Below are 282,053 nucleotides of genomic sequence, written 5' to 3'. Positions count from 1 at the left end.
TCACTTACTCAGGAATCCCAGATTCACCCCACCGTCGGCGGCAGGCTGCCAAGACGTTACATAAGATCAGTGAAGTCCCATATAAGACAAAGGTCGCATCGTCTAGGTGATAAAGCGCTAACGCTCGCCCGCTGCTAGCTATCTGTGCCTCCACAGCGGCCTGGAGGAGGAAGCACTTCTCATCTCCCCCTCTCCTCCCCCAGGTAGTAAAACAAGACAGTTAAAGCGCCCTGGGCCCGCCCGGCAGCGCACATTAAACCCAGCTCGTCATATGCATATTCCGGTCACTGGGCACACAGACACAACAGTCCGTGTTCAGTCCTCTTGTACATGAGGATTGGAGTGCACAGTCGAGCACGTAGACTAAATACGTGCAACACAAAATGTGAACATGATACAGGCCTCGAACGTTTGGATTCGCTCCTGTATTCCATGGCGTTTTGATCCACGGGGCTGTCAGGTGTTTACGCTGTGTTGCGAAGGACGACCTATTCAGGCAGCTAAAACTGACAAGTTAAGAATCAGCCAATCAGGAGCGGCACTCCGCTCAATGGCTCATTGAGGACTGTTCAAGGTTGATGTGTCGGCAAAGTTAGAGAGTGCTAGAACCGAAGGATTAGCCTACTCAGTAGATACATTAATTTATCCAAGTGTTGCTGTACTGTCCAAATTACGGAAATTGTGTGTGCCTGAGTGTTTTTATGTGTCTTCCTTCATCGAGCTTCCCCACATTTCAAGCGGTTCAACGTAGTCACTAGGGAACAGTGAAGTGACAGATAGCCAGGTATGGTTGGTTAGGCGTAGCTGCAGTTTAGCAGGAAGACGTGGCCAGTCCCAGCTGCTGCACACAGCTACACCCGACCCCTGCTGGTCACACTGGGTACTGACCCATGTGCAGGTAAGATTGAGTATGCCATGTCCCTCCATCCGTTTATCGATCTTTTCTGTCTTTGATCGGGGAATAGATGTAGACTGTCGGCAGGTATGTGTGTTCTAACTGGATTCTAACACGTTCTGACCTGGGGAAGGTTAAACGGGAATCCTGCATGTCAAGATTTGACATTAGGACTGTGCTTCTCCACTCCTCCCCTCTCGTCCCTTGTCCTCTCCTCTCTTCTTCTTACTCTGCGCCCCTCTCCCTCTGAGTAACCACCACCTCTTCTTTCTCTCTCTCTCTTTCTTTCTTGGTCTCTCTCTCAGTCTCTCTCTCCTCCCCCTTAGGACACAGGGGCTCTTGTGCCCGGGCAAAGTTTTCCACTGTGGAACATTTGTGGGAGATGAAAAAAAAGAGAAAAGAGTGAGAGAAGAGAGACGTAAAAGAGAGCGGCGTCTGCCAGCTCCTCCTGGTCTCCTGGGACTGGACTGTTTGAAGTCTGCTGATGGAGAGTGGTAAAACAGCCTGGCAGAGAGAGAGAGAGAGAGAGAGAGAGAGAGAGAGAGAGAGAGAGAGAGAGAGAGAGAGAGAGAGAGAGAGAGAGAGAGAGAGAGAGAGAGAGAGAGAGAGAGAGAGAGAGAGAGAGAGAGAGAGAGAGAGAGAGAGAGAGAGAGAGAGAGAGAGAGAGAGAGAGAGAGAGAGAGAGAGAGAGAGAGAGAGAGAGAGAGAGAGAGAGAGAGAGGAGAGGGAGGGAGGGAGGGAGGGAGGGAGGGAGGGAGGGAGGGAGGGAGGGAGGGAGGGAGGGAGGGAGGGAGGGAGGGAGGGAGGGAGGGAGGGAGGGAGGGAGGGAGGGAGGGAGGGAGGGAGGGAGGGAGGGAGAGAGGGAGAGAGGGAGAGAGGGAGGGAGGGAGGGAGGGAGGGAGGGAGGGAGGGAGGGAGGGAGGGAGGGAGGGAGGGAGGGAGGGAGGGAGGGAGGGAGAGGGAGAGGAAGGGAGGGAGGGAGATATATAAAGAAAAGCAGGAAAAGGCATTGCCGACGTTCCACAGCTTCTCTTCATCACCTTTGGATGAGAAGGGTAATCGTGCCCGACCTATTCTATGTATCTTAAAGCAGTTGACCAGTCATCACCCCACCTGTGCCCCCCCCCCCCTCATCACCCATCTACCCATCCAATAGATGGATACAATTCCAGACTGAAACCTCATTCTAGTGGTTAAGTTGCCGACCATAATGCTCAGCCTGGGACCTCTACCCGGTCTTCATGGTCCGATGGGGCAGGAGAATACAACAAGGAGGTTTGTTTTTCTGGATGAGTGAGCGTTTTTCCAACTAACCCTTTCTATAAGAGGTCTACGGTAACTTGCACAGGGAACAGAGCTTGAACAAGCCTTTTTTTCTTTTGGGGGCGGGGGACAAGTCAGCCCCTTAACTGATACACACACACAAACACAGTCACACACCTCAACCCTTCATGATGTAACAGCCAGATTCTGATTCTGTGTGTGAAGGCTACTGTTTGAACAAACAAGCGATTCCTTTCTCCATGCCGTTGCCTGTCACCAGCCATTGTGCTACACAAACACTATCGTGGACATGTCTGTTGTACCATCATTGCAGACACACCCGTCCAATAAAGCTACAGGTTGTTACACAAAGTTTCCACAGATGCCTGCGTGTGTGTGTGTGTGTGTGAATGATAAATCATACATACTGTATGATCACGGAGGGGCAGTCTAACTGCGACTGCAAACCTGACACAGTCAGCTAGACCGGCAGTTACACCTGATGTCCAAGCATCACATTTAGCTCAACCCTCAATCTGTCTGTCCATCCATCCATCCATCCAGTCATCTAACCATCCCCCCGCCCCCGCCCCTCTACCCCCCTCCCACACACACACACACACACACACACACACACACACACTACCCATCCCTCAATTTCCACTCTCTCTTTAGCCCACTGCCAGGGGGCGAGTTACATAATCTCTCTCTCTCTCTCTCTGTGTCCTGTTTTAAATCTGGAAACAGTCGCTGCGTCTCAGTAAACAAATAACAAACATTCCTCTTCATCAGGATATGAGTTGTGGCAGTGAAGATGATGAGGACGTGTGGTCGCGTGTGCGTGTGTGCGCGCGCGTGTGTGTGTATAGATGTCTTAATTGCAGAGATGAGGACTGAGGTAATCCCGGCAGGTGTGTCTTCTCATTCTCCCTTGTTAGATTGATTGCCTCAGCTTTGATGTTGGTAAACACGCATAAACACAGCCAGAATGTGTGTGTATGCTAGTCCAGGCGTTAAACGGTATAGCTGGCCGGGTCCACACAGAGAGAGAGTCTTAATGAGGCTTGTACTGAGCTATTTATAGTCCCTCCTCTTGATGTGCCAAGTCAAGCTCACTAAACAACCCTCTTTGTAATGTGTTGTGTAAGATGTTGATATGCAGGCCTGTGTGTGTGTGTGTGTGTGTGTGTGTGTGTGTGTGTGCTAATGCCCTGCCAATCAAGCCAGGGATTATAGTGACCTCTCAACTAGCGGAGGATAAACTTTCATGTTGTGAGAGATGCTCTTCCAGACACTAACACACACACGCACAAACCTCACAAAATCACGCTTCTCTCATCTCCCTGCTTGTGACACTATTTAGACATGAAAGGCAGTTGGCAGCAATAGTGCCCTCTTATACAATGTTCAGACAGATTATCTAAATCGTGTGTGTGTGTGTGTGTGTGTGTATGCGTGTTTTATAGTGTGACCCTTGACTAAATTGGGAAATGAAGATAGGATGCGAGGCCTGGAGCTCCCTATACAACCCTGTCTGGGACTCCTGATGGGGCTAACCAGACGCCAATCATCAGCTGTATTTTGGATATGGGAGGGTTTATCCACACATTAGAGCATATACAGGAGGGGTGACTAGCAAACAGACGGGGGATGAGGCAGGGAGACAAGGTCAAAACGAGAGATACATGGAAACTGAGAGGGGCAGGGAGAAATACAGAGAAATGGGAGGACAGAGATAGACAGCAAAGACAGACAGACAGACAGACAGACACAGAGATTTGCTGGAAGACAGACAGACAGGAAGAGAGATTTAGACAGATAAGTAACGTGTGGCGTGCTAGAGCCCTGGGTATGAATTCTACCCTCCCTCCTCCACCCTGGGGTCTGGCAGCCACCCCACTGCCTCCCCCTCAGAGCAGCTGACTCGGGGGAGGAACTGGGCTGGAACCCCTGTAATCGCTAGCCTTCCATCCTCATAATAGCTGAGATTGAAAGCACTTGTCTGTCTCTAAGAGGGATTTCACCAGGGTAAACCTCTTTGGCAGCCTTGTTGTAACATAATGCTGATTTGAGCAGAGGAAAGCAGGTCTAGTGCAGCGCGCCACATGGCTGATCCCAGATCGGAGCTGGGGGATGAAAACACCCCTCCATCCCCAGAAGAACCCGGATGTTCCAGTAACTCATCCGGAATGTTCTCTTGAATGTTTACCTTTGTTGTAGATCATTTAGCTCATACAGGTCATATTCCTCTTGAAATATATGTTTGTGTCACTGTGTTACTGTTGCAAAGATTGTTGTAAAGATGCTCCTGTTCCGGAATCATGTATTTTTGTAGGCTATTTAATACTGACGTTTGAATTTAAAGTGAATACATTGTGAATACAAAGTACAAATTGGGTTATTCTAATAGCCTACTGAACCTAAACAATACCTAAATAAATTATCTTTGAGATTCTATAACATGAAAAAGAAGTAACCTATCTGAAGAAAGGTTATAGCCTAAATAAACATGTTACATATTAGCAGACTTATATTCTGAACTCGCATATAAAATATAGCCTACATCTCAGGTTTCTACTAAAAACTAACAACATGCAACGGCCGTTTTAAACTGGAGTCGCTCAGTAGAGCCTAGTATTGCTGAACGCGAACAGTCCTATAAGTTAGCGTGAGGTGACCTCACTGAGGTCTGCGCGAACCTATTCTGATTCAATAAATGAGGTGAACGCTGGGTGCAGAAATCAAATTATTGTGATCGGATTCATGCATTTAATTGCCTAGTTGATAGGCTACTCCATATTCTGATATCTTATATTCAATATTATGACACATCTCAAAATGTCCATAGTATGCGGTCTATGTCACCAGAGAGGGTGAAGACGTGGGGGGGATTTATCAAACCTGAACATGGTGATGCCATCGTCCTTATAGAGGGGCCGCTCATCTTAATTGTGCTTTGCAGCGAGCGGTCCTCTCGGAGTGTTAGAGACAGCTGCATTCCCTGTTTCTATGGCAACATCCTCCCTCCCCTTCTGCAAACTCCTCGCGCACATTTGCTACGCAACCCCCCTCTCTCTCTCTATCTCTCTTTGCTCTCTCTCTCTCTTCCCGGCAACCCCTGTTCTATCCGACGACCCCCCCCTCCCCCTCCTCTCCCTCCACCGTGAGACCCTTAACGGCATCACCAACCCATAACTAAACAGCGGGAGAAAACAGGAAAAGAGGGGGCAGGGAAATATGGCGCTCATTCCGTCGCAGGTGCTGAGGGTTGCCATCCTTCTGTCATATTTCTCCATCCTCTGCAACTACAAGGCTATTGACATGCCTGCTCATCAAACGTACGGCGGGAGCTGGAAGTTTCTAACGTTCATAGACCTGGTAAGTGCGCATTGTTGTTGTCAAGTCCGGGTTCATTCAGGGATGCTATCGCTTATGCTATGGATGCTACGGGATCAGTAACCTACCTCCGGTTGATACCGCCAACCCCCGGTTCCTCAACGGGCCAGGAGTGCGCCTGTATGATGTCCGTTACGGATATGCAGCCTGTGAGGAATGCGTTTCATCCAGCATTGTTACGGATTGTTCGCATTTTTGGGCACGTGTTCCTTTTAAAGCTCACACTCATCCAACCCCCCCGCCCACCCCCCTCCTCCTCTTTTCTCCTCTCCTCTCCCGGCAGCTGCTGATGCAAGCCGGCTTCTCTCTATTGTTGATGCAGTGTTGCCTGTAATCACACCATCAATCACAATTAGTTGTGCTGCAACCTCCTTGTGGGTACCGGATGATGTTATGAAGATAACTATATCACGAGTTTAAATGAATCCCAAGTCAGATGAGCGAAAGACAGATTGAAATAGGAAAACACATGTCAGCTCTACGTTCTCTTGGGTGCTGTCTCGTTCTCTTGTTCCATCATGTTTAATAGTTTCATCACATTTTTACTCTAGATTGAATTTGGGGAACGCAGACAAATTGTCTCTCCGTCTTCAACAAGCCCCCAAATACACACACACATACACTCGCACATCAGTGGTGCTGCTGGTTTTTCAAAGGGGGAAACTCATTTTCGGCCTACATCATGAAAATGTTCCATTTATTTGGCTTGTTCACTGGCTAGTTAACCCCTACGACAATAGCCTAGCCTACTGATGAATGAAAGAATGATCTAACAAAACAATATTAAACTCGAAGGAGGAAATGTGGGAATTAAGTTCAACTGAAACAAGGAATGTGGTGTATAATTGTATGAAATATATTATGAAAATTGGATAGCAATTTCGCCAGGCAAATACCAAAAAATAGGTTGCAGCTGTATATCTTTCGACTACACTTGCAAAATCCGCGAATGGACTGAGCGCGAATAGCTTCGGTGACTTTTTACAGTACAAAATCACTGTCAATCAAAAGGAGATGCAGTCTTTCGAAAGACCTTCCAATCATCACGCGGAAGCCCAGCGTCCAGGCCAGCCCACTCCTCCATTCACCCCCAGAGACGCTGAGCTACCAGGGCGGGACATAATCGCAGCATTTATCCAATGACCGTTTCGGAATACTGAAAAAAACTGTTCAAAGCAGCCCCATTGAAGTCGATGGAAGCTGAGCTTCAACAGGGAAATGCACTCTAGCGCTACGGGAATGTATGAGAAGGAAATGAGTCAACGTGTTTTAACACAATAGTAAATATTTGACCATTATTTTTTTAGGGGGAAGCTGAGCTTCCCTCGCAGTCTTAAAGAAATCGCCACTGTCGCGCACACACACACACACACACACACATTTTCACAGCTCCTGCTGGTCTGTCAGTCTGTCAGCTTATGACTCATGTTTTCCCGTATTAGAAGGCCTTTTTCTGAAGCCTTTTTTTACTAGGGCCTTTTATTGCCACGGTGCTAAATGCAATAACGCCCATAAACTTGTTTTGTTACCGTCCATTACAACATCTAGCTTTTCACACAAAGCAACGAAGCATGACTGTGAGTGTGCGTGTGTGCGTGTGTGTCTGTTATTCCTTTTTGGCTTGATTTGAAATCCAGGCGCGGTCATAAAAATTCCAATTTGACACGGTCACCCCCAGAGTACAGTCCACTCCATTATATCGCTCTTCAACTCACCAGCCTCCACTCTCTTTTCAGCTTCTATCTATGAAGCGTCAACATTTGGGGGGGTCGGTCTTTCTTCAAGCCTCCCATGAGCTTGTCTCTCTTCGGGAGGGTATTCCTGCAACTTGTGTTGTTCTGGGTCAGGATTGTCTCTGTGGAAACTGTCTCACAAGCCCACAGTCTCTGGGACTCTGGACTAGTGAAGCCTGTCGTTCAGTGACATACACACTCAATCAGGCACACGACTACACACACAAACACACACATGCCATGAGCTAAGCGGCACACTCTGTTTGTTCTCATGTATGCACCTTCATTATTAAGCAGGCGAGCCGGACCCCACATACAGTCACACACACACACACACACACACACACACACACACACACACACACACACACACACACACACTGTGTGGGGTGGCATCTGATAGCTGCTGTGCCAGAGCATGGCCCCCACTCCTCTCTGTTGGGTCACACAGGGAGTCATGTGATAGGAGAGAGGAGGTCTGTGTGTGTGTGTGTGTGTGTGCTTGTATGTGTACTGTACATTTATGTGTGGAAGGGGGTAAGGTGATGTGATGGGGGGTAGTCATACAATCTGCAATACTGTATGCCCCCAAAAATATATAACTGTGTAATGGGACTAGTCATCATGTCATGCATTCTACCACGCATTCCACACATTCTATAATAATGCTCATTAAGCATTGTAAATGTTTTTTTGGGGGGTTTGCATGATATACTTGAATAATATGTTTGAACACGTGTTCCTCCCTCTGCTCCTGCAGGTGATCCAGGCTGTGTTCTTTGGTGTCTGTGTGCTGACCGACCTGTCCAGCCTGCTCACTAAAGGCTGTGAGAGCCAGGAGCAAGAGAGACAACTCCGCAAGCTGATTGGCCTACGAGACTGGATGATGTCCGTGCTGGCCTTCCCCGTCGGGGTGGTGGGTTGAACTTCCTGTGTGGCGAAACAGTCGTGTGAACGTTTGCCGTCCGCGTTGCTCTCGTGAGCGCTGGGTGGTCTAGTCTGTGGTGCCATATCTGAGAGGTCCACACTGTCTGCGGTTTGTTTTGCAAATAGCAAGGAGTTGATCTGTCTGTTCCCCCTTGGCGGAGGTAGAACCAAGGGGCAGGTGGGAGGTCTAGGTTTGTATTAGGAGGCCCGGTGAGACTGATTGGCATCGCGTAATGACGTGTCAAATATTGAAATCAGGTGCCCGGGCTTGTGTTTCGTGTGGCGTCTGGTGGAGATGTGACGGCGTGTGTGTTTTGCGTGACTGTGTGTGTGTCGGGGCGGGGCGGGGGGAGACGGTGCTTTCTGTACCGATCACATCCACATTTTACTTGTGCGTTTTAATCGCACAAAAAGCCCGTTTCGTGTGAGGGTAGGTGTGGTGGTAGTGGGTGACGGGGTGGGGGTGTAAAGGCTACAGTTGGTTATTGGGTAAATAGTTCGGGGGGGGGGGGCAGTCGGGGCAAAGCTGAGGTAGTAAGGGTGGGGTTGGTGAGGGTTGGTGACGTAGGAGGCTGCTGGCGGCCGTGGGAGGTGAGGCCCGTGGGGGTGGAGGGGAGGGAAAGAAGTTCATGGGAGAGAGTCGATGATGTCGTGGAGGGATAGGGGAGGCTTTAGGAGGGTGTTGAGGTGCCATGGAGGGGGGGGGGGGGGCGAGGGGGCAGGGGCCATGTTTTGGTGTGTGTTTTTTAAGGCCCCGGGCTAATGTTTGCCTTGTCGTGGGCGGACGGACACAGAGGGGCAGTGTTCTGTTTCCAGGCCGGGGGCCAAGCAAGTGCTGCTGTCTTTCATCTCCCTGCTGGCATACTGGAGCTGCTCTACTGTAGAGAGAGAGTGCTGAGTTGTGTGTGTGTGTGTGTGTGTGTGTGCGCGTGACGTGTTCTCAACGATAGGCTGTGCATCTCCAGGCCCTCAGTCTTTCCGGGTTTCGAGGAACCAGGTCATGTGACCGGTGCCGTGACCTCGGGTTGACCCCTCGATCACGCAAGTCATCGGAGAACAGGAGAAGGGAGCCTGTCGGTGACCACACACACACACACACCTACACCTAGGTGAGCTTGGGAGTCCTTTAAAGAACAAGGGATGGTGGCTCACCGTCATTGTCCCCGAAACACACACATAGCCAATCATGTTACTGTTTGGTACCAGTGTGCCATTTGATGATTCCGTTGGCACAGCTGCCGTCTGAGTGCCGGGCACACAGGTCGGGTTACGCACAAATTACACACCACACAATAGCTGTCAGCTATGCCACCGTCCACTACGGGAAACCTACCCCCATCGACAGGATACCGGGGGTAATGTATGCTCTCCATGCCCTGGTGTGTGTGTGTGTGTTGACGGCCCCATCCATGGTCAGGTGTGAATGTGTCTGGCACTCTGTCCAGGCCCCCTCCATTCTTCCCAGAGCCTCCTGGTGAAAGAGGAGATTGTTCCATCGGGGGCACAATAGACAGGGGCATCTCACATGGTTCTGTCTGCACCCCAGCTGGCAGATCAGGTAATTCCACCCCTGCTCTCTGGCTCGCATTGGTTTGGCCCACAGCCAGTTCCACAAGGCCTCGGGCCCAGGTGTGGTTTCTCCAAAAAAGGGCAATGGGGCGATGATGACCGCACGCAAACACGAGCGCACACACACACACACACACGCAAACACACCCCGGAGCTGAAAGGGCTGCTGAGAGTGTGGAAATGTCTAGATTGTCCAAATAAACCACTGGGCCTCAGACCTCTATTTCCTCAAACTTTGTATGCGCACACACACACACATATATGCACATACACACACACCTACTCACACATACACACACACACAGAGTGCCCCTCACTCACACCTTGCCCCCACAGAGGAAATTAAAAAGGCTGTTTTCTCTCCTTGGTACAGTAAAGAAGGGTGAGGCACTGCTCAATGCTTTCCATAAAATTTTGACAGATCCCAACCCACGCTCCTAATGCTAGACCAGACCTGGTTAGTGCAGGACGGCTCCTAGTCCAACTCTGTATTGCATATGACTATATTAAAGGCCAAAGAGGCAGGCATGGCACTTACCTGTCCTGGAGACCCACTAATAGGACTACAAATGATCCTAGTGTGGGCGGATTAACTAGGCCGATGGGAGGAGTTGTTAGGCCTGTCAGGAGGGATATGGAGGTGGGATTCCACCACTGAGGCTCCTGCTGTTTAAAGCTCACTCTTCAAACGCACCCCTGGTTCCAAGCCAGTTTTCCTGAGTTACACGCTTGTCTCCGTGGTGCGTTTGATCTGTGCGCCAGCTCAGCACTGAACCGCATACTGAAGGCAGATGGGTGGAAACGGAGATGAGTGGCAAGGAGGGGGAGGGGGGGGAGTATGTGATGAAAGGAGTAAAAGCTGATGGATGACCAGGGAACCGAAGTAGAGGATGAAAGGGAAGATATGGGATGAGAGAAGATTTGGGGGGCAGTTGGAAATTCTGCTAGTTCTGCTATGTTCTTATGCTTCTCCAGTGTGTGGTGATCATGTTCTGCTATGTTATTGTGCTTCTCCAGTATGTGGTGACCATGTTCTACTATGTTCTTGTGCTTCTCCAGTTTGTGGTGACCATGTTCTACTATGTTCTTGTGCTTCTCCAGTTTGTGGTGACCATGTTTTGCTATGTTCTTGTGCTTCTCCAGTTTGTGGTGACCATGTTCTGCTATGTTCTTGTGCTTCTCCAGTTTGTGGTGACCATGTTCTGGGCGCTGTACCTGTATGACAGAGACCTGGTGTATCCCAGACTTCTGGACAGCTTCATACCCCAGTGGTTGAACCATGGCATGGTAAGTACTATGCTACTCTTTATTTACTGATTGTAATCTGCTCTGCTACTCGACAGACAGACAGACAGACAGACAGACAGACAGACAGACAGACAGACAGACAGATAGACAGATAGACAGACAGACAGACAGACAGACCGACAGGCAGGCAGAAAGAGAGAAAGAAAGAGGCACTTTATTCATCAGTTTGGTTCAATTGCATCGTTACAGCATCAACATTGTTTATTTATACACAAAATAAACAAATACACAAATTATATAGAACGCCGTATCAAAAGTAAATCGACAGGTAATGTAGAATAACCATTAACTAACCAGTGATCTGGTACAGAGGACTACAAGTATGAGTCATTGAAAAGAGTGTAGTGTACAGCAGTGCCATGTCTTTTCAATATAAAATATAACATATTATAATATGGGTAGATGAAATGGAGCATTCTGATTGGTTGAGATTGAGTCAAGGGGTGTGCTTTATTGAGCCATAAAGTACTGTACACCTGTTTACATTTACCTTAAAGGGGAGAGTTCCATATTAGTGCGCACTCAAAATAACTAAAAAGTTGCCGAAAAAAAAAACTGTCTACAGGTACTCGTGTTCATCAATTTATTGGTTAGCAAGCTAGACTAGCAACATTCGATTAAGTATTAAGTATACTTCTTTTTTGTCAGGGAAGCTAACCTTAACAACAGCCTAATGTTAGTCTATCGAGTCCCAAGTCACTCGTATCTAGTTTACAGCATATGTAGCTGGCTAGCATATACCCAGTACCTACGAAACATTTATGATTGATTTGGAATGTTTAGGCCTAATGTTTAAATTAAATATTATCTTATTGAAAGTGCCCCATTGTCATTGTTGAGCAATGTGAATGAATGAGATGGTGCGAGATCTAGCTAGGCTAAACAACGTGAAGTTCACAATGTTGTTTGTCCGTTGCATAGCAACGGCCACACGTACGGGACTATTTTCCCTCAGCTACTCCTGGGCGTCGGGCCTAACAACACCCAGGAACTCATACTCTATTGACGATAAAGTACTGCCTCTCATACCTCATTGCTTAGATATAGCATGAACAGTTTATACAGTCTTAATATTGTAAAAATAGTCAAATAAGTTGATGAGCAACCAGTAGAGCCCCACCACCACTGCCCGTGATCTGGTTCACTGTGAGGAGTTATCAAGTGGAATGGCTGCTGGCAGGTCAGGGCCAATACAGTCTACTACATTCTGCTCTGCTCATGCTAACTGGATTCTAGTCTACTGTGCTCTGCTTGCTGTGTTCTATTCTACTTGATTCGACTCTATTGTACTACATTTTACTCAGCTTTGCGCCCATACTCTTTGAAACGCTGCTGTCCTCTACTCAGCTAGCTCCTCTCTGTTACAATCTGCAAAAGTCTTCTCTACTCTGTTCCACTCTACCGTACTATGCTTTTTTCCATTCTCCTGTACTCGACTCTACTCCAGAGTGCGAAATATACAATGGCAATCTGGAGGCTCAACTTCTTCTCCAGGGCGTGTATCGACCCCCCCCCCCCCCCGACCTGTTGTTTTGACCTCTTTTGGGGAGGGCCGAGTCTTAATTAGGGGGGGTCAGACCCCCCCAAACCCCGCTGTAATTCGCACCGTGCTCCACTCACTTCTTCTGTACTCCCCCTCCACTCTACTCTGCTCTGTTCTTCTCTACTCTGCTAAGCTCCACTCGACGACTCCACAGTTACATAGTATAGCCTACCTCACTCCAGTAGACTGTAGTCTCCCACTGTGTTTTACAAACAATAGGTATTAAGCAGGGCTCTTCCCAAGAGCAAGGCCCCCTTCCAGCCCCCTCCACTGCTCAGACCCCTCCATTACCCCAACCCCTGCACCAGTGTCACCGTTTACCGAAGATAATAGCACACAGGCTGGTCGCTAGGTAACAATGTCCACAGTCTGCTCACCAAGAGATTCTGTCAGTCAGTTTAGATTTGAGCTTTATTCAGACTGCAGTAGTTACCGGCGGTGTTCTGCTGCTACGGAGCAGATCCCGGGTACAGATCTATTTGTTCAACCAGCAGTCATTTAGATAGTAACTATGGATACGCAAATGGTTCTATGTATCAATCCTGAAATCAGGTGGGAGATAAACCATGGCTTTTCCACCAGAGCCGATATGCAAAACCGTCATTCTGATTTCAACTGTAGACTCCACTCACACAAACACACGCTCACACACTGTGGCACCCCACAGAGATTCAGTTGGCCGAGACGCATACAATTCAGTAGACTGAGATTGAAAACAAGTTTTAACTGCACTCAGGTGCATTGAAATGAACCCCAAATAACAACTAACAGAAAACTGTTCTTTTGGGGAGCCTTTTTCCACCCTGGTTGGCCGTTCACTCCTGTACGAGGTAAACACAAAACAAAAATTAAATCGATTGAGTGGTACTACTGCCGTCTCTTGGCTCTCTCTCTCTCCCTTTCTCGCCCTCCCTCTCTCTGTCTCCCTCCCTCTCTCTCTCTGTGTGTCAGTTTCTCTGTCTCTCTCGTCTCCCTCTGGTTCGAGGCTCTACCCTCCTCTGAGCCCTGTCAGCCCAGCTTTTGTGGAGCCAGGCGCTAATTAGCGGAGTGGGGATTGGGTATGAGCTTAAGTTAAACTGGCCATCTCAGCCTGGCCGTGAGGCAGCGCGGGACGCTGTCCCCGGTACTGGGAGGTACTGGGGAGCCCTCATGTCCCCATCACCGGAAGGCGACCTCTGAGTTCTGTCGTTCCTTCCAGAGAGTTCCATCCACCTTGCGGCTGGGAGAGAAGCCATATGCCAAGGGTGCAGGTGGTGGAAAGACGTGTTCGTTAGTGACCCCTCCCAAGAGAGTCGTACTCCTGCTCTGGGGGTGAAACAACACACACACAAATCTGGAATAACTGGTTGCAAATAGAAATGGGAAATCCAAAAATCGGAACGGCTAGGTAAATATGCCTTTTGTTGTGACCCCAAATCAGGGCCATCCAATGACGATATACAATGTATACTTTAAACGCACTCCCACACACACATACAGATCCACACACAGAACGCAGGCTGCAATACTGCTGACTAGGCTAATCCCAGAAGTGTGTGTGTGAGAGAGAGCGAGTCGAAGCAAACGTGTCTGTGATAGCCGCCTCCATGTAGTCATCTCATCTGGTTGAGTTTGTGATTATGATGTTGCTAGGGCTCGGACCCCTCGGCCCATCTGGGACCTGCTCCTGAGGGCCACTGACTGGGGATGGGGGGGGGGGGGGGGGCAGGGGGGGGAGTTACACCATCGTCAATATTATGCTGCATTCCATGGTACCGCCAGTGTTTGTTTATGCTCGCCGCCACGGCAACAACCGCGTCCCGGTCCCATTGGAGGAGGAGGGAGGGGCCTGAGGGGCCGTGACTGTCTGGCAGGACGCACGGCCGCAACAGTCAGCACTGGGCGGAACGGGGGGGGGGGGGGGGGGGGGGGGGTAGGGGGACTGAAAGAACAAGTGGAAGAGAGACAGAGAGAGATGGGGGGGGGGATAGAAATTGGAGGAAAGGGAGAGAGACAACAAGGGGGAAAGACAAAAAGAGGATATAGGAAATACCTGGAAAGTGATTGGATAAACTATCTGTCCATCTCCGTCTATCACGGCTAACTTGAACCTCTCCTGTAGCTGCCAGTAGTTTCTCATAAGATGCTGGTTGGTTCGAACCACAGTGGTTTGGGTACAAACGGACAGCTTGGCATGATGGACTCTCGCGTGGTCGTGATCTTTCAAATCCAGCTGTTTAGCTCGGTTAGAAACCTGACCTCAGCAGAGAGACTAACCCTCTTGTGTGCTAACACAATATCTCACAGCCCGTAGACCTTCATGATAAGAGTTTATTTTCCGAAGCTAAGATGAGGTTGACCTAAATTCTAGAACCTGGAAGAGGAAGGGACTCCTATATGGGTACTTATCATCTCATCTTTTGGCAGCAGTGCCGTGGACTAGCGTATTCCGGAAGATCCGTGTTACTATGGTGAAACTATTTTGAAACAATACAAAACAATGCTGAGAAAAAAAAAACCATAAACACCTACCTTGGCCCAAGAATTACACACACACACAATTCTGTCTCTCGGCATACACAGTTCTCTGTACCCACCTGTCTTCCTTCTCACACACACACACACACACACTCTTGCCTGTCTGCACACACAGCCTTAAAAGCCTATTCTCACTGTCCACACACACACACACACAGACACACACACACACACACACACACACACACACACGCCTGTACACTCAGCACACACCTGTCCAACCCAGTGTGTGTTACTGTAGAATCAGAGACTCCTCCCTTTCATGAAACAAACATCCTGTTCACTTATGCAGAAACTCGCTGGACATTAGGGTCGCCTTCAAACGCGTAAACGACAGGTTCAACTTAAAATAGTTTGTTGTTGAATGTGCAAATTCGCCATCAGAGGCGATTTTACCTCAGAGACAACAGATGTCGAAAAAACCAGCATGATTTCACAGGAGCCGGGACAGTCTGCGCGCGTGTGTTAGTGTGTGGGCGGGTGCGTGTGTATTTTGACGTCGTTATAGCACGGGTTGTGCGCCGCAGTCTGAACATGCCTTTCGTCGTATCGCTCTGACAATTAGAGCCCCCACGCATAGGGCAGTCCCGTCGACATCGCTTAGGGGTGGTTGTCTCACAGGCAGTGTGTCAGCAAGAGGCTAGCCCCCTCCACCACCACCTCTCCTTTTCAACTCGTCCCCCTTTGAGCCCACTCTTGGAGAGCTGTCAGCTCGCTACCGTCTGCTAAAACACACCGTGCTAGTACACCCCCCCCCTCCAACCGCCCCCCCCCCCCCCCCACCCACCCACCCACTGAGAGGAACCCAGGTTGAAAGCCGCTCACACGTGCAGACGCAGCCATAGAGGGAGAGAAGGGACACGCGCGGGAGATGAGAGGCGCGCACGCAAGCTGACACACGTCAACAAGTAAATATCTAACAGCCCTCCCCAGAGGGCTCCTGAGGAAAGGACTGCTTGCTACTGTCATGAGAGAGGAGAGAAAAGGAGAGGCTGGCAAGCGAAGCACTCTCAAAGGAAGAGCATAATGGGAGGTATTCTGTTGGGTGCCGTGGGAGACGAGTTAATGTCCCTCCTGTTTCTCTCTCTCTCTCTGTGTGTGTGTCTTTAATTCATTTATCTTGTGACTCAGATCTTACAATAAACAATTTTCAAAAAGGTTATTTGAGGCGCTATGGTCTGTGTCTGTAGAAATCCTCAAAGAATATTCTCTCTTGACATGATTCTCATTTAGGAGCTACACAAAGCGTAGTATTTGTAAGTAGATAATATAAATACAAATCTGTGTGTGTGTTTGTGGATGTCAAGTCTTTGTTGGGCTTTTTTTTCTCAGTCTCTGCTGCTTCACTTTGCCTTTGTCCCTCTCTCCCTGTCGCTGTCCCTTGTCTCTCTGTCTCGGTCTCCCTCTACGTCTCTCTCGTTCCAAATAAGACTCATTTGCTCATATAGAAGTTGGCCACCACTTCCCCTGGTACAGCTGTTGGTCCTCCAGAGCTGAATTGGGAAAACGGGTGCAAATGAACTGCTTCTTTGATGCCCGAAAAATAAATAGGCGTCATCGCTTAATCGATACGCTAACAAATAACCATTGGTGAGCTGTTGTTATTTATGCATGTTATCTCTCTCCACTTTTCGGCCACATTGTTGACATTTCACGCTGACATAGCGTACGCGTGGTTTCTAAATCGTGCAGATAAGCAGATGAAAGTGTTTTGTTTTTTTTTCTCATAATTTTGAAACCGTAGAAACACCCATATGCATGTTTCAGAGGCCCTTTTATCTATAGGCTAACTTGTCTTATTACATTTGAGCCCAGGATGGATTAATTTAGCCATGCATGAGAATTAACCAAACATGGTCATAGCCTATAGGGGTATAAAAAGTTAAGTTACACTTTTATGCTATTTTGTAGGAAATGCTTGGTCATGTCATGTTGCTAGTTCTGACCCTTTAAGTTATAAACCTTTCACATATGTCGCATCTAGCAGCATAGCACACTCAAACATAAATCACTCCACAGCAACAACGCAGCATTTGTACTGTAAAATGACTCAGTTGATCGATTCATTCGGGGGGGGGGGGGCGAGGGGGGGGGGGTGTCAAGGAGGTGACAGGTGTCTCGGTCTAATCTCTCCCACTGTGAGGCCTTTTTACCCTCCTCTCAACACCCTGGAGCTATGGCCTCACACACACACACACGCAGACACACACTCACACACACGCAGACACACACTCACACACACGCAGACACACACTCACACACACGCAGGCACTCACACTCACACACAGGCGATGAGAAGAGGTGGTGTGTATAGGCACTGTGCTGCCTGTCATCCACATTGGGAGGGCTCTAATCACGCACGTCTTACTAAAGTGTGTGCGTGTGTGCGTGCGTGCGTGTGTTAAGGGATGTGCCGGTATGCATGTTTGTTTGTTAAAGGCTAGGCTTTTTTATTTCTGTGGTGAGCATGAGAGATTACAAGACTCTTTGTGTGTGTGTGTGTGTGTGTGTGTCTAGTCTTTGGGCGTGAGTGATTACCAGACGTTGTCTGTAACTGCGGACTCAGCTGAAAGGGAAACGCTCTCTGACTGGAGACTGACCTTGTTTAAGTGAAAACAGAGAATCTACAGGTTGTTAAAGTCTTTAGCGTGTGCACTCTCATCTACCCTTTCTCTTCTGCTTACACACACACACACACACACGTGCACAGTATGCATGGAACTTTGGGAAGGAGAATCAGCAGAAAGGAATCCGATTTTACCTGAGCTGGTTACCTTGCCAGTGTGTGTGTGTGTGTGTGTGTGTGCGTGCGTGTGTGTGTGTGTGTGTGTGTGTGTGTGTGTGTGTGTGAAAGAGAGAGAGAGAGAGAGGGAGAGAGAAAGAGAGAGATAAAGAAAGAAAGAAAGAAAGGCAGGTAGACAGAGACCCAAAGAGGGAGAGAGAGGGCCTGAGAGAGAGACAGAGAGACAGAGAGAGAGAGAGACAGAGAGACAGAGAGACAGAGAGAGAGACAGAGAGAGAGAGAGAGAGACAGAGAGACAGAGAGAGAGAGGTCAAAGCAGGAGAACAGATGTTGGAGAGAGACAGATTCAGTTAGCCAGAGGACAAGCAATAACCTGGAGTGGAAGAGAGGGAAGTCAGAGGGAAAAAGAAGAAGCCAAGAGAAAGGGAGAACGAGAGCACGATAGAAAAAGAGAGGGAGAGAGCAAAGCAAGATGGGAAAGTACAATGGTATTGATCCTTTCTGGGAAAACAATCTCTCTGATCTCTTTTACGTACTCTGTGCTCGGTTATTTCCCCTGGTCAGAGGAGATGCACTGCAACTCTTACACCAGATCAATAAGCCCTAATCCATGTTGGTGGACACTGATATTACTGGACACACAAACACACACACACGCACACATACACACAGTCACACACTGTGTAATGCTAGTTACTGGATACACACACCCAATCACGTACGGGTTGGCCATTAGCCTTGCTAGCTTCCTCCAACCTGATCCTAGTCTACAATTAGCTGGGTTCGCTTTAGCTCTGTAAGCTTCCTCAAGCCAAGACTTAGTCAGTAAGGCTGCATAGCTAGTGTGCTACATCACCCTTAACAACTGGCAAAATATTGACTCATCTCATCTTGAAAAGATGGCTGCTGGTGTTTTTTTGTTCCCTCCATTGTTCTCAAATCCAATGTAAAGCTCAGGGAGTGAGTAAGCGCTGAGTGATGACAGAATAAAAGAGACAGTTTGTTCTTTCATAGAATCACAAACTTCCCTAAGTGTTTCTCGTGTCTAGTTGCCGAGAAACACCTAGCATCTGTGTTCACACTTCCCTCTCACCCTCCTCTCTCTCCCTCTCTCTCTCTCTCTCTCTCTCTCTCTCTCTCTCTCTCTCACTCTCTCTCTCTCTCTCTCTCTCTCTCTCTCTCTCTCTCTCTCTCTCTCTCTCTCTCTCTCTCTCTCTCTCTCCCTCTCTCTCTCTCTCTTTCTCTCTCTCTCTCCCTCCCTCTCTCCCTTTCTCTCTGTCTGTCTCTTCAGCCTGAACGACTGTGGAGGTGGCAGAAGGTATGGTGCGATAGCAGACGTGTTGCATTGGATAACACCCTGTGGTGTGTGCGTGTGAGCTCTTGGGTTCTAGGATATACGTTTGTGTGTGTGCGAGTGCTAGAATGCTCCATCGTAATGAGATGGTCTCAAGAGTCTAGATTTCAGACCGAAATCACCCACGGCCTCTGGTAACACGTACACATCCAGAACTTGTAAGCATCTTCAGACATGAGTGTGTGCTAAGTGGTATATTTGAGTCTGCCTGTCCAGATATAGACCTCCAGCTCTGGGCAGAGGCAAGCAGTTGAGAAAAAGGAGGGAGAAAAAGGAGGGATGTCACTCAGACAGCCCTGGCATCCTGACCCAACCACAGACCTCGGAGAGAGAGCGAGAGAGAACGAGAGAGAGGGAGAGAGAGAGAGAGAGAGAGCGAGAGAGAGAGAGAGCGAGAAGTCTATGTGGGGGGTGAGGGAGGGTGGGGGAGTTATGACTAAAGTTAGACGGAGACCAAGGCTTCTCCCCTCCAGAGAAGTTGCGGTGTCAGGCCATGTCATCCATCTCTCTCCCCCCCCCCCCCCCGACCGAGAAAGGAGGAGGAGGAGAGGAGGGACAGTAACATACCGCGCTCCCTGTGGTGTAATAGAATACAGTATAATGAGAGTGAGGGTACTTTGGTGTGTGTGTGTGTGTGTGTGTGGAAGGGGGTTGATGATTGGGTAACCTTACACCCGTCCTTGAGAGAGAGAGAGCGAGAGAGTTCTGTCAGTCACCTTATCTCTTCTGTGGGCCCCCCTCTTTAGGCACTCACACACACACACACACACACACATACACATGCATACATGCCCATACTTTGCCATTCGCATTCCTGTTCATTCCCAGCTCTAGAACTTTCCCAGTTCATCTCTGTTTTAACAGACTGACAGTCATGTTGAAGCATGTTTGCACCGTCGGTGGTTGGTGTGTGTGGGCATCGAGTGGCTCTTTAAAACACACAGACACGCACGCTCATTCACAAATGCACACACTCACATACACACACACATCCAACTCAGCCCAACCGAGACCAGGATGGGGCCAGACTGCAATGGGAGCAGCAGCAGTAGCTAAAGCGGGCCTTGTCCTCTAGACCCGAGGGTTGTCGGTTCAAATCCCTGCCAGGCCACAAGGCAGACCTGAAATCCTGCTGTCGGGAACCAGAGCCTCTAATTGGCTCCGTGTGGGGAAAGTGGAGGTCTGACTTCTTTCCAGGGCATCCCCTGATTGGTCCGTGGGCCAGGGTGTCTGCCAATGAGAACGTCTCCATTTCATGAATTCATAAACATTGTCAGAAAGAATGAGAGAGAGGCTTGTCTCAGTCCTGCCAGCTGCCTCTGAATGGTCAAATGTGATTATGCATAATGGTGGTGAGTGTGTAGGGTTGTTATTGGAGGGAGGTTTTAGCCCTTCTCGAACCCTCCCATCATCTATTCTCATCTCCTTCCTGTGCCACTCCTCTCCTCTTTCCTCCTCTTCCCCTCCAGTCCTCCACCCTCCTTTACTCCTCATCTCTCATCTGATCAGTAAACATCACGGTTCCCATCTAATGGTCTGGCGTAAATATAGATTCCTCCTGCCTCAGCATTTGCCATTGGGTCACGTGCGTGCGTTGTGAAAGCGCGCGGGGTGTGTGTGTGTGTGTGTGCGCGCAAGCATTTGTGTGTGTGTGAGACAGAGAGAAAGTGGAGTGAGGAAACATTAAACAGGCAGAGGCAGCCGACACAAACTGGGCACACGCACATTGTCTCATACACACGCTCGCGCGCGCGCACAAACACACACACGTGCGCACACTTGTGCATGCGCGAGTCTCAGAGGGGATGAGGCAGCTCTTACCTCATTTACACTTCCAGCTGTTACATCTGCACATCCTCACTGTTAAGCCTGGGGCTGGAGGAGAGGGGGGGAAACAGAGGAGGAGGCTCAGAGAGAGAGAGAGAGAGAGAGAGAGAGAGAGAGAGAGAGAGAGAGAGAGAGAGAGAGAGAGAGAGAGAGAAAGAGGAGAGAGAGAGAGAGAGAGAGGGAGGGAGAGAGAGGGAGGGAGAGAGGGGGAGAGAGAGAGAGAGAGAGGGAGAGAGAGAGAGAGGGGGAGAGAGAGAGGGAGAGAGAGAGAGAGGGGGGGGGAGAGAGAGAGGGAGAGAGAGAGAGAGAGAGAGAGGTGGAGCAGTAAAAGTCAAGGAGAGAAAAAGAGGAGGCGGCGGAGGAGAGGAGAGGAAGGAGAGCAGCGGGAGCCGGACGTGCAGTCAAGGAAGAGGGGAGAAGAAGGGGAGGTGCAGGAACGGAGACAGGAGGAGGATGAGGCAGAGGAGTCGAAGGGAAAGAGAAGAAAGTGATGCAGAGCAGAGGGAAGCGAGGAGGCGGAGGAAGAGCGGGAAGCCAGGAAAGAGGAGGAGACGGAGGACTGGAAGGACAGGAGGAGGGGAAGGAGAGGAAGAGGTGGAGGAGTAGAATAACAGGAAGGAGAGCACAGAAGCAGGAAGTGGAGGAGTAGAGGTAAAAAAAAAAGAGAAGGTCGGGGAGTGGAAGAAAAGAAAGACAGGAGAAGGAGAAACGAGTAAAAAGCAAAGACAGATTCTGTCACATGATGAGGGAGAACATATCCTTCTGAGAAGAAACCGAGGGAGGGAGAGAGAGAGTGCGTGTGTTTGTGCATGTTTGTCTGTATGTGCGAGCGTGAACACATTCCCAAGGAACTTTGTATTCCTGCTCGGTCAGACCGTCTTCGACCCTGCCACTGTGTGTGCACACACGGGTGCTGTGTTTGTTCGTTCGTGTGCAACATTGCGATAGGAGTGCATCGTGGCTGAGATGCCTCTCTCCAGGCACTTCCTCCATTATTGTAGTCCTGAGCCCAGACCAAGTCAGTCGAGGGCAGACTAGTGAGGGAGGGGTGTGAGGAGCAAACTGGTCGGCAACACTGACGCCTGCTGGAAGGGTGGGGCAGAGACTTTGAAGTGTGTTTCGGTGCAAATGCCTTCGCTGGCTGCTACGCAAGTCAGGTTTTCTCGCCTTTGGCCACCCAACTGGAACCTGTCAGACAGTTAGCTTGCTTTCCTTGGTTTCTAATAATGTGCCAGCAAGAAGTCCTGAACAATGATCGAACCCCCCCAGCATAAAAAGAGGGGATGCTAATCTTCTCCTCACAAAGCTAGCACTATACTGTAAATGAGTATTAGCTAACAGTATTACAGAATACTCTACTTTGAGGACAGACATGTTATTCGAAGATGATGATCATGAAATATGTCATTCTTAAATTAACAGTATTTTAATGTTTTACTTTGAATTGATATCTAATCTAGAATGGTTAGTAGAATGGCATGCTAACACGATGGGCTTGTATTATTTGGTAGGGAAAAACCATGACATCCTTCTTGTGATCTTATAACTGAGAAACAAGAATTACTGTCACTGTCTACCATCACCACTTAACCACTCTCTCTTTTTCTCCCGCTATCTCTCTCTCTCCCTTCCCACGCCCGTCTCTTTCCCTCCCTCCGCCCAGCACACCACGGTTCTGCCCTTCATCATCATCCAGATGAGGACCACACACCACCAGTATCCCAGCAGGCCTAGCGGCTTGGCAGCCGTGTGCACCTTCGCAGTAGGATACGTTCTATGGTGGGTACTGCATCCTGTGCCATAGCACAGTCTTGCTCCATAACCGCTTCATGTCTGTATTGTAAGCATCCAAACTACCCCCAGCTAGCCCTGCACTTGTTATTACGTCCTTTAATGTTGTTACAAGTAGGGGAAAGTGTATTAAGGCACATGTCCAGCTGTACTTCTGATGCGAAGTGTCAGACCTAACCTGCAGTTAGAGAGAAGCTTCTCCTACCTGGCCATATTTGTGGAGATCTATTTGCTGGGATGAAATAATAAGACGAGCATGTCATTGTGTGTTTTGATACCAGTGAGGCAAAAAAACGGAGGTATCAGCATTAGTCGAGACACGCGCGCACACACACACACACACACACACACACACTTCGCTGAGTCCTAATCCGCAAGGGGAAATTAAGAGGATTGAGAGTGGAGTCTCGCAGGGTCAGGGAAGCTGTATCTGACAGACAGTGAGAGGCGGGGGGGAGGAGGGAAAATGCAGGGGGGGTTGTTAAATCCATAGGCGGACTTAGAACGGGGATTACCTAGCTGGAAAAAAGCAAGTGAACGGAGGATAGAGAGGGTAGAAGAGAGAGAGAGGGGGAGATGGGAGGAGTGAAAAGGGAGTAGATGGAGGGAAAGAGCCGGAAAGTTGTCTTTGGCAACAGAAGTCACCGAACGGTACTCCAACTGTCATAAACATGCACTGGCACAGACACGTGCTCGCGTGCGCGCCTCCAAGCAAACAAGACACTCCTAGACACACACACACACATACACAAATGGTGACAGCAATCAAGGCGGTTGGACACAAATCAACTATGTAACCATTCTGTCACAGCTGATGAAGCCATTCAGCTCCATTCAGCGCCATATAAATGCAGCTTAATCGTTTGATTAGCCTCGAAGGGGATATTTCCGTGAAATGCATCATAACTGACTTACAGAACAGCCTTGTATGCACGCCACTGCAACGTCAGATGGAACACAAGCACAGAAAACACTTATCAAATGTTGTCCACAAACCACTTGAGCGTTTTAATGACCAACCCTAATTGGTTTTAATTAGGTCCATTGATGAATGTGTGCTACATGGTAGGGTCAAGTGAACGGCTTAACTGGCTGACTGACCAACTAGCCGACCGACTGAATGACAGGTCATTAGCTGTAGTGTGATCACCATAAGAACCCGAAGGCGGCAGAAGAGCCCTCTGCGACTGCTTCAAGTGTTTACCGAAATCTCGAAGAGGTTGTGATTGTCGCAAATCTCGCAGCCAGTGGCCCAGGCCTGGTTTCTGGTAAACCCTTGACATCGTGTGCATCATGTCACCTTCTGAGATGACCTCGTCATCGCCGGTGTTGTCCATCCCTGGGGTTCTCAGCGGACATGGTCTGCTGCTCTCCTCTGGGTGTAAACCTCCACCAGCCAGCCCAGTCCATGGAAGCCTCAGTATACATTGTACTTCACAACCCACTGTAGGAAAAGGCAAGAAGGGAAATTGAATGGGACTCTATTCACTATATGTTCTATATAATCCATTAACATGACATTCAAATATTAATAATATACAGTATATTAGCTTTGTTTACATGTACAAACGTATGTATGCATGTGTATATGCATGTATATATATATATGTAAACATATATATATATATATGTAAATACTTTATGTATATATGTATGTGTAAAATTAAACCTCCATTCTGGTTATGTGAAATATTGGTTGGGAGTGTTGGTTAGATGGTCTGAAACCAGACTGGAGGAGGTATAATTTTACATAAATATATCTGCTCCAGTCTGGTTTCTATCCACCATCCCACTTGAGTCGACAGACTGGGCTCCCTTTCCGACAGCCATACACACAGACAGACAGACACACACACAGACACACAGACAGACTGTGGAGGCGTACTATACACTGACCCTCCCCAGAACAGGGAACACTGCAGACAGCCAGACAGTAGGCGTAGTATGGAATCTCCTCCACAGTCGCCGCCCCCCGCCCCCCTCCCACCCACACCTGCCCAATCCATCTTTCTTCTCTCTCACGGGAAAACGACGAGAGGACGACAACGCTCACTGGCTCCTGTCCCTGTCCCGTGTAGGATGTGCTGGGTGCACCATGTGACGGGGGTGTGGGTGTACCCCCTGCTGGAGTACATTGGCCCCCTGGCCAGGGTGCTGTTCTTCTCCTGCCTCACGCTCCTCCTCTGCCTCTACTACGTCCTGGGGGACATCCTCAACACCTGCATCTGGGACCCCTCCAGCAGAGGTGTGTGTGTGTGTGTGTGTGTGGTGTGTGTGGTCACAGGGAATCACAAATGGCCAGGATTGGAATATTTAAGCTTTGCAAAGGAGGCTACCACTGTTTGAGCGATACAGTGCACCCGGAAAGTATTCACAGCCTCATGTTTCCCGCTCAAAATTCTACACACAATACCCCATAGTGACAAGGTGAAAAAGGTTTGTTTCATATTTGTTATGGATTAGCAAATATTAAGAATGAATATAGAACACGTACATAAGTATTCACATCCGCTCAATACTTTGTTGAAGCACCTTTGCAGTGCCGATCCTTGCTATAGGCGACATAGGCAGCCGCCTAGGGCGGCATGAGGAGAGGTGCGGTCGTTTCCCAAGAGCGTCCATTTAAATTAGCCCGCCCGCTGTGCCTGAGCTTCAAATGCACTACCAGCAGAGGGCGCCAACCGCGGCACGTCAGTGTTGTGGTGGGGGGACCTGCACCTTTGGCAGCAATGACAGCCATAAGTCTTTTGGGTATGATGCTACAAGCTTGGCACACTTATGTTGGGGCAGTTTCTCCCATTCTGCTTTGCAGCACCTCTCAAGCTCCATCAGGTTGGATGGGGAGCGTCCGTGCTCAGCCATTTTCAGATCTCTCCAGAGATGTTCAATGGGGTTCCAGTCTGGGCTCTGGCTGGGCCACTCAAGGACATTCACAGAGTTGTCTTAAAGCCACTTCTCTGTTATCTTGGCTGTGTGCTAAGGGTCGTTGGCCTGTTGGAAGATGAACCGTCTCCCCGGGCTGAGGTCCAGAGCCCTCTGGAGCAGGTTTTCATCAAGGATGTCTGTGTACATTGCTGCATTCATCTTTTCCTCGATCCTGACTAGTCTCCCAGTTCCTGCCATTGAAAAACATCCCCACAGCATGATGCTGCCACCACCATGCTTCACTGTAGGGATGGTCTTGGCCAGGTGATGAGCAGTGCCTGGATTCCTCCAGACATGACGCTTGGCATTCAGGCCAAATAGTTCCATCTTTGTTTCATCAGACCAGACAATGTTGTACTTATGTACAACAAAATCATTATGGGGCATTGTGTGTAGAACTTTTAGGGAAAACATGAATGAAATCAATTTGGGAATACGGCTGTAACATAAGAACATGTGGCAAAAGTAATAGAAGTGAAGCACTGTGAGTACTTTTCAGATGCACGGTAAATATACAGAACTGTACATGTAAAAATGACATTTGTCCACGTGTATAGATAAGTGGTTGAAACTACGTCAAGTATTTATCTCATCCTGTAGCCGTGATGTTAGAGCTGTCATTCCAGCGTGCTCTGAGTTCCTCTCTGTGTTTCCCAGGTTGTCTGGACTCGGCCAAAGCAAAAGCAGATTGAGGGCGGCCCGTTAGGCAGTGGAACCCCCTCGCAGACGCCCCCCCCCACCCCAACATCTCTCCCACCCCCGTGCAAACACTGTCGTTGTGGAAAACCGGACGGAACATTTTTGGGTGTCCTCTGTTTTCCCCGCTCTCTGCTCTCAGCAGTGGCGGCGGTCGAGTCTTCATCGCAGAGGAGGAAGAGGAGGTCACGGGGAGAAACTGTCGCATGATGACATCATCGTTTTCGTCCGGCATTAGTTTGTAATCGCCTTGTCTTTCAGCGCTGAGGCTACGGTGTTAGGTATCTGTATTTAACCTCATTAACCTTCTGCCAGGGGTACGATGCCTATCTGCACATGCTCAGAGATATCGAGGAGTTAACCAGGATTACACCTCTTTCTGAGTTTGAGCTCAGCCTGGCTGCAGGTCTCCCTATGTGCTTTAGGCCACTCATATACCATTACTTAGCTAAAGTAGAGTAGATTAAAGAACAAAATGTACAGTAGAAACCAATGGAATAGAATACAATAGAATGAAGTAGAATAGAGTAGAAATAAAGCACACAGCAACAGATGTAGAACCAAGCTAGGTGTCTGCTACCAGAATTGGTGACTGGTACCAGTAAGACCAGTCTGGTCTTATGGTACCAGCGATACCGGAGGAATCTTGTGCTACCAATTATACTAGTGTGGTCTTGTAGCACCAGTGATACCAGTGTGGTGACTGGTACCAGTCTGGTCTTGAGGTACCAGTGACACCAGTGTGGTGACTGGTACCAGTCTGGTCTTGAGGTACCAGTGACACCAGTGTGGTGACTGGTACCAGTCTGGTCTTGAGGTACCAGTGACACCAGCCTAGTTCCATAATGTTCCGCTCCAGGTAGGTCTGACTTGCTGTTCTTCCTCCTCCTCCTCTGTGCTCCCAGCAGGGAACCCAACTGGATGTATGCTCTTCCAATAAAAGGTGTGATGCAGGCCTAGGAGTACTTGTGGTTTTCTATGTATGTCGGGTGTAGCATGCGTGTGTGTGTGAGAGAGGGAGAGGGAGGGGGGGGGGAGGGAGGGAGGGAGGGAGGGAGGGAGGGAGGGAGGGAGGGAGGGAGGGAGGGAGGGAGGGAGGGAGGGAGGGAGGGAGGGAGGGAGGGAGGGAGGGAGGGAGGGAGGGAGGGAGGGAGGGGGGACAAACCATGGCTCATCTCACACACTCGCGTTACATTAAGTTCCCTGGGAAAGGCAGCTCAGTCATTCAATTAAAAAGAAAAATCACCACACTGGTGATTTAATGTTTGGCCCATATTTTCTCTGGCTCACTCTGCCTGGCTTACTCTGCCCAAACATAACAATTCCTTTGTGGAGAGCTGGACAAGCTTTTAACGAGAAACACACACACACTCTCAATCTCTCTCTCTCACCCACACACACACTTTCAATATCTCTCGCTCTCTTTCTCACACACACACGCACACATATATATATGCACACACTTGGTCTCTCTCGCTTTCTTTCTCACACAGACACTCTCTGCTGGCCAGAAAGTGGGTTAACCTGACACTTGGATAAAGCAGAGGTTGTTAGCGACGTTAGAATGTACCGGGGTGTTCAGACAGCTGTCCCAGGTGTAGCTCTGAGGGAAGGCGAGAAGGGGGGCAGCACAGACTGGCCTGCTGCAGCCATACAGCCCAGTGTGTGGAGCGGAAAGCCCCCCCTCCCTCCTTTCCCTTCCCCCAGGCCAGATCAGTGCTATGAGAGAGTGGGTGCTAAGTTTGCCGACGGATGTGGCGGTTGTCTCTGGTCTTTCGGCCGCTGCGCCGTAGTTCAGGGAGGGAGTGCATGTGTTGGTGGATGAGGACACCATGTTGTCGGCGTACGGTCAGCCGGAGGATAGCTGCCGTGCGACAACTCCCGAGGTGGAACTTCAGGTGGAAGGCACGTCAAATGAGTAAACGGGTACAAATGATGTTTTGCGCACTCTTTGAAATGTAGATGAGACGCCGAAAATAGGATATTCCTTTTTCTAGGAGACTTCAAAAAACAGACTTCGCAAAACACGGGCCACTTTCTTTTTTGGGGGGGGGGGGTGGTGGGGGGTGGGAGGGGTTGACAGTGTGTAGTGTCTACCTGCCACATCAATGACATAGAACGCTCATTTCACACACCCGATTGTAGTGGGGCAGAAATAGGCTCATCTGACTGATGCTCTCTCGTTGTCAGAAGGGATGACACATTTTTGTTTTGTCTGCCTGACATGTTGAAAGTGCCTCTGTCATGATAGGTGCGTGTTGTCTTTTTCTGGTGTAAATGTGTAAAGTGTAAATTTGTCAGTGTAAATGTGTAAAGTGTAAGTGTAAATGTGTCATGGTGGACGTGTATGTACGTGTGTGTCTGTGACAGAGATAGCACCGCCGTAGCCCGATGAGGAGAGAACGACACTTCCTGGTCTCTTCATTAACACCGCGCCGACGTGACTAATCGCATGCGCCTCGCGTTGGTGGAGGGTGGCAGGCTGTGAGAGTCGCTAGAGCTGCCTAAGGGTGTGCTAGTGGAGTAGCTGTCATCGGTGGTAGAGGCAGGTTAAATGAACTGTCATTGTTGCCGGTGTGTTAAATGTGCTGTCATTGGTGGAGGTCAAGGCAGGCTAAATGCCACAGGTAAAGATGGACAGGCAGAGAAGCACATCATGTGGGCAGGTGAGAAAAAAGTGAGACGGCGATATCGAGACACGGGGGGAGGAAGGGTCAAGGAGAGATGGAAAGGGATGAAGAGAGATGACAAAACAGGGAGAGAGAGGTGGGGACATGGGGCGAGACAGGTATTTAGAGAGAGAGGCAGTTGGGTGAGCGGGGGGGGGGGGTGGGGGTAGGGGGGGGGGGGGCAAGCAGAGTTAGGTAGGCAGGCCCAAATATAGAGATAAACCATGCTGGCTCCCAGCACAAAATACAGAGCACAGGCCCCTTTGGCAAAGGTAAGTGTTTGCAAGTTGTGTGTGTGTGTGTGTGTGTGTGTGTGTGTTTGAGAGAGTGTGTGTGTGTGTGTGTTTGAGAGAGTGTGTGTGTGTGTGTGTTTGAGAGAGTGTGTGTGTGTGCCGGATGTGTGTGGGAGTGTGTGTACAGTGCCAGTCTTCAGCAGGGTTCCTGAGTGCTCCTTTGGCCAGAACAGTCGCTCACCACAGGATTGACCTTCAGATTCTAGTTCTGCCATTAGAACAGGAGAACACGGACACACACACACACACACACACACACTTCTCTTAACACTGCCGCGGGCAGTCACATCCAACCCTCGCCTCGACATCAAACACCGTGAGGCTTTGCGGAGGGCTGAGTCACAGACTAGCACACAAAGACGCTGTGAGTTGAAGCCGTTGTTATTGACTGAAAAGGCATAATTACCATACAAATCAGTTGTCGTCACTCCACTTTATTGTAGCTGAGTCTCATAATTGAACGATGTGCACATCAACGGTGTTTCCTATGGAAAAGTCAGCAAGTTAAGAAAGTAGAGAATAGAAAAAATTGCTCAACGCATAGGCTTGGTCTGTATTTTGGAGAGGGAAAAATAAATAATCTTTTCTACTTTTGGACAAATATTCTCAGACGGGAAAACTATTTTGTTTCTGCCCTCGCTCATGTGGGCTCACTCCTGATCCTCTAGCACCCCCTGGTGAGTAAAGGTTGTAACTCAGTTCTTCTTCACCTTGGGAACAGGAGCTGGAATTTTGGACAGACACAGATGTCATTCAGTATTAGGAACAACAATGGTAACAACTTTATTAATGCTCTGATCCCGTCTGATAACAGGACACATCGTCAGAGAGATTGCAGATCTCACCGTTGGGGTTCTCCTGCCGGTAGAAAGTCTTCAGCATCTCCACCGCCTCCTCTGCTCTGTACCCTGACACACACTGAACAGGAAGTAAAGTAACACTGAGGTCACATCCTGTTCCTGGTGTGACTTCTATGCTGAGGATCTAGGTCCAACTCGACTACCATTGAGAGATTCTGACAGGCAAGATAGCCTGTTGTGCAAGACGGTGGGTGACTGGAATGGACGCGCTGCTACCAGTTGGAGGTTTTATTGGAGTGTAGGCAAGGTCGGCCTTTTATGGGGCCCTAGGCAGAATTGATTTGGGGCCCCCTCTGAGTCGTTTTAAAAATAAATTACAATTGAATGTGCCCTTGGGGGCCCTCTGGTGGCCACAGGGGCCCTAAGCAGCCCCTTAGTTTGCTTATGCCTTGGGACGGTGTTGAGTGTCGGTAGCACTGAGGGGGCGTGTACCTTGAAAGGCTTCCCTGTGCTCGGGAGGTCTGCTGAGGACACTTCCAAAACGGAGCCACAGCCTCCAAACCGGCTGTTGCCACAGCCATACACCACCATGGGAATATCTGGGCAGTGGTTAAAGACTTAACGGTGATGGCAATGGTCAGAAGAACAGGGTTTCTGTGGGTGGGTACTGGGTAGTCAGTCACATACATTTCACTGTTTAGTGAAAATGGCCTATAGACCATCAGGAACTAGCCTCATTCAGGTTTAAGCGATGATGTCACACAGGAAAATGCGACAAGGATACGTGACAAGCGCAGGGCCGCAGCACACATGATGCAGGGTTCCACGGTAACGTACAGTACCGTCCGCTCGCACACTGTCTGGAAGTCAGTGTTTCTTTGGTTACACCATTCTAGAACCTGGTCCAGGGCCACCATCTCCGCGTGGCGAGTAGCCTAGAAACACAGAACTGGATGACAAGACGACCTCGCACGTTACCGTAACATATAATTAAATAATGTGATCGAATTAAGATACAAAAATACGTTACTGGTATTATGTACCTTTGTGTTTCACACTGCAAGCCACGTCTTGCTAGTACTCACAATGAAATCGTCACTTACGTTTTTGGTTTTGTTCACATCATTTCTGCCCTTGCCAATGACCTCATTGTTGTAGACCAGGAGACACCCGACAGGAACCTCTCCGTTTTCCAGTGCCTCTTTTGCCTGCATGGAAGTTGGGAAGTTTCACAACATGGTAACCCAATGATGAAAATGTTGAGACTTCTGGCCAGCAAGCAACGTTATATTATTCTTACCATGTCAAAGGCACTGTCTATCCATCTTTCGATTTCCTCCTCGCTTGGCTGAAACCCCCCACTGGGAACGTTCACGCTCTCCTTCTCAGTCTCCATGCTTAAGTAAGAACAACGTTGGCTATTGTCAATCGACTGAACTATAAAAACAAGCTTTAAACTAGATCTTAAACGAAATCGACGTGTTTGATCCCACGTCTGTAACTTGTCGAGACACACTGTGGCGGAAGATAATATGTGTCGGACCCTTCTTCAGGCATTGCTGCGGATCACAGCTGCATCGATATACTCATCCAAAAGTTGCGGCTGAGACCCCGATCTGACAGGTAGCTTGCTAGCTGTCAAAATAACATGCAAAAATACACATAGCCAGCTAGCGTTGCTAGTTTTGTTGTTTTTCATTTGGTTTGGAAACACGACATCGTCCCAACAATGCTTTCATCCACGTGGAATTTTCTGAAACGCCACAAAAGGAAATTCTTTTTCGCTGGTGCTTTGGTCGGAGGTAAGTTGGCTACTGCAGTTCTAGCTACTGTAAATGAAAAACGTTAGCTCCAGTCACCGATCTTATGGCCCTTCTCAACGTTAACTTACTTGACCAGATCGCACACGAGACACTAGATCACTGACCATTAGTTAAGTACAAACCTAAATAAACTACCTCACACTGCTAGCTTGGTAGCTAGCAAAGTTGATTTACTGCCGCATGGATTGCGACATGCCACGCAGCATTGACGGGTAAACTTAAGACTCCGGCAAGACAGAGCTGAACTCTCCCCCACACACAGGTGTGTATTTTCTGGGTAAATATGCTCGGAAGAAGATCCGTGAGATTCAGGAACGAGAGGCTGCAGAGTACATTGCTCAGGCCCGGCGGCAGTTCCACTTCGAGAGCAATCAACGGACCTGCAACATGACAGGTAGATGTATTTTTAATTTACATCACTTTTTTTTTTTTTTTTACAAAAAATACACCAGGTGTATCGTTGTGACATCTGGGTCACACCGAGACCCAGGTGTCATTTTCAGGCGAGCTTCGCAACACCCACCACAGTAGGAAATCCCCAGAAAACTTAAACCAAACATTCATCCAAATTAATAGTCCTCGATTAACAATGCTAACGAGCCATTATATTACGAAAGATAATCCACGCACATCATGGAGAGACTGTTACCCAGGTTGAAAGATAGTTAGCAAGCACTAGGTTAAACAGCAACATATTAGTTAACTAGATTCAACAGCACATTACGCTAGGTAGGACTGGTTCCAAGTGTGACTCTGCTCCTCTTCTTCAGTGTTGTCTATGCTGCCTACACTACGAGAAGCCATCACCCATCTCCTCAATTCTGAGAGTCTCACCTCCCTTCTGAAGACCAAGTAGGAGGCCATCACAAGAGTGACATTTCAAGCCAAAGCTGTCTTTCAGTATTTTAATTGTGAAATGTATGTAACGCACAAATCACCATTTAACAACATCATCATAATCATGTTTTACTCACAGGCCAACAAATAAGCTAGAAATTTGGGAGGACCTAAAGATAATCAGTAAGTCGGACTGTCTTTTTAACAGCAAAATAAGTCATGTGTGTGGACCCATCGATCCAGAACCATGACCTCCTCTTCTCCCCTCCTCAATTCTGCTCTGCTCCTCTCTCTCTTCTCTCTCCTCTCTCTCCTGCTCCCGTCCTCTCTTCTGCTCCTCTCTCTCCTGCTCCTCTCCTCTTTCCTGCTCCGCTCTCCTGCTCTTCTCTCTCTCCTGCTCTTCTCTCTCCTGCTCTTCTCACTCCTACTCCTCTCCTTTCTCCTGCTCCAACTCTCTCCTGTTCCAACTCTCTCTCCTGCTCCTCGCTCTCCTGCTCTTCTCTCTCCTGCTCTTCTCTCTCTCCTGCTCCCCTCTCTCTCTTGCTCTCCTCTCCTGCTCCTCTCCAGGCTTCACGCGCAGTGTGGTGGCTGTCTACAGCACCTGCATGCTGGTGACGCTGCTGAGGATCCAGCTCAACATCATCGGAGGATACCTCTACCTGGACAACTCCATCAGCAAAAACGGAGTGGTGAGAGGCCTGTTTGTTTGTGTATAAGTGGGTGTGTATAGCTGGCCAGGAAGTATATATACGTGTGTGTGTGTGTTTATGTAAAGCTTTTCCAAGTGTGTGTGTAGCTGACCGGAGCGTGTGTGTGTGTGTGTGTGTTGTTACTCCAGGCTCCCCTGGCCCCACCAGATGTGCAGCAACAGTACCTCTCCAGTATCCAGCACCTACTGGGAGACGGTAAGGGTGGAGGGCAAGGAGGAAGCGGTACGGGCAGGGGGGAAAGGGAAAAAAAAAAGAGGAAAGAGGAGGAGAGCACGAGACTGGAAGTGGACAGTGATTGGTTGCGGGAAGTGTAGAGAGTCAGATGGCTGAGCGGTGAGGGAGTTGGGCTGGTAATCGGAAGGATCGATTCCCCGCCATGCCAAATGACGTTGTGTCCTTGGCACTTCACCCTACTTGCCTCGGGGGGAATGTCCCTGTACGTACTGTAAGTCGCTCTGGATAAGAGCGTCTGCTAAATGACTCAATGTAAGTGTTCTGCCGTATGGGGCCCCAGTGTTCCTAAGAGTCTACCGTCCCGTCCCCCAGGCCTGTCTGAGCTGATGACGGTGGTGAAGAGAGCGGTCCAGGACACACTGGGGGGGTGAGTCTGCCAGCTGGAGGGGGTCGGGGGGAGGGGGGGGGGATACATCAGGGAAGCGTGCGAAACAACATGGCGCCAGACTAGCGGGGCTAAGAACGTGTCGTGTTGTGTGCCGAGGCTGTCTCTGAAGCAGAGTCTGTCCCTGCTGGAGCTGGAGCAGCTACTGGGCCTCATCAGAGCCCAGGTGGAGGGGGAGGGGGACGGGGCGGAGAAGGGGGCCTCCTCCTCCCGCCGACGGCCCCTCGCCTGGTACATGATGCCCGACGAGGAGAACGCCCTGGCCGCGCAGGTGACCCACCTGCTGTCGCCCGCTCTCTTTGCTTGTCTCTCATTCTCCCTCGCTCTCTCATTCTCAGTCTCGTTTTTTCTCTCTCTCTCTCTGTCTCTCTCTCATTCTCACTTCCTCATTCTGCCTTTCTCTCTCATTCTCACTCTCATTGTCTCTCTCTCATTCTCACTCTCATTGTCTCTCTCTCATTCTCACTCTCATTGTCTCTCTCTCATTCTCACTCTCATTCTCACTCTCATTGTCTCTCTCTCATTCTCACTCTCATTGTCTCTCTCTCATTCTCACTCTCATTGTCTCTCTCTCATTCTCACTCTCATTGTCTCTCTCTCATGCTCGCCATCTTGTTCTCTCATTCTCACTTTGCCATTATCTCACTCTCTCATTTTCTCTCGCTCTAATTGCTATTCCGGTTGTGTTTCCAGGCATGCGGTCTGACTGAAAACGACGTCACGACTATCAAACTGCTGAATGAGACCAGAGACATGTTGGACAGGTGAACGCCCTGCAGTGTGTGACCTTGTGACCCAAGCAGGTGTGAGTGTGGGTGTGACCGCTGTGTGTGTGTGTGTGTCCAGCCCAGACTTCCAGACCGTCCTCAACACCTGCCTCAACAGAGGGTTCAGCCGTTTCCTCGACAACATGGCAGAGTTTTTCCGCCCCCCACCGGCTTCCGCCTCCAACCCCGGCTCTATGCCTGATAGGTCAGTTGCTTACATGACACAGCAATCAACCAATTAATAACCACATTGCATTTGGGAGTCCCAAATTTGAGTCCTAAGTCAATATTTTCAATAGTGTTAAACATTTGAAAGGAATGTACAAATGATTATATAATTATTGAATTAATCAATATATATATATTGTTTATATTTTTTTTCTCCAATGTTAAAATGTGTCCTACAATTCTATGTGTTTTGTTACGTTTGTTATTTATTTAAAAAAATATACAGGAAATGTATTCTTTTTATTTTTTTTATAAGGATTTCCATTCATTGTTTGATTACCAACTTGATACATCAAAATATTTAACAGTTGTCAATCCCCTCCTGTTCTCTACCGTCCTCTCATGTCCCCTTGTGGATCACCTCTCTCATCCCCTGTTGTACCTCTCCTCCTCTCCCCTCCTCCAGTCTTTCCCAGGTTAGTCTACCCCTGGCTAAGATCATCCCCATCGTTAACGGACAGATCCACTCAATCTGTAGTGAGATCCCCAGCCATTTTGTACAGGTGAGTGTGTGTTTTTGAAATATATTTTTTTATAGCTGTGGTATTTCATAGACTAAAATATGAATGGACTAATCTGTCAATCTCGGAGCGGATTGTTAAATCAAGGCATCCATCAAAGTATGATATGCTATCATCATAATTCAAAACTCTTTGAATAGATTTTCAAAATAATGTACAAAGCATTTAGTCAACAAGCCTCTGCTTTTTTGAAGGGCATTCATCAAAATTGATGGGTCTCTTTATCTGTTTAGTTTTTGTTCCTGAATTGTGAATTTAAAGCCCAAGAAAACCCAAATCTACAAAATTGTTCTATGTAATTTAGGGTTTTATGTACATAATAGTAAGCATCTAAAAGTATTAGACATTAGTTTCAATCATAAATAGATATATTTTCATATAATTTTGTGCAACTGACAGTGGGTTTGAATTTGGCGGGTTATGCTAGCGTATTTATGCCAAAATAAATTCCGCAAACCAATCATGAAAAGATCCACATCAGTTGTCCCACCCCAACAGGCACAACTGCAACAAAACCTCAACTCAAACTCAAAAATATATTTATAATAAAATAACAATATGGCACTAGCTAACCCTACAGAGCCATCATTTAGCATTGTATTCATGGTGCTAGTTTTGAGAGTGGCATCTAACGTTGCATGTGTAATGTTGTGATAACTGTTTATTTACTCAGGAGGAATATAGACAGCACAGCATTTTGTAGCTCACCATTCAGTGACCATTTGAATGGAATTATTTTTCTAATGGCAGGCTTCTGCTTCGTCTTGTGAATCAGACGGCTCAAACTTAATATTGTAGGGCTGGACTAGGTGGATTTCTTTGCGCCATTGCTGTGCGTGACAGCTCTTTCACTATGAAAGATTATCTGATATAGGCGGAGCTATCGAGATGTCAATCAAAACGTGATCAGCCACGCCTACCCAGTCTTGAGAAATGGTCTAAACAGAAATAAATGATGGTTTTACACTAGGTTTTCTAATAGATCTGAATGTATATTTTCACTCATATTCTTAATGAAGCGCTAAACTTTGATATGATATACGTACACATTTTCACTATTTCAAAACAAGTTTCTTGCGGCAAATCTTAGTAGTCTGTTATCTGAATAGTAGAAATTCAACTGAAAATATAATGGTGTGTGCCATCTTGGACTTAACATTTTGTAAAAATGAATACAACCACTACAAATTACAATATATCCCACCTGTAGGAAAAAGTAATTGATAGCCATGCTTTCACAAGAGAGACATTCCAATGGAAATGACCACAATTAATGAAATACTACTAATGTTGATGTAGTTGTTAGCCGGTTTTGGCTGACCTAACCTAATAAAGCAATATAAAAAAGGCAGGCGATGGCCAAAGAAATGCAATTCAAACTTGTCATCCCTTGTGTCTGTGTGTGTTAGTCAAGTTATTTCTCTGCCTCCTCCCAGGACCTGTTGATGATTGAGCAGGTGAAAGATTTTGCTGCTAATGTGTACGAGACCTTCAGCACCCCCCAGGACCTCCAGCACTGACGAAGGAGATGAGGCAGAACGCACAGCCCTGGACACGGCCCTGGACACAGCCCTGCTAACCTACCCCCTGCCCTTTAGGCTGTTTGCCTGAGGAAAGAAGCAGCAAGCTAGCCTGCAGGCCTGCTGAACGAGAGCAGGACTCAATCCTCTGTTCAGACCTCCCTCGTGGGGGGAGGGAAGGAGACTGTCACTCACCTGACTAGTAACAGTTTCCTGGGGATCGGAAGAGTCCAACTGCATTATGGTTGCCGCAGTTTTTCTCGTCCGTGTTTCTGCTACCAGACAGCCCCTCCATTCTTATAAACACACATGTCAAACCTGCATCACTTTAAACACTTAATTTAAACTCGACTCAATGGATGCCAAGTTGTAATTGTTTTTATTTGTTGTTTTAGGCGAAAGACAAGAGTTTGCCCTTGTCACCTTAAGGACCTTAACATGGTGCTGTGATGGAGGCTGCATTTTCACCATACAGCCTCTAATGTAGCAGTCATGTCCAACATTCGTCATTCCTCTTTACCACAAAACTCGACTATAAAACCTCCTTGACCCAACTTCCTGTATCGCCCCCAGTCAGTGTCATTGGTTTAGCTCAACTTCTGTAAAGATCTGTATTTTATTGAATGGTAGAGCTGGTTGTCTGGTCCTGCACTGTAAAGGGGACTGAGGTATCCCTGAGTGCATGGAGGTGAACACGTAGCTCTTGAACATATGCCCTGTAACAACTGCCTGAACTATGGCTGTGTATGGACACAGAATATCCGTGTATGTTTGATAAGCTAATATGATAAAGTAATAAAGTAACAACGATTTATTATCATCTATGCTGCTTTGCGTAGTTCTAGTATTTTCATGCGTCTTTAGTTGGGTTGCCTGGCTGTATAACAGTCTCCTGAATAAGCCCAGCCAGGGACTTGTTTCTGTGGAACATGTATTTCCTCTCACCAGCCAGCAGGGGGCACCACATTGTTAACCACACCACTGATACCTTGTGTGATGTCTTACTAAGCCTGTACTGTAGATGTTAGCGTGTTTTTTCAACATTGATGACGTTTTAGACGCTACATTTATTTCACTTAGTCATTACATGTCTGTAACCTATTTTGGCAAAAGATAAGTGTGATCATTATTGTGCCCAATGTTGATAAATACATTTCATTGCAAAGTTGACTCAGATGCCACCACAACAATTACAAATTTACAGCTGGTCTTAGGTATTACACACCTAGTAGTCAGGATAAGGATTAATCCAATCTGTAGCGTAACAATTGTTTCCGATAGGCCAGTATGTGTTGTGTGAGCAGACACTGTTGTCCCACATTGGTCTGACAGACGGTCTACTGTTATGCTAGGTGGAGGGTCAAGAAGAGGGTGACCTATCATGCAGTTGGTTGTGTCGGTGGACACTTTGCTCCACATTCAATCATCAGTCACATGGAGTTGCTGACATTTGTATGAGGAGTCACATGATGTTGACTGTTGAAATGAGAGGGTATGACTGAAGTCATGACATCATCAGGCTTTGTCAACAAAATTGATGCAAGTTCTCGATTCCAGCATGTGACCTTGGACACAAATACCGCCTGAGTTGTGCTTTACATGACCCTTTGCTTTCCTGTTTTTGCTTTCCTGTTCATTAAAGATCCTTTTAAGTGGAATTGAAAATTAGTTTTAAGTTCATCGCACCACAGAATAATGTGTTGTTAACTACCCATCCAAATTCTAATGAGAAAAAAAACAGACAAGTATGTTAAATTAGGCTTTGAAATCGTGAGAAAATCAGAAGTCTTCTCTGCTTTAGACTGGGGGGGGGGCGTGTCGCCTGAAGTAGCTGAAGCTCCCCCCCTTCAAATTTAATGAATTTAGCAACAACAGCAAAACTAGCTAAATCAATTGCAGATATCAGAACAGACCTACCTGAGTGTTTTATGTATTAATTAGTTTGTCTTTGCATCGTAACAGCTGAGTAACAGAATGCAACCGTCTGTGATCTGGCGTAGATAGGTCACTGTGACGTAGATCGGTCGGGTTTTGGCTCCGCCTATACAAAACCTGAGCTGATAACGGAAGAGAAACTGTTCAGCGGTCTAACGCCGCATTTAAGTGCGACAAAGTTTTTGCGCTTTGCACATGCTTTTAGGAACTCATTTCACATATAATGTACTGAGAAGCAAATGATGGAATTTGCTTTACAGGACCTTTAAGGACATGTTGACGCATTGTGTGAGGTAGGATTAGAACTCATGAATTCAGGGGTGAAGATACAGAATGTCAGGTTTTTGCTATCCCCCTACTAGAGCTGTTAAGCTATGTGCTTTGACATGGGATACTTTCAACAGTTAGTAGTTGAACATTAACTACAGCATGAAGCAGAGGCCACTGAACTCCATTCTCAGACTTTCACAACAATGCAGCCAGTCACAGAAGTGTTTGATATCACTATAGAGATGGAAAGAGTGGGAGCTTAGGAGCCCCACGGTACACATGTGTTAAGTGACAATATTAATGGAAACAGGTACAACTTTGACTACAGTAGGGAAACTGCTGAGTCACACTAAGACAAGCCATGCGAGTATCAGGAACAGAGATGTCACAAGGCAGAAATGGAGCCTTTGTTACATAAATGACATTCATGGCAGGTAGGGGGTTTCCTGTCTGACAGCATGACAAGCCAGCTATATTCACAAACCAGACCACCTTGTAGCACGATTGCTGTCAAATATACGTTCCCTGTAGCCTGTTACTGAACTGTAAAGATGAAGTTCTTACCAGCTTCCTTCCTGTGTTAGGTAAAGTGTTAGAGCTAACCTCAGCTCAGGGCCGACCCGACCCAATAAGCAAACTAAATATTTGTTTAGGGCCCCGCAATTGGTTCCTGAGGGAGCTCTATGGCTGGCCCTGCCTCAGCTTACCTTAAAAGGAGGGGAAGATTGTCTTAAGCGTCAGTACTAAAATGAAACCTGTGTAGCCCAACCAGAAACTCCCTTTTTCATGTGACTGTGGTAGGGGAAGATTCAGGCAGGTGTTGCTGACGATTCCCCATCCGCGGAACATTCCGGGGGAACATTGTTTTTGGTTCCAGAGGTGTTATCTTCCACGGTCTTTCCTGCGGCACAGTCACGTGGCAGATTTGTTTCGGATCTCACTTCCTGTTTCACCTGCGCTGGGATAGGACACATGACGGTATGGAAATCCAAGAGACAGGCAACATTTCCATCATCATTTTGTAACAAGACAACTCACTCAACTTCCTTGTTGAGTTGTGTCTGTGACATTCGGGATTGTTACAATAACTGAAGTACAGAATGCTTCAAGTGGGTAACACAGAGGAAGAGAATGTGAGATCATGCCACCGAGTATGGTATTACTGACCTTAAAGGGCAGGTTTCTAGCTGGTCTGGTGTTTCAATCTTACCAGCTTAAATGTCTGCTGCTAGAGCTATTAAGGGTGAGTCATCGACAGTGGCTATGAATCACCTGCAAATATATCTGTCTGGATCACCCATCCCTCCCCCCTTCTCCCACACAAGGTTAACTTTCACCTCCTTGAGACAGCCTCTACTAAGTGACAGAGGTCACTGATGAACTTAAATCACAAAGAGAAAGGTTCAATCTTTAGTCATGAACCATTTTAAATGATTTTGAACAACACTACAATGATCAGCACAACCACTGCTTTCATCATGTCACTTGTGTATTCTGAGGGATGAAAATACTACAGCCCTTTAAGAGACAAAGCAAGTTAGTCTAGTGAACAAGCCTAGTTACAGGTCTTTATGTTTATGGGAGCCTAGTATGTCCTAGTAAACGCTTGTGGGCTTTCGGCTGTAGTGTTATCTCCTATCCTGGTAAGGGCCTGTCCATCTGTCAAACTGGGCTGTGTGTGTGTGTATTATTGATGATTTTAACCCACCCCATGGGAAATCCCTGCAGCTCCCTGCGAGCTCATTGGTCAGCCGGCTATTGTCTTTATTCCTATTGGTCCCTGAGCGGGAGTGATGCATGCTGCAGTCACACCATGGAACATAGGGATGATGTCACCTCACCTGAGATTCCTGATTGGCTCAAGACTCCCCACTGCCTGCAGTCTTCGGAATACAAGTGCGATCCGCTTCCCATCAGTCACATGGTCGCACCACTATGACACCACTCCAGAGGGCGGCAGAGGGTGAGTTACTGTAACACAAACAGTAACTGGGAACGACAGCCTTGAAACTGAAGAATATGTCTCCTTTCCAGGAAGAGGAGTGACACATTCTCACTGACAAGAATCTACAGTCGTTCCTAGTACTGATTGTCTTGAAGCATTTATGCTTTATTACACCCCTGTATCAAGTGACCACTGGAGCAGGCAGCTATGGTATCAGTTTATAGGTTGCTTTATCCCAATGGTTTTAGAGGTATTCCTGGGAGCCATACAGAGCCATACATTAGTCAAAGACATTTGCTCCTCCTTTGTTTACAATCAATGTTGCTGTCATCCATGCTGTCTGGCATGTGATCATGAAAAGGATACCTCAAAAAACAAAGGAAACTAAGGATGACTCAGCAAACTGTTGAGTCATAGTTTGTCACAGGCACATTTTTCACAGATACACACGGGTTGTAAAGTAGTGGTGCTGCAGGTAATATTCTAGGTTTCACTTCCTGAAACAAAGGAACCACTGGAACCTGTCCCAGTACACTGCAGAAAGTTTAAAAAAAATATATATACATATTTTTTTTGAATGATAGCCTGAGTGATATACGACAAATACATTCCTGAAATGCTTTTTGTACTGCTTAAAGCTAAATAAATTAGCTTTATGAAGAAAGGTCAGTGACAGTAGACAGGTATGGGGATGTCTATTTTACCTTTGGATGCAGTACAATGAGTGCTGAATGCATTTTATGTGATAAAACCCAAAATAAAACACAAACATCCTGTGGGCTTGAAGGTGTAGCTTTGATGAAAAAGGATATGCTCTCCAAAATGTGTTTCCTTTTGATAGAACAAAACAGCTGTATACTTTCCGTTTCTTTGATAATGTATTGTATGAGTAAATCTATCAAGCTTGCCAATACGGGGGAATAACATAGTGCACTCTGGGGAAGAATACAGTTCTTAGTGCCTTAGGTGATTATGGAAGCAATCACAGGGATTTTCAAGAAGTCCAATGGATGACAATGTGTGCATTTACCAAGGAAGAATCTATTACAGTTAATATGAAGGGAAGGTGGAAGCAGTTGTCCAACATCTTACCTGGAAAAGAGAGATTTGAAACAACAGTTTTGAAATGGGACAAACGCATAATTACGAGATCACTCACTTGATCCATCCAATGCTTAACTTAAGCTGTGTCTGTGTGTCTCGCACAGTTTTTCTTGCACTAACTCATGTGTCTGAGAGAGACAGGAAAAGATTGTTTGTGTGGGTTGCGTCAGTCTGTCTTTCACAGTCCGCGTAAACTGAGACAAAAATAAAACGATACCCCGGGTTAACCATCTCCACCTCCATGAGGAGGAAACAAGGTGAATTGCTGTGACGTATAACGCCCCGGGGCTGGGAATCCCTCCTCCGTCTGCAACTCGACATGCCTAGGATGGAAGTCCGCGGCCCAGAGGCCGTCGCCATAGTAGCAGTCATACAAACACAAACACGGCGTTCAAGGGTAAAGCCAGCGCCGGGGGAGGTATGGCCAAGCTCACACAGCTGAGACAGGACTTTATTAATAACTATGACTGCTATTGCTGAGGCACGCAGCCAGTGTACAGTACCGGGGAAATTACGAACTAGTATTAAAAGACTGCCCCGTCAGCCCCCATTCCAATATGGTGATGGTGGGGACCCCCATTTGAGGATCACCCAAAACGCAACGTCACTAAGGCAGCAACTATATTTATGTTTTGGGTCATGGTCACCTTTGTATTCTCAAATATCTAAAAACGGAAGTCCCTCTATAACAGTTCTGATTCAGATTAAGGAACACAAATTGACAGTTTTGGGGGGTTTGATTGGATTTCACAATAACTATGTTTTCATGACTAGTAGTATAACATTGACTAACATATTAAGGGGATTCAGTGTTCTAAGTCATGTTTAACCCTCAACTAGGCTGCGCCCTTTAGTTGATCCTCATTGAGAAATCCCTGATTTATGGCCAGAAAAATACCTAGCACTTTGCTGCCAGTGTTGCTCCTCCTTCTTTTGGAAAACGAATTCTTATAATCACTAAACTAGGCCAGTGAGATTGTAAACTTTTATGAAACTATAACCTCAGTCATTTTTAAGGTAGCCTTCCACAAGTCAGTAAGGTGTGTAATCAAACGAAAATTGTAACTTAACTAATTAGGCAACAATATTGAATATTACACGGTAATAAAAGAGAATAATGTAAGTTGTAGCCTACTATAAAATTTTATCAACACACATTCAAATCCACGTATACGTTTGTCATCTTAGCCAATGTTTGCCAATATCTTATGTAACACGATGTAGGCTACCACAACGAAGGTCTAAAGCCTATATTTTGAATTGTGTATGTATTGCCTGGAATACATATGATAGCCTATTACCTATTACTAGTGTAAGCTAGCGGGCAACACTATCTAACATTAGCCTTTAGCGACACGATTGCTTACCAAACGTTTGTGGGCATATCTAGTGCTTGCAGGGTATTAACAGTTTCACAGCATGACTAACGCTAGCGCTGTTTACTGGAATGTGATGATTCACTCAGATCGAAAGTGCAAATTATCTCCCTTTTCGACCCCAATCTGAATACATTCAAGATCTTTCTCGGTCGCGTGATCTCTTATAAGGGCTTTCCCTCCCATCTCGACCTTACCCAGTTCTCAACTGACTGCCCAATAATGCTTAAGATGAGGATGAGGCGAGCACTTCCCGGAAAGGATGACGTATTCGCCTTCTGGGGAGAATCAACAAGTAGCCTAGCCTATGGGAAGGATTAACACAGGCATAAAGCCTACAGACTGCCTACTAACGGGTCTCTCGTGAGATAAGGCTATGAATTAAAAAATAACGTGTTGTCTGAATTGGAATCTGTTGAAGTTGTATTGAATAGTGTAGTGGGACAATATGTGTCTGTGTGAGGGCCCGCGTGCGTGTGACATTTAAGTGACATTGATTGAATCACCACTGCAACATAGCCTACAAAGCTTAACAAGCAATACAAATGTTCTACAAATGTTCTAGTGCTATATTAGTTAATGTTTCCCATCACTCACGAAACGGCATGGTAATATTGGGGGGATCTGAAACATAAGAGGTCTGTGTTGAATCTGGTTGTTAGTCATATTCCTATATGAAACTGATAGTTGTGGACTCGTTCCGCAGTCGTGATGAGGAGTGTAGAAGTGAATTTATGGGCGAAAGGTTCAATAGGGCAAGTGAAAGCCTACAACGGTGACTCGGACCGTATCGTTACAATGGATGAGAAAAGTTTTATAAAAACTATCAGCGAACAATAAAGATTCAGCCCTTTCCGATTCCAGTTTGAGGTCAGATGAGACGAATACAAAATGAAAGGTCCCAGTGGAAGGACATATTTAACCTCCGTGAAAACAATTAGCCTAGCCTAGGCGAGGCCTATAGGCCTTGCTGGCTTAATTGATTCTCTCACCCCTTATTTAGAGGCGGTGCAGATGAAAACACTGCCTCGCAAGTGCGAGGTCACGGTGAATCCTGCAGGTGGTTCTGAAGGGTTGGGACAGTTCGTGTAAGTGGAACAGACATGATAAGCTATCTTATCAAAGCCTGCGTTTTCCCCACTGTCAGCCCGGTTTGATGGCGGGGCTTATCTAAGGCTTCGGGACTCCAATTTAAAGACTAAAGTGTTTCCTGTGACTATACAACCAGACTACTTTGAAGTTCCCCGCCGCAATGGACTTTCAGATATGGCGTCCTGTTCTATAATATGGAAAATCAACATATTTATTTGTAGTTCCTTGGTAAGGTGTGTATGCTTGTGGTGGGGCAAGGGGTGATTTTAAGAAAAAGGTAGGCTAACCTAAGGGTTTATTTGGGAGGGGCGTGGCTAGCCACGGACGGAGAGTTTTTCTTCGCACACAGCGGAGGAATGCAGAACCTGTTAGCCCCTTTCTTCCAACTATCCATATGCTTTTATACTGCGCAATGACAAACAGACAAGCCGGTCGGTTTACTGCGCTACATCTGAACTCAATGAGTTGGGTTTCATTTCAAGTTTTACGTTTTTACACTTAGCCTAGGCTACATAAACGTGTTTGTTCAGTAGCCTACATCGATAGACTCACTAATTGTCATCATTTGCTTACATCTGCGTAGGAGCCTAAGATAGCTTTTTAGTATCAAATTAGCCTATACTGTTATCAAATCTATGGACACACACTGTTACTCAGCTCCAAGGCTATATACTTCATTTTATTAATTGAACAACAATCTATTTATTTGTAAACTAGTGTGAATGTAAAGGGCCGTGTGAGTTGGGGGGGGGGGGGGGGGGCGGAGACTGGCGCTCTATGGGACACCCGTCGGGCTTGTGGGATTGCATCATTACAAATAAGCCACCGATCTATAAATAGGATGACGTCACGTTGACCTGCCCACCGTGCTAGTAAAATGCCAGAGCAAGCGAACGGTCTATATAAACGGGTGATGCAACGTTACAGCGGCAACTGTAACTTTCTTAGTCAACAGAAGAGATTCACAACAAGCCTGTGTCCAATAAAGGCTTTTCAACAGATCCACTGAAATCATTAATCTGGTAAGTTTGTTTTCTGTGTTCTACGGTGGAATGAGTTTTTAAAGTGAATCGGATTCGACCTGGGATAGGCGCTTTAGACGACCCACTCGGGATTGAATGTTAGGCTATAGCTGTGCCGTTCATAGTAGCGTAAAATGTTAATTTGATCGTTTATATATTTTTATGTCAATTAAACTAGTGTTTATTTAATAGAATACAACACATCGGTTTATTATTCCCAATCATTTAGTTTTCTGTTTCCCTAAATCTTGTATTTGTGGTGCGGTCGGTGCGGTTTTTCTAACAGTAGGTGGTTAGTTGTTTAGAAAGTCTGACTGAATAATGTGTCGGCTACTGTGGCTAGGTTATGGGTCTTGATGATTAGCCTGCATGGTAAAATTATAGGGGATTAACTTGAATAGCGTGATTCACGAAAAATGTAGCCTACCTCGGCGCCTACACCATTTAGGCGTGTGAAAGCACTTGGCTTGCCTATCAGCATAACAAACTTTTTTGTTTGTTTCTTAGACCAGCCTTCTGTTTCGTTCTTACTCAAAATCTGGGTAGCGCTGTTCATTGAGAATGACGTCTTACTTTTTTGGTTTGTCTACTTTCAGTAGGTTCATAATGATGCTTCAGCACCCCGGTCCAAGTCTGTCCGACATCAGCACGTCCGCCCTAGTCCCCTGCCTCTCGCCGCCGGGAACACTTACCCTAGACGATTTTACCAGCTTTACGCCGCTGGTGAAGGAGGAGCTCCGCTTCGCCATCCAGACCAAGCGGCTATCCCACGGTCTCAGCGCGGACATGAGTGACTGTGCGAGCTCAAGCTCGGACCGACCATCCGAGGTCTCTAGTGGCAGGAGAGAGGTAAGGGCTTCAGAAACGGTCCCTTTTTCTACTCTACGTCCCCGTTACATCCCCTTTTGCTATGGTAATATATAATAAGATTCTGTAAAAAATGACATACTTGAATGTATAGTTCCAACCTTTACAACAGACATTGGGGCAGATCAGTTTCAGAGTGAGTTCTGTCTACTGTGTCTCTTTTTAACAAAGCTGTTTTCCCTCAGGTAACCCCAGAAGAGAGTGACAGAAGAAAAAGACGACGAGAGAGAAACAAAGTCGCTGCTGCCAAGTGTAGGAACAAGAAGAAGGAGAAGACAGACGGTCTCCAGAAGGTACGACCAGTATCCCATTTCTAGCTGTTGAGTTACATAGGCAAGCAATGACTTTGAAGTCTACTTCGTAAATAGCCTCACCCCAACGGTTTTTCCCCCCAAATCCAAACGGTATCGTTCAATAACGTGTGTCTAAATCAAGCACAGGAGCAATGAATGATCAAACACCTCCCCCCCCCCCCACATTCCTCTCTCCAGGAGTCGGAAAAGCTGGAGACGGTGAACGCAGAGTTGAAGGCTCAGATAGAAGAGCTCAAGCAACAGAAGCAGCAGCTGGTGTACATGCTCAACCTCCACCGGCCCACCTGCATCGTCCGCGCCCAGAACGGCCAGACCCCAGAGGACGAGAGGAATCTCTTCATCCAGCACATCAAGGAGAGCGCACTCCAGGGGCTAGGCGTCGCCCCCGCCGACCACCTCGACGGACAGTTCCTTCTCCACAGTGGGCACGCCCACGGCATGGTGCCCACTACCTGTGGGCACCTGTGATCGATGAGGCCTGGGCTGGGCAAGCTGACAGAACTGTGGGTTCTACACCCAGGATGTGACCCTCCAGCCAGCTGGTCTGGGATCAAGTCCCGACCTGGAACGATCGTGAGAAGGCCAAAACTGAAGCCAGACCAGCCTCCAGGAAGGAAATGTACACTGTACCCTGTACACCCTCAGAGGGAATGCTGCTACTGTGAGGAGACAGCCAAAGACTCAACACTTCCTGATCAGGGTGGGGTCTGCTAGCAGAAACAAGAAGTACTTTAGGAGGACATGCCCAACAGCATATACGCCAAGGATTCATAGACAGAAAGCACTAAAACAGGGAAATGTTTGCTTTTATTGTTCTGTTATTCCCAAATCTTAAAGTGGTTCTTAGAGATAGGAGACTTAAGTATATTTGGGGGTTTTTGTACCAAAGCACCAAATTGAGTTGTAAAAGACACAATTTAACTAAACACTTGAGCTTGTTAACATGACAAACTTGTCTGGTATATCTTGTTATAACATAATGAACATAAGTCTAAAAGCTGTAGTTTATGTGTGAGGCATGTGTATAACTTGTCGTAGAGCCAGAAGGTTCTTGCTGGTGTTCTTGTGTATGAAAGTATGACTTTGCATCTGTCCAGTTTGAGCTACGATGCCTGTAGCTCGGTGTCGTCTGTGTTTCTCTGCCCTGACTCAACGATAACCCTGACTGCGCTGCTACTTTCTCAGGATGCTCAGAAAGAGTCCACAAGGGCAGAGACATGCATATTCGACAAGCTTTAGCTTCTAGAATTCTCTCCTAAGAAGTCGTGCTCGTGTTTGCTATGTAGTTTTACATCTGAACTGTAGTGTGTAATATACAGTAATTAGTCATTTGTAATGTGCATAGAATTCTGATTGTGTAAACCAACGAACACCTCTTACGGTCCTCATAAGGCTGTTTATAACGTCTGTATGTATTTATTTATCAGAGCTGGCTTTATTACTATAAACCCACCAGAAGGTATCACTAGCTAGATATCAAAGTGTTGTCATTGTGCTGACGTCCGATGTTGCATTTCAATTCTTTACTTACATGAATTGCATGTCATTGTACAAGATGACCTCACCTAACCTCACACCCCCCACACCCCCCCCACCCCCCACCCCGCCGCTGCCAAACACCCCCAAAGTAGAGCAACTCGAAGCTATGATGAAACTCTTGAGAAACTCCTCGCGTTCCATCAGGCATTAGTGACAGTCAGCAGACTGGTTGCTCAAGCCGGGGCGACGTGCTCGGATGTTTGTGGACAACATCCTTCAAGGTAAGGTTTCATACAGGTGAGCATGGCCAGGGAGCGGCTTGTGCTGAGTGCGTCTATGCGGGCACAACTGCAATACAGTGTTTCAGTCACAAGCCACAACAGTTGACACGACAGCTGTGCCATTGACTTTTAGATGACTTTGTTTGTTTGTTTGTTCGACTGTTGGAGTTCTATGGAAAGAAATTGTGCAAAGCTGCAACCGAGTACTTATTTCTAAAATGCCTGTCCACTTTTGTTTTTGATACTTTGTTAATAAAAATGTATGATTCAATGTTTTTTTTCGGTTCCTTTGTGTTTACATACGTTGGATTTGACATATGAACAGACTGGTTGTAAAATGTCATGACCTCTGTAAGGGGCGTGGCTGAGCTCATTAGAACTGTTATTCATCTGAGGACAAGTCACAACATGCCTGTCTGAATTCATGCCATGGAACAGGATGGGGAGGGGTGGAGTATTGGGTTCAGGAAGAGAGAAAGTGACGACACAAGAGGTAGGGAGAGAGATGAGGCAGCGCGAGATGGGGAGGGAGAGGGCGATAAAGTGAAAGGAACGACAATTAAAAGGCGTTTTTTAATCTGGTGCCAGCTCGGTCGTGACTCACTTGTCAACTGTCAAAATGAAACGCTGGGAATACCTTCTCACTCAGTCACCTACGTCTCTTCATGTTTAACAATAGAATGGCATTCTGTTCCTCAACAAGCACGGCTGAAAAATACTGTTCCTGAAAGTTTTCATAAAACGACTCCCGCAGGTGGTTCTACAATCAGTCAGGTTACCAACTCTTTCGCCTTGTTTGAAGACATTTTAAGATGTCAGCCTAAGCTCTCTTTAAAACACATTTACACTACATGAACAGGGGCCTGTGAAAGAAACAGTGAACTGTTTCTTTAATACATCATTGCGTTATGTTTCCTCAGAAAGGTTAGTATGTGTGTGATTTCCTTTGTGATTTCAGTATTGCTGCTTTTCTACATCACCCACAGTTTAAAAATGTCACCACAATTAACCTTTGTTTGACACAATCCATGTCTTGAAATTTAGGATCTTTTCTAGCTTCCTCCCCTTGTGCTCGGGACTCTAGATTTTCTAACGGTACATCTAGTACCTGTAGATAATACCCCTCTCAAACTGACCAATGTTGCAGTCGGCTGTTGTTTTTGTAAATAGTGTTCACTTGCTGTCGGCATTCAAATCCCTTTATTTGCCAATAACGCTTTGTGTGGGCATGGGATTCATTATACTAATTGGACATGTCCCCCCCAGTTTTTGAAAACGTAAAATCAGCAGACACACACAATTTTTTTAAAGAAATTTATATTTAATGGCCGCCTACTGCTTCTGCCTGGTTTTCTTGTGATGATGTGCTGATCCTATGCTTCTCAGTCATGACTTGTAGCTACCATTGCCTCAACTGACATGCTCCAACCCAGAGCGATGACTTGGAATTCAGAATATCTGTGCTTCAACATCCATTTGCAAATGTTTATTTTTATCTCTACTCTTGATGCATGATTATGTTCAGTCTGTGGTATGCACCTCTCTGTGTCACCAGCCATCTCTGGAGGAGGGGATCCCTCACTGAATTGCTCCTCATCTGTGAGTTCTTCCTTGTCTTCCTTGAGGGTTTTAGGTGAGTTTAGGTGCAGTTCTATATGTGTTGCCCTCTGTGACATTGCTTGTAAAAAAGGATATACAAATTTGATACTCAGTTATTTAAAAAAGCTGTCAACACTTTTGGAAACAAACCTACACCCCTATCGCTTCTAACAGTTGACGCAAAAGCGACATCACTATGGAAAACGTATGCTGATATGGAATTTCTAACATGATACTTATTGCACACATAATTACAGACACTGTAATAGTATAGAGAGCCTAAGAGCTCTCTATCTCAGGTCAAAAAAAGGTTACTGGGGTGAAATCCTGTCTTTAGGCTCCGCGTGACGCAAAAGAACAGCAGTGCAGAAATCACAGAGGAAATCGCAACACTTTCTGAGGAAACATGAGGCAATGAATTACTGTGAGAGATGGTTGAACCTCATTCCATCAACTGCAAGAGGTCAGAGGAAATAACAGACAGTAACAGAGGAATGGAGGAAGAATCACAAGTTATAAAGTAAAAGAGCTTCCTGAAATCTTAAAAATATAAAACACTTCCTCAAGGAAGAAAAATCCACAACAACAGTGGTTAAATACAGCTCTGTGCAGTTCCAGAAAAAACAAAAGCTCCGACAATAACTCACGAATCCTCGCATTGTGTGGGTTGCTCCTCACTTCCCTGCAGCGTTTTTAATCGTTATCTCCTAAACTACTTCCTTCAACAGCCGGAGCAGAGAGGAAACTATGTGTGGTGTTCAGATCATTCCACAGAATGGTGGGGGCACCACACATTACTTTACCTGTTAAGAAGATGTGGAAAGAGACTTTAGACGCAAGTGAATCAAAGCAGGAAACAGGAAGCAGGATTTCAAAGGACTACTGGCACACTCTTCAGTGTAAAAATCATTCAACTGATACACTGCCAATGTATTATGATGTTTGTCTAATTTTGTCTAATTAGTGACAAATTAGTGACACCAACATTAGGACATGACAGAGGATCTTCAATGAAGGCAAGGCTTCAGGCATGCAAGCTGTTCATTTTCTGCAGACCTTTTACGGGTCGGTACAGTACACACTCTCACACCATCCTCCCTAAGGCAACTGTAGAGCGGTAGCTTATTGTGTGCTCTTCCCATTTTAGCCACTCGAGTTTAGTATCCACTCACCTCCCTCTTTCCCATCTGCAAAAAAACACCCCTGTTATGAAGTGAAAGAAACGTAGGTGCCCTTTTCCAAAGTGAGAAGGGAAGGTGGAAAGAGAAAAGAGGATGTACAGTAGACAGGTTTGGTAGATGAATATTCTATACATGGTCCACTGTGGTACTTTCATGGAGAAGTGATACATCAAAAGTTCTCGGTGGGCAACACACTTTCCTAGTCAGTTATTTAGGGAAGCTATCGACTGAGATGTTCTTTGCTTAACTCATCAGGCAGCAGAATATACAGTCAGTTCAATTTATTTGCCATTTAAAGATATCGATTTATACAAATTTACATCACCGTCTTTTGAATTGTGTTGTGTGCACAAATGTCAACAAAAAACGAATGATCAATATTATCAGGAGCAGACGGAGGAGTACCCTATATTATATTAAGGTCAATGTTTTGTGAGGAGGGACACATAAAAGTCCTTGGTCACGTGGACATATGAAATTATAGGAAATATATTAGAAATATAGTTACCTAACAACTCAAATTTAAAAACAATTATAAATGTCCTTTCATCAAGTCAATCAATCAACTGCCATCTCTGTCAGATGGAGTTGAGGATTTTTTTTTAAATGATACAGTTTAACTTGCCGGTACTTCAAAACACTTTTTAACTAAGGTTAAGTTTCCATAATCGTTTAAATATACTGTACACTATGTAGGTCTTGATGAGGTGTGTCATTTCGAAGAGAATCTAAGGGGGAACAAATTGATTTAAAAAATCTGAAGGGAAACACCAAAATGTAAAACATATTTGTTCTGCAATTAATGAGAATAATGTATTTGCATGTGTTTCTTTCATCAGATTACATGACCATCAGTCATGTAATCATAGTCAAAGTCAGGATTTTTTTATTTTAGCAAGATACAGTTTTGTAGCTGTTTTGTTACACAAATTAATTGTGAGGGAAAACAATAACTACCAAAAGTAGATGGTTCATTGGTCACGTGTGTGAATCTCGTTTCTAGTAAAAGAGAAGTTAACTTTAATGAAGCCAGGGTCTACCAAACTCGGTGAACCAAAGCACCCACAATGAAAGATGTGGTTTTCATTTACCAGAGCTAAAGAAGCATGGCCAATAGCCATACAGAAGGACACGGAGTTCAGTGTTTTTCCGGTGGGGGTCGACTGAACTGGGTCTGAGTCACTGATCCAAAACACGATCCGATGCACGGTACCTTAAACTAAAAAGCACATCGTGTGTCTGTGTCCTGGTCCTTGTGTCAGCGATGGGAGATGGTGAGTGTCGGTGTCTTGATTAAACTCAGGGGCCTCTCTGTAACATCCCTGGGTCCTGTCCCCAGGTTAGCGGAGCAGTGCATCATGGGACAGCAGGGCTCGTGAGTCTGGAGGAGCTCCAGCAGGCGGTGCTGCTCCTCCGACAGAGACGCCACCTCCCTCTTCAGCTGCCGGTTCCTCTGCTCCAGACAAGCATACGCCTGGAGCCAAACAATCATTAGTATTTGCTTTTGGCGCATGGTTCTCTTATTTGGTCTCGAAAAAGCTAAGTGCAATCGTGCAGCCACAATGTAATAAAAGAAATACTCACTTAATCCAATTTATATTCATTTTTGTGTGTGTGTGTGTGCGTGTGAGGAGAACATGATCCTGATCATTTGAACTTGAAACGACTGCCAGGAACTGCAAAGACAGTGCAGACGGAAACTCCCCCCCCAGATCACGCAAGCACACCTCATGCAGCTCGTCTGCTCTCTGCGTCTGTCTCTTTCTGCTCTTCTGGGCCGCAACTCTGTTCTTCTCTCTCCTCATCATCCTCCCGTCGTCTTCATCATCTGAGCTCTGGGGCCAATTCAACAGAGAAGAAGAAGATGTGAGGAGTCGTGCGATGTGACACACACGCGTGCGTGTGAAGGGGGTGGTGACACCAACACACGCTTGAGTGTCATTGGCAGAAGAGTGATCTGTTCAGCAAGTTTATTGGAGCGGAGGAAAGCCATGTGCGCATGCAGAAAACATGCAAACTCCACACAGAGAGGCTTGAGAGATAGCCCACCTGAGAGCTGTACTATGCCTCAAGCAGGAATCGAACCCAGGAAATTATTCTTGTCAGGCGAAATGAGACCTGCAGATGCACAGTAGATGGTACTTAGCCTTGTGAGGCCCAACGTTGCAAAATTTGAGCTTTCAAAGGTAGCTATCAATAAATACATATGTAAATGTGAGTTATTTTTTACTTTTCTTCAAGCTCATCTCTTTTATTGGACTGCATTTGTCCAAATTCAAGTAAGTAAAAAGCGTAAATGGGTTATTTTCTAACAATGGCCTCAATATGTCAATATGAAGTTATTATGGAATCCATTCATGAAATTTGATTTTGAGCTTGTCGTCTATGTAATTCTGGGTGAGGGTGGTAGTCAAAAAAGCCTATGTCTTTGATGATTGACTATAACTAAATATTAATTGTGCTTTATCTGTATACATTTTTTCATATTTCATTTAGACCAGAACTTAATAGATTATTTCAGGTTTAAGTATTGGAAACTATTTTTTAACTGATCCTGGGGCTTTTTTTGCTTGTCCAAATAGCTTGTTGCAGAAACAGGTTCTGAAACTTCTGGAATGTTTTGGGGGGATGCTTGTTGCATTATTCAGGGACAGCTTCAAATGTTACCTTTCGTGGAATGTGTAAATAGGATTAGGATTCATTTGAATTTATTTAGCTTGAAAACGTTTAGCTCTCTACCCACCACCTTATCCACTCTTTCAGGTTTACTCAACATGACTGTGACCATGACAGTTCACCTAACAGGGTCCCAAGCAACTCATCTGTACACCCCTCACTGTGTGTGGAAGGAACAAATCACACATTTAACTAAAGAGGATGCTGCCAACACTGAAAAAAAGGACACACCAACACAATGTGCAGCAAGTGCAAAGTTTATCTTTGCTTTTCAGAGGAAATAAACTATCTTTGGGACTTAAGCAAATGAACATGGATGAACACGGGACTAGAATAAAATACATTTTTTAGTTCCTATTTACCGAGCATGACTTTATATGATTTTGTTCTGTTATGAGGGGAAATACATCTGAAAGTTGAAAACACATTTAGCAACTTCATTTCTATACTTGTGCTTTACAGGATTTATCTACTTACGACTTTCACAATTTGACAAAAAAGTTTTTCCATTTCGCAACGTGGATGTTACTTTAACAGGTACAAACAGTCAGCGGCTTTCTTACCTCACACTGTTGAAGTATGACGTTTTCTCCATCCCTGCCCTGAATTTTGCTTGAACAATTACTGTCAGTCATTTAAGCACCGCAGTCTTCTGAATTGGTGAAATTATAGAAATCTTCACAAAGTTATGTTTAATTACGCACAGGCGCAGTTCATTTTAGTCCAGAATTAAACATACAGAAACGATAACGACACATAGCTTAAAGTTACACAGCCAGTTGGGCTTCTCTGAAGTCATGTGATAATACTCCCCCACCCCCCCCCCCCCCACCCCCGTTTTTAAAAATGCTACGTCAACGAGGATTAGGGCCGTAATCATAATATACACTGGGGGGACCCCCCAATATTCAAATCTGGTCAAAATGTCCCCCCCAATATATTGATATAAAAATATAAATAAAATATAAATGTGCTACGTACGCTACGACAGGCAACCGCGCACGCTGTCCAAAAAATACCATAACAAAGTTAATCATATTCATATATACCATAACAAAGTTAAAATTGCTATTTTATAACTACTAGTATAACTGATACCGGTGTTCTGTACGGGAGGTGTAAGCTCGCACTGGTTGTTAAGGCGAAGAGAGCGCAAAGCGGGGAGAAAGCATGAAGAGCGAGGCGGCAGATAGCGCTAGTGTCTAGCTAAATATTCCTTTAATAGTGAGAAAGTTTATCAATAGCGTGGACCAGAAGATTTCAGTGAAATCTTTTTTTATTTTTTTATTAAAACCTTTCGGGGGGGGACCCAGCAGATTTCGTCCCCCCCAATGTTGACTCCATGCCTACGGCCTTGACGTGGATCATTATTCTATTACTCCATAGAACGTTTATTTCTTTCATTGTTCTTCTTTTAATTACAACGGCACAGTTTCATAGCATACAAATCAAAAGCCAATTTCTTGATCTACATATTTAACCATGTCAAGTGTCGTTACCCATCATCCGCCATGTGAGGGCGCCACAGCCTCGTCGACAATTGCATGAAGCATAACGTATCACAGAATATCTTTCGGGGTCTTGGAAAAAACACACATGCATCAGTCCATACAGCTCAATAATCTGTCTGTCAGTCAGGCTTTCTGACGGCAACCAGCAGTTTTTTCTGTGGAAGAGAGTAACAGGCCCGTACATCAGCCTCGCCCACTCGTCTCTTGAAGGCTCTTCCCGGGGGAAGGGGCGGAGGTTTCGTCACGACTTCCCCGTTGGACAGGCCAATGGAGAACACTTCTCGGTGAACCTCCAGCGAGGCGGGAGTGGGTCTGACGTTCAACACCTGCCTAAGCCCCTCAGCTCTCTGCTGCAAAACCTGTTGAGACTGCACACACACACCCATCAATGTACACACACGTACATCAATGAGTTGGGTATAGTTCAGGGCTTGCATCTGACAGGGGTTGTAAATGGGAGTTAAGTGTGAACAAGGAGATTCTTCCTGTCACCTTCACCATCGAGCTGGCTTGTTTGAACATCCGTTGTGCAGCAGCTGACAGATCTGACATGATGCGCTCTGGGAAAAAAAATAAAAAAATACACTCAGAGCTCATTCTGAAACATGTGGAGGTTCTACTCAACAATGAATTATTCCATGTGGTGCAAATATGTTGACGTGTTATATGTGTTAAATATGTTGAGCTGAAGTTTGAGAGTGTGTGTGTGTGTGTGTGTGGGGGGGGGTTCACCTTGGACTGGGTCTTTCTCCAGCTCCTGTGGCACCGCCTGCTCAAACATCCCCTACCAAAAAGATGACAAAGTCAGCTATGCGTGTGAACAACATGAAACCTGGCGGCTTACAGATGGTCAACCCATACAGAGTTCAACAAAAACACTTGTATTGAATTGTCCACTGCCATTTAAAACAACAATAAGGATATATGGCTGTAGGTCACCCAATGCCAGGGCCGGGAAAAATACATACAGTCCCTGTCAAAGTTTGGAAACACCTAGCCTTTTATCATTGAGAGACACAGTATTGCTGTTAAATTTGTTGCATTTAACAATAGGAACATGCATGTGTCTATATAAAACAATTAAAGACTGGGTCTTTCCAAACTTTTGACAGGCACTGTACATTAGTTTACTCTAATTCTATGGACGGGACCTACCATTAGTTTCCTCTCAGCTTTCAGGGTGCGCACCACGTACGGAACTATCGCTTGGGGGTATTCACGACGTCGCCTGGCAGTCTCCACGATGCTCTCATCCAGGAGGTTGTCAAGGGAACTGCTCTCATTTTCTAGAGGAGCAAAAGAAACAGTAAAGTGAACGTACTCTACAAGTCTCTCCCATCTCTCGGACATTCGTAATACATACTGATGCACATTGCTGCAGTTCAAATTGTCACTCACCCGACTTTATATAACAATTAGTAACGAGGACAGCAGGTATTGGTTGAAATGGGAGCACGAAAGCTTTAGCCTAATATAGACTCACCGCCATCGTCTGGAGCATCCTCCCACGTCTGGCCGTTGATTAATACGTTGTCCTGTACGGCATTCTCGAAGTTCTACATATAGCACAGCGTAAAACAAGGAACACCGTAGCTCAGCTCACGAAATTGGATATCTGGCTTATCTTAAGCATTGAAAGAATACACCGATCTAGACAATTTGCCAAAATAGTTAGCCAATACAACGAATAATCAACGTGCACACTAACAACTATCCCTAATATACTGTAAACAATCACTTCACCTACTGTCAACAACTCTTGCACCAAAAGTTGCTTTGACTCTTTGGGTATCCCCGTTTGAGAATCTAATGATCTACTTAAAAGTTCTTTACATTTTATAATTTGGTCCACAACTATATTTTTTGATGACAGTTTCACCCTTAAATCCTGTTCTTTAACCATCGTTTAAACGTATCGCTTTTCGTGCTCCAAATGTAGCGCCAATATTTTGAAATGAGTAACCAGGAAGCGGAAGTTCACGTTCGTACTTTCCACTGTAGATGTCTGGAAGAAACAGCAAACCAATTCTAAACGTTCCGCTACTCTGAAAGTAACCAATTGATTCTGGTTTTGTTGACTGTCTCTGCCACATGTCAGCCCACCAATTTGCAGAGTTAGGTTGTTGCTTTAAAAGACTGCTAGTAGGGAGTGTGCATCGTATCAATCGACTTAGGTAGAAAGAAGGTTAAACGAGGTTGCCCATTTTTGAAGGGTCACATTACCCATCATAAAAATAATTGTTTTCTTCTTAGATGGATTAAGATTATGTGATCAAGAGGACCATCGTACCATCGAGGTAATATCATTATTTCAAAATGTAATGCGATAACTTTTACAAGAATTGTCAACTTTCTGTTTAAAGGCTATAAAGGCAGAGAGGAGGCCAGCGAGTTTGAGAGGGTTATCCATTTGTCTAAAGAGTCTGTCTGACAGTCAATTGCAAGACCGACAATATTGTGATTTATGGTAGGTGTTTATTGTTCTGGTGGATCATACTGCAGAATGTTTTAAAAGTATCTACCAGATAGGGCTCCATAGTCACTGTATAAATAATGTCAAAAGGTTCCAAGACTCCCATCAGCTTTCTGACGGCAGGTATATTTTCAGTAGGGAGATCGTTTTTTGGTTGTGTAGTAAGATGAGACAAAAGCAAACTATTTTCCAAAAATGTTCTCACTGAGTTTAGTTTTATCACTGTTTTCCTAGATACCCTGACCTGGTGGCCCCATGTGTTGGAGTTCATCCTATCCAGGGCTGGGGGACCACAGAACAGCGTAGCACCACAGTCCCGGCAGGAGGACTCAACTGTTTATTTTTCCACAGGTTGTAGAGGGGATTCGGAAAAGCCAATCAGTGAGGAATAAAATACTTCTAAAGCTACTGCTCTATGATATGTTCAGCTGGTTAAGGTGATAGAGTTTGAACTGATCAATGCTGTACTGTTGGCATAAGAGTGAAGAGAGGAAGAAACCTTGTTTTACTGATGATAACAACGGCATACACAGAGTTACTACAACTCGTGTTTCTTTGTTGTGGGGTAATTATTCCCCCATGTCAGTATTTTCTGGGGTAATATTCCTTGTAGTCAGTATTCTGCTGTAAAATTATTCTTGTCAGTATTCTGGGGTAATCTTTCTCCTGTCAGTATTCTGGGGTAACTATTACTCATAGTCAGTGTCCTTTGGCAGCTATTCCACTTAATCAGTTCTGGGGTAACTATTGCTCCTAGTCAGTGTTCTGGGGTAACTGTTCCTCCTAATAAAAACCTTTATGTGTATGTGATCCTTTCAATAAAAGGCGATGCCAAAGAAAATGTATGAATCCTGGGTGAAAAATATTTTAAATGTATTCTACTTATTCCATTATATCTGATGTTCTGGGGGTAACTATTACTCAGCTGTTTCACTTCACAGGCTGTTGTTGTCACAGGATCTGGAGCCTGCCCTGCCACTGTTCTACACATACAGAGACGACATAGTAGCCATGGGGGAGGTAGGCCTGTGTGTGTGTGTGTGTGTGTGTGTGTGTGTGTGTGTGTGTGTGTGTGTGTGTGTGTGTGTGTGTGTGTGTGTGTGAGAGAGAGGTGCTGTGCGTTTTACATTGTGACCTTTTTACTGTCTCTAATTCTTCTACTGAGTCTTTCTCTGGTGTAAGTCTAGACCTTCGCCCTATAAAAAAAAGTTGGAAAAACCTACACTTGATGAAGTTGGTGATCGTGTTACAAGATCCAGTAAAAACTGACCGTGTCTGCACCCATTAAACACACACGCGTGTCCCACCTCGGGGTCAACAACCTACAGGGGCCGTATTCACAAAACATTTGATCTCACCACTCCTAAATAGCAGTAATAGTTCTTAGCTCAGAGTCTCCTCATAAAACATACTCACAAGGTGCTGAGACCAACTTTTACTAAGGAATGGGGAGAAATCTTAAGCTAAGACAAAGGCCTTGACCTTGTTGCTATGGACCTGTGCTGAGCAGCTCTGCAATGTTTCCTCTGGAGTTACAAAAGATTCCGGAAATCTGGAAACATTCAATTATTGTCCCTGTCGCTAAGTGTACAAAACGTACATCTTTACTAATGAAGGTTCTAGAGAAGGTGGTAGGACGGGCTGTTAGGCGGCAGATCCAGGGTTCTCTGGATCCTCTGCAGTTTGGTTATAGAGCTGGTAGGGGTGTTGAGGATGCCTCCCTGATGCTGCTGAACAGCTTGTATCATCACCTTGTGGGCCCACTAACTCATGCCAGACTTCTGTTCATTGATTTTTCTTCTGCTTTTAACACTATTCAACCACACTTGCTAGTAGAGAAACCTCTCTCTGACCTCAATCTCGATATTAATATTATTGGATGGATATTAGACTTTATGACAGAAAGATCACAGTGTGTGAGAGTTAATGGCATCCTCTCACACAATCTGCATTCATCCACTAGCTCACCACAAGGTTGTGTACTCTCTCCCCTTGAAAATAGACACACCATAAAGTTTGCAGATGACACGGTCATAGTCAGCTTGCTGAAGGGAGGGGATATGGATCATGGGCTGGTTGTCAATGACTTTGTGTCATGGTGTAAGGAGTTTCACCTTGAACTGAATCAGTCAAAGACCAAGGATATGATTATTGACTTCAGGAGGACGGTGCCCATTCCCAGATTCACAACTATTGAGGGGATTGAGATTGATTTGGTTGGGAATTATAAATATTTGGGTACTGTGTTTGATAACAGTCTGTGGTTTCAGACGAACACAGATGCCATTTCTAAGAAGGTAGAGCAACGTCTCTATTTCCTGCAAAAAATGAACCATTTTAACGTGTGCACCAAAATAATGACTGTTTTATAGAACGTTTATTGAGTCGGTGCTGACCTTTTGTGTTGTGGTGTGGTTTGGGAATCTGAATCTGGCTAATAAGAACAGGCTTGATCGGCTTGTCAGAGTGGCCAGTAAAGTAATTGGGGTAAATCAAGCGGCGCTGGTTCATGCAGGAGACGCGACATCTAGCGCGTCACAGCAACTCGTCATATCACGCATCAGGACACAACTTCCTAATAGGGCGGGGTATAAAGCAGGGATCCCGGCACTTGCATTGCTGGTGCGACACAGACGCTCTCAGTCTCCCTGCGGCCTCCGTCTCCCCGGCCTCCACCCTTGGTCTGTGTTCTTCTTTCTCAGGGGGAATGCATTCGCTGCTCTCTGCCCGGACGTCGAGACAAGACACGGTGTCTCGGGGGACACGGTGCCTCGGGAGACACGGTGCCTCGGGAGACACGGTGCCTCGGGAGACACTGTGCCTCAGTTGGGTGCGGCAGGGAGCCGCTGCGAGCAAAACCATATATGCCAAATTCAAGTATTACAATTGTAGCCGAAGGTTTTAGACAATAGCTATTATGTTTGGCTGTAAAATAAGGACACGGGATTCCGATGCCGAAACCAAGACGGCACCGCACGTCTCACTTTATTTTCCGAACCACACTCTCTTATTAGACCGTCCGAACAACGACCCCCTTTTCACAATAAAAGCTCACAAGAAAAATAGCTTACATACCTCCCCCCCTCCAAAAAAAACGTCCTCGTTTCAACACAGAAACTACCAAAACATGAAGGACACCAACACACAACATCAAAACACCACAACCATAGAAAAAAAACCAAGACCAACTCCAACAACAGCCAGCAAAACACATGAACCTCACATACAGAGTCAACATGGACAACCATCAACGATAGGTAACAAAGTCCATGAAACGAACTGGCAGTCTCCCAGTCCGACCAAATCGAGACACAGTCTGTCGAAGCTCACCGGGGCCCGTATCCTGAACAGTCTCAGTGCCCGGTGGCTCCTCAAGTCCGCAGTCCCCGTTTTGCAACCCCCCGACCAACAACACAGGAGCATGAGGAAGAGAGGAAGCAGGGACGTCATGAGACGAAGCAGCCGGCACCAGTCCAACAGTGTAGGGTTTGAGTCTATCATAATGAACAACCTGCTCTCGCCCATTGGGGCTCAAAGGACTGCCAATCCGGTAAGTGAGCCCAGGCTCCCCCTGAGAACCTATGACAGCCAGGACCACGTAGGGCCCCCTCCAGTGGGGAGCAAGTTTCCTGCGGTCTTCCGTGGGGTCATGCAGCCACACCAGATCACCCACTGCATACGGCTTGTGACGGGCAGCTCTGTCATAATACAACTTCTGATTCTCGCGGGCGTCGGCACCATGTTGCCTGGCAGTGCCGAAGGCAGTTTTCAGCCTCCCCACCAGAGAAGTCACAAAGTCAGCATGAGAGGAATGACCATCCGAACATCCTGTCTGAGAGGACACCAATACATCCACCGGAACACGAGCCTCCCGCCCATGAGTCAAGTAGTAGGGAGTGAAGCCGGTGCAGGAGTGGACAGATGTGTTGTAGGCAAAAGCCACCTGTTTCAGGTAATCATCCCATTCGCCTCCACAGGCAAGCAACAACTTGGCCAGCTGATCTATGAGAGTCCGGTTGAAGCGTTCCACCATGCCATCCGATTTGGGGTTGTAGGGCGTGGTCCGTGTCTTCTTAATCCCTAAAAGTTGACACATCCTCTGTACAATCTCTGCCTCAAACTGCCGCCCTTGGTCACTGTGGATGACCTCCGGAATGCCATACACCAGCACATAATCCTCAAACAAACACTGGGCCACAGATTGTGCTGTCTGATTAGGGAGGGCATACAGATTCACAAACTTTGTAAAGTAGTCTTCCACTACCAAGACATACCTGTTGTCCTTTGAAGTCACTGGTAGTTCGAGAATGTCAGTAGCCACTCTTTGGAATGGTCGAGTCGCCTGGAGACCCCCCATTGGTGCCCGGTGCTTAGGCACAGGAGCCCTGCGGGTCTGGCAGGGAACGCACTGTTCACACCACCGTTGAATGTCTTTCAGCATGGAAGGCCAGTAACAAGTTTGCCTCGCCCGCTCCCACACTCGTTCCGCAGAGAAATGTGCTGCAGCAGGACCCCCATGAAGGTGTTGCAGCACCTCAGGGATGAGTGGGGGAGGCACCACCACCTGACACAGAGAACCCCCTGTGAGGGGCGAAGACACAGCTCGGCAGAGTAGTCCATCTACAACGGAGAGGCGGGGATATTCGGTCCATAATTTCCTGAGCCATCGAGAGCTGCCTCTCAGGTCTCCCCGAGGCGGTCGAACTCCCCCCTCAGCAATCCAGTCCAACACTGTCTTTATATCAGTGTCGGCCCGCTGCAGGTCTCTCATGCCAATCCCATCATGCGATAGAGCATGCATGAAGAATTGGTCATCTGCGTCACCATCCATTCCCACAGGCTGCACCCTTGTGAGAAGATCAGAGGGGACCAGGACAGTTGAGGACGTGGAGACTGTGTCGGGCACACTTGGCTCTCCGTTCAAGCCCACAGCATTCACCTGACTGGCAGCTGCTGGACAGGCCTCGTTTTCTGTACCAAACTCAGGGTCTGGAGGCCGCCGTGAGAGTGCATCCGCATTAGTGTGCTTCAGTCCATCTCTGTGTCTCATGACCCAGTTAAATGGATCTAGTTCCAGTATCCACCTCGCCCTTTTCCCTGTGGGGTCTTTGTCAATAGACATGCCACGAAGGCCAAGAAGAGGCTTATGATCCGTTATTATGGTGAATGCGGCTGACCCAATGTAATGTCTGAACTGGCGTACAGCCCACAGTACAGCCCACAGTTCCCTGTCAAAGGTGGACCAACGCCGTTCAGTGGGTGAGAGAGAGTGACTGGCATAAACCACCACTCTCTCCAATCCGTCTCGGTCTTGAGCCAGCACAGCCCCCACCGCTTCCAAGGAGGCATCAGTATAAACCTTGAAGGGGACATTGAAGTCAGGCATGGTGACAACTGGGTCAGATGAGAGCACCTCTTTCAAGTACTTAAAGGTTGCATCACAATCAGACGTCCAGTGGAAAGGTGTGTCTTTGCAGGTTAGGCGATGCAGAGGTGCAGCATGTAGGGCAAAGCCCTTGACAAAACGCCTATAGTAAGAACAGAGGCCCAAGAACGCCCTCACCTCAGTGGGGTTTTGTGGTGTAGGCCAGGTCCTGACCTTGGACGTGTTACGAGGGTCCGGTTGCAGACCATGACGAGACACAACGTGCCCCAGGAAAACCACATGGTCTCGAGCTAGATGACATTTCTTTGGATTAAGCCTGAGGCCCGCTGCCTGAATCCTGGAGAAAACTTCTCGCAAACTGGAGAGGTGCTGTTCAAAGGTGGGGCTGTATATAAGCACATCATCCAAGTACACCATACACACCTGCCAGGGGAGCCCTCTAAGCACCAGCTCCATCATGCGCTGGAATGTAGCGGGTGAGTTGCCATTGATATAGGCCCCTGCCCGTTGTAAAGGCTGTTTTTTCCCTGTCCTCTTCAGCGACTTCAACCTGCCAGTAGCCATTAGAAAAATCCAAAGTGCTAAACCAGAGGGAGCCCGCTAATGCATCCAGAGTATCATCTACTCTTGGGAGGGGATGAGAGTCCTTTACCGTGATACTGTTCAAGCGACGATAGTCGATGCAAAATCTCCACCCACCATCCTTCTTCTTCACGAGAACGACTGGCGAGGCCCAGGGGCTGGAGCTCTCCTCAACTACCCCGTCAGCTAACAGGGCAGTCACCTGTCTGTCTATCTCGTCCCTCTTGTCTGGTGAGGTCCGGTAGGCACGCTGTCGTAGAGGTGGGTGATCACTTGTTTTGATGTGATGTTGGATAAGTTTGCATTTTCCAATCACTCCCGTGGACGTGCTGAATATCTCCCTATGCTCTTCCAGTAATGCCTCCAGCTGCGCTTTCTGCTGCTGACTGGCCGGGGACTCCTGCAGTGGCAGACGAGGCCCCGTGGCCGAAATAGCAGAGAGCGTACCAGCTGACGCCCGTGGGAGTGACCCAAGCTCCGACTCGTCCACAGAAAAAAACTCTCCCAGGTGCATGCCCTCTCTCAATATGATGTCCTGATTAGCAGGGTTCAACACTCGAGCTGTAGTAATCCCGTTCTTTACTGATGTCACCGTGCGGGCCACAACACATTCACTTTTATTCTGGGGATTAGGCTCCAGGTAGCCCACAAAGTCCGGGGGTAGGCCTGGGCCAACTGAGGAGACATTTACCGGCACCAGCATCTCGCTGAGGGGGGGCAATGTCATGGCAGCGGCCATGGAAACATTACAACATTCAGGGATCAAGTCTTTGCTGCTTAACAGCGGGATGGCAGTGTCCCATAACAGCAGCCTGCCAAGAGCAAAGTCCAGGAGTGCATGGTTGGCCACGAGAAAGTCCAGGCCCAGCAGTGCTGCCTGAGTAGACCCCCTAAGCACATGGAAAACATGCTGCCAGGATTCATTTCCTAGATGCAGAGTGGCTGTTATGGTGCCCAACGTGTCCAACACTTGACCGTTCACAGCACGCGCAGCAATAAAATCAGCATTGAGGGGACGCTTGCGAAGAGCTGGGACGGACATGCGAAAGTCTGCACTGATGTAGGAATCTGTCGCTCCTGAATCCAGCAGTACGTTCATTTCCGTCCCCTCGATGTTGCCCCTCACATATGAGGTACGCTGCAGTCCTGGTGTGCCTTCCACAGGTACATTGCACGTGATCTTTTTTTCTACTACCAGATGACCCATGGGTTCCGTAGCTGATGTTTGGGCCGCAACATCAGCTACAAGTCTTTTCCCGACTGGCTGGCCGGGTATCCCCTCTTGGGCGAGAGGAAACGCACTCCACGCCTCCCCTGTGTTTCATCATTACCTGAGGGCCCGGCAGGTCTCCGGTCGTGGCCATTCGGAGAGGTGGTTCGGTCACCGTAGGACCTCTGATAATCCCCTCTTGCCCCGGGACTCCTCTCTGCTCCACGTTCACGCCAGCCACGGTCAGGGGAACGCCCTCTCTGTTCACCCTGTGAGCTACGTGACTGACAGCCCTGTCCCCCACAGTCACACTGACATCGATACACACGCCCCTGGGGAGGAGGTTTCCATTCATTCTTCCAGCCATTGGATCTCAGTAGGTTATCTTCCTCTGCCATTCGTCTCATTTCAAGTCTCATTTCTTTCATGTCCCCTGCAAGTCGGTCCACAACTCGATACAAGCCTCCATCAGATATGGAGTGCACCGTCGCCGCTGTGCTATTCCCAGCAGGGGCTAGACGTGCATAAGTGCTAGAACAGTCCATATTCAACGTCTCCCTGGCTATCTCACATCGTCCGGCGACGGTCAGGGCTTCAACCAAATCAGTAGCCCCCTGCTCATGACATTTTGCCCTCAGGACCGGGTCGAGTCCGGCCAGAAATCTGCGAAATTTCTCCTCCCTCTGAGCTGTCTCACCATAGCCAGGGAACGCTTCATGCACTAACTTGCTGATATCTGCTGCATAAACTTCCAAACTCTCACCTGGAGCACGGAGGCGCGCCGAGAGGTTCGCTCTGAAACAGTCCAGGAAACGTCTCTGTCCAAACGCCTCTTGTAATTTCTCCTTGACTGCAAAGTAGTCTGCTTGCACGGCTATTGGAAGGCTATCCCACAGGAGAAACGCAGCCTTTGTGAGCCGTGTCGGTAAAATCCTAGCTAGCTCATATTCATGTTCACGTTCGGTGCCTCCCACCAGCGCCTTCACAGCCACCTCATACTGTCGGGCCCAGCAGGGGAAACTTTCATTCACCTCCCCGGCAAAGTGTGGCGGCAGTTCAATCCTGACGTTGCTGGAGAAGGGCCCTTCCCCGCGACGCTGTCGGCAGTCCAACGGATCTTCCTCAAACTTCCACATTGTGTCGTCACCTTTGTTTCTGTTTTGCTTCTACCACTCTCACTAATTCGAACGAGAGAAAAAAACTGCAAAAACACCCGAGGCACAACGAGCGTGCTGCTATTTAACTGTAAAAAAAAAACTAGCGTGGAGTTAGCAGTGGCTAACTCAACCGACCTTGCTAGTCAACTGTTCGATGTACCAACAACCAACAAAAGCCCTCAATGGAGAAAAAAAATAAATCCCACCGCTGTCACCAATGTAGCCGAAGGTTTTAGACAATAGCTATTATGTTTGGCTGTAAAATAAGGACACGGGATTCCGATGCCGAAACCAAGACGGCACCGCACGTCTCACTTTATTTTCCGAACCACACTCTCTTATTAGACCGTCCGAACAACGACCCCCTTTTCACAATAAAAGCTCACAAGAAAAATAGCTTACACAATAATGTATTGTATCGTGTGAAATAAAGTATCAAGTAAATAACACTACTGAGTCCTCCGGCCTGAACCAAGTTCAGCTCTCTGAGCGTCATGTTAGGCAGGTCGTAAGGAAGACTCAGGCCATATTGGCTTGTACTGACCATCCCCTGAAAGGGGAGTTTGAGCTCCTGCCTTCAGGAAGAAGGTATAGCGTTTCCACCCACAGAACAAAAAGACTTGGGGACTTGTTTGTTTTGCTGTTGGAAGGCTAAATTTGCATAAATGAATGGCACTAAGTATTCATTGACGGAGCTTATTTCTGGGTTTCAATATGACGTGATCCTTTTACTGTACTGTATTGTGTTGTGTTGTTGTCTCTGTGTGGTGTCAGGTATGCTGTTATGTAGTATTTATGATGGATTGAATGTGTTTTAATATCTGTCTACAAACTAATTTCCCCAAGTGGGATAAATACAATTGACTTGAGTTGACTTGTCAACAATCTTACCAACTATGCCCACAGTGATTGGCTAATAGGGGATTGATCTCATAGAAATATTGTAGTACGAGGTATTATGTTGCTATATGTAAAGTTTTAAATATAAATGATGCCATATTCAAATAAAGATGTTCAATTGTAGGTTAAGTGTCACTAATTACACATGTATATTTTTAGCTAATTGTTAGTCTCTACATGTGCATCTCGTAAACAAATAGCGATGCATAAAGACAGCCGTATGAATTGTCGATGTGGGGTCTGCAGAGAGCCTATTGTTTGATACAATGTTATGTTCTACTGACGCATGGCTGAGATATACTGAGTTAGTCTATGCTGCATAGCTGCATTTTCCTTGTGGCCAAGTAGCGTAGAGTTGTCAAACTTCATCGCCGGTGTTACTGGGTTGTTTCTATAAGTGACTGCATCCCGGATAACTCTATACACTTGATACAATCGTAATACCTGACGATACCTTTTCAAAAGCTCATTATCACAAAATGTTTTGTAATAATGAGTCTGTTGAGTACATTTAGCGTTACTAAATGTGTTACTTAGTAACACTTTGTAAGCATTATACTTAGTGTTACTTAGGATTGACTGAGGTGAAGTTCAAAGGTCCTGTTTTAAGAATGCTGAACTTCCCTGTGGTTCCAGATAGGACTAGACTTCACTCCATGGTTCCGCCCCAAGGCCCAGCAGAAAGAGGGACAGCTGTCTGTGTTCACCAGACAGCTCCAGATAGCCAAGGAGCTGGACCTGCTTGTGTAAGTACCAACATTCAGACCTGTTTACTGGAGCTGCTGTTGGTGTTGGGTTCAGAGAGTTGGGTGACATGTCAAGACACAGGACTGAATGTCTTTCATCAGAATATTTAGCATGTCCTTGAAAACGGTTCAATTTCTCTGACATCAGGCATATTTTCAGTAGGGAGATCGTTTTCCGGTTGTGTAGTAAGATGTGACAAAAGCAAACTATTTTCCAAAAATGTTTGCTCTGAGTTGAGTCTTATCACTGTTTTCCTAGATACCCTGACCTGGTGGCCCCATGTGTTGGAGTTCATCCTATCCAGGGCTGGGGGACCACAGAACAGCGTAGCACCACAGTCCCGGCAGGAGGACTCAACTGTTTATTTTTCCACAGGTTGTAGAGGGGATTCGGAAAGCCAATCTCAAGTGAGGACTAAAATACTTCTCAAGCTACTGCTCTAGGGTATGTTCAGCTGGTTAAGGTGATAGAGCTTGAACTGATCAATGCTGTACTGTTGGCATAAGAGTGAAGAGATTATAACAATCTGATTGATTGATAATGAATGATTATAACAATGGTATACACAGAGTTACTATAACTCATGTGTTTGTGTGTTGTGGAGTAATTATCCCCTCTAGTCAGTATTTTCTGGGCTAACAGTCCTCCTAGTCTGTATTCTGCTGTCAAATTATTCATGTCAGTATTCCGGGGTAAGTATTCCTCCTTGTTAGCATCCTGGGGTAACTATTACTCAGTTAGTCAGTGTCCTTTGGTAGCTATTCCACTTAATCAGTTCTGGGGTAACTATTCCTCCTAATAAAAACATTACTGACTGGTTTACAGTAACAGTTCCAGATAGGACTAGACTTCACTCCATGGTTCCGCCCCAAGGCCCAGCAGAAAGAGGGACAGCTGTCTGTGTTCACCAGACAGCTCCAGATAGCCAAGGAGCTGGACCTGCTTGTGTAAGTACCAACATTCAGACCTGTTTACTGGGGCTGCTGTTGGTGTTGGGTTCAGAGAGTTGGGTGACATGTCAGGACACAGGAGCTGTTATTGTGGCGTATAACCAGGCTGAGCACTGAATGTCTTTCTGAAACTGCATATCTAGCGTGTCCTTGACACGGTTCCATTTTTCCTCCAATACAGTTGGCTGTATCTTATCTGTCTCCCCTCAGGAATGTACACTATAGATCAGCTGCAAAGGTCAACATAGCCACTCTGAAGGAGCAAGGCAAGCGCCTCAAACATCAGACTGAACAACAGTTACGTCGTAGATCAAATCCCTGTCAGGGGAACTTAACTAATAACACCGGTTTTTTTCTTGTGTCACTCGTTGAACGGCTTGTGATTCACATCGTAGACTGTGCTTCACGGTTCCTAGATTGTGGCCTTACGAAACACACATGTCGGGCAGAAAGAGGGAAGGGGAGGGAGGGGTGATGATGTGAGGGGCTTTCTGAAGTCTTGTTGGTGGGGCTGTCCTTCTCAGGTGTCAGCCGAGCTCTGTTGCATAACTTTGCAGGGCGTCCCTCCGTGGCCCTAGAGGACCTCTTGCCCCCCCCCCCCCACCCCCCCCAACACACAGGTGGGTCATCAGCCACACTTGCAGTCAAAATAGGATGAAAGGAAGCAAGGAGGGACGGAGGGAGTGAGGGAGGTCACAAACAAACAACAAACAAACATATCAACGAACACATTTCCTTTCATCACCTTAGAAGAGATATCATATTTCCCCAGTGTTGGAGACACACACAGTAGCCAGGTGTTGGGAGGAAACCCTTTAGGTGGAGAGTCATGCTGAAGGAATGGCTGGAATCTCGACAATGTCTCCTTGTTCTCTTACCTCCTGTCTCTGTCTTCTTCTCAAAACACAGTGCGAGAACACATTTCTGGAATCTCTTCCGGAATGGAATGACTACGTTCAGTTGAGTTCTGGGTTTTAGAATTAGGCCAACATTTAGCAATATGCAGACTGGAGAGAGTTTACAAACAACTCGACATAAAAATGCCCAGAGACTGGCAAGGTCTCGGGACGGTGTTTATAGTTAATAGAGAAAAACGAAGATAACATACAGCCAATTGTTGTTTGTTATTATAGGCAGGAGGATACTACATTAAACATGTGACTGTCATCCAAATATAGTTGATTACCTTAATATGAAGGGATAATAAAACACAATATATTGACATTGAACACAAGGACCCTGGTTACATCATATTTCAATATATTACATCATATTCTACTGTGACTGAAACAGCTTGGCATGTATTTATGTAGAAATATATAGCTGTAGTTTTGAACATGGACACAATGGAAAAAAAGAAATGTCCCAGGCCTTCCGTTCTGAACCTTACCCCTGTTAACGTATTTCTTGTATAACCATGTCACAATGGTATGTAAATAAACGAACTTGTGTCATACTGTTGTCATACACTTCACACAGCGTTAGACCAGATATGGTGTTACTGCTTTGCTTATCTGTTATTATATAGATGTGCTATAATCGATCAAACATATCGTGCCTGACCGTGTCTGATAAGAGAGACACTCGTATTCCATACCATCAACAATATAGCAATCATCTTTATTCTCAAAGTAGGCTATATAGCAAAAAAGCTCCTATTACTGTGCAGTACTCTATTACTGTGCAGTACTCTATTACTGTGCAGTACCCTATTACTGTGCAGTACCCTATTACTGGAACAAACAAATGTGTACTCCCATGCAAGGGCGCCGCTAGGATTTCTGGGCCCCCTGGCTAAATTGTACTCTGAGCCCCAAAATTGAAATCATACAGGAATGTATGGGGTTCTGCTGGGGCCCCTGTCTGACCAGGGCCCTTAGAATCATTTCTCCATTAAAGTGCCCCAGTTCCCCATAAACTGTTTATACTGTCTTATATCAGAAAAACAAGCTCATCCAGCAGATTCCTCTGGAACACATCTGCCTGGAGATTGACTCTCCTGCTCTGGGATTCGACAAACGGGTAAGTTTACACACGTCTGCCCTGGAACCACAAACAGGACTAGTAAAGCCTAATGGAATGGTGCATGTCTTGTACTGAGAATGGATGTTTGGGCTGCAGTTCCATCAAGGCCTATGTGTTTGGTGGTGTTTGTTTGGACTGAAGTGTTGGCCTGTGTCTGTTTTTTTTAATCAAAATGACCATCAACATCATTGTCTTCAGAGAACTTCACAATCTCTTCATCTCTCACTACAGATGAGGAATGAGCCCTGTCCGTTTGTCGTGTGAATACATAGCCCAAGTGACGGGCCTGGTGCCTCAGACTGTCTCATGCTCTTTCAAAAGATCAGGTTGCACACTCAAAAAGTTGCCGAGTCCGTTTGAAACGACCCTCCTGTAATATGTACACCTAATCCTGTAATATGAAATGTTGTATCCTACAGGCTATTTCTACAATTAAATGAAATACTTCTAAAACGATCGTTGTAAATTGTGATTTATTTAAGAAATATTCCAGGCAAAGTGGAAGGAATGTAGCCGATTAATAACTCAAACCAGGTGCGCTTTGTCTGAAAAGAAGGGAAAATAAATAAACGTTTCAATACGAGAAAACATTATAATGTAGGCCTATATTAAAAATAGTTTTGACACACACAACGTCCTTATGACGTGAAAGGGTTCTTACTGCTCTCCTCGAAGTGTTTTCTTTCCCGGTGTTTGTTAGAATGTGTTACACAGGAGGTTCGCTGCTCAGTCGACTTGAAGTCGCATGTTTCCTGCAGGTGACAGCCAAAATGTCTCCTCTCAGCGCCTTGCCAGGGACTATACGCCTCCACCCGACACCAAGGCTCTCTCCTCATGTTCAACTCAATCCATGCCTCCTTTTTGAATAGTGCCATGTTGAGGACTAAGGTTTTTTTCAAGTACCGAGCAGTGGTCAAAGAAAACACGGGGAAGCGTCTTTTTGTGGCGTCTTGTTACCATGGATTCAGAAACATGAGAGCTATGGGTTACAGGCTACTGACAAAATGAGTGTGGTTGTGTGCAGTGTGGAGCGATATTATAGTGCCGGTGTTCTGTCGATTTGTCCTAGATTTTCCTACCATTGTGCAAAACTACAAGGCAAACCATATGCATCAGTAAACCCTTGTCCAACAATTGGACGGGTGTTGTGCCAAAAACCGACAACCGACGAAATATATCCTGCCCGTGAACACGCACACACTTGTTAGTGGAGATGCCTTTATTCAGTTCTTTCAAAATGTTGCCAACTTTTCGTTGCTATTACGTGATCGGTGTCCTTAAAGACAACAGTAAAAATTAAGTTTTAGAATTTTATAGAATAGGAAATGATCGTTTGTTTACGTTTGAAAGACACGTGTTATGTGCTATTAGGCCATAATATATAGCCTACAAAATTAAAAATATTCACCACGTAGCCTAATTTGAACGAGCCGAGGAGTAAGGGGGGTCGGTTATCGGCACAGCACCGGTTTGGCCGCTTGGGCAAATGGAATAGAGAAATACCATGAATATGTCCACCAGTCATAGTCATAGACCCCACTTGGGTCAGTCAATTACAATTTCAATGTGGTCAAAATAATAATGTCATTATTATGTAAGTGTTGAGACAATAAAATTAGACATAGGGCCTAAGCCTAGGTCAACATTGTCAATTCTGGATCCTGATTTAACCCAAGCCACACACCGAAAGTAGTGCTACAATAAAAGACAACAAGTAGAAGGTGCAGGAACGTGTGTTTTATTTCCTAATCGGCCCCTCATACTAGAGTGATTGTAACCGACCAAGGAGATTAGGATTACGGACAGATAGGCTAATTCCATGGCTCCTTGACGCCTTCTTTTCGTGGAACTGGTCTGTGATAGGCTACACATCCCAGAACGACTAACTACTAAAACTAGGCTACTTATTTAGCCTAAGTCAGGGAAGTGTTCATTAATACAAATATATGTTAAATTAGCTATGTTTTCCAATGAGAAGTTAATAAACTGCTTTGGTGAAGTGACTCGTCATGTCAGTTTGCAGTAGCCTAAACTAAATATTTTTTTTAGATACTTTACTGAATGCATCTCTGCAGAACAGTTTGGGGGTACCGGTGTCCTATAATTTTGCTACCGATCATAAAGTAGGTACCGCCCTGGCGCATAGCAATGTTAAGGTTATGATTAGGGTAGCAAAATCGGATAAGGGAGAAATATTTTGATGCTATGAATTCGGTGGTGTTTAAATTTAAATATTAAGTTGGCCATTCAATGCCTTTTAACATTCGAAATATGTCACTGATTTGTTTCCATACACTACGATCTGATTGGTCGGCATCATCACAGTGCCACCAGCGTGTGAGCGGTAGTAGGCTAGCCCTACCCTGCCCCTCATGCATCCGAGGCACTGAGGCAGGGAAGCAGGCGGTACACCCACTCAACGAACAGATCATGAAACTGACGAATAGATCTGACAAGAATCAGCCCATTGATAGATAACACTTGTATTTTAAATTGGAGAAATACATATTTCAGTCATGTCAATTGTATCTTGTATGGTCTAGCTAGCCTACTTTACTTATAACGTAGACTACTTCCTCAATCGGCTACGCTGTTATTCGGAATCGGCGTCGGCGCAGCATCACCATCATGGTGGCTGGGGAACTCGTTCAAGAGCATCTGCGCTGTGACAACGCACCTGACGAAATATACATCGTTTGCAAGGCGCCGGTGCTCAACGGAGGAGCCGCTGACTGTGAACAATATCCTGAAATATTGAATGGAGCCGCGAGTCTTTACGGACTAGACTCGAAAGCGCTCGAACAGGAGATCCCCCCTGATGAGAAAGGGGCGATGCTTCCCGGCGAGGAGAAATGCCTCGAAACAAAGCTTTACTCAAGGCGATTCGCTGTCCTGGCCGTTTTCAGTCTTTACTCGCTCGTCAATGCGTTTCAGTGGATACAGTACAGCATCATCTCAAACATATTCACCAACTTTTACGGCGTGACCAGCGACAAAATCGACTTGTTGTCCATCGTCTACATGGTGACCTACGTCCCTCTTATTTTCCCCGCTTCGTGGCTTCTGGATAAGAAGGGGCTTAAACTCACGGCTCTAATCGGCGCAGGGCTGAACTGCATCGGAGCGTGGCTGAAGTGCGCCAGCGTTCGCCCTGACCTATTTGGTGTCACGATGACGGCACAGATCATCTGCTCCGTGGCACAGGTGTTCATCCTCGGGCTGCCTTCGAGGATTGCCTCGGTGTGGTTCGGGCCGAAAGAGGTGTCCACAGCGTGCGCCACGGCAGTGCTCGGTAACCAGGTGGGCAGGCTAATTAGCAATGGGAAAGCATACGGTTTCAGTCTTTCTATGGTTCAATCTCTTGTCTGTACTAAAGGTATTGTGTTATAGCCTACTAAAACTGTACTTTGTATAGCCTACTATGTTTAATATTTTGTACTTTATTTAGTAAAACAACAAAGGCCATTCAGTGCAAGTTATTTCTACTTTGCATGTATACAAACGCAGAAAAGAATCAACAGCAGTACTACCACACAAACTGAGTCGTTACAATAATTTATTTGACCTATCTGCAAGGCTCGGAGTTAGATCTGTGTACAACCAAATAACAACTTGACACTGCAAAATGGGGCCATATTTGTTGTCCTGTACTGATTGTTGTTGCTTGTTGTGTTGCAGTTGGGGACGGCCATTGGGTTTCTGCTCCCCCCTGTCCTGGTACCCAACACAGCGGACAACTTAGAGCTGATGGGTCACAACATCAGCATCATGTTCTATGGTACCGCAGCTGTCTCTACCCTGCTTTTCATACTGACGGTCATAGGTAAGCAGGGCATCAAGCTTTTCCACTGAGGTCTTTTTGGCTGTGTCAGAACTTTAGTCAGAGATACAGATGACTGAGACTGGAATAGCAGGTCAAATGGGCTGCTCATTCCAGGCCCTATACATTGAAAATGACTTCATAATGAGTGAATCGGTCACTGACCTATGGTTCATTGACCTATGGTTAACGTCCAAAGTGCTAGGACAGTGTTCTGTCTTTAATCTTTTTCAGCAAGGGTTATAGTGTTACATGATTAGCGTCTAGGCGTTCCTTTCAGATTGTTTTAGGTGAGGAGAGCCGTGTCTTACATGGACCAGTTGTGTTCATCAAGCCAGACTTCTCCCCATAGTAGTTGAATGTAGTCTCTCTCACTCTGTATTTGTGCGGACTGCGGACATGTTGGCATGTGGACATATGAATACACTGTAACTGTGCTTTTTGACAGTACAGTTGTGATTTAAGTTCTATAGACACAGCCAGCCACAGCACTCAGCTTGTATACAATATGCTCTATATAAATACGAACCATGCCTGTGTAGGTAAGGGAGACGGTGTGATGGGTGTGTATGTGTATAGAAGAGAGAGAGAGAGAGAGAGAGAGAGAGAGAGAGAGAGAGAGAGAGAGAGAGAGAGACCGTGGTGTCATAAACACAGCGCTCGTGAAATGGTGAAGGGGAACACGTGACCTGTTCGCAGAAGACGCATTCTCCTGTAAACCACAAAGTGACCCGAAAACATGTCCGCGGTGTTCCCATGTGTTTAGGTTCATCACAATCACTAGATCTGCTAGTGCCTTATCTATCATTCATATATTCTAGTCTTATTATCCATTACTATCAATCTTTTCTGACTGTAACCTACTGTGTTCTGATGACAGTCATGTGCCTGATGTAGTATCCGCCTACCTATAATAACTAACATGTATGCCGTCTTTGTTTTTGTGTATTTACTATAAACACCGTCCTCTGACTTTCATGTCTCAGAGAGACTTTGCCAGTACCACTGTGTCGGAACTGGGGGATTTTGATGTTGAGTTTCTCTCCAGTCTGCAGATTGCTTATTACTTGTAAACCCAGAACACCGAGCAGTCGCGCCCTTCCAGAATCAAATCAAAATGATTTGTATAGCCTTTTTTTTACAATCAATGTCACATACGCCCATAGAACTGCCCCTCAACCAACCTTAACCTGCAAGGAAGACGAAAGGAAAAGCTTGAAAAAAACTCATTACAGAAAAAAATGGAAGAAACCATGGGAGGAAACAATTCAGCCCTCCAGAGATTGGAGGAGAGACGGATGAAACTTGCCTTCACCCATGCCATGACGCTGCCTCTGTGTGCCTCCCCCCCCCCTCCCCCCCCCTCCAGTGATGAAGGACCACCCCCCCCTACCCCCCAGCCATGCCCAGGCGGTGTTGCCCGACGGCCCCCCCGAGGACTACTCCTACAAACGCTCCATAGTCAACCTGTTCAGGAACAAGGCCTTCATCCTGCTCCTCATCAGCTACGGTAAGACCAGACTGGACGGACAGCTCCAGCTGTTTCCCCTTTGACAATAACTTTCTGATGTCAATAAGTACATTGAAAATGGAATTGAAGATTTAAAGACTTAATTATCATTGTATAGCTTTGCATACAACACAACTAGGAGCGCTTAGTTGGCACATTATACAAAGAAACAGCATAAAAACTAAAGTCCTACATAATAAATAATATGAAACTATTAAATGTCATCAATAATAATAACAATAAAACCTTATTTTCTATAGCACCTTCAAAAGTTGCATCTCAAAGCGTTTTACAACGTAAATGAAAAGACAACGAACATACAACAAGACAGAACACACAATAGTAACAAAATGTTTCTATAACAATTTGTCAAATGTGTTTCTCGCGGTGGGGCTTCATGGTTGTTGTTGGTTTTGGTCATCCTCTCTCTGCAGGCATCATGACGGGCTCCTTCTACTCTGTCTCCACCCTGCTCAATCAGATGATCATGTCCTGCTACGAGGTGTGAGATGCAAACCTGATCTGTTTAAACAGATATGGAAGGATATTGCCTGCGAATGTTTTAACTATGTACATACACCAGGGCAGGCTGAGGCTGAGGACGTGGGTTACAAGAACACGTCTGAGGGAGATAGGGCAACGGCTAGAGCACGAGAGAGGGAGACGATGCCAGCAGTGTTTAAATAAGAGTTCAAATCCTGCCTGGATGCGAGTCTTTTGTCTGGTCGGTCGTCATTAGCCAGCGTTCACGCATGCCTGCTACCCAGACTAGGAATGGGAGCGATAACTACTTTGGCAGACTGGGATAACTCTCTCTCTCTCGCTCTTTGTGTTCAAATGTCAGATGAACAAGTCTTAACTGTCCTCTCCCATCAGTCTGCCTGTAAATCCTCAGCAGTAGAAACACACGCACACACACACACATTTCACACATCAGGAGTAACATTTTTTTACTGCACAATCCCATTGACGTTAATTCAGTTAGAGGAAGCTTTTGTCCAAAGCTCCTAAACAAACAGTGCATATAGTCAGTGCAGTAGTGAATCAAAGTTAGGACATTTTGAGTGTTTTACTAGACACAATACCTTAACAGCATCTCAGAAACAATACGGTGTCACGTTGCAGATGCAGTCTGTGTTACAGGACAGCTGGGGCTGGGCTTGTTACACCCGCTAAAGAAATATTCGGTCCCCATGGAAACCCTGTCAATCCTAACAAACCTCTCTCTGCTCTACGCCCCTCCCGAACCCAGAACCAGGAACTCAATGCAGGCAGGATCGGACTGACCCTGGTGGTGGCTGGCATCGTGGGCTCCATCATCTGTGGTCTATGGCTGGACTACAGCAAGGCATTCAAGTAAGGGCCAATCACACACACACACACACACACTGTGTATCTTCAGGTGCAGCGTCATGTTCTAAAGCCGACGTGGTATGACACAGTCATCTGGAGCAACCCAGAGGCCCATCCACGTATTACACGGCCAAGCCGACTTGGCAGTATTACCCTACGTGTTTCACTATCGTTTCATAACACTGCCCAGTCTATGTTCTGCCCTAACCACTCGCGCCTGTGTGTGTGTGTTTCCGCATGTGTGTGTGTGTGTGTTCCGTTCCTGTGTGTGTGTGTATCCAGGATGACCACTCTGCTAGTGTACGTGTTCTCCTTCTTGGGCATGTTGGTTTTCACCTTCACTCTCGACCTCAACAACATCTACATAGTGTTTGTCAACGCCGGCGTGCTGGGGTGAGTAAGATCACACACACATCCACTAAGGTTTTCCTTAGCAATGTTGTGTAAAATAAATAAATGCATAAATAGTCATATCTTATTATTATATGAATGAATTCATGTTTCATTAATGAATAAATGAATACATTAATTAAATAAATGTATTATTATAAAACTGAATCTGAGGTCTGGGGACCTCGGAAACCGATGGAGTGCTTACTCCGGGTAGAGTTCTTACCCAAAGTGAAGGAGTTCAGGTACCTCGGGGTCTTGTTCGCGAGTGAGGGGAGAATTGAGCGGTAGGTTGGCTGGAGAATCGGGGCAGCGGGGGCAGTATTGCATTCGCTCTATCACACCGTTGTCACAAAAAGAGAGCTGAACCGGAAGTCAAAGCTCTCGATCTACCGGTCCATTTTCATTCCTACCCTCACCTATGGTCATGAAGGCTGGGTCATGACCGAAAGAAGTCGCGAGTACAAGCGGCCAAAATGGGTTTCCGCATGAGGGTGGCTGGCGTCTCCCTTAGAGATAGGGTGAGGAGCTCAGTCATCCGTGAGGAGCTTGGAGTAGAGCCGCTGCTCCTTTGCTTCCAAAGGAGCCAGTTGTGGTGGTTTGGGCACCTGGTAAGGATGCCCCCTGGGCGCGTCCAGCTTGGAGGAGGCCTCGGGGAAGACCCAGGACTAGGTGGAGAGATTATATCTCCACACTGGCCTGGAACGCCTCGGGGTCCCTCAGTCGAAGCTGGTTAATGTGGCTCAGGATAGAGAAGTTTGGGGCCCCCTTCTGGAGTTGCTGCCCTCGCAACCCAACTCCGGGTAAGCAGTTGCTGATGGATGGATGGATAAATGAATTAACTCGTATATCATTTAGAATTTTGCTAACATTTTTTAAGCACCTACTGCAAATCTTTTGGGATGGCTTGAATAGGTAAGGAGCCAAGTTAGCTTTGAGAATGGAAACTTCAGAGACAGGCCCAAGATTGCTGAAAGCAAATGGAACGCCATGTCAGTTGACAAACATTGCATTGATCTGGAAACTACAAAACACCCATTTACCGTCCATCCATGTTCCTTCTCAGGTTCTTCATGACAGGCTACCTGCCTCTCGGGTTCGAGTTTGGGGTGGAGATCACCTACCCCGAATCTGAGGGCACCTCCTCCGGTCTGCTCAACGCCTTCGCACAGGTACAGCGTGAAAGAGGATGAGGACAATTGTTATTAATAGCGATGATCCAATTTATCACTCACATTTAAACTCATTGAATTATAATTGGTTAATCTCTGTCACTGTTTGTGACACTGTTCTTACAAATAATTGTATACATTTGAATGTGTACACACCACGCCAAAGGAGCCGCTCTACCCACACGTTTTGTGACTGGTTGTCTTCCCTGTCTGGCAGGTGTTTGGGATTATTTTCACTCTGATCCAGGGGAGGCTCACCACAGATTATAATCCCCTGTATGGGAACCTCTTCCTGTGTGCGTGGATGTTACTGGGAATATTTCTCACAGGTAAACTGTTTTTTCTTATAGGAGAGAGAGAGAGACTATATTTGATTGGAAACACTCCTCGTAGGTTAGGCATGTGTATGTGAGAGAGAGTCAGAAAAGAAGGACGGTAATATACCGTACTGTGCAGAAGTCTTGGGCACCCACAATGTTTAAAATGAAGATTGTTTTGTAGATGAATTTGTTTGTCTTCTGTCTGTTCCGTCACCACTGTATCTCTTTCCTGTCTTCTCAGCCTTAATCAAATCCGAGCTGAAACGAAACAACGTCAACATGGGGGTCGAAACCAAAGGCATCACGGCGGTACGTCACATGACCCCTCTCTCTTCCTTCAAGTCGTGCGTCCCACTCACCCCCGAGCACTGACCTCGGTTAATTATACACCCCACCCCACACACGCACACACACACGACTCAATAGAGGCTGTTCAGTTCCAGATCACTTTAATCACCTGGCACATGACCATGTCACCAGGCACCTGGGGTCTCATTTATAAAACTGTGCGTAGGATTCTTACTAAAAGTGTACGTACGCCCAAAAGCCTAAAATGGCGTACGCACACAAAAATTCAGAATTATAAAACCGTGCGTACGCACACCTGTACGCAATGTTCCCTTTATAAATCACAGATTACCCACAAGTGTGCGTACGTGAATCAGCATTGTACCCCGCCCTGAACACGCCCATTCTCAACCATAAATAGTCAATGCAAAGCACCTCATGAATGCTAATCTAGTATCTCATCATGACCCTGGCATACGATTGTTCTTTACGGTGAATCATAGCGCTTGACAACTTCTCAGACACTGTAAGCCTATTGGTGGAGCCCGAAAACTCAGAAAATGTGGTGGCCGGTAGATCACCAATTTAAAAAAACTGTGCGAGTGGCGTCAACTGTGGCAGTGATACTGCGAGTCGAGATACAATTTGAAAACAAAAGCGTTTTGTTATGAACAGTCATCTATTAAAGTCTGGACTGATAACGAGGACGTAGAGTGTAGCGATTGCACAGGAGCTTGACGACTGTATTTCCAGTTTTTGACATATGAGGATATTTGCACAGTGACAGTATTAAATAAATATATTTAGTTATTCACTGTGTTCTGCAGTTATCTAAAGGTAGGATATGTGATGTTATCCTATATTCCATGCAGTCGGGGAATCTCCCCCTCCTGAACTCCCGTAGTGGACAATCTGATGGTGAGGAAGCGCTGAATTTATATTTAAAATTTGAGTTGGATTGTACAAGGTGTTTATGGAACAAGAATCACTCAGTACAAGCGGAAATAACACTGCTGGATGTAATCTTCATGATAATCATGAAATTGAATGAAGAAAACGTGTGTGAGGAAAACAAAATATATAAATATTACGAGAAATGTTCTTCCCACATTCAGTTTCTGCAGTCTGACTACAGTACGGTCATCTGCGTCGCCAATTCCAACTGTTTTCAAAATGTGCGTAGGCCTACGGGAGGGTCAGAGTTTGCGTGGAGGACCGCACATTCTCCCGTCAAGTTTGCTTTTTATAAATCACAACCTTTGCATGGAAAGTGGCGTACGCACATTTTCAGCCCCGTTTTGTGCGTACGCAAGCTTTATAAATGAGACCCCTGGCCATTTAAAACCTCACATCCAGCCACAGTTGGCCTATACTTTAGCAGTGAGGAGTAACGGTTGTTCAGTGTGCTCTGTAGCTCTGGTTATCCCAGAGCGGGGGTGGCAGCAAGAAGTGGTTAAATACCTCCTCCGGGGCGCTAAGATACTCTTCCCCATGGCTATGCAAGTATAATCAGGCTGTGATACATCACCCTGATGGTGGAAAGAGCTGCTCTCCTTGGTGGGAGGGGGTAGAGGTGTTGACAGCCAGGCGAGTTTCCTGGGGTTGGGGTCTGGTTGAAGCCAGTCTTGTCTCCTATGCTCCAGGTTCCTACTGAGTGCCCTTCCGACGAAACGACCCCGAACGGCGCCATGATGAAGCCCTCTGTAAGCTTCTCTCACGAGACCTCACTGTAACCGCGACAACGGGATGGATATGGGATTCTACGCGTCAACGTTTTCCAGAGCGAACCGGAGGAACTTTTTCAGTCAGGCCCCCGTTTTCTGGTTCTTTCTAGAGCGATATGCCTCCCGCTCTCCCTGTCTCCTGCCTCTCACGCCCTACAGAACCACTGCTCTATGGTCTTACCCTTTAGTCATTACCACAACGACCATACTCCCTAGACTGTACTCACTAGCCTCTTATTCCCTAGGCCAGGAGTTTTCAAACTTTATAATCTGCGTAACACATCAAATTAATATAGTCCACCACTTACCCCCATCTGATAGTCATAATATAGTGTTTATGTATATATGGTACAATAACGTGATGAAAACAACAATACAATGACCTTTTTGAAACATTTAATGTAACTGCACTGCTCTTTTGCTGACCCCTATGTGCTCCATCCTTTGCGAATGTACCTGTCTGTAGCCAACGATGCATATTTGTACTCTTAAACTCTGAAAACTGGGTACAAACACACAGGAGGAGGGATTAGACATCCACTAAGTCTGCCTCCCCAGTTGTTACCTAACATATTTAAATATGGCTTTTGTTAAAAACAGGGCTAATTTAATATGTAAATTAGCCATGTGTGCACTGAACATTGGTAGTCAGCACGCAATTGAAACTATCATCAACGCATCAGAAGTTTGAGGAAAAAAGAGATATTAAACATTTATTAGATTGCCAAATTATAGTAAATACAAGCATTGTGCGCCATTACAGATTTGTTCTTGCCTACCCAAGTTTGAAAACCTGTGCCCTAGGCCTATTACTTAGCCCTGTATTGCCCTAGCCTTACTTTCCAGCACCTTACTCTCTAGCCTCTTCTCTCTAGCCTCTACTCCCTAGAGTCTAATCTCTAAATTCTACTCCCTACTCCATAGACTCTACCCTCTAAACTCTACTCCCTACACTCTACTTCTTACACTACTCCATAGTCTCTACTACCTAGACTCTACTCCCTATACTCTACTTCTTACACTCTACTCCCTAGACTCTACTCCCTAAATTCGACTCCCTACTCTCTACTTCCTAGACTCTACTCCCTAAACTCTACTCCCTAGACCCTATTCCTCAGACTCAACTCCATTTACTCTTTTATACTTACTGTATAATGTCCTGCTGGCTGTTTCTGCAATCCAAGTCATTTTCCATTTTACTGTGGCTGTATGTGTGTAAATAATGAGAATACCTGCTGTACATTACAGTCCTGTACAGTACAATGTATGAGGTTTGGGTTAGTGGTGTTACTACTATACTATACTACATGAAATGCTGTGTTCACATGTTTTGCCATTGTCCAGTACAATTGAACAGTATTCATTATGCTGCTGGCAGAGTGAGACCTCTGCCTCACCAAATAGCTCACAGTTCGCCAACTTAGGGTTAGAGCACACAAACATGCACAAACAACATTCATGTTTTCTACTCAATGCACGCTGTTTGAATGTGAAACTGTGTCAAGTGTGGCACACTGTGAGAAAAAGACTGCACCTTTGAATTATTAAAGGGACAGTTCACCCCCAAATCAGAAATATATGTTTTTATATATACTTACCTGTAGTGCTATTTATCGATCTAGATTGTTTGCGTGCGAGTTGCCGAGTTTTGGATTTGGAGGTATTGACCGTGGAGATGCCTGCCTTGTCGGATATAATGGAACTAGATTGGGCTAGTCTTGGGTGCTCAAAGTGCCCCAAAAAATACATATAATAACTAGTACTACAGGTTTGAGGGAAAAGCTGTATTTTACATTTTTGGGTGAACTGTCCCTTTGAGACGACTCCATCTGTCGCTGTCTAAATTCTAACATCAGTGTCGCTGAGTGGTTATTTGTGGAACTGCACGACATAGGGAATGAAGCACAACCGGGAATAAATAAAATGGAAATAATATGGTTTAAAACCTAAGCACATAGCCAAACTTAAAAAATGTGAGGGATGAACGCTTTTTGTGGAGTTTACAAAGCATCTCAAACATGTTCTCTGGATTCCCATCACCTGTGAAAACGTGATGTGGACTATGCAGTTTTAATCACCCACGTTGTATCGTTTTCTTGGTAATTGAGAGCTCCGTCATTGGATTTGCTACTGGCATCAAAGTTATTTTTATTTATTTATTAAAATATTGATGGATTCTGAATTTCAGTATAGCATCATTTTGTAAAATTTTTTTTAACACAAAAAAAGATATCCATTAACTAATGCATTTCTATTTTGTCTGAAGGAAGAACTATGGCTAACATTTGTGTTGATAACATTATGTTAGCCTACTGCTTTTTATACTTGTACGCTGCTGTGCTCAACGAGGTGCTCAGATATGGGAAACAAATGTTGGTGCAAAACATGTTACTTCGAAACCACAGTTTTTACCGCATGAAGACTAATTGGCTGGTTTGGAAATCTGCTGTTGCACATGATTTAATGTCCTACTCTGTAAACAAAGTTTTTTTATTTAATAAAGCGGGTTATAGTTCCAGTGGGCAACTAGTTGTCAGCAGAGACTTTAAAACAACGTCTATGTGTATAACATACGATTTGGAATGGAGATGCAGTATGGCTATTTGACCTACACTGGGTACAGTCAGGGTTGGGAGGATTACTTAAAAAATGTAATCCGATACAATGACAGATTACCTGTTAAAAATTGTAATCAGTAACCTAATCCAAGTATCACAATATTAAAGTAATGTAACCTGATTACTTTCCGTTACTTTTGGATTAATTCAATGCACAGCCAGAGCGGATACCATGGGAGATTGCCTATAGTGTTAGATTTACAGCTTCAAATTGAAATTGGAGACGATATTATGAGTTAGGACACGTTTCTTAATATGTGTTGTCAATATTGTCAATTAGAAGTCTAAACTTTTTACTTACGAAGAATTTGTTTGTGGGAGTGATTTCCCTCCTGTTGTGTTCCGGTCAAAAGTGACCGATTTACTAGTTTTCTACCTGAAAAAATTGAGTTAATTTATTCTGATAGCCATAAGGTTCCATGACTTTGTCCACACAGGGTAACTAAACAGCCCCCCAAAATATTTTGGAATTTCATAAAAATGTTGATGTTTTATTTAACTTTTGCACACCTGTGGTGTTCCCGGTCAAATGACCGGTCATTCCAAAAATGTGTAAGACAAAGATTTTTTTTATAACATTTTGTTCAGGCACACACTCATACAACAAATGGACACACTTAACCTCCCAGACCCAACATGCACGTGTGTTTGAGTACACATATGCACACACATACAGACACACACACAATATGATCCAGACGAAGAGACAACCGATGTTGAAAAATCTAGTGATGAGGAAGAAGGCCCTGCTAAGGTTGTTGTGACATTCCTGTCCAAGGATGGGAGTTTGTGGTTTGTTCTTAATCACCACTTGAGTGGAGAAGTCGACTGAACTGAATGATCAGGATGACCCCAGGGCCAACCAGATATGCCATCTCCCGCAGGGGCGCACATGGAATTTTTGAACTGGGGGGGACCAAGCTGTCAGCAAATGATTCCAACTCTATTTGTTATTTTGTGTAATATATATGTACATATATGCAATGTTTTTTGCAGCTTCAATATAAATAGGCCTACTGAAGTGCAATACTGAGGTAACAAAAGTGAGAACGATACTACAATCCCCCAACCCTGTAGGGGGGTCCGGGGGCATGCTCCCCCGGAAGAAAATGTCTTAAAATGTAAAATTAAACGCATCAATCGAGTGCACTTTGAGAGCAAAATTAAGAGGCTAGATCAATGTAGAATCTGTGCTCTTCTAAACAATATCATGTTATTTTAACCAGCCCCTGATTGGCTGTGAGGTTTAGGCATTAGGTGAGGAGTTTGCATGCCTGTAACATATTATTGATATATAGTATAGCAATAGTCCATATTTCATTTCAATTTCGCAAAACAAAGAAGACATTCTCAATTTAAAAATGAAATATAAGGTAACTCATTTGAACCAGACCAGCAATATTTACTTTCATAAATTATTCTTCAGGTCCTCTGCCTCGGTAGAGCTAGTTGCCTGGCTAGAACTAGCTGTTGCTAGTGCCATATTTTCTGATTCTAAATCTGCATCTGGTATGTCCCGTTTAACGTCTTTAATGGTAAGAGACCGCGGCGCACAGGGATGGGTAATGAGCGTTGTTTCAGATCAAAATTACAATGCAACATACGGCAGACACCTTAGATATGAGAGACCCCCTCAGATTTTTGACTTTGTGGCTTTCATGGGAGCCAGTCCTCACTCTATGGGAGCTCGGCTCCCTCTGGCTACCACGTAATTCGATCACTGAATGAGAAGGAGCGAGCCAAACATTAGGCTACAGCAGCCAAAAGAACGGGCCTACTAACGTCATCTCCATGACAACCAGAAAGACGCCAAGCCTAAAAGCACTACTTTAATACTTTAAAATAAGCATAATACACTTTTTCTTTTCAAGTGTTGTAGTACTTTTGTGTGGCCAACGTTACACACGCTAACATCGCCTAATCAGCTGTGGAGTTATAACTGATGCTTGACGCCTTACGTCGGGAGAGTGGTGGGGACGGGTCGCTAGGAATCTGGGGGGGACATGTCCCCCCCGTCCCCAGTGCCATCTGCGCGCATGATCTCCCGGGTTGGTGACATAAAATCCTGCTTCAAATTGTTCCTGACAGAGTCAATTGAAACCATAGTCATAAACATGACTAACTTGGAGGGTAGATGTGTTTACAAAGACAACTGGAAGGAGATAGACCAGACCAACATCCAAGTGTACATATTCAAAATAATCCATATATTATGCTTCTTTCACTCCAAAACGAGTTGCATACAATTGTGTCAATGAGGCCTAGGCCATGAATGGCAAACAGAAGTTGAAAACTTGTAATGTTTGCTAAAACTTAAGTTGCTAAAAAGATGTAACACAACATTAGTTAATAATATATGTATTATTATGGAATTATAGTCAGCTATAATGGGGCGGTCACTTTTGACCGGGAACACAAAAGTAGTGAACAAGAAACTAACACAACAGGAGGGTTAAGGAAAGAATTAGCTAGCTACGTGTCCGGTTCAATAGTATGAACCTGCAGAGCCGGAGACCCCGGAGAGCCGGAGAGTTGCAGTTTCAGGACCGCAGTTCTAGGACCCTGACAGCGCCACCTAGCGAATTGAAAGTCAGTGTCACTACATCGCAACCAGATATTATATAGAAAGGTATAATATTTGAAAATATGTTCTAATAATATAGAAAGGTATAATATTTGAAAACATGTTCGAATAATAAATATTGGATAATTAAAGTAATTAAAATCAAAGTAAAAAAATGTGCACATTTCATAGATGTTGAGATCCATTGTAATTTGATAAAATTAAGTAAACAAATTAAGGAAGCTAAAATAGACTAAAGAAAAGGTGGACAATATATCAATATGGACAGATGTGTGATGTCTGGAGTGGCCTTAAGAGTTTTCTGGACTACAGAGAACCAATGTACACCCTGCAACATGAGCCTTAAGGATTGTGGCACCTTTGCAGATACTCTGAACTCAGTCTAGAGAGCTTAACTTCACCAAATAGCCAAAGTCAACAAAGCATTATGTCCTGAAAACATTAGTAATAACAAGCTCCTGGAGACCTGCTACAAACAACTGACCCTGTCTTCTGTGAACTGTTCAACTGGTCACACAGTGGAACACACAGTTCCAGCTCTTTGGAAGACCTCTGCCATCTGCCTTGTTCCAAAGAAGAGCACACCCAGGCTTCCCAATTACTTCCAACATGTAGCTCTTACATCAGTGGTGATGAAGAGTTTTGAATGTCTGATACTTTTGTAACTACAAGACACCCCAGAACCTGGCAGATCAATTCCAGTTTGCCTACATGAAGTGTAGAAGTCTCGATGATGCTGCCCTTACTTTCCTGCATCATGCACTCCCATCTGGAAAAACTAAAAGCACATCCTAGGCTTGTGTTTGTGGAATATCTCTAGTGCCTTTAACAGAATGTAACTACATCTGTTGGGAATACAACTACTTAACATGAGTAAATCCTTGATTCATACTGCAGATAATTAAATTCCACACACACACAGGGTTCTGTCAAAATACTTATGCAATGTACGTATTCTGTGATTCATTTAATTATTTTATGCTCTGTTATACATGAATATCAAAGTTATCTGAGGAAATACAAGTTTAACTCTAATCTGCTATACTTTAATTGATTTAATGTCATCATCACAAAAATTCATTTTCTTTGAGTAATGTGGGATGGTGGTGCTGCGGAGGATCCACCGCTTCCTTCTCTGCTGCTGGTGGTGAACCTCTATGGTGGATGGACTGCATGAGGATGCTTCCTTTGGTGTGGATGGGCATGCTAGATGATGTTTTGGATTGGACGTGACTCAAAACATTGATCACATCAGTGTATCAGATCATCATTCATATTCCTGTAAATACTGCACATGCCTGTGTGCATGCTACATTTTGGATGTGTCTGACACCACAAAGTTCTGGAAAAGTGAAGTGCTATTCTATTTGCTATGGTATTTGCAGTCACTCAATCTCAACCCCAAATGTGTAATGTTAGAGAGGCAAGACACAAGGTTGACTCTCAGGGCAGATTCAAGATATACATGGTATATTTTGAATAATTGTCAAACAATGACAATCACCCCTCCATATCACTCGATCCCCTCCATATCACTCCATCTAGACCTCCATACAACTTCATCCTTCAATGAGAGATAGAAGCAAGAAAAACAAATATAAACATATTGTGAAGTCGGTAACAGCACTACTTAACGCTACTACTTCAATGGTCTCCCTTCAGTGTGCAATTGTTTAGATATCCCCCTATCAAACTCCTCCACTTCACTGAAATAGTACAGACAATATTACTTCTAGGTAAGCATACATATCAGTTACACTAACAGAGTAGTGTACATTAATTAGCATTACTTAAGTGGTTGATAATAAAAGTATTAATAGTAGATGATAAAGTTGTATGGCATTGTGCAGAAAATGTACATTCTCTACTTACCTCCGATGATAAACTGGTCCAGAGATGAAGACCTTTTCTGCATCCTTCAAGTTTTAATAATGTGCTGGCTTTATTATAAGACACCTAGCGTTACAGTAGTTGGGCTTGGTTTCAATAAAACAAAACAAATAGTATAAAAGTTCGTATTTCATAAAATTATCATAAGTGTAACCTGCGTTGTGTTTGTTCTTCAAGGACTGCAACCCTCAAGATGGACGAAGATGTTTTTTATTTCTGCACAATGGATCATCAAATACAAAGTTGTGGGCATTACTTTGGTCCGCCTGCAGCAGTTATGTTTTCTTCTGCTATATTAATAACTGTGTTCTAATTAATTCCTAATTACTAAAACATACAATCTTCATCCAACATTGTATCACACAGAACAGCGCATATCACCCAGTAGACACTCCACTCTGTGGTGAAAAAGAGTACTGCATGTAGCATGAACGAAGACGTTACTGGCTAGTTATTCTAAAACGGGAATGCTAACCACTCACCAGTAGGATAACCGTGTAATAACAATTTTACCACACAAAATAGAACACTTCAAATCAAAACAACAAATTGATTTTGTTACCTGCACAATGGATCATCAAATACAAAGTTGTGGGCATTACTTTGGTCCGCCTAGACAAAATACATGTGAACATTACAAACCCCACTAGCCAACCGCCAACGTGCTTGAAAGTCAAACGAAAATAGAAAATAAAATACAATTCTACATCTCATTGAAATGTGATTTATATGATTGCTTATTGACAACACAAAATAGGCATTTAATTGGTATTTGTAATACAAATATATATGAAATTATTCTAAAGATTTTAATGCAAAGACTTTTTGCCCAACCTACCTGCAGCAGTTATCTTTTCTTCTGCTGCAAGGCCGGATATGCTACTAATATGTGAACAATATTTCAAACTAAAAGTCTTGACCCAATGATGCAGGATTTTACAACCGCTAACAAGGACTGTATAACAACTCCGCTAGATAAGTAAGTAAGACTTTATTTATATAGCACATTTCATACAAGAATTGTAGCTCAAGGTGCATAAGTGAACAGATAATTGTACCAGAATTGTTTTGAACGTTTAGCTAACTTAAATATGTTGAACAATACTTGATTTAGATAAGCTACATTGCTACTGTTTCATTAAACAAATAAACAGAGTAACAATTTACAGTTCGTTTTTAAGGAAGCTATGTGTGTAGAACTAGCTAGCTAGTGTTATGTTAGCTCTAGCTAATCAAGTAGTTTGTTTGACATTGAAAACCACTTCAGTGTCTTGAAATGATTTTGACAGGAAAGTTGAAGTTAGCTAGCTAGCTAACGTTGTCCAAATCAAGACACCAGAATTGTTTAATACATAACCATACGCGATTCACATTAGCTACTTACACTCTGATTCTAATCCAACTTGTTCTGAGCTGTAATCTTACAATATTCACTACTGCAGGAAAATATTATCTTGTTCCGGTCCATGTTTATCCCATTCGCTGCATGGCGCTGTGAAGGTCCTAGAACTGCGGTCCTGAAACTGCGGTCCTGAAACTGCAGCTCTCCGGCTCTCCGGGGTCTCCGGGGTCTCCGGCTCTGCAGGTACCCCTTACCCGCCCGGTTTGGCCGTTCGTGACAGGCATCTATGACAGTAATAGCACTGTTTAGCCTCGATTTTAGCAGATTTCTGGAAAAACAACATGAACTAGCAAAGTACACGTTAAGCTAAATGTACATGCCTTGTTTGGCCAATTTGGTCGATTTTGGAACAAAGTCGAACGTTTTTTAGTTATGGACAGGAGTATATCCAGCCATAGTGCTAGTACACCAACTAACTACAGCACATTTGGAGGAGGGGAATTCCGTTTTATTAAAATGTTCCACTTATCACTATAATGGTCATAACTTTTAATCAAAATATGATATTTCTAATCTGTCTTCTGTTCTACATTTCCCACAGAAATGTGTGTGTAATCCTGTTTGTAATCCAAATGTTTCCTAAAAGTATCTGTAATCTGATTACGTCTTTTTTTTTTTTTTACATTTACCTTTTTTTTGTATCCAGATTACGTACCGCCGTTACATGTAATCCGTTACTCCCCAAGCCTGATCATATGCAAGAGGACCATCAATAGCGAAATCTAAGTAGAAAGACAGACTTTCTGTGCTGAACCCAACCATTACAGCACCAGGTTTGGCTGGTTGCAAATAGTAGCCTATATGGAACCAGTTTGGTTAAACAGGAATTATTTTTAATATGCAAAACCTTCTCAGGTCCTTTGAGGCAGGTCCATGCTGAACGTATCTTAACAATCGGTTGTGCCAGATGTTATCTTATTAGGTCGTCTGCTGGGACACACAATCCATTCCACAGTTGCAAAGGAGAAGACATTACGTATTTATAAAAAATATTTGCAAAATATAAATGTATAACATTTTGTACATTTGATTTTGATTGTTGAGAATCAATTACATATAAAACCGGAAATATTATAGTAAGTAGTAAGTAGTAAGTAAGCAAGTTTCCCTTAAGAAGTATTGTTGTGTTACACAATTTATATGCCGACTCTAAATCGCTACACTGAATAAAGTAATTGACCCAAGCACCCAACCCGCCAGCTCCTCAGCTTGAAAGCAACGTCAAAGGAGAATCATTAATAAACATGGCATAATAAATTACCCACAAATGCGGGTAACATGGGTGATAGCAAGGCCTTTGTAAATAAAGTTACAATAACAAAAAATAAAAACACAAATGTATTTAATTACAAAGGGCCTATGTGTCAATTACTTAAAACAGCTATCTGGTGGTTGTTGTGGGCCTTTCGTGAACTCTGCCGACATCAAACGGAATTGGTGTATTGTTGCGTCACAATGTACAATACTTCAATACATAGATGTAATCTGAAAAATCAGATCATTTGCGATTTGACATTCAGCGTTTTAAAAGGTAAGAAAAATAGCTCCTTTCTAAAAATTGTAAACCTGGTTTTTGGATCAATTGAATAATATAATGTTCTTGAATCAAAAAGGATAATATAAAAAAGGTATGGATGATTAGTTGAAGCCATAAGTGCAATTGTCTCATTCTTCAACAGACTCCTAAAACTTGTCATTTAAACTGGACAACATTTTTTTCACAGATAAGTGCAAAAAACCAACATTGTCCGTGCCTAACTGAAGATCATGAGACAACTCGGCCTGAAAAGGGCTGATCCAATGTCCAACTGTGCTCCACGGCGCTCTGGAAGACTACCCCAAGAGAGCGAAGAAGACGGTGGTGCTCCGGTCTTCTTCTCAAGGCACGCTGCCCTCCCAAAGCTGACGGTTGTCCCCCGGGCTCCCTCACTTTCTGATGTCGACACCGACAAGTTCAACATGGCAACCCGTCAAGCAAAGCCTATGCGGCACCTCCTGGCCCCGATCCAGACTAGACGTCCTACTCTTCTGTCTGATTCTCATCCCAACATCCCTGGAAATATACCTCCACGACCTGGCAACCCAGCATGTCCTGTTCGACCAAGACCTTGCCACCCAGTTGGCATCTCTGAGCCAGATGGCTGTGCTGTGTGGCCCTTTCAGCCTGGGTGCCAGCCCAGCAAACCTCACCTGGTTCAGAAGGAGCTGGACCTGGCTGGAGCGCCTGCCAGAGAGGTGAAACCCGGTCCTAAGAACCCCAATCCCTTAGTGCACCGAGTCCCCCTGCTGGCCAGGAGGGCTGAGATGAACAAGCCCAAGGTGGTTGCTGTCCGTGAACCAGCACCTCCCTGCCTATTTCCTGCCATTGCCAAGGGAAACGTGTCCCTGGTCAAGGCTAAGAAGCGGAAGAAGGCGAAGAAAGCCCAGACATCCAGCCTGGGCCCGTCAGGTGCCTTCTATCAACGCAGGTTCATGCTAGAATAGGTCCAGCCGGGACTGTTCCCTCTCCTCTCACCCTCCATCCCCACCCTTTTTTCATGCAACAAGGAAACATATTTGAACTGGAGCACAGCACCAATGAGCAGGACAAGTTAGCCTCTCTGGACCCAGAGAACAAGACCAGAGATCTAGAGACTTTAATGAAGCAAATAATATGTTACACAATGACATACTTCTGACTGAATAGTAAAAGCATGTTGGCATCAACACAAAATAAAGATGTTTGATTTTATCATGGTTTTGTATTAGTTCCTTCTCTATCACATCTAAGGCATATCTGTCAATTTCATGATCCATACTTGTTATCGTACAGTAAAGCACTTCAATTGGACACGTCCATGTTTTATTGTTCACTTTTAGTAAACTCGTCATAACCAGTGCATCTAGCCTACTTAATAAGAATATAAAAAAGGAGAGGAACGTTTTGGTCCAGGAGGGGGCAGCCTAAAACAACGAAACACAACGGGATCATCGAAGTTCGTTATTTGAACCACAGTTTCTTTAATAGAAGGGATTTTATATCCATTGTTTGTTGTGATGTAATATCGTTCATATTTCTATTAAATGTAGTCAACAATTAGCCTAATGTTTAGGACCAGACCTACTCTCATTTACGTAGGGACTATTCTTTCACTAAGTGAGCTATAACTTATTATTAATTCACGACTGGCTTTTTCGTAACACTGGCAAACTGGACAGCAATTAGTTGTTAGTGTTGTTGTTATTATTATTTATGAAGTTAATAAACGCTGCACTAACCTAACGTTTTTGTCAGTAGCCCTCTGTGAACGAAATACGACCGCCCCTCTTTGTTGCTGTGGCCAATCAAATCACTTAGAACGTGGCTTGCTGCCGGGGTTACAATTGAGAACAACATCGTGAAATAATTTATCAAAAAAGATTACCTCCAAGCAGCATGTGATTAATTAATTAAGCTAGTGACTGAAAAATACTTTCATCATCCGGACGACGCGTTTGACCAAAGGATCGATGGGGAGGCAACATGTTGACGATCTGGGAGGAAGGCGTAGCAGAGGTCATCATTACTAGCCGAGGGAGTCAGCCGCCCCCGCAGTGGGTTGAGTGAGAGAGGGATGAAGTTACGGTGCCTCAGAAAACGAAGCCCAACTTCGACTGTGGTTGACTAGCATAACGAAAACATGAATGGAATTTCATGCGAGGTAGGCTCCATGACAACTGTGTGCGCTTTGATCACCTGCTGTCATATGTGGCAGTCGAGGACAATATGATGGTGATAGCCTACATTGCAGCAATTCTTCATTTTGCTTAATAGAATAAGATATTCTGCCAGTAGTATAATTGCAGTAGGCTCCATGATTGTAATTTAGCCTATTGTCCTGAGGTAGAGACTGGAGTAGGTATCTCGATCGACAGCAACATGTATTGATCAGGACCGACAACAACAAGGGGAATCACCACGGTCCGCCATCTGCCGAGAGAGAGACCCCTTTTTTGACTAACAATGACAGGACCGATCACCGCCCCCAGCACTTGCTCCACCGCCGGTAAAATGGGCAGGCACCGGTCAAAAAGCACCAGCGGCTACTGCTGCAACTCTAGCCCCGGTGCCGAGTCCTCTTCCCCGGGGGACACAGTTAACAACACCGGGCGATCGTCGGGAGAGGAGGAGGAGAAGGACGGGGGCGTATTGTTCTACGTGAACCGGACTGGGTTTCCTATTGAGACAGTGACCTGGGAAAGGATGTGGACTCATGTAGCGAAAGTGCATCCAGATGGGCAGGAGATGGTTAACAAAATACGGAATGCTGCATATCTTCCCAAAGTAAGTATTGCAGCAGAAGCTGTCACGCACACCTCCACAACCCAACACCTCCGTGTAAGAGAAACCTCTAAAATGGTAAAATAATTGAAATGATGGTCACCAAACCAGTATTAGTTAACAGAAGTGCAGTTTCACCAACTGTCCAGTCCAGTGTCCCATGCACAAAACAGAACAAAAGAATGAAATCAGGATTTCATGCTGAGAGGTTCACCATCCTTTCACCTAACTGTTCTCTATTGTGTTGCATGCAGACTATTCTTCCTGCCCTAGCTTCTGTGTCCTGCCTCATATCCTGTCTGTTGTCTCAGTACATGGCGCTGTCCCTGCAGCCCACCCTGCCCATTGCCCCTTCCCACACCCCACAACTGCCCCAGGACTCTACCACTACCCTTGCTCTATGGGTGCCCTGAGAAAGGAAACTGTTGAACGAACTGGCCATGCTGTAATTATTGAACTGTTATGGGGATGCCAAGATCCCATAGCACAGAGTGGTAAGCTTATAAATAGCACAGCATTATGATAGTACACGTACCCTCGCTCAAAGGACCCATTGTCAGCGTCCCTAACCATGTCACCACGGTGTTAATTGGGGGGTAGAAACTCTATTTGCTAGAGAAGAAGTGACACTAAATGTAATGTCTCCCGACTGTCAGCAATCAACCTCTGCAAATGAGGACAGTAGTTAAAATGTTAGATTAAAATGTCTGTCTTTTGGACAAGGGATAAAATCATCTCATGCCCATAAATTAGACCCTGCCAACACACCTTCAACCAGCAACCCAAAACAACACCATGTTCACCCAGCCATGGTGATTGGCGAAGTGTGAACTGGGTTAAGGACAGTAGTTCTATACTGACAATGTCTTTGTCAGTTGGTGCCCCTAATTGCTGTGGGCTTACCCTGTCAACAGTCCACTCCATTTTGGATTGTTGTTTTGTAGTTATAAGCCTATAGGCGTGAAAGAAGAGAAGGAACACACCTACATACCAGATGTCCAGGTGGCCTAGTTCCAGTTTGACCAGTCTGTGTGACCAGATCGCTGTATGAGGGTGGACTTAGATGTGTACATTTACACAGCAAGGTTAGTAAGGCTACAAGCCTACGCAGTATTACACAGTAGGCCTGTAAGGCTAGGTTAAGCTTGGCTAGGCCAGGGCATTTCTGCTTGTATACAAGTCTAAGTTGAATATCAGCTGTCAGTACTATACTGGTATGACGTGTGGCCATGCTATGGTTTGCTAAGGCAAAACAGCAGGTGCTAGCTGAAGAAACTGCCAAAGTTGCATTAATGCATGTATCAGTTGGCCAAGGCCATTTGTCCATGTACAGGTGTGTGTCTGTGCCAGGCATGGCCAACACAGGCGTCCAAAAATCATGAATTGAACATTTGTATTTATTTTTATTAGGACTGATTTAACTACACAATTTCCCCTTGGTACCTACCTACCCAAGTGGGGCTGTGCTAGACTACACGAGGCTATGCTGAACTGTACAGCTTGACTGGACAGGTGTCTGGAGTCGTGTTGGCTGTTGGCCTCAGGCAAGCTTGCTGTGACCAGACTTCCCCAATGCTAGCTAGCTAAATCACTAAGGAGATTGACTTAAAAGGGGATGACCTGAGATAGCTAGCATAGCAAATGGTTTTGATGGGAGAAAGTTTTGACCATGTATGGTGTCCAGATGCTAGCTAGCCTAGCCTAGCATAGCATTTGGTTTTGATGAAGAGAACGTTTTGACAATGTATGGTGTCCAGATGCTAGCTAGCCTAGCCTAGCATAGCATTTGGTTTTGATGAAGAGAACGTTTTGACAATGTATGGCGTCCAGGTGAGATGCTCGGCTAGACGAGCTGTCCCTTTAAGCAAATTGGACTGAGATAAGTTAGTAGGGCTGTGTCTATTTGTGTAAAAGGGATTATGGCACAGGACTCAAAGCAATACACTGCTCCTGTGTGGGACAAGGTTTGACACAAAAAGCCTAAATAATGTATTTCTAGCTTCCTGCCTCCCACCAAACATGATTTGACCAACACCATGTCAGTGTTGGTTACCACACAACTTAAACTCTGCAACGTTCAGATTAATGGACGTTTGGTATCTGAATAATCCTCCATCTGGTTTCTGGGACTGAGATAATCTCTGAAGCCTAATTGTTGCCAAAAGCTTTTTCCCACTTTCTGGAAACAACAAGCTTTCAGCTCCGAAATAAGTTATTTCGAAGTTAACTCACCTCTCACTCTCACTGATTGTCATAACAGGATTTTGAGACCAAAATGCACCTCAAAGAGTAGTGTGGAGATGGTGTGGAGTAGCAGGAGTATATACTGCCCTCTTATTTGAAAGATACCAGGTAAAATGAGAAGAAAAAGGAATGTTGCGGTATTTTGTGACTAATCACATCAAGCTTAATATGTTCTGGTTAGGCAAAATCACTAGACAGCTGTAATGAGAGGTCTTTAGGCTATTGCTGTTAACATCACACAAAGACCAAGGATATCAGGAAGTCAGCGCCTGACTGAATGCATGTCTTCAAGCTGTGGCTGAGCAGAGCACAGTGATTCAGGTTACACGTGTGTTTACTGGTTAAAGGTTTACTGTATCACTGTCTAAAGATAGACCTTCTCCAGGCACAACTGCCTTACTGATGTAGACAAATGCCTTGGGTGGCTTGTTCAGTTTAAATCTGGGCTGTGTCTGTGTGTCTGTCTCTCTGTCTCTCTCTCTCCCTCTTCTCTATATCTCACCGGTGGAGGGAGGGTTAGATTAGCCTTGGAGCTCCAGGAGTTTTGAGCATTCTTTTGTCTTTAACCCCCACACAACCCCGCTCTGAAGGGACAGCTGAACAGACAGGGAGGGATAAAGAACCGTAGAGAACCGGAGAAGTCATCGTTTTGGGCTATCTTTCTGTGCACCCGCAAGGGGCGTATTGCCTCTGAGGCCGTGGCCTGTCGTCTGGGGGTCAGAGGTCGGTGTCATCTCGCCCCTAACTCCAACCTCACTCCAACACCTGCCCCGCAGTGGGAATGTTCTAGGCTCCCATCAGCAGACTCGCGCCTTCAATGAGCACAGAGTGGCGAGGTACACTTTCACACCAATGCACGCGGAGAGAAACACGCACGCATATTTAAACACGCAGAGGAAAATACACGTTCGTGTCATCGTCACCCAGAGCGCGCACACACATGCACGCCAGACTGAGTTTTGCTGGGCATCTGACATCACTCACGATCAACATGTAGGAACGAGAGAAGGTGCGAGGCACGGATAGAAGACAGGGCAGATAGATAAAGGTTGAATTGGGATCAGCCTCAAATAAACCCTGCAATGATCTGAAGCAGAGGCACCCTGGGAAGTGAGACGACATCGGGGTGCTCCTCTCCTGTGGGGATCCAATATGTAGAGAGTTGGTTTATGTAGTATACTTTGTTTATGTAGAGACCTACGCTGGTGTATCTCTCTTCACTGAGAAAGAGAGAGGGATGGAGAAGGGGTAGTCAGATAGGGTGAAAGAGTGAGAGGGGACAGAGAGAGGAGAATGAATAAGCATTCTACACCAATGTGAAAAAGCAAAAAAACGATCCCCATTCAAATGTGACTATGGATGTCTTAACCCTTGTGCTGCCTTCGGGTCACATGACCCCCACCCACCTGTAATTGAGGGCATTTATACAACCCCCAATCCCAACAACACCAATAATGACAAAGCACTAATTAGCAATCGCCACTTGACCTACAGCTCAATGGAACTCCTGTTTCAAAGCCTAGGCTACTAAATAATCAAATAAGAACAATCCTAAAATGGATAAAATAGTTTCTCTCTCTCCCTTGTACAAAAAACACAATTTGTGCTCAGAGCTCCCATGTCTTTGCCTTTCTTTATCAGTTTCTTTCTCTCTACCTCTCTCACATCAACCTTCTCTAGTGCATTATACAAATAGGAGCATCAGCTACCATTTAGAATAGAGGGATTATTGAATCCCAGACTTCTGGTGTTATTTCTCTGCATTTCATTCACTGATGTGGTAAAATGAAGCCATGTGACCATAGAACTGATCTGTTGGATAATGTGTGTGTGTGTGGTTGATGAAAGACTATCACAACACTAACACTAAACTGCAACTTACATCACACCTCCATCCAATTGCCTATCTAGAAGACACACTCAAAGAAACGCTCATATGGTACTCCTCCTTTTTGTACTTCTATCTTTCTCTCTCTCTCTCTCTCTCTCTCTCTCTCTCTCTCTCTCTCTCTCTCCCTCCCTCTCTCTGATTCTTTATTCTCTATCTGCAATGCTTGTTGCATCAGACTAGCATCTATACTATTCATTAGGCTGTCTGTCACTCGGTCTTGTACTCTCTCTCTCTTTTTCCCCTTTCTGTCCCTGAGGCGTGTGTAACTGAGCTTCAGGCTCAGATTGTTGGTGTCCACCACGAGACACACTCCTAAAAAAGGCTGCTTCGTGTCAGGAAAGGAACACCCCCCCCCCGCCTCAGGAAATGATGCAGCTATTATTGCTCCCAGGCCCAGTTCCTGTAAACACACACACACACAGCCACACGTACACACATTTGTCTTATTTTTTTGACTCCTGAGTCAAGAGGAAAGTTTGTAAGAAGTGTGTGTGTCAGAGCTCTGTCTCACTCACTGGTTGTGACGGGCCGCGGAGAGACACAAATGTGTGTTTTTTTGTTTTTTTTCTCCTCCTAACCCTTTAACACCCCTCCCTCTCTCTCCCTCAGCATCATGTTCCCTCTGTGCCCAACTTCAAGCCCTCCATGTCGGTTCCTGATTGGCTGCTGGCTGTCCAGAACTACATGAAGACTCTGCAGTATCCTTCCAATCCCCTCCTTTTGCTGGATTGAGACATATTTGTTCTGTCTAAAATATACTGCAAAGAGAGAGATGAATCCCTCCTTTTAGAACCCAGACCTACTGTTGTATTCGTCTGTAGGGATCATAATGTAGTAAACGTTCCTCCTTATTGAGATGCAGTCTGTTGGTACACTCTGCTATCCTGTAGCGGATTATACAAGTATTTGTTCGGTTAGCTTCTGCTGCTTTTGGACACATCAACAATGTTTATATGCTGAGATGAAACAGCGAGCTAGCCGTTAGCATCCAGCGAGCGTGTCAAGCGAACAGGATGTGAAGACTCGGGTGGATTTCCTTCATCTGCTTTGACTGAAGCCTGAGGAAATGCAGGTGTGCCAAGAGCCATGGCAACAGGTGCTTCCTGGCATCAGTTAGGTGCCATAAAATAGTAAATGATCAGAGAAATAGCCAGATGGAACCACTGACAGTTATCTGCTTGTCATAGCCAGGCATAAACTTGACAGAAGGAGACATAATCTTGACAGAAGCAGACATAATCTTGACAGAAGCAAACATACGCTTGACAGAAGCAGTCATACACTTGACAGAAGCAGTCAAGAACTTGACAGCAGAAGACACAAAAACCGACAGAACCAGACATAAGTTTGACAAAAGCAGCCATGTGACTAACATACAGAGTCACAATGTTTACATACCCTTGATATAGCTAGAAGTTATTATTTATTGCTGACAAATAAGATTAGGAAGCAACATGGTATTTCAGGCATCGGTTAAGGTATTTTAGTGGGTAGCATGAACAATACTGTAATACTGTATACAAGCACTGTCTGTCTGGTCCTCAACTTGCGCCAGGTACAATCACACAGGAACGCAGTTCTTTGAGATCAAGAAGACCAGACCGCTATCTGGGTGAGTAGAGGCCCCAAGGACATTCCTGAAGCATTACCACCCGTGTGTGTGTGTGTGTGTGTGTGTGTGTGTGTGTATGTGTGTATGTGTGTGTGTGTGTGTGTGGGTGTGTGTGTGGGGGTGTGTGTGAGAGGAAAAAGCGTCAAGTCCATTTGTCATCCCGCTTGTTCATGTTTTATTTATTGTTCACTGTTAACGAACAGTTTAAGGGGTTGTTCTCCAGCACAGATGGGGTTTCACAAAAGGGTCTGTCGTTTTTAATAGAAGATATCACACGCCACTTACCGAGCCACGCAGAGAAACACAGCTTTTGTACGAGCAATGACAGTCATTTCAACCCATTTAAAAATATGCATCGATTCTGAGTGATACCTGTGCCTAACTGGTAATTCTTGGCACACCTGGTTTTTAAGAACAAAGGTTTTCTGCTAGCTATCACCATTTGTAGATGAGTGCAGGCCAGAATTGTTTTTTTCTGATGCTATAGCCTCTACCCTCAGTACATTTTTGGCTTATCCAGAGCGACTTACAGTAAGTACAGGGACATTCCACCCGAGGCAAGTAGGGTGAAGTTCCTTGCCCAAGGACACACCATCATTTGACTCAGCGGGGGATCGATCCGGCAACCTTCTGATTACTAGCCCGACTCCCTCACCGCTCAGCCATCTGACTCCCACTCAGTATTCAGAAGAAAGTGGTAACTCACTTCTGCAGGCTTTTCTCACGGTAGCCATGTTTTTTCTGTAACTGACACTAAGTAAGCAGGTCAAGCTTTCATACGTTCGGCCGGCCTCATCTCAGCAGGGGTTTTTTCGAATCAAATCTGGCTTCAATAAAGGAGAATGGGTTTTTCAGAAAGGCTGATCTTATCCCATTGTCTGAGTCTGACTTTCTCTTATCCGCATTTAGCAAAAGGATAAGGACTGTATGAAAACACACCAAATGCTCTTCTTGTAATTGATTTTTGATGCTTTTCTGCTTTTTCTGTTTAGGTTGATGGAGACGGCCAGAGAGATGATTAGGGAATCTCTTCCAATCAAATGCCTTGAAGCTGTTATCCTTGGAATGTATCCTTTTCAAGGCTAGATATTTAAGGAGCTGATAACGCAGACACACACACACATTCTGCCCCGAGGTTATACATATCACCCTGTTGCTAGGAAACTAGAGCTAGGAAGTCCAAAGCTAAGATCTGCTCACCCAATCAAATTGCAAACTTCTAACCTAGCACATCCTGATGTTCATGACTGCATTAGTCTTTTTGCCAATCGGGGACTTTGACACTTATTTTGCCTGACCTCTAAGCTGCCTAACCTCCCAACTGCCTTTTCTACTGATTGTACGTTGTAACTTTGGTTGTGGTTATGTGAAAGACAGGGTTCAGAAGACGGAGTGTACGGTCATGACTGTCTGAGGGAACGAAAGAATGTAACCATGTTGGTGATGAAACCCTGCCAGTGTGTGTTTCAGCTAAACTGCTCTGCTAGTGTGTGTGTGGGTGTGTGTGTGTGTGTGTGTGTGTGTGTGTGTGTGTGTGTGTGTGTGTGTGTGTGTGTGTGTGTGTGTGTGTGTGTGTAAAAAAGGGGATCAAAGGGGCTAAAGTGGTTTGGAATTATGTCCTGACCAAAATGGCAAGCCATTCTAAAGCTGTGTCATCATAGCGTCAGCCAGTCTACACATTTTTGAATTCACATATCTTCCCTCTCCCTGACCTCAGTATTATTAGTACTCATGGGCCTGTCATTTGTGTGTCATTTGTACGCCCGAGTTACAATCCCAAACACTGCCGTTAGACTCCTGTGTTTCTCGGCAGTGTTTCCATGGCAACACGAACCCCTCCAGTCCTTCTGAGTGGGACACACTTACGCTAGCGCTGGCTAGCGCCGCGTCACATGGGACGAACACAGGAAATAGGATCTCTCTCTGAGTCCGTTAATGGACCATTCATTAGACAGAGACAGCGGGGGATGAGAGAGAAGAGAGCGAGTGTGCGTTTGTGTGTAACGGCGTGTCTACACGCGTGTGTGCATGTGTGTTCTCGTGAGTCCCCTTGTCTGTGAGATCATGTTTGTGTGCGTGTGCATGTGTGTGAGCGTCAGGAATGTGTGCGTACTCAGCGCCTCAGTTGCAGCATAGGGGAGGACAGAAGAATCGTTTTTTCTCTTGTTCGCCAACTACCGCTTCTTCTGTGAATAATTACACTCTTAACACTCCACTTACACAGCCACCTGATAGCTTCAACCCACAGCTAGCTTCAACACACACACACACACACACACACACTCATATATCACAAACCAGCCTGTAACTGTCAGAGAACAATCGTGTCCAGGACAGCTGGCTGTCGTTTTTAAGGAGACTAGGTCTTTTGTGAGTCCTTCCTATCTGGGGATACCGCAAACATGCTGGTTAATTAAGGATGTTGAGGTGGGTGTTGTCAGCTGGATAGTTACACACCTCTACCATCCAGCCTGTTGAATTACAATAGGCAGCATTTTAGCTTTCCGGCCAATGGGAATGCTTTGGAGGCGGGCTGTTGAAATGACTGATGGGTTTCTTGTCCATTGACTGCACTCCACTGGGAGGAACCGCATGGCAGATGGTTGCTGGTAGAAGTGCAGACCAAGCCAGCCAGCTGGTCCTAAAATATGGTTCTTCCGTAAAAGAACCACAATCAGCTTATGTTCTCTACATGTATGTGTCAAACAGTCTGCTTCCTTTGGGATGAAACCGCACTAAAGGCCCAATCCAAATAAAAACATACTTTAATAGCCCCTTTTTCACGAACAAACACACAGGGTTCCACTGTTTCCCGCAGATTACACGGAAAACCAACCGACTGAGACAGAGAGCGCTGAGGTTTGAAGGTCTAAAGAGGTTCATTGATGCTCTTTGTAGAACCCTGAAGTCATGTCAGGTGGTCGATTCAGTCACTAGGCCACTGACACACACACACACACACACACACACACACCAGGGAACTCCCCCGTGTGTATCATGAGGGCCCCAGGCTCTGGATAGTCCCAGATCATTGTGCTTACACATTCACTCATCTCCTCCCCTCCTTCCTGTAGACTGTAGTGTGTTCAGGGGAGGGAGGCAGAGAGGGAAGTAGGGGGAGGCCAGTTACATAAGAGTCGCACACAGACAGTAGTGGGAGTGCAGTCCAGGTTTGGAGGGGATGTGAGTACTGATGTTGATTAGATGAAAACATTATTAATTAGATGACGGCTGGCTGGGTAGATGGATATATAGATAGATCTCACTCATGAACTGGGGCATTCGAAATCAATTTAGAGAGACTACACTGGATGTGTTTTGTGTGTGTGTGTGTGTGTGTGTGTGAAGGTGTTCAGGCATCTGTGTGCGGTTCACAGGTTCAGTCTCAAATATCCGCTATCCGATAACAGACAACCTTACTTAGGTCATGAGTTGATGTAAACACAACACAGTGAGTTTTTGAGAAGGGCTATAGTCCCTTACGTCCCTTGCACTGTTTCAGTTTTTTTTATTGTCTCTCTTTTACTGTCTCTCTCTCTTTCTATTTATTTCTGTCTTTCTCACTCTGTCTCTCTTTCTTCCTGCCTCACTCACTTTATAGAATTCAATCACGGGCGCAAAACATTCCTCAGAAACACAGATCACTTGGAAAAAACCGCGCACATCCCACCACCCTCCCACCACCCTTTTCTTCCTTAACCCCCGCGCCTCGCCTCCAGCTACCTGACCAATGGCCTGACCTCCCTGGAGCGTTTCCCCATCAGCTTTAAGACCCAGTTCTCCGGCCACCACTTCCACCACGTGGTCCTGGGCGTCTACTGCAACGGCCGCTACGGCACGCTGGGCATGAGCCGGCGCCAGGACCTGATGGACAAACCCCTGACCTTCCGCACGCTCGGCGAGCTGGTCGCCGACTTTGAGGACTCGTACCTGCGCTACCAGCACACGCTCAAAAAGGTGGGTCGCAGAAGCGTGCCGATTTGTTTTTGAGAAGTTGGAGGGGAAGTTTAGGTTGGGGAAGTCGACGATTACTGCTCTGAGCAAGTGGAGGACCCATTTTCGTGTCAGGGTTCACGTGTATACGGATGCCGGAGGTCTCAATGTTCAGCTTTAGGACGTACTGTAGAAGTTCTGCCGTGTGTCTTGCTCCATCCATGGGTTTTCCATGTTCTAGAGGGTGTGGACCGCTCCACAGACCTACTCGACAGCTGTGGTGCAGGTTGGGTTCAAATCCTGCGCCGATTTACGGTTCAACCGGAAGTGCGGGTTCCTCCAAAGGTTCTTCTGTGTGTTCTAATTCTGTTGCACGTTAACGTGCGTGTGGAATGTTGTGTCCGCAGGTGAAGATAGGTCTGTACGTGCCCCATGACCCTCACGTGTTCCAGCCAATCGAGTGGAAGTACCTGGTATTGAACGCCGGACGCCTGGGGCAGGAGGAGATGAGGAAGGAGCTGGAGAAACACGGGAGAGACATGAGGATGAAGGTCAGACACACACATACAAACATACACACACACACACACATGCACGCACACACGTACACACAAAACACGCACTAACACTCATACATACACACAAAGCAAGGCCAGAGATTCATCCTGCCTGAACCCTCACACAGGAAGCAGCTCATTGAGAGGATGAACAGCTGGAAGCGTGACCAGTAAATTAGTCATAAGGTTGACAGATATATGGGGTGCAGCTTGTGTGAGTCTCTCTGTCTCTCTGTCTCTCTGTCTCTCTGTCTCTCTGTCTCTCTGTCTCTCCGACTCCTCCTTTTTGTATCTCTCTCCCAACAGGCTTTCTTTTTCTGTTACTGCCTCTCATCATACTTTGTCTCTATCTTTGTCTCTCTCTGTCGGTCTCTCTCTCTGTCTCTCTCTGTCGGTCTCTCTCTCTGTCTCTCTCTCTCTCTCTCTCTCTCTCTCTCTCTCTCTCTCTCTCTCTCTCTCTCTCTCTCTCTCTCTCTCTCTCTCTCTCTCGTGAGGCAGCTTGATACCAGCCTTCCTATGTATCAACCTTGCACTATATCAACGAGGAAAGGGCCCTTTTTATAAAAGCATGTCTCTGTTTCGCAAATATAGCAGGGCCTCATATTTTGTGTGGAGAATGTGGACACATACACACACACACACACAGACACACAGTAAGTAAGTAAGTAAGGGGTAATGCTAGCTTCTTCAGTGTGACAGCTGCGAATACATGACCTAGATATCTCACTGTCACACCAGTCTGCAGTGTTAGTGTCCCTTCCCCCACCACTCCCTGCCCTCCGCCTCTATCTCTCCATCTGACTCGTCTCGCCTCACCCCATCTCTCGCCGTCCCCGTCCCCCTCAACCCATCCTCTCCCTCTCTACACATCCCCCTCTTCTGTCCCGCCCCCTCCCTTTCCCTTCCCATCCTATCTCCCACCCTCTCCCTTGTCCTCAATACTCCACGATAGATACGGTTACACTCCCCCCCCCCCCCCCCCCACGCACACACACTCCCCCACAGGAAGCCGAGAGGGGAACCTCCATAACATTCTCCCTGACCGACAGGAAGGCAAGGGTACAGAAGAAAAATACAATTCTATCCTCAGGGAGGACCCTGGGGCTCCACACAGGTGGCCGATGTCATGTTTTGGTAGAGAACTATGCTACAAATTCACGATTTTTCACAGACTCCATCGTCCACGTTGGGGTGCGTCATTTTTCCCGCCCAAAAGTGGGGCAGTCGCACATGATGTTCCCGAAGAAAATGAGTTTGACATTTTGGACCTCAGCCTGCCAACAGACCGAGAGAAATAGGACACCGAGTGTGTCTGCGCGTGTTCCTGCATGTATTCATAGGTTAGGTTTGACCTTGTGTTCCACATGCTTTGTGTGCTGTGGCAGTGCGTTTGAGGAGGGGTGCTACCATGGGTGATGTTGCTGGGTAGCTAGATTGTGTTGTGGGTTTGGAAGTGGGTGAAGCGGTTGGTTTAACTCCTTTTATCTATCGATGTGTGTGTGTGTTTTTCGTATGTCTGTGTGTTCCTATGTGTGTGAGCCTCGAGAGTATGACTCTGTTTTCCGAAATGTGTTTATGTGTGTTCCTACATGTGTGTATGTGTTTGTTTGTGTGAATGTGTATGCGTGTGCAATTGTGTGTATGTATTGGTGTGTGTGTGCGCGCTAGGTCAGGATACGCCTCCCTAATTTCTCTGTTTTTTTACCGGGGGATACCCCAGGACTCCAGAGTATGAGTCAAGAAAGGAATTTCCCTCTCTAAACTGTTAAAAGAAAGATCTCCAAATAGGTTCCTCGAGTCTGAGAAATCCCCTGAAAACCCATTTGTTCTCTGAAGCATTTGTTTCCTGTTACAGACCTTTTCTAAATTATGTATTGGGAAAACAACATACAATAACATATTTAGCTTGTTTTTGCACAACATACTGATGTAGCAGAACGATTCAGATATTTTTCACTGTATTCCAGGAATATTGGAGAATCTGTTAGAACGTTATTGATCCATGAGGTGAAATTACACTATTAAAGCAGCACTTATAGATATATTGAAGAACAAATAATGAATACATTTGTACAATAGAAATTCCCTTACACCTACCTTCAATTGGAACCTTAAATATTTTCATTAATATACTGGATATAAGTCAAATGAAAATAACATTTTCTTAACCCTAACCTAGCTTAATTTAGCTAACTTGGTAATAAAGTACAGAGGGAGAGCTTAGCATCCCCAGAAACACAACATTCAGATAGCTACTACATCACTTCCGTATATTTGGATTTGGATTATTTGTTGACATTGTTTCAGTGATTAGAACCCGCCTCTTGTTACTCCTCAGATCCTAAAGTCGTCCAGCGCCCAATCACCTATCAAGGAGCGGACCAGGGGGAAGTCCCTGTCGCCGCGACGACGCCAGAGCAGCAGCCCCCAGCGACGCCACCTCCACCGCCGAGACAAGTCGTGAGTATCAAGCCCTCTACAGATATTTGAAGGGTCCAAAATTCTACACATGACTGCAGTGCTTGGGATTCCAGAAGGGATGCCTGGCATGTGTGGCGGTGTGTGTATTACCAGTTCAAAATATTTCAAACATTCTAAATCTGGAAGTGCCCCTTTACTACAGTGCATCCAGAAAGTATTCACAGCGCTTCACTTTTTCCACATTTTGTTATGTTACAGCCTTATTCCAAAATAGATTCAATTCATGTATTAATTGGTGATAAGTGGTGTCTAGTTTCCTCCAGACATGATGCTTGGCATTCAGGCCAAATAGTTCAATGTTTGTTTCATCAAACCAGAGTATGTTGTTTCTTATGGTCTGAGAGTCCTTCAGGTGCCTTTTGGAAAACTCCATGCAGGCTGTCATGTGCTTTTTACTGGGGAGTGGCTTCCGTCTGGCCACTCCACCATACAGGCTTGATTGGCTGAGTGCTGCAGAGATGGTTCTGGAAGGTTCTCCTCTCTTCACAAAGCAACGCTGGAGCTCTGTCAGAGTGACCCTCAGGTTCTTGGTCACCTCCCTGACTAAGGCCGTTCTCCCCCCGATCTCTCAGTTTGGCCGGGCGGACAACTCTAGGAAGAGTCCTGGCGGTTCCAAACTTCTTCCATTTATGGATGATAGAGGCCACTGTGCTCATTGGGACCTTCAATGCCGCAGACATGTTTCTGTACCCTTCCCCAGATCTGCCTCGATACAATCCTGTTCTCGGAGGTCTACAGACAATTCCTTGGACTTCATGGCTTGGTTTGTGCTCTGACATGCACTGTAACTGTAAGACCTTATAAAGACAGGTGGGTGCCTTTCCAAATCATGTCCAATCAACAGAATTGACTACAGGTGGACTCCAATCCAGTTGTAGAAACATCTCAAGGATGATCATTAGAAACAGGATGCACCTGAGCTCAGTTTTGATTGTCATGGCAAAGGCTATACTTACAAAGGCTATGAATAGCCCTAGCACTGTGCTGACCAGCTGTCTCTGGTGTTCACCGACATCTTCAATACTTCCCTGGAGACATGCCATGTGCCAGCCTGTGTCAAGTCCTCCACCATCATCCCTGTGCCCAAAAGGCCAAGGCCAACAGGACATAATGACTACAGACCCGTCGCCTTAACCTCTGTGGTAATGAAGTATTTTGAGTGCCTGATGCTGACACACCTCAAATCCATCACAAACCCTCTCCTGGACCCCCTGCAGTTTGCCTACAGAGCCAACAGGTCTGTGGACGACACAGTTAATATGGCCCTCCACTTCACTCTACCGCACCTGGACTCCCCAGCATCCTACGCCAGGATCCTGTTAGTGGACTTCAGCTCTGCCTTCAACACCATCATCCCTGCTCTGCTTCAGGACAAGCTCTCCCAGCTGAACGTGCCCAACTCTACCCGCAGGTGGATCACAGACTTCCTGTCTGACAGGAAGCAGTGCGTTAAGCTGGGAACACAAGTCTCTGACTCCCGGTCCATCAGCACCGGATCACCTCAGGGCTGCGTCCTTTCCCCTCTGCTCTTCTCCCTGTACACCAACAGCTGCACCTCCAGTCATCCGTCCGTCAAACTCTTGCAGTTTGCGGATGACCCTCATTGGGCTCATCTCTGGTGGAGACGAGTCTGATTATAGGTGGGAAGCAGACAACCTGGTGACCTGGTGCAGCCAGAATAACCTAGAGCTCAATGCTCTCAAGACAGTGGAGATGGTTGTGGACTTCAGGAAGAACACAGCCCCACTCACCCCCATCACCCTGTGTGACTCCCCAGTCAGCACTGTGGAGTCCTTCCGCTTCCTGGGCACTATCCTCTCCCAGGACCTCAAGTTGGAACTGAACATTAGCTCCCTCACTAAGAAAGTACAACAGAGCATGTACTTCCTACGGCAGCTGAAGAAATTCAACCTGCCAAAGACAATGATGGTGCACTTCTACACAGCCACCATTGAGTCCATCCTCACCTCCTCCATCACCATATGGTAGCTGCTGCCACTGCCAAGGACAGACTGCAGCGTATCATCCGCACTGCTGAGAAGTACTGCAATCTGCCTTCCCTCGAGGCCCTGCACAACTCGAGGACCCTGAGGCGAGCGAGGAAAATTGTGTCCCACCCTGGACACTCTCTGTTTCAGACACTCCCTTCCGGCAGAAGGCTGTGGTCCATCAGGACCAAAACCAGTCGTCACAAAAACTGCTTCTTCCCATCTGCTGCTGGCTTCTTCAACAAGGCCAGGGGCTTGCATAGACTTTAACTATTGCCACATTTACACACTTATCATATTTGCACTAAGTTACCCTTTTTCTATTTTTGTACTTTTAAATTTGTATATTGTATGTCTTAGCTACTTAACTTTGTATATTTTTATTTCATTCTAAATTCTTACAGCCCCTTAGTATTAGTTAGACTTGTACATCAATATTTAAGATTTATGATCCCTGTATGTTGAATGTATGCACCTTCCTGCCAAAGTAAATTCCTTGTCTGTGGAAACTTTCATGGCGATAAAAACCCCTTTCTGATTCCAAATACTTATGTACATGTGCAAAAATGTTTTTCATAGATTTACAAACATTTCAATTATACTCTTTTCACATTTGCATTATGGGGTTTGTATGTAGTATTTTTAGCGGAAAATTAATTTAATCAATTTGGGAATACAGCTGTAACATAAAAACGTGGAAAAAGTGAAGTGCTGTGAATACTTTCCGGTTGCACTGTAATTCAAAATGGTGTGTGTGTGTGTGTTTAGATAATCAATATAGTCCGTAGACCTTTGCAAAGACAGGAGGATTACCCTATACAGACAGCCAAGCCAACACTATCCATCCTCTAATTGATGGTTCATAAAGAGAGATTTGTTGATATCTGTTTGTTTAATGACTGTTGGAGCCACCCTGCTAACATCATTGATTAGCCAGAAGATAGTTTAACTCAACAGTGGTTTAGGAAGGCATTCAATCTAATGACTCTGGCACGGAAAGGTAGTCCAACAGAAACCTATTCATCTGGAGAGATTTAGAGAGGCTTATTCAGATGGAGCCAACAGGAGTGAGCTGACATTGACATGGCAGTGTGGGTTTTCACTCAATAGATCCAATGCTAGGTGAGTTGAGGGTTGAGGGTGATTAAAGGGCTATGAGTTTTTTCTAGTCTCACAGGTCAGCTAAGATAAATGACATGGATAGCGATGGAGAGACTAGCAATACTTATTTAACTTACTGAGTACTGGCAGACAAAATGTCTAGCAGGGCCAAGCTACAGCTAGACTTAAGCTAAGCATACCAGTTAGCCAGGCTAAGAAGGATAGCCAAGGCTGTGGCTTAGCTTAGCAGGCTCCAGCAGGAGATGAACAGGCTAATTAACCAGGCTAAACAGGATGCTGCTTGCCAAGGTTGCTGCTTAGTTAAACAGGCTACATCTAGCCTTGGAGGGAGCTAAGCTCCAGGCTAAAGCATGGCTGATCCAGAGATTAAAACCTAGACATGTCCCTCCCTTCCTCCAAAGGACCCTAAGCATTTTAAGGCCAAAATCACATTCATAAATGTGTTTCATTTTAAGAAAACAATAACGGAAAGTATTTAAGATATTTCCCTAACCGCTCAGCCATCTGACCCCCCCCATGAGATCATTTCAATGTCGGAATTTGTAACAACCATAAAATCCAGACCATTCAAATCATTTACCTTCTCACATTGTATATTCCTAATATCTGGCTGTACTAGATTGATGTGGAAGTTAAGCTAGCTACTACCTCCAAAAAGTATACAAGCCCCTGAGAGAGAGAGAGAGAGAGAGAGAGAGAGAGAGAGAGAGAGAGAGAGAGAGAGAGAGAGAGAGAGAGAGAGAGAGAGAGAGAGAGAGAGAGAGAGAGAGAGAGAGAGAGAGAGAGAGAGAGAGAGAGAGAGAGAGAGAGAGAGAGAGAGAGAGAGAGAGAGAGAGAGAGAGAGAGAGAGAGAGAGAGAGAGAGAGAGAGAGAGAGAGAGAGAGAGAGAGAGAGAGAGAGAGAGAGAGGGAGGGAGGGAGGGAGGGAGGGAGGGAGGGAGGGAGGGACTACACTGCCAACAGTACAAAAATACCAGACAGCATTTCTTTGTTAAATTTGAATCCCTTGTACCATCGTTCACCACACTGTCTGATGATGAAAAGCTAAAAGTACTCTTAGGGGAGGGACACACAGCCCCCCTATCTGGACGATTTCTAAAAGAGTGCCATGAAATCAGGGAATACCTGAATACAGTGTGACCAGCCTTGAAATTATATTTGTAATATGGGTTGTCCATATCAATGTAGCTATTTACCTAGGTTGTTTTTGTCTTGATTTGTTGTTTTCTGTTCTTGACACTGTTGTCACCACATGTTCCGGACAATACTAACTGTAGTTCCTTATGTTGTTATGAATTGTGTTGTTAATGTATGGTTGTCTGTTGTTGTGCATCTTGCTTTGGCAATACGGTCGTAATGACTGTCATGCTAATAAAGCTGAATTGAGAGAGAGAGAGAGAGAGAGAGAGAGAGAGAGAGAGAGAGAGAGAGAGAGAGAGAGAGAGAGAGAGAGAGAGAGAGAGAGAGAGAGAGAGAGAGAGAGAGAGAGAGAGAGAGAGAGAGAGAGAGAGAGAGAGAGAGAGAGAGAGAGAGAGAGAGAGAGAGAGGGGGGGGAGAGAGAGAGGGAGAGAGAGAGAGAGAGAGAGAGAGAGAGAGAGAGAGAGAGAGAGAGAGAGAGAGAGAGAGAGAGAGAGAGAGACAAAGTATGATGAGAGGCAGTAACAGAAAAAGAAAGCCTGTTGGGAGAGAGATACAAAAACGAGGAGTCGGAGAGACAGAGAGACAGAGAGACTCACACAAGCTGCACCCCATATATCTGACAACCTTATGACTAATTTACTGGTCACGCTTCCAGCTGTTCATCCTCTCAATGAGCTGCTTCCTGTGTGAGGGTTCAGGCAGGATGAATCTCTGGCCTTGCTTTGTGTGTATGAGAGAGAGAGAGAGAGAGAGAGAGAGAGAGAGAGAGAGAGAGAGAGAGAGGGACGGAGGGAGGGAGGAAAAGAGGGAGAGAGAGAGAGAGAGAGAGAATGGTACCGAATAGTAAGGAGATACTGCAGCACACAGGAACTGTGATGCTGAGTCACACAGCATCAAGACAGGGACAGGGAATAGGGGACGGGGGGGTTTGGGACGGATGAATATTGAATGTGTCTCCTGTGTGTCTCCCATTGAAGGAGGGAGAGAGAGTGTGATAGGAAACTGAAAAAAGAGTGCGCTGGAGAGGAGAGGATAGGTAGGAAGGAGGACACACGTCCCACCAGCTCTGGGAGTCCCTAGGCCCCTCTCTCTCTCTGCCCTATGTGATGTCCCCGCTAGACTGCAGTGTCAACAACTCAGACCAGAACACATCTCAGTTGAGCTGATGTGAGTCTCTGCGTGTGCGTGCGTGTGTTTCTGTGTCAGAGTACATTCTCATCAAAGCATCGGGGTATTTTTGGAACGGCTAGACACCATGTTCACTAATCTGACCCAGCTCCTCCTTCACTCGTCTGCTCGGCTGTCCTGTCCTGTCCTGTCGCCCACCCTCTCCTCACCCTTTTGTCGTCTCCTCCAGACCTGCCATGCTGCCCGTGCTTCTTAACATCAGCCTCAGCCTCGTAACATCTCATGTTAATGATTTCAGAGCACACCCACACACACTGACACACACTGACACACACTCACCCCAGACACACGAGACAAAGGGAACTTTAGAGTTTAATTAGCGTGTGTGTGTGAGTGGCTCTGGCACTGTGTGTGTGTGTGTATTCGTTTGGCTCTGAAGAGTGATGGTAGGGTGTAGGTGTCGAAAGCATAGAACTATGCCTCACTAAAAGTACAGATTGCCATCGATCGAAATAGCAGAGCGAGAGAGAGCCGGGATGCTGTCCAGGGTCCTGACTCTCACACACACACACACACACACTCACGCACACACACGTGGGGGGATCAATAGGAAGGGGAGACACAGAGAGTAGGAAATGCACTCTGCGGTAAGGAGATGTGGCAGAGAAAGAGAGGTAGAATGAGCGGGACATGCTGGTGGGGGGGGGGGGGGGGGTGTTGGTGCTGTTTAGGACTTGAAGCCAGGCTTAAAATTGAGCCCAGCTGACAACAGAGGAGACTCACTGTGAGGAGAACTGGTTGGTGTGTGTGAAAGGGTGTGTGTGTGTGAAAGGGTGTGTGTGTGAGGGTGAGAGAATGTCATTGTCGGCTTCGAGCACCACTCTTCGACGCGTGAGCTTCAGGTTTTCGCTGCATGTCAGGGGGAAGATGCTCACTGTGTGTGAGAGAGAGACGGTGTGTGTGTGTGTTTGTGGTTTGACTGAATTGAAGTGCAATGCCTCTGGTTTACATGTGTGTGTGTGAGTGTGCTACGTGTATGGCTTCTCTGAAGTAAAGGACAATGCCTCTTAAAATGTGTGTATGTTTTCACTGAATTGAAGTGCAATGCCTCTGGTTTAAGTGTGTGTGTGTGTGTGTGTGTGTCTATGGCTTCACAGAAGTAAAGTGCCTCTGGCTTAAGTTTGTGTCTAAAATCCCTGCTCTGCAGCTGACATCACTCCTGCAGGATTAATAGATGATGACTGTTTGACGGCTGCTGTCCTGCCTGCTAGCTAGCCACTCTCTTTCTCCCTGTCAGGCCTTGAGAGAAAGTGTGTGTGTGTGTGTGTGTGTGTTGTACAATACAAAAAAGTGTTGCATCATGTCGCCTTCGCAGTCCATGGCCAAGGACAATGTGGATGAGCCTGAAGTGAACCGACACACACACACTTTCTCTCGGGATAGGGAGCAGTTCAAGTTGAACTAGAGAAGAGGACAGTGAGTTCCTTCCTGTTGGAGCTCTGTCTCCATCGCATTGGCGTGTCGCCCAGACTAGGGTCCACACTGTAGTTTGGTCACCGACCCCCCTGTTGGTAGTCAGCTACAATCCTGTCATTTGAGCTCTTCAGTAGAGACAATGATCAAACGTGCAGAGCTTAACAGGCTCTCATGGTTCTCTCTCTTTGTCTCCTCTCCCCTCCATCTCTCTCCCTCTCTCCCGTAGACCTGCAGCCCTGGAACGGAAGCCCGCAGAGCTCAGCACCTTGAACGACGGATACCAGATACGCATCTGAGCCCCCCGTGCCCTTCCTCACCCCTCGCTCGCCCTTCCTCCATCCTCCCAGGCCCCCCTCTCAACCAACCCTCCCTTGCAGCGACTAGAAAGACCTCATCCGGTCTCCAAGCAGTCCAGCTCCAGGACATCCCCCCCCCCAAACATCAGTGTTTTTTTATGTACTTCACCCAACACCCCCCGACCCCTTGAAGAAGCCTTCTATTTAAGAAACCGCATCCATTCTCTGAGGGAAAGGTGGAGAGAGAGAGGGCACGAGAGACGGCGGTCGATACCGCCAGAGGTATTTCAGCCCTCCAGTCTTCTCCTGTCCTGTTTAACATTCTGTCACCTCCGTCGAAGGTGTGTGTGTGTTTCTACGTCTGCGCATGGCCGTGGCTATGCCTCCTTGCGTACCGTGTTACCAACCAATGTTTTTAATCGAGGACTGACACGAGTGACGTGCCGGAATTGCATGACGCCATCATTCCACAGAGGCTCATGTATTTGAAGGTCCGTGTTTTCGAGCAGTGTTTTCTTGATACCTTAGAATGGACGTGCTCGATCCGAGAGCAGGAGGCAGGAGGGCGAGGTCGAGAGACATGGAGGTAAGAGAGGAGTCAAGGGAGAAGTGGAACTGGAACCCTTGGGTGAGAAGATGCCCGAAGAAGGTTCTACAGAGCAGGGTATAGCACAGAGCACCGCAGTCAACCTCATCTTTGGCTTGACTCTCCTTCCAAACTCTGGGCTCCACTAGCCTCACCTGCCCCACAGCGGGATCTTCGAATGATTCATGTTTTGGTGCTTTGGAATATCACCGTTTTCCCCCCCCAAAAAAAGAATGTGATGACGGGTTGAATCAAAGGTGAAGTCCTTCTAAACCTGGGAATACAGATTTGTGTGTGTGTGTGTTTTTCTGAACTTTCTCTAGAGGCCTTTGTGTATCACCCGATAGTTTGGAACAATGAATAATCAAGAAACAATGCAAAACATTGAACTGAATATAACCAGGCATATCAGTTTACCAACGTTCAACATTACAGTGTCGAACTATTTATAATGTTAGTTTTGTTCAAATGGTTCATTGATCAAACCCTTGTAAATCTAACAAGGTGTGAAGTTTGCCAACTAAAAGTATTTTATCCAACTTTTGTAGCTTTTGGATCAACAAAAAGCTATGCACGTTCAACAGAGCATTAATCCATGTCTTCCTTGAACCGACTGTTCCTGGGTTGCAGCATTGTTAGAATTCAGTCTTTCCATCCATTCATCTTTAAGAGTTAAGCCATGTCTTGACCAGCCACTAAGCACAAAACAGTCCGTTTAATGTTTAATACAGGTTTTATTACCTGGTTCAGCGGTTTTGATACCTGTTTTAGAAGCACAATCACCTAATTACATAACCAGGTAGTAAATTAGACAGACACCTGTCAGCCAACTAGCCAGCCAGAGTTACCAGCCAGCCAGTCAGATAATCACCAGTCAATTACAAGACGGTTATATACTTTCAGCCTGGTTAAGTAGACTGACTGTATCAATGAGGGACGGTGGGAGGAAAGACTACTTTGACTACTGTGAATCAGAGAGCAGGGCCTACAAATGAGTTGATATCTCCTTGAACTGTTACGTATTATCAGTGCTTTCATTGGTGCATCTAAACTGTGGATATTGAACCAGTTTGTTACCACGTTGTCATCATCAGTGCTGTCATTATAATCACAATGTTTGTTGGTAAACGGTTACAGTCAAATTCCTTACAATGGCTATAGTTTTTTTTTTCTTACCCATTAGCACCCCTTTTACTGAAAACTACACAATAGGGGTTATTTGAAACCAGCTACTAGTAATATACAAGTAGTTTAAATACTAGTATACTACCCCACTAACTTGCTACCTTCCTGTCACATCATTCTATTATGTCAGTATCCATAGAACCTGAAAAACAGGGTTGTTTGAGCGAAGTGTTCATAAATATTGCTCTGTTCAATATTAACAATCAAGGGAGTTATGAGTGTAAACACCTCATTGTTGATTATTTATCTTTAGCGTGTAACAATGTTTTCTCTGGAGTCATTTATCTTAACCCATCCTGTTTCCAAGTGTGCTTCTGGCCATATTCAGAGTTGTGTAAAAGTGCCGAAAATGAAAGTAATCGAAACGATATGCGAAAAAATGAACCAATAGATTATATGCTATCAAAGTTTAATGCAAACAAGTGATTGGCTATGATATTGTACAAGATCTGATGTAATTCTTCCAAATTTGGCCCAGAAAATAATTCTAGGCCTAAAGCCAATATAGACTGAATTGATTATTGATCACAGCTATCAAAGTGTCTGTCTGATTGAATGGCTATATAAGGTATAAAGGATTATCCAGACTTGCATGGAATGTTTTCTACAGTTCTAGTAGAATGACTGGAGATGCTACCAGGGCCTGTTGCAGCTAACACATGACTGTCACTTGGCACAGTCAGTCCAAACAGAACAATAGCCTATCTATTTAAGACACTTAAACATATCGTTAGCCTTCTTAAAAAAAAAAAAAAAAAAAAAAAATCGAATCTCAACTGAAAAGATTGTGGCAAAAAATATAGCATAACCAGCGTTTGAATATCTATGCCTCGGTTTAGGGAAAATTCCTAATGACGGTGTAAATGCGATTTTCCAAATGGCCTATGCTCGTCCGTAGTACTTTGGGTACTTATGCGGTCAGAAGACGATCAAGAGAACAAATGTTTCCTAACTCCTTCTGAGTAAACTCTCAGCATCTACACAAAAAAATATGCTGTACCCCCAGCACCCTGTGCATACAAGTTCATAAAACACTGTGGTGAGAACAACGCTTAATCAGTTCAATTGCCTTTGTGAGGTAAATCCAAGATAAATCCGAGGTCTCGTCGTTTTGTTGGGTGGTGCACAATTCGCAAAGACTATTAAGTGCCTAACGCATAATTTAAACTCTGAATATGGCCCCTTCAAAAGGACTTTTTCACTTATGAGAATAGAATGTCTGTCAGTAGAACTAAGAGTTGTTTCAGTATTCCTCATTATCTTTGATCCAAGAGTGTTCAAACTTGACGTTATGGATGATGTGGGGCTGTGACCACTAAGGGTTCCAGTAGTATGATGTTGACATCTGCTTCTTGACTACACGCGCCTACCCCAAAGCCACTCCTCTGTACTGGAGAATGGAACCCGCAAACTTAGTGCTGGAAGCACCAAACAACCAACAAGCCATCATACTAGAGTAAAGACTGAGGGGAGCAGGAGGCCCAATGGCCGACTCACTAGATCACAAAGAAACAATCCATACTTAAGTCCTGTCAGAATTACCAGACAGCGACATGACAGTGACATGCCTTGCGAATACCTCTCTGGTTTTCTACCTGACAACAGTGATTATTATTTGTGTGATTTGTGTTGTTATTATTATTCTTTTTTTTGTATTAAGCTTTGATTCCAATAAACACTTGAGGAAGATGAAACCCTCTTGAACAGAATCTCCCACTGGTACCATTACATGTCGACAGTGGGTCAGATGAACTGTAGCATGTGTTGTTGTTATAATTAAAATGATATATGTTTTTAATTGTGAGTCTCTTGTAGTTTTTTTCTTTGTGTGCCTTGGAGACTGACAAGTGGTGTTGCAGAATCCAGGTCCCTGGAGAGCAGGCCTTTGCGAGAGTGTACGATGAATGTCCGTGTGCTGTGCTTCGGAGTGGCATGTCTGCGATAATCTTCTACAGCAGCAGCTGTGTGTGTGTGCGTGCGTGCGTGCGTGCAATGGCCATGCAAGGACACAGCGGATTTATAAAATTAATCCGTAATTTCTCATCTATGCTGCAGCTCAGGGGAGAAAGGCTAGCTTACCTCCCACTGTAGAGTTAGACACACACACACACCAGGGTGAGTCCCAATACCCTAAGGTTGAGCCCTCAGTACGTGTCCTATCTGCTAAAACGGTATCCTGTCGGTGAATTCAAGTTCAGCTCCTTCATTCCTTTCAAACAGATCAGATCCCCAGAGTGGAAGGCAGGGGAGGCAGAGCAAGAGAGGGAAGAAACAGAAAAAGGAGGAACCGATACTGTGAGCGTATTAGGATTCCTCCACCATCTCTCCTACAGCTGAGTCATCTGATCTGAGTGTCTACCCTGACAGTGTGTGTGTGCGGGTACGTGTGTGTCTGTGTGCCGTGATGTTCCAGTGATCGCCCTGCCAGAGCAGGGAACCACTTTCATCTCAGAACAAAGCTGCATCAGAGACTTTGGTTGTGTCAGCAAAGCATTACCAGCTCAAGGACCTGACTGGGGTACAAACGACTGAGATTCTGTCTCTGTCTCTCTCTCTCTCACACACACACACACAAGACACCTTTTAATCCACACTTTGAGTGGTCTAAATCAAAGATCTATGGGTACAACCTAATAGTTTAAATGAGAGGTCTTCAACCCTGGTCCTCAGGGACCCCCTGTCCTGCACGTTTGAGATGTTTTCCTGCTCCAACACACCTGATTCAAATCAATGGGTCGTTATCTAGTTATGCAGAAGCCTGTTAACGACCATTCATTTGAATCAGGTGTGTTGGAGCAGGGAAACGTCTAAAACATGAAGGGCAGGGGGTCCCTGCGGACCAGGGTTGAAAACCTCTGGTTGAAATTGTACTGGAATTTTGGATAGGTGAAAATAACATGGGAGTACTTCTATTAACGATTAAAGGGCACCTGCTATTCCACTCAGAGAAGGAAGGGGAGGGAAGAATCTGGAGGGAACTAGAAGGCAGTGTCTTCAGATGGTTCACAAAGAGAATTTCAGATTGAGGAGAAGTTTTGGCACTTACACTTAACTCCGAACCTGTTAACACTGTGAAGCAACTATGTCTATTTATGCGTTCAGACGTTACAGACCTTTTTGTGCAGTCATTTACGGGTGCCAGAAGTATTTCAAGATTCTAGCATTATGTGTTGTATAAATGATAGGATTAGAATTAAGGCCCCTCAACCTTTGCTTTGTGTGGCTGAGCTAGGTGACCCAGATACACACCTTTCCCACAAAGTAAACATCCTTAAACAAAGCTAACAGTAAGCACTTCAATCCCACTTGCATAATTTAGATTGACGTGAATTAGCACGGTTGTGAGGCAGAGGTGACCAACATATTAAAACTATCGTGTTCCTTCCTGTGCCCACAACCATTCAGAGGAATGGATGCAAACCAACTCAAAAGGTCTCAAAATTGCAGCTGCGTTCTGTCTGGAATGCAACCGCAAAGAAGAATTTCAACTCGCGCTCTTTCACACACACTAATTTAATTGTGTAACAAGGTTAACCAGCAACGATATACTTTGACATCCAACTATTTTAATCCAATATTGGGACAGAGATACAGATACTTGGTGTTCTTGCTCCACGTTTATATATATATTGTGAAACTGCCTGTCATCTACAACAGTTCTCAGAAATATCGAAATAAAATCATCATCTTTATTTATATCAACATCTCAGCAGTAACTTCCACTCAGATATGAATGCATCGTTCTGCATAAAAATAAAAATGTTTACCACCTAAAAAAACAAAACAAAATGTCTTGTCCCTTTTTGACATTCATACTATACATTAAAGCACAATATCAGCCGCTAAAAAATTAAATACAAATTACAGAGTAAATGTAAACGTCTCAGGTGTTCATTGTCTACTGAGAGACCAGAGCCACCGCTGAGAGAAGAGTCTGTTCAAGTTCTCCCAAAGTTTCACTTGTTTAAATGAGAACAGAATGATATGACACAGTCAGTTGATTAGGTGGAGGATTGTTGCTGCTTCCTTATGATTGTGTGTATCTACATGTGTCTTTTCCTTGATGTGTCTGTGCGGGCAAGTGCTGGCAGAAAGTTCCGCTTCAGGGACAGAGGCAAAAGCGGGCAAGGAGGGGCAGGTGGTCCGACGAGTGATGCTCATTGGGCAGCCCTTTGACCTTCATCAATTCGGATTGTCCGACCAATCCCAGTCGACCTAGGAGATGCAGGCCCCGCCCATCAGGAAGCGGAGCTGCCTTACTGTGTTCTGTGAAGAACAGACACAGTTAAGTTTGATAACATCAGAGAATGTCTAATATAGAGAGAACTGCCACTCTCGGGAAACTTCCGGGTTCTGAAGTGGTTGAAGTTCCATGTGAGGGCGCTAACGAGCGAGTGCAGAATGAATGGAGGTCTATGGAGCTATACCCCTCAAAATCCACTTTTCTCAGGATATAATTTTTTGTCTAGTAATTTGAATTCTGAATTTGAAAGGGGAGGCAAAAAAAATACGCACTGCTGGCTGTTCGATTTTTTGAAAGTCGCCTTTCTGTTCTATAAAGCTTTTGAAAATGTAATTGACATCATACACATCGTACGACCAGAGCTACTGCTTTACGGCGAGCTCTGGTCACTTACTTTTTTCTCTCAGGGCATCGACAACGCAGCTGACAGGTTAGGCTCTTCCTGTCAATACACATGCTAGAAAGAGTTTTGGCTTGCTAATGTTGTTGCTAATGTTGCTAATGCTCTGACATTCTGATTCCGCTTCGGATGCCATCAAGCAAGAGCTCTGGTTGTATCAGTCCTTCACTAACCAATCAGCATTCATTAGCAGAATGCTAGCGTGTTATGGGCAACAACGACTCACCCTGTAAGAAATCAAAAGGACATAAGTACTCGTTCATTCAACTCGTTCATTCAACTTTCGACCTATAATCCATGTTCAACATGCAAAAACTACAATCAAATCGGAGATTTCTCAACGACAATCAGGCAAAAGAGACACATTTAGCCGTTTAGCTCCATAGACTCCCATTCAACATGCACTCGCTCGCGATCACCCCCAGTGGAACTCTCGCGGAACTGCAACCAAATTCGGTACAATGGGGCTTAATAGGGAGTGGCAAGGCTCTCCTTAAACAGGCTCTGATAACATCAAGCTTGTGTGTGTGTGTGTGGGTGTCTGTTGAGTGGACCACAGTGCCCCTTAAGTGTCAGTCCATAGGCTGTACTGCAGCAGAACACACCGCAGCACAACAAGTCACATGATATAGGCTCCCACGAAAGAGCAGTAGCAGATGATGTCATAAGATGTGTATTCGTCCGTGTGTGTGTGTGGCTTGTAACACCACATCCCCAGGTCGAGCTGTGAAGCGACTGTAGTAGTATACACTGTCTGTCTGTGTGTGTGTGTGTGTCTGTCTGTGTGTGTGTGTATACCTGTGTGCGCGGCCACGTCTCCTGCTCCAGGCGTGTACAGGATGTAGTCCACAGTGATGGAGGTGCGCGAGTGGCTGGTGGTGATCTCGGGCCTCCCATCGCGCACCAGGTGGGAGTAGGCCGAGGACAGGAGGAGGGAGTGCTCGATGCTGGGGGGAGAGGCTGGGGGGGGAGGCTGTCCCAGTGCTGCTGGATCTGGGAGCAGAGACGTCACAACACACAGACGCCAGAGACATGAGAACACATAGGGAACCGGCACCAGATCCATTAGAACAGGGGTTCCCAACCCTGGTCCTCGGGCCTCCCTGCCCTGCATGTTTTCGATGTTTCCCTGCTCCAACACACCTGATTCCAATGAATGGGTCGTTATCTAGTTATGCAGAAACCTGCGAACGACCATTCATTGGAATCAGGTGTGTTGGAACAAGGAAACATCTAAAACATGCAGGGCAGGGAGGCCCGAGGACCAGGATTGGGAACCCCTGCATTAGAACCCGTAGAGGGGCAGAGATATTAAAACGCGGTGAGAGAGCGACGATACACATCAGAACACAGGGAAGAGACCAGAGACACTGGAGAGGAGAGACGTGAGAACGGAGAGAACAGACCCTCCCTCTACATCTCGGAGCAGACCGGAGATGACGGACCCCCAGGAACGGAGACACCAGAGGCCGCGTGTCCGTGTGTTTGTATTACCTGGACTGGACTGGGTCTGGTACTGGCACTGCTGGTTGATCCCCAGGCTGGGGGGCCAGATGGGGGCAGAGAGGACCCGCTGGCCCCTGGGGTTCTCCTCCTGTCCTGACACCTTCACAGGGGAGGTCATGGATGAGCCATCGCACAAACAAACACAGTACCGACACGTCTGAATGCACGATGCAGGAAAAGCCTGATGCAGAAACTGGATAATGCCATGTCCTAGCCAAATGAACATGAAATGGAAACACATTCAAATCTAAATTCAGGTTTAGACACCGGACACCTTTTTGGTAGGGTAAATGTTGTGTGGGAGCTGTATTTACGTTTTGGGGATGACCCTGAATATGGGGGTAGTTATTCTTACATTGGTTGTAAGTAAGGTTATGGAGTAGGGTGTCCCATCCCACCTTGGTTGTTAAGCTTACAAGATAGCGGTGTCGCTATTTTGACCTTGGCTGTACGTAAGGGTAGATGTAGTTAAACCCACCCTGGCTGTAGATGAGGGTAGTTAAACAGTTCAACTCACCCAGGATGTAGGTAAGCCTTCGTACTCCAGACAGCCCTGTCTGAGGAAGGAGTAGAGGGGAGACCAGGGGACCGAATTCAAATCTCCACAGAGCACCACCGGACAAGGCGTGCCATCAGGCATGTGGGCGAGGCGTCCGATCTCAGCCAATAGCAGGGCGGTTTGGGCCAGCTTGATGTCGCCACGGCGGGGGTTGTACAGCAGGTGGGTATTGGCCACGCACAGGCAGGAGGAGGGCTGTGATTGGTCGGTGCCGCCTTCCGGCCGCAGTAACAGGATCAGGCCCACGTTATCCCGGTCCAGGAGAGAGACCCCGGGTCGGAGGTACTCCACGGCGTGACGGGAGAGGAGAGAGAAGCGGTCTCTCTTGAAGGCCACGGCGCAACCGTCCGGCTTGCCGCCAGTCCGACGCTTGTACTCACACCAGTAACCTGGACAGACACACACACACATCCGCTTAAACAAAGCCTCTTGAAAGGATAACTCGTCACCTTCAAAGCAGAGAACCACAGGTCACTGTTTGGCCAAATGAGAAAGTCACCAAGACCGTTTCCATAAGGATGGTCCTATGGCTCCCTCTTGTGGTTCTATGGTTCTATCTCGCCGTTGCTACGTGAGCTCTGTACTAGTCCAGGCGTACAGTAGCAGAGCAGGGAGAGGCGCATCGTACCCCGGGCCTGCAGAGCAGGTCTGATCTGCTCCTCGTAGTGGTTGTGTTGCACCTCCTGGAGACACAGGATCTAGACACAGAACACCAGAATGACACAGACATTAATGACACAGACAAGTCTGGCTGAAGAACTATGGAGCCTACTACAAACACACACACCGAAACCTTACATCGGCGTCGTAGAGCTGCAGTTCTCGGAGCAGGTTGGGCAAGCGGAAGGCCCAGCTCAGGACTGAGTCTGTGCAATGGTGGTACAGGTAGGCGTTGTCGTGGAGAAGGTCCTGGGACAAGATGTTATAGGTGAGCACAGAGAACTCACACCTCTGTCGGTTGGAAGATTGCTGGGGTTCGTAGAAGGAGCTAAACTCCTCCCAACCCCTGTATAAAGCTGTAGAGAGAAAGGAAGAAGAGCAAGATAGGGAGAGGAGAGGAAAAGAATAAGAAGAAGGGTATAGAGATGGTGGTTTGATATGCTCAAGGAGAAAGATAAGGGCTGAGACTACACCTGGCTACTACCAACCTATGAGCTATCAACCTCATACAAAACAATGACTATATAAGGTCTCTCTGTAGGCTGGACTTACGTGCTGTCAGTTTTGTTGGCATATGTGGGCCGATGCTGGTATTTTGTGGATGTGGTTCTCTATTTGCCCCATTCTTAAACCAGTAGTTAGGACTGGTCGTGGAGCTGCGAGTGTCTCGCGGTTTATCTGTTTTGGGGAGGCGTGGCTCAGAACTGTCCCTGGAACCATGGTCCTCCGTACTCCTCCTCCGCTTGTGGGGGGGCGACTTGTGCGGCTTTTCATCCTTGTTCGACGCCTCCATCAGTCCGCTAGAGAGGTGGAGCGACCTCTGAGGCAGTGCGAGAAACGTTAACCCCTGCTCTGGGTTACATGTCCAGCTGTGGGGGTCTAGAAGTCGAAAAGCACCGAAGAGGTGTTGACTGAGGTTCAAAGGTACTGGCCGGGGAGGCCCACCCGGCAAACATAGAGTCCGGGTGAAGTGCAAGGTCCTCCAGCCGTCGTAGAGGGCCGGGGATGGAGGGGACCAGTTGTAAACGAACGAAGTCAAGCGCCGGAGAAACATGTGTCGACTGCGGGATGAAAGGGACATGCAGTTCAGTTTGAACGACAGCTTAAAAGGTGGTAGTATAGGATATCTTTCACCGATTTACAAAATACCATGTTGTAGCAACAGGAGCAGGTGGGCTAGCTGGCTATCTAGACTGGGATAAATAGAAAGAGATAGCCTAGCTACACGCTAAAGATAGCTGGTTTAGCAAGATAACTTACATCGAGTCTTCATTTGGACTGGCATAGTATCTAGCTGACTATATTACCGCGTCAATACAAAAAAACATAGGCAAAAACAATCACAAACAAAACTAAAAAAATATCCTGATGCTGAAGTCTTTCCAGTCCTCAAAACACGAAAGTACGTCACTGTTAAGCGCCAAGATCCATTGTAGTTCTTTAAAGTTAAAGCATTCAACACAAGTAATGTGTAAAGACTGTAGAAAAACTACATCCTCCAGCTGTGTAACAGAAGGGGGCCGATGCAGGCCAGAAATGTTAAAACGGAGGGCATCGCAAATTCTCACAAATGTCACTTTGAGAATGGAAGATCATATTCAAGCATTTGTTAAATACATTTTTGTAAACGATTGGAAAACGTTACGGGTTATATATCATGCACATAGTTAAAATCCCACGGAAATCCTACTCTAAATCCAAGGGCGATTAAGTCCCGAGCTAGCTACATACCTGCGCTCGATACCGGTTCCAACAGAAATAACTCGCAAAAGGTTTTTGTGCGTTGTTGACTATGACATGTCAAGCGCCTCCGTATCCATAGTCTTCCAGGTTCTTCGACTTTGTGCAGTCTGATCACTAGCTGGTCTCTGCACTTCAAAACGCACGAATGTGGAGTCACCGCTTTATCTCTGCGGTCTATGAGTTCTATGGCTGTAGAAAATTGGTTGTTACACTCCGTGCCATCAGCATCTGATGAAATATTTAAACAACTAAACGTTCAATAATTAAACTTTACAATCACATTATATTATTGTAGTGAACGTGGCAGGGATACAGGTATATCGATTAGATTATGAATATGAAGGTAAGGAGACATTCACTTGCCATATTACATTTTATTTCCAGTATAATATGGCATATTGTATATATGCAATACCAGCAGATAAGTGAGCGTGTGCTATCTGCATTTGTCAAGTAATTAAGCAGGTCACTGCAATCATATGTAAATACAACCTCCATTTCGATAACATGAAATTAATATTCTGAAACCTTTTTTCACAAATCCAAAAATGGATATCAAAATCAGTCATTATAGACCTCCCAGAACCTCCTATTCCAAATGGCCCCATAGCAGCGCTTTTCTACTGTGTCAGACTTCTGAACCATCAACCGCTGGATAAAACGTAGTTAAATATCTTCATCAGGGATTCCAGGGCTTCAGTGACAGACATGGAAAAGTTTGAAACCGTGTGCTGCTCGTTGACACCTCTCTTTCTCTACAGAGTGGGGGGGAGGTGGTAGATCTGATGTCCTGTCTCTGAGGAACTCTGGCTACGGCTCCCAGACGTCCAGACCTTCTGACCACAGCTCAGGGATTAAACCCCAGAGATCTCCACGCACCAGATTAAACACTGAACCTGAACACAGCAAGGAACCACAAGGACCGGTACGCAGACTAACAGGTTATCCGCTCCGGTAAAATGTTCTAAAGCATCAGGTATGTGAAAAAGTTACATAATAGATTTTGATGATTTGAACGTCTCTTCTCTTTCCAGATCCCAACTTCTGTGATGCCTGTATTCACCTCACAACCTCCAGAGACTTCATACAGGTTCAGTTCTATGGTATCAGAGGTATTCTTAATCTTCTTCTCTGTATTTTTACCATGAAGGTAATAATGATTGTGGTCCTGTGTCCCCCATGCAGGTGTGTTCCAGTGCAGGTTGACTGGTCTGACCTTTCAGATAGAGGGAGAGGGGGAGGTGCTATACAGAACTGTCCAATAGGACGAAAGTCTGCTGACCTCCACAGGCCAGACCCCTGCAGGACCCCTGTTCAACATCAGCTGTCCTCAGGGCTCTGTCTGTCAGCTGCAACTCCCACACTGTGATTCTCTCTGGTGAGTTCCACACCTGTCACAACTCAGTAATTCTCGGTTACCCATGTAGCGGGATGTGGTTGTTTAAAAATAAATATACTTTATCGATTCATATATAATAAAGTATTGAGTTCTCGGGGCACCACCTCAATATTGGCTTGGGGAGATCGAGGAAATTATTATGATGTTAACTAGTTATTATGCAATGATCAGAATTCCTGAAGGAATGTATTTGTGTCGAGCAGATCAGATGTGAGGGAATAGATTGTTATTCGAAATTCTACAAAATAATTTATTGAAATAAATGGAAATGTAATGAACTGTACTGGAAATATTTGTTATTGGTTTTAGTAAGAGTTTGATAGGCTCACAAATTCAACAAAAGAAGCAATGGATTCGATGAAAAGAGCGGGAAAGGGGAGGAGAATCAGGCCTTGTCTAAGAACGGGAATGGTCTAGTGGTAAACTAACGAGAGTTAGTTTTAAGTGTAGTCTAATCAAACACACACAATATACTGTACATTACTTCATAAAAATGTCACAAGGAAGAAATATCTAGTCGCATTTACTTTTGCAGGTGTGTTGAAGTTGTGGGTCGAAAGCTGTGTCTGTTTAAGCCTTGGCTGTAGTTTAAACAAATATGTGTAATTCTATCAAGGGTCCTTTTGTCAAAGTATTCCTTTCAATCTGCGGTGAGATCTCAGTAATGTCGCAATTAGAATTGCGTTTGGGTATTTCTAAAGAATCGTTCAGGCAGTGTTGCAATCACTAATCGTGTTGAATCCCAGGAGAAGTTTGGCAATGTCTTTTTGAATGCCTATCCGGTGTCACTGCACTCGCGGTATCAATGGACTCAACGAGTGATTGTTCGTTGTTGGTTTTTATAACCCGAATGAAGGTGGAGTGTCTTGATGCAGGTAAGACAGTTCATTGGTCAGTTGCCTCCCCTGAGGGTGACTGACACACATTTGGTGGTGAACGTCACAGACCTGTCCCTATGGGGCCTGGTGAGACGGTTCATACCCTTCCTCACCATCAGGGGACAGGCGCTGACCTTCCACCAATCACAAAGCTCTCTTCTGAACCTGGTCGTTCTACCACACAACGTTCCACTCCAGGAGACACAGTCCTTCCAACACGCCCAAAACACTTCAGTGTATCAGTTGCTATGGTGGTCCAGTTTACCTTGTGCCAAAAAAAGTGAAAAGTGTGAATTTAAAGTGGTTAGATAGGTTGAGAAAATCATTTATTAGATAAGATAAAGCCAAGACAATGAAATGTATTGTCCTGTTGCAGGTGGAGAAGATGCAGAGATTGAGCACCTACATAGCCGTGTATTCAGACTGCCCACGCTCGAGGGGAAGTCTACAGTCTCCGCTGTAATGTGGTGGAGGGAGATAGGATCCAACCTTATAATCATGCTGTTGTCTGACAATGTCACATTAGGCTCAAAACAACCTTTATATTATCTGAGTTTGTTTTCTTAGTGATGAACAAAAAACTGTTAAAACGATGCTGATCTGTGTTGTACCTTCTGCACTTTCTGTATACACTCTTTGTACATCTGCTTAATTAATACACACAATAAACCCAGCAGAGATCAGCTGCTTCTCCCTGATCAATGTTCTGTCACAGTAAACACGTCAGCACTTACAGCAGAACCCATTTGGGTTTCCTACAAACAAACAGGTTCCCCATTGACGGGTGGAGGGCAGACTGAGTATGCTCAGAGTGGCTCTGCAGAGGAGCAACTGCGTTGTGCAAGACTGGCGTTTGTGGAGCGAGTGTCCAAGCCTGTCCTGGATTATCTTATGGAGGAACTTCTGCAGGAGAGGGTGATCTACTATGCCGAAAGAAAGGCAGTGAAGGTGGAGACAGAGGGCAGAGAGAACACGGGCCACCATCGACATGGTCCTGAGGAAAGAAGACGAGTCATGTTCTGTGATGAGATGCCCCCCGTGTGACAAGGACCCTATTTACATTTAAGACGTGGCTTTAAATAATGCTGAATATGATTGATTTACAGCAGTTCTGTAACACTCAAATTAAGGATCTATTTCCACTAGGTGGTAGAAGCTATTTACTAAATGTAAAGTTGTATTATTATATATTCAAGGGGATTTTTGAATAATAATAAAAATGGAATAATCTTATATAAAAATAATCTTGTTAATAATCTTGCAACAATAGTTTTCATTCTGTGTCTATCGAATTGCTTTCTGTGAACACCGACTTCTGTCTTGATCGATCAGTCTACTTTTAGGGTGTGCCCTCCTCCACATTGTGATTAGTTCCTGACAGGTCCTTGGTAGGGCTTGTTTCACTGTCAAGACATGGCTCACTCTGCTCCTTAGCTTCCTCTGAACACTGGCGTCCAAGAATAACATGAAGTTAGATGAATCATTTATTTCTAAATTCATAGAAAGAGCAATTTATCTGTAGTTAACCTTTCAATATATTTTGAATATACTGGAGTAGATGGATGTCTACAAGTAGTCCTAGACATGACTCATAGAAACAAACAAGGTTTACAAGGTTTACTGATATTCACAGCAAATGTACTTTTTCCTATCTCAGGTTCAGTAAAATGACATATCATCCAACAATCAAACACATCTTGAAAGGGTTGAATACATACTTTGCTAAATGCTCCAAACAAGGCCATATATATAAACCAGTGGTTCTCAACCCTGTCCTCAGGGACCCCCTGTCCTGCATGTTTTAGATATTTCCCTGCTCCAACACACCTGATTCAAATAGAACGGTTGTCGAGCCAGCTCTGAAGAAGCCTGGTAACAAACATTCATTTGAATCAGGTGTGTTGGAGCAGGGAAACATCTAAAACAAGCAGGACAGGGGGTCCCTGAGGACAGGGGTTGAGAAACACTGATATAAACAACCAAAATGTCAGGGTGGAGTCCCTGTGTGTGGCCAGGGATTCTAAACAGTTTGTATTTGTAGGTAGACATTTAAAAATCCAAAACTATATACCGGCTTAAATTAGTTGTGTGTAGTGTAATAATGTATATTCTTATAAATTACTGTGTGTCATTTGCAGGGTTCATTGATAATTTCTTTGATTATAATCATTTTTATTTTTTTATTTGAGGTGACATGGTTCCTTTAATTTTTTCATGCAAAAAACTCACTCCAGAGTTGGTTTTTGATCTATTAGGCCCACTATGATGTCATAAGCATAACAATAGAAATCGGAATGGACTGGAATGGAATTCTGACACAAGACACGTTACAAGAAACTTATCAGTCAGATGCGTTTGAACACTTGATGAACATGTTTATGGAGATGGTGAATTGATCAGGACATGAAAATGATTCTCAGCAAGATGCTACCCAAGTTTGGGTGCAACCGTATACATCCTTTAGTGTGGAGTGCCGGAGTGGCCTTAACAGCAGTTGGGGCTCTTTATATCTATCAGTGGTACTGCAGACCCACACCTGAGGAAGGTATGAAGATATATATTAAATAGTAGTTTTTTCCTTGTAAACTAGTGATAGACAGCTCACATGACTTGGGCAACATTTAATTCACAACCCTAACAAATCCGCAACAAAATAATATTTATTTACTTGTATATGTTACGAGACATCAAATTTCAGTGTCAATTTTACACCAAAAGTGTTCATGTTACTTGTTTACAAGATGTCTAAATAGTCTCAAGTAAAACTACAATTCAACTATGACTTTGACCCTCACTGTATATTGGTTTACTTCATTACTAACACCGTGTTTGTTCCTTAATCCCCCTCAAGATAATCTTCCCATTACTTCTGATAGAGAAGACGTCTCAACAGCTGAAACACCTCAAGTAAAGTTACATTTTTTCTATCACACAATTCCTTACTTAGAAAAATAAATTGAGAAACATTAAAGGCAGTAATAGGACAGACCTTTACATGCTCTATGTGTCCTGGCAGGCAGTTAACGAGGAGAATGGCAAGCTCATGCTTTTTGTGTACAGCCCACTGTACTGTGGCCCTGTCACCATCTACAGGGTGAGAATCCAGTCCCTTCATCAAATCATCTGATAACAGATGAAGATTTTTCTCTGAAGAATTTACTTGAACAGAATCTGTGTTTTCTGTGTTATAGGGGGTCAGTGAGACAAGCGGACAGCTGCTTCCATGGAGATACAGTCCTTTATACTGTGGACCAGTGGTTCTGTTCTCTGTAAGCAACGCTGCATGTTTCAATTCAATCAACACATTTATAGAAATTAAGGATTGAACTCGCAGAATGTGGCTTTTTCTGAATGAAATATATCCATTCCCTTTTTGTTTCCGGTTATAGGGGGTCAGTGAGACAAGCGGACAGCTGCTTCCATGGAGATACAGTCCTTTATACTGTGGACCAGTGGTTCTGTTCTCTGTAAGCAACACTTTTTGCATGTTTCAATTCCATTAACACATTTTTGGAAGTGAAGGTTTGAACTTGCAGGATGTGGCTTTTTCTGAATGAAATATGTCCATTTCCTTTTTGTTTTCTGTGTTATAGGGAGTCACTGAGAGAAGCGGACAGCTGCTTCCATGGAGATACAGCCCTTTATACTGTGGACCAGTGGTTCTGTTCTCTGTAAGCAACACTGCATGTTTCAATACAATTAATTCATTTACAGAAATGTAGGATTGCACTTTTAACTCACGGCATGTTGCTTTTTCTGAATGAAATGTATCCATTTCCTCCCAATCCCTGATGTTGTTGTGTGTCCAGGAAACCAGTGAGGATGAGCAGCAGCTGTTGCCATGGAGCCCCTTGTACTGTGGGCCTGTGGTCCCGTTCCAGGTCACTATTACCTTCTATATATCTCAATACAACCACTCAAAAGCTGTCTGATAGAAAAGAAAGTGTAAAAAGTCGATTTTGAGAGTACACTCATTTGATCAGAGCCTTTTCAGCTAAATCATGTCTGATACTGATTGTAAAAGAGTGACTTGTTAACTTGAGTGATCGATGTCTGCAGGGCCTTCCAGAGTCTGGTCCACTGGTGCTGGGAGACGACTGTAACCAGTTTACATTTCAGTTCTCTTTCAGGACCCACTTTGAGGTCAGTGTGAATGGGATCTCATCACTATGGCTACTAAAATGACAGTATGATAGGGCTGAATGTTGTCAACAGTCTATTAAGAAGGAGAGGTTGATAAACTCATTGAAGAACATCCCTAAAGTAAATGCATGCAGACATGTGACCTGACTCAGCTGTGTTTGGACTGTGTAGCAATTCTTGGTGAAGACTCATCATATATGGATGACCCGAGGCCCAACCACTCAACTGTGGTGGAGTGATCTGGTTGAGAGGACCAGAGTGGATCACCAGGTAATGTGTTTGCTTGTTATTAACGTTATACTCTGTCATAGCAACCCATAGAACATTTCTTTTCAAGAAAGACTAACTTAATGTTCAACTTTTTCAATGGTGAAGGGTGCTCCAGTTTACCAATCTGTCACCAAGTACATCACAGGAGTTAAGGTAAGTTATTCCTTCATTTATTACATTTATACTTGTATGAATACTATAAATACATTTTATTGTATAATTATGACAAGATCCTCATTATTAAAGTGTTATTTTCTTCTTAACTGTAGCTGGTGGGAGCTGCTGTAGAGAAATACATGTCTTCCAGCAGCAAGCAGAACACCCACTTCACCCAGTTTGACGGCTTTCTGGTGAGTTGCTGTTAAACTTTAACAATACTTTCTTTTAGATCCCTGAACAAGTGTGTTTCTAAATGAGTGTTCTTGTATTCAAAACAGGAGCAGAGAGTGACATGGGAACATTCAGGGGTTTATGTGGATCCCTGGGGCCAAGTGTTTCCTACCAGCCGGACCAACACTCAGAGCTTCTACTCCCATCTCCCCGGACACACCCACGGCCCTGGTAACAGCCACGACTCCCAGCATGCCTCTGGACCAGGCCATGCCAGCGGCTCTGGACACAGACACAACCACAGTCATGCTGGGCGTGCTGACAGCCACAACCATCGGCCTCCATCCCCCCCAGAGCATCCCTTCCAGCCCCAGGTACAATCAGCTTCTTCCCCGTCCTTTATCTTGTTAGATTTGAGACATCCTACAGTATGTTGATATGGTTGAGAAGATTAGACCTTCTGGAAGTGTGAAGGTGGGGGAGGATTACTTATCTCGTCCACTATTGTGCAGCAGGAGCCTGAGGAGGAGGAGGAGAGGGTTCAGAAGGAGGAGTCTGGATATGAACACGCTGAGGGGGAGGAGTCACATCAGGCTCCGCCCCCTGGGGACAGCGATGCTTCTCGCCTCATGTTAGTTCAAATACACTCACACTTTATTACACAATATGTTCATAATAGATTCAAGCCATTTTGAAAGCAAAACATGAACTGAGATGTTTGTTGTGGTGGTTACAGGACGTATCTTCAGGAGAAACAGGTCCAGGATTTGGCCAATAAAATTGTGGCCCTTCGTGAGGCATTTCATGTGAGTTTATTGATCTATTATATATAAGAATGCAGGAACATTGTCAATATCTAGATTTTCAACTTGAGATGACCTTGTGTTACAGTCACTCCTGACCCAGGACACAACAAAAAACTTCCTGCTAGTCGCAGGAAGGATGATTCTTGCAGGGCTGGTCCAGCTCAACCAGGCGGTAAGGACCAGGCATCTTAGAACAACAGAGACTTTGATGGTCCATTGATGAACGTAATGATTATATTCTTCTCTCTGATCTAGAATGTTAGTTCCCTCTGCACATCGTTCAACCGCCTGGTGAGCTACATTGAAGATCCCGCCCACAGGGCTGGGATAGAGAGGGAGCTGGCCTCTGTCAACGTGAGTAATGATAACAAATTGAAATAATTGTGCATTTTACTAATTGATTTATCATGTTCAAGTAAATGTCAAGGTACATTCTGCGCAGATATTGTTGGGCATTGCTTTGAGCAGGCCATGTCAGTTTAGCCTCTGTTTGGTTTCTGCAGATCCATCACACCAACTTCCTGGATATTGTGTATGATTTCATCATCCTGGGAGTGATGAGAAACAATGCTGCCTTGCCTCCACAAAACGTAAGTTGTACTGAGAAGAGAGAAAAGCTTTGAAGACTTCAGAGTTTTAGGATGTTGAAGAATTTATTGTAACTTTGTACATGACAAACTTCTGACCCCAAGAAGCAGGAACAGGGATTCCTTGATCACCTTTTCCAGGTGCTGGAGCCAATCCTAACTCCTCCATCTGGATGGCAGCCATGTGCCAAAATGTTCCAGGAAGTCCTTCAGGTACACAAATGTATTTCCTGTTTCATGTTCAGGCTGGTTTTGCTAACTCTTATGTTCTGGATCTATGTGTGGAATAACGTCTTGTTGTTTCTCACTGATCTCAGGTCCAGCTAATGAAGTTGCTAGACAGCATCCTAGATCTGGACGAGTCCACCTTCAGCCAAGCTGACGTCCTATCAGCTGTGCTCTTCAGCCTGCTGGAGGGAATCATCCAGGAGCTGCTTGGAGATCTGGATGGCTGCTGACTTTCACAGCCAAACCTCCTCACTTAACATTTTCTATTCACATCTAAAGTCTGCTTCATTTAATAAAGTGCAGACCCACGTAAATCTTTTGGCCATTTTGTGAAAAGATTAGCATGAGGAATATGCTATGTTACATGGAGGAAGACTTTTAGAGATTTAAGTCATCAAATCAAATCGGTATTTCCTTTTTACAAGCGTTGTCACAGAGACCTTCACACATACCCACATATCAGCACCTATAAACAACCTAAACCCTCAAGGAAGAGAAGGGAAACCCTTGGGAGGAGCAATTCAGTGAGGGATCCCCTCCTCCAGAGACTATCAAGTTCTGTTTTCATGTCAGCCGCTTTGCAGTGTTTGTGAACCGTTCAACTTTCACTGTCAAAGCAGCACAGTTTAAAATGTTGAGTTGTAAAAAGATCATCCAAAATGGTTGGGATAAGCCATTCCGCTGTCTGTTGGAAAGAAGAGAGAACTCCTCACAGTAGCTGGCAGGTGGGCAATGCAAATCTATCAAACACCTCAACATGTTGTCAATCAGTTGATGACACATGCGCAGCCATACTTAACACAGGGTACCAGAAAAGTGTCTCTGAAGCATGAAGGTAGTTTTTAAACAATTTAGTATATTTTTATAATTTAAAAAAAATTGTATTCATCTTGACGGTTAAGGGTCACTGTTAGACGTACGGCATATGAGTAACTGCAGACCTCACTGAACTACTGCTCCAAAGGTTTCTTTTATTGTCTCTTGGGAGTTTCTTCCTTGAGGGTTTAGGTTTAATCAGAATCAGAATGGGATTTATTCGCCATGAAAGTTTGCACAGACAAGGAATTTGCTTTGGCAGGAAGGTGGACACATTAAACATATGGGAATCTTAAATTTAAATATGTGGTCTAACTATACTAAGGGTACACAAACTAGCAATACTAAGTGGAATTAGAATTAAAATAAAACGTACAATAAAATAAAATACAAGTTGCCGTCATTTACAAAATACAAATACAAAAAATACAAATATAACAAAAAATACACACATATAGGATACAATTTTGTAATGCAGTGCAAAATGCAATGGGTTTTAAGACATGAACCCCCCTATTTTGACGATCTGAAACGCAAGTATCAAAACGCAAAGCGCAAGTAACTTTGTGGAAGTGACTTCAGCTTGGTTGTTATTTTGCCAGCGGGATAAATGACTTTGCGCCTGGCGCAAATCTAAAAAGGGTTGGTCTGAAGTAGCTACATTACTAATGGGTGTGGTTTGGGCGTAACGTGCAATAAACCAATCAGAGCATCATCTCACATTCCCTTTAAGAGCAGCGCTTGTTCCATAGCGAATTGCTATTATAACGGCGGATTTGCCAGGCGCACGCCAGAGGTTCACACCCGAGGAGATCGACGTTGTCGTCAGGGCCGTAAAAGATAGAGAAGTGACATTGTATGAGAAAGGCAGAGCAGTTTTCTCATTGCACTAAATTGCCCACTCATGCTACTCATTCAAATTATTATTCTTATTTTTACATATATTTAATTTTTTTAAATTGTTATATTTTAAAATTGTTTAGTTCTTAGAATTAGTTTAAGTAATATACTTAATTTATACCAGCATATGTTTATTGTTTGCACCTTCCTACCACAGCAAATCGCGTATTTGTGTAACATAAGCTTCATGGCGAATAAACCGAATTCTGATTCTGATGGGCATGGGAGAAGAAACCTAACCAAATTAGCTTCGGTTAAACAGTCATGGGAGGAAATTGCTACCGTTGTTACAAATGAAGTTCACATACATAGAAATTTCTTATGAAAATATTTTTATAATCATTGAATAAATGTAACACACCATAAATCAAAACAAAGTAACAAGACCCTGGCCTCGCCAGCAGTGCGCACGGACCAAGCTTGCGCCCTTAAAATAGCATCTGAATATTACGCCATTGACTTTAAACCACGTTTTTCCCGGTCAGTGGCGGAATTGTTTTTCGGAAACTGCAAAATAGCACCAGGGAACGTTTGCGCCGGAACACGCCTCCTTTTTCGCTGAACCGCCCACGGGAGCGCAAAGTCATTTCGACGTGCGTCTGTGGAGGGAAAAGTCGGCTTTGCGTCGAGTGCAAACTAGGAATGACACTTGCGTCGTTGACTAAGTCAATTGCGCTGGGTGCAAGATAGGGCCCGAAGTCATTAAAGCCGTTAAAGTCAGGGTGAACCAGTGGCCTTGTTGAAGAGGCCAACAGCGGAAGGGAAGAAACTGTCTTTGTGGTGTGTGGTTTTGGTCCTGATGGACCGCAGCCGGAGGGGAATGACTGAAACAGCGAGTGTCCAGGGTGGGAGGAGTCGACCACAATCTTCCTCGCTCGCCTGAGGTTCCTCGAGGTGTGCAGGTCCTCGAGGGTAGGCAGATTACAGCCAATCACCATCTCAGCAGTACGGATGATACGCTGCAACCGGCTCTTGTCCTTGGCAGTGGCAGCAGCGTACCATATGGTGATGGAGGAGGTGAGGATGGACTCAATGATGGCTGTGTAGAAGTGCACCACCATTGTCTTTGGCGGGTTGAATTTCTTCAGCTGCCGTAGGAAGTACATGCTCTGTTGTACTTTCTTAGTGAGGGAGCTGATTCCCACTTGAGGTCCTGGGAGAGGATAGTGCCCAAGAAGCGGCAGGACTCCAGTGTTGACTGGGGAGTCACACAGGGTGATGGGGGTGAGTGGGGCTGTGTTCTTCCTGAAGTCCACAGCCATCTCCACTACCTTGAGAGCATTGAGCTCTAGGTTGTTCTGGCAGCACCAAGTCACCAGGTTGTCCGCTTCCCACCTACAATCAGACTTGTCTCCACCAGAAATGAGCCCAATGAGGGTGGTGTCGTCCGCAAACTTTAGGAGTTTGACGGACAGATGACTGGAGGTGCAGCTGTTGGTGTACAGGGAGAAGAGCAGAGGAGAAAAGACGCAGCCCTGGGGAGATCTGGTGCTGATGGACCGGGAGTCAGAGACGTGTGTTCCCAGCTTAACACACTGCTTCCTGTCAGACAGGAAGTCTGTGATCCACTTGCAGGTGGAATCAGACACGTTCAGCTGGGAGAGCTTGTCCTGAAGCAGGGCGGGGGTGATGGTGTTGAAGTGCAGTTCTATGTTAAGCCCTCTGTGCTTAAAAATAGCTATACAAGTACATTTGATTTCATATCCTTGGCATTGCTGGTAAAAACTAAAAAACTAAACTTAACCAGCAAACTTCAACCCAAGGCACAGGCCACATAGTCATGGAATTAGAGAGTCCTGGACTGCAGCTCATTTTGAAAGGGTTGAATAAATACTGTCTCTTAAATAAATACGAGTTCTACATATTTTGCATATTGTATGAACTGGCTCAAAGTTTCACAAGTAACCATACCTAGACAAGTAAAGCTGTTGGTAACCATAGACAGCAAATCAGGTATGATTTAAAAAGCAACTAGCAGTCAAAACATAACTATTGTTCTACTTGGTGCGGACACAAATGACAACCGGTGGAGGACAAATCTCAGTTTATGTAGCCAAATCACATTTAATCATCCCCATTCTTGATTTGGTTGCAGTTTATAATCGCATGATTATAGGCCATATAATCATGCGTCATATTTTTTATAAGGCGTAGGAATGTAGAGCTTAGCCTGGCAGTGATTGTACCCTGTATACCATGTTGACGTATCTACCATAACTGTAAACCAAAAGGAAAGTATTGTGGTCTGTAGGCCACATTTAAAACTATATATGATCTAATAACGTCCCATGATCCTAAGATTGCTAGTAAATATGTCATCCTTATCATCCAATGATAAAGTCTCCTATGAGGTTTCATGTTCCTCCTGTAAGATGAATCATTCATTTCTAAATTCATAGAAAGAGACATTTCTCTGTAGTTAACCTGAACATACCCTGATGTAAGAACAAACAGACATAATTTGATAGAAACAAGCAATGTTTACTGAAATCCAGGGCTACTGGGTTACTAAATGAAGTGCTGTTTCCTATCTCAGGTTCCTACAACAACTGCAGTAGCGTACAACCACACACCACCTTGTTCAGGCTGTACTGTACTGAGACTGACTGTGCTGCTCCCAGTCTACCCTGGTTGTATGTGTTCCAGGGCATCTGTGTTCTATAATGGTGGGTCTACACAACAACATGGACAATCTCCGTGACAGGGTGGACTAGTATGGATAGACTGCATGCTAGTAACATTAACCCACACCCGTATTGCTTTGATCTACTAGGCCCACTATGATGTCATAAGCATAACCATAGAAATCGGAATGGACTGGAATGGAATTCTGACACAAGACACGTTACAAGAAACTTATCAGTCAGATGCGTTTGAACACTTGATGAACATGTTTATGGAGATGGTGAATTGATCAGGACTTGACTTGAAATGATTCTCAGCAAGATGCTACCCAAGTTTGGGTGCAACCGTATACATCCTTTAGTGTGGAGTGCCGGAGTGGCCTTAACAGCAGTTGGGGCTCTTTATATCTATCAGTGGTACTGCAGACCCACACCTGAGGAAGGTATGAAGATATATATTAAATAGTTGTTTTTTCCTTGTAAACTAGTGATAGACAGCTCACATGACTTGGGCAACATTTAATTCACAACCCTAACAAATCCGCAACAAAATAATATTTATTTACTTGTATATGTTACGAGACATCAAATTTCAGTGTCAATTTTACACCAAAAGTGTTCATGTTACTTGTTTACAAGATGTCTAAATAGTCTCAAGTAAAACTACAATTCAACTATGACTTTGACCCTCACTGTATATTGGTTTACTTCATTACTAACACCGTGTTTGTTCCTTAATCCCCCTCAAGATAATCTTCCCATTACTTCCGATAGAGAAGACGTCTCAACAGCTGAAACACCTCAAGTAAAGTTACATTTTTTCTATCACACAATTCCTTACTTAGAAAAATAAATTGAGAAACATTAAAGGCAGTAATAGGACAGACCTTTACATGCTCTATGTGTCCTGGCAGGCAGTTAACGAGGAGAATGGCAAGCTCATGCTTTTTGTGTACAGCCCACTGTACTGTGGCCCTGTCACCATCTACAGGGTGAGAATCCAGTCCCTTCATCAAATCATCTGATAACAGATGAAGATTTTTCTCTGAAGAATTTACTTGAACAGAATCTGTGTTTTCTGTGTTATAGGGGGTCAGTGAGACAAGCGGACAGCTGCTTCCATGGAGATACAGTCCTTTATACTGTGGACCAGTGGTTCTGTTCTCTGTAAGCAACGCTGCATGTTTCAATTCAATCAACACATTTATAGAAATTAAGGATTGAACTCGCAGAATGTGGCTTTTTCTGAATGAAATATATCCATTCCCTTTTTGTTTCCGGTTATAGGGGGTCAGTGAGACAAGCGGACAGCTGCTTCCATGGAGATACAGTCCTTTATACTGTGGACCAGTGGTTCTGTTCTCTGTAAGCAACACTTTTTGCATGTTTCAATTCCATTAACACATTTTTGGAAGTGAAGGTTTGAACTTGCAGGATGTGGCTTTTTCTGAATGAAATATGTCCATTTCCTTTTTGTTTTCTGTGTTATAGGGAGTCACTGAGAGAAGCGGACAGCTGCTTCCATGGAGATACAGCCCTTTATACTGTGGACCAGTGGTTCTGTTCTCTGTAAGCAACACTGCATGTTTCAATACAATTAATTCATTTACAGAAATGTAGGATTGCACTTTTAACTCACGGCATGTTGCTTTTTCTGAATGAAATGTATCCATTTCCTCCCAATCCCTGATGTTGTTGTGTGTCCAGGAAACCAGTGAGGATGAGCAGCAGCTGTTGCCATGGAGCCCCTTGTACTGTGGGCCTGTGGTCCCGTTCCAGGTCACTATTACCTTCTATATATCACAATACAACCACTCAAAAGCTGTCTGATAGAAAAGAAAGTGTAAAAAGTCGATTTTGAGAGTACACTCATTTGATCAGAGCCTTTTCAGCTAAATCATGTCTGATACTGATTGTAAAAGAGTGACTTGTTAACTTGAGTGATCGATGTCTGCAGGGCCTTCCAGAGTCTGGTCCACTGGTGCTGGGAGACGACTGTAACCAGTTTACATTTCAGTTCTCTTTCAGGACCCACTTTGAGGTCAGTGTGAATGGGATCTCATCACTATGGCTACTAAAATGACAGTATGATAGGGCTGAATGTTGTCAACAGTCTATTAAGAAGGAGAGGTTGATAAACTCATTGAAGAACATCCCTAAAGTAAATGCATGCAGACATGTGACCTGACTCAGCTGTGTTTGGACTGTGTAGCAATTCTTGGTGAAGACTCATCATATATGGATGACCCGAGGCCCAACCACTCAACTGTGGTGGAGTGATCTGGTTGAGAGGACCAGAGTGGATCACCAGGTAATGTGTTTGCTTGTTATTAACGTTATACTCTGTCATAGCAACCCATAGAACTTTTCTTTTCAAGAAAGACTAACTTAATGTTCAACTTTTTCAATGGTGAAGGGTGCTCCAGTTTACCAATCTGTCACCAAGTACATCACAGGAGTTAAGGTAAGTTATTCCTTCATTTATTACATTTATACTTGTATGAATACTATAAATACATTTTATTGTATACTTATGACAAGATCCTCATTATTAAAGTGTTATTTTCTTCTTAACTGTAGCTGGTGGGAGCTGCTGTAGAGAAATACATGTCTTCCAGCAGCAAGCAGAACACCCACTTCACCCAGTTTGACGGCTTTCTGGTGAGTTGCTGTTAAACTTTAACAATACTTTCTTTTAGATCCCTGAACAAGTGTGTTTCTAAATGAGTGTTCTTGTATTCAAAACAGGAGCAGAGAGTGACATGGGAACATTCAGGGGTTTATGTGGATCCCTGGGGCCAAGTGTTTCCTACCAGCCGGACCAACACTCAGAGCTTCTACTCCCATCTCCCCGGACACACCCACGGCCCTGGTAACAGCCACGACTCCCAGCATGCCTCTGGACCAGGCCATGCCAGCGGCTCTGGACACAGACACAACCACAGTCATGCTGGGCGTGCTGACAGCCACAACCATCGGCCTCCATCCCCCCCAGAGCATCCCTTCCAGCCCCAGGTACAATCAGCTTCTTCCCCGTCCTTTATCTTGTTAGATTTGAGACATCCTACAGTATGTTGATATGGTTGAGAAGATTAGACCTTCTGGAAGTGTGAAGGTGGGGGAGGATTACTTATCTCGTCCACTATTGTGCAGCAGGAGCCTGAGGAGGAGGAGGAGAGGGTTCAGAAGGAGGAGTCTGGATATGAACACGCTGAGGGGGAGGAGTCACATCAGGCTCCGCCCCCTGGGGACAGCGATGCTTCTCGCCTCATTTTAGTTCAAATACACTCACACTTTATTACACAATATGTTCATAATAGATTCAAGCCATTTTGAAAGCAAAACATGAACTGAGATGTTTGTTGTGGTGGTTACAGGACGTATCTTCAGGAGAAACAGGTCCAGGATTTGGCCAATAAAATTGTGGCCCTTCGTGAGGCATTTCATGTGAGTTTATTGATCTATTATATATAAGAATGCAGGAACATTGTCAATATCTAGATTTTCAACTTGAGATGACCTTGTGTTACAGTCACTCCTGACCCAGGACACAACAAAAAACTTCCTGCTAGTCGCAGGAAGGATGATTCTTGCAGGGCTGGTCCAGCTCAACCAGGCGGTAAGGACCAGGCATCTTAGAACAACAGAGACTTTGATGGTCCATTGATGAACGTAATGATTATATTCTTCTCTCTGATCTAGAATGTTAGTTCCCTCTGCACATCGTTCAACCGCCTGGTGAGCTACATTGAAGATCCCGCCCACAGGGCTGGGATAGAGAGGGAGCTGGCCTCTGTCAACGTGAGTAATGATAACAAATTGAAATAATTGTGCATTTTACTAATTGATTTATCATGTTCAAGTAAATGTCAAGGTACATTCTGCGCAGATATTGTTGGGCATTGCTTTGAGCAGGCCATGTCAGTTTAGCCTCTGTTTGGTTTCTGCAGATCCATCACACCAACTTCCTGGATATTGTGTATGATTTCATCATCCTGGGAGTGATGAGAAACAATGCTGCCTTGCCTCCACAAAACGTAAGTTGTACTGAGAAGAGAGAAAAGCTTTGAAGACTTCAGAGTTTTAGGATGTTGAAGAATTTATTGTAACTTTGTACATGACAAACTTCTGACCCCAAGAAGCAGGAACAGGGATTCCTTGATCACCTTTTCCAGGTGCTGGAGCCAATCCTAACTCCTCCATCTGGATGGCAGCCATGTGCCAAAATGTTCCAGGAAGTCCTTCAGGTACACAAATGTATTTCCTGTTTCATGTTCAGGCTGGTTTTGCTAACTCTTATGTTCTGGATCTATGTGTGGAATAACGTCTTGTTGTTTCTCACTGATCTCAGGTCCAGCTAATGAAGTTGCTAGACAGCATCCTAGATCTGGACGAGTCCACCTTCAGCCAAGCTGACGTCCTATCAGCTGTGCTCTTCAGCCGGCTGGAGGGAATCATCCAGGAGCTGCTTGGAGATCTGGATGGCTGCTGACTTTCACAGCCAAACCTCCTCACTTAACATTTTCTATTCACATCTAAAGTCTGCTTCATTTAATAAAGTGCAGACCCACGTAAATCTTTTGGCCATTTTGTGAAAAGATTAGCATGAGGAATATGCTATGTTACATGGAGGAAGACTTTTAGAGATTTAAGTCATCAAATCAAATCGGTATTTCCTTTTTACAAGCGTTGTCACAGAGACCTTCACACATACCCACATATCAGCACCTATAAACAACCTAAACCCTCAAGGAAGAGAAGGGAAACCCTTGGGAGGAGCAATTCAGTGAGGGATCCCCTCCTCCAGAGACTATCAAGTTCTGTTTTCATGTCAGCCGCTTTGCAGTGTTTGTGAACCGTTCAACTTTCACTGTCAAAGCAGCACAGTTTAAAATGTTGAGTTGTAAAAAGATCATCCAAAATGGTTGGGATAAGCCATTCCGCTGTCTGTTGGAAAGAAGAGAGAACTCCTCACAGTAGCTGGCAGGTGGGCAATGCAAATCTATCAAACACCTCAACATGTTGTCAATCAGTTGATGACACATGCGCAGCCATACTTAACACAGGGTACCAGAAAAGTGTCTCTGAAGCATGAAGGTAGTTTTTAAACAATTTAGTATATTTTTATAATTTAAAAAAAATTGTATTCATCTTGACGGTTAAGGGTCACTGTTAGACGTACGGCATATGAGTAACTGCAGACCTCACTGAACTACTGCTCCAAAGGTTTCTTTTATTGTCTCTTGGGAGTTTCTTCCTTGAGGGTTTAGGTTTAATCAGAATCAGAATGGGATTTATTCGCCATGAAAGTTTGCACAGACAAGGAATTTGCTTTGGCAGGAAGGTGGACACATTAAACATATGGGAATCTTAAATTTAAATATGTGGTCTAACTATACTAAGGGTACACAAACTAGCAATACTAAGTGGAATTAGAATTAAAATAAAACGTACAATAAAATAAAATACAAGTTGCCGTCATTTACAAAATACAAATACAAAAAATACAAATATAACAAAAAATACACACATATAGGATACAATTTTGTAATGCAGTGCAAAATGCAATGGGTTTTAAGACATGAACCCCCCTATTTTGACGATCTGAAACGCAAGTATCAAAACGCAAAGCGCAAGTAACTTTGTGGAAGTGACTTCAGCTTGGTTGTTATTTTGCCAGCGGGATAAATGACTTTGCGCCTGGCGCAAATCTAAAAAGGGTTGGTCTGAAGTAGCTACATTACTAATGGGTGTGGTTTGGGCGTAACGTGCAATAAACCAATCAGAGCATCATCTCACATTCCCTTTAAGAGCAGCGCTTGTTCCATAGCGAATTGCTATTATAACGGCGGATTTGCCAGGCGCACGCCAGAGGTTCACACCCGAGGAGATCGACGTTGTCGTCAGGGCCGTAAAAGATAGAGAAGTGACATTGTATGAGAAAGGCAGAGCAGTTTTCTCATTGCACTAAATTGCCCACTCATGCTACTCATTCAAATTATTATTCTTATTTTTACATATATTTAATTTTTTTAAATTGTTATATTTTAAAATTGTTTAGTTCTTAGAATTAGTTTAAGTAATATACTTAATTTATACCAGCATATGTTTATTGTTTGCACCTTCCTACCACAGCAAATCGCGTATTTGTGTAACATAAGCTTCATGGCGAATAAACCGAATTCTGATTCTGATGGGCATGGGAGAAGAAACCTAACCAAATTAGCTTCGGTTAAACAGTCATGGGAGGAAATTGCTACCGTTGTTACAAATGAAGTTCACATACATAGAAATTTCTTATGAAAATATTTTTATAATCATTGAATAAATGTAACACACCATAAATCAAAACAAAGTAACAAGACCCTGGCCTCGCCAGCAGTGCGCACGGACCAAGCTTGCGCCCTTAAAATAGCATCTGAATATTACGCCATTGACTTTAAACCACGTTTTTCCCGGTCAGTGGCGGAATTGTTTTTCGGAAACTGCAAAATAGCACCAGGGAACGTTTGCGCCGGAACACGCCTCCTTTTTCGCTGAACCGCCCACGGGAGCGCAAAGTCATTTCGACGTGCGTCTGTGGAGGGAAAAGTCGGCTTTGCGTCGAGTGCAAACTAGGAATGACACTTGCGTCGTTGACTAAGTCAATTGCGCTGGGTGCAAGATAGGGCCCGAAGTCATTAAAGCCGTTAAAGTCAGGGTGAACCAGTGGCCTTGTTGAAGAGGCCAACAGCGGAAGGGAAGAAACTGTCTTTGTGGTGTGTGGTTTTGGTCCTGATGGACCGCAGCCTTCTGCCGGAGGGGAATGACTGAAACAGCGAGTGTCCAGGGTGGGAGGAGTCGACCACAATCTTCCTCGCTCGCCTGAGGTTCCTCGAGGTGTGCAGGTCCTCGAGGGTAGGCAGATTACAGCCAATCACCATCTCAGCAGTACGGATGATACGCTGCAACCGGCTCTTGTCCTTGGCAGTGGCAGCAGCGTACCATATGGTGATGGAGGAGGTGAGGATGGACTCAATGATGGCTGTGTAGAAGTGCACCACCATTGTCTTTGGCGGGTTGAATTTCTTCAGCTGCCGTAGGAAGTACATGCTATGTTGTACTTTCTTAGTGAGGGAGCTGATTCCCACTTGAGGTCCTGGGAGAGGATAGTGCCCAAGAAGCGGCAGGACTCCAGTGTTGACTGGGGAGTCACACAGGGTGATGGGGGTGAGTGGGGCTGTGTTCTTCCTGAAGTCCACAGCCATCTCCACTACCTTGAGAGCATTGAGCTCTAGGTTGTTCTGGCAGCACCAAGTCACCAGGTTGTCCGCTTCCCACCTACAATCAGACTCGTCTCCACCAGAAATGAGCCCAATGAGGGTGGTGTCGTCTGCAAACTTTAGGAGTTTGACGGACAGATGACTGGAGGTGCAGCTGTTGGTGTACAGGGAGAAGAGCAGAGGAGAAAAGACGCAGCCCTGGGGAGATCTGGTGCTGATGGACCGGGAGTCAGAGACGTGTGTTCCCAGCTTAACACACTGCTTCCTGTCAGACAGGAAGTCTGTGATCCACCTGCAGGTGAAATCAGACACGTTCAGCTGGGAGAGCTTGTCCTGAAGCAGGGCGGGGGTGATGGTGTTGAAGTGCAGTTCTATGTTAAGCCCTCTGTGCTTAAAAAAAGCTATACAAGTACATTTGATTTCATATCCTTGGCATTGCTGGTAAAAACTAAAAAACTAAACTTAACCAGCAAACTTCAACCCAAGGCACAGGCCACATAGTCATGGAATTAGAGAGTCCTGGACTGCAGCTCATTTTGAAAGGGTTGAATAAATACTGTCTCTTAAATAAATACGAGTTCTACATATTTTGCATATTGTATGAACTGGCTCACAGTTTCACAAGTAACCATACCTAGACAAGTAAAGCTGTTGGTAACCATAGACAGCAAATCAGGTATGATTTAAAAAGCAACTAGCAGTCAAAACATAACTATTGTTCTACTTGGTGCGGACACAAATGACAACCGGTGGAGGACAAATCTCAGTTTATGTAGCCAAATCACATTTAATCATCCCCATTCTTGATTTGGTTGCAGTTTATAATCGCATGATTATAGGCCATATAATCATGCGTCATATTTTTTATAAGGCGTAGGAATGTAGAGCTTAGCCTGGCAGTGATTGTACCCTGTATACCATGTTGACGTATCTACCATAACTGTAAACCAAAAGGAAAGTATTGTGGTCTGTAGGCCACATTTAAAACTATATATGATCTAATAACGTCCCATGATCCTAAGATTGCTAGTAAATATGTCATCCTTATCATCCAATGATAAAGTCTCCTATGAGGTTTCATGTTCCTCCTGTAAGATGAATCATTCATTTCTAAATTCATAGAAAGAGACATTTCTCTGTAGTTAACCTGAACATACCCTGATGTAAGAACAAACAGACATAATTTGATAGAAACAAGCAATGTTTACTGAAATCCAGGGCTACTGGGTTACTAAATGAAGTGCTGTTTCCTATCTCAGGTTCCTACAACAACTGCAGTAGCGTACAACCACACACCACCTTGTTCAGGCTGTACTGTACTGAGACTGACTGTGCTGCTCCCAGTCTACCCTGGTTGTATGTGTTCCAGGGCATCTGTGTTCTATAATGGTGGGTCTACACAACAACATGGACAATCTCCGTGACAGGGTGGACTAGTATGGATAGACTGCATGCTAGTAACATTAACCCACACCCGTATTGCTTTGATCTACTAGGCCCACTATGATGTCATAAGCATAACCATAGAAATCGGAATGGACTGGAATGGAATTCTGACACAAGACACGTTACAAGAAACTTATCAGTCAGATGCGTTTGAACACTTGATGAACATGTTTATGGAGATGGTGAATTGATCAGGACTTGACTTGAAATGATTCTCAGCAAGATGCTACCCAAGTTTGGGTGCAACCGTATACATCCTTTAGTGTGGAGTGCCGGAGTGGCCTTAACAGCAGTTGGGGCTCTTTATATCTATCAGTGGTACTGCAGACCCACACCTGAGGAAGGTATGAAGATATATATTAAATAGTTGTTTTTTCCTTGTAAACTAGTGATAGACAGCTCACATGACTTGGGCAACATTTAATTCACAACCCTAACAAATCCGCAACAAAATAATATTTATTTACTTGTATATGTTACGAGACATCAAATTTCAGTGTCAATTTTACACCAAAAGTGTTCATGTTACTTGTTTACAAGATGTCTAAATAGTCTCAAGTAAAACTACAATTCAACTATGACTTTGACCCTCACTGTATATTGGTTTACTTCATTACTAACACCGTGTTTGTTCCTTAATCCCCCTCAAGATAATCTTCCCATTACTTCTGATAGAGAAGACGTCTCAACAGCTGAAACACCTCAAGTAAAGTTACATTTTTTCTATCACACAATTCCTTACTTAGAAAAATAAATTGAGAAACATTAAAGGCAGTAATAGGACAGACCTTTACATGCTCTATGTGTCCTGGCAGGCAGTTAACGAGGAGAATGGCAAGCTCATGCTTTTTGTGTACAGCCCACTGTACTGTGGCCCTGTCACCATCTACAGGGTGAGAATCCAGTCCCTTCATCAAATCATCTGATAACAGATGAAGATTTTTCTCTGAAGAATTTACTTGAACAGAATCTGTGTTTTCTGTGTTATAGGGGGTCAGTGAGACAAGCGGACAGCTGCTTCCATGGAGATACAGTCCTTTATACTGTGGACCAGTGGTTCTGTTCTCTGTAAGCAACGCTGCATGTTTCAATTCAATCAACACATTTATAGAAATTAAGGATTGAACTCGCAGAATGTGGCTTTTTCTGAATGAAATATATCCATTCCCTTTTTGTTTCCGGTTATAGGGGGTCAGTGAGACAAGCGGACAGCTGCTTCCATGGAGATACAGTCCTTTATACTGTGGACCAGTGGTTCTGTTCTCTGTAAGCAACACTTTTTGCATGTTTCAATTCCATTAACACATTTTTGGAAGTGAAGGTTTGAACTTGCAGGATGTGGCTTTTTCTGAATGAAATATATCCATTTCCTTTTTGTTTTCTGTGTTATAGGGAGTCACTGAGAGAAGCGGACAGCTGCTTCCATGGAGATACAGCCCTTTATACTGTGGACCAGTGGTTCTGTTCTCTGTAAGCAACACTGCATGTTTCAATACAATTAATTCATTTACAGAAATGTAGGATTGCACTTTTAACTCACGGCATGTTGCTTTTTATGAATGAAATGTATCCATTTCCTCCCAATCCCTGATGTTGTTGTGTGTCCAGGAAACCAGTGAGGATGAGCAGCAGCTGTTGCCATGGAGCCCCTTGTACTGTGGGCCTGTGGTCCCGTTCCAGGTCACTATTACCTTCTATATATCTCAATACAACCACTCAAAAGCTGTCTGATAGAAAAGAAAGTGTAAAAAGTCGATTTTGAGAGTACACTCATTTGATCAGAGCCTTTTCAGCTAAATCATGTCTGATACTGATTGTAAAAGAGTGACTTGTTAACTTGAGTGATCGATGTCTGCAGGGCCTTCCAGAGTCTGGTCCACTGGTGCTGGGAGACGACTGTAACCAGTTTACATTTCAGTTCTCTTTCAGGACCCACTTTGAGGTCAGTGTGAATGGGATCTCATCACTATGGCTACTAAAATGACAGTATGATAGGGCTGAATGTTGTCAACAGTCTATTAAGAAGGAGAGGTTGATAAACTCATTGAAGAACATCCCTAAAGTAAATGCATGCAGACATGTGACCTGACTCAGCTGTGTTTGGACTGTGTAGCAATTCTTGGTGAAGACTCATCATATATGGATGACCCGAGGCCCAACCACTCAACTGTGGTGGAGTGATCTGGTTGAGAGGACCAGAGTGGATCACCAGGTAATGTGTTTGCTTGTTATTAACATTATACTCTGTCATAGCAACCCATAGAACTTTTCTTTTCAAGAAAGACTAACTTAATGTTCAACTTTTTCAATGGTGAAGGGTGCTCCAGTTTACCAATCTGTCACCAAGTACATCACAGGAGTTAAGGTAAGTTATTCCTTCATTTATTACATTTATACTTGTATGAATACTATAAATACATTTTATTGTATAATTATGACAAGATCCTCATTATTAAAGTGTTATTTTCTTCTTAACTGTAGCTGGTGGGAGCTGCTGTAGAGAAATACATGTCTTCCAGCAGCAAGCAGAACACCCACTTCACCCAGTTTGACGGCTTTCTGGTGAGTTGCTGTTAAACTTTGACAATACTTTCTTTTAGATCCCTGAACATGTGTGTTTCTAAATGAGTGTTCTTGTATTCAAAACAGGAGCAGAGAGTGACATGGGAACATTCAGGGGTTTATGTGGATCCCTGGGGCCAAGTGTTTCCTACCAGCCGGACCAACACTCAGAGCTTCTACTCCCATCTCCCCGGACACACCCACGGCCCTGGTAACAGCCACGACTCCCAGCATGCCTCTGGACCAGGCCATGCCAGCGGCTCTGGACACAGACACAACCACAGTCATGCTGGGCGTGCTGACAGCCACAACCATCGGCCTCCATCCCCCCCAGAGCATCCCTTCCAGCCCCAGGTACAATCAGCTTCTTCCCCGTCCTTTATCTTGTTAGATTTGAGACATCCTACAGTATGTTGATATGGTTGAGAAGATTAGACCTTCTGGAAGTGTGAAGGTGGGGGAGGATTACTTATCTCGTCCACTATTGTGCAGCAGGAGCCTGAGGAGGAGGAGGAGAGGGTTCAGAAGGAGGAGTCTGGATATGAACACGCTGAGGGGGAGGAGTCACATCAGGCTCCGCCCCCTGGGGACAGCGATGCTTCTCGCCTCATGTTAGTTCAAATACACTCACACTTTATTACACAATATGTTCATAATAGATTCAAGCCATTTTGAAAGCAAAACATGAACTGAGATGTTTGTTGTGGTGGTTACAGGACGTATCTTCAGGAGAAACAGGTCCAGGATTTGGCCAATAAAATTGTGGCCCTTCGTGAGGCATTTCATGTGAGTTTATTGATCTATTATATATAAGAATGCAGGAACATTGTCAATATCTAGATTTTCAACTTGAGATGACCTTGTGTTACAGTCACTCCTGACCCAGGACACAACAAAAAACTTCCTGCTAGTCGCAGGAAGGATGATTCTTGCAGGGCTGGTCCAGCTCAACCAGGCGGTAAGGACCAGGAATCTTAGAACAACAGAGACTTTGATGGTCCATTGATGAACGTAATGATCATATTCTTCTCTCTGATCTAGAATGTTAGTTCCCTCTGCACATCGTTCAACCGCCTGGTGAGCTACATTGAAGATCCCGCCCACAGGGCTGGGATAGAGAGGGAGCTGGCCTCTGTCAACGTGAGTGATGATAACACATTGAAATAATTGTGCATTTTACTAATTGATTTATCATGTTCAAGTAAATGTCAAGGTACATTCTGCGCAGATATTGTTGGGCATTGCTTTGAGCAGGCCATGTCAGTTTAGCCTCTGTTTGGTTTCTGCAGATCCATCACACCAACTTCCTGGATATTGTGTATGATTTCATCATCCTGGGAGTGATGAGAAACAATGCTGCCTTGCCTCCACAAAACGTAAGTTGTACTGAGAAGAGAGAAAAGCTTTGAAGACTTCAGAGTTTTAGGATGTTGAAGAATTTATTGTAACTTTGTACATGACAAACTTCTGACCCCAAGAAGCAGGAACAGGGATTCCTTGATCACCTTTTCCAGGTGCTGGAGCCAATCCTAACTCCTCCATCTGGATGGCAGCCATGTGCCAAAATGTTCCAGGAAGTCCTTCAGGTACACAAATGTATTTCCTGTTTCATGTTCAGGCTGGTTTTGCTTACTCTTATGTTCTGGATCTATGTGTGGAATAACGTCTTGTTGTGTCTCACTGATCTCAGGTCCAGCTAATGAAGTTGCTAGACAGCATCTTAGATCTGGACGAGTCCACCTTCAGCCAAGCTGACGTCCTATCAGCTGTGCTCTTCAGCCGGCTGGAGGGAATCATCCAGGAGCTGCTTGGAGATCTGGATGGCTGCTGACATTCACAGCCAGACCTCCTCACTTAACATTTTCTATTCACATCTAGAAGTCTGCTTCATTGAATAAAGTGCAGACCCACGTAAATCTTTTGGCCATTTTGTGAAAAGATTAGCATGAGGAATATGCTATGTTACATGGAGGAAGACTTTTAGAGATTTAAGTCATCAAATCAAATCGGTATTTCCTTTTTACAAGCGTTGTCACAGAGACCTTCACACATACCCACATATCAGCACCTATAAACAACCTAAACCCTCAAGGAAGAGAAGGGAAACCCTTGGGAGGAGCAATTCAGTGAGGGATCCCCTCCTCCAGAGACTATCAAGTTCTGTTTTCATGTCAGCCGCTTTGCAGTGTTTGTGAACCGTTCAACTTTCACTGTCAAAGCAGCACAGTTTAAAATGTTGAGTTGTAAAAAGATCATCCAAAATGGTTGGGATAAGCCATTCCGCTGTCTGTTGGAAAGAAGAGAGAACTCCTCACAGTAGCTGGCAGGTGGGCAATGCAAATCTATCAAACACCTCAACATGTTGTCAATCAGTTGATGACACATGCGCAGCCATACTTAACACAGGGTACCAGAAAAGTGTCTCTGAAGCATGACGGTAGTTTTTAAACAATTTAGTATATTTTTATAATTTTTTAAAAATTGTATTCATCTTGACGGTTAAGGGTCACTGTTAGACGTATGGCATATGAGTAACTGCAGACCTCACTGAACTACTGCTCCAAAGGTTTCTTTTATTGTCTCTTGGGAGTTTCTTCCTTGAGGGTTTAGGTTTAATCAGAATCAGAATGGGATTTATTCGCCATGAAAGTTTGCACAGACAAGGAATTTGCTTTGGCAGGAAGGTGGACACATTAAACATATGGGAATCTTAAATTTAAATATGCGGTCTAACTATACTAAGGGTACACAAACTAGCAATACCAAGTGGAATTAGAATTAAAATAAAACATACAATAAAATAAAATACAAGTTGCCGTAATTTACAAAATATAAATACAAAAAATACAAATATAACAAAAAATACACACATATAGGATACAATTTTGTAATGCAGTGCAAAATGCAATGGGTTTTAAGACATGAACCCCCCTATTTTGACGATCTGAAACGCAAGTATCAAAACGCAAAGCGCAAGTAACTTTGTGGAAGTGACTTCAGCTTGGTTGTTATTTTGCCGGCGGGATAAATGACTTTGCGCCCGGCGCAAATCTAAAAAGGGTTGGTCTGAAGTAGCTACATTACTAATGGGTGTGCTTTGGGCGTAACGTGCAATAAACCAATCAGAGCATCATCTCACATTCCCTTTAAGAGCAGCGCTTGTTCCATAGCGAATTGCTATTATAACGGCGGATTTGCCAGGCGCACGCCAGAGGTTCACACCCGAGGAGATCGACGTTGTCGTCAGGGCCGTAAAAGATAGAGAAGTGACATTGTATGAGAAAGGCAGAGCAGTTTTCTCATTGCACTAAATTGCCCACTCATGCTACTCATTCAAATTATTATTCTTATTTTTACATATATTTAATTTTTTTAAATTGTTATATTTTAAAATTGTTTAGTTCTTAGAATTAGTTTAAGTAATATACTTAATTTATACCAGCATATGTTTATTGTTTGCACCTTCCTACCACAGCAAATCGCGTATTTGTGTAACATAAGCTTCATGGCGAATAAACCGAATTCTGATTCTGATGGGCATGGGAGAAGAAACCTAACCAAATTAGCTTCGGTTAAACAGTCATGGGAGGAAATTGCTACCGTTGTTACAAATGAAGTTCACATACATAGAAATTTCTTATGAAAATATTTTTATAATCATTGAATAAATGTAACACACCATAAATCAAAACAAAGTAACAAGACCCTGGCCTCGCCAGCAGTGCGCACGGACCAAGCTTGCGCCCTTAAAATAGCATCTGAATATTACGCCATTGACTTTAAACCACGTTTTTCCCGGTCAGTGGCGGAATTGTTTTTCGGAAACTGCAAAATAGCACCAGGGAACGTTTGCGCCGGAACACGCCTCCTTTTTCGCTGAACCGCCCACGGGAGCGCAAAGTCATTTCGACGTGCGTCTGTGGAGGGAAAAGTCGGCTTTGCGTCGAGTGCAAACTAGGAATGACACTTGCGTCGTTGACTAAGTCAATTGCGCTGGGTGCAAGATAGGGCCCGAAGTCATTAAAGCCGTTAAAGTCAGGGTGAACCAGTGGCCTTGTTGAAGAGGCCAACAGCGGAAGGGAAGAAACTGTCTTTGTGGTGTGTGGTTTTGGTCCTGATGGACCGCAGCCTTCTGCCGGAGGGGAATGACTGAAACAGCGAGTGTCCAGGGTGGGAGGAGTCGACCACAATCTTCCTCGCTCGCCTGAGGTTCCTCGAGGTGTGCAGGTCCTCGAGGGTAGGCAGATTACAGCCAATCACCATCTCAGCAGTACGGATGATACGCTGCAACCGGCTCTTGTCCTTGGCAGTGGCAGCAGCGTACCATATGGTGATGGAGGAGGTGAGGATGGACTCAATGATGGCTGTGTAGAAGTGCACCACCATTGTCTTTGGCGGGTTGAATTTCTTCAGCTGCCGTAGGAAGTACATGCTCTGTTGTACTTTCTTAGTGAGGGAGCTGATTCCCACTTGAGGTCCTGGGAGAGGATAGTGCCCAAGAAGCGGCAGGACTCCAGTGTTGACTGGGGAGTCACACAGGGTGATGGGGGTGAGTGGGGCTGTGTTCTTCCTGAAGTCCACAGCCATCTCCACTACCTTGAGAGCATTGAGCTCTAGGTTGTTCTGGCAGCACCAAGTCACCAGGTTGTCCGCTTCCCACCTACAATCAGACTTGTCTCCACCAGAAATGAGCCCAATGAGGGTGGTGTCGTCTGCAAACTTTAGGAGTTTGACGGACAGATGACTGGAGGTGCAGCTGTTGGTGTACAGGGAGAAGAGCAGAGGAGAAAAGACGCAGCCCTGGGGAGATCTGGTGCTGATGGACCGGGAGTCAGAGACGTGTGTTCCCAGCTTAACACACTGCTTCCTGTCAGACAGGAAGTCTGTGATCCACTTGCAGGTGGAATCAGACACGTTCAGCTGGGAGAGCTTGTCCCGAAGCAGGGCGAGGGTGATGGTGTTGAAGTGCAGTTCTATGTTAAGCCCTAAGTGCAGTTCTATGTTAAGTTAAAAAAGCTATACAAGTACATTTGATTTCATATCCTTGGCATTGCTGGTAAAAACTAAAAAACTAAACTTAACCAGCAAACTTCAACCCAAGGCACAGGCCACATAGTCATGGAATTAGAGAGTCCTGGACTGCAGCTCATTTTGAAAGGGTTGAATAAATACTGTCTCTTAAATAAATACGAGTTCTACATATTTTGCATATTGTATGAACTGGCTCAAAGTTTCACAAGTAACCATACCTAGACAAGTAAAGCTGTTGGTAACCATAGACAGCAAATCAGGTATGATTTAAAAAGCAACTAGCAGTCAAAACATAACTATTGTTCTACTTGGTGCGGACACAAATGACAACCGGTGGAGGACAAATCTCAGTTTATGTAGCCAAATCACATTTAATCATCCCCATTCTTGATTTGGTTGCAGTTTTATAAGAGGCCATATAATCATGCGTCATATTTTTTATAAGGCGTAGGAATGTAGAGCTTAGCCTGGCAGTGATTGTACCCTGTATACCATGTTGACGTATCTACCATAACTGTAAACCAAAAGGAAAGTATTGTGGTCTGTAGGCCACATTTAAAACTATATATGATCTAATAACGTCCCATGATCCTAAGATTGCTAGTAAATATGTCATCCTTATCATCCAATGATAAAGTCTCCTATGAGGTTTCATGTTCCTCCTGTAAGATGAATCATTCATTTCTAAATTCATAGAAAGAGACATTTCTCTGTAGTTAACCTGAACATACCATGATGTAAGAACAAACAGACATAATTTGATAGAAACAAGCAATGTTTACTGAAATCCAGGGCTACTGGGTTGCTAAATGAAGTGCTGTTTCCTATCTCAGGTTCCTACAACAGCTGCAGTAGCGTACAACCACACACCACCTTGTTCAGGCTGTACTGTACTGAGACTGACTGTGCTGCTCCCAGTCTACCCTGGTTGTATGTGTTCCAGGGCATCTGTGTTCTATAATGGTGGGTCTACACAACAACATGGACAATCTCCGTGACAGGGTGGACTAGTATGGATAGACTGCATGCTAGTAACATTAACCCACACCCGTATTGCTTTGATCTACTAGGCCCACTATGATGTCATAAGCATAACCATAGAAATCGGAATGGACTGGAATGGAATTCTGACACAAGACACGTTACAAGAAACTTATCAGTCAGATGCGTTTGAACACTTGATGAACATGTTTATGGAGATGGTGAATTGATCAGGACTTGAAAATGATTCTCAGCAAGATGCTACCCAAGTTTGGGTGCAACCGTATACATCCTTTAGTGTGGAGTGCCGGAGTGGCCTTAACAGCAGTTGGGGCTCTTTATATCTATCAGTGGTACTGCAGACCCACACCTGAGGAAGGTATGAAGATATATATTAAATAGTTGTTTTTTCCTTGTAAACTAGTGATAGACAGCTCACATGACTTGGGCAACATTTAATTCACAACCCTAACAAATCCGCAACAAAATAATATTTATTTACTTGTATATGTTACGAGACATCAAATTTCAGTGTCAATTTTACACCAAAAGTGTTCATGTTACTTGTTTACAAGATGTCTAAATAGTCTCAAGTAAAACTACAATTCAACTATGACTTTGACCCTCACTGTATATTGGTTTACTTCATTACTAACACCGTGTTTGTTCCTTAATCCCCCTCAAGATAATCTTCCCATTACTTCTGATAGAGAAGACGTCTCAACAGCTGAAACACCTCAAGTAAAGTTACATTTTTTATATCACACAATTCCTTACTTAGAAAAATAAATTGAGAAACATTAAAGGCAGTAATAGGACAGACCTTTACATGCTCTATGTGTCCTGGCAGGCAGTTAACGAGGAGAATGGCAAGCTCATGCTTTTTGTGTACAGCCCACTGTACTGTGGCCCTGTCACCATCTACAGGGTGAGAATCCAGTCCCTTCATCAAATCATCTGATAACAGATGAATATTTTTCTCTGAAGAATTTACTTGAACAGAATCTGTGTTTTCTGTGTTATAGGGGGTCAGTGAGACAAGCGGACAGCTGCTTCCATGGAGATACAGTCCTTTATACTGTGGACCAGTGGTTCTGTTCTCTGTAAGTAACGCTGCATGTTTCAATTCAATCAACACATTTATAGAAATTAAGGATTGAACTCGCAGAATGTGGCTTTTTCTGAATGAAATATATCCATTCCCTTTTTGTTTCCGGTTATAGGGGGTCAGTGAGACAAGCGGACAGCTGCTTCCATGGAGATACAGTCCTTTATACTGTGGACCAGTGGTTCTGTTCTCTGTAAGCAACACTTTTTGCATGTTTCAATTCCATTAACACATTTTTGGAAGTGAAGGTTTGAACTTGCAGGATGTGGCTTTTTCTGAATGAAATATGTCCATTTCCTTTTTGTTTTCTGTGTTATAGGGAGTCACTGAGAGAAGCGGACAGCTGCTTCCATGGAGATACAGCCCTTTATACTGTGGACCAGTGGTTCTGTTCTCTGTAAGCAACACTGCATGTTTCAATACAATTAATTCATTTACAGAAATGTAGGATTGCACTTTTAACTCACGGCATGTTGCTTTTTATGAATGAAATGTATCCATTTCCTCCCAATCCCTGATGTTGTTGTGTGTCCAGGAAACCAGTGAGGATGAGCAGCAGCTGTTGCCATGGAGCCCCTTGTACTGTGGGCCTGTGGTCCCGTTCCAGGTCACTATTACCTTCTATATATCTCAATACAACCACTCAAAAGCTGTCTGATAGAAAAGAAAGTGTAAAAAGTCGATTTTGAGAGTACACTCATTTGATCAGAGCATTTTCAGCTAAATCATGTCTGATACTGCTTGTAAAAGAGTGACTTGTTAACTTGAGTGATCGATGTCTGCAGGGCCTTCCAGAGTCTGGTCCACTGGTGCTGGGAGACGACTGTAACCAGTTTACATTTCAGTTCTCTTTCAGGACCCACTTTGAGGTCAGTGTGAATGGGATCTCATCACTATGGCTACTAAAATGACAGTATGATAGGGCTGAATGTTGTCAACAGTCTATTAAGAAGGAGAGGTTGATAAACTCATTGAAGAACATCCCTAAAGTAAATGCATGCAGACATGTGACCTGACTCAGCTGTGTTTGGACTGTGTAGCAATTCTTGGTGAAGACTCATCATATATGGATGACCCGAGGCCCAACCACTCAACTGTGGTGGAGTGATCTGGTTGAGAGGACCAGAGTGGATCACCAGGTAATGTGTTTGCTTGTTGTTAACATTATACTCTGTCATAGCAACCCATAGAACTTTTCTTTTCAAGAAAGACTAACTTAATGTTCAACTTTTTCAATGGTGAAGGGTGCTCCAGTTTACCAATCTGTCACCAAGTACATCACAGGAGTTAAGGTAAGTTATTCCTTCATTTATTACATTTATACTTGTATGAATACTATAAATACATTTTATTGTATACTTATGACAAGATCCTCATTATTAAAGTGTTATTTTCTTCTTAACTGTAGCTGGTGGGAGCTGCTGTAGAGAAATACATGTCTTCCAGCAGCAAGCAGAACACCCACTTCACCCAGTTTGACGGCTTTCTGGTGAGTTGCTGTTAAACTTTAACAATACTTTCTTTTAGATCCCTGAACAAGTGTGTTTCTAAATGAGTGTTCTTGTATTCAAAACAGGAGCAGAGAGTGACATGGGAACATTCAGGGGTTTATGTGGATCCCTGGGGCCAAGTGTTTCCTACCAGCCGGACCAACACTCAGAGCTTCTACTCCCATCTCCCCGGACACAGCCACGGCCCTGGTAACAGCCACGACTCCCAGCATGCCTCTGGACCAGGCCATGCCAGCGGCTCTGGACACAGACACAACCACAGTCATGCTGGGCGTGCTAACAGCCACAACCATCGGCCTCCATCCCCCCCAGAGCATCCCTTCCAGCCCCAGGTACAATCAGCTTCTTCCCCGTCCTTTATCTTGTTAGATTTGAGACATCCTACAGTATGTTGATATGGTTGAGAAGATTAGACCTTCTGGAAGTGTGAAGGTGGGGGAGGATTACTTATCTCGTCCACTATTGTGCAGCAGGAGCCTGAGGAGGAGGAGGAGAGGGTTCAGAAGGAGGAGTCTGGATATGAACACGCTGAGGGGGAGGAGTCACATCAGGCTCCGCCCCCTGGGGACAGCGATGCTTCTCGCCTCATGTTAGTTCAAATACACTCACACTTTATTACACAATATGTTCATAATAGATTCAAGCCATTTTGAAAGCAAAACATGAACTGAGATGTTTGTTGTGGTGGTTACAGGACGTATCTTCAGGAGAAACAGGTCCAGGATTTGGCCAATAAAATTGTGGCCCTTCGTGAGGCATTTCATGTGAGTTTATTGATCTATTATATATAAGAATGCAGGAACATTGTCAATATCTAGATTTTCAACTTGAGATGACCTTGTGTTACAGTCACTCCTGACCCAGGACACAACAAAAAACTTCCTGCTAGTCGCAGGAAGGATGATTCTTGCAGGGCTGGTCCAGCTCAACCAGGCGGTAAGGACCAGGCATCTTAGAACAACAGAGACTTTGATGGTCCATTGATGAACGTAATTATTATATTCTTCTCTCTGATCTAGAATGTTAGTTCCCTCTGCACATCCTTCAACCGCCTGGTGAGCTACATTGAAGATCCCGCCCACAGGGCTGGGATAGAGAGAGAGATGGCCTCTGTCAACGTGAGTAATGATAACAAATCGAAATAATTGTGCATTTTACTAATTGATTTATCATGTTCAAGTAAATGTCAAGGTACATTCTGCGCAGATATTGTTGGGCATTGCTTTGAGCAGGCCATGTCAGTTTAGCCTCTGTTTGGTTTCTGCAGATCCATCACACCAACTTCCTGGATATTGTGTATGATTTCATCATCCTGGGAGTGATGAGAAACAATGCTGCCTTGCCTCCACAAAACGTAAGTTGTACTGAGAAGAGAGAAAAGCTTTGAAGACTTCAGAGTTTTAGGATGTTGAAGAATTTATTGTAACTTTGTACATGACAAACTTCTGACCCCAAGAAGCAGGAACAGGGATTCCTTGATCACCTTTTCCAGGTGCTGGAGCCAATCCTAACTCCTCCATCTGGATGGCAGCCATGTGCCAAAATGTTCCAGGAAGTCCTTCAGGTACACAAATGTATTTCCTGTTTCATGGTTAGGCTGGTTTTGCTTACTTTTGTGTTCTGGATCTATGTGTGGAATAACGTCTTGTTGTGTCTCACTGATCTCAGGTCCAGCTAATGAAGTTGCTAGACAGCATCTTAGATCTGGACGAGTCCACCTTCAGCCAAGCTGACGTCCTATCATCTGTGCTCTTCAGCCGGCTGGAGGGAATCATCCAGGAGCTGCTGGGAGATCTGGATGGCTGCTGACTTTCACAGCCAAACCTCCTCACTTAACATTTTCTATTCACATCTAGAAGTCTGCTTCATTTAATAAAGTGCAGACCCACATAAATCTTTTGGCCATTTTGTGAAAAGATTAGCATGAGGAATATGCTATGTTACATGGAGGAAGACTTTTAGAGATTTAAGTCATCAAATCAAATCGGTATTTCCTTTTTACAAGCGTTGTCACAGAGACCTTCACACATACCCACATATCAGCACCTATAAACAACCTAAACCCTCAAGGAAGAGAAGGGAAACCCTTGGGAGGAGCAATTCAGTGAGGGATCCCCTCCTCCAGAGACTATCAAGTTCTGTTTTCATGTCAGCCGCTTTGCAGTGTTTGTGAACCGTTCAACTTTCACTGTCAAAGCAGCACAGTTTAAAATGTTGAGTTGTAAAAAGATCATCCAAAATGGTTGGGATAAGCCATTCCGCTGTCTGTTGGAAAGAAGAGAGAACTCCTCACAGTAGCTGGCAGGTGGGCAATGCAAATCTATCAAACACCTCAACATGTTGTCAATCAGTTGATGACACATGCGCAGCCATACTTAACACAGGGTACCAGAAAAGTGTCTCTGAAGCATGAAGGTAGTTTTTAAACAATTTAGTATATTTTTATAATTTTTTAAAAATTGTATTCATCTTGACGGTTAAGGGTCACTGTTAGACGTACGGCATATGAGTAACTGCAGACCTCACTGAACTACTGCTCCAAAGGTTTCTTTTATTGTCTCTTGGGAGTTTCTTCCTTGAGGGTTTAGGTTTAATCAGAATCAGAATGGGATTTATTCGCCATGAAAGTTTGCACAGACAAGGAATTTGCTTTGGCAGGAAGGTGGACACATTAAACATATGGGAATCTTAAATTTAAATATGTGGTCTAACTATACTAAGGGTACACAAACTAGCAATACCAAGTGGAATTAGAATTAAAATAAAACATACAATAAAATAAAATACAAGTTGCCGTAATTTACAAAATATAAATACAAAAAATACAAATATAACAAAAAATACACACATATAGGATACAATTTTGTAATGCAGTGCAAAATGCAATGGGTTTTAAGACATGAACCCCCCTATTTTGACGATCTGAAACGCAAGTATCAAAACGCAAAGCGCAAGTAACTTTGTGGAAGTGACTTCAGCTTGGTTGTTATTTTGCCGGCGGGATAAATGACTTTGCGCCTGGCGCAAATCTAAAAAGGGTTGGTCTGAAGTAGCTACATTACTAATGGGTGTGGTTTGGGCGTAACGTGCAATAAACCAATCAGAGCATCATCTCACATTCCCTTTAAGAGCAGCGCTTGTTCCATAGCGAATTGCTATTATAACGGCGGATTTGCCAGGCGCACGCCAGAGGTTCACACCCGAGGAGATCGACGTTGTCGTCAGGGCCGTAAAAGATAGAGAAGTGACATTATATGAGAAAGGCAGAGCAGTTTTCTCATTGCACTAAATTGCCCACTCATGCTACTCATTCAAATTATTATTCTTATTTTTACATATATTTAATTTTTTTAAATTGTTATATTTTAAAACTGTTTAGTTCTTAGAATTAGTTTAAGTAATATACTTAATTTATACCAGCATATGTTTATTGTTTGCACCTTCCTACCACAGCAAATCGCGTATTTGTGTAACATAAGCTTCATGGCGAATAAACCAAATTCTGATTCTGATGGGCATGGGAGAAGAAACCTAACCAAATTAGCTTCGGTTAAACAGTCATGGGAGGAAATTGCTACCGTTGTTACAAATGAAGTTCACATACATAGAAATTTCTTATGAAAATATTTTTATAATCATTGAATAAATGTAACACACCATAAATCAAAACAAAGTAACAAGACCCTGGCCTCGCCAGCAGTGCGCACGGACCAAGCTTGCGCCCTTAAAATAGCATCTGAATATTACGCCATTGACTTTAAACCACGTTTTTCCCGGTCAGTGGCGGAATTGTTTTTCGGAAACTGCAAAATAGCACCAGGGAACGTTTGCGCCGGAACACGCCTCCTTTTTCGCTGAACCGCCCACGGGAGCGCAAAGTCATTTCGACGTGCGTCTGTGGAGGGAAAAGTCGGCTTTACGTCGAGTGCAAACTAGGAATGACACTTGCGTCGTTGACTAAGTCAATTGCGCTGGGTGCAAGATAGGGCCCGAAGTCATTAAAGCCGTTAAAGTCAGGGTGAACCAGTGGCCTTGTTGAAGAGGCCAACAGCGGAAGGGAAGAAACTGTCTTTGTGGTGTGTGGTTTTGGTCCTGATGGACCGCAGCCTTCTGCCGGAGGGGAATGACTGAAACAGCGAGTGTCCAGGGTGGGAGGAGTCGACCACAATCTTCCTCGCTCGCCTGAGGTTCCTCGAGGTGTGCAGGTCCTCGAGGGTAGGCAGATTACAGCCAATCACCATCTCAGCAGTACGGATGATACGCTGCAACCGGCTCTTGTCCTTGGCAGTGGCAGCAGCGTACCATATGGTGATGGAGGAGGTGAGGATGGACTCAATGATGGCTGTGTAGAAGTGCACCACCATTGTCTTTGGCGGGTTGAATTTCTTCAGCTGCCGTAGGAAGTACATGCTATGTTGTACTTTCTTAGTGAGGGAGCTGATTCCCACTTGAGGTCCTGGGAGAGGATAGTGCCCAAGAAGCGGCAGGACTCCAGTGTTGACTGGGGAGTCACACAGGGTGATGGGGGTGAGTGGGGCTGTGTTCTTCCTGAAGTCCACAGCCATCTCCACTACCTTGAGAGCATTGAGCTCTAGGTTGTTCTGGCAGCACCAAGTCACCAGGTTGTCCGCTTCCCACCTACAATCAGACTTGTCTCCACCAGAAATGAGCCCAATGAGGGTGGTGTCGTCTGCAAACTTTAGGAGTTTGACGGACAGATGACTGGAGGTGCAGCTGTTGGTGTACAGGGAGAAGAGCAGAGGAGAAAAGACGCAGCCCTGGGGAGATCTGGTGCTGATGGACCGGGAGTCAGAGACGTGTGTTCCCAGCTTAACACACTGCTTCCTGTCAGACAGGAAGTCTGTGATCCACTTGCAGGTGGAATCAGACACGTTCAGCTGGGAGAGCTTGTCCCGAAGCAGGGCGAGGGTGATGGTGTTGAAGTGCAGTTCTATGTTAAGCCCTAAGTGCAGTTCTATGTTAAGTTAAAAAAGCTATACAAGTACATTTGATTTCATATCCTTGGCATTGCTGGTAAAAACTAAAAAACTAAACTTAACCAGCAAACTTCAACCCAAGGCACAGGCCACATAGTCATGGAATTAGAGAGTCCTGGACTGCAGCTCATTTTGAAAGGGTTGAATAAATACTGTCTCTTAAATAAATACGAGTTCTACATATTTTGCATATTGTATGAACTGGCTCAAAGTTTCACAAGTAACCATACCTAGACAAGTAAAGCTGTTGGTAACCATAGACAGCAAATCAGGTATGATTTAAAAATCAACTAGCAGTCAAAACATAACTATTGTTCTACTTGGTGCGGACACAAATGACAACCGGTGGAGGACAAATCTCAGTTTATGTAGCCAAATCATATTTAATCATCCCCATTCTTGATTTGGTTGCAGTTTTATAAGAGGCCATATAATCATGCGTCATATTTTTTATAAGGCGTAGGAATGTAGAGCTTAGCCTGGCAGTGATTGTACCCTGTATACCATGTTGACGTATCTACCATAACTGTAAACCAAAAGGAAAGTATTGTGGTCTGTAGGCCACATTTAAAACTATATATGATCTAATAACGTCCCATGATCCTAAGATTGCTAGTAAATATGTCATCCTTATCATCCAATGATAAAGTCTCCTATGAGGTTTCATGTTCCTCCTGTAAGATGAATCATTCATTTCTAAATTCATAGAAAGAGACATTTCTCTGTAGTTAACCTGAACATACCATGATGTAAGAACAAACAGACATAATTTGATAGAAACAAGCAATGTTTACTGAAATCCAGGGCTACTGGGTTGCTAAATGAAGTGCTGTTTCCTATCTCAGGTTCCTACAACAGCTGCAGTAGCGTACAACCACACACCACCTTGTTCAGGCTGTACTGTACTGAGACTGACTGTGCTGCTCCCAGTCTACCCTGGTTGTATGTGTTCCAGGGCATCTGTGTTCTATAATGGTGGGTCTACACAACAACATGGACAATCTCCGTGACAGGGTGGACTAGTATGGATAGACTGCATGCTAGTAACATTAACCCACACCCGTATTGCTTTGATCTACTAGGCCCACTATGATGTCATAAGCATAACCATAGAAATCGGAATGGACTGGAATGGAATTCTGACACAAGACACGTTACAAGAAACTTATCAGTCAGATGCGTTTGAACACTTGATGAACATGTTTATGGAGATGGTGAATTGATCAGGACTTGAAAATGATTCTCAGCAAGATGCTACCCAAGTTTGGGTGCAACCGTATACATCCTTTAGTGTGGAGTGCCGGAGTGGCCTTAACAGCAGTTGGGGCTCTTTATATCTATCAGTGGTACTGCAGACCCACACCTGAGGAAGGTATGAAGATATATATTAAATAGTTGTTTTTTCCTTGTAAACTAGTGATAGACAGCTCACATGACTTGGGCAACATTTAATTCACAACCCTAACAAATCCGCAACAAAATAATATTTATTTACTTGTATATGTTACGAGACATCAAATTTCAGTGTCAATTTTACACCAAAAGTGTTCATGTTACTTGTTTACAAGATGTCTAAATAGTCTCAAGTAAAACTACAATTCAACTATGACTTTGACCCTCACTGTATATTGGTTTACTTCATTACTAACACCGTGTTTGTTCCTTAATCCCCCTCAAGATAATCTTCCCATTACTTCTGATAGAGAAGACGTCTCAACAGCTGAAACACCTCAAGTAAAGTTACATTTTTTATATCACACAATTCCTTACTTAGAAAAATAAATTGAGAAACATTAAAGGCAGTAATAGGACAGACCTTTACATGCTCTATGTGTCCTGGCAGGCAGTTAACGAGGAGAATGGCAAGCTCATGCTTTTTGTGTACAGCCCACTGTACTGTGGCCCTGTCACCATCTACAGGGTGAGAATCCAGTCCCTTCATCAAATCATCTGATAACAGATGAATATTTTTCTCTGAAGAATTTACTTGAACAGAATCTGTGTTTTCTGTGTTATAGGGGGTCAGTGAGACAAGCGGACAGCTGCTTCCATGGAGATACAGTCCTTTATACTGTGGACCAGTGGTTCTGTTCTCTGTAAGCAACGCTGCATGTTTCAATTCAATCAACACATTTATAGAAATTAAGGATTGAACTCGCAGAATGTGGCTTTTTCTGAATGAAATATATCCATTCCCTTTTTGTTTCCGGTTATAGGGGGTCAGTGAGACAAGCGGACAGCTGCTTCCATGGAGATACAGTCCTTTATACTGTGGACCAGTGGTTCTGTTCTCTGTAAGCAACACTTTTTGCATGTTTCAATTCCATTAACACATTTTTGGAAGTGAAGGTTTGAACTTGCAGGATGTGGCTTTTTCTGAATGAAATATGTCCATTTCCTTTTTGTTTTCTGTGTTATAGGGAGTCACTGAGAGAAGCGGACAGCTGCTTCCATGGAGATACAGCCCTTTATACTGTGGACCAGTGGTTCTGTTCTCTGTAAGCAACACTGCATGTTTCAATACAATTAATTCATTTACAGAAATGTAGGATTGCACTTTTAACTCACGGCATGTTGCTTTTTATGAATGAAATGTATCCATTTCCTCCCAATCCCTGATGTTGTTGTGTGTCCAGGAAACCAGTGAGGATGAGCAGCAGCTGTTGCCATGGAGCCCCTTGTACTGTGGGCCTGTGGTCCCGTTCCAGGTCACTATTACCTTCTATATATCTCAATACAACCACTCAAAAGCTGTCTGATAGAAAAGAAAGTGTAAAAAGTCGATTTTGAGAGTACACTCATTTGATCAGAGCATTTTCAGCTAAATCATGTCTGATACTGATTGTAAAAGAGTGACTTGTTAACTTGAGTGATCGATGTCTGCAGGGCCTTCCAGAGTCTGGTCCACTGGTGCTGGGAGACGACTGTAACCAGTTTACATTTCAGTTCTCTTTCAGGACCCACTTTGAGGTCAGTGTGAATGGGATCTCATCACTATGGCTACTAAAATGACAGTATGATAGGGCTGAAGGTTGTCAACAGTCTATTAAGAAGGAGAGGTTGATAAACTCATTGAAGAACATCCCTAAAGTAAATGCATGCAGACATGTGACCTGACTCAGCTGTGTTTGGACTGTGTAGCAATTCTTGGTGAAGACTCATCATATATGGATGACCCGAGGCCCAACCACTCAACTGTGGTGGAGTGATCTGGTTGAGAGGACCAGAGTGGATCACCAGGTAATGTGTTTGCTTGTTATTAACATTATACTCTGTCATAGCAACCCATAGAACTTTTCTTTTCAAGAAAGACTAACTTAATGTTCAACTTTTTCAATGGTGAAGGGTGCTCCAGTTTACCAATCTGTCACCAAGTACATCACAGGAGTTAAGGTAAGTTATTCCTTCATTTATTACATTTATACTTGTATGAATACTATAAATACATTTTATTGTATAATTATGACAAGATCCTCATTATTAAAGTGTTATTTTCTTCTTAACTGTAGCTGGTGGGAGCTGCTGTAGAGAAATACATGTCTTCCAGCAGCAAGCAGAACACCCACTTCACCCAGTTTGACGGCTTTCTGGTGAGTTGCTGTTAAACTTTAACAATACTTTCTTTTAGATCCCTGAACAAGTGTGTTTCTAAATGAGTGTTCTTGTATTCAAAACAGGAGCAGAGAGTGACATGGGAACATTCAGGGGTTTATGTGGATCCCTGGGGCCAAGTGTTTCCTACCAGCCGGACCAACACTCAGAGCTTCTACTCCCATCTCCCCGGACACACCCACGGCCCTGGTAACAGCCACGACTCCCAGCATGCCTCTGGACCAGGCCATGCCAGCGGCTCTGGACACAGACACAACCACAGTCATGCTGGGCGTGCTGACAGCCACAACCATCGGCCTCCATCCCCCCCAGAGCATCCCTTCCAGCCCCAGGTACAATCAGCTTCTTCCCCGTCCTTTATCTTGTTAGATTTGAGACATCCTACAGTATGTTGATATGGTTGAGAAGATTAGACCTTCTGGAAGTGTGAAGGTGGGGGAGGATTACTTATCTCGTCCACTATTGTGCAGCAGGAGCCTGAGGAGGAGGAGGAGAGGGTTCAGAAGGAGGAGTCTGGATATGAACACGCTGAGGGGGAGGAGTCACATCAGGCTCCGCCCCCTGGGGACAGCGATGCTTCTCGCCTCATGTTAGTTCAAATACACTCACACTTTATTACACAATATGTTCATAATAGATTCAAGCCATTTTGAAAGCAAAACATGAACTGAGATGTTTGTTGTGGTGGTTACAGGACGTATCTTCAGGAGAAACAGGTCCAGGATTTGGCCAATAAAATTGTGGCCCTTCGTGAGGCATTTCATGTGAGTTTATTGATCTATTATATATAAGAATGCAGGAACATTGTCAATATCTAGATTTTCAACTTGAGATGACCTTGTGTTACAGTCACTCCTGACCCAGGACACAACAAAAAACTTCCTGCTAGTCGCAGGAAGGATGATTCTTGCAGGGCTGGTCCAGCTCAACCAGGCGGTAAGGACCAGGCATCTTAGAACAACAGAGACTTTGATGGTCCATTGATGAACGTAATGATTATATTCTTCTCTCTGATCTAGAATGTTAGTTCCCTCTGCACATCGTTCAACCGCCTGGTGAGCTACATTGAAGATCCCGCCCACAGGGCTGGGATAGAGAGGGAGCTGGCCTCTGTCAACGTGAGTAATGATAACAAATTGAAATAATTGTGCATTTTACTAATTGATTTATCATGTTCAAGTAAATGTCAAGGTACATTCTGCGCAGATATTGTTGGGCATTGCTTTGAGCAGGCCATGTCAGTTTAGCCTCTGTTTGGTTTCTGCAGATCCATCACACCAACTTCCTGGATATTGTGTATGATTTCATCATCCTGGGAGTGATGAGAAACAATGCTGCCTTGCCTCCACAAAACGTAAGTTGTACTGAGAAGAGAGAAAAGCTTTGAAGACTTCAGAGTTTTAGGATGTTGAAGAATTTATTGTAACTTTGTACATGACAAACTTCTGACCCCAAGAAGCAGGAACAGGGATTCCTTGATCACCTTTTCCAGGTGCTGGAGCCAATCCTAACTCCTCCATCTGGATGGCAGCCATGTGCCAAAATGTTCCAGGAAGTCCTTCAGGTACACAAATGTATTTCCTGTTTCATGGTCAGGCTGGTTTTGCTTACTTTTATGTTCTGGATCTATGTGTGGAATAACGACTTGTTGTGTCTCACTGATCTCAGGTCCAGCTAATGAAGTTGCTAGACAGCATCCTAGATCTGGACGAGTCCACCTTCAGCCAAGCTGACGTCCTATCAGCTGTGCTCTTCAGCCGGCTGGAGGGAATCATCCAGGAGCTGCTTGGAGATCTGGATGGCTGCTGACTTTCACAGCCAGACCTCCTCACTTAACATTTTCTATTCACATCTAGAAGTCTGCTTCGTTGAATAAAGTGCAGACCCACGTAAATCTTTTGGCCATTTTGTGAAAAGATTAGCATGAGGAATATGCTATGTTACATGGAGGAAGACTTTTAGAGATTTAAGTCATCAAATCAAATCGGTATTTCCTTTTTACAAGCGTTGTCACAGAGACCTTCACACATACCCACATATCAGCACCTATAAACAACCTAAACCCTCAAGGAAGAGAAGGGAAACCCTTGGGAGGAGCAATTCAGTGAGGGATCCCCTCCTCCAGAGACTATCAAGTTCTGTTTTCATGTCAGCCGCTTTGCAGTGTTTGTGAACCGTTCAACTTTCACTGTCAAAGCAGCACAGTTTAAAATGTTGAGTTGTAAAAAGATCATCCAAAATGGTTGGGATAGGCCATTCCGCTGTCTGTTGGAAAGAAGAGAGAACTCCTCACAGTAGCTGGCAGGTGGGCAATGCAAATCTATCAAACACCTCAACATGTTGTCAATCAGTTGATGACACATGCGCAGCCATACTTAACACAGGGTACCAGAAAAGTGTCTCTGAAGCATGAAGGTAGTTTTTAAACAATTTAGTATATTTTTATAATTAAAAAAAAAAATTATTCATCTTGACGGTTAAGGGTCACTGTTAGACGTACGGCATATGAGTAACTGCAGACCTCACTGAACTACTGCTCCAAAGGTTTCTTTTATTGTCTCTTGGGAGTTTCTTCCTTGAGGGTTTAGGTTTAATCAGAATCAGAATGGGATTTATTCGCCATGAAAGTTTGCACAGACAAGGAATTTGCTTTGGCAGGAAGGTGGACACATTAAACATATGGGAATCTTAAATGTAAATATGTGGTCTAACTATACTAAGGGTACACAAACTAACAATACTAAGCGGAATTAGAATTAAAATAAAACATACAATAAAATAAAATACAAGTTGCCGTAATTTACAAAATATAAATACAAAAAATACAAATATAACAAAAAATACACACATATAGGATACAATTTTGTAATGCAGTGCAAAATGCAATGGGTTTTAAGACATGAACCCCCCTATTTTGACGATCTGAAACGCAAGTATCAAAACGCAAAGCGCAAGTAACTTTGTGGAAGTGACTTCAGCTTGGTTGTTATTTTGCCGGCGGGATAAATGACTTTGCGCCCGGCGCAAATCTAAAAAGGGTTGGTCTGAAGTAGCTACATTACTAATGGGTGTGGTTTGGGCGTAACGTGCAATAAACCAATCAGAGCATCATCTCACATTCCCTTTAAGAGCAGCGCTTGTTCCATAGCGAATTGCTATTATAACGGCGGATTTGCCAGGCGCACGCCAGAGGTTCACACCCGAGGAGATCGACGTTGTCGTCAGGGCCGTAAAAGATAGAGAAGTGACATTGTATGAGAAAGGCAGAGCAGTTTTCTCATTGCACTAAATTGCCCACTCATGCTACTCATTCAAATTATTATTCTTATTTTTACATATATTTAATTTTTTTAAATTGTTATATTTTAAAATTGTTTAGTTCTTAGAATTAGTTTAAGTAATATACTTAATTTATACCAGCATATGTTTATTGTTTGCACCTTCCTACCACAGCAAATCGCGTATTTGTGTAACATAAGCTTCATGGCGAATAAACCGAATTCTGATTCTGATGGGCATGGGAGAAGAAACCTAACCAAATTAGCTTCGGTTAAACAGTCATGGGAGGAAATTGCTACCGTTGTTACAAATGAAGTTCACATACATAGAAATTTCTTATGAAAATATTTTTATAATCATTGAATAAATGTAACACACCATAAATCAAAACAAAGTAACAAGACCCTGGCCTCGCCAGCAGTGCGCACGGACCAAGCTTGCGCCCTTAAAATAGCATCTGAATATTACGCCATTGACTTTAAACCACGTTTTTCCCGGTCAGTGGCGGAATTGTTTTTCGGAAACTGCAAAATAGCACCAGGGAACGTTTGCGCCGGAACACGCCTCCTTTTTCGCTGAACCGCCCACGGGAGCGCAAAGTCATTTCGACGTGCGTCTGTGGAGGGAAAAGTCGGCTTTGCGTCGAGTGCAAACTAGGAATGACACTTGCGTCGTTGACTAAGTCAATTGCGCTGGGTGCAAGATAGGGCCCGAAGTCATTAAAGCCGTTAAAGTCAGGGTGAACCAGTGGCCTTGTTGAAGAGGCCAACAGCGGAAGGGAAGAAACTGTCTTTGTGGTGTGTGGTTTTGGTCCTGATGGACCGCAGCCTTCTGCCGGAGGGGAATGACTGAAACAGCGAGTGTCCAGGGTGGGAGGAGTCGACCACAATCTTCCTCGCTCGCCTGAGGTTCCTCGAGGTGTGCAGGTCCTCGAGGGTAGGCAGATTACAGCCAATCACCATCTCAGCAGTACGGATGATACGCTGCAACCGGCTCTTGTCCTTGGCAGTGGCAGCAGCGTACCATATGGTGATGGAGGAGGTGAGGATGGACTCAATGATGGCTGTGTAGAAGTGCACCACCATTGTCTTTGGCGGGTTGAATTTCTTCAGCTGCCGTAGGAAGTACATGCTCTGTTGTACTTTCTTAGTGAGGGAGCTGATTCCCACTTGAGGTCCTGGGAGAGGATAGTGCCCAAGAAGCGGCAGGACTCCAGTGTTGACTGGGGAGTCACACAGGGTGATGGGGGTGAGTGGGGCTGTGTTCTTCCTGAAGTCCACAGCCATCTCCACTACCTTGAGAGCATTGAGCTCTAGGTTGTTCTGGCAGCACCAAGTCACCAGGTTGTCCGCTTCCCACCTACAATCAGACTCGTCTCCACCAGAAATGAGCCCAATGAGGGTGGTGTCGTCCGCAAACTTTAGGAGTTTGACGGACAGATGACTGGAGGTGCAGCTGTTGGTGTACAGGGAGAAGAGCAGAGGAGAAAAGACGCAGCCCTGGGGAGATCTGGTGCTGATGGACCGGGAGTCAGAGACGTGTGTTCCCAGCTTAACACACTGCTTCCTGTCAGACAGGAAGTCTGTGATCCACTTGCAGGTGGAATCAGACACGTTCAGCTGGGAGAGCTTGTCCCGAAGCAGGGCGAGGGTGATGGTGTTGAAGTGCAGTTCTATGTTAAGCCCTAAGTGCAGTTCTATGTTAAGTTAAAAAAGCTATACAAGTACATTTGATTTCATATCCTTGGCATTGCTGGTAAAAACTAAAAAACTAAACTTAACCAGCAAACTTCAACCCAAGGCACAGGCCACATAGTCATGGAATTAGAGAGTCCTGGACTGCAGCTCATTTTGAAAGGGTTGAATAAATACTGTCTCTTAAATAAATACGAGTTCTACATATTTTGCATATTGTATGAACTGGCTCAAAGTTTCACAAGTAACCATACCTAGACAAGTAAAGCTGTTGGTAACCATAGACAGCAAATCAGGTATGATTTAAAAAGCAACTAGCAGTCAAAACATAACTATTGTTCTACTTGGTGCGGACACAAATGACAACCGGTGGAGGACAAATCTCAGTTTATGTAGCCAAATCACATTTAATCATCCCCATTCTTGATTTGGTTGCAGTTTTATAAGAGGCCATATAATCATGCGTCATATTTTTTATAAGGCGTAGGAATGTAGAGCTTAGCCTGGCAGTGATTGTACCCTGTATACCATGTTGACGTATCTACCATAACTGTAAACCAAAAGGAAAGTATTGTGGTCTGTAGGCCACATTTAAAACTATATATGATCTAATAACGTCCCATGATCCTAAGATTGCTAGTAAATATGTCATCCTTATCATCCAATGATAAAGTCTCCTATGAGGTTTCATGTTCCTCCTGTAAGATGAATCATTCATTTCTAAATTCATAGAAAGAGACATTTCTCTGTAGTTAACCTGAACATACCATGATGTAAGAACAAACAGACATAATTTGATAGAAACAAGCAATGTTTACTGAAATCCAGGGCTACTGGGTTGCTAAATGAAGTGCTGTTTCCTATCTCAGGTTCCTACAACAGCTGCAGTAGCGTACAACCACACACCACCTTGTTCAGGCTGTACTGTACTGAGACTGACTGTGCTGCTCCCAGTCTACCCTGGTTGTATGTGTTCCAGGGCATCTGTGTTCTATAATGGTGGGTCTACACAACAACATGGACAATCTCCGTGACAGGGTGGACTAGTATGGATAGACTGCATGCTAGTAACATTAACCCACACCCGTATTGCTTTGATCTACTAGGCCCACTATGATGTCATAAGCATAACCATAGAAATCGGAATGGACTGGAATGGAATTCTGACACAAGACACGTTACAAGAAACTTATCAGTCAGATGCGTTTGAACACTTGATGAACATGTTTATGGAGATGGTGAATTGATCAGGACTTGACTTGAAATGATTCTCAGCAAGATGCTACCCAAGTTTGGGTGCAACCGTATACATCCTTTAGTGTGGAGTGCCGGAGTGGCCTTAACAGCAGTTGGGGCTCTTTATATCTATCAGTGGTACTGCAGACCCACACCTGAGGAAGGTATGAAGATATATATTAAATAGTTTTTTTTCCCTTGTAAACTAGTGATAGACAGCTCACATGACTTGGGCAACATTTAATTCACAACCCTAACAAATCGGCAACAAAATAATATTTATTTACTTGTATATGTTACAAGACATCAAATTTCAGTGTCAATTTTACACCAAAAGTGTTCATGTTACTTGTTTACAAGATGTCTAAATAGTCTCAAGTAAAACTACAATTCAACTATGACTTTGACCCTCACTGTATATTGGTTTACTTCATTACTAACACCGTGTTTATTCCTTAATCCCCCTCAAGATAATCTTCCCATTACTTCTGATAGAGAAGACGTCTCAACAGCTGAAACACCTCAAGTAAAGTTACATTTTTTCCATCATACAATTCCTTACTTAGAAAAATAAATTGAGAAACATTAAAGGCAGTAATAGGACAGACCTTTACATGCTCTATGTGTCCTGGCAGGCAGTTAACGAGGAGAATGGCAAGCTCATGCTTTTTGTGTACAGCCCACTGTACTGTGGCCCTGTCACCATCTACAGGGTGAGAATCCAGTCCCTTCATCAAATCATCTGATAACAGATGAAGATTTTTCTCTGAAGAATTGACTTGAACAGAATCTGTGTTTTCTGTGTTATAGGAGGTCAGTGAGACAAGCGGACAGCTGCTTCCATGGAGATACAGTCCTTTATACTGTGGACCAGTGGTTCTGTTCTCTGTAAGCAACGCTGCATGTTTCAATTCAATCAACACATTTATAGAAATCAAGGCTTGAATTTGCAGGATGTGGCTTTTTCTGAATGAAATATATCCATTCCCTTTTTGTTTCCGGTTATAGGGGGTCAGTGAGACAAGCGGACAGCTGCTTCCATGGAGATACAGTCCTTTATACTGTGGACCAGTGGTTCTGTTCTCTGTAAGCAACACTTTTTGCATGTTTCAATTCCATTAACACATTTATGGAAGTGAAGGTTTGAACTTGCAGGATGTGGCTTTTTCTGAATTTAATATATCCATTTCCTTTTTGTTTTCTGTGTTATAGGGAGTCACTGAGAGAAGCGGACAGCTGCTTCCATGGAGATACAGCCCTTTATACTGTGGACCAGTGGTTCTGTTCTCTGTAAGCAACACTGCATGTTTCAATACAATTAATACATTTACAGAAATGTAGGATTGCATTTTTAACTCACAGCATGTTGCTTTTTCTGAATGAAATGTATCCATTTCCTCCCAATCCCTGATGTTGTTGTGTGTCCAGGAAGCCAGTGAGGACGAGCAGCAGCTGTTGCCATGGAGCCCCTTGTACTGTGGGCCTGTGGTCCTGTTCCAGGTCACTATTACCTTCTATATATCTCAATACAACCACTCAAAAGCTCACTGATGAAATGAAAAGAGAGAGTAGACTTTGAGAACAAAAATTACATGATATGTTGTGCTCCATACATTATTAAATATTATACAGTGCACTACATTAGAGCTTTTTCAGCTAAATCATGTCTGATACTGCTTGTAAAAGAGTGACTTGTTAACTTGAGTGATCGATGTCTGCAGGGCCTTCCAGAGTCTGGTCCACTGGTGCTGGGAGACGACTGTAACCAGTTTACATTTCAGTTCTCTTTCAGGACCCACTTTGAGGTCAGTGTGAATGGGATCTCATCACTATGGCTACTAAAATGACAGTATGATAGGGCTGAATGTTGTCAACAGTCTATTAAGAAGGAGAGGTTGATAAACTCATTGAAGAACATCCCTAAAGTAAATGCATGCAGACATGTGACCTGACTCAGCTGTGTTTGGACTGTGTAGCAATTCTTGGTGAAGACTCATCATATATGGATGACCCGAGGCCCAACCACTCAACTGTGGTGGAGTGATCTGGTTGAGAGGACCAGAGTGGATCACCAGGTAATGTGTTTGTTATTAACGTTATACTCTGTCATAGCAACCCATAGAACATTTCTTTTCAAGAAAGACTAACTTAATGTTCAACTTTTTCAATGGTGAAGGGTGCTCCAGTTTACCAATCTGTCACCAAGTACATCACAGGAGTTAAGGTAAGTTATTCCTTCATTTATTACGTTTATACTTGTATGAATACTATAAATACATTTTATCGTATAATTATGACAAGATCATCATTATTAAAGTGTTATTTTCTTCTTAACTGTAGCTGGTGGGAGCTGCTGTAGAGAAATACATGTCTTCCAGCAGCAAGCAGAGCACCCACTTCACCCAGTTTGACGGCTTTCTGGTGAGTTGCTGTTAAACTTTGACAATACTTTCTTTTAGATCCCTGAACATGTGTGTTTCTAAATGAGTGTTCTTGTATTCAAAACAGGAGCAGAGAGTGACATGGGAACATTCAGGGGTTTATGTGGATCCCTGGGGCCAAGTGTTTCCTACCAGCCGGACCAACACTCAGAGCTTCTACTCCCATCTCCCCGGACACACCCACGGCCCTGGTAACAGCCACGACTCCCAGCATGCCTCTGGACCAGGCCATGCCAGCGGCTCTGGACACAGACACAACCACAGTCATGCTGGGCGTGCTGACAACCACAACCATCAGCCTCCATCCCCCCCAGAGCATCCCTTCCAGCCCCAGGTACAATCAGCTTCTTCCCCCTCTGACTGTAGAATCCTAGGTCCTTTATCTTGTTAGAATTGAGACATCCTACAGTATGTTGATATGGTTGAGAAGATTAGACCTTCTGGAAGTGTGAAGGTGGGGGAGGATTACTTATCTCGTCCACTATTGTGCAGCAGGAGCCTGAGGAGGAGGAGGAGAGGGTTCAGAAGGAGGAGTCTGGATATGAACACGCTGAAGGGGAGGAGTCACACCAGGCTCCGCCCCCTGGGGACAGCGATGCTTCTTGCCTCATGTTAGTCCAAATACTCTCACACTTTATTACACAATATGTTCATAATAGATTCAAGACATTTTGAAAGCAAAACATGAACTGAGATGTTTGTTGTGGTGGTTACAGGACGTATCTTCAGGAGAAACAGGTCCAGGACTTGACCAATAAAATTGTGGCCCTTCGTGAGGCATTTCATGTGAGTTTATTGATCTATTATCTATAAGAATGCAGGAACATTGTCAATATCCAGAAATCTAGATTTTCAACTTGAGATGACCTTGTGTTACAGTCACTCCTGACCCAGGACCCCACAAAAAACTTCCTGCTAGTTGCAGGAAGGATGATTCTTGCAGGGCTGGTCCAGCTCAACCAGGCGGTAAAGACCAGGCATCTTAGAACAACAGAAACTTTGATGGACCATTGATGAACGTAATGATAATATTCTTCTCTCTGATCTAGAATGTTAGTTCCCTCTGCACATCCTTCAACCGCCTGGTGAGCTACATTGAAGATCCCGCCCACAGGGCTGGGATAGAGAGGGAGCTGGCCTCTGTTAATGTAAGTGATGATAAAAAAGATTAATAATTGTGCATTTTATATATGGATTTATTATGTTTAAGTAAATGTAAAACTTTTGCTCATACATTGTTGGACATTGCTTTAAGCAGCCCATGTCAGCTTTGCCTGTTTTTGGTTTCTGCAGATCCATCACACCAACTTCCTGGATATTGTGTATGATTTCATCATCCTGGGAGTGATGAAAAACAATGCTGCCTTGCCTCCACAAAATGTAAGTGCTACTGAGGAGAAAAGCTCTGAAGACTTTAGACTTTTAAGATGTTGAAGAATACACTGTAACTTTGCAATTGCCAATCTTCTGACCCCAATAAGCAGGAACAGGGATTCCTTGATCACCTTTTCCAGGTGCTGGAGCCAATTCTAACTCCTCCAACTGGATGGCAGCCATGTGCCAAAATGTTCCAGGAAGTCCTTCAGGTACACAAATGTATTTCCTGTTTCATGGTCAGGCTGGTTTTGCTTACTTTTGTGTTCTGGATCTATGTGTGGAATAACGACTTGTTGTGTCTCACTGATCTCAGGTCCAGCTAATGAAGTTGCTAGACAGCATCCTAGATCTGGACGGGTCCACCTTCAGCCAAGCTGACGTCCTATCAGCTGTGCTCTTCAGCCGGCTGGAGGGAATCATCCAGGAGCTGCTTGGAGATCTGGATGGCTGCTGACTTTCACAGCAAACCTCCTCACTTAACATTTTCTATTCACATCTAAAAGACTTCATTTAATAAACTGCATACCCACATCCATTTATTACCCATTTTGTGAAATCCAGTAGCATGTGGGATTATGCTATGTAACATGTGAGAGGAAGTGTAGAGATTTTAGATTGGGCAATACTTATAACACATCCTGACATATGACACAAAGAATTGAGAATTTTTGAATCTTTCAATGAAAGATATAGAAGCTGCAATTTGTGCATTTGTAACATCACGATTAGACTATTGCAACTCTCTTAATTGTGGTCTTCCTCATTGTATACTGCCTTGATTACAAGTTGTTCAAAATCCAGTTGCAAGACTTTTGACTGGGTCTAGAAAGAGGGATAATATATCTCCTGTTTTGGCATCCCTTCACTGGCTTCCCATTAAGTTTAGAGCTGATTTTAAGATCCTTATGTTTGTTTATAAGGCGTTGTCTGGCTGTGCACCCACGTATATTTGTGATCTTATTGTGCCATACTATCCTGCTAGGGCACTCAGACCTTCAGAACACTTGCTTTTAAATGTGTCACGATGTCGCTACAAATTACAGGGTGATCGGGCTTTTTCTGTGGCTGGGCCAAAGCTTTGCAATGTTCTCCCTTATAATGTGAGTTTGGCTCCTTCATTGGATATTTTTTAATCTACTGTAAAAACAAATGTTTATTCTTCAGCTTTTGGAAACTTTTAATTGTTGTTTTGCTATGCACTATGTACAGCACTTTGGATACATTTGTATTGTGTTAAATGTGCTTTATAAATAAAGGTTGATCGATTGAGTCGGGGATCGAACTGCCAACCTTGCGATTAACAGACAACCCTCTCTACCCCCTGAGCCACATTTGCCCTATTGGATTTCTGTGTTTGTGTGTCCAGAGCACAATTACTCAACAAGCCTTCGGGCAGAAGCTGGTGAGGCACACCTGACCCCAATCACCCCTGATCAGCCCTCCTGTAAAGGAGCCTGCCAGGGTTCCACCAAGCGAGGCTGGTAAGAGGAAAAACACCCCCACACTGACTTTTGTTTTTGTTCCACAGACCCTGCCGACGAGAGACCCACCTGCCCAGGCACCAAGGACTGGTTGCCCCTTGTCTCCCGGCAGAGGAACGCCTAACCCCTCTGGGTTTTCTAATAAATTGGCTTCTCGTTGGCCTTTTGTGTTAACCCACAGCCTTGTTTTCCCTCCTTTCCCACCACACTATAATAATAAACACCTATGGCTGTTTGTTATCCTTGTTTTTCTCTATTTATTTAAAAATTGTCCTCTGACCTTCATACCTCGAGACACTTTACATGTAGTCATTTAGCGGACGCTCTTATCCAGAGCGACTTACAGTAAGTACAGGGACATTCCCCCCGAGGCAAGTAGGGTGAAGGGCCTTGCCCACGGCATTTGGCACAGCGGGGAATTGATCCAGCAACCTTCTGATTACTAGCCCGACTCCCTCACCGCTCAGCCATCTGACTCCACCACTCCGCTAATACTGCTGGTTATAAACTGGTCGTTTTATGTTTGTTAAACTATCTCTCCAATGTGCAGATTGATAATACTCAACGGGACTAGACTGGAGTGTTAATGGCTCACTCTTGGCAGAATGGAGTGTTCTTATTGATTTGATGGAAAAACCATGCTTGAGGAGTGTGTGCGAGGCTACCCTCATCCAATATCTCTCATTTTTCATTTCTTTGATCTGTCTCTTCATATCTGTCCTGTTTCTCTCTCTCATTATCTCTCTCTCCTCTCTTTACTGGAAGCAGAGGGGAGAGAAGGAGGAGAAAAAGAGAAGAAGGAGAGGATCTAGGAGGAGGGAGGGGAATTTGCTCTTTAATACCTGTCAGACAGAGATTCTCAATTGCCAGTGGAGGGAAATGAGGAGCGGGGTAACATGGGAGCGTCTGGGTAGATTGAAGACCAGGCGGGCAGTCGCGCTCTGAATCCTCTGGAGAGGGCGGGTTGCACATGCTGGGAGACCAGCGAGCAGCGAGTTGCAGTAGTCCAACTTTGAGAGGACAAGTGCTTGGACCAGCAGCTGGGTGGATTGCTCAGACAGGTATCTCTTGATCTTCCGGATGTTGTAGAGGGTGAATCTACACGACTGGGAGACCGCAGCAATGTGGGCTGTGAGGGAGAGCTCATCGTCCATGGTCACTCCGAGGTTCCTGGCAGAGGATGAAGGGGTCACCATCGCAGATCCCAGGGTGATTGGGAGATTGTGGAAGATGGAGGGTTTGGCCGGGATGAGGAGGAGTTCTGTTTTGGCGAGGTTCAGCTGGAGGTGGTGCTTGGTCATCCAGACGGAGATGTCTGTGAGGCACGCCTCGATCCTAGCTGAGATCTCCGGATCAGTCGGGGGGAACGACAGGTACAGCTGCGTGTCCTCACCGTAGCAGTGGTAGGAGAAGTTGTGGGAGGTGATGATTGGTCCAAGTGAGGTGGTGTACAGAGAGAAGAGGAAGGGTCCAAGAATGGATCCCTGTGGGACACCAGTGGAGAGTTGGCGAGGGTCTGACAGTTTGCCTCCACAGGAGACCTGGTAGGATCTTCCTGACACATTAGGTGAGCTCGACATGGACTGTGGCTGCATGAAACGACCGGTGAGAGTAGCCGCTTGCAGTTGGGGAGGAGCTGAAAACGGCTCTGTGAAGTCGGACATTTCAGCATCTCGTGGTTTGCTGCATTGACGTCAGTCACGATTAAACGGTGTTTGCTTACTTTACTTAATTTATAATTAAACGTAGTCTTTCTGTTAGTGAAGAAGCTGAGTAAAACCCTTTCTTCAATACATTTTTTATTCAATTAAACAGGTTGGTCCGGATTTTGAGCATTGGGTACTTTGATGGCAACGTCACAGTGACCCTAACCTCTGCGCCGTCTCAAGTCGGACACAAAGTCTAACCAGAATTCACTGTTTCAAATCAGCCGCCTGCATGAAATCAGTCGAACGCAATGTTGAACGCACCTTTTTTCTCCCCAGGAGACCTGGCAGGACCTTCCCGACTGGTAGGATGAGATCCACTAAAGTGCAGTGCCAGTGATGCCCATCTCAGATAGTCTGGCGAGCAGGATTCGATGGTTAACCGTATCAAATGCTGCAGAAAGGTCCAGCAGAATGATGGACAACAACGTTTTAATCCAGCTCTTCTTATAAAACGTAGCAGTCATTTAAATCATGGTTACAATGGTAAACCAGCGCAACAATGACAATCACCACGCAACAAAACAAGCTATCTTTATTTTTTCACGTTGTTATTTTGTTCTTTAGACAGTTTGAGTGCAAAAATGCAAAACTTCTGTCTGCTTTTTTGTTTTTTCCATTAGAGTGAGAGAAGCCCTATAAAAGTAAAGGGCTTTAAAATGTTTTGGCAGTATAGGGCTCACATTTTTTTTTTTTTTTTTCAATATGCAATGCAAAATCGATTTTCATAGACATGAATAATTAGAATATACAAAATGGATCTAAAAAATATAACTTGTAATGTACTTTAAAAGTATTTTGACTGTTTTTGCTGAATAATAAAAGAAAACGTAGCCTATATCCTACTCCAGAAGAAATGTATACCATTTTTTGTTTCCAAGCATTCTGAAAAGTATATCAAAAGTGAACTATTTTCAAAGCATACTTAAAACTATATCAAAAGTGAACTATTTTCTAAGTACACTTCTTAAAAGTATTTCAAAAGTGAACTATTTTCTAAGCGTCCTTCTTAAAAGTATATCAAAAGTGAACTAAAAGTGTACTATCCCTATTTTAGTATACTTATAGTATACTGTAATATACTTATTTTTCGTAAGAGTTGCAGCTGTTTGATTTACTGAAGTTATTATGAAATATTATGTTCGACTAGCCATTTGCCTACTTTAGCTAGTCACTGTATTTCCAAGCCCTGATAGTCTAACTGAGACGACAGAGTAAAAAATTCCTCTATCAAGTAATAAGCTTCTGTTCAAGTGTTGAGCATTAAATTAGCGGCACGGTCTGTAGAGATTTTGGGACAAAGCCACTTTTTGTTCTAAAACCTGGCTATAAGCCGCTTCGAAATATAAGCCGTACAACCACAAGATAAAATCGGGGTACAGGCCGCGGCTTTATTTCCGAAAAATACGGTCGACAGTAAAGCTGTCCCACTTTGACAGTATTGGTCCCACTTTATCAATATCACATGAAAAAATGTGGGGTTTGGTCAGCAGGGGTTATAAGAAGAGTCACGCTTCCTGTGTTTGGTGTTGCATGTTTTTTCCTTATGAAGAGTTTAAGGGAAACTTTAAGCTTTTCATAAATGTATCATGTTTGATTATGTGGCAATGCATTCATGGAAGAAAGTTACATATAAAGCGTTTTTTCTGAAAGTGTCCCACTTTACTTGTCTTCACCCATATCATTTAAGTAATTATCAAGGTAAGGAGAGATTCACTTGCCATATTTTATTTGATTTCCAGTAAAATACAACAGCAGATAGGTGTGTGTGCTGTGTATATTTAGCAGTCAGGTCACTGCAATCATATGTAAATGCAACCACCATTTCAATAACATGAAATTAAAGTTATGAAACCTTATTTTCAGAAATCCTAAAATGGATATCAAAATCAGCCATTAGACTCCCTCCCTTAACCTCCGATTCCAAATGGCCCCATAGCGACACTTTTCTACTGTGTCAGACTTCTGAACCATCAATCGCTGGATAAGATGTAGCTAGGTCTTCAACAGGGATTCCAGGGCTTCAGTGACAGACATGGAAACGTTTGAAACAGTGTGCTGCTCGGTGACACCAAGCACAGTTCCTGACATCTCATGAGTATCTCTGTCAACTAGGAGAAGAAGAAAGTCAACCTAATCCCCTTCACTTTTCTGTCACTTATAAATCTCTCTGTTCCCTCCCTCTCCTTTTCTTTCCCTTCTCCCTCTTTTTCTCTCTGTGTCTCTCTCTCAATTTCTCCCCTTTTTCCTCTCCAAGCCCTTCGTTATAGTAGCCTTCTTGGCACAACAGTTGTAGTTCTGCTGTCGTGCTGAAAAGAAACGGCGTCTCCCAGAATGCCGCGGTGCAACAAAAGTCAGAGGTCATGAGAAGGGCACCTCCCATCTCTGGGTGTAGGCAGAGAGTTCACAGGGGCTGATGACCAGCATACGGCTGCTGTCCAGGCCATCCAGAGCCATCTCACTGTCCAGACAGAAGTGGGAGGCCAGGTGCTCCAGATGGGTCCCAGACTTCTGCCAGCGCTGGATTAGCAAACAACGACAACAATAAAGAATGTCAGTATCCACAACAAAATGAAATGACCTGTATGGACAAAACATAATCAATGGTCAAGGCATGGTGACAAATCTCTGGTCAAAAACTGAGTTCAAATGTCTTTGTGGTACGCAAAGCCTGGATTCCTTTGAAAAATGTTGCTTTTCACCACAGGATGGCACTCTAGTCTCAATCTCTGGCCGGGGTTGGCGAAAAGTTTCACAATCTTATCTGTCCTCCTGTACTCTTCCTGTGAAATTCATTATCATTTTAACACAACAACAGGATATTAACAAGACAGCCAGGACAACACTTTCCCATTCCCCACAACACCAGTCAGTTGTTAGAGAGTGTGCCTGTGTGTGTGTGTGTGTGTGTGTGTGTGTGTGTGTCGAGAAAGGGCCACACTGCTGAGGCGTATCACGCCTGTATCTGTCAGGGCGGATATGAGACCTACAGACAGAGAGACAGCCTTTGTCTGCAGGTCTTTAGAGGCGTAGAGAAGAAAACAAGCCTTCAAGATCAAACGACTGCAACACTCCAGTTGGCTCAATGACACGCTTCCTCTTTTGTGCCACGGCGATGGGGGTGGGCACTTTTTAATTGAAAAGAGGGAGAAAAAAGAATGAAACACTAAACCAATTAATATTCAGATCCCATGGAGCACCAAAAGTGGCTCATGCCCACCCCCCCATCTCTCTTTCTCTGCCTCTCTCCTCTCCCAGTCATGCTCTTTTATCACTCCTCTCTGTCTCACCCACACTCTTGTCCTTCCCTTTTCAATGTATTGTACATATGTATATGTGCAGTCTATAATGTTAAATATATATATGTGTGTTTGTGTATGTAGGCAGCCGAAAGGTCTCCCGAGGGGAGCTCTAATTAGCTATCGATGCTCTTTTCCCCTCCACCAGCTATCGGTGGAACATGTAGCTCTGGGAGCTTTCGAAGACAGGCAGGTGCGTGTATTTGTGTGTGACTGTGTGCGTGTTACCTGTATTAGTCTAGCGCTATAACCACTTGCGGGAACTCTTGTTATTATCCAACAACAGTTGTTTTCGGAGGTAAGCTTAGCTGTTGTGCCGTCTGTCAGTCACACACAGGATGGTTTCGTAGATCAAAGACGCAGTCTCTTCTACCCTCCCCTCCTCTCTCTTCCTATCCCCCTGTTGACTTCTCTTTCATCCCCTGACTTCTCTTTTCTTCCTCTCTCTTTTCTTCCTCCTCTCCCCCCATGGTTTACAGAGCACATCATTATCACCAGAAATGATTCATCCACTCCTCAGCCTCTCAACAAAACAATGTAAACAACAAAACAACACATGATCTTGCTGCTCAAAACAACCACCCACCCGCACACGGGCACACACACGCGCGCACACGCACGCGCGCACGCACACAGCAGGGGGGAGACGGTCTGACCACAATCAGGTTAATCAGTTCCACCTGGCATTGGAGTGCTCCCCGACAGAGATACAGAGATGCACACACCCTGCCTGAACGTTCAGAACAGAACATGTTCAGCCAGACACTTTTCCTGCTGAACATCGGCCCCGTTTAACTCCTTGAGGTATCCTGTCGCATCCTGGCAACAGCGTCAGACACATGCACGTTCAGTAACACCTCTCCTAGGGTTCTCCCTATACTAGTTCCTGTCCTATCACCAGGAAGTGGACGTATGGAGGAGCAGGGTGATATATGGTTCACTAAATTGCAAGAGGTGCTTGTTTGTTGCAGGGGGTTGCTGGATAGGTCTGCAGGTAAGCGATAGTATGTGTGGAGGGTGGATACTTGTTTGTGTGTGTGGGGTTATGAGTGTATGCATGTGCGCACAATTTTGGGCTGCCCCTGTGTGTGAGCATGCTTTGTTTTGTGTGTTTGTTTGTGTGTTACCTCATGGTTTGTGTATGGGTGTGTGGGTGGGTGTTCAGGGTGTGGAGAGTGATACCTGTTTCCCGTCGCCCATGTTGCAGGGCATGAGCTGCACCTGGGAGGCGGGGAAGGTGGTGGAGAGAGACAGGCAGTGTTGCTGCTGCCGGATCTGCTGTCCGTGTGTGTAGATCCACTCCTGGCACACATGAATCACACATGAATCACACATGAATCACACATGAATCACACACGAATCACACACGAATCACACATGAATCACACATGAAGCACACATGAAGCACACATGAAGCACACATTCCCAATTGCACATGACAGCGCACTCCTAATGGCACAGACCTAGCACATTAAATATAACACACTCCTAATGGCACAGACCTAACACATTAAAAATAACACATTCGTAAAGAGACATCCATAATAAAACATTCATAATAACATATTTCACAGAACACATTCATTGCACATGAACAATACTGAAATAACATCCCTAAACCATTAGCAAACCGGAGTAGCACAGGATGAATGAATGAATGAATGAATGAATGAATGAATGAAGGAGTGAGTGTGTGTTGGAGTGTAACTGTAAACCCCTCCCCCATACAAGTGTAACCTCCATGTGACAGACAGGCAGACCACTATACCGGACCGGATGGTCACAGTTCCTTTACCAAAAATTCTTCGACACAGGCAGAAAAAATGTCTCTGGAGCACGGCACGCAGACTCACGCACACACACACACACACACACATACATCACACGCACAGAGCCCTGCACACACCAATGCCCACGCCTTCGGTGCATCTGTCTGAGGGAGTGGACGCATTCTGGAGGAACATTCCATACATCATGAAATAATAAGAGTGTGTCTCCAGAGGAACTTGGCTGGGGAGTATTACTGAGCTGGCAAACTTTCGACTGACACACACACACACACACAGATGCCCCACACAGGACACAGTCAACTCACACCCCATCCAATATCCTCCAATTTTGAAAGATGACCAAACCAGTGGCTAAAAATGTAACATAATGCCCATAACCAGACCCAGAACAACGAGATGCAATTAAATGATTCACTTATGGGCCCCGGTGCTTTCTACAGTGGAGTGGCAGACACACATGCATTCATGGCTATTTATGAAACCGGTCCAAATAGAGCCTGGGGCCTGCTCTCACATGCCCTCCTTGCTGTGTGTGTGTGTGTGTGTGTCGCTCTGCTCTCTCACTTTACAGTTATTGGTTCTTCCTTCCCTCAAGGACAAACTATAAAGCGTCAGTGTCTTCACCACACACACCAAAGGAATCTGTGTGTGTGTCCATGTTACACTGGTAGTTGCGCTTACCAATACCTACAGCCTGCAACCTTGGAAACTGTCCAAGGTTGTAGTGGCATATGAGTACATATGAGTACATATGCCACTTTATGGCTGTGTGGAGTATCAAATGTCTGTATTTAAATACATTTGTCATGTGTCTGAACGTCTTTCAAATCCCATCAAGGGATGCTTTACTACAGTATAATCCTCCACCAGCTATGAAGGCAGCATAGGGAAGCTACAAGCCTAGCAGGGAAGTTTACAAAAAAGAGACTAGCAACCTAGCCGGTCACTGTATAGTGCAGGAGAGACCCGCAGCCTAGCAGGCCACTGTTTAGAGCAGGGGTAGACTAGCAGCCTATGCTACTGTATAAAGCAGGAGAGACTATCAGCCTATGCCACTGTATAGGACAGGAGAGACCCGCAGCCTAGCAGGCCACTGTACAAAGCAGGGGAGACATGTCCAGTCAGGAGCTCTCCTACAGAGCTATAGGTGAAGGAAGAGGACCTCAGATAACTGAAGGTGGGCCATGTTGAGTCAGACACACACACACACCTGGCTGAGTGTTCACCGCCCCAGGAGACTAAAAGACAAGGGTAGGAAAGGTCAAACACAGACACATAGTCCCAGCCACACATCACTAGGCAGAGAGACAAGACACTACTTAGAGATCTGTGCAGCTCAGTAGCTAGAGCACTTGACTGCAAATCAAAAGGTCACAAGTTCAATTCGTCTTCTGGGTGCAATTTGGGGTAGAAGCTTGTGCTAGGAATTAATTGTGTTGGTCTAGACTCCTGAGATGCAGTGCTGTGGGCTTGCTTTTCAGGCAGGTGTTGGACCAGAAGGAAGCAAGGGAAGAGTGTTGAGACACAGGCCAACCCTGACTGTCTCCTCTGCTGGTGCAGGGAAGGAGGACAGAAAAAGGCAGCTTCACAACCCAGTCAGATAGGATTAAACTGGATGGCTATAACTCTAATTAGACAGCAGTCGTGGTGCCTTTCCTTGTGGGTACCTCTGTTCATTATAATCTATCACATACCGGTGCTCCACAGAGCATGGTGACGGAACATTCTATAAACCAGAATACTGAAGTGGGTCTTGAGAGTCAGTCCTGCACCTTTCACTCATGTTTGAATGGAATTTGATCATACATTATAAATACCTGCCAGAGCTTTGAAGACTTCCGTTCATGCTGTGAGCCGAGGCCCCGCTGGGTTTAGTAGCCAACTTTCAGATAGCTACCTTGACACGAGCTTGTGTTTCTTTTCCGCATCAGAATCATTTAAGAGTTTGCTCATCGACTATTGGCCTTTGTCTACCAATCTGGAGTTCCTCCAGGCTGAGGTATAATTCGCATACTAGACAGAATAATGAGCTTTGTAGAGACAATAATGAACGCCCTGCACATCATATTATGTACCACGCGCACACACTCACAATTTTTTTTTTTACACCACAAACTGTCTGCTGCTCGTGGAAAACTGCTGCAATAAGGGAGTGAATGCAATTCGTTTTCCTCACAAAAGTCGACTAACTAAGGAACCTTGAAGTAATGTGTTCTGTCATAAGGGTTGGACGCAAGTCTCAAGGCTCAGAGTCCGAGCCAAGCCAAAAGTCAGAGGGAGGCATGAGAGAATCCACTGTCCCCGATCTGACCCTCCCCCCACCCCATTCCCTGATTAATCTTGCACTGACCCAGTCAAGGGAAAAATTGGAAAATGGCAGCCCTTTGGACAAATGACCCCTCTTGATGAGCCCTTAACCACCTGGCTGAGTATCCCCTCTCGGCTAACGAGAGCTTCGGCTCAGGTCTGCAACTCGTCTTAAGGCGACTCCTGTTCCGCCAGAAGGACGAGGAACAGGAAGTGAGGTACATGTGAACCATACAAAAGACTGCAAACCCATTAACCCTTACTCGGACGCCTCAACACTGACTGGCGTCCTTACAAAGAGCCGACCATCTTGGTTTGCTCCTTTCAAAACAAGGGCGCTACTTTCAGAATTAACATTTAATGTCACTGTAGAACACCATGTTAAGTTGAATGGACACGCGCTACCTAGAGACAGAGTATGTGGCAGCTGAGCTAGGCGTATCAGAGGCGTATCAGGCTGGCTGGATATCCCCCGGAGCGTGATGATGCTTGTCAGATGGCTTACAGAGAGAAGCACAGACAGCATGACAGGAGCAGGAGGGCACAGGCAAGGAGGGAGGGATGGGAGAGGTGGAGAGGAGAACGAGAGGGGATTCATGGCTGTTTTGTTCTGACAGACTCTGCTAGAGTGACTAACCAGGACATTTCTAGACTGACAGCTCTCCAGACAGACAGGCAAACCTGGATGCTTAGACTGAAGACAGACAAGCAGATAGACTGGCAGACAGACAGACAGACAGACACAGACAAGCAAACCTGGTTGCATAGACTGAAGACAGACAAGCAGATAGACTGGCAGACAGACAGACAGACAGACAGAGAAAAGCAAACCTGGTTGCGTCGATTGAAAACAGACAGAGCAGCTCACACAGACAGAGGTCTAACAAACAGCCAGGCAGGCAAATCAAACAGACAGGGATAACAGACGGCTGGCTAACCAACCAGACAGACAGACAGAGGCGAGCAGGCCAGACGTATCCTCCCCCGCCCCCCACCACTCCCCTCCGGTGTGTGTGTACTGCAGATGGGGAGGGGTGCAGGGGTCCTATACCTGGTTGATGGCGGGCACAGCCTTGGTGCCTATGCACGGTGCCAGGGTTAAAACGGGCTGCTCCTGCCCCTCATCCCTCCGGGACTCGAGGCAGTTCTGCCTCTGGCGGATCACGCCCGACTTGGAGTCGGAATCATCCGGCACCCTGGACCAAACACAGGACAGGCGTGTTGAGACGGACAGAGTGCACCCCAATCCCACACGGAACCACACGGAAAAGGGTGCACGTCCATGTCCGCTATTCATAAAGACATCTGATGCAGTGACTGCTCACACAGCCAATGGGACACAGCAAAGACTGGAAGCCCGTTCCCCATAGCTTCGCCCACTATTGTTATTCTCCACACATGCCCATTTTTCTCCACGGATGGATCGAATTCTGTTTAGATTTAGGTTGAGGACTGAACCTCGAGGTCCCATTCAACCCAGGCAATCAGTGGCTGAAGTGTGACTTGAACCAGTAAGGCTGCAGATCCACATCACGGCATGGAGTTTCCGAACGTAAAGGTCCCACTGAGGTCTACAACTCAGTACAGCCCGCTGGGACTAAGAGACCTGTATCAGATGACGATTTCTGTATCAGGAGGGCCACTTATCTGTGTCTCCACCTGCTTCTCTCTGCCCCTGTCTCTCTTTCTTGGTCTCTCTCACCGTCTCTCTCTCTGTCTATCTGTCTGTCTGTCTGTCTCTCTCTGCAAACTCCTTCCCTTACTTGATTTTCTAGTGAGCTCCCCTCGCTAATTTCCCTGCTCGCTTTGTTGTCTCCCAGCAATGTTTCTCCTCCTCTGGGTGCGGAGGAGAGGTTATCTTCAGACCAGGCTGAGGTGAGGTGAGGTCAACCCCCCCCAACTCCCCCCCCCCCCCCCCCGGGACCGTCCTGTTCATCTCTCGTTCAGTAGGATTAACGCTCCCCTCCACTTCCTGTGCGTTTCCATCAGGCAGATGGAGCTGAAAATCTCAGTTCTGATGGTAAAGCCTCAGGGATTCCAGGCAATCAGGGGAGAAAAACACTGAATGTGAATACAAAAGAGAGTGATTAACGTATTGAGAAAGGAATAATGGCGTGTGCGTGTGTGTGTGGTAGTACGCACATGTGTTTGCGCGTGTGTGGTAGTGTGTGTGTGTGTGTGTGTGTGTGTAGATATCTGTGAGCGTGAGTGTGTGCGTGTTTAGATGTTTGTATTTTGGAACGTGGACGTGCCTTCCAGAGCCTCTGTGCGTGTGCGTGCATGTGCACTAACTTGAGCTCGGGATAGACGTTGTCCAGATACCACTTGAAGGTTTTGCACTTGAGCCTCTTGCGCAGCTCCTCCCGGCCTCGGATACTAATGAGAGAGGAGGGGAGGATCAACAGGAGGATCGACGCTATGCTGCCATGCACTGGGCGCACACCAGAGACAGCTTCATACACACACACACACACACACATACACACTTGTTGTCTCTTGTTCTTTGTGTGTGCGTGTTTGAGCCTGTGTGAGGGCCTGAGCATGTGTCGTACCCTTTGTGTGGTTGCGCGTGAGAGTGTCGCGTCTAATCGCGTGTTCGTGCATTCTGGGGGCATGTATGTGCGTTGGAGCATGTGGATGTGAGCGCGTGTGTGGACGCGCGTGTTTGTGAGCGTGCTTCGACATGTTTGAGCATGGACGCGTGCGCGCGCACGCGGGACTCACTCTCCGTAGGATTTGCCGCGAGCCGCTGGGCGAGCTGAGTAGTAGAACAGCCTGAATTCATCCATCCACACCTCGGCCGTGCGTCGCGTGTTCCTGCAACATGCAACCACACCGCGTTCTATCACACACACGCTATACACACACACACGTTACCCACGCACAACACACACACACCACTACACATCTTGTTGTGTGTACTTATCTTGAGGTAGGACCTTCGCTTTTTGTTTTTATGCTGTTTCTTTGTGTAATGCAACAAGCGGTGTAGCACTCCTAATTTCATTGTTTACGAAGCTATACGGTGACAGTCAAGTCTTTCAATTCAATACAACTCCCTTCACAACCCATAACCTTTCCAAAGGTAGGTGTGTAAGTGTGCTTCTGAGCCTTAAAGTGTATTTTTGCACGAATTTGTCTAGATTGCTTGAGCACATTTTCCAGCTACAATTCACAGCAGTCTCACTCAGCCCCAAACTGGTGAACAAACTCTCACAATAAAAACGGCATGACATGAAATGAACTAAACTCCTCAAAAAAAGTTCGGAAACGTTATTTTGGACAATTATTCCTCCCCTTTAATAATACCAATTGGTATTGTATTTTGTATCGTTGGAAAGCCTGATTAGTCACCTTTACAACGAGGTACAACTTGTAAGGATGGTGCATTCGTGGAGCGAGCGACACAGCTAACCGTGTGGGTGGCGGCCCGAAAAAATGTGCCAAAATCCCCTGCAATATTCTTCTGTTGGTATTCACTCTCGTTTTGAGCTTCAAGTGGGATCAGCATGGGCGTGCTGTACGTGTGACCAACACAAACATGTTGGTGACTTGCGACAAATCCTGGTTGAGGAATGGGATGCCATCCCACAGCAGTGTGTGACCAGGCTGGTGAGCAGCATGAGGAGGAGGTGCCAAGCTGTTGTGGCACTCTCCACACATTGAAAATGTTTACACTTAATTCATTTTACACTGCGTATGGATCTGTGGAAGATCCATACGCAGTGTAAAATGAATTAAGTGTAAACATTTTCAATGTGTGTTGTTTTCTTGGTATTACTGTGGGAGAGTGCAATTATCCAATCCACCAAGCAACTCAAGACGAGGGTGAATACCAACAGAAGAATATTGCAGGGGATTTGGGCAATTTTTGGGGGGCCTCTACCCATGCGGTTAGCTGTGTTGCTCATTCCACGAATGCACGATCCTTGCAAGCTGTACCTTGTTGTAAAGGTGACTAATCAGGATTTCCAAAGATATAAAATACAATACCAATTGGTATTATTGAAAGGGAGGAATAATCGACCAAAATAACGTTGCCGAACTTTTTTGGAGGAGTTTATCTAAATTGAAACATTCATTTTCACATCCAATGTCCAGACATTTTTGAAATGTATTGTATTTCAAAATGAGAAAAAGAGAAATGTACTTGCAGTGTGTGTGAAAGCAACATGAAAATGACGGTTCTACAAAAAAAGAACTGCTGTGCTTGTTAGGTTGGATGGAGATCAAGTGCATCCAAGTTGAATTAAAACAACCTCAGCAAATGATAAAAGTTGTACGATAGTCTGCGAAACCAGGTGTCTTTGTGGTTTGGGTGAGATTGTGTGTTTGTATTTGACAGACTGTGTGTGCGGGTGAAAGCATGTGTGAGAGCGTGTGCGGGGTGTAAAATTGACTCGTGTATGCATCTAAAATACTTTGCTATGGGTGAGTCAGGTTTATTAACAGACAAGTATCACAACTAGGCTGATTGAAACCCAACAAGAACACTAACAGCACACGGTACCGAAGGGAAAACATCAAAGCATGGGTTCAAGTATTAGCTTGCATTGTTGTTGTAAGGTCACAACGAGCAACCTGCCTCTAACACACACACACACACACACAACACACACAACACATGAACATGTGCTGCTGTTACACACACACCAATGCGCCCACACAATACCTGTCATAAACATACACACACTCTGACCTCCAAACACACCATACACACCTCAGAGTAATTATTTATTAGCTGCGCTGAACTCTGCTGCACAAACACATTCTGGTGACAGGAATCATTAATTATGCATTGAAGACTAATGTGGTTTTGTGGAGTAAGTTATACAAAGACTAACAGGCAGTTAGACAGACAGACAGACAGACAGACAGACAGACAGACAGACAGACAGACAGACAGACAGGCCTATAGACTGACAGACAGACCGGTACACAGACAGAGACAGACAGACCAGTAGACAGACAGACAGACAGACAAACAAACAGGCTTTAGACAGACAGACAGGCCTGTAGACTGACAGAAAGACAGACAGACTGACAGACAGACAGAAAGATCAGTAGACCGAGAGACAGACAAACCAGAACAGACAGGCCTGTAGACATACAAACAGGCCTGTAGACTGACATACAAACAGACCAGTAGACAGACAGGCCTGCAGACAGACAGGCCTGTAGACAGACAGGCCTGTAGACTGACAGACAGACAAACAGACAGACAGACAGGCCTGTAGACTGACAGACAGACAGGCCAGTAGACAGACAGAGAGACAGACAGGCCTGTAGACTGACAGACAGACAGACAAACAGACAGGCCTGTAGACTGACAGACCAGTAGACAGACAGAGAGACAGACAGGCCTGTAGACTGACAGACAGAAAGACAGACAGACAGAGAAGGGAGGTTGTTGAATCCCTGGTTGAACCTGGAGCATAGGGAGAGGGTGCTTTGCAACAACAACAATAACAACCATCTTGATAATCCAATTATAACAGCATAACTCGTTTTGCATATTTAAATCAGAGCCATGACTTTTAATTAAACATAAACAGATGCCGTTGATAAGAGGACTGCTAAGAAAGAAGGGGCAGTGTGTTTTAATTACAGCAATTATTTACATAATATTTCAAGTGGGGGACACACATACAAGTACCCACACACTCACAAATGCTCAAACTTGGTAGTGACAACCATGGCATTTTTGTTTACAAGTGTACAGTTGAGTTTTCCGTACGAGTTTATTGGTGCTTATCTGTTTAGTCTTACTTGATGTATGTGTTGGCATTGCCCTCTGGGAAGATATAGGGGTGTTTCTTCCTGAAGACGTGACCCACTCTGCTACAGGGGACGATCTCTAGACTCCCCCCACACATCCACACCCGGAACGAAATCTCTGCAGAAACAAACACGAATTCCACAAACAAAGAACTCTTCAAGAAACCGTCCAAGTGCTTGTGTACAGTATGAGTGAAACCACTTACCATCATAATCCCCTCACGTGTTCTGTGTAACATCAGGCTGACATCCCAAATGTCTAGCTACAGCTCTGTAAACACCGCAAGCTGTGCCTGTAGATGTCTTATGCGTTCGTCAGAGTTGTCGTTTGTTTGTGAACCTCTATATACAGTATAATGGATATACTTTACATATATCTCTATACATATCAATATTTGATATGAAACAGCCAACCTAGTGTGTGACTTCCTTGAGTCAGCAGAGAAGGCTGTCTGCGTCTTCAAAACAAACCGCCCTGGTCAGCACTCACCGAAGTTTTCTCCTCCCCAGATATCCATGGCTGTGTCGTACTTTCCCAGGTGATTGAACCATGACCTGTCAATCACAAACAGGCCGCCAGCAATGATGGGAGTTCTGGGAAGGAGGTAAGAAAGGATGGGTGGGAGGAAGTAAGAGAAAATGTAAGGTTTAGGACTGTATGTGGGTGTTAGGGTCATACACAAAATGCCAAAAGGTATGTGGACACTTGCTTGTTGAACCTATCATTCCAAAATCCTGGGTATTCATTTGGAGTTGGTTCCAACTTTGTTTCTATACCTGTCTTCAGTTTTCTGTGAGGGCTTTTCAATAGATGTTGGAATTTGCCTTCATTCGACCACCAAGTTTTTCCAGACCCAACTAGACAAAACATTTCTGTAAGGACCTCGCTTTATACATGAGGATACAGGAAATGGGCTTTCCCCAAATGGTTGCCACAAAATTTGAAGTGCAGAAATGTCTAGAATATCATTTCATCCTTTAGCTTTTATACTTCTACAAATTGAATTTAGGGCTGAAGCCAAAAACCATTAAAAACAACCGCTCTTTTTAATAGCTAAATACCTAGATTGAGCTTTTTCTATTTTTCTGTACATTTCATGTTTCATGTTGAGCATGTTGTTCTTTTACTATTGAAAACCCGTACTGAAAAAATGCAATTTACATAGTTCTCACTAGATTAGGCAATTTAAAGGTAAGAACTTACAGATAGAGCTTCACTACCTGCTAAAGTAAGCATTAACTGCATTATGTATAAGTGTTTGAAAAATACTTGTTAACACATCCATTAAACGTTAGTGTATGTACATAATAGCATTTATGAAAGCATACCCTTTTTGATCATTTTCTTATGTTTCATAAATAGTATGTGAATAAAAAGCATGACATGGCATTCAGAATGATCTCATGATTATCAACCTTTTTTACACATGGTTTGCAACTGCTGACCACTGGTAACTATTACAATACTAACCTCCATTTAGGTATGAAGGGTAAACAAGTTTATCTATAAACCATGAATATTTTGTTCTCAAACAACTAACATGATACCATTAACCAAGAATAAATCATTAAAATTCCAATCGATGCATAAGAGAATGCGGGAAGAGAAGGAGAGAACCAAAGCATGTCCTATGAGGTCTATCGTTGAGTAAACGGAGATGAGAATGCGTCTGCTTGCACCGTGCTTCAAGTCTCTGCAGTGCCAGTATAATCTGCTTCCTCAACACAACCGACAGTTGCTGTTTGCTCCAGAGAACCAGAGTCCAGAGAATACCTAACAAGTCCTATACATAGATTTCAATGTATCTTAATGCCTTTAATGCACGTCATAGGCAACAGCTAAGAGGCTGACTGAGGAATGTCTGCACTCTGGACTGTAATACATCAATTATAACCCGATCTATTATCCTAAAAAACAGTCAATTCCATCAATGACCATGTGTTTGTCTTTAAATATCCATGACGGTGGGAGGTGGTGGTGGTATTGGGGTGGGTCCGAAATTTTTATTTGACAGAACGTCTGTTCCACTAAATCACAGCCAGGAGTGTGGGCTGCAAACTCTGACATCCACAGAACATTCAACCCTCACTCCCCGTCTGTCCACAGGTTCTCGTTCCTCTCGTCATCCAACCAGCCAATGAGCACCGTCGTACGCTACCATGCTTAAAATGCCCCTATCTCTTCTCTCCTGTCTTCCCACAATCCAGCTCCTCATCCATCCCTCTGCTCTGCTTTCTTTTCCCTCCTTTTCCTTTACACTTTCCCCCTGTTTTCCTCAATTCCCTTCCTCTTTAAGCACCCCCCCCCTCTCCCCGCTCCGCCCTCTCTGTCTGTACAGCATCCTATCCTTTTTCCCCACCACAACACCAGAACATGAGAAGCACTCCTGGGCAGAACAAGCAGTCGTTAACACCCTGTTCAGCTAGCAACAGACTTGTGGGTAAGCCAAGTCAACAGGATGGTGACCCACTTGTGACTCACGGGCTCCCACTGGTTGGCGGGAGCTCTGGTTGTGAGGCGGGTGTGAGGTGATCGTGACATGGGCGGCTGACAGAGCGTAGTGACTGATGTCTGCCAGGATTGTGAACACATACATACACAGGAACTGAGGCACACGCACACCTACACAGAAGATATGCTCCCACATAGGGACGTGCACAGGTACGGCCTATTGTTTCCTGGGCAACAGCCCGTTTGCCCTGATTGGCTGATCTGCCCCTCTGGAGAAAGTAAATAACCTTTTTTTTTTTGTGGATGCATCAATACGATAAGCCCATCATTAGTAAAGTTCAATGAAATGAAATTGCGATATCATCCAGTTCTGTGTTCATTTATTTTGCCACCATAACGTCAGCAGTGCCCTCTGCCCCCCGTCACATGACATAGTCACATGACGTTGTTTGTATTCTCACGCTGGTGCACTACGAGTGAAGGAGAGAGAAGACCCTTCCACTTTCACATGACTTAAAACTTGAAATAAAAAAAACGAAAACAAGAATCCACTTGTGTCTCAAATAATGTGCAGCATCACCTTGTAACGTCACGGCACGCTACCTTGCCTTATATTGACATGTAATCATGCTACGTTACATGAACTAAAGCTAAGTAATAGCCTATGTAGCAGCAGCAGGCTAACGTAGTTATGTCCAGTCTGTTACATTATTGTGCGCTCTGTAGAGAAAAGAGAGGTTTAGGGATGGGGTGGAATAAGGGTGGGGTGGGTGGGGGGGCTATTGCTCATGTTAGAGCAATAGCCCCTCCAAATGTCGGTGCACTTCTCTGCTCCCACCATCTGTACACCTTTACCACCGGCCTCTTCCATATCCCTGGTGCTGTCTCTGTCGTCATTACTCCCAATGATGATTTGTATGTGTGTGTTTGTGTGTGTGTGTGTGTGTGATGTGCAACTTCACTGAGCTCAACAGGACTCTTTCTGCGTAGCGTCCCACTGAATGTCTTCCTCCTCTTCCCTCCTCCGTTCTCCTCTGCTCTTCTCCGGCCACCCGTCTCTCTTCTCCTCCTCTACTCTTCTCCAGTGTCCTATCTGTCCTCTCCTCCTCTCTCCTCTGCTCTCCCCCCCCTGTTTCTCCCTTCCTCTCCTCTCCTGGTCTTTATGCTTGCCTTCTCTTACTTAATAGGTTCGGTGGGGTCAGCTCTCTGGGTGCGCTGCTCTGCAGACAACTGCTCCCACTTGAAATGGAGACTCCAGTCAAACCCTGGGGATGAAACAGACACACACACACACACAGGTAATTCATATGAATGCTTGTAAGGACGGAGGAAAGGACACAATTAAAGAAGGACATTGAGATTGAGAGAGCGAGAGAGAGAAAATACCCCAACAACGAAAGATTGAGTGTGAGATCAGTACGGGGCCAAAGAGACGTAGAACTAACAACTAACGACAAAGGGATTATGGATGTGAGAGAAAAGGAGAGGGACGGTGGGAGGAACAGGGTGGAGGGGGGGGGGGTAAGGCAGAGAGAAGGGGCCAAAAAGGACTGAAGAGGGAGCAGATAGGTCGATGAACGTTCCACAGCCCTTCGGAGCTTTCATCAAATGCTTTATTACTCGGAGAGTAATGAAGCCGGCATTCCTATGCCTCTTATTTAATCACACTCATTATTCACCAGAAGAGCCAGCCTATTGGCCGAAGGTGTGCCTAGGCGGGACCTTGAGATAACCTCTGGCAGGCTATTAGCCCCTCCCCCTGGCCTGTGTCCTTCAAGGCGTCACATATGCATGAGAAGGATATTTGCACAGATAATACAGTGTGTGTGTGTGTGTGTGTGCAGAGAGAAAAAGAGAGGAGCTGATTTGGCAGGCCCACCCAGGACTGCTAACACAGCAGTCTTCAGCCCAGTCCTCTTTTCCCTCTTTTTCTCTCCTGCTATCATTCTCCCTCACTTTTTTGTATTATCTATCTTTCTCTATCCCCTCTCGATCACACTTTCCACTATCTATCACACTATCCCCTCTCTGTCCCACTATCCGCGCTCTATCACAACATTACCTCTCTATCACACACTTTCTCTCTTTCTCTCTCTCTTTTTCTCTCTCACTGTCCCCTCTCTATCACACACTCTCTCTCTCTCTTTCTCTTTTTTTCTCTTTGACTGTCCCCTCTCTATCACACATTCTCTCTCTCTCTTTCTCTCTCTTTCTCTCAGTCCCTCTCTCTATCTATCACACTATCTCCTCTCTATCGCATCCCTTCTCTCTCACACGATTCTCCGTCTTTCACACTTTCTTTCCCTTTATCAATCTGTCAAACGATTATACTAATGAAGCTATTTCTAAAGCCCAACTTTTGTCTTTGATGAACTATGGCCACACCTGTCCAACCATAGCAACGCGATCGTGCGGCCTCAAGTGGAAAAACGCAGTCAAGCGATCTTGTTTTAGCTTGATGTCGTTTAACTGCATGTGATGTTCTGCATTAGGTGGGCATCCGAGTATTTGGTTTGTCAGCAACTCATTCACTATCCAAGGATCAATGTCCAGGGTTGGGGAAAACATTTTGTGAATGGTTCACGCGTTAACTACAGTTACTCTCTATACACCCACCCATCTTCCATCCACCTTCTTGTTTCGTTTCCCAGCTCCCTGTTTACTGTAGGTGATGGTTGATATAGAAAATAACTGGGTTTTGCTGAATCAAGATCAATACCAAAGCAATAGCTGGATAAGGTGAGTCCGCTACTGCAGTGAGGGTATTATAGAGTAGGAAACGGTTGCATTCATGGAGGGATGTCGAGCTGGGAGGTAAAGTTGCATACAAAGAATGGGGAGACAGATAGAGGATGAAGATGGATGGAGCAGTGATTGTCAACCACAGTACCGCGGCACACGAGTGTGCCATGAGGGGGTCGTCAGGTGTGCTGTGAGAAATGATCCAGTTCCACTTAATTAGTCTTAAAATTCTTTTTTATTAACATTTATTAATTATTGTCTGCAAATGATATACCATTGTCGAGTGTCTGTGCTGTAATATAGTGACTGGCAGAGTAAGGTCATATCCGTCCGGGTGACAGCAGGTAGCTAATTGCCTCGTTTCTTCTTAGAGACAAGAATTCGACAGGTCGTGGTGACAGTCATGGAGAAGTAAAAAAAAAGGAAAAATGCAAACTCCAAACTGGGCCCTGGACAAGATTCTGACTCAGCTGAGTGGTGGTAAAAAGAAAGCAAAGACGGTGAGCTTGAGACAATCCAGCGAGAGCTACATCTTTCGTTCGGATTTCCTTTCACCGGGGATGAGATGACACCGACTCCATTATGTTTCGTGTATGGCGAGAAGCTGTCCAACAGCACCATGGTGCCAAGCAAGCTTAAACTATATTTGAGAAACTATATTGTCATTATATATACTGTATTAGGCTACAGAGTGTCATTTTGTAACATTCTTGGTTGGTGGTGTGCTGCAAGACTTTTCCTATGTAAAAAATGTGTTTTTCAAAAAAGTTTGAAAAACACTGGGATAGAGGATGGTAAAGGAAAAAGGGATCGAGGAAGAGAAAATGATGGAGTGAACGATCGGGATGGGGGGAGGGACAGACAGAAGGACGGAGGGGAGCAGAGACGTACCTCCGCGGAGGTCTGAGGATGCTGCTACGTAGGCGAAGGTGTCCATGTTGATGATGTCGATGACTGGACTGACCACACAGCTTGGGTCCTGGAGAAAGAGAGGAGAGAGAGAGGAGAGAGAGAGAGAGAGAGTTAAGTCAAAACTGAACATCGTTCTTGCTCAAACCTGTTCATAAGACTGAATCACCAGGACCAGACTGAGTCACTGGCCATCATGGATGTTACATTTCCATGGATTCTTCTCTAGATTGATGGTATACCATGGGTATACCAGGGTATCACTACCATCCATCTAGAACAAACGTACTGTTTCTATTCTCATATTGGGCATAATACTGACAACTGTCTTTGTATGTATTTGTCAATACATACAATTCCTTAAATGTTCTTGATACTTTTGTAACACCTTTGCACTTCTAAAAGGTTGTTGACAAAATGATATTTTGTTGCTAAAATAAAACATTTCAAACATTCATTTCTAACGATGATAATAATGTTCATTTTAAACTACTTTGTGAAAACATACAGCTGCACTCCCTTGCAGCAGTACTCTGATGCACTGATGCTAATGTAACACGTATATCAGCATCCGAACAGTACCCCTTTGTCGGGTTGGCTGCAACGCCAGCCCCTTTACAGCCTCTGGACTTCACTTAATGGACTGTATATGATTTATATTGAATTGCAGCTGGATGTGATTTATATTGAACCGCATTGAGTAAAGCTCTGATGGGTTTTGACCTCATGCCACACTATTAGATTATTGGCATTTACAGGCAGGTGAGGTAGGACTGTTTGAGTGGAATACCAGTGCTGCTCTGTAAAACCCGTAAAACTACCACAACGGTTTACTGCGCTAAATATCAAAAAGCTGTGTTTATATAACAGTCTAAAGCCAGACCTTTTGAATCTGTGAGAGTTGGACTTTGATGGTTATTGATTTTAATGTTACTTTAAGCGGGTTGTCACAGTGACAAGGTCAAGCATTCTGTGTCTAACAAGACAACGAGGGGCTGTGTAGGTACAGGTCAAACACTGCTTACAGGAGGGGTTTGATCGTATGGGCGTGCATCATCTGATACTTTCTTTGCCTGTTTCCGCCTCTGTTCCAAAAAATCCTTGTCGGTAGATGACACAGTCGAGCAAACGCACACGCACATAAATCTTTAAAGCCTTTATTTGCTTCCCCTGTTCTGCCACGCTGTTTGGTCAGGGAGGTTGTGTGTGACCAGCCCCCAGGCTTCAAAGACTTCACAGTGTGACGTGTGAAGTTTTCAAATGTCAAGAATCCCCAGAACTCTCAGTCGCCACCTCCGTTCGGGACACGGACCCAGGGTATAGAACCATGTATGGAACCCCGCCCCCCCCCCCCCATTGACTCAACCTGGCAGGGGCATTATAGCAGGAAGGCTTCTCCTGCAGCAGCATGCTTTATTAATATGCGTTATACCTCAGCCCAGATCAATACGTCCTGCATTTAGAGAGAGACGTGGGTCCATGGAGGCAGTGATGGATGAGTCCCCCAGTTTAAAATCAATCCTGATTCTGTTGGAGGCATCGACCTCGCGCAGACAAGGCCTGCCTCTGTGCACCTGGGCCAGTCGGAGGGCGCCGTGTTCAGGAACAGGAGTGACCTGAATCTGACCTTCATGATCACCGGGACAACCCCCTTTGTGATCGTGCATTCTGATGTGGGCGGGTTAACACAGCTGTCCAAGCATTTGAGTACGAGGCACAGCTGTCCAGATATCTATTTGCGTATGGAACACTGATATCCGGATCCACGTTTGAGAGTGTCTGAGCAGCATGTAACGCAGCCACTCGTGAGCACACACACACACACACACATACAGGTGCCCTGTGCCTCAGCCAGGGGGAAATGAATAAAGAGAGTAAACAGGAGGAGGAAAGGGGAGAAGCGTGGCACTCGTGCAGATGAGGTGAGAGACCCAAGAGAGAAGGAGAGAGAGAGAGAGAGAGAGAGAGAGAGAGAGAGAGAGAGAGAGAGAGAGAGAGAGAGAGAGAGGGGAAGACAGAGGGAAAGAGAGCGAGTCACTGTAGCTCAAATTCCTTATTGAGAGATCTGAGCTTCAGAAGGGAGGCTGCCTCAACCTCACAGAGGTACACAAACAACTCCTCCCCACACACACACACACTTGCTAGCACACACACACCCACACACACACTTGCTAGCAAACACACACACACATGTGGGGGTACCTCTTTGATCCTGTTCAGCAGGGGGGGGAGCCAGTCCTTGTTGACTTCGCAGTGGCTGTCCAGGAAAGTGAGAACCCCTGCGGAGGCATGGTCCGCCCCCCGCACCCGCGAGCGAATCAGACCTGCAGGACACACAGGGGTCAGGGGTCACACTTCGTCGCGTCCTCCTCTCAGTATTAGTAACCTCGGTGACATCTGAGCCTACTTCTAGTAGACTACCTCATCTGTCTCTTGTTAGTATGTCTTTTATCCTTTTCCTCTGTGTTCTATAGTTAGGGTGTGTGTATGAGTGCGTGTGTGTGTCTGTGTAATGGGGGGACATGCTGCCCAGGCTAAACAGGCAGATAGATCAATAGCGCCTGACACAGGACACGGCGTCTTTGTGAGAGAGGTAGCCCCCCCCCCACGCGGCTCTCACACACACTCTGCAGCCAATTAAAAATCCCATTTCATCCTCAATAACGCTTTATTTTCTGGATGGGTGGTTTCACACCCTCACGCACGCCCGCACGCGTGCGCGCACGTCAAACAGTGGCTAGGTGCAGGCTGACTTTGAAAAGAACAGAATGCCAAAGGACGTATCTGCCTTGACTGCTGCGACCCGACTAAGACCGTAGCGACAGCGTGCATTTGTGTGTGTGTGTGTGTGCGAAAGGCAGCACTGATTACCTTTCCTTCCACAGTTGATGGAGTAGACATGGCCTAACAGCTTCTGCTGTTTGTAGCATTAAAAAGACAATCAGGTCTAAACACCCTAAACCATTTACAATTTACCGTCTCAACCCCAACCTCTGGGGGCTGTTAACTACACTGTCGAGCGCACACACACACACACACACACACACACACACACACACACACACACATACACACCCACCCTGAGACGGTGTGCGCTTGCGATAGTGTGTGCACTTGAGGGATAGTGTGTGTGTGTGTGTGTTTTAATGAAACCTCCTCGATGTAATGCACCAGGGGATCTCAGCAGACTAACGATGCTGTTTGTTATTGAGGAAAGCCAGGATCAGCTCACAGATACTATCTAATTGGACTTGTAATGATTTTCACTGCTGATTAGGTATTGTCACAGTATAATATCTGATTGCCGTGTGCGCACGTGTGAGGGAGAGTGTGTGTTTGCAGAATGTGTTTGTGGATGACATAGGGGGTTTGTAGCAGAGAGATTCAAAAGGTCTGAGATTTGACATCGGCCCGACAGGCTTCTCATTACTTGGTCAGCCCTCGGTCTTTTCCCATTCAGACACTACAGGAGTGACCAGACGCATCTCATACACACACACGCACCTCAAATATACACACAAAGGTATACATACACACCTCAAACACATCTCAAACACACACACACACACATTTCAAGATAACATATTCACACGTCAAAAAAGGCATACACACAGAAACAACTCAAACACACACAACTTATTTCAGCTACAACACAGATCAATCAAACACACACACAGACAATGTAGACACATATCACACGCACACACACACCTCAAACACAGACACAACAGACATTAAACCCACACAAACAGCCATTTCGAACACCCTTTAAGATAGCTATGCTTTTTTTAAACCGACTGTGCCCTGCAGTCAAACTCTGGCTGTCTTCAACTTTCAAACATGGAATGGAGCAACAGCTTTCTGTAATTCTGTCAACATCATTTTCTGTTTAACTCGGAGCTGTTGAGCATCTTGACAGCCCCTCTCCCTTCACCCCTTTCTCCGGTACAGATCAGATGAATACCCTCTTTGGATGAGCTGGCTTCACCCCCCCAAAACACATACTGTGTGTGTGGTTGTGTGAGAGGGCATGTTTGACACACTAATGGATTTCTACTCAAACCCAAACCTAGTCACTAATAGCTGCTGACAGTGCAAATGGGTGCTCCCTCCCTCCCACCCACCCACCCACCCAGACAAAAACAAACACACACACACATCCCCACCTATATTAGTTCCTACTGCAAGTAAAGCTTTAGTTTAGTGGGCTAAGTGGGTTTTTTTCCTTCTGAAATATGACCCAGATTCGAACCTCTGGAGTCACACACCAGCCAGCTCATGCTGGAGGTGATCAAGTCTTGGGCATGGGCCCAGTCTCCAGCTGGTATCTCCTCCACACACTGTTACCTCCTCAGGCTGGGATGGAGTGAGCTGGGACACACATACAAGCCGAAGAAGATTACCTTCTCTTTTGTCATTGCGAAGACACTTGACTTTTGGCAGCTTGGTGAGTAGAAGGCAGTCGTTTGCTGAAAAAGAGTTTGATACTTCATGTCATACTCGGCGCCGTTTCTCACTCATTACCGTATGTGGCGTTGGAAATGTGCTTCATTAATGTCAGTCTTTGCTGCTCAGTGTCTGAGTCCTCCCTTCCTCTGCTGATCGTCCACAGTGGTCTCACCAGGTCCCTGTCTGATTCAGCATGTCCCTCTTGGCTCTCCCTCCCGTTATAATTCTCTCCTACCCTCGTCTACGACTGACTCATCTGCTGCCCTTATTCACTTCTGACTCACCTACCGTCATCCACTACTGACTCATCTGCTACCCTCGTCCACTACAGTCTTATCTCTCTACCATATTGTGTAAACAAAGCCTAACAAGACATCCTTCTTTGAGGAATCAAAGGTGAACATTTCTGGAGGAATGGGATGTGACCCTTTTCTCTGTCTTCTCCTCCTTTCATCCACTCTCTCCATCCTGGCTGGCAGTGGACCGCAATTCCCACAAGGCACAGCGGCGACTCACCATCGTCACTGAAGTCATCCACCAAGATGATCTCATGGATGAGGTGAACAGGGGTCCGGTTCAGCACACTAGAGGGGGGATTAGCGTTGGAAAGTGTTAGAAGGCAACTGTCGCTCTGCCAAGCGCACACACACATTACACATCAATCATCCATACACACGCATAACACCATTGTCACAGGGCTCCCGGCATTCATCATCACTATTAGCTTCCTCCCTCTTGGCCTCTCGGGTGATCTGGGGTCATCAGATTCACGCCTACAATGAACCACCTCTGGAGTGGCACCTTAGCTAGCAATTTGATGGAGCTGTTGGGTAGTTTTTATATTCAGCGTTTACCTACATTACATCTTCGACATCCGTAATGCTAATGTATGTTCGGTCAATAATAAGTGACCAAATAAAAAGTGACCAAAGGACCCTGAATTTTGTTTTAGTGAAGTGTAACTCTCTTTGGAAATTCCCTAACCACACAAGGTAATACTTAATCCTAACCCATCGAACTACAATTTTGTGACAATTATCGGAAAGTAACAATTACAATGTATTTTGACTGATGGATTATATTTATTCACTAAGGCGTTGAACAAAATACAAGGCATCAGAATAGTACGTTTAGAAATGTTTTCCCACTGGAAGAGGCCCCGGGGAAGACCCAGGACACGCTGGAGGGACTATGTCTCTCAGCTGGCCTGGGAACGCGTCGGGGTCCCCCAGGAAGAGCTGGTGGAAGTGGCCGGGGAGAGGGAAGTCTGGGCCTCCCTGCTTAAGTTGCTGCCCCCGCGACCCGACCCCCGGATAAGCGGTAGATGACGAGACGAAATGTTTTCCAGGTCAGAACACTAACTATTCAAAAGCATCCCGTCTTCAGAACATGTGTTGAACTGTTTTCCAATAACAGGAGCATACAGATCAAAAGAGAGCAGTCTTTATTTCTTTTTGCTTGATTTCTTTTCCCTCCCAACTCTGTTCTCATCTCTCTGGATAAAACCTCCATCTCACTCTCTCTTGGGGCAGTGCACTGATGAGAGGGTGATGGAGCAGAAAGTGTGAGAGAGAGAGAAGGGGAGAAAGAGAGAGAAACGAAGACAGGGATGGGGGGAGAGGGGAGAGAAGGAGGAAGGGTTGGAAAAGACTAGGAGACGGAGGAGATGAAGCGGAAAGAGAAGGAGAAAAAGAGAAAAGAAAAAGGGAGCAAGGAGAAAGGAAGAGAGATCAAAAGGAGAGGGGATGAGATGGGAGGTGATGAAGCAGAAAGAGGAGTGCACCACCTTCAAATAAGTTCACCCTTAAATCCCACACCGAGTCGACACTCACTCTCCTCTCTCGCCTCCCTCCCTCTCCTTCGTTCCACCCCTCTCGTGCTCCTCCTCCTCAGTCTCCTTTCCTCTCCTCCCACTCAGTCTCTCCTCTCATCTATTCCCACGCCTCACCCTATTGTCCCGCCTTCTCTCCTGTCCTTCTCTGCCTCTTTTCCGACATCCCTTTCTCTCTTCTCTTCTCACCCATTTCAAACCTCTGAGACCCTCAACCAGCTCCGGGTCAGGATGGCCCTGGGTCCCTCTCCTGGAATACTGCTCCTGTGTCCCTGTAAGAGATCCCTTGAGAGTCTCCCCTGGTGTATGGTAGGATTTCAGTTATCGGAATGATGGAAGTGTTGACGGTATGAAACTGTGATTGACAGAAATACATTTTCCAGTCCATTTAAGTTCTGCCGCACAATTTCCGCCCTCTGTCCACTTCATCTCACTTCTTTTACCCGTCCCCTTCCTGCCTCCCTCTCCTCTCTTTCTCCCTTTACTCCCTCTAATCTCGTCTCGTCTCGTCATCTTCCGCTTGTCCGGGGATCGGGTCGTGGGGGCAACGACCTAAGCAGGGAGGCCCAGGCTTCCCTCTCCCCGGCCACTTCCACCACCTCTTCCTGGGGGACCCCGAGGCGTTCCCAGGCCAGCCGAGTGACATAGTCCCTCCAGCGTGTCCTGGGTCTTCCCCGGGGCCTCTTCCCAGTGGGACGTGCCCGGAACACCTCACCAGGGAGGCGTCCAGGAGGCATCCTAATCAGATGCCCGAGCCACCTCAGCTGGCTCCTCTCGACGCGGAGGAGCAGCGGTTCTACTCTGAGCCCCTCCCGGATGACCGAGCTTCTCACCCTATCTCTAAGGGAGAGCCCGGACACCCTGCGGAGAAAGCTCATTTCGGCCGCTTGTATTCGCGATCTCGTTCTTTCGGTCACTACCCATAGTTCGTGACCATAGGTGAGGGTAGGAACGTAGATCGACTGGTAAATAGAGAGCTTCGCCTTTCGACTCAGCTCCTTCTTCACCACGACGGACCGATGCAGAGCCCGCATCACTGCGGACGCCGCACCGATCCGCCTGTCGACCTCGCGCTCCATTCTTCCCTCACTCGTGAACAAGACCCCGAGATACTTGAACTCCTCCACTTGGTTCAGGATCTCCTCCCCGACCCGGAGATGGCACTCCACCCTTTTCCGGTCGATAACCATGGCCTCAGATTTGGAGGTGCTGATTCGCATCCCAGCCGCTTCACATTCGGTTGCGAACCGCTCCAGCGAGAGCTGAAGGTCACGGCCCGATGAAGCCAACAGGACCACATCATCTGCAAAAAGCAGCGACCCGATCTTGAGGTCACCAAACCGGACCCCCTCAACACCCTGGCTGCGCCTAGAAATCCTGTCCATATAGGTAATGAACAGAATCGGTGACATAGGGCAGCCCTGGCGGAGTCCAACCCTCACCGGAAACAAGTTCGACTTACTACCGGCAATGCGGACCAAACTCTGGCACCGGTCGTACAGGGACCGGACAGCCCCGATCAGGGAATCCGGTACCCCGTACTCTCGGAGCACCCCCCACATGAGCCCCCGAGGGACACGGTCGAACGCCTTTTCCAAATCCACAAAACATGTGTAGACTGGTTGGGCGAACTCCCATGTACCCTCCAGGACTCCGCGGAGGGTATAGAGCTGGTCCACTGTTCCACGGCCAGGACGAAAACCACATTGCTCCTCCTGAATCCGAGGTTCGACAATCCGGCGGACCCTCCTCTCCAGGACCCCCGAATAGACTTTCCCAGGGAGGCTGAGGAGTGTGATCCCCCTAAAGTTGGAGCACACCCTCCGGTCCCCCTTTTTAAAGAGGGGAACCACCACCCCGGTCTGCCAGTCCAGAGGCACTGTCCCCGATGTCCACGCGATGTTGCAGAGTCGTGTCAACCAAGACAGCCCTACAACATCCAGAGCCTTAAGGAACTCCGGGCGGACCTCGTCCACCCCAGGGGCCCTGCCACCGCGGAGCTTTTCAACCACCTCGGCGACCTCGGCCCCAGAGATAGGAGGGCCCCCCCCGATGTCCCCAGACTCTGCCTCCACGTCGGAAAACGTGTTGGTGGAATTAAGGAGGTCTTCAAAGTATTCCTTCCACCGATCCAGGACGTCCCCCGTCGAAGTCAGCAGCGCACCGTCCCCACCGTATACAGTGTTGACAGAGCACTGCTTCCCCCTCCTGAGTCGCCGGATGGTGGTCCAGAACCTTTTTGAAGCCGTTCGGAAGTCATTCTCCATGGCCTCGCCGAACTCCTCCCATGCCCGGGTTTTTGCCTCCGCGACCGCCAGAGCCGCGTTCCGCTTGGCCTGCCGGTACACATCAGCTGCCTCAGGAGTCCTACCAGCCAATAAAGCCCGATAGGCCTCCTTCTTCAGCTTGACGGCATCCCTCACCTCCGGAGTCCACCACCGGGTCCGAGGGTTACCGCCGCGACATGCACCGACCGCCTTGCGGCCGCAGCTCCGGTCAGCCGCTTCAACAATGGAGGCCCGGAACATGGCCCATTCGGACTCAATGTCCCCGGCCCCCCCCGAGACATGATCGAAGCTCTCCCGGAGGTGGGAGTTGAAGCTCCTTCTGACAGAGGGTTCCGCCAGCCGTTCCCAGCAGACCCTCACATTACGTTTGGGCCTGCCAGGCCTGACCGGCGTCCTCCCCCACCATCGGAGCCAACTCACCACCAGGTGGTGATCAGTTGACAGCTCCGCTCCTCTCCTCACCCGAGTGTCCAAGACATGCGGCCTCAAGTCCGACGACACGACTACGAAGTCGATCATCGAACTGAGACCTCGGGTGTCCTGGTGCCAGGTGCACATATGGACACCCTTATGCTTGAACATGGTGTTCGTTATGGACAAGCCGTGTTTAGCACAGAAGTCCAACAACAGAACACCACTCGGGTTCAGATCGGGGGGGCCGTTCCTCCCAATCACGCCCCTCCAGGTCTCACTGTCATTGCCCACATGAGCATTGAAGTCCCCCAGGAGGACGAGGGAATCCCCGGGAGGAGCGCTTTCCAGCACCCCCTCCAGAGACTCCAAAAAGGGTGGGTACTCTGAGCTGCCGTTTGGTGCATAAGCACAAACGACAGTGAGGACCCGTCCCCCCACCCGAAGGCGGAGGGAGGCTACCCTCTCATCCACCGGGGTGAACCCCAATGTACAGGCACCGAACCGAGGGGAAACAAGTATTCCCACCCCAGCTCGACGCCTCTCACCAAGGGCAACTCCAGAGTGGAAGAGAGTCCAGCCCCTCTCAAGGAGACTGGTTCCGGAGCCTGTGCCGTGCGTCGAGGCGAGGCCGACTATATCTAGCCGGAAACTCTCTACCTCGCGCACCAGCTCAGGCTCCTTTCCCGCCAGCGAGGTGACGTTCCACGTCCCTAAAGCTAGCTTCTGCAGCCGAGGATCAGACCGCCAAGGCCCCCGCCTTCGGCCGCCGCCCGACTCCCTCTAATTCACCTTCAAATGTGGCCTCTTTTTTTACCCCTGAGCCCCTAACCTAACTCAAACCCTTGACTTGACCGTACTTATGACCATAGTTTTAACCCTCACTCCTGAAATTACAGTTAAGACCATCAAACAAGCGGCTTGATTTTCTCATATTGCTCATATTTTACTCATTTTTAAGTTCTCACCAGTGGGGCTTGTGCAAACGCAAACGCACGCACACACACTCTCTATGTACATTTCCATCTGTCTGTCTGTCTGTCTGTCTGTCTGTCTCTCACATGAGTGTTTGTCTCAGAGGATTCTATCCGTCCCACTCTCTCTCCCTCCTTCTTTGTTTCTTTCTGCCCCTCTCTCCCTCCGCTCTGTGCTGTCTGGGTGAGTAATTGGAGGGCTGTCAGCCTCATGGGTCTGGTTGTCCCCTGCCTACATGTTGGTTCCATTCATCACTCTGGATTCCCTCCTCCCTCCCTCCCTCCCTCCCTCCCTCCCTCCCTCCCTCCCTCCCTCCCTCCCTCCCTCCCTCCCTCCCTCCCTCCCTCCCTCCCTCCCTCCCTCCCTCCCTCCCTCCCTCCCTCCCTCCCTCCCTCCCTACCTCCCTCCCTACCTCCCTCCCTCCCTCCCTCACCTCCCTCCCTCCCTCCCTCACTCCCTCCCTCCCAAGAATCTGCTCTGCTGTATGTGTGTACAGCATGCATGTGTGTGTCTTAACTGTGTGTGTGTGTGTGGGGGGGGGGGGGGTGTGCCTGAGTGTTTGTGTGTGTGCACATGTTTGGTTTATGTGTGTGGTTTTCCCAGACCTACATAAGCCTGATTCAGCCCCTAAATACAACCTAATCAGCGAGACTGGAGCATGCGATCTGGGAGGCTCTCCATCTCGCAACGTCTGTCTCTGTCTCTCTCTTTCTCTCTTTCTCTCTCTTCATCTCTCGCTCCATCTCGAGCCATCTCTCTCACCCAATCTCTTTCCATCTCTCTCCATCCCTCCCCTTCTTTCTCTATCTCTAACTAATCATTCTCCATCTAAAATATCCCATTATCACTGTCTGGGTCTCTTTCCACTTTCTCTTATTTTCCATCAGCATGTATCTGACTCTCTTTGTTGCCTCATGTAATATTTGTAGGTATTTTTTACACGTTTCATACTGTTTCTTTCCTCATCTCAGTCTCTTTCTTACTCTATTCTTCTCTCTATTGCTCTTTCTCACTCTCTCATCTTTGCTCTTCAATTCTGTCTAACCTTTTTTTTTCTCCCTCCTTGATAACCAAGCTAGTAAGGGCTAGTAAGGGGGGAGGTGTTAGTGGGGTGGGGAAGGGGGGCATGCAAGATGGTTCACTCCCCATGGGGGGTTACAACACTGGAGAGTGTAGAAAAGAAGCAATAAACCTCTTCGCAACCCACATGTTGATATGGTGAACCGCATAACATTTACATTCTATTTTATAAAAGACTGCTATCTCAACTGGAGTATTCTAGGCTCAGGACCACAACATCAACATGTCAGTCTCTTTCTTACTCTATAGTCCTCTCTATCGCTCTTTCTCACTCTCTCATCTTTGCTCTTCAATTCTGTCTAACCTTTTTTTTCTCCCTCCTTGATAACCAAGACCACAACAACAACATCATTTATCAGTAGATCACGGTATAATTCAATATCGACAAGCTCGTTTTGACGCAGAGTATTTAATTTTAAGGACCCAAGATGATGAATGTGTGGGTGTGTGTTTAAGCCTAAACTGTATGTGTGCGAGTATTCAATACCAGTAATCCAAGAATGTGTGTTTAAAGGCAACAGAGGTGTGTACATGTAAGTTTCTCACCCAAGAATGTGTGTGTGTTCTCTCTTAGAATGCCATCCTCTCAGAAGGTAAATCCAGCTACGTTTTTTGTGTTTCCCAGCATTTGGATCGATGCCGCTTCCAGGCTACATACAGAAACTACAACAGGCTATACACAAAAGCAAAAACGTGTATGCACACAAACAAACACAGACACGCACACAGACTCTGTCTACTAGCCTCTCCAGGAGCCTGTCTTGACACTTCTTCTAATACGGCTGGAGAAAGCCCAACACAAAAACCCTATGATAAACATTGTATCTAAATTGTTATTCCCCTGTACCTTACAGTATATCCTTACTACATTATTACACTGTGAATTCTGCTACATTATTACAAGTGTATCCTCGCTACATAATGATATAGTGCATCGTCACAGCATTAATGCACTGTATATCCTAGCTACATTATTACACTGTGTATCCTTGCTACATAATTGTGGGTTTGGGTGTCAAGTGGCAGCACACTGCTCAGTTTCTCTACTCTCCAAGAAGCTTGTTGATGGTTGGAAGGGGTTTGTTGTGTATCCCTCTTCTCATTTAACATATCTTCCTTCACTCTTTTTTCCACCTCTGTTCTTCTCCACACACACACACACACACACGCACACACACACACACACACACACACACACACACACACACACACACACACACACACACACACGCACACACGCACACACACACACACCTACCCACAAACACAGTGTGACACCCTGATTAATGTAGAGAAAGCTCAGGAGATTAGCTAGGTTGTTGTAGTTGTTTTTTTCCTATTAGCTCCAAGCCCAGAGGCAACCGCATGGCCAGGTGGAGGCTGGGGCTACAGGACTGGAGCTGAGTTTAATTATAGTCAGAAACTGCCGGGGCAGCTATGACACACACTGACACACACACACACACACACACTCTCTCTCTTTCTCTCACTCACACACTCACACACATACAAACAAACAAACACACTCTCTGTCATACACACACAATCTCTCTCTGTCTCTCTGTCTCTCTGTCTCTCTCTCTCTCTCTCTCTCTCTCTCACACACACAGACACACACACACGCAGTCACGTACAAATAAACACTCCCTTTCTGACACACACACATTCAAACACACATGGCTGATGGACGCCATCTCTACCTCGGGATGTGTTTACCCAGAATGCATCAAGATTCTGACAAGGCAATGTGTCACAGTGCATTGTGGGTAGGTACAGTAAATCCATCCTTGGGGAGCAGCCTAGACTGAGCATGTACAGTCAGAGTATCCTCTCAGCAAAGATGTAGGAAGAGGAAAAGAGAACAAGAGAGGAATATATATATATATCTGACTCTCTCTCTCTCTCTCTCTCTCTCTCTCTCTCTCTACATATATATATATATATATATAGAGAGAGAGAGAGAGAGAGAGAGAGAGAGTGAGAGAGATAGAGAGAGGAATAGAGAGAGAGAGAGAGAGAGAGAGAGAGGGATAGTGTTCTGCAAATTGATTCATTTAGAAGATAAGGCCTTCAGGTACCATGCAGTAGCAGCTTGGGGGAGGAGACATGCTAGTCTGGAGCTGAGAACACTTCCTCTGCCTGGAGTACGGCCTGAGGCACATCGCTAACCTTCCTCTGACACACACACAAACACACACACACACACACACACACGGGACAGTAATAGTGATGCAGTTGGGTCCGCTGGGAGGGATTGGTTCTAATTGGCTGAGAGAGCAGAGCTTACTGCAGGGTGGAGGTCAGTCAAAGAGCTGGCCCTCGGGTGGTGTGTGTGTGTGTGTGTGTGACTGTAAAGAGACAGGGCAGATCTCTGCTGATTACAGTCACTTTGCTGTAATGATCTGAAGCTGAGCCAGAACCCTGAATCTGAACTGGACTGGAGCTGAGGCAGACTGCTGAGACTGGCACAGGGGGAGGAGGAAGACAGGACGAGAGGAGGACAGGAGAGAAGAAGGAGGTGGAGGAAGAGGAGAAAGAGTAGTGTGTGAGAGAGGTGGCCGGGTGATGGTGGGAGTTCAGCAGAGACTCGGAATCAGCTTCACTGGCCAAACATTCATACAAGGAATTTGACACCGGTTTTCAAGCTTTGCTCTCTTGACTTCTTGCTTTCACAGAAATAAACATGAAGTAAAAAAACAAAACGAACAAGGGCAAGTAGGCTGAGCAACGTAACATCTTATGAATCTTCCACCAGGGCGGAGGGGGAAGGGATCAGGGCGAGGGGGGGAAAGGGACAAAGGGTGGACATGGAAAAAGGTATGGTCATTTTGTTTGACGTCACCGTACCTCCTGATGGTGCGTAGCAGGGTGGAGCGAGCCTCGTTGTGAAAGGTGATGATGATGGAGGTGGAAGGCAGGTCAGGGTTATAGTGGAGCGTAGTACACCTGAAAGAGAGGGGAGAGAGGGAGGAGAAAGGGAGGAGAGAGGGAGGAGAAAGGGAGGAGAAAGGGAATAATACATCAGAAATCACTAAACCAAACATAAGACTCAGATGGTTAGTCCTGGTTTCAGGTTAGGGTATTGTGGAATTCAAAAACTAAAGCAATCTCTAAATATAGCTGCAAGCAGCAATGTGGTGGCCAAGCAGGACAGATGACCCAGAAGGAACCTTCGACATCTAGTGACTGCGGTGTACCTGGCTTCCTTTGCAGTGGCTTACAGTCTCGCTAAACAGACAATCAGAGACTTGACAAGCTTGTCAGCTTTGGCTGGATTCGAACCTCTGATGTTGCCGTTGCCAGGACACCAACTTATATATGAAGCTATTGTCAGTGCTGGATATCACACAGTTCAGTTACTAGGTAAAAATATAAGCAGTTTTTCCTGTGGCAAGCGGTTGTCAAATTTGGCCCAAACAGCTAAAATTCAGTCCTATTTTGACATGTCAAGGTGATGGTGGTCTGAAGATAATCTGTGCCAAATTTGGTGAATATTTGATATTCACCAAAAACGTTTTATTCATTAATTCAAAATGGCGGCAGCATCAATTCAGCTAGTATCTTAATTTAACGTGTCAGACAAGGGATTGCCCCCTAGCGATAAGATGACACAATCTTTTGTGGTCCTCTTTGGAACAGGGTCCTGAGCACCTGTACCAAGTCTGATGTCAATTCAGCAAATATTTCCTGAGATATGATCACACTTCCTGTTTTGGCAGCTCCATTGCTAACTTTGATCAGCTTTACCGGAAAAACTGTTTTGAAAATCAAAAACCATGTGAAAACGTTTGTGAGGCTTCATCTGAAGATAATTGGTGCCAAAGTTTTGCTTATTGCAGCGCCACCTAGAGGTGAAATGGCATTACCTATTTTTGACCTCTTTAGAACAGGGTCCCTAGTTCCTATACAAATTTTGGTGTCAATGCAGTAGAGAGGTGTTGAGATATGACCTCACTTCTTTTATGGTGGCTTGGTTGACGACTTTGATTGGCTGTTCCAGTCAAAGGGTTTAGAACAGAGGTTTTCAACCCTGATCCTCAGGGATTCCTGTCCTGCATGTTTTAGATGTTTCCCTGCTCCAACACACCTGATTCAAATGACTGGGTCGTTATCTAGCTCAGCAGAAGCCTGGTAACAACCATTCATTGGAATCAGGTGTGTTGGAGCAGGGAAACATCCAAAACATGCAGGACAGGGGGTCCCTGAGGACCAGGGTTGAAGACCTGTGGTTTAGAAAACAAAAAAACATGTGATGTAATTTGCGAGGCTTGGTCTGAAAATGATCTGTGCCAAATTTGGTGAAGATTGGACAACTTTATAGGAGAGGTGACAAAAACGACATTTTATTCATTCAAAATGGCGGACACATCAATTTGGCTGATATCACAAGTTAACATGTGTCAGACACAGGGTCGCCCCCCTAGAGGTTAGAGGACACATATCTACAAAGCACAATAAATCTGACTCTTTGTCAGAAATATTAAATCTATCAAGCATTGCACAGCCAGTCGGTGAACAAGTTTAAGAACGTTTTATTACTTGCGGCCGGCCCACAAGGAGACAAAGCATCACACGCCATTGTGCTACAAGTTTTTCTGCTAGCATCTTGTGCTAGCTAGCTATTTAAGCAACCCCACTCTTTAGAGTCATTGGTTAAGACAAAGGCATGCAAATGTTCCATGGCTCTTCTTCATTAGCTTCTTGCGTAGACCTGGTACGTGTGTGCGTGCGTGTTTGAGTGTGTGCGTGTGCCTTTTGACCCCTGTAAGCTTGACCATATAATTCACCCAACACAGATAAGGCCAGACATCTTTTATGGCCTCTCCCTACACACAAGGAATGCTGAACACAGAATAATTCTAATACAGGATAAATGTGTTACATCTTCAATTTTTCCAACACCCTTCTTGAGTATAGATCCCCTGAGAATGAAACATTATCATTACCATTATGATTATACTGTTAGACAGCTAACTGTGGCATACCCGGCTTCACTAAACAGATTAACCAGTGTCATGACATGCTTGATGACTGTGGCTGGATTCGAACCAACGACCTTGCACTTCAAAGGAGCCTGTCTTATCTCAGTGAGTCATTCTCAGTGCTGGAAATTATTGTGTATAGTTACTGTATACAAAAAGTAAGCCGTTTCTCCTGTGGCACGCGTGGTCAGATTAGGCCCAAGTTTAAACAGCTGTAATTCAGTCCTATTTACACATGTCAAGGTGATTGTGGTCTGAAGATAACCTGTGCCAAATCTGGTGAATATTGGATGCATTGTGTAGAAGAAGGGAAAAAAGTTTTATTCAGTCATTCAATATGGCGGCCTCATCAATTCGTCTGGTATCAGAAGTTAACATGTGTCAGACACGGGATTTCCAAAGATATCACAAGACATAGGAATCACTTAAATAAGACAAACAAATCAACAGTTCAAAACACAATTTTGCCTATTGTAGCGCCCCCTCAAACTCAAATGACACTACCTTTTTCGGACCTCTTAATAACAGGGTCATGAATCCATACATCAAGTTGGGAGTCAAAGCATCAAAGATTCGCTAAGATATGACTTCACTTCCCTTTTTCTAGATCGGTTGCTGAATTTGATTGTCTGTAACTAACAAACAGTTGCGAAAATCAAAGCTCCATGGGATGGCTTGGTCTGAAGATTATCTGTGGCAATTTTGAAGAAGATTCGACAAGAATTGTAAGAGGAGTAGCCAAAAAATGCTTTTCATTAACATTCCAAATGGCGGAGAATCTAAATGACTGGGCATGATTTCATAGAGTGTGTTGAACTTGTCTTGATCCAGGGAAGCAAATGATACCTCATTTTGCAGTATATGGTTCAAAGGTAACGTGTGTAAACACACCTTCAACTTTGACCCATTGGTGGCGCTAGAGGGTTGGAATGGGAGACATGAAAATTGGTGAAAGTGATGAGGAGACAGGTCCCAAAGAGTGTGCCAAATTTCACAACTTCTGACCATGTTGTTCTAGGGGCTGCCATAGACTCCCATGGCAAATGTGTAATAATAATAAGAAAAGGTAGAAACACTTGAGGTAGCTTTGCCGCTTAGCCACCAATGATGGGAGCCTATGTGTTCTTTTGTGTAGAACCTTTTTTTCTGGACCGTAAGTTCCATAACCTATGTGTTTATGGTCAGAAATAAATAATTGGAGGTTCCAACAAACCTGTGAGGAGCTGATTGTATTATCTTCAACCTTTGTCTAGAAAGTTATTCTGGGTTCTTCTATGAGTGTTGTTAGTGAACGAAGGGCAGGTTGTGTGTTCTTATGATCAGAATGATAATGCTGACAAACTGGAACAGTGGGAGTGCTGAGGTGCAGAAACATGAATAAAAGATGAGACCACAGGAACTCATTAAAACACTCCTGACCAGACGAGGAAGGAGAGTTACAATGGGTTTAGCGTGTGTGCACACACCGCACGCACGAACATACACACACAGAGAGAGAGAGAGAGAGAGAGAGAGAGAGAGAGAGAGAGAGAGAGAGAGAGAGAGAGAGAGAGAGAGAGAGGGGAAGGGAAAGGCTGCAAATGAAATTCAGGGAGTGTGAGTATAAAATGGTATATTGGCATTTTCCTCTCATAATGATATATGACTGACATTTGATAACTGAATTAACCTTTTTCTCAGAGTATCCTTGACATTTTCCTTCATTCATCAAAAAGTGAAGGTTCAAAAAAGCACCGCGAAAACTGTGGGGTTGAGACGGCCATTTATAGTCAGGAGGGGTGGCTGGGGTTAGTTGTGACCTGGTTAAGGTCATTAAGAAGGTCCTGGAAGGGTTTTACATGGCAAAACCCTGCAACAGCGCAAGACTGCGGTAGTTTAGTTTGGATGAGAGCTGTTACAACTGCTATTCATTGCTGTTACGACCCTGTCTTTGGCTGTCTATGTCTAGGGAGAGAGAAGGGTCACACAAATACATCTACATGTACCAGAGAAGGTGAGAAGAAACTTTTGAATGATTTCTTGAAATGTAAATAGCAGTTTTGGTTGGTCCGTAAAGGGCATTTGTATTTTTCCACACTTTTCTCCACACAATCCCCATTTAGCCGAGTGTGTGTGTCTGAGTGTGTTTACTCTGTAACAGAAGTAGCTCAACCACCTCTAACCCAGCTGAAAATCGTGATCCCACACTCCAAACACCACAGTCTCTCCTGTCTATCGCCTCCCTCCGCAAGTGAATCTTCAACTTCCTGACGGAAAGGCCACAGGTGGTGAGAATCGGTGACCGCACCTCATCCACACTGATCACCAACACAGGCACCCCCCAGGGCTGTGTGCTCAGCCCTCTCCTGCTCTCCTTGTTCACGCACGACTGTGCGGCAACGCACAGCTCCAAGCTCCTTGTTAAGATTGCTGACGACACAACCATCGTGGGCCTCATCTCTGACAGTGACGAGTCAGCTTACTGAGAAGAGGTTGATACCCTGACATCATGGTATCAGGACAATAACCACTCTCTCAACGTCGGCAAGACCAAGGAGATGTTTGTGGACTATAGGAGGCGGCAGGAGGAGGAGCATGCACCCCTACACATCAACGGATCCGAAGTGGAGAAGGTCAGCTGCTTCAGGTTCCTCGGGGTGAATATCAGCAACAATCTCACCTGGTCTGCTCGCACGGACAAGGTGGTCAAAGTGGCCCGGAAACGCCTCTTCTTCTTAGAAGTTTGGCATGGACTCAGTCATCCCCACTAACTTCTACAGATTCACTATAGAGAGCATACTGGGTGGTTTCATCACAGTGTGGTATGGGAGCTGCACAGACAGGGACCGCAAGTGTGACGGGTCTGTAAGAGCCAGAGGCCACGCTACATCTGACAAGGTAGTTCGCCACTCACAGGATACGAACGCTCGGCCTCCGACTTGCCAAGCACGATCACTACCAACTACGCCAAAGAAAAGCTAGCTCTTCTATGACGCGGGTGGCTTCTTACATAGCTGAGGAGCAAGTTTCACGGTTCTCATTCCGTTACACAAGGCCCTACCTAGTGTGGTCCAGTCTGCTGAGTTCATCATTGGCAGGAAACTCCCAGCCCTACAGGACACCTACAAAACACGATGCTTCGGGAAAGCTGGCAGGATTCTAAGAGACTGTTACCACCCATCCTTCAGTCTTTTTACCCCGTTGCCTCCTGGCAGGCGATACCAAAGCATTCGGTCTCACACACGCAGACTGGACTACAGTTACTTTCCAAGGGCCATCAGGCTTCTGAATGAACATTGATATGGACATTGATACACTGTCGACACTCACACTACTTAATTTTTCGGGAAAATAAGCCGCATTTTCTATAAACCGCACCAGAATGGGAGCTTTGTGTTTGTAAATCTGAGTATAAACCGCACTGGAATATATGCCGCACTTGATACAGGAACAAGGATACCAAGCAATGCAGAGGATAGGCTATCTTACAGCATGCAGTTGTGTGACACACTTCAAAAACAAAAGTACGTAAGTGCGTAATGTATGTTTTCTATAGCCCGGGAATCAACCAATATTTACCTTTAGATGCGTGCGTTCTAAATATTTCGGCCCCCAAAGCGTACATTATTTTTTCCGAAACGGGAACTAGCTAGCTTTAGTTAGCTTACTGGCTAAGTTAGATAGCATAATACTCGTAGCAATGCTGCTACCATGCAAGTTTTACTTGTTAGCCTTCTCATTAGTACATTCTGAAGACATATTAAAGTGTTTGCGGCATAGTTTTTGTCCATCGGAAAATATTCAGTTGGAATGTTCCAAATCGCACATATGTGATATTACGCTGTGAGACCCGCATTCGAACGATGCAACGCTCCTCCTTCACGGGTTAAATAGCATTCAAGAAAAAAAAGTGTTTCTACTGTTGTTTTGTTAAAAAAACGTGCTATAAGCCGCTTTCAAATATAAACCGCACCACCACAAGAACAATTTTAAATCGGGGTATAAACTGAGGCTTTATTTACGAAAAATACGGTAGTCACTTTACATACTGTCACTTCAGCTACTGGTTGCACTTTCAGCTACTGGTTGCACAATCTGAGTACTTCTATGTCATGTTATGCCAGGTTGCTCTGCGTTGTCTTGTCCAAAGAATTTCAGTACCCAGTCTGACCCTGTGTTGTTCTGTGCATCTGACTATAAAAGACTTGAATAAAATAATTTCTCTCCTATCTCTTTATCTCTTTCTCTCTCGACTACCCCTTTGTCTCCTCTACTGTTTCCCTCTTTTCTCTCTATCTCTCCGCCTCTCCACCCCCTCTCCTGACAGTGTGCACCAATGAGATTGGATATAGCAGGAAAGTGCTGACAGGCGGCAGGCGTTGAAGACCCCACTGATAACGACATCCTTCTTGTCCTCAACAATGTGTGAGAGCATATGTGAATGTGTGTGCACGAGCGTGAGCGCGTGTGCATGTGCCCTGCGTGTCTTTTCCCCCCTCATCTGTCTTGTTCTCTCGGCGCTGTCAAACATCAAGAGATCAATGTAACAGGCGTATAAGAGGCATGCAAGATAAGCTCGAAAGGACTAGCAGACAATCTCTCACGCACACACAGCTTTTCTGTTGATGCGTGAAAAAGTCACATGGCAAGTGACAAAAACGAAACATTTCTATAACCTCTACAGACGCGGAGCACTGTGTCGGATCTGTGTGTTTTGTAGGATGTTTATGAGAGTGAGGCGAGAGGCAGAGAGGAAAATATGAGGAGATCTGGAGTGAGGGAGGGAGAATTCTACAGAGACACGGCGTAGATTAACATGCAGATGGTGCTGGAGTCATTCATATTTGATCACTGCTGTTTGGGGGCTGCTCGCCTGTGTCTGTGTATATGTGTGTGTGTGCATATAGGTGTGTGTGTGTGTGTGTCTGTGTTCATGGGGTGCTAGCTTGCATGCATCCAGGCTGTTTTCTTGAAGCATAATGAAAGTTCACATTGAGGTAAGAGAAACCGGGGTGAGAGGTGGTGCGAAAGAAGACCATACATACACACACTGACTCACCCTTAGACAAACACACACTCCACCTCAGATACACACACACAAAGACACACTCACCCTCCGGTATACATGCACACACACACTGACCCTCAGGTACACACAGACACACAAACACACACACCCCCTCAGATACACAGAGATACACACAAGCACACACAGACACACAAAACAGACACACACACCCTCAAATACACAGAATTCAGGGAATGAGGCTGACTGGAACACCTGTCACATTGTTGTTGGACCAAGAGAACACTGAACACTTCTGATATAGGAAATAGGACACACACACACACACACACACACAGAAACTGATATTCCGTGGCGGATGGTTTACAGGCAGGGAGATGCTTGTTTTCCAGTTTTTATGCTACCCTTGTATTAACCTCTCCTGCTCTCTGTCTCTGTGTTTCTGTTTGTATCTGTCTCTCCTGCTCTCTGTCTCTCTGTTTCTGTTTGTATCTGTCTCTCCTGCTCTCTGTCTCTCTGTTTCTGTTTGTATCTGTCTCTCCTTCTCTCTCTCTCTTTGTGTTCTCTCGGTCCCTTCTTTCAGAAGAATGCCATTCAAGTTCAGGTTACAAGATCAGCCCTGATATTCACACAATTCAAGCTCAAAGTAACAGTACGGCAACCTGGCACAAAAACACTTTTTGAACAGAAGCCCCAAAACCTTAACGAAACAAATCAAGAGCAACAATATTACCCAGATTCATTGTTCACAAAATAAAATCAGATAGGAATTCTACAATTTTTTACATTAAAATCCAAATTGGCCTGTAGTAGTTTGAAGAAATAAATAAGACAAGTAATAACCTATGCAAGAAGTCGTAACAATCATGTTATTTCCCATAAGTGGACTAACTATGTGGCTAACTCCAACTGTAAAAAACGATATTACTTTTTCAATGTCCATTTTGTCATTTGTTTCTCCCCATCTAGCAAACACTGGTCTGATGTTTTTTGGTGAATAACAACTGTACAATATGCTCCTTTTGCTTGTGCCTCAGCACATTTTGAGCTGAACAAGAACATTTGTGGTGGTCAGCAGTACGATGGCCCTCCTCATGCTGTTGATTACCTTTCTCTGTGGGGACTATTGCTACAACAGTAGCGCATGGACTTTGGCAAACACGTTTTTCAGTTACGTAAGGAAACAGAGATAACTAAGAGCAAGCTAGCTAGTTGTGGTCGATTGCAGTTCCACTAAATCCCAGATAAAGGCTTGATTTTTGTATACAGCTGCATGTCATTGTATGTTTTAAATAATGTAATGTAAATTATTTATAATTTAACTTTAACTAAATGTTAGAAAAAGTGTAATTCCTAATGTTTTTTGTGCCTATTACCTTATATTTCATCAGTTTATCATATTTCTAGAGTACATTTTTCTCTTACTTTCCCACTAATTAATTTGGCAAAAACAAATGCTGTCATGCCAATAAACCCATTTCAATTGGAAGGAGATAGAGACAGGGAGACAGGGAGGGAGTGGCTTAGATTTGGACGGGGTGGAATGGGAGTGGTTTGACAACACCTCTCTCTTCTGATATGTGTGTGCCCACACACACATACAAACACACACACAAACACACACACAAACACACACACATACAAACACACACACAAACACACAGCTGGCACACAGAGTGGGAGTTAACCCAAGTGGAAAGGCACTAGAGCAGCTGTTCATTTCCAACCTCTTCTGTGTCTGTGGGTATATTTTAGACTGGTCAGACAGGCTGGCTGGCAGGCAGTGAGGCTGGCTGGCAGGCAGGCAGACAGGAAGCCATATTTTCCAGCTTTCTACAGCTGCATATTATTACAAACATCCCACAATCCCCTGGTCATCCCAACTGATCCTCCACAAGCCCCGAAAGCAAAACAGTATGCTTTCTTCCTCACATCCAATGACGCCTCCCAACACTAATGTAGACTTCCTGGTCTGTGCTGCAGTCTCCTGAGTACAGGACCGTGCGGCATGGTGACGAGAGGTGGAGAGCATAGGACTCAGAGAACAGATGTCGTTGGGGAGGAGGACAAGATACCCGCCGGATATCGGGAGGGCTTTGGGACATTGAGGGACGGCGTCATTCCACTACCAGCGCTCGCAGCTGCTCCGAGGGGGGAGGGAAGGGGGGGGGGCTTGGGGTCGGGCGTCCGGGGAGAGAGGAGCCACCGGAGCACAGTGCTGTTCGTCATTAGTCTGGAGCAGGTGCCAAACAGGGGCCTGGTTCAGCACCCTGGACAGCGCTGGCTTGGCCCCACTCATGGGATATGTGCTACCTGGGAAGGGTAAGCCTTAAAGCCTCGACTGGAGAGGAAAGGGGTTGGTGTGGCTCGTCAAACGGTCTGACTGAGGTCTTGTCTTGGACAATGGAAAAAAACAAACTGATAAGCGTTCTCTAAACTTCTGGAGGACAGTTTGACACCGAAGAATCTCTGGCACACCTCAGTTCGAATTGAAATGAATTGGTATTTTCAAAGTACCCGTACAGGTAAAGAACATATCCAGTCGGCCAAATCAATTAAGATGTAGGAAAAGAGCGTGGTGTGCATTGTTATGCCAGTGGAGCCGTTCACAGTGCAGTAGCCTGCTTGTCTGCAGGCAGCTTTTAATGCAAATAGAGATGGTAGTGCGGTAAAAGTTGGACCGCATGAGACCCAACTCCAATGAAACAATTGAAGGGAATCACCACTCTCCACAGACTCCAAGTTATTAGGCGCACTCCTACGCCAGTGAAAATCGAATCAACTGCCTGAAAATGTCTCCTCGTCAGCTTCATCGACGAGCCGAATCAATCCCCACGTCAAATTAAAACACGAAACAATCGAACAGCACTTGCGTCTGACCGAGCAAAAGGAATCCCCACCATTTCAGAGCCAGCAAACGTAAACAGGAAGAGCACATTGGTATGCCATGACGGAAAGGGGATGGGTGGACAACAAAAGGGGTCACAAAAGTCACCTAAGAAATATGAGGAGAAACGGTTTTCCTTGTGTGCGCAGCTCAACTCTAGCGTTACGATTTCAGCTCTGTGGCAGATTGGAGCCTTCATAAAAGCAAAGGTCCCACATGGGACGGAGACCTTAAACAGAGATCGCTGCCGTACAACTGGGCCCCAGGAGCCGGCTTCCTCACCCGTTAAAGGCAAAGGCACGGCAAGCTCCCACGTTTCCCCAGTGGCAGACGTATCCAACGAGGACCTTCCAAGGAAGTCCAAAGTGTTGAAGTCTTTGGAGAGGTCAACAGAGGTCATGGACACATCTTGCTCATGTGTACTGCACTTTTTCTGCCATTGCATTCAGTGCATCATTCATGCTGAAGCCACACCATAGCTCTTGTAGCAAGTCTTGATAGAAAAGACAAGTGTGCCGGGACAGTGTTTACATCCCTTCACCAAGTTGGGATTCTGATTCCATATCTGACCAGTGCAGTAGGGTTTGCGTCATTTATCTTCGATACAGAAACAAATCCCAATTTACGATATAAATGCTTTTGTATAATATGTTCTTGCATGTGAAATTGTTTTTTTCTTATATAAATAAAATAGACCCTACCACACACACACGCACACACATTCGCTACACTGTGTCCCAGATAAGATGAGAAGATAGAATCTTCCAGATTCTCTCTCGGATTCACAGGGAATTGCAAATGCATTGAAACAGGATCTTCATCAAATGTCTCTGCCTTCGGGCACAATCATGTATCCCCCCTCACACACACAAACATGCACACACAGACACTCACAAACATACACACTTACACACACACACACACAACAACAATTCATGCACACGAATGTACTGACACACAAACGCATGCAAATGCAAACGCTACACACATGCACAACATCACCTCGTTCTTCAGAGAGAGAGACCAAAATAGTTCTAATCATCTATATGCAACTTTAATGGTATTTTAAACATTCATGAACAATTTATAAACAGTGAGATTTTGTGATAAAATTCTGTCTGCCTTTTTTACAGAGGGGTGATATATCAGGAATTTAACATTCATGACAATTTATAAACAGTGAGATTTTGTGATAAAATTCTGTCTGCCTTTTTGACAGAGGGGTGATATATCAGGACTGTTGCCATCATGCACAAGCTTTCAACAACAATATAGATAAAGACAAAAAGGTTTGGAAACAATTTTGACCCACAAATTGGGTATCAAACCATCCTGCCAGTTATGTGCTGTAGTAAGATGGAAGAAAATGGTGTCAACGAGCCAACCAACATGGTAAAATAAGATGCCGTTCATTTCTCTGAGTGACTGAGCTCAGAGACCCTGAATCACATTTAAACAGAATGAGATTAATACATTGCTATTCCATTTCACCATGAGCGGATGTATTTATTTTCCCCTCTGTGAGTCTCTTTATCTCTTTTTCTGTCTGTCTATCCTTTACCTTTTCTGAGAATTTCCATCTGACTGATCAAATGAGCAGCAAAGACTGCTCTGTGTGGTGACAGGAGAGAGGAGGACTGGAGGAGAGGAGGAGAGGAGGAGAGGAGGATAGGAGGACAGGACTGGAGGAGAGGAGGAGAGGAGAGGACTGGAGGAGAGGACTGGAGGAGAGGAGGAGAGGATAGGAGGAGAGGAGAAGACTGGAGGAGAGGAGAGGAGGAAAGGACTGGAGGAGAGGAGAGAAGAGGAGGATAGGAAGAGAGGACTGGAGGAGAGGAGGAGAGGATTGGAGGAGAGGAGGAGAGGACTGGAGGAGAGGAGGAGAGGACTGGAGGAGAGGAGGAGAGGAGAGGAGGAGAGGACTGGAGGAGAGGAGAGGAGGAGAGGACTGGAGGAGAGGAGAGAAGAGGAGGAGAGGAGGAGAGGAGGGGAGGAGAGGACTGGAGGAGGGGAGGGGAGGAGGGGACAGAAGGAGAGGACTGGAGGAGGGGAGGGGAGGGGAGGAGATGGGGGGAGGAGATGACTGGAGGAGAGGAGACGAGGGGAGGAGAAGACTGGAGGAGAGAAGGGGAGGACTGGAGGAGAGGAAGGGACAGGAGGAGAGGACTGGAGGAGAGGAGGGGAGGACAGGAGAGGACCGAGGGAGAGGACATGATGAGAGAATAGGAGAGGACTGGAGAGGAGAGAAGGAAAGGATAAGAAAAAGGAAGAGAGGTAACATGCATTTTTGTGTGGCAACAGAGTGTGAATTATCTGATAAGGTTCTAGTGTGAAATACTTTGAGAGGAGAGGAGCGGAATGAATAATCCTCAGCAAAAGTGTGAGTGTGTGTGAGTGTGAGAACCCCAGGGACTGTTGGTGGGAGGTAAGAGGGGTGTTTGAGTGTGTTTAAGAGGCAGGAAACAATCTTTTCCTCTTGGACAGCCGCAGATCTGCATTATGTACAGGCTTCTCATAATCATATACTGTGGGAATGCTGTTTATGCTTTCTGTCTCTCTCCCACACACACATGCACACACATACTCACACACACACACACACACACACACACACACACACACACACACACACAAACAACAGCTACCTGGGTAGAGCGGAAGGGCTGCAACACTGTGGAAATTCACCAGATAAGATAAATGTGGCCTCGCCTCGCAGGGAGAGAGTTTTTCCGCTCCGAGGCTCCGACACAATGAATCTGTGGCCACCACGCCGCGCTCCCTTTAAAGCAGTTTCTGCACGGTGATGAATTAAGCAATCTGTGGGCGTGAGGGGGGTTGGAGAGGGTGGACCTGGAGAACAGACAGAGCCATATGTTATCCTGGAGAGAGCAGCCAGGGTGTTTTCTAACACACCCTGATGGTCTATCAGTACCGAGAGTGGAGGTAGGGGGCCGATAGCAGCGGACGTCCGGGGGACCGGCTGAGGACTGCTTTCGGAGAGTCTGGAAGCTTCCCCACTGAGGCAAAGCCTGGGAGCCAAGGGGTGAGGGAGAGCTGCCATGTGTTCTTCTGGGATCTGTGTGTGATGGGCCCTGTTTGCTGACGCTATGTCATTCGTTTTGACCCTCCGCCCTCCTCATGACCCTTCCTCTCTCACCCTGGCCACCATCTCTCTCTCCCCTACCTCCTCCCTCCCTCGCCTACTCTGCCCACGCCCTCCTGTTCTCACCCCGCCCTCACACCCCCCCTACACTCCCCCCTACACTCCCCCTATATGTCGTAAACATATGATGAATGCTTCCCTGATTCTAAATATACGTCTTGATGAGGAAGGACTGAGAAACGACCTTTTGTGAAAAGGAAAAACACACTTTTTCGAAACAAATCGATAGGTTAGCTGAGAGGCCGACAACAAAGGCCCCATCATGGAAATGGATCATGCCTCCCACTCAGTGGGAGAAAGTGGATAACTATACCTACGTTCCTACCGGTGTTAATGTACAGCACGGTTACCTCATCCATATTCATGTGACTGCTACTTCTCTGAATCGGCTATATTCCATCCATAAGACCGGACTTAGTTTTAACATGCAATGATTTATACTACTCATCCCTGCGTTCAGAGAGACAGAGAGTTGGCTGCCCTCCATGGTATCATGGAGGTCAGCATGTTCATGCTCATTATTTTCATTAATGCAGGTCTTGCACACACAAACACACACAGACGCACACACACATTCATACACCTGCACACACACCGTACGACAACTCCATCCGAGTGGGATGGAGTCTGAAGCCCGGAACGATCACCTGGTCACAGACTCACTCGTCCGTCCCCCCACCGCTCTCCCTTAGCACACACACACACTCACACACACACACGAGCACACAGTCCTTTCGCACACCCATCTGAGCATGCTGTGAGGTTTAATTGTGTTACAGCCCCCAAGGCCCTCCCCTAACCCCCAACCCACACACACACACACTCCCTCTCTCTCATCACACAGTCCCTGGCCTCTCGTCTCCCATTAAGAATAGGTTGCATCACACACCATCCCATAGCCCTGTAGAGCAGAGTCCCAGCCTCCTCTCACGTGTGTGTGTGTGTGTTTGCGTGTGTGTGCACATACCGTGTGCCCATGCACACGTGCGCGTGTACACGTGCGTGTGCGTGAGTAACCATGTTGGCTCCTGGGGGATCTTCAGGCCGGGGCCCCACAGGTACCGAGCAACACTGTCCTAGTTACTATATCCGGAGCTGGGCTATGTGCTCCGGCAGACAGCACGCACCGGGGGGGGGGGGGGGGGGGGATCATACACAGTCAGACGCTGGTGGAGCTTGAAAATAGCAAGGTTATGGGTTCAATTCCCTCCTCCGACTCCCTACTAGCAACATATGGATGTTGGCAACATTGCACGACGTGAGAGGTTATCGAAAAGATCGTCATTGATCGGCATTTCACCCGACAGACGGACAGATGATGAATGTCAGGTGGCAGGAAGTGTTAGTGCTAGCGACTTCCTGCTTGAAGTGTGATATGATCCAAGATGCTGTTTGGGAATGCGTCTCTCGTCTAGTCATGACTGGGAGGGTAATATTTCAGAGGTGGAGTGATCAGTTGTGTAGTCTGCTCCAGGGTGCTATCCCTCTCTCATCTGTCTTCAACAACACGTGGCCGTCCAGAATGGCCCAAAGGTTGACACTGATGCATTCTGGGAAACGGTACCTGCACTGACATGAAGGAAGGAAGGCCAGGTGTTCAAGCAAGAGTAATACACTCAAACGGAGACACACACACACACACACACACTTTAAATGAAGCACAGAGTGCGTCGCTCAAACTTTGAGGCACCCCACTATGACATTACAGAATTTAATTTGGCATATCTGTAGAACATGTCAGTATTCCTGGATCGATTATAAAATGTCTCACCGTTATTTTTCCATCCTTGGTTTTGTCTGTGTCTGTGGGTGTGTTTGTGTGCGTATGAGTGCATGTGTGTACTGGGTGTGTGGATGTCTTTGTGTGTGTGAGCATACTTGCGTGTGGGTGTGTTGTTACGGATGTGTTTGCGTGCGTGTGAGGGTGTGTGTATGTGCTACGTGTGTATTGTATTTGTATTTGTGTGTGAGAGTGTATTTGTGTTTGTGTGTATGTGTCTATTTGTGTGCGTTACGTCTGTGTGTATTTGTGCGCGTGCATGTTATGTGTTAGGCGTGAGCGTGTGCACAGTGTTTCTGAGGTCTCAGGGTCGGGTCCTTGGTTTGGGTGTCCGTCTCTTTGCCTGAGCTGATTTAGTGGGCAGTCAGTCGGAGAGCTCTCTGCCTGTTTCTTAATTGGGTGCTGTCACCATTTTAAAGTCCCGTTCACACACACACACATATACCCACAAATACACACTCTATCTTCTCTAACGAGATCTGATGCTGAGAGGGGAGAGAGGCTGAGTCTGGCAGTGACTGCTGATGACGGCGGCCAGGGATTGGCCGAGCGTCAAGCAGAGATTAAATATAGAAATACAAATATTTGCCAAAATGGGAGCAATACTAAACGAGTACACTCAAAAGATATACAAATAAGACATCCGGTTGGCATCTGTTTGTGTGTGTGTTTGTGTGTCAGGCATAATGAAGAGCCTAGCCCCAGGACTTTCGGCCTCTCAGAGGACCCATTAGACCCATTCTGACATCCATCCCTGTTCCGCTCTCCTCTTCCTGTCACACGGTCTCCCAGGGCCAATAGGAACGTTTAGAGCAGCAGTTAGGGAAGCCACACAGACAATTAACAGTCAATCTGGCCTCGCCTGTCTCAATGTAGGGAAGGTGTGAGTGAGAGACACTTGAAGGGAAAACGACAGGCCGTGTGTCTGGATTAACACGCTGCTAGCTGGGCTGTGTGTGGTGGGGGCAGCCCGTGTGTGTGAGCGGAGGGGGAGGCATGCTGGGTGTCTGTGTTGGGGGCGGGGCATGCTGGGTGAGTGTGTTGGGGGCGGGGCATGCTGGGTGTCTGTGTTGGGGGCGGGGCATGCTGGGTGTCTGTGTTGGGGGCGGGGCATGCTGGGTGTCTGTGTTGGGGGCGGGGCATGCTGGGTGTCTGTGTTGGGGGCGGGGCATGCTGGGTGTCTGTGTTGGGGGCGGGGCATGCTGGGTGTCTGTGTTGGGGGCGGGGCATGCTGGGTGTCTGTGTTGGGGGCGGGGCATGCTGGGTGTCTGTGTTGGGGGCGGGGCATGCTGGGTGAGTGTGTTGGGGGCGGGGCATGCTGGGTGTCTGTGTTGGGGGCGGGGCATGCTGGGTGTCTGTGTTGGGGGCGGGGCATGCTGGGTGTCTGTGTTGGGGGCGGGGCATGCTGGGTGAGTGTGGGTGTGTTCTTCAGCTGATACCGACAGGTAGGTTTAGCCAGACTGCTCAAGGTAATGGTGCTCTGAACAAACTGACCATTCACCAGTCTGCAACACATATACAGGAAACATGGATACAACAAACATGCTGAATCATCTTACTCTAACATGACAAGGTAACAACCTGTACATTCCTGAAGCTATAGAATACGTTTGAACACTTACACACAGTTGAACACCGTTCAATACAACCGATTCTGATAAAAAGGTCGTCAGTTTTGCAGACCGAGCGTTTTACATCACCGCAACCTCACCCAGCAGTAATGAGATGAAATGAACCAGGAAGGTGTGGATGACGGGGGTACAAGAGTGTGCACATCAGTATGTAGGCAACATCAGCCTCACAACCTTAAAAGCCTATTGAAGAACTGAAGGGTGCCGAAGTATGTAGGGTAATGGCATTAGCAACACCACTAACGCCACCAGTTCAATGGTGTTGTGGTTGGGGCTCATTGCAGCTTTAAATGCAGTCGGTCATGGTTGTGTTGTTGTTGTTCAATGGGTAGTACAAAGCGCTTACCTTTGTTCAGCTATGTTTCTGCGGTTGGTGTTACAAGGGGGATGTACAGTACAGTATGGCTAGTGTTGTGTATTTAATGTGCTTGTCTAAATATCTAATATACTGTCTAATACCTAAGTTAGTATCCAACCTTCTCTGATACATGGACCAACTCAAATTTTCCACCAACTTGATACATCCACAAACCCTAAGCTAACCCCCCCCCCCCACCCCCCCAATTTGATAACGCCTTGCCCCCAATTTTTGTCGTCAGTGCTCTTAGTGTCCTAATCGACCTCTTCGTACTCGACGCGGCCAAATTAACCTAATTAGCAAATAGCATCAGGGGGAACGGAAGCACTCGGCAAGCTCTGTTGCCATGACAACGCCTGTTTGGACGTATACAAGCACAAAGGGTCCACCCTGGTGATGGTAGCTAGGGCTGCAGAGATGGTCACCCAGTGGATGACATCCGTTGCTAATTCTAAACTATTAGGTTGGAGGGATGAGGGGCCACGGTCTGGTGGACTCATCTCCTATTTTGTCCTCCCCCCCTGCCTCCTCTCCTCTCCTTCAAGCGGTCCTCTCCTGTCCTCTCCTGTCTCCTCTATTCCTTTGCTCTCCTCTCCTCCTCTTCGGTCTTCCTCTCCTGTCCTCCTCACTGTCCAATTCTCCTCTCCTACTTTTCTCTCCTCGCCTGTCCTCCTCTTTAGTCCTCCTCTCCTTCACTCCTACTCTCTTTGTGTCACCCCTCTATCGGTTCCCCTCCTCGTGTCCTGTTCTCCCTTCCCCTCTCCTTTCTTCCCCTCCTCCCCTCCTCTACTGGTACTGTAAGTTCCTCCCCAGAGGGCCTAATAAGCAACAGAGGAGGAAGCACTGTGATGTTTGGTTGAGACGGTCAGCGTTTCTTTATAATTGGCTGTAAGACTCCAGACTAAATTGCCTGATTTCTAACATGTAGGACATGAAAGCAAAAGCATCTCCAACAGATGAAGCTCAACCCGAGGCAGTTTGATTCAATAAGGGAAGACAGATTATGTCCAAAACAGTTCAGCATCATATCATGGGTGTCTGCGATTCGACTTTAAATATATATGGTTCCTTTGACAACCTGTAAAACAATAAATAGGCCCTTTTATACTCCTATAGTTCCTGATCCACCTATTCCAGTCTTAGTGTGGTTCACTATTGCCTCTTGTGTGTGAGACTTCCTTGGGGTTTTTCGGTCACTAAACCCTTTATCTGCCTGCAAAAGTATCAATGAATGGCTAAATTGCTGATGATTATGCTTTATCTCCTTGAACAGATTCAGGAAAGAGATCAAATAAACACCATCAAGTGCCATCCAACTTTCTGGATGACTTTTTTTGTGAGGTTTTTGTCTTGTGTTGCAAGGCCCCATTACAAAAGAAACCCTGGTCTAAGATTCACAGCTAAACCAAAGGTGTCGCATACAAAAAAGTCAAACATGTTTTAGAGAGGTGGTCTGAACTGATTTACAAGGCCTATCTACTTATCGCACATCTACAACAATGATAAAACCAAGGGGAACACATCTTTGAAATTGTTTTTGCTCCAGTAAACCTTTAATGGCCCCTCTCTAATACGTCCTACAAACAGCCTGCACTTAGACGACAGACTGTCGAAAGCCGCTCTCTGCAATTGATATGTACACTTGAATACATCCCATCGATCTCGGTGTTGTTCATTGCAGCGTCCTCGCAATGTTAAGAAATGGCCCCCGGGCTTTCGGCGGAATGCTTTCCGATCATTATGGAGATCTATCGATCCGTCGCCCGGCCCGGACGCGGGGTATTGATTTACTAATCTGGAGTTTCTCTGCGGCCGTGTCGGCCATTTGGACGCCATTACGAGTGGCGCTCATAACTTACAAGCATAATTGGTTCACCGAGAAGAGCAGCCTGCTATGGATGGGAAGGGGGGGGGGGGGGGGGGGAGGAGGAGAGGGAAAAAGAAGAAGGAGGGCGGAGGAGAAGAGGTAAGAAGAGAGGAGAGGGAAGGAAAGGAGAAGAGGATGGAAATGACGGGAGGAGCAGAGAGGGCAAAAAAACGAAAGGAAGGGATCGGTGATGGGAGGCCAAGGAGGGGGGAAGAGAGGAGAGGAGCGAAAAACAGGGGAGGAGGGAGTAAAGGACAGAGGGGATGGGAGGAGCGCTGAGGATGAAAAGAGGGGAGAAAGGGAGAGGAGAAGGGATCTCGCTCATGTGGATGAGACCTCGGAAGATTTACGGCAAAAGCTCCGGATTGAAATTACAGAACTGCAATTATGGGAGCAGCTAAAAGGCAGAATGATAGCTTGCTGTGAGGGGAGTATTGGAAACACGACTGAGGACCAGATCAGGCCCTAATGCAGTAATTAATTCCCAGATGATTGGCTAACTGACATCCGTATACTGTTCATTTACTAAGAGCTTTTTACAGGCGGCTTAGAATGTCAGCATTACAGAATGCAAGGATAGGAGCATGGTGGAGAGAGTCTCAGGACTTTAGTAGCCTGTCCTCTCGCTTGACATTTACCGGTAACAACCTGGGGCTGCCACCGGCCCTGCTAACTGTCAACACAACTGCTCTTTACAGAGGAGAGAGGGTGAGGATGGAGGAGTGTGACCGAGAGAAAGACAGGTAGAGAAAGAGAGAAAGTGAGAAAGACAGACAGAGGCAGGAAGAATAACAGGAAAATAACAAATGTTTGTGAAGGTGAATTTATGCATGTGATTAAGAAGACTGGTAGTCCATCTCAATTAACTACACACACACACACACACACACACACAATTAATGAGCACCGTCACAACTTTCACACTGCTCAGAGACAATTGGAGAGGGATGGAGAGACGGAGGATTGGATAAATATTGAGGAACGTTATGCACACGTAACCAATCTTATAAACATGCCTGGGCTTGCGTAAGATTTTGTTCTTTTGTCGGTTGGAATTGTGGGTCTATTAAGCTTTGATTTCCTGACTGTCATGGCAACACGGCTCATGAGCTCTGTCCCCTTACTGTACTTGAACCCAACTAACTAGTATAACTTCCCAAGTGATAACGTCCAGTATGACCTCGTTGTGAAAGAAACATGCCGGACGTTTAGTGGCCTAAGTCTATTCACAGTACAAATACCAAATGGGAAAAATATTAGGCAAATGCTGTACAGACGTCACAATAGTGATAAAATATTTTCCAAGCACAAAGTCACCTTCGCCTCCGACGAAGTGTATACAGGATTTCTGTGGCTGAATCAGGAATCGTCTGTAACAGGCAGACATTGCTGGTGCAGCATTCCAATATGGGCGCTCATCTTATCATCACAAAGAAGAAAGTTCAGATACATACAATAAATCCTGCAGCACTGTGGTTATCAGGCATACAGTGAGAGTGTGATACGGGGCTGTCGTGGGGGGGGGGGGGGGGGGGGGGGAATCTCTCCTCTCTGGGATCTATCTGTAGATCAGCTCATAACCAAACTGCTACCCTATGCTACTCAAATCACTGGAAGAGGTCAACTCTACCAAAGAGCGTGAGTGAGTGAGTGTTTTTATGTGTATGTGTGTGTGAGAGAGAGAGAGAGAGAGAGAGAGAGAGAGAGAGAGAGAGAGAGAGAGAGAGAGAGAGAGAGAGAGAGACAGAGAGATAGAGAGAGAGAGAGAGAGAGATAGTGATAGAGATAGAGAGAGAGAGAGAGAGAGAGAGAGAGAGAGAGAGAGAGAGAGAGAGAGAGAGAGAGAGAGAGAGAGAGAGCGAGAGAGAGCGAGAGAGAGAGAGAGAGAGAGAAGAGAGAGAGAGAGAGAGACAGAGAGATAGAGAGAGAGAGAGATAGTGATAGAGATAGAGAGAGAGAGAGAGAGAGAGAGAGAGAGAGAGAGAGAGAGAGAGAGAGAGAGAGAGAGAGAGAGAGAGAGAGAGAGAGAGAGAGAGAGAGAGAGAGACAGAGAGAAAGAGAGAAAGAGAAATAAACACACAAATACATCCTAATCTAAATCGTTTTGATCTCCATGAGTCTAGAACAAGGCTGGAAAACCCTAACCCAAAGTGTGTCTAGATCATGTGTACCTAAACCGAGTTACAGTACAGTGTGTTCTTTCAACATTTGTATGTGTCAGTTGATTAGTTGGTCTGCGGAATACATAAAAAAAAACATATCTGTTGTTGGGTTGTGCTGTCTGCAGGCATCTGCATATTATTGAACGCGTTGCAGGAAGTCAATTCAATAATCCTCGGGTTGGGCAATTCTTTGCTATATCAAGCTAGTCTCTCCTCTCTGTGTCGTACTGGCCTTACTGTTAACAGCTTCCCAGTAACCTTGCACAACCTACACCCACCCACCATGTCTAACACCTCTGTCTCCTCCTGCTTCTCTTTGCTCTCTCTCCTGTCACTTTCTCTTCGCTTCCTCCCTTTTCACCGGCTCACCTTATTCCAAAACCTTATTAAGGAGAATGAGAGCCACATGCTCCCAGCTGTAGAGAAATAGATGTGTGTGCGTGTGTGTGTGTGTGAGAGAGAGAGAGTGAGTGAGTGAGAAAGAGAGATGGTGCGTGTGCGTGTGTGCCGTTCAGTGTGTGCGTGCATCATCGGGTTCCCTTAATCCAGTTACAGACACAGGCGTGAAGGAGAGGTCTGTTTAACATGACACGGATGAGCAGACAGAAATGCGGCCTCCTTGTAGTTAAGGAGGGGACACACTTAATACCTCAACACCAAGAGATGGTTATGTGTTTAGCCTGCAGACTAGCTAAATACAGATTAACTACCATACTTGTACTGGCTAAAACTCATAGGCCTACTTGCTTAGTATGGCTAGCTTACTACTTTGGGAAGCATACAAACTGGCAACCAGATGCCTACAGGTTAACAGTTGAGCTTTCAGATACCCAGGTTAGCAGTCAAGCTATTTGATACCTAGGGTAGCATACAGTCTAGGTAACAGATACCTACAGTTTAGCAAACTATCTAGCTACCAGATACCCACAGGTTACCATAAAGTCTGGCTACCTGATACCTATGGGTTATCATAGAGACCAGATACCCATGGGATAACATCCACACCAGCAACCAGAAACCAACGGTAGCTGTTGGCATACAGACCAGCTACCAGCTACCTTCAGGCTAACAAACAGCATCAATACATAAGCACTGCATCCATAACTGGAGCATGACAGCATTTACTGACTGGTTACTCTTAGTGTGTTCGGGGAGGAGTCTGGACCCTTGTGAGGTCAGAAATATCAAAGCAGAGACCCCTTCCCTCGCTAAGTGCCTGATGGTTTATTGCTGTGGTGAGTTCCTGCTCTACATTCGGAAGATCACAGCATGCCTGACATGTAACTAGAGATATCTGCAGGCCGTTAAGAAGTCTATTTTTTCAAGCAGGCTGGCAGGCAGACAGGCAGACATAATACAAATAGTAAGACAGGACACCAACACACGATCACCCTGACAAAACATGAGCGAACCATCATGAATGCACACCAACCCAAACTCCACTGTGACATAAACAGAAACCAACTAACACCCTGTCAACACACTAACCAACCGCAGCCCTCTAATGAGAACTTTTTGCATTTTCATCTGACAAGATTTTGTAGCTCCAGGGCGATTTAAGGAGGGGCTCTTGTGGAGTTCCACTGTGAAAATATATTGGGTTCTGCCTTTAAAATGATCTTTTTCCCCTGTGTGAGAAGACAACCGACAGGCTATTGAAGCTGTACAAACTGTCTTGGTAGGTCTGAGTTGATTTCATCAGGTTTGTGTCATGTGGATCATATTGAGTCTAAAACCTTGACAAGAGCAAGAGAGAAAGAAAGACCGTGCAAAGGAGTGGGTGAATAGAGCGTGTGTGCGTGTGTGTCCAGGCCTCTTGTCTAATCTGTTCACTGCATTATTAGACGACACCGCCGGCATGAATGATTTCATTAGCCAGGGGGTTAAGACAGGAGCAGGAAAGAGTGAGCGCGAGGGAGAGAGAGAGAAACAGAGTACAGGTAGAAAACAGCTCCGAATGATAACACTGGAGCCATGGGCAATCTCTCTCCCCTCTCCTTATGTCTCTCTCTGCCACACCCACTGTCATACAGTAATAAGAACGACAGACCAATCTGTCATTTTTTTTCTACATTTCTATTTCTCCCTGCACCTCTCCCTTTCTTTTTCTGTCATTATTTTCCCCCATCCCTCTCCACCAACTCACTTCAACAGATTGTAAGCACTTAAACAGTTGTTGCTAGCACTGTCAAAACAGCAGGTGGTCACCCCCCCACTCTCTCTCTCTCTCTCTCTCTCTCCTTCTCTCTCTCTCTCCCTCTCTCTCTCTCTCTCTGTCTCTCTCTGTCTGTCTCTTTCCCTACCTCTCACTTTTACTGTCTCTCCCTCTCTCACTCCCTCTCACTCACTCTGTCTCTCTACCTCTCTCTTCCTCGCTCCTTCTCTCCCTCTCTTTCAGTGCAATCTATCTTCTGAGTCACAGGGCAGACGTGTGGTAAATGGGGAGGGGGGGCAATCTTAGGAACATTCCATTACTCTACAATCCGACGCCAAGGGTACTGTCAGGGTGGGGGGTTAGGGTCGGAGAGCAGGGTCAGCCCTGGTACCAGTCACATGATGACATGGCCTAGATAAACTGGTGCAGGTGCAGAGTCTTTTTTGTTGTACGGCCAAACAACCATAACTATACTCCTTGGTCTGATGGAAGAGAGATAAACTGGACTGTGTGCAAATGTTTGTTTGTCTCTATGGGTTGGAGCAAGACTGATCAAAGTAAAGTGAAATGAGGACGTCATTGAATAACATTGCTGAATTAAAGGAAAACGTTAGAAAAATGTATCTTACCTAGTCTACCATGACTCTTGTGAATTGGAGAGAGAAAGGGAAAGCCAGGAGTTAAAAAAAATAAAACAAATAGAAAAGGCCAGAGGAAGAGGATCCCAGGAGAAGAAGACCTACACAACACTGGTCCACGTTTCCTTTCATACCCAACCCTTGTCTGTGGGAAACGACCAGTCAGAGCACATGTTGATCCTATTCGTATATATGACTATCAATGCAACAGAAGGTCACACAATGAGATGTGAAAAACATCAACCAAAGGCTCCATCCGCACCAGGTCTTTAGCATGTAAGAGGTGGGGGCCAGCCAGCCTGCACAGGTTAAGGAGACAAGACCACTGGTTTATGTTGGACGCTTTGGCATCAAGCACAGATGGTGTCATCTGGATCGAGCATATTGTGTACCCTATAGAACATATGGAGTACCCTGCGACTACACTGCAACAGTCTCTTGACAAAGTCAAAAAAAGGTTCACAACAAATCTGAATCTGAATTTGGCTGGCTTGTATGGACAAGCAGCTTTGTCAGTTATGAGAGTCTAGAGAGACAAAGACGAGTGTGCATGTTTCTGCAGGGCAGTGACAACCTGCGGATCATTCTGCTGGTGAAGGACCATTTATTTAGAAGGACAAGAGCCCAGGTGGTCCAGCAGCAAGAGCAATTAACTTATTTTCACTGCTGTGTTTACTGTGTAATTACAAAGCGCTCAGTGGTGGAGGAGAGATCGATGGCCAAGCCCAAAGCCTGTGTGTGTGTTTCTGTGTGAATGTTTGGTCCTACCATGCAGAACAGCCCTACAAAATGCTCTCCGTAGCACAATACCAATTCCTTCAATGTGTTGTCCCCACAAAATAGAGATAAGATGGTACTATTTCTTCCTTATTTTATCATTTGTCTCTCCCTCTCCCTCTCTCCCCCCCCTCTCTCTCCCTCTCTCTCTCTCTCTCTCCCTCTCCCTCTCCCTCTCCCTCTCCCTCTCCCTCCCTCTCCCTCTCTCTCTCTCTCTCTCTCTCTCTCTCTCTCCCTCTCTCTCTCTCTCCCTCTCTCTCTCTCTCTCTCTCTCTCCCTCTCCCTCCCTCTCTCCCTCTCCCTCTCGCTTTCTCTCTCTCTCTCTCTCTCCCTCTCTCCCTCTCTTTCTTTCTCATTTGATGGCACAGATGGCCCAGTAGAGAGAATGGAGGGGAGAGTTGGGGACACATGTCTGTCATTTCAGCGATAATGCGATAAGATGCTTGACAGACAGTTGGAGAGACAACCAATCAAGGGCGAGCAAATGTTCTTGTCTCATTTAAACAATCAATGACACTGGCAGGGGGGGCACTGGCACTTAATTCCTCACCAAACACCTCCTAAAACGAAGGGGAAACTCACAAAAGGGAAACAGCAGTCTCTCAGCAGATATTTCTGTTTCTGTGCAAATCTGTATGATTTGCATTAATTCATTTAGCAGACGCTTTCAATAGTAATTTCAGAGTAAATACATACACTACTCTCAGATTCTGGTTACATCCACATTTAGCTTGTTTTGGCAGTATATGCATTTTGAATATAGATGGGGTGTAAACAGGAAGTACTGTGACTCATGCATGTCTTTCAAATGTCTACAGAGGAGTCAGATGGCTGAGCTGTTAGGGAATCGGGCCAGTAATCAAAAGGTCGCTGGTTCGATTCCCGGCTGTGCCTAGTAACGTTTTGTCCCTGGGCAAGGCTCTTCACCCTACTTGCCTGGATAAGAGCGTCCGCTAAATAACTAAATGTAAATATACATCTGAATGGATAGACAGGACGAACCATTCCAACAATGGCTCCAAATGCTAGACGGACTAACAAATGGACAGCCACAGACCCATAAAACAGAGAAATCGGGGTTCTAATCCATAAACTCATAGTACTGGAATCCATTGCTCCATATTGTCGTTGCAATAGCCATTATGAATGAATGTCAGATTAGTCTGTGTGGGATGATTGGATTTGGTATGCTTCCTGCTGGTTCTTTAACAGGGTTAGTTAGACATTCAGCTAGGCCAACACTTTGACTATGACGAGTCACTCTGCTGCAGTAATGACTCCAATTTGAACTGGGTGGGTGGGTTCACGAAAACAGCTGAATGGTAAACTGGGCCAGGACTGGGTCTGAGACCAAAGATTGTTTGAGACTGTTTACAGAAGGTCTTGGACAGAACCCATGTGGGCTGAGTGTTGTAGCATCATCGGATCCAGGGTTCTCGTTTTTGGAAATCCTTGGTGAACGCCGTGCCTGCGGTAACTGTTGTGATCAGTAATGTTCCCAAATGTTGAGGCAGCAGAGAACAGTCAAAGTCACACCCAGTCTACACAATCAGATCCAGTTTACGCCATCACATCCATTCTCCTGCATTAGACCCAGTCTACAACATTAAGCTCAGTCTCCACCATCACATCCATACTCTGACATTAGATCGAGCCTACACCATCATATAACCTCGCTCTACCACAAGCGAGACGTTCCTGGTTTGACTACCGCTTGCATGGGGCACGCCTTGGTTCACAGGTGGGCTATCGCACACGCCCTTCTGAGTGGGGTTTGAATGTTCTCCGCGTGGTCACATGGGTTCCCTCTGCGAAGAACCCAAATATAAAAAACAGGTCGAACACATCTCTCCCCTGCCTATGTCCCTGGTCAAGGCATGGGGTGAACACTTGGACCGGTCCCCCAGGCACTACTGATGTGGCAGCCCACTGCTTCCTGGGAGGAGTGACAGCAGGCTGGGTAACAGGCACATTTCCTCGGTGGACTCTCCGGCACGGGTGTCTGCGTGTTCCAACGCTCCCTGCACGCCTGCGTGCGTGCCACAATGAGGATGCTCTCTTTTTCGTCTTCCATCCGGTCTGCACAGCTTCCGTCAATCCAGTCGGATGCAGAGTGCTGCGTCGGTTCGTTCGTCTAATTGTCATCTAAGATTACACTGCTCAGCGTTAAGTGGGAGAACCGGAGAGTGGGCTGTTTTGCATGCTCGCGTGTGAAGTCTGCGACGCACTCTGCAATTATCCCCCTGATCCGCGAGTGCGTGTTCACATCACTCACCTCCTTCTGTAACTCCCCCCCCCTCTCCCCCCCCCCCCCCACACACACGCGCACCAATCTTCTTCGTCTCTCGGTCTCCCTCTGCTTTCCTCAGCTTCCCCTGTCCTCCTGTCTCCCCTGCTGTCTATTCACTGACACGGCACCAGCAGCACATCATATGTTTTGAAGGCACTTCCTCTCCCCTCCTTCCTGTCAGTGAGCAACACACCATTGCTCAGGTCCCAGACACATTTCTCTGACAGCTGAGAGCGATCTGGTATAATATGAAGCACTTAGACACCATACACTGTATGTGTGTGCGTGTGTGAGTGCGAGAGAGGAATGAAGTGTGTGAGAGTGTGTTTGTGTGTGCTTGTGTGGCAGCCTGGAACTGATGTGCTGCCATAATAAGCACGATTCAGTCCTTCCAGGATCTATCTTCTCAAATGCTATCCCTCCCAAACACACTTCAGAGGTGGAGACACAAATGAGAGAGCGCACACACCCAGCAACTTGCATTCAAACAGGTGTGTGCAGAATGTGAATTATACAACGACAATCGGGGGGGGTCAACTTCTTCTCCAGGGCTTGTATCGACCCCCCCGACCTGTTGTTTTGACCTCTTTTGTGGGGGTCCAAGTCTCAATTAGGGGGATCAGAACCCCCCAGACCCCCCCGTAATTTGCACCCTGGGTGTGTGGGTGTATGTGTGTGTGTGTGTGTGTGTGTGTGAGCACCTGTAGTGTCGTGTGTCTCGGAGGGCCCTGTTGCTAGGGATCCTCTCGCTCTCTCTCTGGTTGAAGGCGTACAGCTTGTAGGGGTCATCTCCTGGCTTCCATCTCTGGGCACTCAAGTAGCTCTTCTCCTCAAACTCCTCCAGCAGGTCATCCCACTCCGCATCTGAGATCTGAAAACATACGCACGCACGCACCCATCGGTTACACACACTCAGGTGAGAGCACATCGGTTCACATCAGCCTCAGAGAGTGTCCACACCACCCACCCTAGCAACAACACATCCCTTTTATCTCCTCAAAATCCAGTACAGGAATAGTAAAAAATCCAAACTTTTTGGCGGCGTGTAACCGCCCTGTCTCTGTAGAGGCTGTCAAAGCAGCAGTAGCTGTCTCTGTAGAAGCAGTCAGAGCAGTAGAACCAGCTGTCCTTAGAAGAACAAGGAGTAGTGGTAGAACCAGCTCTCTGTTAGAGTTTAGAAGATGCTGCGCAGCGGTTTTCACCTCATTATTTTCTCGAACTGACAGATTCCAAAGTTCCCCTTAGTCATTAATATTACAGCTCGCACAGGAGCATTTTGTTGAACCCCCCCCCCCCCCCCCCGACTCCAACAAATAGACGGAACCACACACAGACTGACAAAGACACAAAACTATACACACCTGCACACACAGAAAAGACTAGATGAGCTCAGACAACAACACCCACAACTAAGTTGGGTCTGGAGAGACCAATTATAATAGACCAATAACCAGTCTTAAGTGTAATGAGTCTGGAGAGACACATCATTACACTGATGCAGGTCATGATCAGGAGACACCTACACATCCTTAACCAATAACCAAGCCAAGGCAGCAACCATAACTCAAATACATACGTTGTACTGGAGCTTCCTCTCATATGATAGTGTCATTATTCTCTAGTTTGTATTGTTTGTGTGTGTGAGTGTCAGAGTAACTGCACAGTGCGTTCACTGCGTACCTGATACGGGTCAATTACGTGTGGGCAACTACTAAGGGGTGCGCACAGGCAGGTGACATGTGTGCATTAAAACATTAATTTTGAAACAGCGATCTAAGCCATGCTTAAATAGCACAAGCGTCTAGGCGATTAGGTGCGCGCAGGTGTTTCAGTACGGGAAGCACACGTCACCTGCCTGTGCGCACGCCTGGTTATCATTCAAACTGTAAGACATTGGGCCCTATCTTGCACCCCGCGCAATTGACTTCGTACACCGACGCATGTATCATTTCCTATTCCTATTTTCACTCATCAGACGCACATCGGTAAATTGGGGAATTAATTTGCGCTTCCGGGGGCGGTTCAGCGAAAAAAAAGAGTCGTGTTCCAGCGCAAACGTTCCCTGGTGTTATTTTGCAGTTTCAGAAAACAATTCCGCCACAGACCAGGAAAAACGTAGTCTAAAGTCAGTGGCGCGTTATTTTGCTTTTTGCATTTTGCATACATTGATTCAGTCTTCAAGCGATTCACATCAATTCACAAATGTCAAAAATCTAGTTAAAACTAGTTATTCTATTTGTCTCAGGGCTGACTTGCTAATAATAACAGACGACTGCCGAATGTTGAATGGTTGCAGTCAGCTTGAATTAAATTGCATTTGTTTTATAACAATGAGTTAACTAAACTGCAAGAAAAACAATACATTTTAAGGTTTTGACAGTGTTTTTTTTCTTCTTCAACACTTAACTACCTATCACAGTCAAATAGAAACAAGTAACACTAAACAGCAAACTGGAATCAAATGTAAGCATACATTGAATTGAAATTTGATTAAAAATCGAAAAAATTGTTTATCGATTTTTCATCGAATCATGACCCCAAGAATCAATTTTAATCTAATTGTAAGGGACCAAAAGATTCCCTCCCCTTACCAGATTTGCTATCATACTATAAGGTGTAGTATTCATTCTGCGCTTTCTAAAACTCGCCAGAGTAGCCTACACATTTCACCCGTATCAGCTACGCTGACACTGATTACACCCCATATCTGCGTGCCTGCCTGCGTGCGTGTTTCTAGTCAATGTGAGGATGCTGGAGATTAGTTGCTACTTTATCCCTGGTGATATTCTGAATGGAATGTAATGAAAAGATGCTAATGTCAACAGAATTGACATGCTTAAGTACACACACCCGCACACACTGAAGGATACTCTCACACAGGCACACACATACCATACACAAAGACATACAGGCATACATATGCTGTACACACAGACATACAGACACACACATACTGTACAGACACACACACACACACACATACAGACACACATACCACAAACACATTTCTGTCCAATCCTCTATGGCGAGCATACAATATAGAATGTTCCAGAACTCATTTGTCTTTTCTTCTTAAGGAAGGGCAAGAACGTTGAAGCCTTTGGAAAAACAGATACAGGCAACTCAAGGACGCACAGTGAGACAGTGCATGAGAGAGGGAAATGGATGTTAAAAGTGTAGAGAAGAGAGGGGGGGGAAGCATGAGACTACACAGGTCTGCACACACACACACACACACACACACACACACACACACAGGGGACCCAGGTGTTGGGGCGGTGGGTGCATTGTCAGCTTGGTCACATCAGCTTCTCTGTGTAAAGAGGACAGGTTTTTTTATTACCACTGGAGTATGGAAGGATAGAGGAGAGATGGAGAGAGATGATGGTAGAGAGGAGGGTATAAAAAATAGGGAAGGTAAGAGGTGGAGGACAGGAAGGAAGGAAAGAAAGAAAGAAGAGCCGGGCCGAGTGAAAGAGCAATAAAAAAGTGAAACATTGGAGAGAGTTGAGGGAGGAGGTAAAGTGAGCAAGGGATGAAGGAGATGGTAGAACAGGTGATTTAGAGAGGGAGTAGGAATTCAGGATTTCTGTACACGTGAAAAAATAAAGATCTTCCAAAAGCCATGCCAGTAGAAGAAAAAAGCTAGTCAAAATGAGAATGAACATCACTTCAGCATAAAAACACATATCTGGCCTCTTCAAGGACAAATACGTGGAATGCAGGGACGGAAACATAGGGAGTAAAGGAGTAGGGAGGGCACAATAGTAGAGCATTGAGAAGTGAAATTGCCAGACATGAGATGGGAGGGAATGGAGGAGAGAGAGATTTTAAGGAGAGGAAGGAGGAGAGGAATGTCAATGAGAGTAAGGAGAAGAGAGGGGAATTAAGGAGATGGAGGAGGAGAGAGGGAAATTTAAGAGATATTGGAAGAGAGAGGGATATTAAAAACAGAATGGAGGAGAGAGGGATATTAAAGAGAGAATGGAGGAAAGGATGGTAAGGAGAGGAAGGAGAGATAAATGAATAGAGTAGGGAGCCTACATATTAGGGGACTTCCTTAATGAGACTGAAGGTCTTTGATGTGTGGGGAGGGGGAGGAAGAGGGTGTGCGTGTGTGCGTGCATGTGAGTGTGTGTGCCCACACGTCTCCCAGGGTATGGTTTTTCAGCAGGGGGGAATGTCAGACCCCCGTTACTCAAACTACAGTACCCAGTCTCAGTCTCCCTCTTTCCATCCATCTTCCCCTCGGATCCTCTTCTTCCCTTCTTCCTCCGCTCTCATAGCTCCCTCCCCAAGACTGAGCTGAGATTGGGGTTGAGGACAACCTCATTCAGGACAGTCTCATGAGAAAGGCAGAAAGCACACTTAGATGCACTGGCACACGTATGCACACACAAACACACACACACACACACACACACACACACAAACACAGTAAATGCATTCTTTGAATCAACCAATTATCTTAATTTCGAAAGGAATTCCCATTTCTCAGAGACGAGCAACACTGTGACAGACACCAAAGGGTAAAGATAGCATTGTCTCCTTCGCACTAACAAGCTAAGGCAGAGAAAACAGAGCTGTATCTAGTGAGCCGCCTAGCTGTTCTATTGGCAATGTCTGAGATCTTCAGACCTCTCACAGTGTGTGCATGCCCCTGACTACAATACGGTCACAAACGCATGGCTCCGGGTAGCTGGTACTTCAACAGTTCAGCTGTAAAAGCCGGATCTATGTAAAGGTCCTATATGGAGACCACCTGTCTTTGACGTACGTTTACAAAATATTCAGAGATGAATTAATGATTGTCGTGAACTGTCTGTGTTGTTTTGCCGATTCGTGCATTATGACAACAATTGTCAACCCTAATCTGACTTCAACGGTACCCAAAAGAATGACGTGATCATACCAAGAAGCGTAGAAGCCTTTGTAATGTCATTCCTAATGGGCGCAGTAGAGTTTGTTGAGTTCAAAGCAGCATAGATGCTTCCCACCACCAGTCCTCCTCCCCCCCAACACACTAACACTCCAGCGCTCTATATCGCGTCTCGGAAAAACCTCAATTTTCTCACCAACTCAACGGTTTTATAGTTCACTTCCTGTAGAATTGAATCTGAGCAGTATGGACACCGACTAACAAATATGGAATGTGTGCGGTCTAACTAAAACAATTACAATTAGTGTTAGCAAGCATTTGTGAAGTCTATCAGGTCTAGCCTACTGGTGTCAACTTCCTGAATCCGTATCCCCACGCACATTATCATGCTTGTGTCCAAGTAAACAGGATGTTTCGTGTGGTGAGGACACTAAACTAAAACCCTGGACCAGAACTACAAATCTTCAGTCAGGAAGAGAATGTCTTCTATGACACCGGAACGACATCAGCTGAACCTGAAACGGTATTGCCTCTCAAATGGCACACTATCATCCTATGTACAGTACAGAGTACTTTACGTCCCCCAAAAAAACAGGACGACTTCATACAACCCATTGCATTATTTACCTAGATATACAAGCTAGCTTGTCTTGGCTATTCCAACCCCACAATCCTCTGCACTTTGGAGGCAAGGACAACAGTGAAACAGTACAAACCATTTGAGGAGGTCGTGTGTCTCAAACAGATCCTCTCTCATTCCTAAGGCCTGACAACGTGTGTGCCGTGTAAGCTTTCGTTCCTGCTAAAAGTGAAACGCGAAAGTGTATTTGAGGGTCTCACAATGGGGCGGGAGAACACTGACAGACCCATCTCAGCCAGAGGTCGATGACTAAGATGAAGTTCCCAGCTCTCCAGCTGTTTCAGTGTTTTCACACAGAGCTACTGGCTCTGGGAGCTCCATCCCACAGACGGTTAGGAGGAAAGTGCCCCGGTACACATCTGTTGAAATGTCGACAAATGGTTGAAGTAGATGGATATTCAAGCTAGTGTGTGAGGTATAACCAAGTACAATTATGTACCAAAGCCTGGAACAGCGTGCATGACTCATGTCTGCGATTGTCAATCGCTGGTAATGGAGCATATGTTCAGTTATACCTTGTCAGTCATATTTGTGACTTTGGTTTTGAAGAGCGAATACCCATACGTGCATGCCAGTGTAGGATGCAGGAATGTAGGCAGGTTGCAAACAGAGGGCAGGTTGGAGACAATAACAAACACACGCACACAAACACACTCGCACACACAACCATGTAGTTGGCTTGGTGCACAACTCCCAGGAACGTTCAGGTAGTGCGTTCCCGACCCGACCGTTCCCGGGTGTGTGTTATTGTCTCGACTAGGAACCTCCGAAAACTTCAGAGGAAGGCTGTTTACTTAATGACACCTCTTCCGGTTTTTGCTCCCCTCCAAACCTGCCAGATGCCAATTCTCTCATTGAATATGTATGACCCACAGCTGCTTGTTAAGAGAGAAAGAGAAAAAGGGGAAAACATTTGTAAGGCAAAGTTACTTATATATAGCCTGCAGTGTTTAGGCGTGGCTGGGCTGCAGGCTATAGAAGAGCTCCAGGGGTGTGTGTGTGTGTGTGTGTGTGTATGTGTGTGCACACTACGTTGCCACAATTTTTCTTGGCTAGGGTCAAGACAGCAAATAGCAAAAAACACCCAAAACAATAACAAACGAAATGTAATAAATTGTAAATGAGCATCTGAGTTTCCTTGGAGAAGAAATCAGGACGGCAATCTCCCAGTTGCGTCCTCGCAGATGTGGCGACTGCTTTTGGTCTCATCGAATTACCGAGCCTGTTTACCTTGCCGGCGGAGACACTAACACAATCAAGTAGAACCAGGCGGACACGCATGCGCCCCGACACACACGGGCATACAGGCAACCATTCTCTCCCCTCTTCTACAGGCCTAGGAGAGAAGGCAGGAGTGGGGTTATCAAAGTGGCTCCAGGCAACAGACAGAACAGCTAATAACTGCAGCGCTGTCTCCGCGGACGGAGGTCAGACAGCTATTCTAGTCCCGGCTGAGAGAGCGGTTGAAAGGCAATAAAGCGGAATGCCCACACACATTCACACCGACACACACATACTTCTTCAAGGTGTGTAGACTTTGTGTGTCTCTTAATCCTCTTCATTATAACCTTTTATTGAGGCAGCGGTTGAGCCGAGCTGAGCTTGGAATATTCTGATAGACTTTCCCGAAAGTCGGGCGTGTGAGGAATATTATTTTAATCCCCTTTGTGATATTTATCTTTTCATGTGCAATGAACTAGCTAGAATGTTGTAGTAAACGTATAGCCACATAACCAGCCAAAAACAGAGGACAAGTTCAGGGGGAAATGAATCAGTCCAAAGACTGACTCCAGATGGATGTTTAGGAGGTGTGTGCTGGCATTTCCAGGATCTGAGGTCTGGCATTCCACACCAAGGATCTGGGTTAGGGTTACAGTTAGGGTACCAAGTACACCTATCTTACACCAGGTAGAAAGAAACACATTGAGAGTCAGTCTTTTTGGCAATGTCACATGCCCACATTCTATGAGCCTAACACTGACACACATACATGCACTGAACCCCTCCTTGTCTAGTTTCCTCTCACACCCCAATGCTCGTTAACCATTTTTGTACAAATGACTTGAAGCCAGAAAAATGTTGTACTCTGTCTTCCTTAAACACCTTTTCTTTTCTTTCAATCACTATTCTGTCTGTTGAACTCTCTTCTCTCCATCTCTCTATTTCTACCTCCTCCCCCCTTTTCTCCCTTGGCCTGGATAACAAGAGAGACCAAATAAGACTGATGGCTCAATCCTTGAAGGATAAAGATGAAAATTACAAATGCGGCCGCCAAAGCCGACGGATTTTCACCGTGACCAAAAAAAAGGCTTCGCTCAGAACTGCCAGTTCATTTAGAAATAATAGTATATCATTTTCCCTCATTCCAGACAGAAACACATCAGCCCTGTTCTGAATGCTGGAGTCTGGGCTATGTGTTGGTGCACCATTACCATATCGAAGGTGATAATGATCACACATAGAAAATGACAGGATGATGAAGAGTGTACTTGAGTGTGTGAGTGAGTTTCTGTTCCCACGGTGAGTGAATCCTTATAACTGTCCTAATATCTGTGAGACAATGTGATGTGCATACATACGTGTTTGTGCATGTCATAAGGGTCAGATGGCTGAGCGGTGAGGGAGTTGGGCTGGTAATCAGAAGGTTCCCGCCGTGCCAAATGATGGCAAGGCACTTCACCCTACTTGCCTTGGGGGGAATGTCCCTGTACTTACTGTAAGTCGCTCTGGATAAGAGCGTCTGCTAAATGACAAAATGTAAATGCATGTGCAATATGCATTCATACAATGTTAATAATCGATGTGCGTGCGTGTGTATGTTTTCATACATGTATGTGTGTGTACGGGCTGCATAGTTGAGCCTCCCAGTAACAGTTTAGCAGACTGGTCCAGGCCACAGCCCTGAGGAATCATTAGCTAACACGTGGGTAATGGCGCATGCCTCTGCAACCCTTCTGTAGAGGAGGCTGGTCTGTGTAAACACATTTAAGGAACTGTAAACGCTATGACAGGCAATGAAACGTTGATGTCATTTGGTGTCAAACCAACAGGCCAGGGCAGCCACTCTCCTCCTTGATTGTTCTGGAACCAAATATGATGGATAAGCTTATTATTCTGACAAATACAGATAGTAAAACCAGATGTTTTTTTTTTTAAAGATTAAGTTAATTGGGTACACTGAAATGGCCTTTTCCAGGTAAAAGAGATAGGAACAATATTTTAACTTGGTATTACAGATAAGTTAAAAAGATTGTCTCAACTTCAGCTTCTGGACCAGCTTGCCACACTCTCCCTAGCATCAAAATCCTAGCTCGCCCTGTCGGGGCTTATTTTCCCGATAATTACATGTTGGTCATCTAGGAAAAGACTATCGAACTAAGTAACAATAAAAACTAAAATAATAATTACATCAGTGTTTCATTTTATTTGTAACTAGTTAATATTCACAAACACTGAAAAATGGTTTTGCATTATGTTAAAGATAAGCAATTGATCAACTTTATACAAAAAGTAATTTGTTTTTTTCAGTTCATTTTGTTCTGTGAGAGGAATCCAGTGGGCTTGAACAACTGCATCGAAATCTGTCTGAATGTCTTAGGTGGATATAGGACAGCTGATGATCCCAGTCTGCAGTTTAACTAGCAAACCATCAGCCCGCGCCTACTGAATCAGTCAAGTTGTTATTATGTCCGCATCAGTGTTTTTTTTTAGTCCCTTCGTGCCGATTCAAATTGTAATCCTTCAACACAGCGACCTGTTCTCCAAAACTAAGAACACAGCTTTGACTTTGACCTCAGTAAACAGATACTTAAAAGTCCATGTCTTGTTAAAAACTGTACATTCTGTATCAACCTTTCGTTTTTCATTTTCGAGGGCTAACCAACAGCTAACGCTCCTGTCGGTTAGGTTGCGCAAGCGCACATTTGTAAATTGCGTGATCTTTCAGGACTACATATTTACTAGCGCTCAACACATTGATTTATTTTTTATTTTTTATTTACCTCACGAGGGCCAGATTGGGACAGCCTGTGGGCCAGTTGTGGCCCGCGGGCTGTACAATGTAGCCTGGCTCTGCCCTCCTACGTAGCCTATACTTCCGCTCAATTTGGAAATTGCTTCTGTACTCGGTCTGGCCACTCGGTATGTAAGTCAAATTTTTCAGGTTGATTTTCTACCGGCGAATCAGCGAATAGAGGGAGGGTCTGACAACGATGACGTTAGTTTTGATGTGTTGTATCAGAGCCTGTTTAAGGAGAGCCTTGCCACTCCCTATTAAGCCCCATTGAACCGAATTTGTCTGCAGTTCCACCAAAGTTACACTGGGGGTGATCGCGAGCGAGGGCATGTTGAATGGGAGTCTATGGAGCTAAACGGCTAAATTAGTCTCTTTCGCCTGATTGTCGTTGACAAATCTCCGATTTGATTGTAGTTTTTGCATGTTCAACATGGATTATAGGACGAAAGTTGAATGAATGAGTACTTATGTCCTTTTGATTTCTTACAGGGTGAGTCGTTGTTGCCCATAACATGCTAGCATTCTGCTAATGAATGCTGATTGGTTAGTGAAGGACTGATACGACCAGAGCTCCCGCTTGATGGCATCCGAAGCGGAATCAGAATGTCAGAGCATTAGCAACATTAGCAACAACATTAGCAAGCCAAAACTCTTTCTAGCATGTGTATTGACAGGGAGAGCCTAACCTGTCAGCTGTGTTGTCAATGCCCTGAGAGAAAAAAGTAAGTGACCAGAGCTTGCCATAAAGCAGTAGCTCTGGTTGTACGATGTGTATGTCGTCAATGACATTTTCAAAAGCTTTTTAGAACAGAAAGGCGACTTTAAAACATTCTAACAGCCAGCAGTGTGTATTATTTTTGCCTCCCCTTTCGAATTCAGAATTCAAATTACTAGACAAAAAATTATATCCTGAGAAAAGGGGATTTTAAGGGGTACCGCTCCATAGACCTCCATTCATTCTGCACTCGCTCGTTAGCACCCTCACATGGAACTTCAACCAGTTCATAACCCGGAAGTTTCCCGAGAGTGGCAGTTCTCTCTATATTAGACATTCTCTGGTTGTATGTAGAAGACACGAGACATGATCTTAGTTTCAGCCATGTTGTGCTCTTGTGCTCGTCCCGCCCCCCTAGCCCCCACATTACATCTAAGCTTCCGGGTGGCAATAGGTGACTCATTTATTACATATCATGACAACCTTGATGTCGTGCGCTAGTTTGTGTTGTAGTTCCGTAATGGTGGCGGAGAAAGATGCGAGCGAAGCCATTCGGTCCGTTGTGGCAACACTGCTGAATATCTATAAACTAAAGCCGGAGCAAGAACAAGTTTTGCTGAGTTTTGTTGGTGGCCATGATGTTGTGGCCCTCCTCCCCACGGGGTTCGGGAACAATTTGATTTTCCAACTACGGCAGCTAGCTCTGTTACAGTAGTGGTGAAGGAATTGGCTAAGGCGAACGCTAGCGATTGGTTATGGCAGATCAGAGTGGCTCGGGGCAGATCCTATAGTTTTCAACTTTGACAGAGTACGCCTACAAGGAAGTCAAGGCTTGTCAATGGAGCGAGGCCAGACTCTCTGTACAAATGAAATGTACGAAAGTCTGGTTAGGACCAGGCTACGTACAATGCCCAGGTCTGCCATAACTGATTCTTTGGTGCTCAGGTCGTAATTTCAATCACAAAGCACAGAGCAGTGTAGGTCGACAGGAATATCTGGACCACAGCCAATCAGAGGCAAAGACCTGCCCCATCTCTGTCTCTGATTAGTTTAGACCATGATTTGATCCAACCATGAGTGTGAGTTCCGTCAAAGAAGAAACAAACGCTTCGTTCCTGGAGAGGTTTTAACTTGGTAGGTGCACCGGTGCGACCTAGGAACATTTTTAGTAGCATCCGTACAAATTTTGGTCGCATACGCTAAGGAACGACTGACTAACGATAGCCAAAACGATAGCCAAACGCATGCAACGTTAGTCAAACGTTCCACAAACGTCTTCAGCGTTAACCAGCGTTTAAAATTTAACGTTGAAGAACGCTGGTCTCCATGAGAACTTTTGTGCATGTACAAACCTTCTTTTTTTGGACCAGCGTTCTCCGCTGATCACCGCCAACTACCGCCGATTACCAGCGTCACAGGCGTCCACACAACACTCTTCTGGTGCTATACCAGCGACCATGGACGATTACCAACGTTTCCTCTGACGTCATAGAACGTTGACCAGAACGTTATGGTGTGACGGGGCCTTTAGTTAGGTTTTAAGAAGTTGTTGAGACATTTCACAAGAAAACTAAGTATAAGCAAGTTTCTATTTTCAAAAACAAAAGTTTAAGACACATGTTTATTATTTACATTTAAATTGAGTTATTTAGCAGACGCTCTTATCCAGAGCGACCTACAGCAAGTACAGGGACATTCTCCCTATATATTACAAACGATATTGAGGACATTTTCTTTGCCTAGAGCAGTCTTTTATGAAAACTTTAAGCATTCATTCCTAGGCTGACAAGAAATCCAAGCCAATTATAACAGAATGAGCAGTACAGTGAGGAAGGAAGAACATGAGGTGTGAATCTTTTGATTTCATGTTAAAAAAAATGTATCATCCAACTGTGAGGTCAAGTTTTTGTTGATGCAAAAAGTGATCTGCATCTTATTCTTTTTACAGTGCATGTGTTTTAAGTTACACAAATATTATGCATGCAAATGTGTTCTGTATGTTTTCTGTGTTTTAAGACCCTTGAAAAATACAGAAATATTGCCCAGGGAACTTCTTACCACCTCTGTATGTTTACAAGCTATGTTTTTTTTTTAGCTTGACCACCTCCATAGATATAGTAGAGCCACAAATGCTCTGTGTGAGTTAGTCTCTGACCTACACACAAACACACACGTAACACACATGCACACACCCACACACACTGACAGACAAGGAGCCAGACCTTATAATCATGGTACATTCCCATAACTCCTTTCCACTAGCCTTGGTGGTTAGTATGAGCTGAAAATACTCCCTCTCCATCTCCAGTATGAAATATCTTCATTTCCACATTCCCAACTTATTTTTTCTCTCCTCAGAACTCATTTTCTCTCTCAGTCCCTTGGCCTTCTGTGATTTCGGGGGGGGGAACACAAAATAACTCTTGCTCATTTCCTAACTGAAAAATGAAATTAATAATTTCTGAAGCCCATGTGTGCGTGTTTGTGTGCATGTGTTTTAGTAAACTCACAAGCCCCTTTCTGTGTGCATCCATGCTCCACTGAGGAGGGATTTGGTGGTGAAACACAAATGGAGAGCCCTGATTGGAGCATTGATCTTGTTTGTTCAGAGAGCGAGAGAATTCTATTGAAAACAGACATGAGTTATGAAAAATAAGTCAGGTGTTGAGAGCTGGGAGATTGGGAAAGTGGGACCCACCAACTGAGATGAGAGGAGATGAGAGGATTGATATTTAGCAAGGGAAAAAAACTAGAACAGGTGTAGGTTTAAACGAGCGACTGTCCACCTAAATAAATAAATGATTAGCATGTTGCTCCTGTATACACCTAGCTATTACATTTAACGATTGTGCTATGTGACAGCTGTCCCCCTCTTAGTTACAAGGTAGCTATACCATTAACCCACAGCCCCAGGACAATCTAAACAACCATGTGTGAAATATGCCACACTTTGGACATAATTGTCTGTCTACGTGGACTCAATACAATCATTAACGGAACACAAAACCACAGAAAATAGAAAGCCAGGACACACACACACTCATACAAACACCCGTACACAAACACACACACACACATACACAGAACAATAAAAACCTGTTCACCCTGTTCATGTGTCTCCTATATGAGTCCCATTATCCTCCAATTTTCTTGTCTCAAGTGTGCTTCTTCGGTTTTGTGTTCAACTGTGTCTTTGTTGATAAGCTGTTTTTTTCCCAGTTGTGTCAGGCTGACAAAGACAACTCTGGGCTGATATCGGCTTATCTGCTGCATTCTCTTTCTTCCTCTCTGCCATTCTCTGAAACCAAGACTCCTACAGAGCACTACCCCGATGGAGCGAGACCCCTCTCCCACTTTCTCTCTCTCAGCTGACTTTCTCTCTCGTTTCCTCCCCCTTCACTTTTCCCTCTCCCCCAGTCTGTTCTTTAGAGTCAGGATAAATGGCTGGCTCATGTGATGTACAGTCTGTGGTTCGGTAGGCAGGTAAGTAAACAACATCCCACTCCGCAGGGCTGCATTGACAGAGAACGCCACATTAGCATTTGAACGGCAGCACTACAGTAACCCTCGCATTAATTATGTAGTGCATAATCTTACATTATCTGTGCAGGCTGGAGACAAACCATACATATGCCATACTTTGAATTAATTCCTAATTTTGTATGTTTACTTCATTAAAAAAAATACTGTCTATTAATTAACCAGAGCGTTTTTTAATGTAATTGCCATCATGCTCCTCTCTATACACAGTTTTTGTGCATCAGTCTGTGCATCAGTCTGATGTCAACAACATCACACCCAAATGCATAGAGCAGCACACAAACACTCTCGAAAACGAGAACTTTGACAGTGCCACCATACAGTAGCCCACTTCACCACGCTATCTATCCATTTCAAATCCAACAAGTTGACCCTCAGGGCACTCGAAGGCAACGACATTAAAACAGGTGGAATTATGTCAACACCATTACAAAGTAGCCTTGCATATTTTATGAGTGTAGCATTTCCACAAAGCTATAAACGCAACGGTCTATAGGCTCTATAGCCTACTCTAAGCCTAATGAATGCTGATATTAGGCATTCAGTTCTTGTTGTAACTTGTAAACTGGGGCAACACACATGCACAGTCTCGTTACTGTGCACAATCACTTCTTACATTGGAGTGCAAATTCTGACACCCTTTCGAGGCTAAATCAATATTTTCATAGAAACACGGGCACAGCCTCCGCGCACGCAACCAACCCGGATTGACATGAGCGGCTAAGTTAACGGTTATTTAGCTTTAAGAAGTTTATTTTAAAGTTAAATGCTATAGCCTGTAAATATTGTGATACTGCAACAGAAAAAAGAAAAAAAAGTGACCGTCAGGTCAATTGACTGCATTATTTTGACAACTACCTTTCTGCTGTGCGTGTCCTCCTCACTCCGCAGGTCCGGCACTTTCCTGCGACTCAACACTAGTAGGTAGACCAGTGCCCCTAGCCACACGAGCACCACCAACGATAAAGTCAGCTTCCGACAGAGCCGCTTCATTTTCCCGCAAGCAGTCGGAGGAGAAATCGCCCATTTATTCGCAGGGTAATCTACGAGAAACACAGGAAGAAAGTCACTGCGAAAGACGTGAGCCGTTCCTTAGTGCACCCCACTCATAGGTGCTCGCTCTTGTCAAACGCAGGGCTCTCGGTCTTAACCGCGCGCCCGCCGGTGACCGCCGTGTTCGCGGCGGGGCCCTAAGCTACCTGGTTGGTTGTACGCGGTGACGGTTCTGCTCGAGAGCTGCGATGTGGGCTACTACGCTGGTTGGCATCCAGCCCGTTCACAATCAGCTAGTTGGAGAGAAGAGTTAGGGTACCTAAAGCAAGAGAATGGATGCAGCACCACCTGCCGACCTTGTTGATTAAGTAGCCTAACTCTTAGTAAATCAGGTTAGGCTCTAATCTGATTTATCCACCCACAATTTTAGAATAGCCTTGGCCTAAACCATAGGCCTGCGTTCATTTCTCATAAAGGGTCGGTTTGAAAGTAGGCCTACCACAAATAGCCTAAACACACCCAGACATACAAGTGCAGAGCTATAAATAAGAAAATAAATAATTATTAAACCCACATTGACTTGTTTATAGGCCTGTAGGCATACGCTTTCATTTTGGGAACGTGAAGCTATAGTCGGAGGTCGAGCTCACGCCTGCTGAAAGGTATCCTATTCTTGCAGGCTAGGTCTACCCTGGAAAAAGCCAACATGATGGGTAATGTGTTGTGTTGTAGCATCATCTAGCGGTCAATATTGTAACATTAACTTGATATCGACCTCAGAAAAATTACTGAATTACATCTGTTAATATGCTTAGAAATGCAGAGAAATGCTTAGAAATGCCTACATAGCAGGGGCGATTCTAGGATCAGACCTTTAGGGGTGCTCAGCCCCCAATGAGAATGTGACATGAATACAGTGCCTTGCAAAAGTGCTAAACCACCTTGCTAATATAAATCCCTAATATAACTGGATAACAATTTATACATTTATGTATTATTATGCAAAATATTGAATGAATGAAAAAAACTAAGGATATCCATTTCTTCATGAATTACCAGCATTAAATTTGATTAAACAATATATATATATATATATATATATATATATATATATATATATATTTATTTATTTATTTATTTTATTATTATAATGTTTAGGGGTGCTGAGATGAAATTGCTTGAGCACCCCTAAAAAGGGTCTAAAATCGTCACTGCTACATAGCCTGAGTAGTTTGCTGCCATCCTGTCAAAGAAGCTGAACAAATTACATTAATGGCTACATTTTATTCATTTGGCTTACGCTTTTATCCAAAGCGACGTAGCCTACATGGGCGTCTCAAGGAAAGGTCTGTAGCCTATGCGCTACCCATATCTCATAGGCGCGGGGAACAACAATAAATAATACCACCGTGCTGTGCTGTCTCAAATGCTTAAATACAGGCTAGCGCAAAAATAACATCTTGATTACAGTCTCCAGCTGATTGAAGTATTGAAGACCGGCTCCAAATTCTAGCCTATATGCTAATGCAAAAATAATCGACAGCATCATATCTGGAGAGAGTGTGAATATTTGATTGGAAACGTTTTGTTTCCTATTCTATATTTTACATATTATTAATCTATGATTTACACAAAACGACAAGCATACCTATGGGGCATAGTGCAGCAGATCAAAGATCAGAAATGCATATTTGAACAGTGTTCAAAGTATAGACACAAGGAAATGTTTGTGTGTGAGATGGAAAGTTGAGTGGTCTTGGGCTAACAGAAAAGTCTGTCACCCTGTGTTTCTGTTGATAACAATGTTCCAACAGAAGCCAACCACTAGAGGAGCAGCAACCATGAGACATTCTCCTTTACTGCTGCCACCTCCAAATCTCCCATCATCCGCCAACATGGCGCTGCCATCACTGACTTCAGCTGGTGGAGAATACTGGGTGGGGCTTTGCCAGTAGTTGGGTATTTCCTCTCGGCTCAGGTTTCGTTGTCGGACTGGCATTTAAATGTGCTGCAGTGAAAGAGCCGGTGGATTCCTGTGGCCGCGCAAGAAGCTACGCAGCATACGGAATAGATGCTTTTCAACAGCGATATTACCGTTTTTCCTATTTTGATTTGATCGGTTATCTTTTATTCAGAAAGTATTCGGTGGCGTTGACCGCGTCTGTGTCCCAATGTAAGAGACGAGATCACATTCTGACAGCTTGTTACGTGCATCATTGTTTGTGGGGGATTCCTCTTCAACGTGAATGAGAATCTGGCTTCTTAGCTGTGATATGACTTTGTGCATGTGAATACTCTAAGGTCGGTGTGTTGTGGTAGTAAACTAGCTGGCTTTTTATTCGTCTGAATGCAGTGGTGTCTTGTGCGTTGCGTGGCCCTGAACAGACCTGGGAAGCTGTTCCAATGAAGGATGCATCAGAAACAATAATTGATTGAAAAGAAAAAGAATAACAACTTCCACAAAAGCAATTTCTGAAATACGCCCCCCCCCCTCAAAAAAACAAACAGGCTGTTCGCTGTCGAATCTCCATCATCATCTTCACCTTCAGCCGCCCCATAGAGATTCCCTATAGAGTATAAGGTTGTCCATTGCCCTGCACCATCATGTTTAGCTGGTTGGGTACCGATGACAGGAGGAAGAAGGATCCAGAGGTCTTTCAGACGGTCAGCGAGGGACTCAAGAAGCTCTACAAGACCAAACTGTTGCCGCTCGAGGAGCACTACAAATTCCACGAGTTCCACTCGCCCGCCCTCGAGGATGCAGACTTTGACAACAAACCAATGGTCCTACTCGTGGGCCAGTATTCCACCGGGAAGACCAGCTTCATACGGTAGGCCACTTTTGTTGCTGTTTTCAGGGCAGAGTTATGCCTTACGACAGTGTTACAGACCGTGTCAGGTCCCGTACCTCTGATTTACAGCATATAGTCGACAACAAATAACCCGTACATTTTGCCATAATAGGCTTTTAATTCAAATATTTATATTTACATTAATATCTAGACTGTGGGGGAAGACTGTCATAATGGAGCACAAGACAAACCCTCCAGCAGGGATTTGAGAACCATCAAGTCAAAGATAAACATGTGAGCTTTTGGCAACCCAAAGCCATACATCAAGTTGTAGTTCAAATAACATGTGAAAACCATAGGATGGGCTGTTCTCAGATGTGTCGAGTTAAGAGTTTACGATGACATTGAGCAAGACAGCTTTGCTCTCTGCTCAAAAGTGGAGAAATACACTGATGGAGTAGTACCCCAGACATGTGTGTTGTAAAAATGTCTGTGAATGCTAAACTTTATTACATGTAAGCAAGGTGAAATACTGAGTGGTCAGGTCTGTATTTGTCGAGTTCAGAGCTAGTCATGCAAAAGGACATGGATGTATACAGACTGTTGGGATAAGGATAAGAGAGACAGATGGGATCTCAGAACACCCAGATTGAACCCAGGCTTTCTGGGCCCTACTCTGTTCTCTAAGCTAAAGTGTTTGCGGCAGCTGTACCATTTTAGGGTTAGGCCACACTTGGACAGTCACATGCCACCTCGATTGTTTAGCCTTTCCATACGCACGGCACCACACACTTGAGCTATTTCCCAATCTGACAGACTACAGAGGCCCGGGTGACAGGAGAGAGAGGGAGAAAGAGAAACGTAGGAGAGAGAATGACAACCTACTGCTGGTTGCTAAGGGTGTGGACCCACCCTCACATCACACAGGGAGGGATGCGTTGGGGGCTGGGGGGGGGGGGTTGTCGATGGGGGGGCAGTTCAGAATTCCAGAAATGTCTCTGTGAGGTCGACATTTTGACAGCTAGGTGCTGAATATGAGTGATCTGCGATAAGTGGCAGAAGAGGGTCGACTGCAGACGACAGATCCTGTTTCGCGTGCATTGACAACTCTGATCGTCTGCTCTCGCCTTGCTGTTGCAGCTGGAGAAAGCTGAAACATGATCATAACCCAGCCATTACTGCATCATAACTCTTGAATATTTGACACAAATGCTCTGCATGTGTCTGTGTCAAATGCCTTGAAAGTTTCCGTAAACTTCTAGGGACACAACCCAAGCTGAATCAGGCGACCGTTCTCTCTTGGATAGCCAATCTCTACTGTCAAAGTAAAAAAAGTGGGTTGAACATGAAGGGAATTAGAGGAATGGGTGAACAGCAGGTCGTGGAGGAAAGAGGCTGGGGATAGGACTGGAGGACAAGTTTTGGGAAAGGCCTGGAGGAAAGTATGGGGATATGACTAGAGGACAGAGGCTGGAGATAGGACTGGAGAGCAGAGGCTGGAGATACGACTGTAGGAAAGAGGCTGAGGATAGGACTGGAGGAAAGAGGCTGGGGATAGGATTGGAGGACAGGTTTTGGGAAAGGCCTGGAGAACAGAGGTTGGAGATAGGATTGGAGGAAAGAGACTGGGCCGTCACAATGAGGGAGTAAGACAAGGACATGCATGGGTGTGTCTTCGAGAAATGGTCCTTCCCTGTCTCATCTATTTTTGTTGTCTCGCGCTGTCGCACACACCCAAGCAATCTTTTGTTATTCTACATTTTCTCTTTCAAACACTCAGGTCATTCTTTATTATCGGTAAAGTGCGGTGCGGTAATAGACAAAACACAGGCGGTTTTCTCCTCATTAATCCCACTCTCCTCTCATCCTGCTATCTTGGCAGACAGGGGCAGACAGGGGGAAATAACATTATGCAATGCAAGTATCCCAAGCAATACTCAAACCCACAGTACTACCAGGAACTGCCCTCCCTGCTCACAGTAGGTGTGTAGAAAGATGTTCTGGAGAGCAGCTGAAAGAGATAAGATTCTGTCAACCTGTAAGGGATCTGGCAGTGTCTTTGTCAAGTTTCACGCACACACAACACACAGTCGGACGTTCTGCACGAGATAACAGTGAGTCAGGAATCTCTATTTACATGGAGTAGTGTCAATGTTGATGAGTTCAAGATGTCACCTTGTGCCCTGGCTTCATAATTCACAGTTATGTTTTCACATTTTTCATTTCAGAAAAGGTGTCAGATCCTGATTTAGAGAAACATAGGTGAAGCCTGGTCAGGTGTTATCTTGGCCGAGACCACACAGTCGGAAGGATAGACTGTAGTCCCATCACTATGGTTACACCCTCTGAGAAGTCCCTTTGGAAAACGCTTAGCGTCTCATTTTCCTGCTGATACAGAACCAAACGGGACAGGGAGAAAACACACAAACGACCCACACGCACACACACGTTGAAGAGATGGGGGAACATTCTGGGCCTTGGGTCTGGGTTATGATTACACTCTTAAATTGCATTGCAAGAATCAATCACCTCCATGCTCTTTATTCCCCTTAGTTTAGGCCTAACTCTTCTCTCATCCTGTCAGATATCTCCCAGGTCGTACATCTCTCCTCTCTCCTCAGATACCTCCCAGGTCTATTTCCTTTCCTCTCTCCTCAGATACCTCCCAGGTCTATCTCCTTTCCTATCTTCTCAAATGCCTCCTAGGTCTAAATCCCCTCCTCTCTCCCCAGATACATCCTAGGTCTAACTCCTCTTGTCTCAAATCTCCTCAGATACCTCCTAGATGTAACTCCTCTCCTCTTTCCTCAGATACCTCCTAGTTGTAACTCCTTTCCTCTCTCCTGAGATACATCCTAGTTGTAACACCTCTCCCTTTTCTCCTCAGATACCTCCTGGAGCAGGACTTCCCAGGGATGCGCATCGGTCCAGAGCCCACTACCGACTCCTTCATCGCAGTCATGCATGGAGACGTAGAGGGGCTGGTCCCTGGCAACGCTCTGGTTGTCGACCCAAAGAAACCCTTCAGGAAGCTCAATGCCTTTGGTAACGCCTTCCTCAACAGGTGAGCTGAGTGCTGTATGGTTTTCCTTCAGGACGTTTTACCGTCTTACCTTATTTTGTCCTACCCGATGTTGCCTTGTTGTAACTGCTGAAGTCAAGAATGCAGCATTCAGGAAATGAGTTGGGTTTGTCTTCCTACTTGTTGTTCTCTGTCTCCAAAAAACCTGTTTGGAACTACTAGTGCTCTTGCATAATTTCAATCAGATTCTGAACACCAGTCAGTTTAGAATCCAAAGCCAAGCTTGTGTGGTCTGTGATTGATGATGGCTGGATGAGGCTGTCTTATGAAACACAACCACACGTTGAAAAAACTTGGTTCGGGGAGGAAAACATAGATAGGGAGAGAGAGGGGGCCACACTTGTGCATGTGTGAGGGTGTGTCTGTGGTTTTGAGATAGAAATCAGATAGCTTGTGTGTGCGTGTGCATGAGAGGGAGAAAAGGTCTCCTACCAGTATATCAGTCAACCATGCATGTTAATATGACAGTATGACCTCATGGTAGATAGGGGAGGTGGGGATGGAAGGGGGATGGGGGGGGGGGGGGGGGGGGGTTGTTAGCTGACCATCGTCCACATTCCTCTCCTGATTGAGCTTCTACTCCTGGCCCAGGCTGCCCCATATTCTGTCAACATGAGCACTGGGTCTTATGATATGAGGTGGTCTTGTTTAACTACCCTTATGGATACCAAATGTCCTTTGGGTTAGGGGTTATGGGTCAGGGGTTAGTGGTTAGAGATAACACCATTTTGATTGGAATCGAATGGTCGGGCCCCACTAGGATGGAAAAACAAACGTGTGTGTGTGAGAGGTAATCGCCCTCCGTGTCTCTGAGCCTGATACCATAAGTCTCTGTGGGAGACTTTGAGAATGAAGGGCCTGTGATGGTTCCTCCAGCTGTCCTCAGAAGGAGAGAGGGAAGGAGCAAATCCCTGCAGACGTAAAGAGATTTACACAATCATCTCTGTAGGAGAAACAACGACGGTCAAAACGGGAGTTGTTTATTGAAATTCATGTTTTCCAGGCACAGGTTGAGCGTGTCTTGAGCTTCTTTCAAAGGCAACACGGTTTTTGTAATGGGCCAAGAGCTGCATCTTTTACTATTAGACTGAACTGGTGTTTTGAGGTTTATGGGTTGTGTTTCCTTTTGAGCTAGGAATAAGAGAGGATATAAATGTTTCGGTTAGGGGAAAACTGTTAAATTGCAGTTTGTCTAGCCAAAGAGCCATGAATGAGGCTCCGTGATGTTTCCAGCTGGGCTAATGCCGTGCTGTTATGTGCTTAACAGGGAAAAGGGCGACCTGGTTGTGTTACTGTTTCAAACTCACAAGAATCTACAGGAGCTTGTATTCTATTCATGACTGGCACAGGACAGATAGAGAGTAAGATAGAAGGGTTGTATAAACTGCTCTTCAGTTCTCCAACCAGCCAAATACTCATACACCCAATCGGCCAAATGACCACTACAGACAGCCAGATAGCCAACAAGCCAGCTGATCAATTACTCATTCAGTCAGCTGATAAATCTGTCACTCAGCCACCAACCATATGACCCTCCAACCAGTCGGTCAGTCAACAAGTCAAACAGCCAGTGAACCAACATGCCAGTCAACCAATGATGTGCCTGAACCTTTTTCCAAACTATAATACTGTGTATATGTGTGTGTGTGTACGTGTGTGTGTCCAGGTTTGTGTGTGCACAGCTGCCTAACCCAGTGCTGGAGAGCATCAGTGTGATCGACACTCCTGGGATTCTGTCTGGCGAGAAACAGAGGATCAGCAGAGGTAAAAACACCCCCACACACCCCCCCCACCCGCCCCCCCCCAGGACCAGCCAAGCACCCCATCTTGTTTTCTCACTTTGGTTATGTTAGGGTTGAGGCCATTTGGTCGTATTGTGGGTACTTTTGCGTTGTCTTGATGCACGGCTTTGATTGCCATCTCCGACACCTTCCGCCCCAAATTAGCACCCACCCACACGTGCGTGTACACAAACACACACACACACACGCTGCAGACGTAGAGCAGTGTTTTGAGGCTTCATCCTTTACTTTGACTGACCCTTCAGATTTACAGGGACAATACCATCTCAGAGCAGAGCGGAGCCCCGTCTGCATTCTCTCCTGATCAAACTGTGTTGACAGACACACACAGATTTGATAGGATATTTGAGACCCTGTGTATCTCTGTGTGTTTTGAGCATTTCTACTTGACCTACAAGCGCTTCGGTTCGAAAAATAACACGTAAATATGTCTTCAGTTCAATACATTTAGTGAAATTAATTTAGTGAAAGAAAAAAATGATCTCAGCTGTCGAGTGTGTCTTTTTAGATTTGTGTGTTGGGAGTGTGGGTTCTGGATGATAAAGCTATGTGTGTGTGTGTGTGTGTGTGTGTGTGTTCCCTGTGGAATTCCTGTTCACAGCGAAAACATTGTCAACACATCAAATGAATTTCTGATTGAAAGTCTCTCTCTTCTTTCACTGAAAGGCTTTCAATATACTCCATGTCTGATGTTTTCGTGTTGGCTCGAATTGTTTTGGTTTGACAAGAGCAAGTTTTATCTTCTTCTTCAGATTTAGTTCAGCTTGGAAGGAATTGGAAAAGAGGGGGTTGTCTTGAACAACTTGGCTTTGATTATGACCAGAATACAACATCAGTCGGTGCCTTCTGGGAAGCATGTACTGTACTGTGCAGCTTAGCTGTGTTTGGAGATATATCAAGATTCCCTTGATGTCAGTTGTCTATCAGAGGTCTGTGTGCTCAAAGCCACCATACTGTCTGTCAGGTTACTTCAGATGTCTGTGTGGATGTTTCCATGCAATTAAAGCAGTTTGTAGTGTTTCTGTAGTAGATGCCAGTGGGCCATGTGCTGCTGTGTGTTTTTGTCCCTGGTAGTTACTTCATTTCACATTTGCTAGACACCAGTTAGCCCATAGTAATCACCCTGATCCATGGTGTCAGCACTTTCCTTTGGGGAGTGTGTGTGCGTGTGTGTGTTTGTGTTTATGTGTGTGTGTGTGTGTGTGTGTGTGTGTGTGCGTGTGTGTTTGTGTGAAAGGAGTCAGAGAGGGTGAACTAGCTGGGCTGAAGGATTATGAGGCAGACAAGGGGGAGGAAGCAGAGAGAGAGAGAGAGAGAGAGAGAGAGAGACCATTCACACACAGCTCTGTTTGGGCTGTCTTTGCATCCGAGTCTTGGGTTGTTCAGCCAAATGTTTAGAAGAAGCATTTTGTTTAATTTGTTTATTTGCCAGGAGTGTTCGGGAGAAACAGCAGTCATGAACATGCTGACTGAGCTCATCTATGGTGCAGTACTTCTCTTTTTCCCTGGGTTAGTTATTTTTATGAAATTGAATGCTCATCACGGTGGATACAACGCTGCAGTATTACAGACCTTCTGTTGCCCTACTCATGAAGAGCCACTGAATCAATATGACTTCATGAATTACTATTATAAAATGTTTTTTTTTTATATTATAGTTTTCTCTACTGTAGCTACTGTACTGTTAAACACTTTGCCTTTTGAGATTGTGGGAGAGTCAAAGGTTAGAAAACCATAACAGTGTCTGTGTGTGTGTGTGTGTGTGTGTGTGTGTGTGTGTGTTTGTGTGTACTGCAGTGCATTAGTATGTGGCCATTAGCAGCCGTCATTATTTTGTGCAGCCTCTTTCCTCAACCTCCCCCTCAGGCCTTGTGGCCTTATTAGCTGCTTCCTGTTCCTCTTAGCCCGTGGGGCTAAAGAGGCCTGTGTCTCGCCCCTGGGGGTGTGACTCGTAGACCCTGATCCGCAGCTGTGGACTTAGAAAACTAGCTAGAAACAGCTAGAAAAACTCTATGAGCCTCTCACTGTCTGTTTCTCTCTCTCTTTTCTGTGTTTCTCACTCTCTCTGCTAGCGATGGCTCTCTCTTTGTCTCTGCACTGCACTGCATGCTGGGTCATCCTGATTCACTCACATGCTCCCCTCGTTCCCTGGGTCAGACAGTCGTGGGCGACTCATTAGCAAGTGTTTGTGACAGACAGATATAGCTGTCCTAATGAGAGCCTCTTAAGAGGCAGCGCAGCTCTGCACGGGGCGAGCTCGATCACACTCACATTCTACACTCTGGTGGTACAACCTCTAATATCACACACGGGGCCGGCTTACCGTATGTGCAGACACACACACACACACACTTGAAAATAAGGATCTAGGTCCCACTCTGATGCTCATCTTCAAGTTTATCGTAACAGAAAGAACTTTGGTGTACCTACAATATCAAAACACAGCTAACAAGTGAAGAAGACAGCTGTTAATGCTATCATGCTACTTCTACTGCTATTACTATTGCTGCTAACAAGTCAATTATAAATCGAAGCCTTAGTGTTTATATAGATATATATATATGTTTGGACAACTTGCTTACTTTTTATTTAATTTCAATGGTGAACAGTATTATTCCATGTGCTTCTGCCCTGGACTGTCACTAAAACGAACCTGTAACCTAGGTTTGATATTCTGATATTTGCGATTTTTTTGATGTTTTTCAAACTGTGCATATTTCTGCCCAAATGTGAGATAGGGTGGCGACAGCACACGGAACTCCCCTAACTAACATTATACAACCTGGTGTCACTTTGTCTGGTCTCTCTCTTAATTAAGACCACATCACTCTCAAAAACAGCACTGGGCTAAAAGGAAAGAAAGAATAATAGGTAAAGAAACATTAGGCGCGTTCATCTTGACAAACTAATACATTTCACCTTCAGGTTTGATGGCACATTGCTCCTATAATGTGACACCTCTGTCTGACTGTATTATAGTACGGTCATTGTATTCAGAACTGATCCAAACGATGTATTCTATGGGCTACGTATCATGGATGTGATTGTTCAGTACAGGGTTTGGCTTGTAGGGCGAGAGAGAGATAGAGCGAGGCTGAAAAAGAAAACGAGAGAGATGGAGAGAGCCTGGATGTTTGGTGGGCCATGAAAGTAGCAGTTATTTCAGTGTTCAGACTGTAGTGTTAGAAGATGTTGGTTGGCTGCAGTTTTCATCTTTTATATTCAGTCTTAACCTGACTTGTCGGATGGTTTGTTACACATAACCAATCAGGGAAGTTGTCCTGGGAAACTGGAAAAAGGGAGCAAACCTTGCAGCTTGGAATGATGGACTCGCGTGGTCTTGATCTTGCGAATCCAGCTCTTCCAAGGTCAATTCAGTTCTGTTGTAGACTGAAACTTGAAGGACATCCTCAATACAAATCATCAATGATCAAAGCTGTGCCTGTTTTACCTGCTTTGATTTGATAACTTTCTTTTATTGTGGACTACTGTGCTTAAGCGCCTGCGTTACTATGTCAACCAGTATTACAGTGTAACCCTCTCAATTCCTGGAAGTGTGAAACACAAGAGGTGACAAGAGCACTATGTCACGCACACACATGCACAGGCACACAGAGAGCGCAGTGGAAGATAAATGCGAGTAGGTCTAGGCCCTGGCTGTTTGTCTTGCTGGCTTTGTGTCCAACCCAATGGCAGTTGACAGACTAATTTAGTACACATACCAGAGCAGGCAGAATGCCCTTGGTGTGACTTGGGGAAGAACAGTCCCACGCTGTTCAGTTGATGGAGTCACAGAATGGAGGGAACGTTAACAGCAAATGAGAGAAACTTTCTTCCAGGCTGTTTAGCAGTGTGCCGAGCAATAGAGCTCTTTGCTAATCTTACTTTCATTGTTCTTTCCGAGACATGAGACAATTGAATTCCATACGTATAGAGGGAACTCCATAAACTGAAGGAATGGACTTAGTATTACAAAGACAACAAGACTGTCATGGCTAGCAAAAGTTTAATCATTGTCAGTTATTATTAGTAAAGTAGATAAAATACATTTCTTAATTCAACTACTAAACGTACGAAATAAGAGAAGAAATTCAAAGTAAATAACCATTTTAAAGCCTTTTTTGTGACTGCCATGTTTGAGTCTGTCATGTTTGAGGTAATTTATTAAAAGTAGTATTATTTGATACCAAAAGGTTACCAGCAGTCAAGGGGATAGTTGGTAATAGTTGGCCTATTACAGAAACGTTGCTGAAGTAAAGGGAATGATTGCTGCTTCTGGTGTTGTTGACACCCCACATGAACTGCAGTGTGCAAACTTCTCGGCGCAGCTGTGTTTATGGTGAATTACAGTGTTTGTTTGTGTGTGTGTGTGTGTGTGTGTGCGTCTGTGTGGACGTGTACGTGTGTGTACATGTGTTTGTGTGCATGTGTGTGTGGGCTTGTAGATGTGTGCAAACCCTGTCATCTCTCTGTGCGAAGACTGGCTGTTTGTTTCCCCTCACACTCCCACTCTGCAGACCTATAGTCGATGCACCTGGGGCACAGCCAGTCTAAATATGACCCATAGTCTTGCACCACAGTGCTTGACCACAGGCTGATACACAAGAAACTGTATAGACCCATAGTATTCCAGAGAACTGTTATGGGAGTTATTGTAAACCATAAGTGGTCACTAACAGACGAGACCACACCTCTCATCAAACGTCACTTCATGTCCATTTCATTCCACTGAAACAATGCGCACATTTTCATGTTCATCCTGTTGTGTGTGTGTGTGTGTGTGTGTGCATCTCCATCTCTCTCCTTGTCTCCAGTGGCGACTGAAGAGGGGGCTGGCTATAGCTGGCTGCATAGATGCCCGTATGGAGGTATTGTGGAGAAAGGACCCCTTGCAAAAACCCTTAACTCCTGCAGAGTTAACCCAGCGGCATCATTAGCCTGCCTATGCAGCTGGGCCATAGAGATCGCGTAGAGCACATTTTGTGTTATATTATATCTCAGTGGTCCTCGCCAAAGCCAGACACATGGAAAGTTTTGTGATGTTGTCCTATTAACTTAACATACTGTATGTCCCAATGGCTTACGGAGGCCAAACTACTGTACATCCTAATTTCAGCCAAGCACACCTATGTATCAGGTACATAGGAAGCTTTTGACAGGGTAGGAGCCATTTTTATGGAGTTGTCTTTCAGTCCAGCAGATGTTTCATGTAAAACTGTGTTTCATCTGTCTGTGATGTTTCCCTATTTACATGTTCCTTGATTAGAGCTACTTCCAGCAATTGAAAAAAGGTTACTGGGTAGATTAGCTTTGTCCTGAACAGTTTGAGTCTCCAGTGACGCCATTGGCCCAGCTCTCCGTACATACAGCTCTTAGCCACACTCTCAAGTCCTCTGCTGAGCCCAGGATGATGATGGGTTTCCCTGTCATCCGCTATCCCCTTGCTAACGCCTAGTGCACACTACTGCAAATTTGACCAGAACATCTGTTAGAGAGCTACGTTTTTGGAGAGGGCAGGCATTCTTCCGAACATTGCGGCTTCACGTCATGTGATGCTACCAGAGCTCCAGACAAATCCTTTTTATTAGGATTCTTTTTAAAATCTTTATTATTACTATCATGGTGAACCTTCCTCACATGATTGCAACCGCCATGACTATTAAATCCTTGCAAAGGAATTGTATTCCAACTCGCCAAACGGCAACAAGCATAACACACATACATTTTTTACATTTACATTTTAGTCCTTTTGGAGACACTCTTATCCAGAGCGACTTTCAGTAAGTACAGGGACATTCCCCCGAGGCAAGTTGGGTGAAATGCCTTGCCCAAGGACACAACGTCATTTGGCACAGCCGGGAATCAAACTGGCAACCTTCAGATTACTAGGCCGATTCCCTAACCGCTCAGCCACCTGACTCCCTATACACACACAGCAACAGTGTGCACTAGGCGAAATATTTCAGGGCCTAAATCTACTCCTGAGGGCTTTACTGGGAGCTTTCCCCACACAATATAAAGAAACATATGTGTATATTAACCCTCTATGTCCTTCATCGCACCTAATTGTATGATATCTCCTGTAACACAACACATGATTTTGAACTTTCACAGAATAGACATTTGAGTTGGAGTATTCATTTAGCAGACGCTTTTTCCAAAAGCGACAAACAAGTAGTGAAAGTATTGCAGATAATCAAAGACTATAATTGTACAATTTTAACAGTACATGAATGTTTAGTGCCCACGAACGGTCTGTAGAAATGTCTGAGGAATAATGATCTGGGATATCATTCTTGTTTGTAAAGCAGGTGTGCAACTGTGCCTGGACAATCCTCAAGAAAGCTTCTGTAATGCTCCTGTGGTTAAAGATCATGGATTTGGCTTGTGTGCATTTATCTGTTTCCATCCTATGTGCAACATGGGATCTCTCCTGGGAACATGGCTGACTGACTCATTCTAGACCTGGGTGGAGATCCCAGTTCCGGCTTTAAATCCTGTGCTGCTGATTTGAAAGATTAACATTCTAATACCATCTAACCAACCTTGCTACTGTTATTGTTCTTGCAGTTCAACATTGAAATGCACCTCAACTGCTTAATATCGTTCTCCCAATAGTCATGTCTGACTACTGTTTTCAGGCTACAGTAATAACTCCATTAGGGAAGGAGAGTGGAGAGAAGTAGAGGATTAGGTTCCCACTCTCTTCTCGGGGAATGTCTCTTCTGCCAGGCTAGGAGAGTGCTAACAGTGGGTGTCTTTAATGGGTCTATCTTGTAGGACTGTGTTGATGTATGGTATAGCACAAGGGAGAGAGAGGATGGGTATCTGTATATCTTTGTATAGGCTGTTCAGGATTGAATCGTGCATGTCGTTTCGAATGCCGTAATTGTCACTGACCCAGTGGAACCTCATCTCTGATATGAACTCCCTCTTTCCCCCTGTCTTTTCTTCCGCTTCTTTCCTTCCGTCTTTGTGACCCTTTCTTTACCTCTCCCCTAACCCCCCCCACACACACACACACGCGCACACGCTCCTCGGGTCATCCCACTGTTCTGCCAGGCTATGATTTTGCAGCGGTTCTGGAGTGGTTTGCCGAGCGCGTGGACCGCATCATCCTGCTGTTTGACGCCCACAAGCTGGACATATCCGACGAGTTCTCGGAGGTGATCAAGGCTCTGAAGAACCACGAGGACAAGATCCGGGTGGTCCTGAACAAGGCCGACCAGATTGAGACCCAGCAGCTGATGAGGGTCTATGGAGCGCTGATGTGGTCGCTGGGAAAGATCGTTAATACGCCCGAGGTTTGTACAAAACTGGGCCAGCTAGGTCTAGGAGTTGACACTTAGATCCTTGCTCGCATTCTTTTTAATAATGTTCCAAACAGTGGATTTAGGCAAGTCTAAGGTTTGGCCAATGGCATAATTCTGGTCTTCATGATGGCAAACAGCAACAACATACTCTTGAGGTTATCTAATGCCTGGAATGAAGACTAGATGCTGAAAGCTTTCTTATACTGTTCCTACGCTTAAGTAGCTATTCATAAATCAGAGAGTTTGGGAAAATCAAAAAGAAAACCCGATGAAGGGCACTGTTCATCCAATTGGCTGCATATATTATTTTTGAGCCCAACGGAGATAAATAAAAATGGTATTTAACCTACACAGCCCTGGTATATAGGTCTGCAATCTACAGGACTTCCTTTTCAATAACCCCTGATCTAGACTGACCAGAAAAATAAACCATTTCCTCTGCCAAATGTTACAATGTTGCTATGAACTTAAGAAACGTATAAATGTGTCTCATAACCATTTGAATGTGTAAGCACTCATAAGGTCATGTGATAGGTCGATATATGTTCTTTACTGTTTATAAAGGGGGCAGCAGCATGAAAACAGACAAGACAATAAATACATCTAATAAACCCAAAACAAAACCCTACATTACACTGCAGTACAACACAAAGTGTTACTGTGTCCTCCAGGTGATCCGAGTCTACATCGGATCGTTCTGGTCCCACCCTCTGCTAATCCCAGATAACAGGAAGCTGTTCGAGGCGGAAGAGCAGGACTTGTTCAAGGACATCCAGTCTCTGCCACGCAATGCCGCGCTGCGCAAACTCAACGACCTCATCAAGAGGGCCCGTCTCGCCAAGGTGAGAGCCCAAACATATCGGTATTACAGGGAAAGAACCCCCCACACACACACACACACACACACACACACACACCCACACACACGTACACCAAATCTCCTTTACCAGGTCCTTGCTGTGCTTTAGCCTCCACCCTGCCAGATGCATCAAACTGTTATTGATTCGTTCTGTTTGTATATCCGCAGGCAACAGACATATTTCACAAGCTAGTGTGTTCGCACTCACACAAACACATGGAAACGTTGTATGTAAATCCGCCAAAGACATTCCCATTGATATCTCGAGGCTAACGACTACAGAGATCCTCCTCTCCGTACATCCTGCGGCTATGAAAGGCCATCAGCCTCATATCTTCGGCGGTCCACTCTGCTAAATCCGTCCGTTCACAGGGAAAGGGGAGGGAAGACTACAGAGTGAAAAGACGTCGCTGTCGTTGCATTCGGAGGGTGGCTTTACATGGCGTTTGTGCATGCGTGCGTGTGGAGGAGTCTCTCGTCTATTCCCCACTTCCTTCCGATCAACATCCTGTTCTCCCCTGTTCCTGACCATACAGGAGAGTTGTACTTCTGCCCCTGTCAGCAGAGTTGGACTCTTCCACCCTCTGAAGGGAAGCCAGCCTTGAGTGTTCCACTGAAGTGTGTGTGTGTGTGTGTGTGTGGGGTGGGTGTGTGTGAGTGGGAGGGGGGGGTTACACCCGCTTGAGCCATCACAGGGAGAAATGTTTCCTCTCATCTCCGGGAATTCTGGGAAAACACTAGGAAAGGGAACCCACTTTTGCATCGGTGTAGGTAGCAGGAAAGTATGTGACGTATGTGATGACATGTTTGTGCCCTGTTTCAAAGAATTGTGAGGGATGGAGAGAAATGCTAGTATGCATTACCCACGATGCTCTATGACATATATCCTGCTGTTGGCTCCCAAGCAATGGCCTTGAATGAAGTACTGGTTTGGGGACATTTGGGGGAAGGTGCACTGACTGATCTTTTTTTTTTTCACCCCCCCCCTCCCACAAACACACATACACACACGTATACACACCCTTATCTCAGGTGCACGCCTACATCCTCAGCTCCCTGAAGAAAGAGATGCCCAGCGTGTTCGGGAAGGACAACAAGAAAAAGGAGCTGATTGGCAGCCTGGGGGAAATCTACAGCCGCATCGAAAGAGAGCACCAGATATCACCAGGAGACTTCCCCAACCTGAAGAAGATGCAGGTCAGTGATAGAGAGGAACAAAGTACTACATTTACATTTAGTCATTTAGCAGACACTCTTATGCAGAGCGACTTACAGTAAGTACAGGGACATTCCCCTGCGGAAGTAGGGTGAAGTGCCTTGCCCAAGGTCACAACATCATTTGGGATGGCCGGGAACCAGCAACCTTTTGATTAATAGCCCAAGTCCCTAAAGAGAGAAACATGGAACAGGATGAGACAGAGAGACAGAGAGACAGAGAGACAGAGAGACAGAGAGACAGATGAGAGAGTGGGATGGGAGAACAAAATATATATGGTATTTATCTTTATCAATTAAAGATAAAGATAATTTATTGACCTAGTCGACAGCTAGATGCATGCGCAACTTTCAAACTGTATCCTATCGCCCTTGGCGTCCCACCGTATACTTCAACCCTGAACCCGCCCTCCCCCTTCCTCTCTCTTCATCCACCCGCAGGACCAGCTTCAGTCGCACGACCTGAACAAGTTCCAGCCCCTAAAGACAAAGCTGCTGGACATGGTGGATGACATGCTGGCCCACGACATTGCCCAGCTCATGGTGCTCGTCCGCCAGGAGGAGACCCAGCGGCCCAACCAGTCGGTGAAAGGCGGCGCCTTTGACGGCACACTCAACGGGCCCTTCGGCCATGGCTACGGAGAGGGCGCCGGTGAGGGCATCGACGAGGCCGAATGGGTGGTGGCGCGGGACAAACCGGCCTACGACGAGATCTTCTACACACTGTCTCCCGTGAACGGGAAGGTGACAGGCGCCAACGCCAAGAGGGAGATGGTGAAGTCCAAGCTGCCCAACACGGTCCTCGGAAAGATCTGGAAGCTCGCCGATATCGACAAGGACGGGATGCTGGACGACGAGGAGTTTGCCTTAGCCAATCACCTCATCAAGGTCAAACTGGAGGGGCACGAGTTGCCCGCCGACCTTCCGTCGCACCTCGTGCCCCCCTCGAAGAGAAAAATCCCAGAGTAATCCCCCCCCCCCCCTTCCTCCCCCATCTCCATCCCACCCTCTTTCTATTTTCCATCGGGAGGAGGAATAAGAAGATAGCCGGCAGCGAGGACGAAAGGGTTGATAGGTGAAGGACCACACTTTGAGAGAGGAGAGCGGAACCTGTGGTAGTCATGTTTTGTAGTCTGTCTCAATGTGAAGGGTGTGGCCTCCTCGCCTCTCGCCTGTGTATGTTTTGTTTTGATTTTATTTTGTATTATCCGTTTGGGAAGGGGAGAAATGAGATGTTTTAGAGAATGACATCTGGACCCCCTAGTACACACACACAGACACACACAGTCATGCATGTCATGCAGTTACTTTATCTACCCCAATTGAGAAGATGGCATCAACACTAAAGGATCTCTCCGTGTCTCTATATATGGGAATGTAATTGCATTTTTGATTTCATTAGCCTGGTTTATATGATCCTTTTTTCCCTTTGGCACTTTAGACGTCAGACCTCATAGAACTAATACATATTGAAAATCTGCCTGTATACCATTGTTCCTCATATATTTGTTGTCTGCATTATCAATAAGGGTATATGTGGCATGAACTACAGTGATGTGATCTGTTCTGTCCCCAGAAAGGGGGCATGTCTAGATTACAGACTACATAACTTTTCCAGCTGTACTAGTCTTGATATTCTGCATGCATACAAATCTTCAGAATAACAGTAGATTTAATTTACAAACATTGCCCATGTAACTGCTTTGAATAATCCCAATTTGAATCTAAATGTTCCACATGGAAAGAATTAGAAGGAAATCATTTGGTTTTACACCCAAATTATTTCAAAGAGAAATTTGATATTGAATTAAAATGCATTACATGCAGTGACTTGCAGCAGCAGCCTACATTGATTGACTGTACGGAAGGTGGAAGAACGTTATGCAGCATAGCCATTGATTCATCTTCTTCAGCAACACACAAAACCACATAATACATATCCTTCCCTTCAGCCCGACCCGTTCTTTATAATAATCTACCAACCAAGTTCAAAAAGTTCCCTTATGACATTTTATTTGTCATGTTGTGTAGCACTGTTACCCTAAACTCTGCTGGGACTATACCGGTGTGGAGGTAACCATGACAACTTAACTGTCTATCCCAAATCTAAATGTGTATTGTTGTATGTAGAGACTTAGAGTGTATGTTATACCTACAGTGTTTTGCCCTTTAGCTATTACGCTTCCATGAACTTCCTGTCTTGTGTCTTAAGATGCGACTGGTAAAGACGTGAACTGACAGAGACAATGGTTGGATTTCTGATTGGAGGAAGGATACGGCACAGGCTGTGCCGTTACAGGACACATCATAGATTTAACCAACACTCAACCAGACATGACCACATTGGGCCGCTGAAAAGCGACTGTGTTATTTGTACTGTATGTATTCTCGGAAGTACTGGGTTGAACTGTGTCTGTATTTACTGAAGTCACTCTGACTGATCGGATGATGTAAAAGTCTACTGTATGTGCAATGGAAAGTCGGGATTGTTCAGATTGCCTCCCTGTGCCGATTTCACCTGTACACACACACACACACACACCACACAGATTACATTTCGGAGATGTGGTTTTATATGAGAAATGTCATCTCTTGGTAAAACCCAAAGTCAATGGCACTCACATGCACGTGAATACACACATACACACACACAGACACTCTGGATGCTCACTCTGTGATTCACCATCATTACTAAACCACCTGTACAGACTTGTAGACACGCTGGTTCTCAAACCAAGTCACAGATCTCTGCTAAAACCTTTGGATAGAAAAGCCATACCAGAGTGCTATGGGATAGGCATTGACTTGCTGTGCTCAGATTTGGGAGTGCCTAAGAAGTAGAAGGAAGGGGTGGATCTAGTGTAAACCATCTGATCACAGTAATGTCCTCTCTGTCTCTCTCTGTCAGTTTGTATGTACTATATGTATGTATGTGTGTGTATGTTAGTGAAGCGGGCTCTAAAGTTTGAGGTTACTGGATGTGGTCCTGTGTTCCTGTTGTGTGTGTGAATTACGATGGTCGAACATTCCTCATATACACTGGTTTGAAATGAAGAATTAAATAAAGACATTCACTTACTGATGTTCAGTTGGGTTATTTACTTGCGCCTGCTCACCTTGACTGAATGGGTTTCTGTCTGGCCACTAGAACGCAAAACAGAAATCGAATTTGGGGATTTCCTGTCAACAAAGCACATCATCAATCACTACCCCATTATCTGTCTGTTATCATGGACCCCACCGGCTCAGTTCCTGTTTGTTCCAACTGTCATCTTTGTCATGCCACACACACACATACACACTCTGACATCATGAGGAGTGAGGGGATGTAGACAGGGTCGCTGTGGCACCACACGTCCCCTAGTTGTCATGTAGGATGACAGTGACGGGAAGCACCCCCCCAGTCTCCGAGAGCTGCGGCCGTGACTTTCTCAACCCAATCCTCTCCCTCTCCCTCTCTCTCTCTCTCTCTCTCTCTCTGTCTCTCCCTCTCTCTCTCTCTCTCTCTCTCTCTTTCTCGCTCTCCCCCTCTCTCCCCCTCTCTCTCCCTACTTTCTTTACTTCCTACAGGAAGTGCTCTCCCCATCCCAGCTGTGCAACTCCCTGTCCCTCTCCTAGTCCAACCATCATAACACAGGTTTTTTCGTACTTGCACTTAAACAAATGCATTACATGGCTGCATCATTTTTTTTGAGAGCAACAAACATTTTGGGTGTTGGCAAGAAAATGTCACAAGTAAATTATTGTAGTTGTCACAGTTGTGCATCTACACAGCTATTGAGGTTGTTCACATTTGTAATATTATTAAACAGCCCAGGATGTCTTCTCAATTGAACAAAATCAATAGGGCAGTTTGGTTGCAAATTTCCGAGCACAAAACTAATGTACACTCAGGAGGACATACATACATTGCTGAGTCCAAAAGTTCAATATTCTTATACAATTATTACAATTGTTAGCTCTAAATGACACCTTTTACAGTAATAATATTTGGGGAATGTATTATATTATGGGGAAAGGTATTATTAGCATGGGTCTTGTTTAGGATGTTGGAATTAGAGTTCTCCTGACTGTGAGACTGATTGAAGTATGACTGGAGGGTGGAGGAGTCACAAGGCCATCCTGGGACCTGCGAGGACACCTCACATCCCGCTGCTAATTGTCTTAGCGTTACTGTGTTGTCACTTAGTGGAATATGAATGTTGTTAAAGAAGACTTCTTATAAAGGAACATTGTGACCTGGAGACCGTCACACCTCAGACACATGATATGACACGCAAGAGCACAGAGAGCACGAATATCTCAGAAGGATTTCCAAGTATCCCACCGTGATGATAGATGGTTGGCCAAAGCATCTCAACTGCAACAGTGACATTTTACACTCTTCACAATCTCAGATCTCTATGCTGTACCCTTCCAGCTTAGAAGAGATTGTAAGGCTTTGTTGCCCTCTGTAGTATGAGAGGGGAAACTGCAAGACATCAGAGGTTTGATTGCCACAAGCAGAGCAGATGTGTGTGTGTGTGTGTGTGTGATACGTTGTGAGTAACTGGTTCAGTATCAGTTGTGTCCTCTGAGTGCAGCCTATAGACCCCTGAAGGAACCGCTGGCAGAAGTGTTACAGTTTATCACGATTCAAAATCAGAATCAGAAAGGGTTTTATTCGCCATAAAAGTTTGAGCAGACAAGGAATTTACTTTGGCAAGAAGGCTCATACATTAAACATATAGGAATCCTAAAAACCTCAGTATGTGGTCTAACTATACTAAAGGGTACAAGTCCACCTAATACCAATACAAAATATAAAATAAAATATAAGTTGGGCGGTCATCCTGTGTTACTGACTGTACACAGTCTTGCTCCAGCTACTTTACACCATTAACCCCAATGCTAGCTCTCCCATAGCAGTATGTACAAAATATACAACATTGACCAAGGATTACATTTCCTTTATTATTTATACAGTATGTCAAAAGCCTTGTACCATTTATCACAGTCCCTTCTCATGCTATTAACAGGTATCTTTGTTTAAAGCAGGAAACCTAATTTCAGACATATCCTGCTTCCTGTGGACATACATTAATATACTGAATATTCTGCATTGTTACTTGTTATCTTGCTTTGAGTCAAGGAGACATTTTAGATAACATATTGCCAATCCTATTAGTCACTAAGACTTAATCACAGGGATGCACACATGTTTGGTCAAAAAAGAGAGAAGTAATTGAAGCCCTCGCCCCGTGGCAAATATCCATATACTTACATTGCCACCAACGCCCTGACAACCCTGGCCCACCCCTATATGCACATAGAGTAAAATTACATTCTGAAGATCAAAATACGCTGACACTAATTTGCAATATTCAATTTCAATTTTTATTCCGAGACATAAACTCTTATTAAATTATCTAGCACTGCTTCTGGTTTTACTCCTTCTTCCTCTTCTTCCTGGCCACCTCTAAGGGCACTAAATGTTGATGATCCTAGCCAACTCCTTCAGCTGAGTAACAGCCTGGGAATGGCCCCTCACCACAAGATCAACGGAGGACAAGGACTGTAGATTCTTAGGCTACTTTTGAGAGGTAGCTTGTTCTACTTGCCACAAGCTGTGTATGCCTTGGTCACCTTCCTAATAAAATCCATGACAGTAGGAGATTTCTTTAAGACTGCAAGGGAAGCTCGGTTTCCCCTAAAACAGGGGCACTCAATTAGAACTCAAAAGGTCCACTCACATTTCCATTCACGGAACGGACCATGGTTTATTTTTCTGGCCCTTACCTCTCCCATTGACTCCCATTCAAAATGGATTTAGGTTTAGGAGGGCACAGTGCTCGTGACCCTGAGCTTCTTTCTCCCATAGACCATAGTTTTGGGGGTCATTTTGTTCAAAGTGTCTATGCCTTGCAAGTCACCCAAACTGACGTGAAAAAAGTGGGAGGCGCCAAAAAGCACGCTGTTTGCATCCTTGTAATCAGCTGATATTCAGTCCCAAGTGATGACAAACAAAATATCAGAGGGACTGTTGAAAATGTTATCACCAGAAAAACACAGAGCACGATAAGCTAATGCCACCATCAGGGGATTCAAGTGCAACCACCCTCTCACACCACTGTCCTACTGTGTGTGTGTGTGTGTCCTTCCACACTCTCCGTCAGGCAGTATGTTCCTGTTTTCCTGCTCTCCTATCTCCTCCACCGTCCTGTGTAGACAGGAATACAGTATAAGAGGACGACAGGATGTGTGATATGGGAATAGTGTATGTGTATGGTCTTCATCAGAGGAGGGGAGTCTAGAAAGAAGGGGGAAGATGGTCTTCTTTAATAAATGGATATTCAGTCATGTAAAGTGTTGGAACTAACAATGTGGAAACGTATGTACCACACACTGTTAAGATGAAGTGGGTCATTATGCGGTGGGACTTTACTAGTGAAAGAGAGTCTTGGCTGTACATTTTTTTTCTTTTTATTCATTAACAGACAGTTTTTGGCCAAAGCACCTTTGGCTAAACACATTGTGCACATAGAAAGTAAATACTTAATTAATACTACAGTGCAACAGAAACATCCAAATTGCTTAAGTATGTGTTGGGAAAATTGAAGATGTAGCACATTTATCCTGTATAAGAATGATTCTGTGTTTAGCATTCCTTGTGTGTAGAGAGAGGCCTACCCCCAAATCTGAACTTTGGGGAACACGAGGCATATGTAAACAAGGTGACCTGGGCTGACCACTCTCTCTTACTGGAGAGGCCATAAAAGATGTCTGGCCTTATCTGTGTTGGGTGAATCATGTGGTCAAGCTTACAGGGGTCAAAAGGCACACACACTCAAACACGCACGCACACACGCGCGCCAGGTCTATGCAAGGAGCCAATGAAGAAGAGCAATGGAACATTTGCATGCCTTTGTCTTAACCAATGACTGTAAAGAGCGGTTCTGCTTAAATAGCTAGCTAGCACAACATGCTAGCGGACAAACTTTGTAGCACAATGGCGTGTGATGTTTTTGTCTCCTTGTGGGCCGGTGTTGTATCACCCGATGCATGACTCTCTGGATTGGCACCCCCTCGCGGGAGCACGCGCGATTCAAAGGCCGAATCCCAATACTCCCCCTTACCCTTACCCCTTCCCCTTCGTTTTGCGCGTTCCTGTGAGAGCTAGGCCGAATCCCAATACTCCCCCTTACCCCTTCCCCTTACCCCTTCCCCTTCGTTTTGCGCGTTCCCGTGAGAGCTAGTGGTGTCCCAATACTCTTTTTGAGCTAGGGGAAGGGCTAAGGCCGAATCCCAATACTCCCCCTTACCCCTTCCCCTTACCCCTTCCCCTTCGTTTTGCGCGTTCCCGTGAGAGCTAGTGGTGTCCCAATACTCTTTTTGAGCTAGGGGAAGGGCTAAGACTAAGGGGTATACACCCCTTAAAACCAAGTGAGGTCGGGAGCTTAGGCCGAATCCCAATACTCCCCCTTACCCCTTCCCCTTCCCCCTTCCCCTTAATTTACCCCTAGCCCTTGGCCCTCGAAACTAAGGGGTAAGGGCTACATAGCCCTAAGAAATGGGACACCACTTGGTTACAGGTACGTCATCTAGCACGTATCGATATCTCCAAAGCAAGTAGTGTTATGCACTGATTTAAACGAAATTCGCTGCTAATGGAGTTTACTTTAAACTGTAGACATGCTAGTCAAAGAAATGCGGGACTGTTGTGCAATTCAGCACTGTAATATTAGCGTACCAAACTAGCGATTTTTAGAAACGTTTCAATTAGGAAAATGGTTGCAAATATATATGTTCATGACTGCATATAACACAAAACAAGACTGTCATAATTTTTTTATCAATTAATTAAGCCGAAAATATTATATTTAGCGGACTCTCTGGATGATCTGGCCGCCATTGTTGCCGGTTGCGCAGTTTTCACATAGCCCTCGGTTTCAAGTAAGCTCCTTACCTCACTTGGTTTTAAGGGGTGTATACCCCTTAGTCTTAGCCCTTCCCCTAGCTCAAAAAGAGTATTGGGACACCACTAGCTCTCACGGGAACGCGCAAAACGAAGGGGAAGGGGTAAGGGGAAGGGGTAAGGGGGAGTATTGGGATTCGGCCTATGTAGCCCTTACCCCTTAGTTTCGAGGGCCAAGGGCTAGGGGTAAAAAAAGAGTGAAGGATTTCGTCTTGATATCGCATCCAAAAGAAGGGGAGACAGAAGTCTCACATTAAACCGTCTTTGTTGTTGAATTCAGGAGAAGGATGTCTGTTATCTGTGTAAATATCAGATGCTATTTTCAACACAAAATCCTTAAAATTCGTCATTCAAACGGTATAGTAACGAACGCGAACCAACATTCTTGCTCCACGACATCGCATTCTGAGGAAATATACCCCAGTATGATCATGATTATTGCTACACAAAATGTATTTTGTGTAGCAGGTTCAAAGTATATCACATAGCTCTTCATACTAATGTATAGGTTCAAAGGCATGCGATTTTAATGCAGTTAGCCTGTGCGTAGGGTGGGTTACTCATACAGGTCGAAAACAACAACCTTCTGATCCAGGGACCAAAGGTTTACATGCCTAGCCTACAAAAGACAAGTACTAAAAACAATGTATCAACCATGTATCAACATCAAAAGAACCATCAAATCCTTTTTAAAGATAGGAAATATTATTCTTATTGTTTGAGTCAATGAAATAAATGAAAAAATAAAACATAATAATCCCTCACCTACCATGGACTATTCTGTTTTCAGACCTGTCCACCCTATACATACACATGTATTGGTATTCAATTGATGCTATTAAATGTACATAATGCTGGCGTAGAAGGATAGAAACGTATGCGGGGGGAGAACATTTCATGGCAGGTTTTCCATTAGATGTAAGTGCAATGAACCCCCTGTTAACCCTGACTAGGACAGTGTGACATGCCTGAAACTTACTGTGGTTAATCAAACTAGTGCCCTCAGTGTACTGTAAGAATTATTTGATGCTGGGATATACAGAACAGACAATAGAGGGGGGGGGGGGGGTGCATTTTACAACAGGCTTAATGCACCCCCTGCTAACCCTGACTAGGAAAGTGTCACAGGCCTGAAACTTACTGTGCTTACTCATGCTAGTGCCCTCAGTGTACAGTAAGAATCATTTGATGCTGGGATATACAGAACAGACAATAGAGGGGGGTGCATCTCACGACAGGCTTGTTGTATTCCTTCTTGTCACGAAATGCACCCCCCGCTAACCCTGACTACGAAAGTGTCACATGCCTGAAACTTACTGTGCTTACTCATACTAGTGCCCTCAGTGTACAGTAAGAATCATTTGATTCAGGGATATACAGAACAGACAATAGAGGGGGGGTGCATCTCACAACAGGCTTAAAGCACCCCCTGCTAACCCTGACTAGGAAAGTGTTACATGCCTGAAACTTACTGTGCTTATTCATACTAGTGCCGTCAGTGTACAGTAAGAATCATTTGATGCTGGGATATACAGAACTGCCTTGACATAAAGAAGTACTTTGTGAAGATGTACCTCAATAAACATTAGTAACAAAGAAAATAACACAAAAGGAGTCACGTATTTATCATACACTAGATTGTATTGGTTATGCAACTACAACAGGACAGTGGTTTTCCTGTCAGCTCATTTGTACTGTTTCCCAAAATCAAAATACATACCAGCAGGTAATATGGGACTGCAACAGCATTGAAAATAATAAAAGGTTTATATTATTTAATTGTAATCAAAATCTTTAATTTTATAGTGTCTATTATTCACAGAGTGTGTGCATTGCACAAGATGGGGCTAGTATGAGTAAGCACAGTAAGTTTCAGGCCTGTGACACTTTCGTAGTCAGGGTTAGCGGGGGGTGCATTTCGTGACAAGAAGGAATACAACAAGCCTGTCGTGAGATGCACCCCCCCTCTATTGTCTGTTCTGTATATCCCAGCATCAAATGATTCTTACTGTACACTGAGGGCACTAGTATCAGTAAGCACAGTAAGTTTCAGGCCTGTGACACTTT

At 45.3% G+C, this 282,053-nt stretch overlaps 18 protein-coding genes, 7 long non-coding RNA genes and 1 pseudogene across 35 annotated transcripts; 20 read left to right on the top strand and 6 right to left on the bottom strand.

Annotated features, from left to right (window-relative positions):
- The first annotated feature begins 5,325 nt into the window (after window positions 1-5,325).
- Window positions 5,326-27,428, top strand: aig1 (androgen-induced 1 (H. sapiens)). Its single transcript, XM_084699435.1, has 6 exons — window positions 5,326-5,536; window positions 8,048-8,203; window positions 10,969-11,070; window positions 22,739-22,854; window positions 24,945-25,111; window positions 26,449-27,428. Exons 1-6 carry the CDS (start codon window positions 5,396-5,398, stop codon window positions 26,481-26,483), a joined length of 717 nt encoding a protein of 238 aa, XP_084555561.1. The 5' UTR covers window positions 5,326-5,395; the 3' UTR covers window positions 26,484-27,428.
- A 2,439-nt stretch (window positions 27,429-29,867) lies between these two features.
- On the bottom strand, window positions 29,868-31,784 carry adat2 (adenosine deaminase tRNA specific 2). Its single transcript, XM_084699437.1, has 6 exons — window positions 31,550-31,784; window positions 31,353-31,457; window positions 31,034-31,184; window positions 30,742-30,848; window positions 30,295-30,367; window positions 29,868-30,173 (listed from the first exon to the last, which is right to left on the bottom strand). Exons 1-6 carry the CDS (start codon window positions 31,643-31,645, stop codon window positions 30,145-30,147), a joined length of 561 nt encoding a protein of 186 aa, XP_084555563.1. The 5' UTR covers window positions 31,646-31,784; the 3' UTR covers window positions 29,868-30,144.
- On the top strand, window positions 31,708-38,096 carry pex3 (peroxisomal biogenesis factor 3). 2 transcript variants are annotated; one of them, XM_084699430.1, is made up of 12 exons: window positions 31,708-32,051; window positions 32,335-32,466; window positions 32,843-32,924; window positions 33,049-33,092; window positions 33,477-33,598; window positions 33,748-33,814; window positions 34,166-34,220; window positions 34,338-34,509; window positions 34,932-35,002; window positions 35,085-35,210; window positions 35,640-35,736; window positions 37,164-38,096. In XM_084699430.1, exons 1-12 carry the CDS (start codon window positions 31,979-31,981, stop codon window positions 37,272-37,274), a joined length of 1,152 nt encoding a protein of 383 aa, XP_084555556.1. In that variant the 5' UTR covers window positions 31,708-31,978; the 3' UTR covers window positions 37,275-38,096. The 2 variants fall into 2 exon arrangements, with proteins under 2 accessions (XP_084555556.1, XP_084555557.1); XM_084699431.1 differs by having other exon boundaries at window positions 31,797-32,051; window positions 37,191-38,096.
- A 7,783-nt stretch (window positions 38,097-45,879) lies between these two features.
- Window positions 45,880-49,230, top strand: atf3 (activating transcription factor 3). The gene is made up of 4 exons (XM_084699436.1): window positions 45,880-46,018; window positions 46,615-46,867; window positions 47,071-47,178; window positions 47,377-49,230. Exons 2-4 carry the CDS (start codon window positions 46,625-46,627, stop codon window positions 47,665-47,667), a joined length of 642 nt encoding a protein of 213 aa, XP_084555562.1. The 5' UTR covers window positions 45,880-46,018; window positions 46,615-46,624; the 3' UTR covers window positions 47,668-49,230.
- A 2,805-nt stretch (window positions 49,231-52,035) lies between these two features.
- batf3 (basic leucine zipper transcription factor, ATF-like 3) lies at window positions 52,036-55,219 on the bottom strand. Its single transcript, XM_084699438.1, has 3 exons — window positions 54,979-55,219; window positions 53,467-53,574; window positions 52,036-53,213 (listed from the first exon to the last, which is right to left on the bottom strand). Exons 1-3 carry the CDS (start codon window positions 55,048-55,050, stop codon window positions 52,998-53,000), a joined length of 396 nt encoding a protein of 131 aa, XP_084555564.1. The 5' UTR covers window positions 55,051-55,219; the 3' UTR covers window positions 52,036-52,997.
- A 463-nt stretch (window positions 55,220-55,682) lies between these two features.
- Window positions 55,683-57,903, bottom strand: nsl1 (NSL1 component of MIS12 kinetochore complex). 2 transcript variants are annotated; one of them, XM_084699433.1, is made up of 6 exons: window positions 57,674-57,903; window positions 57,410-57,482; window positions 57,082-57,212; window positions 56,659-56,710; window positions 56,419-56,486; window positions 55,683-56,294 (listed from the first exon to the last, which is right to left on the bottom strand). In XM_084699433.1, exons 1-6 carry the CDS (start codon window positions 57,827-57,829, stop codon window positions 56,046-56,048), a joined length of 729 nt encoding a protein of 242 aa, XP_084555559.1. In that variant the 5' UTR covers window positions 57,830-57,903; the 3' UTR covers window positions 55,683-56,045. The 2 variants fall into 2 exon arrangements, with proteins under 2 accessions (XP_084555559.1, XP_084555560.1); XM_084699434.1 differs by having other exon boundaries at window positions 57,806-57,894.
- A 52-nt stretch (window positions 57,904-57,955) lies between these two features.
- tatdn3 (TatD DNase domain containing 3) lies at window positions 57,956-71,812 on the top strand. Its single transcript, XM_084699439.1, has 7 exons — window positions 57,956-58,223; window positions 58,634-58,780; window positions 59,357-59,419; window positions 68,271-68,380; window positions 68,640-68,724; window positions 71,273-71,353; window positions 71,588-71,812. Exons 3-7 carry the CDS (start codon window positions 59,411-59,413, stop codon window positions 71,618-71,620), a joined length of 318 nt encoding a protein of 105 aa, XP_084555565.1. The 5' UTR covers window positions 57,956-58,223; window positions 58,634-58,780; window positions 59,357-59,410; the 3' UTR covers window positions 71,621-71,812.
- A 1,905-nt stretch (window positions 71,813-73,717) lies between these two features.
- On the top strand, window positions 73,718-84,672 carry flvcr1 (FLVCR choline and heme transporter 1). The gene is made up of 10 exons (XM_084699429.1): window positions 73,718-74,656; window positions 75,035-75,179; window positions 76,546-76,686; window positions 77,121-77,188; window positions 77,939-78,042; window positions 78,322-78,432; window positions 79,496-79,601; window positions 79,819-79,930; window positions 80,163-80,230; window positions 81,853-84,672. Exons 1-10 carry the CDS (start codon window positions 73,985-73,987, stop codon window positions 81,940-81,942), a joined length of 1,617 nt encoding a protein of 538 aa, XP_084555555.1. The 5' UTR covers window positions 73,718-73,984; the 3' UTR covers window positions 81,943-84,672.
- A 3,285-nt stretch (window positions 84,673-87,957) lies between these two features.
- Window positions 87,958-93,962, bottom strand: LOC146286632 (uncharacterized). Of its 5 annotated transcripts, XR_014758423.1 has the most exons (4): window positions 91,057-91,165; window positions 89,180-90,651; window positions 89,008-89,091; window positions 87,959-88,699 (listed from the first exon to the last, which is right to left on the bottom strand). It is a non-coding gene; the product is annotated as an uncharacterized LOC146286632 (long non-coding RNA). The 5 variants fall into 5 exon arrangements; XR_014758422.1 differs by having other exon boundaries at window positions 87,958-89,091; XR_014758421.1 differs by having other exon boundaries at window positions 87,960-88,699; window positions 89,008-90,651.
- On the top strand, window positions 93,807-118,163 carry vash2 (vasohibin 2). The gene is made up of 9 exons (XM_084699432.1): window positions 93,807-94,107; window positions 94,294-94,730; window positions 99,472-99,560; window positions 100,418-100,474; window positions 101,467-101,541; window positions 104,194-104,431; window positions 104,815-104,958; window positions 107,303-107,424; window positions 114,525-118,163. Exons 2-9 carry the CDS (start codon window positions 94,410-94,412, stop codon window positions 114,592-114,594), a joined length of 1,116 nt encoding a protein of 371 aa, XP_084555558.1. The 5' UTR covers window positions 93,807-94,107; window positions 94,294-94,409; the 3' UTR covers window positions 114,595-118,163.
- A 1,748-nt stretch (window positions 118,164-119,911) lies between these two features.
- On the bottom strand, window positions 119,912-125,134 carry angel2 (angel homolog 2 (Drosophila)). Of its 2 annotated transcripts, XM_084700702.1 has the most exons (8): window positions 124,994-125,134; window positions 124,286-124,794; window positions 123,872-124,089; window positions 123,702-123,771; window positions 123,032-123,462; window positions 122,503-122,614; window positions 121,807-122,001; window positions 119,912-120,631 (listed from the first exon to the last, which is right to left on the bottom strand). In XM_084700702.1, the coding sequence occupies exons 2-8, from the start codon at window positions 124,785-124,787 to the stop codon at window positions 120,468-120,470; spliced, it is 1,692 nt and encodes a 563-aa protein (XP_084556828.1). In that variant the 5' UTR covers window positions 124,788-124,794; window positions 124,994-125,134; the 3' UTR covers window positions 119,912-120,467. The 2 variants fall into 2 exon arrangements, with proteins under 2 accessions (XP_084556828.1, XP_084556827.1); XM_084700701.1 differs by lacking the exon at window positions 124,994-125,134 and having other exon boundaries at window positions 124,286-124,952.
- Window positions 125,135-125,882: 748 nt separating this feature from the next.
- Window positions 125,883-128,973, top strand: LOC146286629 (uncharacterized; annotated as a pseudogene). The gene is made up of 6 exons (XR_014758481.1): window positions 125,883-125,901; window positions 126,238-126,417; window positions 126,511-126,579; window positions 126,662-126,854; window positions 127,732-128,033; window positions 128,523-128,973. The product of XR_014758481.1 is annotated as an uncharacterized LOC146286629 (transcript).
- Window positions 128,974-130,129: 1,156 nt separating this feature from the next.
- LOC146286628 (uncharacterized) lies at window positions 130,130-131,023 on the top strand. The gene is made up of 4 exons (XR_014758402.1): window positions 130,130-130,298; window positions 130,605-130,660; window positions 130,770-130,847; window positions 130,945-131,023. It is a non-coding gene; the product is annotated as an uncharacterized LOC146286628 (long non-coding RNA).
- Window positions 131,024-131,234: 211 nt separating this feature from the next.
- LOC146286627 (uncharacterized) lies at window positions 131,235-134,347 on the top strand. The gene is made up of 14 exons (XM_084700558.1): window positions 131,235-131,424; window positions 131,563-131,634; window positions 131,813-131,896; window positions 132,068-132,166; window positions 132,272-132,319; window positions 132,436-132,516; window positions 132,604-132,870; window positions 133,009-133,127; window positions 133,233-133,302; window positions 133,388-133,474; window positions 133,558-133,656; window positions 133,806-133,892; window positions 133,995-134,102; window positions 134,207-134,347. Exons 4-14 carry the CDS (start codon window positions 132,098-132,100, stop codon window positions 134,345-134,347), a joined length of 1,176 nt encoding a protein of 391 aa, XP_084556684.1. The 5' UTR covers window positions 131,235-131,424; window positions 131,563-131,634; window positions 131,813-131,896; window positions 132,068-132,097.
- Window positions 134,348-138,693: 4,346 nt separating this feature from the next.
- LOC146286626 (uncharacterized) lies at window positions 138,694-139,625 on the top strand. The gene is made up of 4 exons (XR_014758401.1): window positions 138,694-138,900; window positions 139,207-139,262; window positions 139,372-139,449; window positions 139,547-139,625. It is a non-coding gene; the product is annotated as an uncharacterized LOC146286626 (long non-coding RNA).
- A 211-nt stretch (window positions 139,626-139,836) lies between these two features.
- On the top strand, window positions 139,837-142,985 carry LOC146286625 (uncharacterized). The gene is made up of 14 exons (XM_084700567.1): window positions 139,837-140,026; window positions 140,165-140,236; window positions 140,415-140,498; window positions 140,670-140,768; window positions 140,874-140,921; window positions 141,038-141,118; window positions 141,206-141,472; window positions 141,611-141,727; window positions 141,833-141,904; window positions 141,990-142,076; window positions 142,160-142,258; window positions 142,408-142,494; window positions 142,597-142,704; window positions 142,809-142,985. Exons 4-14 carry the CDS (start codon window positions 140,700-140,702, stop codon window positions 142,947-142,949), a joined length of 1,176 nt encoding a protein of 391 aa, XP_084556693.1. The 5' UTR covers window positions 139,837-140,026; window positions 140,165-140,236; window positions 140,415-140,498; window positions 140,670-140,699; the 3' UTR covers window positions 142,950-142,985.
- A 4,338-nt stretch (window positions 142,986-147,323) lies between these two features.
- Window positions 147,324-148,428, top strand: LOC146286624 (uncharacterized). The gene is made up of 4 exons (XR_014758391.1): window positions 147,324-147,509; window positions 147,816-147,871; window positions 147,981-148,058; window positions 148,156-148,428. It is a non-coding gene; the product is annotated as an uncharacterized LOC146286624 (long non-coding RNA).
- A 122-nt stretch (window positions 148,429-148,550) lies between these two features.
- Window positions 148,551-151,558, top strand: LOC146286623 (uncharacterized). Its single transcript, XM_084700566.1, has 14 exons — window positions 148,551-148,635; window positions 148,774-148,845; window positions 149,024-149,107; window positions 149,279-149,377; window positions 149,483-149,530; window positions 149,647-149,727; window positions 149,815-150,081; window positions 150,220-150,338; window positions 150,444-150,513; window positions 150,599-150,685; window positions 150,769-150,867; window positions 151,017-151,103; window positions 151,206-151,313; window positions 151,418-151,558. The coding sequence occupies exons 4-14, from the start codon at window positions 149,309-149,311 to the stop codon at window positions 151,556-151,558; spliced, it is 1,176 nt and encodes a 391-aa protein (XP_084556692.1). The 5' UTR covers window positions 148,551-148,635; window positions 148,774-148,845; window positions 149,024-149,107; window positions 149,279-149,308.
- A 4,377-nt stretch (window positions 151,559-155,935) lies between these two features.
- Window positions 155,936-156,843, top strand: LOC146286622 (uncharacterized). The gene is made up of 4 exons (XR_014758407.1): window positions 155,936-156,118; window positions 156,425-156,480; window positions 156,590-156,667; window positions 156,765-156,843. It is a non-coding gene; the product is annotated as an uncharacterized LOC146286622 (long non-coding RNA).
- Window positions 156,844-157,054: 211 nt separating this feature from the next.
- On the top strand, window positions 157,055-160,180 carry LOC146286621 (uncharacterized). Its single transcript, XM_084700613.1, has 14 exons — window positions 157,055-157,244; window positions 157,383-157,454; window positions 157,633-157,716; window positions 157,888-157,986; window positions 158,092-158,139; window positions 158,256-158,336; window positions 158,424-158,690; window positions 158,829-158,947; window positions 159,053-159,122; window positions 159,208-159,294; window positions 159,378-159,476; window positions 159,626-159,712; window positions 159,815-159,922; window positions 160,027-160,180. Exons 4-14 carry the CDS (start codon window positions 157,918-157,920, stop codon window positions 160,165-160,167), a joined length of 1,176 nt encoding a protein of 391 aa, XP_084556739.1. The 5' UTR covers window positions 157,055-157,244; window positions 157,383-157,454; window positions 157,633-157,716; window positions 157,888-157,917; the 3' UTR covers window positions 160,168-160,180.
- A 4,364-nt stretch (window positions 160,181-164,544) lies between these two features.
- Window positions 164,545-165,452, top strand: LOC146286620 (uncharacterized). The gene is made up of 4 exons (XR_014758408.1): window positions 164,545-164,727; window positions 165,034-165,089; window positions 165,199-165,276; window positions 165,374-165,452. It is a non-coding gene; the product is annotated as an uncharacterized LOC146286620 (long non-coding RNA).
- Window positions 165,453-165,664: 212 nt separating this feature from the next.
- On the top strand, window positions 165,665-168,827 carry LOC146286619 (uncharacterized). 3 transcript variants are annotated; one of them, XM_084700537.1, is made up of 14 exons: window positions 165,665-165,853; window positions 165,992-166,063; window positions 166,242-166,325; window positions 166,497-166,595; window positions 166,701-166,748; window positions 166,865-166,945; window positions 167,033-167,299; window positions 167,441-167,556; window positions 167,662-167,731; window positions 167,817-167,903; window positions 167,987-168,085; window positions 168,235-168,321; window positions 168,424-168,531; window positions 168,636-168,827. In XM_084700537.1, exons 4-14 carry the CDS (start codon window positions 166,527-166,529, stop codon window positions 168,774-168,776), a joined length of 1,173 nt encoding a protein of 390 aa, XP_084556663.1. In that variant the 5' UTR covers window positions 165,665-165,853; window positions 165,992-166,063; window positions 166,242-166,325; window positions 166,497-166,526; the 3' UTR covers window positions 168,777-168,827. The 3 variants fall into 3 exon arrangements, with proteins under 3 accessions (XP_084556663.1, XP_084556661.1, XP_084556662.1); XM_084700535.1 differs by having other exon boundaries at window positions 165,666-165,853; window positions 167,438-167,556; XM_084700536.1 differs by having other exon boundaries at window positions 165,669-165,853; window positions 167,438-167,556; window positions 168,427-168,531.
- A 4,327-nt stretch (window positions 168,828-173,154) lies between these two features.
- Window positions 173,155-174,263, top strand: LOC146286618 (uncharacterized). Its single transcript, XR_014758398.1, has 4 exons — window positions 173,155-173,340; window positions 173,647-173,702; window positions 173,812-173,889; window positions 174,185-174,263. It is a non-coding gene; the product is annotated as an uncharacterized LOC146286618 (long non-coding RNA).
- Window positions 174,264-174,610: 347 nt separating this feature from the next.
- LOC146286617 (uncharacterized) lies at window positions 174,611-177,448 on the top strand. The gene is made up of 13 exons (XM_084700656.1): window positions 174,611-174,676; window positions 174,898-174,981; window positions 175,153-175,251; window positions 175,353-175,400; window positions 175,517-175,597; window positions 175,685-175,951; window positions 176,110-176,228; window positions 176,334-176,403; window positions 176,497-176,583; window positions 176,667-176,765; window positions 176,911-176,997; window positions 177,099-177,203; window positions 177,308-177,448. Exons 3-13 carry the CDS (start codon window positions 175,183-175,185, stop codon window positions 177,446-177,448), a joined length of 1,173 nt encoding a protein of 390 aa, XP_084556782.1. The 5' UTR covers window positions 174,611-174,676; window positions 174,898-174,981; window positions 175,153-175,182.
- A 4,445-nt stretch (window positions 177,449-181,893) lies between these two features.
- Window positions 181,894-255,175, bottom strand: galnt14 (UDP-N-acetyl-alpha-D-galactosamine:polypeptide N-acetylgalactosaminyltransferase 14 (GalNAc-T14)). The gene is made up of 15 exons (XM_084700681.1): window positions 254,835-255,175; window positions 240,889-241,058; window positions 213,340-213,438; window positions 204,424-204,491; window positions 203,862-203,927; window positions 201,661-201,782; window positions 199,441-199,528; window positions 196,988-197,072; window positions 193,846-193,949; window positions 193,347-193,473; window positions 190,302-190,394; window positions 189,870-189,953; window positions 188,629-188,773; window positions 184,663-184,782; window positions 181,894-182,701 (listed from the first exon to the last, which is right to left on the bottom strand). Exons 1-15 carry the CDS (start codon window positions 254,967-254,969, stop codon window positions 182,543-182,545), a joined length of 1,665 nt encoding a protein of 554 aa, XP_084556807.1. The 5' UTR covers window positions 254,970-255,175; the 3' UTR covers window positions 181,894-182,542.
- A 1,696-nt stretch (window positions 255,176-256,871) lies between these two features.
- ehd3 (EH-domain containing 3) lies at window positions 256,872-275,115 on the top strand. The gene is made up of 7 exons (XM_084700401.1): window positions 256,872-257,800; window positions 260,649-260,825; window positions 262,510-262,607; window positions 269,708-269,949; window positions 270,630-270,800; window positions 271,850-272,014; window positions 272,474-275,115. Exons 1-7 carry the CDS (start codon window positions 257,574-257,576, stop codon window positions 272,999-273,001), a joined length of 1,608 nt encoding a protein of 535 aa, XP_084556527.1. The 5' UTR covers window positions 256,872-257,573; the 3' UTR covers window positions 273,002-275,115.
- The last annotated feature ends 6,938 nt before the right edge of the window (window positions 275,116-282,053 follow it).

This window comes from Hypomesus nipponensis, chromosome 6 (genome assembly GCF_054491055.1).
Source record: "Hypomesus nipponensis isolate SF chromosome 6, ASM5449105v1, whole genome shotgun sequence".
NCBI classification, from domain to species: domain Eukaryota; kingdom Metazoa; phylum Chordata; class Actinopteri; order Osmeriformes; family Osmeridae; genus Hypomesus; species Hypomesus nipponensis.
This window is presented reverse-complemented; position numbering and strand designations above follow the sequence as displayed.

Excerpts from the sequence above, each read along its gene's own strand:
- aig1 (XM_084699435.1), top strand. The coding sequence starts at position 5,396 with ATGGCGCTCATTCCGTCGCAGGTGCTGAGGGTTGCCATCCTTCTGTCA. Across the intron at positions 8,204-10,968 it reads TGGCCTTCCCCGTCGGGGTG|TTTGTGGTGACCATGTTCTG; the intron begins GTGGGTTGAACT and ends GTGCTTCTCCAG. Across the intron at positions 22,855-24,944 it reads GCAGTAGGATACGTTCTATG|GATGTGCTGGGTGCACCATG; the intron begins GTGGGTACTGCA and ends TGTCCCGTGTAG.
- adat2 (XM_084699437.1), bottom strand. The coding sequence starts at position 31,645 with ATGGAGACTGAGAAGGAGAGCGTGAACGTTCCCAGTGGGGGGTTTCAG. Across the intron at positions 30,368-30,741 it reads GCACAGGGAAGCCTTTCAAG|TGTGTGTCAGGGTACAGAGC; the intron begins GTACACGCCCCC and ends CTTCCTGTTCAG. Across the intron at positions 30,174-30,294 it reads CCGGCAGGAGAACCCCAACG|CTCCTGTTCCCAAGGTGAAG; the intron begins GTGAGATCTGCA and ends CCAAAATTCCAG.
- pex3 (XM_084699430.1), top strand. The coding sequence starts at position 31,979 with ATGCTTTCATCCACGTGGAATTTTCTGAAACGCCACAAAAGGAAATTC. Across the intron at positions 34,221-34,337 it reads GTCCAGGACACACTGGGGGG|GCTGTCTCTGAAGCAGAGTC; the intron begins GTGAGTCTGCCA and ends TTGTGTGCCGAG. Across the intron at positions 35,003-35,084 it reads ACCAGAGACATGTTGGACAG|CCCAGACTTCCAGACCGTCC; the intron begins GTGAACGCCCTG and ends GTGTGTGTCCAG.
- atf3 (XM_084699436.1), top strand. The coding sequence starts at position 46,625 with ATGATGCTTCAGCACCCCGGTCCAAGTCTGTCCGACATCAGCACGTCC. Across the intron at positions 46,868-47,070 it reads TCTCTAGTGGCAGGAGAGAG|GTAACCCCAGAAGAGAGTGA; the intron begins GTAAGGGCTTCA and ends GTTTTCCCTCAG. Across the intron at positions 47,179-47,376 it reads AGACAGACGGTCTCCAGAAG|GAGTCGGAAAAGCTGGAGAC; the intron begins GTACGACCAGTA and ends TCCTCTCTCCAG.
- batf3 (XM_084699438.1), bottom strand. The coding sequence starts at position 55,050 with ATGACTGACAGTAATTGTTCAAGCAAAATTCAGGGCAGGGATGGAGAA. Across the intron at positions 53,575-54,978 it reads TCATACTTCAACAGTGTGAG|AGCTCAGATGATGAAGACGA; the intron begins GTAAGAAAGCCG and ends AATTGGCCCCAG. Across the intron at positions 53,214-53,466 it reads GAGCAGACGAGCTGCATGAG|GCGTATGCTTGTCTGGAGCA; the intron begins GTGTGCTTGCGT and ends GTTTGGCTCCAG.
- nsl1 (XM_084699433.1), bottom strand. The coding sequence starts at position 57,829 with ATGGTTAAAGAACAGGATTTAAGGGTGAAACTGTCATCAAAAAATATA. Across the intron at positions 57,213-57,409 it reads GGATGCTCCAGACGATGGCG|AAAATGAGAGCAGTTCCCTT; the intron begins GTGAGTCTATAT and ends TTGCTCCTCTAG. Across the intron at positions 56,295-56,418 it reads AAGCCAGCTCGATGGTGAAG|TCTCAACAGGTTTTGCAGCA; the intron begins GTGACAGGAAGA and ends GTGTGTGTGCAG.
- tatdn3 (XM_084699439.1), top strand. Across the intron at positions 68,381-68,639 it reads AAGGAGCTGGACCTGCTTGT|ATACCCTGACCTGGTGGCCC; the intron begins GTAAGTACCAAC and ends CTGTTTTCCTAG. Across the intron at positions 71,354-71,587 it reads CTCTGGGATTCGACAAACGG|ATGAGGAATGAGCCCTGTCC; the intron begins GTAAGTTTACAC and ends CTCTCACTACAG.
- flvcr1 (XM_084699429.1), top strand. The coding sequence starts at position 73,985 with ATGGTGGCTGGGGAACTCGTTCAAGAGCATCTGCGCTGTGACAACGCA. Across the intron at positions 74,657-75,034 it reads CGGCAGTGCTCGGTAACCAG|TTGGGGACGGCCATTGGGTT; the intron begins GTGGGCAGGCTA and ends GTTGTGTTGCAG. Across the intron at positions 76,687-77,120 it reads CCTGCTCCTCATCAGCTACG|GCATCATGACGGGCTCCTTC; the intron begins GTAAGACCAGAC and ends CTCTCTCTGCAG.
- vash2 (XM_084699432.1), top strand. The coding sequence starts at position 94,410 with ATGACAGGACCGATCACCGCCCCCAGCACTTGCTCCACCGCCGGTAAA. Across the intron at positions 104,432-104,814 it reads ACCAGCACACGCTCAAAAAG|GTGAAGATAGGTCTGTACGT; the intron begins GTGGGTCGCAGA and ends TTGTGTCCGCAG. Across the intron at positions 104,959-107,302 it reads GGAGAGACATGAGGATGAAG|ATCCTAAAGTCGTCCAGCGC; the intron begins GTCAGACACACA and ends GTTACTCCTCAG.
- angel2 (XM_084700701.1), bottom strand. The coding sequence starts at position 124,814 with ATGTCCCTTTCATCCCGCAGTCGACACATGTTTCTCCGGCGCTTGACT. Across the intron at positions 122,002-122,502 it reads CCAGACCCAGTCCAGTCCAG|ATCCAGCAGCACTGGGACAG; the intron begins GTAATACAAACA and ends CTCTGCTCCCAG. Across the intron at positions 120,632-121,806 it reads AGACGTGGCCGCGCACACAG|AACACAGTAAGGCAGCTCCG; the intron begins GTATACACACAC and ends TGTTCTTCACAG.
- LOC146286627 (XM_084700558.1), top strand. The coding sequence starts at position 132,098 with ATGACCCGAGGCCCAACCACTCAACTGTGGTGGAGTGATCTGGTTGAG. Across the intron at positions 132,167-132,271 it reads GGACCAGAGTGGATCACCAG|GGTGCTCCAGTTTACCAATC; the intron begins GTAATGTGTTTG and ends TCAATGGTGAAG. Across the intron at positions 134,103-134,206 it reads TGTTCCAGGAAGTCCTTCAG|GTCCAGCTAATGAAGTTGCT; the intron begins GTACACAAATGT and ends CACTGATCTCAG.
- LOC146286625 (XM_084700567.1), top strand. The coding sequence starts at position 140,700 with ATGACCCGAGGCCCAACCACTCAACTGTGGTGGAGTGATCTGGTTGAG. Across the intron at positions 140,922-141,037 it reads AGTACATCACAGGAGTTAAG|CTGGTGGGAGCTGCTGTAGA; the intron begins GTAAGTTATTCC and ends TCTTAACTGTAG. Across the intron at positions 142,077-142,159 it reads TGGTCCAGCTCAACCAGGCG|AATGTTAGTTCCCTCTGCAC; the intron begins GTAAGGACCAGG and ends TCTCTGATCTAG.
- LOC146286623 (XM_084700566.1), top strand. The coding sequence starts at position 149,309 with ATGACCCGAGGCCCAACCACTCAACTGTGGTGGAGTGATCTGGTTGAG. Across the intron at positions 150,339-150,443 it reads AGCGATGCTTCTCGCCTCAT|GACGTATCTTCAGGAGAAAC; the intron begins GTTAGTTCAAAT and ends TGGTGGTTACAG. Across the intron at positions 151,314-151,417 it reads TGTTCCAGGAAGTCCTTCAG|GTCCAGCTAATGAAGTTGCT; the intron begins GTACACAAATGT and ends CACTGATCTCAG.
- LOC146286621 (XM_084700613.1), top strand. The coding sequence starts at position 157,918 with ATGACCCGAGGCCCAACCACTCAACTGTGGTGGAGTGATCTGGTTGAG. Across the intron at positions 158,691-158,828 it reads AGCATCCCTTCCAGCCCCAG|CAGGAGCCTGAGGAGGAGGA; the intron begins GTACAATCAGCT and ends ACTATTGTGCAG. Across the intron at positions 159,713-159,814 it reads CTGCCTTGCCTCCACAAAAC|AAGCAGGAACAGGGATTCCT; the intron begins GTAAGTTGTACT and ends TCTGACCCCAAG.
- LOC146286619 (XM_084700535.1), top strand. The coding sequence starts at position 166,527 with ATGACCCGAGGCCCAACCACTCAACTGTGGTGGAGTGATCTGGTTGAG. Across the intron at positions 167,557-167,661 it reads AGCGATGCTTCTCGCCTCAT|GACGTATCTTCAGGAGAAAC; the intron begins GTTAGTTCAAAT and ends TGGTGGTTACAG. Across the intron at positions 167,904-167,986 it reads TGGTCCAGCTCAACCAGGCG|AATGTTAGTTCCCTCTGCAC; the intron begins GTAAGGACCAGG and ends TCTCTGATCTAG.
- LOC146286617 (XM_084700656.1), top strand. The coding sequence starts at position 175,183 with ATGACCCGAGGCCCAACCACTCAACTGTGGTGGAGTGATCTGGTTGAG. Across the intron at positions 175,252-175,352 it reads GGACCAGAGTGGATCACCAG|GGTGCTCCAGTTTACCAATC; the intron begins GTAATGTGTTTG and ends TCAATGGTGAAG. Across the intron at positions 175,598-175,684 it reads CCCAGTTTGACGGCTTTCTG|GAGCAGAGAGTGACATGGGA; the intron begins GTGAGTTGCTGT and ends TATTCAAAACAG.
- galnt14 (XM_084700681.1), bottom strand. The coding sequence starts at position 254,969 with ATGAAGCGGCTCTGTCGGAAGCTGACTTTATCGTTGGTGGTGCTCGTG. Across the intron at positions 204,492-213,339 it reads CTGCTACGCACCATCAGGAG|TGTGCTGAACCGGACCCCTG; the intron begins GTACGGTGACGT and ends TCCCCCCTCTAG. Across the intron at positions 189,954-190,301 it reads CGCGGCAAATCCTACGGAGA|TATCCGAGGCCGGGAGGAGC; the intron begins GTGAGTCCCGCG and ends CTCTCTCATTAG.
- ehd3 (XM_084700401.1), top strand. The coding sequence starts at position 257,574 with ATGTTTAGCTGGTTGGGTACCGATGACAGGAGGAAGAAGGATCCAGAG. Across the intron at positions 257,801-260,648 it reads GGGAAGACCAGCTTCATACG|ATACCTCCTGGAGCAGGACT; the intron begins GTAGGCCACTTT and ends TTTTCTCCTCAG. Across the intron at positions 262,608-269,707 it reads GAAACAGAGGATCAGCAGAG|GCTATGATTTTGCAGCGGTT; the intron begins GTAAAAACACCC and ends CTGTTCTGCCAG.